Source organism: Diceros bicornis, chromosome 2, assembly GCF_020826845.1.
Source record: "Diceros bicornis minor isolate mBicDic1 chromosome 2, mDicBic1.mat.cur, whole genome shotgun sequence".
Classification (NCBI taxonomy): domain Eukaryota; kingdom Metazoa; phylum Chordata; class Mammalia; order Perissodactyla; family Rhinocerotidae; genus Diceros; species Diceros bicornis.
The window spans coordinates 45992851-46273743 of NC_080741.1; the positions used below are offsets into that span (position 1 = coordinate 45992851).

The following is a 280893-nucleotide window of genomic DNA, read 5'->3' on the forward strand; positions in this document are numbered from 1 at the left end:
TGTAAACTTACAGTCACTAAACACTTTGCCAGCAAAGAATTTATCTGTAAGTCTAAAACAAACCTTACTCAGTTAACTAATTTCTTTCTCAAATCCATTAAGTGAACATGAGCTGCTACTGTATTTTTTTTCCTACAAGGATAGTGATTCAAAGAGCATTAGTGAGTCTGAAGATATTAAAGATGCTAGCTATTAAAGTGTATATCTGTGTTATACATCCATTGCATATGCAAAGGTTATAAGTTGGTCTCAGTATAGGCTAAACTGTCATTGGCAAATAGTGGTTCTAACTCAAGGAAGAAGCAGCCTAATCCAGTGCAAGGGTCAGAAACCGCCCCTCAGGTCACCCTGAAATTCAGCCCACCCTGAACTTCAGCCCATGTACTCTCTTCCTTCCAATTGTTCTTTTGCCCAGAGAGAGCTCTTCAAGCAGCCATACTACAACATATCAAAGCATCTTGCATCCTAATTTCAGCTTTGATATAAGTGGTAGCAAACGCCCAATGTTCACATCTGTACCAGAATTAGTTGGTCTTTTTGACACTCATAACCTTGTTTTCTCAGAGATTAAAATTTAGTTAGGGGAAATAAAATTACCCCATGTCAGACTTTAAAGGACAAAGGCATATTCTGTATTACAGCACAAACATACGATACAAAAGAGTACTACGGGAAACATAGTCAGGCCAGTAGATTTGGCAGTTGCCAGAAAAGGAACAACGACTATGTATTGATATTTTGTTACAAGTAGTCACCTCTCTCCTCTCCTTGTGGGAGATTGCTCCCCCACCCGCTCCAGCCATACTGTTCTGGTCAGCCTGCCAATCACAGGCTAAGCTGCTCAGTGATTCGTCACATGTCCTTGCCCCGACCAAGTTCAGGGCAGTCTGAATCCCTCCCTGGGATTCTTCTTACTGAAGTTGTCAAAGAAAGGCTCTTTTTCCTCTCTGATCACATGGCTGTAAACTATGTAAGTCTGGAGCTGTGTGATGCTTCAGTTCCAGCTTCCTCTATATGGGAGCCTGGGATAACAAGATCAGCATGCAAAGAGAGGTAGGTATAAAAGCTGAGGAGTACCAATGACATCCCAAGTCCCTCAGTCTAGTTATCCCTGAGATCAGCTCCACCTGCACCTCTTCTTGGGCAAAGGCTGGCACTTGCACCTGACCACGTCCTAAAATAGAGTGCTTCACAAATGGAGATGCAAGTTGAGTCTTGAAGGCAGGTTAGGCCTTGGGTTCATGTTAAGGAAAAGGAGCACAGGGGGAAGATAGAGGACAGAGGGAGGTACAATGATCAGACTAAAGGAGAAACTATGCTGTTCAGAAATGGGAGAGACAATTAATCAGAAATGGGGACAGGATTGTATACTTTAGGGTACTGTTGTTGCTGGAATAAATACATTCTAAATTGATTCAAATTTGTAGAGTGAATGTTGAAAAGTTTCCCTCCCGTGCCTGTTTCACAACCATTCAGTTCCCATCCCTAGAAGAAATCAATACTGTCAGTCTTTTTTATATCCATACAGCAATTCTTTGCATATATATGCAACATGAATAGCTATTTTAGAAAGCTTCAAGTGCTAAGATAAGTCATTTGCTCCGTATTTAGTAGGCAATAGGGAGCCACTATAGTTTTTCTTGAGGTATAATTTACATATAATAAAATAAAATGTATACTTTAGATTCTTAAACAAAAGACTTAAACAATGAGAGTCGTGTTTTAGGATGATTTGGCTAACAGGAGGGGTCAGAATTTCACTTGGTGGTCTTAATAGCAGATTTGAGATGACAGAAAAAAAGATGACCTTTGGGGAAAATGTCAAAGGTCTAACATTGGTGTGATTGGAGTCCCAGAAAGAGGAAAGATAGAGACAGGGTACAAAATATTTGACAAAATAATAAAACAAACTTTTAAAACTTAGTGGGAAATGTGAATTTATAGATTGAAGAAGTTTATTGACTCCTAAGCAGGTTAAATACAAACAAACCACACCTAGGCACATCATAGCCAACTGCTGAAAATCAAAAATAAAGAGAAATTTTTGAAAGGAGCCAGATGAAAAGGATGCTTTACACATAGAGGATCAAAATTAGGAATTATGGTTGATTTCTCATGAGAAAACAATGGAGGTAAAAAGCCAGTGTAATGATATCTTTAAAAATGCTGCAAGAAAACTGTCAGCCTAGAGTTCTATATCCAGCCATAGTACCCTTCAATAATTAAGGCAAAATAAAGACATTTTCAGACAAACAAAACCTGAGAAAATTCATCACCAGCAGACTTGTTCCACAAGAAATGTTAAACAATGTTCTTCACACTGAAGGAAAATAATAGCAGATGGAAATTTGGATCTTCAAGATCTGTTAAAAATAGAATACATGGGCAAACATGAAATAGTATATTTTTCTTAATTTTTTAAAAATACATATGACAATATGTATAAAGCAATACCTATTACACTGAATTGTGGGGCTTATGATATATATATCCATTGTATATATAAGGTATATATTATATATTACATCCACATATATTATAAGCCCCACAATTCAGTGTAATAGGTATTCCTACATTATATATGTATATATGAAAGGAAGAACAGAGGAGCAAAACACAATTAAGACAATTAATGAAGAACAGAGGAACAAAGCACAATTAAGACAAACAACACAATCAGAAAAATGGCAGACCTAAATCTAACCATACCAATACTTACAATAAATGTAAATTGATTAAATGTTCCAATTAAAAGGCAGAGATTGTCAGACTGGTTAAGAAAACAAGACACACCCACGTGCTATCTACAAGAGACATACTTTAAATATAAAGATATAGATTAGGTTTACTTTAAACCTATGCAAGAGCATATACCATGCAAACAGGAAGCTAGAAAACTAGAGTGGCCACATTAAGATTGGATAAGATACTCTAAGACAAAGAATTACCATCAATAAAGAGGGACATATCAAATTACAAAAGGGTCAATTCTTCAGGAAGACAAAACAATCATAAATATGTGTAAGCCAAATACCAGAACTTGCAAGTACATGAAGCAAAAATGGACAGAACTAAAGGGGAGAAAGACAAAAATTTCCAACTGCAGTTATGGATTTAACACTCTTCTCTCAGTTATTGATGGAAAAAATAACCAAAAGCCAAAAATCAGTAAAGATAGAGATTTAAAAAATACTATTGACCAGCTTGACCTAAATAACATTTATAGAATACTCCACCAATGACTGCAAAATACATGATACATTTATCAAGATAATTTATGATCCAGCACATGATCTGAGTCTCAATAAACTCAAAAGATCAAAATAATACAATATATTCTCTATACACAATAGAATTAGGAATCAATAACAAGATATCTAGAAAAAAAGAAAAATATCTGAAAATCAAACACACTTCTAACAAGTCAAATAAATTGAAGAAAATTATAAAATATTTTGAACTAATTAATAATTAAAATAAAACATTAAAATGTGTGAGATGCAGCTAAAATAGAGCTCATAGGCTCAGAAGAAAATTATAGCTACAAATGTTTATTTTAGAAAGAAAGAAAGATCTTAGATCAATAATCTAAGGTTCTATGTTAAATAGCTAGAAAAAAAGAGCAAAGTAAACCCAAAGCAAGTAGAATATAAACAGGAGAATAAATCTATGAAATAGAGAAAATTAACAGACAAGAGAGAAAAATACAAACATAGAGAAAGATCAAAAGTTGGTTCTAAGAAAAGATCAACAAAATTGATAAAACTCTAGCTATCCTAGTTAGGAAAATAAAGAGAGAGGACACAAATTACCAATATCAGGAATGAAAGACGTTTAAAGGATAGTGAATATTACGAACAACTTGATGACAACAAATGAAACAATTTAGACAAGATAAACAATTCCATGCAAAATACAACCTTTTTAAGCTGATGCAAGAGGAAATAAGAAATTTGAATGCCTATGTCTATTAAAGAAATTGGCTATTATCAAAGTTCCTCTCACAAAGAAGACTCCAAGTCCAGATGGTTTCATTAGCATATTCTATCAAACATTTGAGGAAAAAATAACACCAGTCTTACACAAACTCTTTCAAAAAATAGAGTAGGAAACACTTCTCAACTTATTTTATGAAGTCAGCATTTCCCTAATACCAATGCTAGATAAAAACAGTATAAGAGAAGAATACTGCAGACTAATACCTCTCATGAATATCTCATACATGAAAATCCTTAGCAAAATATTAATAAATCTATACACTGCGAACAAATGGAGTTTATGCCCAGAATGCAAAGTTGGTTTAAGATTTGAGAACTGGTCAACAAAACCCTCCATATTAACAGAATAAAGGAAAAATTACATGATTGTTTCATAGAAGCAGAAAAAGCATTTGTCAAAATCCAACATTTATTCATTGTAAAAACACTCAGCATACTAGGAATAGAAGGGAATTTCCTCAATCTGATAAAAGGCATCAACAAAACACCTGCAGTTAATATCATACTTGATGTTGAAATACTGGATGCTTTCCCCTACAGTTAGCAACAAGCAAAGATATCCATTCTCACCATGTCTATTTTAACATTGTACTAGAAATTATAGCCGCTGCAACAAGGTAAGAAAAAGAAAAGCCATAACAATTAGAAAGGTAGAAGTCAAACTTTCTCTATTCACAGATGACATGATTGTTTATGTACAAAATTTTAAGGAACCTATAAATCAATTAATAGAACTAACAAGTGAAGTTAGTAAGGTCATAAGATACGAGGTCAACATTGAAAAATTAATTGTGTGTCTATATATGTTTGAAAGACTGAAATTTAAAAAGCAATACCATTTACACTGACTTCAGCCTCCCTGGCATTAACTGTGGCCTGTGACCAAGCTCTGGTCAATGGAATGTGATAGAGGTGATCTGTACCCCTCTAGGCATGGCCCAGAAAATCCTCCCAGCTGCAATCTTCAGTCCTTTCTCCCCCTCCTTATTACTGGAAACCTTGGTTTGAAGATGACAGAGCTACAAGATAGGTGCCTGGGTCCCTGAAGCTCTGCTTTAGAAGAGAGATGCCTGCTTTCAGGAATAACTGTTTTGATACTCCTTGTAATAAATTTATCATGTTTGATCTATTAGCTAATATTAACTGATAGAGTGACCACCACTAGGGGATTGGATAAGGAAAATATGGTGGATGAATACTCTAGAACACCATGTTGCAGTTAAATGCCATGAATAAAATATATCCACATAGCCGTGCATACGTCTTAAGCATTGAGTGGAAAGACTGAGATCCATAATGTGGAACCACTTATGTAAATTGGAATACATTCCTTGTACATTGAAGGAATCATACATATGTAAGGAAATATTATTAAATGCATTAGAAAGGCTAGGGTAGAATGGGAGTGGATTTTAGGGACAAGAGGGAAAAAACACATGGCCATGAAGTGATTCTCAACTCAGCAATTGCAAGAACATGAAGAGACAACATATTGAAAGATGGGGAGTCTAAAAGTAGATGCTCTTAGGAGAATATGTATGAGCAGCCCACAATGTTAAGGATTCTAGACATTTGTTTAGTAGAAGTCCAGTGTCATAGTTTGCTTCCCAAAAATAGCAAATAAAAGTATACTATACTTAGTTGAGGAAAGCACTTTGATATTCATCGTCACATCTTCAAAATGGGATGGTGGATATTTTCTGGTCAATGCAAAAATGTAAGATAACAGTGCTTGTCTGTGTTTCAAAGGAAAGGTTGTTGGAAACCGAGTCATCTGATAACCCAGGTGCTGTTAATGGGAGCCTCAAAACAGGAATGTTGGAATTGAGACTTTCTTCCATTTAACCAAAAACTCTGCTACGGATCTGCAAAGGAATTGCAAAGAGCCCTGAACACACATCACATGCAATGATTCATACTTGGCCTTTAGTTCTTTTCTAGAAACAGACAGCTCAAGACTGTGGGACAGTTTCATCAGGTACGTGTGAGAAGGAAGAGTATCTGACCACTTAATAATCCTATTGTTTTAATTTCCTACGTAAGAGAAGAGGCACAGTTCCAGTTTCACCACTTAGTATGTGAATTATATATGATTTTAGATGAGGCTCTGTAGACTAGAGACTCATTTCAGTGTCTAACAGCTGGAAAGAGAGCAATAAAAATACATTAAGGCCCCAAAGAAATAGCAACAGCCATTAAAGTTGTACTACTACTTAAAGAAAAATTCATAATTGAATGAGATTGCTTTGGTCTCACTGTAGTACTCACATATAGCTTGAAAAGGGCCAGCTCCCAGCGATACAAAATGCATTTTGGTCGTGTACCTACATTTGAGGAGGGGTCTACTGATTACAGCAGGATTTCATTTAAGAGGAACATGATAGAGGATGATAGAGGAACATGTAAAGGATCACAACGTTCTTGTCTCATTACTGATTTCAGCAATAAAATGTTTTTCAACACGTGCTTGTGGGCTCTGCACTACTGTGCATCTCAACACTTCAATGTATTAGAACCTAAGAACTTTGTAAAGATGTCCTCAAGAGGTCAAGATAAAATGCCTTAACCATCACCACAAAACTTTTATAACTTGCAGAGGATACTGTCATCAAACCTGGTGCAGATGCTCTGCAGATGAAAACCCAGAATTATGCCAGGGGACAGAGGCAGGTAGGATACATTATTTAAGAGATGCATTATTTAGCCAAAATGTGAAACATTCCGTTTGAACTGTTCTGGAGCAAAGTGGGTGTGCGGGGAAGAGTTTAGGGGAGGGTCCCAGCTCGCTTCTGAACTCTTCTTTCAAACTATTAGGCAAATTTTTACACCCCAGAGCAAAACTTATATGCATTCCTTGGCAGTTAGCATCCTGGTAGGAAATAGCCTTTGGCACACCGCCATCTAGTGGTGTCCCAGAAGAACTCGAAAAGCTCCATTTATTTTCTTTCAAGTCATTTATGTAGCATAGGAACCTCTTTTCTTTGCATTCTAGTTTATTCTAGAGGGGGACTCCCTCTGGACTTTAATAATGGCAGGAAATCCTGCTGCCGTTCATCATCTCAGGTGAGGATAATAGTATCTATTCCTAAGTTTGTTGTGAAGCTGAAAATGACTCACATATGCAGTGCTCACAACCATGCCTGGTTCAGAGTAAGCACCATCTCAAATATCTTAGATCCAATGACATTCCTTCATTTAAAAACTCAACTCACCACTGCTTACAGTTAAACCCAGCCATCTAGGCTTACCAAGTTGCCCTACCACAACCATCCACAAGTATAGGTGGCCAAAAGCAGTAGACAGAGGCCGCAGCTCTTCCATCAAGCAAGGATAAAAAGTAGATGAAGAAAAAGCTTCCATTCTTTCCCCTATTTTTAGGACCATTATTCTTTTCATGACCTCCAAATAGAATTATAATTTTAACCATTTTTGGTTTCACCAACACCTCTGGGAATCTGGTAAAACATGGAGTCACCAGAAAAATGCACACAAAACCTTACATTTGATTTTGGGTGGGCCACTGACCCCCAGAGCTTATTCCCCTGGACCCCAAGGTTAACACTCCTCATTTAGAGACTGCAGGGTCATTGGAAACAGGTGAGGAGGGGCTTTTCCTCCAGCCCCTTTTTAAGCCCCTTGCTTCCAGCACTGGGGAAGAGTTATTGGTAAATACAGGGCCTGCTCATATATGTGTTCTCATCTCTGCCCTGCCACTCACTCACTCACTGAGAAAAAGCTAACTTTGATTTTTCTTTTTCCCTGTTTAAGGTCGCAGTAGGCATTTAGGAGTTTTCTCAAGGTTTACTCTTTCCTTCCTCCAAACCAGGAAAAGGCATTTGGGGGCTGCCCTAGGGCAATATGACAGCTATAAGCAGAGGACGAAAGGTCTGTGAAATACACTGACATTAAGACTTCAGCCATCTGTTAGGTAATTCAGGATTTTAAATGATAAAATTAAAACACCGGCTACCCATATCTTCTGAAAGCCATACCTTCTAAAGAAGTGCATAAGTAGGGTGACCAGAGTTCTTGCACACTGGAAACCACAGGGCTCTCTCTACTCCTATCATCAATCATTCTTGGACCATGACAGCTGTTTGTTGGATCACACTATACCTTCTCCAAACTCAGAAGTTGTGCATAGTCCACGGTGCGGGGGATGTCATCTAATAGTTTTATCTCGTTCAATAATTTTAGAGAGACATTATCTAGTCTGGATGGGGGATATGCACAAACATTCTGTCCTTCCCAGGTCAAATATATCACATACCCAACTGGGATGTAGGATGAAGCAGAAAGAATAAAGTTGGTTTTAGTGGAGGTCTTTTCATTTTCTTTTTCCCCCAAGAGAAGCTACAATTCCATTTTATAATTTTGGTCTCAATTTTCCTAAAATATATGCAAGCCAAACTATGCCTCTGTGGATAGTCATGCCACACTAAGCCTAGCCTCCTCTCTGATCAGCCATAGTCCTGCCTTTTCCTTTTGTCTCCCAGACATCGGAGCCATCTTTCATATCTTGCTTTTCCTTTCATGCTTTCTTTATACTTTTCTGTTCCTTTCATCTGCTCTTTCATCTTCTTGATTCATTCTTCAACTATATCAACTGTCCATCCTATATATATATGTGCTCTTTATCTGTACTTTTTTCGTATTTCTACTTGGTTCTTTTATTTCTTGCTGTTGCTTCATGTCGTTAACACTATTCCTTATCTCAAGCTTATTGATCATCCCTATTTCAAGTCCTTGACCAATCTGTTCCCATAGTTCTGCTTCAGAGGGTTTGTGTTTTCAGTTTGTGGTCTTTTACGCAATGGCACTCTTCAAGTGTCTAGGTGTGGAGACTGTGGGCTTTTTCCTTGAGGGTATCTGCTACCCTGCCTGGTAATAGGTCCTGGGAAGGGCTGAGAGTCAGGTTCTCCTCTGTTTCATTTCTTATGAACAGGGGAAGAACCCCAGGCACCACAGAACTACCTTTAACCTCTCTGCCAGGTAATTCCCACCTTTGAACTCTTAGAAAGACATGGTCTTGGGGGGATACTCAGAGCCCCCACCCCTGGGGTTAGAGGTGGGAGAGCAGACACAGGACCGCCTGTGGGTGACTGGTCAGCCCTCTTCTTATTTCCTGAACTCACACCAGCAGGGATTTTTGTCTGTTTGTTGTCCTGATATTATGTGGCCTTCACTGGGGGCTGGGTTGCTGCTCCCAGTTCCAACAAGGAAGGAGCAGGCAGTGACCATCACCAGGCAATGTAGAGAAAATGCGCGAACAGAACCAAAAAGGCTTTCTTCTCACAATGACCCCCAGCCACCTCACACTTGCCAGCTGGGGCTGCCTTTCTCCAGGGGTTTCTCAATTGTTTTGTAAGTTCCCAGATTCTACTCTTCCTTCTTACTTCTCTGGGGTTGATTTTTCTTGAGGGGCCAACAGCCCACATTGTTCATCTGGATTTGACAGGAATCACCTACTTATTGTTAAGCAAGCCTCCTTCCCACACTTGCTACCTGCTTAACTCCTGCAGGCTCTGCTCTGGATGACTAAACAAAATCTTGAATAAAAGGCCTCAGCAAGAATTTAGAAAAACAAGCACATTGTTTCCTAAAGGTAGTGAAAATATGATTTTTAATCTAGAAAAATAAGACCTTCGCCATCCCACCACGACCCCAGGGTTGTTCTCCTAGGATTGTAGAATGGAAGAACAGAGAAAGGAGATCAGATCCAAGGGTGCTCATCTAATCTGTGTCTTTTTAAATTAGTCTCCTCATATTGGAGAAATTGAGGGCCTCGGTGGTCAGCAGAGTGCAGAAAATGAATACCGACACACACTCTATTTGCGGAAGAGGTGATTCGTATTTTGATTTAAGAATATTGAGAAGACCCAAAAATCCCAAGTACTCAGGAAAAATCTAATGTTATTGAAATAAAATTTCAGTCATTGACAGATTCCCAAACACCTTTTGGATTCTCCAAAAATTTAGTCTCATTTTCTAAAACATTTGATAAGATTTAAGGAAATTACAGACAAACAGCCAATACGGTGACTGTATTGCTGGCTGGCTGTGACTCTCAACAGCCTGCCCACTGGACAAGAAGAAGGAATGTGACTTCCTACTCTCTGGCAGCAGGTGCCAGACTTTACTGAGGGTTTCCTTCAGGATGCAGTAACTGCCAGTGTGTGAGTACTTCCACACAGCAAATTTCTCTATCCTGGAGGTTTACCGGGGTACCAAAGAAGTGGTGTGAGTACTACCAGCAGAAGAAGAAAAAGAGAGAAGGGAGAAAGAACAAAAGAAGAGAAGAGGTGAATACGCAGTCTACTTCTGGGGTATGCTTGGTTACAAATCCATCTCCCATCAGGGTGTGAGAGTCTTAGGAGCAAGATTGTCTTAATTTTACGGCTCCAGGCTCTGCCACAAAATATACGCTCAACATATGCTTGAATAAAGGATCCAACCAGTGCATAATGAATTGAATCAGTAACTCAACAGTTTGCTACAAATTCTAATGCCTTCCACTCCCTAGATTCTAGTTTTGACCAGTTGACAAGCCTCAAAGTTCACTCGACTTACAGTCTTGAGCTTAATGAGACTTACGGCCCCCGAAACTCCATTTCAGGACCAACATAGCCACAGCCAAGGATTTTAAGTTCAGCTCTGGGTGAACAGATCGCCAGTAAACTCAACTTTAAAACCAGCAACCCTAACAGTGTACCTCTTGAGTAAAGAGAAAGGAGATAAGTGGAAAATTTGGTTTCTATTTTATGTGCTCTGGTAATAATCTAACGTTTTCCCATAATCAGTTTTAGAAATGCAATAACTACATGTAGACAAAAACTACATATATCATATTACACTGTTCCCAGAGGGATGCCATGAAAAGAATTTGACTCTGGATGATTCAAACCTCTATGAGCCATAATTGAGAAGACACGTCAGACAGGGTTGTAAGGATTAAAGAAAATGTGTCTAGTCTAGCACAGTCCTGGCAGAGAGTAGGTACTAAACAAGGAGTTTCCTTCCACAACCTGCCTCAGTCTTCTTACTCATGCTATTCAGAATGGCCTATAGATATCCAGAAAAAAATACCCAAGGATCAATCCAATAGTAAAAGGAAGGGTGAGGACTCTGTCATTAGCAGTTCTATGTTACAGAAAAGGAGATGGAGAAAAATCGTACATCTCACATGTAGTGTTCGCCATCTTCATGGATGCATAATTCATAAGGTTATACTTAAAAGGTGATGGAGGTAGATTGAAGCTCCCCATAGAGGTGCCACTCAAAGCACCTTGGCAATGGTCATAGGAACCAATGCCAAGAATGTGGTCGAATGCTTTCTGCCAAAAGCAATGATAATGTAATCAACATGGAAAGGCAGACCAAGCTGGGCTCCTCCACCAACGCAGCCTATGGGATCACGAAGGAGTCTTTTAGGCTTTTCTGAACATGTGCCAGGTAGAGACAAGAGAGATAGACGGAGCCACTGCTGGAGAGTGGCCAGAAGGAAATGACTACCTCTGAAAGAGAGACGATGTGGGGAAATAACCAGCCAGTTGGGCCCCTACCACCTATATCTGTAGATGAAGCATCTGATTGTTAAATAGCATGAAAGTACACAAGTTAAGAATTGGAAATAAAATCCAAAAAGGACTGTTCCCACAGTCCAGGTTGTTGGCAACCTTCTGAAGGAAGGTATGAAGGAGATAAGCTGAACAGTTCCCTAAACTCATCACAGCTGTCTCTGCCTTAGGAAATGGACGAGATAGAATGGGCAACATGATCAGTATCAGGCCAGACCCCCCAATCTCCCACTACCCTTAACTAGTTATGGAAAAGTCTAACTTCTGGTTTTCAATTGTAGAGTCTGTGAAGGAAAAGAGTATTCTTGTCACTTGTGAAAGAATAAACATTGTAGGTTAGACTAGATTATCACTAAGCCTCTTCCAGCTCAATTTCTCTGGGGTCTCATTCACCTGGCACCTTAAGCATATTTTAGCTTCTTTTCAATCAGGATCATGCACGGTCTACATATTTGCTGTAGCAGTCATCATAGATTAGGGTCCTCTCACAAGCATACCTGGAATTTTTTGAAGACTTTCAAATGCCAGAGAACCTGCATTTCATTTTCAATCAACACTTTGAGTAGCTACTTCACGCTAGGCACTAAGTTCATCAGTATGAGCCATGGGAATGTACGACCCGTTCCCTACTGTCAATGCGTTTGGCCATCTGGAGGAGGAGGAGTCACAGTGAAAGAATTAACTATAGATTAAAAATTAGTAAAAAAAAATAATTCCCTTTATCAAAATCAAACAGCATTAAAGACTTTGGATCCATATCCTAAGTAAACGCGGGAAAAGCCAAGTTCTTTGGCTGCTTCATTCCCACCCGCCTTTTCCTGGATTGGGTACAGCCTCATAAGCCAATCCAATACTGGTATAAAACAACAAGGACATCTCCAGGTTCAAAGTCAACAGGGTTCTCTCACTGTACATTTTCTTCAGAGCAGCAGTGGCCTACCACGGCCAGTGAGGTCTTATATGTAGATGGAGATACAAGGCAGGACTTAGACAAGGCACAGTGTCATCTTGGTTTGGGTGCCTTGGCAGGCTGCACTGATGACCCAGGCTGGGTGGCCAAAGAGAGAGGTGTTCCAGAGCAGGTACCCAAGGAAGAACTAGCTTTTATTTAGTAATGCTTACATTTGACAGCGCTCAATCCTGGCTTGTCTTCAGATACATTATAACCATGAAACAGAATCAAGGCCCAAGACCTGAACTGAGTTGAAAACAAAAACTCAAGAATTTACTATAAATTAAAATAGCATGCATCTGGCCTCTTCATAGCCACAACTAAAATTAAAACAACTGGCTGGTGTTGTCATAGCGATTCAGTTGTTACTATTGCAGACTGGCCTGTCCCTTGGGTAGGGCAACAAGGTCTCTGTCAGCCCTACATGGTCCTGTGCTTCTTTTTTTTGATTATTACAATTCAATTTCTAACTTCTGTTTCTAACCAAAGCCTCAAGGACCCATGAAATATACCAATAGCCCAACCTCCTTTCAAGTGCTATTATCTTGGGTAGCTGCATGGCTTAAATAACCCCAGGCCCTACACCCTTCTAGGGATGATCCTAGTGTTAGACGTGGGGTTTCCATTTCAAGTCCTAAGTAGGACTTGAAAACAAAGCTAAAGTTCAACCTCTCAATAATTTTAGAAAAACCATAAAGCTAAAATAGAAAAGAATAGCTTGCAACCAAAAGTTACTCCACTAAGCAACTGCGAATTACCAATCCCTAAGGTGGTGTTCCTCAGACATCCCACAAAAGCAACTGTTGGCTTAGGACCCTGCTCTTCCCCTTTGCAACTGCATAGAAAACCATGGTTCTTCAAAGCAAAGTTTGGATGGATGGGGCGGTGCCTGGAGGCCGTGGTCTCCAGAGAGCAGATTAAATGCAGAGAGGAATTCATCTCTATGGAGACAGGGAGGCACATAGCTGACCTTGGTTCTCCTCCACTGCTAGAGACTCAGCTTTTTTTTTTTTTTTTTTTGAGGGAGATCAGCCCTGAGCTAACATCCAATGCTGGTCTTCCTCTTTTTTGCCAAGGAAGATTGCCCTTGAGCTAACTCCTGTGCCCATCTTCCTCTACTTTATATGGGACACGACCACAGCATGGTGTGACAAGCAGTGCGTCGGTGCGCGCCAGGATCTGAACCCGCAGACCCCATGCAGCCGCGGTGCACTTAACTGCTTGCGCCACCAGGCCGGTCCCGAGACCCCGCTTTTTTTTTTTTTTTTTTTTTTTTTGTGAAGAGATCAGCCCTGTGCTAACATCCGCCAATCCTCCTCTTTTTTTGCTGAGGAAGACGGCCCTGGGCTAACATCGGTGCCTATCTTCCTCCACTTTATATGGGACGCCGCCACAGCATGGCTTACCAAGCAGTACTTCGGTGCGCGCCTGGGATCCGAACCAGCGAACCCCGGGCCGCCGCAGCGGAGCGCGCGCACTTAACCGCTTGCGCCACCGGGCCGGCCCCTCGAGACCCCGCTTTTTTTACAAGCCCATTTTTTCATCCTGGGCTTACCTTCCAGAGGTCATAAAGCTCTCGTCACAGCTACCTAAGCAGCAGGTTTCAAAAGGACTCTAGGCACAGGCTGGATTCCCAGTGAAGGCAGAGGCTACTGGCCCAGAGAGAGCTTTCAGAGCCTCTGGCTGGATTTCCTGCTCAGGAGAACCTGAGAGAGAGGGGTTCCATAATTCCAATCAGCTGCCTCACACGAGAGAGGCTTCATTCGAGTAACAGTACACTATTTCTAACCAGCAATCAACACTTCTTATAACTACAAAGAATATGCTGGGTGGGTTCTTAAGAAAACTTGGAGTGGCTGTATTTTTCGGGAAGTACGGGGTCATTCCCCAGAGTCTAATGTGCCATTGGGAGAAACTACAGCCCAAACAGCATTTGGAAGCATGGGTTAAGTAGGTGGTTCTCAGACCTCATGGTTCAATGGGACATACCTGGGGATCTTATTAAGGTGCAAGTTCCTGGGTCCCACCTCCAAGAGATTCTGAGTCAGTGGTTTGTGACTCTACATTTGTATCAAGCACCAGCTAATAACAATGTAAGTGTTCCGTGGCCCACACACCTGAAGGAGCAACATGCAAACCCTCAGTCAGGGCCAAGGTCCTGCACAGCCCAGCTGGACCTTACACTTCCAAGAGTACTTTTTATGACTCCAAACACAGGTAGTCTGCTCCCTGATTTGTCTGGGATATCACCCTACACTCTAACTTCAAGCCTATGTCTGCGCTATGAACAGTGGTAGCTCCAGAACCTCACCATAGGGCAGGGACTCTGGATGCTGTTTGCAGGGACTGGGGAACACTGTTTGGGCTCAGATAACGTGCTTCTTTGGGGCAGCTTGGGAAGGGGCTGGTGCTGATTGTTGGGCAAAAAACCCTGACTTTATCGTTGAAATGGCGATAGTCCACAAAGATGGCTGAATTATATAATAGTTGTAAGCATTGATTTGTCCATCTCACACTGGATTCTAAGCTCATTGACGACAAGGACTATGTGTTACTCATCTTCATGCCCCCAGAAGAGCATTCCATGCAGTATGTGCTCAATAACTTATTGTTAAATTTAATTGCTGCACCTGCACATCCCCTAAATCTCACCCTAATGCCTACAGACACGTGCAGTGGCTTGCACCTTAAAAGGCACATCACAAGTATTTGTAGATCTGACTTAATACTAGGCTCTCCTAAGTCAGAGCTGCCACACAGGATTGCATAGGGTGTGCACTGCAGAGAGATACCACACTGAAGAGGCTGTCATCCACACTATAGCCATCAAAGACCTAAGTGTAAGAGCTACAAACTTAAAAGTCAGAGGAAAACATAGGTGTAAATTTTCATGACCAGGGATTAGATATGTCACCAAAGGCACAAGAAACAAAAGAATAAATAGAAACCTTGAACTTCATCAAAATTAAAACTTTTGTGTTTCGAAGGACACCATCAGAAACTGAAAAGACAAATCTCAGAATGGGAGAAAATTTGTGTAAATCATATATCTGATAAGAGACTTGTATCTAGAATATGTAAAAAACTCCTACACTTCAACAGTAAAATGACAAATAACCCAGTTTTTTAAATGGACGAAGTATCCAAATAGACATTTCTCCAAAGAAGGTATGTAAATGGTCAATATGCACATGAAAAGATGTTCAACATGGGGGCCGGCCGGGGTGGCACAAGCGGTTAAGTGCGCGTGCTCAGCTGCAGCAGCCCTGGGTTCGCCCATTCGGATCCCAGGCACGCACCGATGCACTGCTTGGCAAGCCATGCTGTGGCGGCATTCCATATAAAATGGGAGAAGATGGGCACAGATGTTAGCCCAGGGTCAGTCTTCCTCAGCAAAAAAAGAGGAGGATTGGCGGATGTTAGCACAGGGCTGATCTCCTCACACACAAAAAAAAGATGTTCAACATGATTAATCATTAGGGAAATGAAATCAAAATCACAATGAGGTATCACTTCACACCCACTAGGATGACTAGAATCAAAAGGACAGATAACGAGTGTTGGCGAGGATGTGGAGACATTGGAACACTTATACACTGCTGGTGGGAATGCCAAATGGTATGGGTACTTTGTAAAACAGTCTGGCACTTCCTTAAAAAGTTAAATATAGAGTTACCATATAACCTATCAATCCCACTCCTAGGTATATCCCAAGAGAAATGAAACACATGTCCACACAAAAACTTGTGCACAAATGTTCAAAGCAGCATTATTTGTAAGAGCCAAAAAGTGGACACACCCCAAATGTCCATCAACTAATGAATGGATAAACAAAATGTGGTATATCCATGCAATGGAATACTATTTGGCATTAAAAGAAATAAAGTACTAATACATGTTACAACATGGATGAATCTTGAAAACATGCTAAGTGAAAGAAGCCAGACACAAAAGATCATATATTGTATGATTCCATTAATATGAAATGTCCAAAATAGGCAAATCCATAGAAAGAGAAATTGGTAGTTGCCTAGGGCTGGGGTGATTGGGAGGAAATGAGGAGTGACTGCTATGAGAATAGGGTTTCTTTTGGGCGTGATGAAATGTTCTAAAATTGATTGTGGTGATGGTTGCACTACCTGAATATATTAAAAACCATTGAACTGTACACTTTAAATGGGTTAATTGTATGGTATGTGAATTATATCTCAATAAAGCTTTATTTTATTTTTTTAAAAACCCATTGCAATAATACTGACAAGAAAAGTTCCAAGGGAACAAAGTTGTTCTACATTTTGAAAATCTTTCTTGGTAGACTTGTTTACAATCAGATATATTCAATAAGAAATTCTGCCAAGTGATTTCATACAAGTCAGGCCACTGGGTATGGCTGAACAGGTTGTACACTCAGCAACATACTCGGTAGTATGTAGCAGCCCCGCCCAAGGGGAACACCATCTCAGACTGTGTGCTTTCTATCCTGGGAGAGTAGAGCTGACCTGTGCCCTTGACCCTTCCTTGTGTCAACTGTCAAACAGTGGTTATTCTTCATTTCCACTCATCTTCCCCTCTTTGAATGGCCTAGCTCACCTAAATTCCCAAAATAATTCCCTTGAAATGCATGGCACACAAAAGAAAGCCAGAGCCAAGAGCAGAATGGATGTGAAGCTCTGGCCTTCCTCCTGGTTGGGTTTGAAGCATTTCTATTTACTTCCTGAGACAGCACTGACCATCTGGGGACTCCATCTGCCTCCTCCTGGGCCCTGCAACCCTGGATTGTGATTCTTGCTAACAATTGAGGGCTATGTTTCCATTTCAACAAAATGATTTAGAGTTTTACCTTGAGTGCTGAAGAACTCTTAATTATTCCCTAACTATTCCTCAACTGCTAAAGAAAATTGAACACTGACTTACTGACAGTTTGCTACATTATTTTGAGAATAAAATGAGATGATACGTGAAAAAAACTTGAATGTTTATAGAGAACAAATGATTTGTAGCTAGAAAGAATTAGGGAGACAGTAGTAAAACACTTTAAGCTGTGTCCTTAGGCTAATTATTTTACCTCTCTGGGCCTCAGTTTATCCATTTGTAAAGTGGGCATAATGGTAGTACCTTTTTCATAAAGTTGTTGTGGGGATTAAATGAATTAATATATGTTAAGAACTTTAGAAAAGTTCTAGTATCTAGTTCACACTTTGCTATTATTATAGTGTTTGCTATTATTATCATTTTTGTACATTCCAGATTTTACTTTAAATGAATTTTGGAGGGATCTACTCCAATGTGTTGGCCAATAGCTTATGGGTTTCCTCTTATCCTGATGAAAGCTATATTCCAGTTTTTCTAAATAAATAGTAGTTGAACAGCATAATTTAGTGGTTAAGAACCTGATTCTGGAGCTGGTCATCTGGATTTTAAACCTGGTTCTGTCATTTTTCTATGCCTCAGTTTCACCATCTATTAAATGGGGACAATTGTAGCACCAACCTTATAGGGTTTTCGTGAGGATTAAGTGAGTTCTTACATGTAAAGACTTAGAACAGAGTCTGGTACATAGTAAGCACTGCATAAGCATTTTGCTATTATTATTGTTAGATTAAAACATGAAAATGTTATTGCCGGTTTTGTGATCAGAATTCCTTACTTTTTAGGGTTGCTGTTAAAGTAAAAAAAAAAAAAAAAATTTTTTAAAGATCTCCAATGATAATAGGGTACAAACTAGGTCCACCCTCTTATGCCAAGGCAGATCTCACTACAGAGAAGAATCCCAGCGTATCCATTCTGAGTTTAAAGCCCAGAATTTATATCAGGTTAAACATTTAAACAAGTTAAGCACAAAAGAAAACAACTAATAGGAACCATTCAAGGTGATTATTTCTTCATGCAAATTCAGATTTCAGGGAGAACACAAATGACCCATGCATCTGACAGACAGAGAATACAATTTGTGCCCTCTGCAGTAGGCCAGTAAGTTTGCTAGGAATGTGTAGGGAGGGCTGCAGTTGATGACAAAACAACTGAAACAATTTATCACACTTTTTTTTTTGGCAGGGAAAGGTTCACCCTGAGCTAACATCTGTTGCCAATCTTCCTCTTTTTTTTTGGTCTTCCCCAAAGCCCCAGTGCATGGTTGTATATCGTAGTTGTAAGTCCTTCTAGTTCTTCTATGTCAGCCACCACAGCATGGCAACTGACAGACGGGTGGTGTGGTCCTGCGACCGGGAAACGAACCCAGGCCGCTGAAGCCGTGAGAATGCCTAACTTTAACCACTAGGCCATCAGGGCTGGCTCATTAGTCACACTTTTAGAACTGCCCAATGACTGCCATTTTTCCCATTTGTGCTTTCCAAGGACCTGTTCACACTGTGATTAGGGTGAAATCAGTTAGCTGCAAGGCCGTAAAGTCCAGAGCTGTGAGCTCAAGTACTATTGGGCTAGTCCTGACCTGAAGTGCCACTAGGGAGCAAGCTGAAAAAGTACACTTGAAAGCAGATTATTTTTAAAAAATCTTCATGGTGTTGTGCTGACAAGTCCTAGGAATAATGATTTCTTACTATAAAAAACGAATGACAACAGTCCATATTAAAGCCCAAGCCAGTGTAGGACCCCAGTCCTACCGGAGTATGGTCATGAATCCTGCACTTCAGATCCTAAAAATAGGCAATATTCTCTTGTAAATATTGATTAGTTTGGTTAGATTAGAAGTCAAAAGATCAGAGGGAATTTGACAGAATATGCACCTTCAAAGTGTTACCTCTGAAGAATTTCTTACTGATTCACATAGAAATTATTTAACCATCTAAAAAATTCAGTGAATCACAAAATCAAATGATGAATGCTAATGTCAGCTGATGATGAGCAAAATGTATATAAACATAAAAAAAATTAATCTTGACATGCTATTATGTGTCTATAGCACACGTATGAGAATTTGGACCCCCAAATTAAAATATATGGGAAGATTCATCACCATCCTACTTAAGGTCCTCTTTATTAGCCATAAAATAACTATCTCTCAGAAAGGTGGCCTCCTTCCTCAAGATCTCTCTTCTCATAGGACAGGGGTTCTTATTAAAACCAAGTGTGGAAAGGAAAACACTGACAGATTGAACACATAAAAATCCAAATTTTTTGCTGAACAAAACAGAAATAAAAGACAAGTTACCAATGGGAGAAAATACCAGTAATATACATAAACAGGAAGATAGTAATATCCACAATATAGAAAGAGTATCTACAAATGCATAGAAAAAAAAAACCAAAATTGGCGATGAATATGAATACAAATTCACAAAAGAAACAATAACTAAAAATTCATGAAAATATGTTGAACCTCAATAATATTCAAAGAAGTACAAGTTTGAGATAGAATATGACATTTTTGTCAATCATAAGATAAAAAATTAAAATATTAACCATAACACTAAGAATATAATTTTATATTGTAGTTTTCATTTTCGTTAAAATAAAGAGAAGTTGAAAAATCTCTTCATGACTAACTCCATTTATTCAACCAGTATTTATTGAGTGCTACTAAAGCCAATCACAGCGCTAGACCATGTAGTAGTTACTAAAATGAATAAAAGACACCTACACATAAACTGTAGTCTAGGGAGAGAGATCAACATTCAAGCAACCAAATGAATACAAGACAGAATGAAGCAGGTACAAGGGCGATTTGGAAGATCAGAGGATTCCCAGTGGGAGATGTCTTCAAAAAGGGCTGGCGTTTGAGGAAAACTTGTAACACTGAGCTGAAATAATATAGACAGAAGAAGGAGGAAGAACGTTCAGCCAGAGTGGGGAAAATAAAAAGTGAAATCACAGAAGTAAGAAAGGTCATGAGGAAGTCTATAAATATTGAGGCTGCTGTGAACATGGTAGCCAAGTTGCTAGTGGTGAGACTGGCAAGTAGAAGATGGTTCAGTGGTTTCCAACCTAGAGTCTACAAGCCCCCAACAAATCATCCTCATGTTTGTGCAAGTATTTGCTTCCAAACTTTTTTCTAAACAATGATAGAAGAGGGTTATATCATCAGGGTAAGAATGAACTAGCCATCATTTGGATATGCAGCCCACGTTGCTATCACCTGGATTAAATGGACAAATTGCTAGAAAAATATAATTTACCTACTCAAGAATAAGTAGAAAACCTGAATAGTTCTATGACCATTAAAGAAATGGACTCAGTGGTAAAAAAAATTCCCCCCACTATGGAGGATATAATTATAATCTAGCCCTAACTATCCCAGAGTATAGAAAAAAGAAAGTGCCTAAATCATTTTATGAGGCAAACATAACCTTCACACCAAAACATGGCAAGGACTATACAAGAAAGCAAAATTATAAGCCAACCTCATTCATGAACATAGATATAAAAATCTCAAATAAAATACAAGCAACAAAAATTAAGGAACATATGAAAATGATAATACACCATGACCAAGTTAAGTTTATCCCAGGAATGCAAGTCTGTTTTAATATTTGAAAATCAATTAACTCATCACATTAATAGATTAAAGGAGAAAAATGATGTGATCATTGCAATAGATATAGAGAAAGAATTTGATAAATGATTTTGTAAAATATATGAAAATGTAAAAGCCAAGAGGATCCAAAACAGGCTTGAAGCAGAAGCGTGTGATGAGGGGACTTGCTCTACCAGATATCAATTCTTTTTATAAAGCTATAGTAATGAAGAAAGTGATATTGATACAGGACTAGACAAGTGGACCAACGGAAGAGAATAGAGAGCCCAGAAACAGAGTCTCAAATATGAGGACACTATTTATAATAAAGGCACATTGTAGAGTATTGGAGAAAGGGTGATTTTTGCAATAAACGGTGCTAAAACAACTGAGTACCATATGGAAAAAAATGGTGTTGGAACCTATATATCATGAACCTAAATGTGAAAGGCAAACCTAAGCTTTCAGAAGATAATGTAGAATATCGTCCTGACCTTTGGGCAGGGAAATATATCCTAAACAATACAAAGTACAGTGACTTTTAAGGAAAAGCTTAATGAATTCATTACATTAAATTTAACAACTTCTCTTTATCAAAAGACACTGTAAAGAGAGTGAAAAAGCAAACTAGCCCTAAAACTCAAATTCAGAATATACAAAGAACGTCTACAAATCAATAAGATTAAGATGGCTACATGTCATTATAAATTTGTCCAAACCCATAGAACGTACAACACCAAAAGTGAACCCTAATGTAAACTAAGGAATTTGGGTAATGATGTGCGATGTAGGTTCATCAACTGTAACAAATGTACCACTCTAGTGGGGGATGTTGATAATGGAGGAGGCTATGCATGTGTGGGGGACATATGGGAAATCTCCGTACCTTCTGCTCAATTTTGCTGTGAACCTAAAACCACTCTAAAAAACAAAATCTATTTTTAAAAGATTGTTATGAGCCAAGAGAATGTTTTTTAAAAAATGGCCAAAAGATTTAACAAGCACAGCACATAAGAGGATATCCAAATAGCCAATAAATACAAAACAAGTGCCTCAACTCATTAGTAATGAGGGAAATATAAACTAAAACCTCAATAAGATAGCATTGTAGACCCACCAGATTGGCAAAAAAGTGAAATGTCTTACAATTCTAAATGTTGAGCATATGTTATGATGGAAACACTCACATTCTCCAGTTGTGAGTGAAAATTGGCACAATCACTTTGTAAGTTCACAGCTATTGAAAGTCCAGCTTTATCTAATAATGTAGAAGATACATATACCCTATGACCCAGCAATTCCACTCTTGGATCCTGGAGAAATTTGTAGACATACGCACCCAGAAGACACATAAAACAATGTTCGTGGCAACATTATTTATAATAGTCAAAACCTGGTTGCAAACCGAATGTTCATCAACAATAAAAATGGATAAAATTGGGGTACATTAATGCAAAGAAATATTATGCAGCAATCAAAATGACCAAGATGGAGCAACAGAATGGATGAATATTGGCGACATACAAGTGAGGAAAAACAGAAAAATTCATACGGTATGACTCATTTAAGTAAAGTTCAAAAAGAGCCAAAACTTTACTAGGTCATTTAAGAATAGATGCATACAGAAGAAAAGGAAACAAGAAATGGTTATCGCAAGAAGCAAGAAAGGACGGGAGTGGAGGAAGCTTCTCATAATCTGGCTGTGTTCCCTTTGTTGGCCCCCCACAGTGGTCACGCAGGTGCTAGTTTTACAATTGTGGAATAAAATATTCATTTTATCTAGGAATGCTATATTTCACAATTAAAAGCATAATTTTAACAAGTTTTTTAAAAATACAGATTTGGTTCTCCTTTGTTTTCTAAACTATTTGAAAAGATATATCTTTAGGTATTCACATGAAATAGTTTATGACAGGTAGAAATCAGTCCTTCTGCCTTTATGAGAATTTCAATATTAAACTATGGAATGCAATTCAATTTTATGGGTATCAATACTGAGGGAAGGAGAAGGGGGAAGAAAGATGAGCTCAAAATTATGTACAGAGCCTCTTCCCCCTTAATTCTTAATCACTTCAGTCAAAGCTCACAATGCCCAGCTGCTTTCTTGGTTGGGACACTATGGTATTAATAGTCTTTTTTCTTTAATGGACTTTGCTCTTTGTGAGGTATTTTGAGACTTCTCATATTCCTCAAAGTGTGATCAGTAACCAAAAAGATGTCTATCAAAAAGCCTAGAAAGTGGACAAAAATTTGTGACCAAAAACAAATAAATAAAACCCAATTTTGATCTGGGTTCTGGCAATATACTGTACTTAAGAACTTGTCATCTCTATGCCAAGTTGTCTTGAATGTAGAGCTAACACTAGTGTGAGGACCTGCCTTTTAAACATCCCTAATGTTCTATGCACTAAGGGGAATCACTTCTCTAGTCTACCTTCTTCCCGAATCTTCTCCCACTGATGGTATGTTCTTGCTCTATATGCACTGATTCTTCCTTTTGACGATCTCCAGCTTCTCTTATAGGGGCACCTGGACAGTGGTGAGTGTAGATGGATAACAAAAGTGTCCCATTTATATCCTTCTGTGAGTACTGCCTTTTTGTAATATTCTCACTTCAATAGATGAGGGATCATTATAAAAAAATAATACAGGATGGGGTAGGAGAGAGTTATGGAGATTTTAGGGCCTCTTCAGATTTTTGGAAGCAACACTTGCCATGTTTATAAAAATCATAGTATCCAATAATGAAAACTAGATTTCTTTCTAAGAAGTTTTCCTTCATAAAATCTTGCTCAAAGGAACCAGATGCCAGAACTCTTCATTTCCTTTTTCTGAGAGGGAAAAAGTGATTCTTAGGGAGGAGATGTCTGTCTTGGTTTCAGGATTTCCATGGGGAAGGATGTAAAATGCTGCCTGAAATGTCCATCTCCCTGAGCTATGCTGAATTGGAGGTTAACTAAGAAATCTAACAGGTCAGGACCTGTGGGGTGGGGGAGGCAGATTGACAGGTAGGGGCCATGAAATAATTTTCTCCTCCCTTTAGGAGCCAGCTGTTCCCCCATGAACCCTAGCTGAGCCCAGAGGTCTAGGGGGCAAAATCTGGCAAGATGAAAGACACCACTTCTCAGCCTTTCTAAGAAGATAAAGAAGAGAAGATATAAACAAGTAAGCACCTCCAAGTTATTCCAGTTTGAACCCCAACTCCCCATTCCTTTGGAGTTCCTAATGAACAATGAGATGACAAGGAGAAGGCAGATCTTGGAGGAAAGGACCAAGAGCAGGGATAGACTGGAGGGCTGGGATGCAGAAGCTGATGTTTATGTACAGGAGCATGTGCTTAAAGCCTGCCGTGTTCAGGTCACAACTTGCCAGCTGCATGTGTCTCTGCCCCTCCCAAAACTTCTACCATTCTTTCATTGATAAGACAAAGAGTAACTTCAGGATAACTTCCTGAAGTAACTTCAGGATAACCACCTGGGAGTCACAGGAAATAGGAAGAAAAGTACACATCTTATGACAACCTTTGCTTCCCTGCTATACGTGCTTCCCATTTGAAGGGACTGAGAAGAAAAATTGGTCGGGGAGAAGGCACAGCTGGTGAGCTCAGGGACAATACCTGATGTAGCTTGTTGAATGGGATTTGAAGAGCAATAAGGCCAGGTGCCCCTCTGTTGGTTTCCTGTTGCACTGGCCTCTCTGGCAGTAACTGAGTAGGTTCAGTGTTTCCCCCCAAACTTAGAAGTCTCCTTGCCTCACTACTTGAAACCAGAAGCTTGGACATGTCATGCTGGGGCAGATGAGGGCTTTGGGGGAAACTGCAGCAGATGGCAGAGAGTCACTGAGGGATGTGACTGTGGCTGCAGTGGCTGTGGGGGAAACCAGGTCACGCTTCTTAGGAGATGTCTCCTAGCTGCACGGGTAAGCTATGCAAAGGGGAGCAATTGCTAAATGATTTAGGTTTGGTATGTATTTTCCTCTGGTCACGGCTCCAGCTGACTTCAAGGTGAATCATAGGGCGGGTAGGCAGCGGTGTCTGGGGTCCAAGCCAATCTTGGGAAAAAACCACAGACCCACAAAGTGTGGATGTAGCTTATCACAGTGACAGTGCAGTGGATAAAAAACTTTCTCTGGATTCTACTCAGAGAGGTGAACAAATGCTTCTGGAGCATATATACGCCAAGCATCCTACAGAATCTTACCTCGTTTCATCTCCCAAGGAATGCAGGAAGGGATTTGTCACCCAGATCTTAGACCATGGTTCTCAGACTTGAGCCTGCATCAGAATCCCCTGCAGGGTTTGTTAAAACACAGATGGTAGGGCCCCATCCCGGAGTTTCTGACTCAGGAGGTCTCTGGTAGGATCTAAGAATTTGCATTTCTGACAGGTTCCCAGGTGAGGATGATATTGTTGGTCAGGATGTTTCTAGATATTTCTCACTGGCAGAAATACTGGGCATAGGAAAGGCTAGTAGTTTAAGTAGTGGCTTGGGTAGGGCTGCGAGTGAATACAGGTTTCTTGCTAAATTTTAGTGTCTGCAAAGATCATTATATCGCTGAAGCCACTGATTATATAATAGGCAGAGGACTTCAGTTTTAACAAAGCCCTAGCTCTCTGAGGTGAACTGTGTGCCCCCCTCCGTTGTGAATACATCTGATGAAAGTTGTGGTTGTGTCTGCCTGAAGTCAGAAGTTTTCTATTAACTGGAATTGCTGACCGTTTAGGTGAACAGTTGTTTGGAGAAGTCAGAGCAAGTACTCAAGACTCTGTAGCAGGTGTTTAAGAATGAGAACTGCTGAGCTGATCTTTGCTTTGTCTAGTTGATGTAATAATGAAATGAATGAAGGACCCGTGTCAGCACCACATAGCCGAATACATCTTAGGTAAATAAGCGGTTTTTGCATGATTAATTGATCTCACTTCCTGAACCTGATTGCCTGTTTCCCTGCCACTTATACCTGCGTAACCAAGTGCATCGTTGTGGGGAAATTGCTGCTTTGCTTCTCTACAGGTGGAGTTTGCATTTGATGACCGCATTGTACAACTTACAATACTCCAGTAATATCCCGACAGCTTCCACTTGTGGAATGCACCACTATATTTACCAAGACATCTGAGTTGCATTTTCATGGTTCCAAGTATAGCTTGTTTGTTTCTTCTTTACTGAAATGACTTTGAGAATGTTGGAAGTTGTGGTGGAAGTTATGATAAAAAGTAACATAATCAGAACTGAAGTTTTAATTGACAGTATGGAATTCCAACTTGAGGAGTCCTCTGGGTGATGTGAGTTTGAGTAATTTTTTTAAAATATATTTCTATATTGATGGAATGTTTAACAAAAGACATGTATTTTTTTCAAAAAAAGACACCAACTTTGAAAACAAGGTTTTGAAAGTAAATCTTGGTGTACTTCCTCCAAGAATTGCCTTTCATTTTGTAATCCTCCAAACTATGGAAGCTTTCTGTATATCTGTTATTTCTATGCTTCAGAACCTGGAAACAGCCATGACTGTTACCTTACTTTCTCGTTCTTCATGCTAACAGATCATCTAGTGAGATTATTAGAATTAATTGCATAACCCAAAAGTGAGTTAAAGGGAGGAAAAAGTGTACATGTTCACAAAGATGAAAATACATGTATACAACATGTGAGCTTGGTTGAGTGTACTTCTCTTTTCTTTCATTAGAAATCTTTCTCTTTTAAATATGCGAAAATTCACTACAAAGTTCTTGTACACAGGAGAGGCTCAAGTGTCAGTTTTAGCCTAAGCAACCCTGGTAAGCTTTTGCTTATGGAATCAGGACTATGAGGGAGAGAATATAATGTGTAACAGCTATTCACTCTGACAATATAGATACACAAACCATTAAAAGCAGAGAGGGGGCTGGCCCTGTGGCTTAGCAGTTAAGTGTGCACACTCCGCTACTGGCGGCCCGGGTTCGGATCTTGGGCGCGCACTGAGGCACCGCTTCTCCGGCCATGCTGAGGCTGCGTCCCACATACAGCAGCTGGAAGGATGTGCAACTAGGACATACAACCATCTACTGGGGCTTTGGGGGAAGAAAAGGAGGAGGAGGATTGGCAATTGCTGGTCTTCCTCAGCAAAAAGAGGAGGATTAGCATGGATGTTAGCTCAGGGTTGATCTTCCTCACAAAAATAATAATAATAATAATAAAATAAAATAAAAATAAATAAATAAAAATAAAATAAAATAAAATAAAAGCAGAGAGATTGAGGAGAGCCCAGGGAAAAGTTAGCTGTGCCTGTCATTTTGGTGGTGGTGGCAGCATTGGTTTTATAGCTCTGAGTATAGTGTGTGCCATGTGGGAGAGCAAATGGGAAATTCTAATCTATCATCCTGTATTCTTGAGAACCAGGATTCTCTATACGGAAGAAAGGAGATAACAGACGTAAGATGAAAGAAGTTAAGTAAAAATCCTGCAGTCAGGAATTTGAAATAGAAGTATTAGTATGAACTCAAGGTATTTTCATTTAGCTTCCTAATTCTGTCTGCTGAAGAGGCCTAGAAACAATGACCAACCTGTCAGCAGTGAGCACCGCCAGCACCCAGACTATGGTCTTGAAACACCATTTCCTGTTAAAAGAAACCAGGGTTTCTGGGAGAAATGGATGATTCCAGGGGCAGGATGGGAAATTTATGACATGAGCCTGGGATATCTTGTCATGTCAGAAAGTAGGGAAGCTATTAAAGTTATCAAAGATTAACAGGATTGTATTTCTAAGGACTTGATGAGGCTCCCACCAGCCAGGGGTGAGAGAATTTACACACTAATAAAAAAAGATAATGGTATAAACAGAAATACTCAAATATGTAAGTCATCAGTAAATCCACCATGAAATGGAAAATGGAAGAGAAAAGTCACCTCTGGAGTGTATTAGAGAACAAACTCTTTTTAAAAAGTAGTAAAGTAAATTGAGCCAAACAATTTCCCTGATTTTGCTGTATAGATGGAATCGCTAGGTAACCAACTAGTAGATGAAGGGAAGTTTCTCCGTGTAGAAGTAACTGTGCAGCTAATATATGAAAGAATGGTAGATTAAGAATGTCACCATTTTGCATTCCCTAATGAATTAATGCATGTAGTCTTTGAGCATCAGGGGCTAATAACATCACAGAAGGTGAGATGACCAGATATTATGTGCCTCACAATGCAAAAACACATCAGCACCTATGAAATTATCTTGCAAAAAAAAGGAACCTGAATAGGATCAAGTCTCAGAAAATCCAGAGGACAGAAAAAAATGACAAACTGCATTGTAGAGATGTAATCACTAAAATCCAGTCTATGGGAAACTTTAGAGGACAAATGACTCAATTTCTTCAAATTGCCAAAGAAAAAGGGAGGAGGGGGAAACCTATGGATTAAAAGACTCTGAAGACATTTATTTTTAAGAAGCAAACCTAAGCTATTGCATCCAAGAATGCACATTTCCAGGGTTAAAACTATAAAGATAAGTGAGGAAGTGATGACTGTTGAAGTCTGGATGGTCATTACTTTTAAGAAGGAGATAAGGGACTGTGATTGCACAGGGTACAGAGGGGCTGCCAAAGTGGTTAGCAAAAGTCTATTTCTTGACCTAGATAATGACTGCAAGGGTATTTGTTTTATAATAATTTATTAAGCTATATTTTAAGTGGTTTTCTGTTCTTATTTTACAACAAAAAAGTAGTGGGAAGAAGAGTGAAAAGTCATGGAAGATATTTGCAACACACGTAATCAACAAAGGGTTCATATTCTTTGTCAGAGAAAATATCTCCTAGAAAAGAATAAGAAAAAGACAGCCAACCTAACAGAAAAACGAGCAGAAGACGTGAAGGAGCACTTTGCAAAAAGAGAAAATTCAAATAGCAGATAAGCAAGCCAAATACTAAAGGGAAATGCGTTATTAAAATAAATTAAAACCACAGTTAGAAACCACTATATGCCGACCAGAATATAATTTAAGTGTTGGCAAGGATGTACAGGAACTCTGAAATTGCAGGTGGGAATGTAAACTGGTACAACTACTTTGGAAAACAGTTTGGTATTATCTGATAAATTTGAAGACATACATCCATTGAGAGCTGCTAACTTTTTAACAACCAGCTCTCTAGGAGGAAATCCCTGATTTGTAGTGTTTGCTGATCTCCATGGTGTAAAATCTAGGAAGTGATGAGTCTTTTTAAAAAATATAATTAATTACAAGTTTATATAATTTAATTTTTCATAAGACCTGTGTTAATTTACTTATAAAATTCCTGAAGATTTAATGTTTGCCTCTCAGGGGCCAGCATGAGCCAGCTCTAGCACATGTACTCCCGTGGCCACATGCTATAACCCAGAAATTCCGTGACACCCTAGAGAAATATGTTCATATGTGCACATATGGAAACATTCCCAGTCTTCTCTGTAATAGTCCAAAACTGAAAATAACTCTATTACCCAATAATAAATGGATTAAATAACCAGTAAGCTCATACAATGAAATTTATTATACAGCAATGAAAAAAACTAGAGCTACATGTAGCAATTGAATGAACTTTTAAAACAACTTGAGTGAAAAGTAGACACAAAAGAATACGTCAATACAAGTCAGTCAATATAAAGTTTAAAAACAGGCAACGCTATAGTGTTTAGAGACATACACATAAGTAACAAAACTGTAAGGCAAGGCAAGAAAATGCCATAAAATACAGGACGGTGATTACTTTTGGGCAAAGAGACAGGGTTGTGTTCAGGGAACACAGCGTTTCTGGGGTGCTGGAAAGTTGCTTCCTGAACTGATGGCTGTTACCCAGACCTTCTCCTAAGCTAAACATATGTTCTAAATAATTTTCTATATGTGTGTTGCATTTCACAATTATAAAGTTCAAGTCAATAGAAAATTGTCTCAGAGCATAACTTTTAAAGTGCAGCAAAGTTAGTATCTTAAAGATGCCCTAGAGAAATGGAGAAGGCCCAGCAGAGAGCAAGAATCCAAAACCTGGCCATAAAGCCAGGGGCCATGAGCAAGACTTTGATTCTCTACAAATCATTTCCCTTTGTGAAACTGGGTCTATCACAACCCACTGGTCCACTTCATGGCATGACCATAAAGATAAAATGTGCTGATGCCTTAAGCCCCAGGAAGCACTAGAGAAATGCATTCATGGCAGGCACTGTGGTGCAGTGATGAACTTCAGGGGCTGAGGAGCTGGGCAAACGTTATCTAAAATTCAAATTTAACTGGGTGTTGTTCAACATAAGCATAGACACAAACTCTTCCCAAGTTTCCCTTGAATATCCATAGAGCCACCATAAATGTTAACTGACCCTTATTTCTAAGGATTGACCGGTGGCCAGGCATCACACCAGGTGCTGGGAGAAGAGAGAGCAATAAGACACTCTCTTGGCTGTCCAAGAGGGATTTTTCTTCCTCAAGGTCTCTTGAATCTGTCGCTTGCTTTTCCAGTGTTTCACTTTAACACAGGGACTGTAGAGAGGGCCCTCTAGTTGGTTTGCTCCTTCCTGTGTTCCTGCATAGCCCTTCCAAATCAGCCTTCCTGAGCCTCAACTCTGAGAGTCCTACAATTCTACAAGCCCTAAAAAAGAGAATTTCATTCCCTGTGCATCCAATAAATGTGTACTCAGCACTTGCTCTGTGCCAGGCACTATTTTCAGTGTTAGAAATACTGCTGGGCATGGAGAAATGCCATGCTCTAGCTAGGGGTTGGGGAAGACTGATAATGAACAAGTACACTGTATGGCACATGTTGAAAAGTGCCATGAGGAAAATTAAACCAGGGAAGTGCATGGGAGGAATCTTCTGTCTTCAAGTGGTGACATTGTTGAATTTTACCTGAGCCCCTGTGATCCTGGAAAATAGACAAGGTTAAGAAATTCCCTTATCCTTTGTGTTCCAGAAAATAGCTTCCTGCAAAGAACCACCTTTTCCTATATAATGAGATAAGACTCACTGGTACCTCTCTTATTCACCCATGACAAGGCGGGACACAGGCTCTCAAAATTTTCTTTTTTTGCCTCATAAATGATTAGCTGAACTGCTTGCTCCCACTGATCGATGGGCACAAAATGCTTGTTAACCAAACTTTGGTTAAGCTTCTCTCCTTCCTCCAGGTTCCTGAACTTTAGCCTCACCCTGAGTCGGCATACAACCCCCTGCGAAGAGGCTGGCCTCGGGGTCAAACATTCTCTGATCTGCTATCCGATCACACCACCCTGTCATCCTGCTACCCCACACCTGATTCTTCTAGCTTTATTTTCTCCTCTCTATAAAATAAAAACTCTTTTTGCCTAACTCGGTCGGTGCTTATAGATCTTATGGTCACAGCATTCTCCCTATGGCAATAGTCTCTTTCCCCCCTTGCATTAATCCTTTTAAACAGAAGTCTCTCCTCACTAAATCCAGATTTGTTTTTTATTTGACAGTGATCAGGGAGGGTCTCTCTCTGGAGGAACATTTGAGCAGAGACCTGAAGGAGGTCAGGGAGTGGAGCATATGGATTCTGGTGGGAAGAAACGTTCCAGGCAGGAGAACAGCAAATGCAAAAGACTTGAGGAGAGAGCATGCTTCGCATGTTCAAGTGACAGGAGAAACCAGTGGGTTGGAGCACCATAAGGAGGAGGAGAGTGATAGAATATTAGGGCAAAGAGATTCCAGGTACACGATTATTCAGGGCCTGTGGACCATCAGAAGGAATTTGGATTTTATTTTAAATGAGATGGGTAACCATTGAAGGGTTTCTGGGCAGATGCAACCGCAATTTAATGAATCAACTTGACTATGTGTAGAGAATAGTGGGCTAAGTTTAGAAGTAGGGAAATCAGTTAGGAGGATTTTATAATCGTCCAGACAAGAAAGGATGGTGGCCTGTCTAGGGGACAGAAGTGGTAGAGATGATGAGAAATGGTGAGATTTAGGATATGTTTTTAAGGTAGAGCAGACAGAGTTTGCTGATGGGTTGGATGAGGGTGGAAGAGCAGACTGGTGAGAGAGAAGATTCCAGACTGAGTCTAAGGTTTTTGACCTAAGTTACTGGAATTATGGAGTTGCCATTTACCGAGCTGAGGAAGCTATGGGAGAATTGGGGGAATCAAGAGTTATATTTTGGGCGTGTAAATTTAAAATGTCTAATAGATATTGTCTCAGCTTGGACAGAGCTCAAGGCAAAGTCTACATGTAAGTAGTTTATTTAGGAGGTACAGGGGCCAGCAGTAAGAATAGGGAGAGTGAGACCAGGAAGGAGGAAAGGCCAATAAAAAGGTATGTTATCAAGGTTGCTGCCATGTGCAATGAGGGCTTAAATTTTCAGAGATATCTGATAAAATATACAAAATGCCTCCAGGATTGTCTGTCTAAAGGGCAGGAGGCAGGAGCATTTATCCACTAGCTCCCACACCTGCTTGAGGGTTTCTCCAGGCACGCTAATAACACTGCACTTTCTAGTTGTCCATGCCCTGAATGAAGCCAGCTGTTGATTCTGGGGCATTGGGGGAATCCCTGGGGCAGAAAGGGAAAACTCTCAGTGAATGCTCTCTGCTAAATGAGTCAAAGCCTGCAAGGAACTGTTTATCCCAGCCACTTGGATCAGAAGTATGGACAAGTAGCTACAAAGCAGAACATAGGGTTGGAGATATAAATTTGGAAGTCATCAGTGCATATATCTTGAGTAGGAAAGAGACTAAATAGGAGGAAATTTTCCCTGTCAAACTTCAAATCAAATCATTTAGGCAACCATCCACTTATCCCTTGGTAAGCTAGATTTTGATGCAATAGCCACTAGCACAACCCCCTCCTCTCTGAGGTTATCCTGTATTGGATAGTGAAATGGGGATTCCCTCCTCCACAAACAAAATAATAGACTGCAATGATACCCCTAATTCAACTGGAAAATTTGAGAGGCATGAATGTAAGATCCCTTAGAGATGCCAGAGAGTGGGCACACGCACCGTAGGCATTCTCAGATAGGTTTGCTGCTGCACTCAGAAGAAGCAGAATAAATTCGTGCTTGTTTCAATTTCTCTCTCAGGATGGTCACTTGGAAGTGCAGACAATTAAGTAGCAACCAGAGGAAACACAGAAAGTGATTGATTCACAGCACTTTTAAATTCCTTAGCTTCTCATGCCTCTCAGTAAAACAAAGAGGTTAGACTAGATGATTGCTAAGATCCTGTTCTGCTCACATATTCCTTTTGTGTTCCATTTTGGACTTATTACACTGAGTAATTGAGTTCTTCTGACTCAATGACACAATCAAAGGCTCTTAGGATTTAAGAGCATGGAGTTCCTGGAGTCAGAGGAGAGAGTGGTGCCTTTCATCCTTGGCTGCTCTGGATCTGGGGCCCTCTAGTGGATAGAAAGTTAATTGAGAGTCTCAAGTCTGAACTTTAATATCTGAAGTAAAATATTTGGGGCCAGTGGCCGATTTTGATACCTTTTTTTTTTTTCTAGAGGTAAAATAGGATCATTGATTTTTAACACTTAAAGGGCACTAATATGTTATTCTTTGCTTAACATCAAATTAGATGATATTCCTGGGCAGAAGATTTACAGTCTAAAATTGAATGAGAAGCTAACCCTGGAGAAAATATTGGAAATACTTAGGAGAAAGAAAAGTGACCATGTCTTGGGAGAATATCAAATTTATTCTTGCTTTATTTAGGCATTCATTTCAAGATTGTTAAAGAAAATTTCTTTTTTTTTTTTTTGTGAGGAAGATCATCCCTGAGCTAACATCCATGCTAATCCTCCTCTTTTTGCTGAGGAAGACCGGCTCTGAGCTAACATCTATTGCCAATCCTCCTCCTCTTTTCCCCCAAAGCCCCAGTAGATAGTTGTATGTCATAGCTGCACATCCTTCTAGTTGCTGTATGTGGGACGCGGCTTCAGCATGGCCGGAGAAGTGGTGCTTCGGTGTGCGTCCGGATCCGAACCCGGGCAGCCAGTAGCCGAGCACACGCACTTAACCAGTAAGCCATGGGGCCGGCCCCTAAAGAATATTTCTTTTTTTTTTTTTTTATAAGACCACAAGCCTAGTAGCCTCTATTTTTTTTTTAAATTTATTTATTTATTTTTCCCCCAAAGCCCCAGTAGATAGTTGTATGTCATAGTTTCACATCCTTCTAGTTGCTGTATGTGGGACGCGGCCTCAGCATGGCCAGAGAAGCGGTGCGTCGGTGGCCGCCCGGGATCCGAACCCGGGCCGCCAGCAGCGGAGCACGCGCACTTAACCGCTAAGCCACGGGGCGGCCCTGAAGAATATTTCTTGACACTGGTAGAACGGAAGTCTTTCCTTTCTTCCCCTTTTCTTCCTGCCATCCTCACCCTTAGTTACACAGGGGGTCTTCTATCAGGAAAAAATAAATTACTTTAAGCATTTTAAACAGAGGAATGCAATGCAGAGGATGGGGTGGAAGAACTGAGAAAACAAGGTTTGGTGAGGTGCCCAGGGATTAGTAACAGCAGAAACCCACTGCCACCCCTAGGCTGGAAGGACAATGGGACCTCAAGGCACCTGGCTGAAGCTGCACCACAGTGAGCCTGGCCAGCAAAATATGGAGTCCCAGAGGAGATACAACTGCTGTCTGATAGGCATCCTGGAGCAGAGAGAGATCTGGAGAAAGTCTCCCTTCTCCATTCTCCTACCATTGTCGTCCATTGGCCAAATCTTACCCAAAGCCAAATGACCCAAGAGCACAGCAAGTACAGACTGCAGGAGCTGGTCCCCATGATACAGAGCAGGGCAGAGGAAGGGCGTGGAATTTCTCTGCATGCAAACTGGCGAAGGACTGGCACAATAAAGAGTAGAAGTTAAGATATCAGTGCTGATAAATATTAGCAAAAGAGAGGTTTGTTGGTCTTACAGATGTTATAGAAGTAGACCACGGATCTATAGGGCCGGCTTCATGGGCACACAACCTGTGTAGCTGTACAGGGCTTCATACTTGGGTTAATGCTCTGCTATATCTGTCTCGAAATCCTTAATTTTAAAAAGGGCCCTGCATTTTCATTTTGCACCGAGCCCTACATATTATGTAGTTGATCCTGTGCATCAATAATCTACGATTTGTAGTCGTGGAATATAGAGAACATGGTTCTACTGTCATCTTTCCAGGATAGAGCTAGGACCTGCCATGTACAAGGGACATTGGAGAAAGGGTGACCCTGAAGTTGACTTCAAGGGCTGGGCAATAGTGTTAGCCGGGATCCAAGGGCAAAGGAAAGGAGTGGAAAAGAACAAGGGAGGAGACTAGTGGAGAAGGGAACTCCCAGGCACCCACATAGGGCCGACTGTGTGTGGACTGAGGTGCAACCCGATAGGTATGGGTAAATAAATATTCTCCTCCATCTTCTGGACTCCCAAGTGTGTGAGATCTGCCACTGGGAAGATTGAGTCTCTTCTGGTAAACAACTGTGCCTGCCCTTTCCAGACATTGTCAAGCACAATAGTAGAATTATGATAATCATTTCATGGAAGAGAATAGAAGATCCATAAAAACTTGTATAAACATACCTAATCTCTTTAATTTTTCCGTGAAAGCAGTTTGGTATGGGGAATTTAAAATCTGTAATAAAGATTATAATTTTCTTATTCAGAATACTCAATGTGCTTGATTTTGCAATTTCCTGTGCTACTAAGCTCTTCCCATTCCTCTTTTACGCATTGCTCAACAGTTTGGGGCACTAAAGTTTTTAAATTCCTGGGCCTGTAGCCAACTTGAAGACCATCTGTTTTCATTCAGACCAAAGAAGCTGGACTGAATTTTTATCTTTACTTTACTAAGACCTTAGTAGCAATGTTTATTTTGAAGGGAGTAAACGTCAGAATTATGTAGAGTTTATCTTTCAATATACATTGAGGTTTCTATTTAACAAATATACTTAGTACTTACAATCTGCTAGGCATTGTTTTAAGTGCTTTACAAATATTAGCACATTCTCATGAGAACTCTATGAGGAAGTAGGGGAGGCAAAACTTTACCTCTACCCATCTTAAGTTCTCAGCTGGGGCTCTTTAACATAAAGACAGATTAACAAGAGAAAAACAGTTTGTTAATGCATACAGTGCACATCACACAAGAGAAACCTCAAAGAAGAGTAACTCAAAGCGATGGCGTAGAACTCCAGCCTATATAGTATCTTGAACAAAGGACAATAAAATTTGTGTAGAAATGATAGGACAGAAGAAAGCGGTTTTAGGCTTCCAAGGATGGCAAACTGCAAGAAGGAAATATATGGGAGGAAACTAACGGAGTAAGGTTTATTTGGAGATTCCTCTAGTGCCATCTCTAGGCTTATAGGAGTCTAGAGTCTTCTCCTGTAAAGGAGAATTTATCTCCTGACTCTACGCAGAACAGGGCGAGAGGGTAGAGAGAGCTTTTCCTGCATTTTCTGCTTCTTAATTGCCTTCAGCTCAAAATAATTTTTATGTCAAAAAGGCATATTTTGGGGTGACATATTCTAGTTTCCTTCAGGAGATACTGTTATTATTTCATTTTACAAATGAGGAAACTGAGGCATAAAGTGAACTTGGAATGAGCATGTAGCCTGAAATCCCTAAAATAACTTTTTCTAAACTCTGCTATTCTTAAACTTGTTTCCCTTTTACTGGGAGTATTTACAAGCAGAAAGAAACAAGAAACATTTCTAGATTCTTTACACCTCCTTTATTTACTAAGTTCTGTTTTATAGAAGCTCCTAAGGATACTTCACTTAAACTGCTCATCCAAACTGCCGCAATACTCACTCTCCATGCATCATACCTACCATCATTTAATGCATAACACACATTGTGTTCAAATCACCAAGTTCTTCTTTAAACACACAAAACACAAAGATTAACAGGAGATATCTGCCCTAAGGGAGACACACAAGTAAACAACAGAAAGGAATGTGTTAGCAGACAGGCAGGAACACCTGACCAAATGTAAACACAAGGGTAGCAGGGAAGCTTCCTTGTGGGGTCATCCCTGCACTGAATCTTGAAGGGGAATATGCAGTTCACCAAGCAGACAAGCAAAGGAAGAATTTCCAGGACTAGCATGTAGAGAGGCACAGGCATGACAGAGCATATGAAATCTGGAGAACTCTAGTCCAATGTGGTTTAAGTGCAGGGTATGTACAGTATTAAAAGACAGTTTTCCGAAAAAAGATAAAATCATGACTCTTACATAGAGGTAAAAATGAACATGTGTTAAAGATTTTATTTCTCTCATCAGGCAGATTTTATAACCACCAGTTCAAAGGATAAGTCCAAAGAACAGATACATTTATAGATCAGGAATATTGAAATGAATATGCAAATAGAGGCAAAACTGGCTGCTTCCATAATGGGAGTGGGAAGTCAACTGAACTTCTATAGGACAGAATTTGTGTGTCTACAAGCCATTATTTTGCACTGCTACCACTTATTTATGACAGAGTTGTAAAATAGCTCCCACAGAATCAGAACCAGATAATGCAGAAAGGTGACTCCTATACATAGTTTTCCATTGAAGCACAACTTTTCTGCTACAGAGGCCATAAGAGACAAAATTAAATGTTTAGGGGCAACATCAGAAAAGAGCTGCAAATACTACCCTAAAGAGTTTGGACTTTCTATTAGTTTTAATCTTTGAGCTAAGGAGGTTCCTGAAGGGTCAAGCTCGGAAGTGCCAGGATCCCTTTTCACTGGAGGGGCATGGCCTGGCAGCAAGTGGAAGCTTGACTGAAACAGCATAAGGAGGAAGGCATGAATAAAATATAGGAGGCTGATGCAGTAGGTCAGTCAAAGTCTGAGAGCCAGAGCCAACGTTATAGCAAAGAGGAATGTGGCTGACAAATACAAAGTAGAATGAAGCAAATCTTAATGACTGTGGATGTGGGGGATGAAGTGGAAAGAAGTTGTGTCCCTGATGGTTTCTAGGTTTCTGGCTTAAACAATTGGGTGAATGGCGGCGCATCCAGCAACACAAGAAGTGCAAGCCTGTGAAGAGAGAGCAGCTCAGTTTTGCACATCCAGAGTCTGAGGTGAGTATAGGATATCCCGGTGAACATACGGGGAAGGCAGTTGGAAAAGGATCCCAGGAGATTTGGGGTGGAGTTAGAAGCCCATTGTCCGACAGTGGTCTTTGCGAGCAACCAGGAGTGAAGGGCAGCAGGTGGGAAACAGGGCCCTGAAACGTTCTGGGAGGTTCCGACCTACAGGAAGGCGCGACGGAGGCCCGGGGAAAGCCCCACCACAGCCCTGCGCAGTGAATCTCCCGAGGGCGCCAGCGCAGGGGATCGCGGTCCCTCCGCCCATTGGGCTCCGCTGTGCTCTCCCGGGCCCGGCCCGCAGGCCCCACTTCCGCTTCCGGCCCCGGGCTGAGGTGGCGGGCGGCGCCAGGCGGGGCTGAGGGCAGCAGGTTCCTGACGGCGGGAGCAGCCTTCGTGCGGCTGGTGGGCTCCTGCAAGCGGGCGCGGCGGCCCCCGGCAGGCAGGGCGGTGGGCCCCGGGCGGATGCAGCGGTCGCCGCCCTCGGGCCTGGGGCGTGAAGGCGACGCGCGAGGCCCGAGGAAGCGAGGCCAGCGGCCAGGGCCTGGCGAGGCGGGAGGCTGCGGCCCTGAGGCCGGGGGTCGCGAGGAAAGCAGGCAAAAGAGGAGAATGGTGGCCCGGGCGTCTGGGAGAGAAGAAGTGGAAAGTGACCAGTCGGGTGAGGCGTCCGGGGCTGGGAAGGCCAGGGTGAGGCAGTGTGTGTGGAGGGGCCGAGGGGTCAGACGGGTATCCGAGGGGCCGGGCTTGGAAGCCGCGAAGGAGGCGGAGTTCCCTTTACAATCCGGAAGACACAGTGAAAAAGCGCTCAGGGGTCACTCCCTTTTCTAGGCTTTGCACCTCAGCCTGCTCCACCGTTGTTTACCAATAGTTTTTAACTTGAATCTGCTTGTCTGGGCTTTACTGATGTACGTGGTTGATCAGGAGAGGGGAAAAAACAGGAATTCTCGTAACAGGTGTATGCCCCGTTAGGAGCCCTTGCTTAGAATTACTGATAAAAGGAATTCCTACTAGTGATCCATTGTGGCTAGCGTGAAATGAAGATGTTAGAGGTTATTTAGCTGCCTTAGAATTTACAGGTTTGTATGTAGTTCCCTAATAGAAATTAGGTCTTTCATTTAAAAACAAATGTATATTTCCATGCAGCTATTCAGGGAAATAAAAATGGATGGCTTCACAATTTTTTAAATGATAATTGCTTTTTCCTCCTCAATATAAAATCTTTTCCGGTATGTTTTGTTATTTTGACCAGCCAAGGAAAAAAGAAAAGTTACTGAAGCCTCCAGTGAAGATCCACAGCCAGGGATTGACCTGGTAAGAAAGGAATCATTAACCAGTTTGGAATCTTTCCAAACAGTGGAGTGTGGTGAATTTCAAAGTATGGCTTTCTTGCACTCGTTGGGTAAGGAAGGTTTGGTAGAAGGTATTAAAAGAAGAATTCAAATTAAAAGCTTAGAAAGCCCACCTTCCAAAATAACTGAAAATAAGGCTACACAAAATATTAAGGTTGAATTCCAAGATGAACTGTACAAGAATACTTCAAAATATTCTTGTAACAGCTTGTCACCTGGAGTAGAAAATAATTCCATTTTACAATTACATGATTGCAATTGTTTCCCCCATTCCAAGGGTTGTAATGATGAAAATAACCTTGCATATAAACCTGATGGTGGATGTGTGCATGTACCAGAAAACTCTTTGAAGATGAAGAAAGAAAACCTTAGAAGTCTTGCAGATACGAGTGACACAAATAATATTCCTCAGCTTTTACAACCTGAAGAAAACTCAATGGGAGTGAATAAGTTATTGCTTGAAGAAACTGATTTATACCAGAGTAAAAATAATGGCTTGCTTTCCTGCCTTCAAAGTGAAGAAAATAAACGCCCAGTAGAGGAGAGTGATGTTGGGAGAAAACTCAGGAAAAGGATGAAAGTGTCTGAAAAAGGAGATGAAGTGCTTATTGGGATGAACTTCTCTAACGTGTATAGCAAGTCTGAGTTGGTGTTACAAGAAAACCAAACAAGTGCTGAGGGCAAAGCAGCAGAGACTTTAGAGGATAAAAAAAGTCCTTTAAAAGTTTCGAGAAAAGTAAACCATAATACCCTCTCTCCAATGGATCATTTATCAAGTCTTCCAGAAACAGGAAAAAAAACAAGTCCTGAACATCATTTAAATACTATGTTTCAGAAAGCTCCTGAGCCACTTTTGAAAGAAGAAACAAAGAATGCTTCAGAGCCCCTAGGTTGTAAAAGCCTAGAGCGGGAAGAGTATTTTAAGTCGATGAAAAGCTCAATAGTGAAATCACCTAGTGATTGCCATTCTATTGAAAAGAAATCTTCTCAAGAAGACGAAAGAAATGAAGCTGAAGAATCAAAGTTAAGCTGTCGCCGAACAATACCAATGACTGGTAAAAGAACTTGGCCTTGTTATTCATGTGCTAGAATATCTGCTCAGTGTTGGAAAAAGGCTTCATTGCCACAACCAAATTACTTTGTTCCTAAGTCTCAAGAAAGCTTTAGGCCGGGTGATTTTCTTAAACACCAAACGAATCACACTCATTTAACTGACTCCAAATTATTACAAAGTTCTATAACAGAAACAAACAGTGAATCTTCAAGTAAAGAAAAATTGGATTCTAATTTAAATTGTCTGTCTTCAGTCTCTGCAGTAGAACCTACTTTAATGGTTGTAAAGGAACCTATAATCAATGATGATAAAAAGATAAAGTCAGAGGAACTGAGCAGAAGTGGGTCAGAGGTAGTTTCTAATACTACTGAAGATACTCAGTTAACTAATGTGACTCAGAACTTAGGAAGTAAAAAAAAAGATAGAGGGAATTTAACAAAACTTAATGTGATCGTGGCTTCCCGGGATGGCCAAGAAGCAAATAACTCTAGGGGCAAAACTATTCATCGAAAAGCATGCGTTGCTAAGCAAACACTTGTGGTTCCAGACTTGGTTAAAATATTGAACACAGGACGGCTCACTAATTTTAAAATTCCATTGCTTAGGAATAAAACAGAAAAAAGAAAAGAAATAAATGCCAAATCATCAGAGAGAGAAACATATAGTCCCCTAGAGCTTCTGGACAATTTATCTGGAGTGGAGGTAAGACAGAATAGAAGTAAAGAAAATTCCTCCATAGTAACTTCAGGACCTCAGTCTTTGAACATACAAAATAGTGTAACTCCAGTGCAAGCTAGTTCTGACTCATACTGCAGTAAGAATTCCTGTAGTATTTCTCCAGGCTTTTTAAAGGAAGGTAATAATAAACCATTTAACCACATCTCTGAACCAGGCAATATTGTTGCTAATAAGGAAGCTGTTTCTCTCAGAATTGAAAATAGTGCTTTTTCTTGTGTTCCTGGGTGTATAGAGAAAAGTCCTGCCTTCTGCTCTAATGAACAAGAAACATTCAAACGAGTTTCCTCTGAAGTTAATGGTAGAAAAATGACTAAGAACTTTTCAGAAGTTAAAGTGGGGTTTCCAGATATTCTTAAAGCATATGAAGATGATGTCCTCTTAATTGATGTAATTCAAGATGACCCAGACCTCTTTGGAGTCTCCAATGAAGGGGAGCTCTCATTTACTTCAGAGGTCCCCATGATAAGCCAGGAGCTCAATGTTGCTGAAGAGCACCAACCAACAGACTCCAAGCACATGGAACTTCCAGAAAAAAAAGAACCAACTGATGACTTGAGGTATGCATGTTCGAGTATGCCTTTTGGTGCAGATTGTTATTGGGGGTTTCAAAAGCGCTTTTTGCTCTTAAGTATCACTAAAATTATTCAGTAATCATTGAAGCTCCATTATTATTTTAACCCGGTTGTTTATTAAATGTAATATAGCATGTTATTGCTGAGACCTGGAAATGTCATTATGCTAAAACATGAGTTGAAATAGAACAAATATGTTGGAAATGTTAATGGAGCAGGTTAGCTGTTCAGAATTTAACATGGTGGTTTATAAAGTGGCTTTTTAAATTACTGAGATTGCTTCTTTCAAAAGTAGATTAAATTTATTTTTATATATTCTTTAATTATTATAAATATACGTATATACTTTTATTTCAGGCAAGTTACTTATTAAGAATAGTGCTATAGATTTTAACCCATTTTCTGTAACTTCCTTGTTAGACAAAAAATTCATTTTTCAGGGAACAGAAAAGCCTTGGAAAGGTTTAAAGTAATTAGGACTTGAGAGTAGAATCAAAAGTTAAACTAATTTTCAAAGCATAAAATTTCTTTCATGGTTTTACTTTTAAGTTGATGGTTTTAAGTGATAATTTAGCCCCAAAAGAGGGCAGGTTTGCCTGAGGCAACTTTAAATGGAGCCAAGTAGTAATCTTCATGCTCAGGAACTTGATCTATTGTGGTTGGCCCAAATTTTATTTACTATTTTGTCATATTTTACTAAACTTTTATAATTCTTCAAGCTCTAAGTTATACTTGTATGTTACAATACTTGAGTATGAGAATATTTTGTGAACAGACTCAAAAGGAAAAATGAAAACACTTTCGACTAAGATTCAGTGGTACGTGACTTAAGTTTCTTTGATATTTATAAATTTTAGTTAACTTTTGTGATATCATATTCTTCTTGATGTTCTTAGTGATTCTATGTGTCAAACGGAGGACTAAGAGCTTTATTATTTATTTTTAACGATATAATGAGGTAGGGTGGTAACCTGCCCATTTTGAAGATGGAAAAAATGAAGATGACGAGTTGTCACTTGTCCAGGGTCATACGGCTAATAACAGAATCTGAATTTGAGCTCAGGCCTGTCTTACTTTAAAATTAGTGGTTAAGAGCTTGACCTTTATCTGACCCAGGTTTTTGAATCTTCTCCTTGCCACCTAATAACTGTGTGACCTTTGGGCAAATTATTTTACCTTATCTGTAAAAAGGGAAGGTACTTGCCTCAGGATTGTGAGGATTAAATCAAAGAGTGGATGGGAAAGGTCTTAGCATGGCACTGGGAGAGTAGTAAGGGCTCAATAAAAGGTGGTTATTTAAGGTAATTTTAACTCTTGTTATACCATGCTTCCTTTGAGGAATACAAAGGGAAATTAGAGCAAATCCGGCATTCAAGAGCAAACATCTCTATTACTTGACAAGATGTTGATAATGAGCTACAACCAAAGGTAGAAAGAGAGAAATGTGAATTGGCCAGGAAGTTTGTTTTTTATTCTTTTTTTTTCTCTTAGAATAATGACTGATTTTGTAAAAACGATACATATTCATTATATTAAAAGTGTAAAAGGGGGAGAATCCCACCACCCAGAATAACAAATTAATTGCTAACAATTTGTATTCATCATTCCAGACATCTACCTAGGTATTTACATGGATATAATTTTAGAAAAATTGGATCATGCCATTTTTTTAGTAAAAACATTTAATCTTATTTATACTTAATTGGGGGGAGGGGAGATAAAAATGAAACTAAAGGAATTGCTGAATCAATATATGTCTCTACCACAAGAAATTAGTTCCTAGAGGGCTCTGTCAAGTTAATAAGAAAGATTATTTAAAAGTTTGAGTTTTGTTATCATGACTTTTAAAAATTGTGTTCTAACTTCAGACAGCAGCATTTTCTTTCCTGACATGAAAGATGAACATGTCAGTACACATTCCCTTTTTCTCCCAATCTTGCCCCCCACATTTTTGTTAAAATTTTTTTGTTTTATATTGTTAATCCTTGTGCTGTTTATATTCTCTTCAATAATCTGAATTCCCAGAGACTTTTGCTCTTAGTTCTGTATTTAAACTGATTCAGTCCTTACCACCAATCCTTTTTACTTTCCTCTAATCTTGACTATTTTGATTGATTTCTTAGTTGGCTAGATTTCAGAGCAATTTTTTTTTCAAGAAGGGTTCATGATTGCTGTGTTCCCTAAGATCTTGTGTATGTAGAATGACTGTTGTCTAAGGGGAAATTGGGTGTAAAATTCTTAGTTTACATTTTTCCTCCTTAGAACTGTGTAGTCATTCCTCCCTGCTTTCTGGCTTTGAGTGTTGTAAAGTGGAAAAGTCAGGCCAAACTAATTCTCCACCGCCCCTCTCTATACTGCTTTCTTTTTTTTCTTTTTCCTTCCTGCTTTCTGTCTTGGGATTGGGAATTATGTATCAGTTTTTCCTGGACAAGGTGAACCATTTTGGTTTTCAGTATCAAATTTACTTCAGATAATTATTCTATTATTGTCTTTGAACTTCATTTCCCTTCACTTCAAAAGGACCAATTATACTTTTATTGGCTCTTCTTTTTCTTTCCTATCTGCTTCTGAAATTTTGGTTTTTAAATGAACTTGGAATTTTCCTCAGTAGTAATTTTAATATTTTCTTTTTTTTCCTGCACTGGAAATACCAATTTTACAGTCATCCACAGTGCTAGGATAAACCTTAACAGGGAAAAATGGAAGCATGATAACCAGAAGGTCTGCTAATAATTGCACAGAAAGTTGTTAATGGTTCTAGAACTAAATGAAGCTTAAAATATAATTTCAAATTTCACCTCTGTTCCTTTTACCAATCAACTGCTAGTTTATATATTCCTTTTTCTTCAATCTAAGACACTAAGAGGTTGGAGCCTATTAGAATGAGTTTCTATTTTACAGGAATAGAAATTAAAGATGGGAAGATTAGATATTGTCTGAAGCTCTGGACTGCCTCTTACTGCAAAAACAGGTAGACAAACCTGAGTTGATTTAATTGTTAGGGGAAGTATTCTCAGACCTGGTTAGGGAGAATTTGTAAAGTGGTTAAGTTATGTTAGAATGCTTATTCATTGTCGATCTCCACAGTGGGGAAAATCTATATTAAAATCCAAAGCATTAGAAGCATATTAGAACTAATTCACTAAGACTTGAACTGATAAGCTTAGAAATGTATGATGGGTGGAATTGGAAAACTTTTGAATTAGCCTGTAAGTATAGTTGGAGATCCAAGAATGTCTCTAACAGATGGTGCTGGACAGTTCTTCTTTACTAGGACATAGGATTATCTTCAATCACAATTTTATTATATGCTAAAACATCAGTTGAGTAATATTATACAGTGGATCATTGAGATTTTAAGAATCTGCCAAATATTCAAGGGAATTACTATATAACTAGGGGGGAAAAACTAATATGTTGGAAACAAAAATATGTAAACTGAGGTACTAAGAATACCAGTAGTATGTAAAAGAGCGATGAAACGGAATCTTGGAAAAGCCAAAATTTGTACAGATCCTTGAAATTTGGATTGATTTAGATTGACAAAGGGGAAGAAGGAAAAAAGTTTGGTGGGGGAAGAAAAATAATGAAAATGTAAGCAAAAGATAAATATGAATATGGTTGTGTAGGGCATTTTGATTATGAAGCATTTCCCAACTCCTTCAGGGAGTAGTAGGAGCCCTTCTCTGTTCCCATAGCACCTTTTGCTGCCTCACTTATGGCACTGATTTCATGATAATATAATTTACATCTCCCTCACCTGCTAAATTGTTGGATTTCTTGAGGGTAGGAAATGTCCATGTCTCATTTACCTTTGTAAACTCAGTCCCTCATACATTGAGGGAGTGGAGAAAATTAACGTTTCAATTCCTACTATATTGTAGGCTATTTCTCAAGCATCTAGATTAGAATATATGTAAATGGAGACAGTGGATCCTTTCTTTCTAAAGCAAATAAATGTTGAAGAATAGTGGGAAATAAGATTTGATAAGTAGGGTGATGCCAGATTAAGAAGGTTGGAAAGACATCAAAATTTGAACTCAGTACAGAATTGATGCTGGTGATCAGTGAGGAGCAGTTATAGTGCCTTTGCGACTTGGACTTAAATCCATAAAGAGCCATTGTACATTCTAGAGCTGGTAAATAATAAACACAGATTTCTAGGGGGAAAAATTCCTGGCACCAATGCCCAGAAAATAAAAGCCTACCACTTTTGCCCAGGTTTGTGAATCCCATTAGACCCATGTCTAGCATGGATCTGTTCTGGGCAAATTATGTCGTCTCAAGTAATCAACCCCACTTACTTTCTCAGGATCTGATTTAACCTCAGTTTGTTTCCCAAGAGATTGGCCTTCTAGAGTAGAGTCGTGTAATCACCACAAAAAAAACAGATTTCTTCTAAAAGTAAAGGTTATTCTCCTGCTCTCATGTATTTAGATTCCTTGGCCTGTCTTTCAAGAAGCTTACCTTGCTCCATTCTCCCTTTTCGCAGAATATCTGAGGCACTCTAACTATAGTGCAAAATTTTACACTTAATTGTAAGAACTAATATTTGGTGTCTACCCTATGCTAGATAAATTATTTATATTATTGCACTTAGTGGAACAATTCTGAGGTTGAAACTGGCCCTATTTAAAACTGAGCCAAAGTAATTAACTTTCCAGAAGATACACAGCTAGTAAGTATCACAGCTGGGATCTGAACCCAGGGCAATCTGCTCCAAAGTCTGTCTCCTCTCCCCAAAACAGCATGCTGGAAGAGTGGCATTTTGGTTCTTTGTATAGCTTTAATTTGATTACTCTACAGACTGACACAGAACGTTATTTTACTTTTGATCCCTTTCCTCTCTCATCTCTTCCTCCCCTTTAAAGTAGCAGGTGGGGCAGTATGAACAAGTGTCATTCTGTTTTTACTTTTTTCTCTTTTGAGCCACGTAAGCCGTTGTTTCTTGTCTTTGCTGGAATATATGGTATTGTACTTGATGGAGTAATCATTTGTAATATCAGGAGACCTAGCACCTCACAGCATGGCCTCGGGCTAGGGAAACTGGCCCAGTGAATTGGATACTGCAATATTTCTCTACTTTTGGCCACTGCTGTCTGCAGAATAAGTGCCCTAGTAAATTTGTGGCAGTCCGTTTCAGAAACAGAGTATGTGAATGTATAAATAAATGAACATTAACCACAGTCAGCTAGTTAGCATCTGAAAAGGAAATAATAACATTCTGAATTTTTCTTGGGCCATAGTTTTCAACCTTGCTCTGCTAGTAATTATTCTAGAGCAGTTATCTTCAAACCTTTTTGTCAATTACCTGTGGTACAGATACATTTTACATTACAGTCCAGTACATACTTAGAAATATGTGAAACAATAGATTTACAAAAACTATATTTTCCTTACTACAGGTGATGTAGTAACATCGTTTGTATTTTATTCTGTTTTATTAAAAAAAGTCCTGGGGCCAGCCCAGTGGCGCAGGCGGTTAAGTGCGCACGCTCTGCTGTGGCGGCCAGGGGTTCACAGGTTCGGATCCCGGGCATGCACCGATGCACCGCTTGGCAAGCCATGCTGTGGCAGCGTCCCATATAAAGTAGAGGACAATGGGCATGGATGTTAGCCCAGGGCCGGTCTTCCTCAGCAAAAAAAGAGGAGGATTGGCAGATGTTAGCACAGGGCTGATCTTCCTCACCAAAAAAAAAAAAGTCCTGGTTGAAACCCATTAAATTTCATCATCCCCTTGAAAAATGCTCTGGTAGAGGATGAATTTGATGTAATCTGTGTAGTTCCTCGAAAGCCTCTTATTCCCCTCTCCTTTTTGCTCGGATCTCTTTGCTTCTCTGTGCTTCTGTAGCCTCACCCAAATCTGTTTCTGTTTCTCTCCTTTCCTCCTCTACCCTTCATTTTTTTCACTTTTCACTCCATCAAGGCAGAACTAGAATGTTCCACTCCAATACAAAACTAAAATATTTATGTGGATTACAATTTTGCTTACTTTATTATTTTTTGTTTAATTTAGGTGAATTCAACCTCTCTGTTGTCTCAAATTCAAAACAAAACTAAATTACTTCTAACAAGAGTGGCATGTGCAATTTTACCTTCCTTATAAGTTAGTTATTCATGGTAAAAAGTTTCTCACACTTATAAACTGTACCAGCAGTATTAAAAATAGTATCTTAATACTTTGAAATTAAAGCAATGCGCTTGCTATACCCATTTATGTTTTTTATTTTGTTTTGTTTTTTCAGGAATATCCTCCTGTGTGTCTGAAGCTATACCTATTTATGAATGAAACCACAGAAACATCCCTCAATTCTTGATATATTGAGTCACTTAATTCTATTCATGCTATTACCTTAATATCTCTCACGGTTTTTCCTTCCTCTCAATTCTCACTGCTACTATCTTATTCATCTTTCTCCTAGCATATTGTAATGAGCTCCTGGTTAATCTTCTTCAACTCTGTTAGTATATCCTTCTCCATAGTAATATTCTGAAATAGAAAGTGATCTGCTAGTGACTGCTTACAGTGTTTTTGTCGCTTTTAGCCACCTGAAGATAGAGTCTAAATTGTTTGGCATTGGTTTTTAAGGCTCTTTAGTGGCTCTGTATCCATTCTCTCTTTAACAACTATGGTGGTGGGGGGACAGAGAAGGTGGGGTGAAAGGCTAATAAAAGATAAGCACAGCAAGCAACTCACTGTTTCCATAGTATGTCATGTACTTGAATCCTTTTGCATATGTTTCTTTATCTAGAAGTCCCTTTCTTTTCATTCAGTTATCCTTCAAATCACATCTGAGGTGTTATTCTAGGGATTTTCTCCTTTAGTTCTCTTGGCACGTATCTCAGTATATTATGTCTGCTTGTATGTGAGTCTCTCCCTACACTGGGAGTTACTGGACAGGAGAGAAGCATCTTCATTTGGGTCTCCCTAGTGTCTGGCCAGGAGAATGTTAGGTGCTGAGTATATGGAGAGCAACTAGACACACATGGGCCTTGTCCTCACAGAGCTTTTAGTCTATCAAGGGAGGCAAATAATTAAGCAAATACAATAAAATATGATGGGAGATGTGCAAGATGTTAAAGGCTTCCTGGTCAAAGTGACATTCAGGATGAACACTGAAGGATGAATAAGAATTAGCCAATAGGTGAACAAAAGTGACTAGAATTTTGTCATAGACAGGAGGAATAGGCTATATGAAGGCCCACACGGAAGAGCATGTCACAACTGAGAAACAGAAACAACGTCCCATGGCTTAGAGTTCAAATGGCAAGAAATGAAGCTACAGAATGTGCAGAAAGCTCAGTCATGCAGGGCTTTACAAATAGGATGACCTAGCATTTATCTTCTGAATTGCAAAACTTTTGAGAGAGAAATGGGGAGCTATTAATAATTAATCTGCCAGGATAACAGGCATAAACACCATCCTAGATAAACTAGAATTCATGAGTTTGAACTTTATCCTAAGAGCATATAGGGATTCACTGAAGGACTTTTAAGCAGAGAGAGAATTTGATCAGATTTACATTTTAAAAATTATTACATCTCTGGTGTGGAGAATAAGTTGGCAGGGAGCTGTTTTAATGATTAGACCAAAAGGACATGGTGACTTCAAACAGAAATGGGAGTGGATTTGAGAGAGGTTTAGGAAGTGAAGATTGATTAATCAAATGGAGGCGAGGCCAGAGGTGGGAGTTAAGGATGATACCTGGTTTCTCTCTTATTTCAAAGAGAGGCATTACACTCCTCTGACACAGAGGGGCAGGACTGGGGAGAGGTGCTGGTCATGAGGTCAAATTTAGGCATGTTGAGTTGGGGAGACCTTTGAAATACTGAAATGGAGATATTCTAGTAGACAGATATGAGTCTAAAGAGATATGAATTGGGGGAGGTATGAATTTGCATATGTATGTGTCTTCTGTTGTATTATTTTCCCATTTAAACTATATACTTCTGATTGTTTGTAGGGTTTATGTTAGGGGAAAAATACCTCATGTTTTCCAAAGACTTCAAAGAATTGTATATATAAAACGTTTTGTTTAGTGTTCCTCTTTCTTGGCTAGGAAGTAATCCTTAACTAATGAGCACTTATAGAGCGGTAAGATAGGTTTAATAAACACGTTTATTAAATGAATAAATGGTGGGATTATGAGTGTTTATTATATTTTATTGTATGTACTTTCATGTATTTTTGTCTAAGTTTCTAAAAATGGAAGTGTTTGGTCATTTGTTTTTGAGTGGCTCCTATAGATGTAGTTTTCATTTGTTGAGCCTATGCTATAGGTTTTAAGAACATTTTATCTTATTTAATCCTCACAATAACCTCGTCGGTAGGTGGTATTCTCATTTTACAGATATGGTTAGCCTCAAAGAAGTTAAATAATGTTGACAAAGTTGACACAGTAAGTGGCAGAACAATATTTGAACCCAGGTTGGTCTAGCTCTGATCTCCATAGCCTTAACTTTTTTTTTTTTTTTTTTTTTGTGAAGACGATCAGCCCTGAGCTAACATCCGTGCCAATCCTCCTCTTTTTGCTGAGGAAGACCGGCCCTGAGCCAACATCTGTTGCCAATCCTCCTCCTTTTTTTTTTCCCTTTTTCTCCCCAAAGCCCCAGTAGATAGTTGTATGTCGTAGTCGCACATCCTGCTAGTTGCTGTATGTGGGACACGGCCTGAGCATGGCCGCACAAGAGGTGTGTCATTGCGCGCCCAGGATCTGAACCCGGGCCGCCAGTAGCAGAGCGCATGCACTCAACAGCTAAGCCACAGGGCTGGCCCCTCCATAGCCTTAACTTTTAGACCATGTGTTGTCTTCAGAGACTACAAAAAAGATCTCACACTGCCCTCAAACTGTCTTCCTTTTGCATTGGCAGTAAGACATACACATACATGCTTGAGAGTAGAAATTAAACATTATCTTGTATTGGTGTAATACTTCAAAATTTTTTTAAATGCTTGGTGTGGGTCATCAGGCTCTCTCTGAAAAACAAAGTTTGAATGGCAGCACTCCCTGACAGTTGTGGCACATGTGATTAAAGAACCAAATGAGGAATCTACTTGAGTGTGCTGTGTTCTGAGTCCCAGTACAGTACTGCGTCCTTGGAGGACTTGAGCTGATGTTTACCAGCTGCTAAAGCTGGTATTATATAATGTGTAGAGAAGCGATAGTTCTGCATAGACTATGTTATAATGTTTAAGCTCTGTTTGCTTTATAATAGAGAACTTCCTGTACTGGATCCTGGATTCATGAAGTCAGAGATCTGTGCTTCCTTGTCAGCAGGTAAAATTTGACATTTTCAGAATATGCAATATAAAAAGAAGTATCTTTTTATATCTCTATTCAGGCCTAGTCAAAATAAATTCATTAAAATAGGAAGCTTTTCATTTTAGAGTCTGTTAACCATATGTTTTACAGTTTGTCAGTTTTTCTCAGTTTTAATTGCCTGGTTGGCAGATCAGATTTTGAGAAATTTTCCATTTGATTATATAATAAATAACTTTGTTAAGCTTTATCTACAAAAGATAGATAATTGACGGCAATTTTTATAGCCTTATTTTGAAATTGAAATATATATTTAAGCTTTACCACATGTTAAATCTGAGTCCTTTTTAAATTTTTTTTATAATTAATAGCTAATCATAAGTTTAAATATATGGATCTTTATTTCACAGGAAATAACTTAATTTGAAAGTTAATTTTACTTTGGCTTTTGAGTTTTAAAAATATATTGAAAGTAGCTGGATATGGTCAAGAAATTTTCTTAAGTTTATCTTGATATGTCGTAGTTTTGCTTTACTACCAATTCTTTTTATACTATATAATGGAGTTATTTTGATAGAGAGGGAGGAATAATTGTGTGATTTGCTGAAAACTCTATTTCATATTTGTTACATTGGACTTTAAAAGAGTCTCTGTATTCTAACTCATTTTTAGAACTATCTTTGAGTGACTTGGTTATTTTGTTGTTTAAAGTTTCTACAGTTGAATATTATTTCTTTTCAGCAAATGAGATAAAGCATGATTTCAAAGGTGCAAACATTTCTTTAGGAGAAGTGACTAATGAGACCTCTGAAAATGAAAAACTGGGAGACTTCAGTGAACACATAAAAAGTTCAGACTTGGATGAAAAGGTACTAGGGAATCTTTAGCATTTTCTTGTTTCTTGGTTTATAGTGGTAGTACAGAAATTCATCTCAACAGTGCTGTCAGGTGACAAGTGTTAACTCCTTTTTATTGAGTAAAAGAATCACACAGTCCTGGCTCTGGGATATATTGCTTGATGCTTTGCATAAGCATAGTATTAACAGAGTTTCCCTTGTCTAGGAAAACAGGGTGTACTGTTTAATTATATATTTAGCATTTTTTTAGTATCCTGAAAAATTAAAAAACCTCAAACCTGTGTAAGTCTTTCTAAATTGTTACATATTTTCCTGCCTCATTAAACACAAAGTACTGAAATTTTAGAATATCATAGTACCTTAGGGCTATGAATATAAACATCAGTTATTCAACCACAGATGTAGAAGGCATAGGAATTGTCACTAAACCTAACTTGATGGTGGAACATACCACTGGTGTATGATATGGGGAAAATTTGAGGTATCAAGTTTGTTCTGTCTTCTGCCAGATAATGTGTATGATTGTCTTAACCTTTTGCATAATTAGGCAACTATTTAATATTTTCGTCATCCTTATTCCTCCTGATTCATCCTCACAGCTAACAACCTAGTTTCCTACTTCACCAAGAAAATTGAAGTAATTAGAAAGGAACTTCTTAAGTTCCCACCAATACATTAGCTCACCTACCTGCATCTGCTCCCAAAACTCCAGCTTCTCTTCTATTACAGCGGATGAACTAGCCAAGGCTTTTCCCTCCACCTGTGTGCTAGAGTCCATCTCCTCTCTCTCTTAAAATATTGCTCCAGTAATTTAACATATTTAACATATAAACGTGCATTTCTCCCATCTTCAAACAAAAAAACCCTTTCAGGTCCCATGTTCCTTTTCAGCTGTCATCCTATTTCTCAAAAGTCTTGTCTGTATCCACTATCTCCCTTTCTCTTCTCCGGTTCTCTTGAACTCATTGCAAAGATATTCACCTTCACCTCCACCAAAACTACCCTTCTTAAACTCTCCAATGACCTCCTTGTTGCTGAATCTAATGGACATATCTCAGTCTTAATCTGACTTAACCTATCAACCGTATTTGACACAATTGATCACTCTTTCCTTGAAACACTTTTTTCACTTGACTTCCGTAAACATGCTTGCCTGGTTTACTTTCTGCCTTTCTGTCTGCAACTTCCCAGTTGATTTTGCTGGTCTCTCCTGATCTCCCTGACCTCTACATATAGGAGTGACCCAGAGCCTAGACCATGAATCTGTTCTTTTTTCCTCTCTAGATTTGCTCCTTAGATGGTCTCATCTAACCTCATTGCATTAATTACCATCTGGGTGCTAAGACTCTCAAATTAATCTCTCCAGCTCAAGCTTCTTCTCTGGCCTGCAGACCTTTATGTCTAGTTGCCTACCTGATTTTTCCACTTGGATGTCCAATTAGGCGTCTCAAACATAACATGTTCAAAACTGAACTCTTGTTATATGTTGCTACCCCTACCACAGACCAGCTCTTTCTGTCGTCGTCTTCTTCTCTCTTAATGGCAGCTCTATCCTTTATAATTACTCAGGCTCAAAACCTTGAATTTTCTTACATTTTCTCACACTCCATATCCAGACGTAAGGAAATCCTGCTGGCTTTACCTTCAGATGTTGTCTAGAAACTGTCTATTTTTCATCACCCACAACAACACCATACAGGCCCAGGCTAATATCAGCTCTTGCCTGAATTATTGCAGTAGCCTCCTGACAGATCTCCTGCTTCTAACCTTGTCCTCTTGTAGTTTATTCTCAACACAGCGTAAGTTAGACCGTGTCATTCTTCTGCTTCAAACTCTCCAATGGCTTCTAATGTCATTCAGATTTAAAGCCAAAGTCCTTACCGTAACCTCCAAGACCCTGTATCTGTTCCCTACACCCCTTCCCACCTTGTTACCTCTCTGATCTCTTCTGCTACTCTCCTTATCCATTTCACTCTGACTGCACTAGCCTCCTTGCTGTTCTTGGAACATACCAGACTTTCTCCCACTTCACGGCCTTTGCCCTTGCCATTTTATCTACCTGGAATGTTCTTCTTCTGAAAAACAGTACGGCTGGTTCTCTTATTTCCTTCACATCTTTACTCAAACTTTATGTTCTCAGAGAGACCTTCCCCAGCCATCCAACCTAAATTTTCAATGTTCTCCCTTCTCCCAACATTTCATATCTCCCTTTCTTGTACTTATCATGATCTAACATCCTATATATTTACTTATTTATGTTTGTATCCTCCACTAGAATGAAACTCCATGAAGGCAAAGATTTTTTTCCATTTTGCTTGCTACTGAATCTCTAGCACCTAGAGCAGTGGCTGATACAGAGTAATAACAAATAATTGTTGAATGAATATTGAATGTGAACCTCATTTGAAAATATTCTTTGAGTGCTGGAAGTGTCCTGTAACACGAGTAAAAATCTCACAAAGTGCTTACTTAATGGTTTGATGATGATAACAGCCATTGTGTATTGAGCCTTTATTAAATGCCAGCCGGCCACTGCTGAACACCTATCACTGGTTATCACATTTTATCCCTATAATGTAGTGAGTGCTGTTCAGGAGTCCCCAAGACTACCCTCAGGTTCAGTGATTTGCTAGAACAACTCACAGAGGTTAGCAAAGCTGTTATACTGGAGGTTACAGTTTATTACGGTGAAAGAAGACAGATTAAAATCAGCAAATGAAAGAGTCACATAGGGCAGGGTCTAGGAGAAGCCAGGCACAAACTTCCAGTTGTCCTCTCCCAGTAGAGTCGTGTGGACTACTTGCTTCACCCAGCCATGATGTGTGGCAATACACAGAATATTGTCAGCCAGAGGAGCTTACCCAAGCCCTGGTCAGGGTTTTTATTGGGGTTGGTCACATATGCATGGCTGAACACCTGCATGGCTGACTTTAGTCACTCAGTCTCCAGACCGTCCAAAGGTCAAGCTGATACCACATGGCCCAAGGCCCCCACCATAAATCGCATTGTTAGCATAGGTCCTCTGGAGTGGCCAAAGACCCCCTACCATAAATTACACATTGTTAGCCTACACTATCTGGTCCCAGACCCCAGGTAAACAAAGACACACTTATCAGGCAGCATATTCCAAGGGCTTAGAAGTTACCTCCCAGGAGGAAGTCAGACGTTTAATGTATAGTTTGTAGACAACCCGGACTTGCTGAGTTAATCCTTTACTACACATGAGATGTGTACTGTTATTTTCTTTTACAGATAAAGAAACTGAGACTTAGACTCAGTATCTTGTCCCAGGTCACACAGCAGAGTCCCTTGACTCTACAGCAAAGGTCAGCAAGCCTTTTCTTTAAAGGACTAGATCATAAATACCTGTATGGCTTTGTAGGCCGTAGGGTTGCTATTGCAACTGTTCAACTCTGCCATTGTAGCAATAAAGAAACCATACACAATATGTAAACAAATAGCGATTGCTTTGTTCAGATGTCTTTATTTACAAAAACAGGCAGCCTGCAGGCCGTAGCTTGCCAACCCTTACTCTAAAGTATTAAAAAAGAAAAGAAACAGTTTGTACTCTATTCTACTTAAAGCTGAGGAAAAGATTTAATCCATTCACTCCTGCAAGGATAGATTTTAGGAGATGTTTGTCAGAATTCACTGAGTTCTTAATACTATAAATATTTTAAAGATATGGACTATTTTCAATATTAGCTCTTTTAAAAATAATCCAAAAAATTGTTCAGCTTCTTTCTACTATGGTAAGATTTCTTGGATTCGTTTAAGGGGAGAGGGATGATACATTTATACTTATACAATGGTAAGCTTCAAAGTACCAACTCTTTAGAAAATACATGACCTAGTCAATAATATTTGTCTTAAGATATCTGTCCCCCAAATTTGGGAGTTAATAAACTTGATCCATTTCTCTCCTACCTTACATTTTAGGAATAACTTTTCTGCATTTATATATGGTTTTCTGTGAATTTGTAGAAATGCTTCCTTATTGATCTTTTTGATCTTTATAATATAATAAAGATCTTTTTAATCTTTATAATATAATCAAATTGATCTTTTATATATATATTATATATATTCTATCTTTTTCAGAGACCTTATTTTTTCTTTCTTCTGTGTATTAGTTATAGCCAGAATCCATACATAATAATTTTTAGGTTTATCATGGTAGTAATTGCTTAATGATTCTAGTTTTGAGCCCCAGATAGTTTAAATACAAGTGTACTTTTTTTTTTAACTTTTTATTCTGAAATAATTGTAGATTCACAGGAAGTTGCAAAAGTAGTACAGAGAGGACCTGGGTACTTTTCACCTAGTTTTCCCCATGATTGCATCTTTTCTTTGTGTGTGAGGAGGACTAGCCCTGAGCTAACATCTGATGCCAATCCTCTCCTTTTTTCTTGAGGAAGATTGGCCCTGAGCTAACATCTGTGCCCATCTTCCTCTACTTTATATGGGATGCCGCCACAGCATGGCTTAACAAGCGGTGCGTTGGCACGCGCCTGGGATCCGAACCTACGAACCCCGAGCCACCGAAGCAGAGCGCACGCACTTAACCACTTGTGCCACCAGGCCGGCCCCAACCCTATGATTACATCTTAAAGTACAATATCAGAAGCAAGAATTTGATATTAGTACAGTGAGTGTATGTAGCTCTGTGTATTTTATCAAGTGTGTAGGTGTTTATAGCTACCACTGTAATCAAGATAAAGAATTATTCCATCACTATAAAGACCCCCCTCTGCTACCCCGTAGTCACACCTCCCTCCCTTCCCCTAACATCCCTAACCTTAACAATCATTAATCTGTTCTCCATCTCTGTAATTTTGGTATATTGAAATAAATGTAGATTCACGGGAGGGGGCTAGAAGATTATTAAGAGTATTACTATTCCAAAAGAACTGGCTTTGGATTTTATTGATTATTTTTCTCTCTTGCTTTGTTGTTTTCTATGTCACTGATTTCTGCTCTGATCATTATTTTCTCCTTTTTTCTGCTTACTTTGTATTTAATTGGCTTTTAATTGTAGTTTCTTAAGGTTGTAGCTGAGGTCATTGACTTGAAACATTCATTATTTTTCTAAGACTCATTTAGTGCTATAAATTTATCCGTAAATACTGCTTTAGCAGCATCCCACGTTTCTTTTAATTTTGAGATAATTATAGATTCACATGCAGGTGTAAGAAATATAGAGAGAGCTCATGTACCCTTTACCTAGTTTCCCCCAATGGTAACATTGCAAAACTATCATACAATATCACAACCAGAATATTAGCATTAATACAGAATAGATACAGAACATTTCCATCGTCACAAAGATCCCTCATGTTGCCCCTTTGTAGCCATGCCTACTTCCTTTCCTCCTACCCCTTATCCCTCCTTAACCCTTGACAACCACTAGTCTCTTCTCCATTTGTATAATTTTGTCATTTCAAGAATGTTATATAAATGGAAACACACAGTATGTAACCTCTTCAGATTGGTTTTTTTCCCCCAGCATACTCTTCTGGATATTCATCAAGTTTGCTGCACGTATCAATAGTTAGTTCATTTTTATTGCTTAGCAATACTTCATGGTATGGGTTACCACAGTTTATTTAGCTATTCGTTCGTTGAAAAACATCGGCATTGTTTCCAGTTTGAAGCTATTACAAATAAACGTGCTATAAACATTCGTGTACAAGTTTTTGCATGAACCTAATTTTTAATTTCTCTGAGATAAATGCCCTGGTATGCAATTGCTGGGCTATATGGTAATTGCATGCTTAGGTTTTAACTTGGGTGAACTCAGCCTCCACAGTACTCCCCTGCAGTAGCAAGCAGTGGAAATCTTTGTTCAGTTCTTTTAGTCTTAGCTAGGCTGTTTGGAGTCTGCCTTACGTAGGTATAGTTCAGGGGTCAGCTAGAGATTTAGACCAAGTTTATAAGCAGATTTGGGGGTTTCCTTTTTTTTTTTTTGATGAGGAAGATTGACCCTAAGCTAACACCTGTGCCATTCTTCCTCTATTTTGTATGTGGGACACCACCTCAGCATGGCTTGATGAGGGTGTGTAGGTCCACACCCGGGATCCTAACCTGGGAACCCTGGGCTGCCAAAGCAGAGTGCGTGAACTTAACTACTATGCCACTGTTTTCTTGGTGTTACTATGTTTAAATTTTTTTATCAACCTAAATCTGAAATTTATTTTGGGACAAAAAATGTAGAAATAATGTAACCTTTCTTTTTTAGTTTTGACAGATGGCTTTTGTGTTCTTTGTATTCTCTTGGCATATGAAAACATTTAAAATGTTTGTATTCAAACTTGTTGATACTATAATTCATAGTTTCTGCCATACATAGGCTTTCTTCACCCTCCAAATTATATAAATACTCACTTTTATTTTATTTTTGCTACTTTTGATATTTATTTTTTACATTTAAATCTTTAATGAACCTAAAAAGTATTTTGGCATATGGTGAGTTGGTACCAAGCTTATTTTCAATCCAATTGACTAGCCTGTTGTTCTACTACCATTTATTGAATTATTTCCTCACAAATTTCAAATGCCATCTTTAATATTTTCAAATTTTTATGTATGGAGCTATTATTCCTTTACTTCTTTTTTGTTTCATTGATTGCTCAGGTCCTGTACGAATACTACACTGACAATTATTTGAAAAATAAAAATAGTAAGGAAGGCTTGCTTCAAAAATTACTAAGATGTATTGTATTTAAAATATTTTTAGCTATTCTTATATTCTTCTAAGACTGCTTTAAACTCACATTGTAGTCTTTAAAATGTATAAATTAATTTAGTGGGAATTAACATCTTTATCTTTAACATTCTCCTGCAAGAACATGGTATATCTTTTTATTTGTTAACGTTTCATGTTTCTTAGTTGATTTTTGTGGTTTTCTTCCTAAGAGTTCTAATAGTATATACAGTGTGTACCATTATTGTAAAATATGGTTATTTACTTTATAAAAGGCGAGTTGAGGGGCCAGCCTGGTGACGTAGTGGTTAAGTTCATGTGCTTCACTCTGGCGGCCTGGGGTTCATGGGTTGGGATCCTGGGCATGGACCTACACACTGCTCATCAAGCCATGCTGTGGCACCATCCCACATACAAAAAACAGAGGAATATTGGCACCGATGTTAGCTCAGGGCCAATCTTCCTCACACACACACAAAAAAAGACTAGTTGTTAATCCTAAGAGTTCTCATCACGAGGAGAAAATTGTTTTTCTTTTCTTTTCATTGTATCTGTATGAGATGATGGATGTTAGCTGAACCTAGTATGGTAATCATTTCATAATATATGTAAATCAAGCCATCATAGTGTGTACTCTAAACTTATACAGTGATGTGTGTCAATTATTTCTCAATGAAACTGGGAAAAGTTGGTTTTTTTTTTTTGTGAGGAAGATCAGCCCTGAGCTAACATCTGCCAATCCTCCTCTTTTTTTTTTTTTTTTTTTGTTGAGGAAGACTGGCCCTGGGCTAACATCCGTGCGCATCTTCCTCTACTTTATGTGGGATGCTGCCACAGCATGGCTTGCCAAGCGGTGCGTCGGTGTGCGCCTGGGATCTGAACCGGCGAACCCTAGGCTGCCACAGCGGAGCGCACGTACTTAACCACTTGCGCCACCGGGCCAGCCCCCATGGAAAAAGTGTTTTTTTTTTTTGGCCACATCAAAACAGTACTTTATTTTTGTAAATTTCATCCCATTATTATTCCATGTTATGATTTTTTAGCTGTGATGGATAAGGCAGAGAAATTGGAGGTTGTACCTGGAAAAAAATTTCTTTAATCCATGTACTATTTTCAGAAATATTGGGTCCCAAGTCCATGTTTGAACTCTGGCGCTGCTACTATAAGGTGCAGCATACTAAAGCTGCCCTAACAGATTAGCTTTTTAATTCTGAATACATCAGGCCAATTAGTGAGATAACCTGAACATGGCAAAATATTATTTTTTGAAAAGTCAAATATTCTTTTGGCAACTTTCTGTTGTCACTTGATATCAAAAAATTAAATCCCAACAGTATATACAAAAAACAGATATATGTTTATAATTTTTTCCGTATTGATTAATCCAGACAGCCAATTTAAAGATTTGTGTAACTATATTAAAGAAAAATAAATACTATCAGAACTAATAGTCGATCACTCATCCATAGCTTGCATCATTTATTCAGTACTATATTAACCAGTTTGTTGAGAGAGAGTTTAACTAATAGCTCAGAGACTCTAAATAATTTAAATGAAAATTACATAATATTTGAAACCTTCTTTTGGAATAAAAGGAGAATTTGACTTCTAATTTCTGTTCTTCTGCCCCCTCAAATGATTTCTTTTCAGCATTTTAGAGCACTGTGGAATGATTTTGGTCTCATAATCAATTAAAATGAAGAATTAGCCATATAAGACATATGTGGAAAAAGTGTTTTAAATAATAAAATAAAATAAATAAAAAAGACTAGAAATATACAGAGTAAAATGTTAAGTGGTTATCTCTGACTGCTCAAGTGATGTGTCATTTGGGGTTTCTTTTGTTGGTGCCTGTTTTGTCAAAAGTTTAATATTTGAGCATGTATAGCTTTTTCGTAATTGGAAAATCACAACTCCCAAAACACTAATTGTGAAATGTTTTAAGTATAGCAATGTTTTAAATACGTACATATAATATTTCTAATGAGAAATAAATTTATGTTCATAAATACCACCTAAAAATAAGAACCACTCAAAGCTTTTTTTTTGAATGAAAAGAAACGTAACTTTAATTGTCCATAATAATTTGAAACATTGGCTTGTATAATTAAAAGTGATATCAAAAAGTGAGAAAATGTATTGATTAGTTTTTCTCTTAAGCAACAGTAGAAAATTTTAAGTCAATATTCAATATTTTAAATAATGTAGAGTAGAATTGTTTTCCAGGTTAGCCATAAGCTAGTTGTTTAATTAACATCTTATACATTCTAATAAATCTGGTATGCCTCATAGCTTAATATGAAATACAGAGATACTCACTTGTATTTTTTAACCATATTTTCTTCACAGTGTGCATTTTCAGACAAAGTGACTATTACAGAAGAAAAAGAAAATATTTATGAAGTTTGCAAAAGGTCTGTAACAATTTTTAATTATGTAACTTTAAAATAGTCATTCATATAATTGTATGTGTCATTCATATAATTTGTATCTTGAGTATGTTTTTCATTCTCTGCTGTATGTGCCTGGGCTATTATGTGGTAAGCCATACATGAATATTATTTAATTAATGTGTCAGGTATATGCAGATATCAGGGATATTATAAGTTACCTTAAAGCTGTCACTAACTTTTGTTTTTTTTGTGTGTGTGTGAGGAAGATTAGCCCTGAGCTAACACCTGTCACCAATCCTCTTCTTTTTGCTGGAGGAAGACTGGCCCTGGGCTAACATCCATGCCCATCTTCCTCCACTTTATATGGGACACCGCCGCAGCATTGCTTGACAAGTGGTGCGTCGGTGCACACCTGGGATCCAAACCCTGGGCCGCCACGGTGGAGCGTGCGCGCTTAACCACTCCACCACCAGGCCGGCCCCTGTCACTAAGTTTTTTAAGCCATTAAAATATTTTTTGAGGAAGGAATAAGAAACAGTGATAAAAGAAAAAAGAATGTGTACATGACTTTTATGAAGGTAAGAATGGCTGAAATCAGATGAACATTGCAGTTTGCAGGTATCTTAGATGGCTGAAGTGATTACTAGTGAGAATTACAGTACACTCACTAGAACATATACAAATACCAAACTTAGAGTTGCAGGACAGCTTAGTGTCATTGCAGTATACAGAGTTGTATCTTCACCTTGGCTCTATCATAATGACCAGGAGTTTGACATTGGGCAAGTCATTCTATTACCCTGGGCTTCAGTCAACCAATTAAAAATAAAAGAATTTTACTAGATAATCTGTTCCATCTATAATATTCCATAATTGCTATTTGTTTGTTTTATGTTACTGCTTTTGTTTTGTTTTATTTGGAGGGAGGTTATGCTGATTGCACATATCAGTGATGTCCTAAGTTGGAGAGAGAAGTGAATATCCTTATTTTGTGTGTAATTTTTAAACTTCATCAGTGCTACCAAGTTTCAACTGTTATAAATGTGGGACCCTCTTCTTACTATTTTTACTCTTCTCTGACCCAGGGAACCCCAGCTGAAAAACCTTATTAGAATTGTTTTTAAGGTAAAATATTATAGTATCTGAGTGATCTTTCTCCTAAAAAGTAAATTCATTTATATGTATTAGTCAGCTCTGAGTTACTTCCCACCCTCCCCCTTGCTTAAGTTATTTATTTTTCCAGATAAGTGACCTCCAGATTAAATTTTTCTAGAATTGGTTATATAGGATCTCACATATTAGAATGTAATCAAAGCTGTTTAAATCAGCAACCTAGAAGAGTACATTTTATTTATCCTTCTTTCCAAAGGAAGCTCTCAAGTACATGTGTAAATTTATTCTATATACTTGTCCTAAAGAAGAATTTATAATTAATTTATTTCATTGCACTATCAATAGAATAATTAGATGATCTTTTCTGGATTAGAACGCTAGCTCAGTTCCTCCTCAAACCTTTCATCTGGCATGATCAAAAATATTTTGCTCTGGTTGTAACCCCACCACCTCACTCCTACCCCTACCCCAGCCATTTAACATGTATTGGTTTCTATTTAAGAAGGCAGGAACAACCTATTGAAAATACTGAAGAATCATAGTATGATAATAGTATACAGCATAGCATATAGTATATACATACATTAGGTTATGTTTCTACTTATTTGATTCTCATGACTTTAATGTTTTTAGAATAAATTTAAATTCTGATTTTGGTTGTTCTGTTCACACAGCAAAGATTCTAAAAATGCAGAGATTGTGGTTGGTGAATGTCAGTTAGCAGCTCCGGACCCAAAACCTCTGTGCCTATCAGTGCCGCCTTTGAATCTAAGTGCTCAAGAAGACACACTACTAAAGCCCTGGATGAATGGTACTATTCTTACCATTTTTTATTATTCTTAATAAAATTCTGTTGGCCTGTGATAGTATAGACACTATATAGGAGATTTTTCCACCAAAAACAAAAAAGGTAAAAAAAAAAAAAAAATCAAAACAAGCATAGAATATGTTCAAATTAGAAGGTTTGTATACCTTTACTTAGTACTTTTGATGGAACAATTTCTGAAATATCTGTATTTATGTGATAGTGGTAGTAAAGGTAAATTACAGGTTATACCTAAAATATTTATATTTCAGTTGAGTATTTTAGAATGTATTTTAGAATTTGTGTCAGTTTTTTTGATAATTCATAATTCTTTGAACAAAATAAGCTAGATTGAAGAATAAATTTAGAAACAATAAAATCCCTTTGTGTAGCTCACACCTAACTCTGCTGTACCTTCCCATTACTGACTTCATGCCACCTGGTGGTGTGTACTATAGCAGCAAGCCCGTGATGATCACGTGTTTTATCTTTAAAAACCTTGCAGTTTTCATAATGAAAATTACTGCAAAGCTATGCAGCAAAAACTTCAGCTTGTTCTAAATTATATGTGGATGCTGCCAAAGTAAAAAATGAAATTATTTAAAATAAAAATTTTTAGTACTTTATCTTGAGAGAAAACCATTTTTGAATCTCCTAATTCCCATTTTTAAAAACCAGCATTGGGGCCGGCCCCGTGGCCAAGTGGTTCAAGTTCTGCGTGTTCCATTTTGGTAGCCCAGGTTCTTGGGTTCAGATCCCTGGCGCAGACCTACTCCACTCATTGGACATGCTGTGGAGGCATCCCACATGCAAAGTAGAGGAAGATTGCTGTAGATGTTAGCTTAGGCTGATCTTTCTCAAGCAAAAAAAAACAGGAAGATTGGCAATGGATGTTAGCTCAGGGCAAATCTTCCTCACCAAAAAAAAAAAAAAAGAAAACCAACATTAAGGTGTATGGTGCCTGGTATATTAGTCAGCTTGGGATGCCAAAACAAAATACCACAGACAGGGTGGCTTAAACAACATAAATTTATTTCACATGGTTCTAGAGGGTAGAAGTCCAAGATCAGGGTTCAGGGTTCAGTTTCTGGCTCTTTTCCTGTCTTATAGATGGCTGCCTTCTTGCTAAGTCCTCACATGGCCTTTCCTTGGTGCATTTGCATGGAGAGAGAGAGAGAGAGCAAGCTCTATGGTGTCTCTTCTTAAAGGACACTATTTCTATCAGATGAGGGCCTCACCCTCTTTAGCCTTAATTACTTCTGTAAAAGGCCCTTTCTCCAAATAAAGTCACACTAGGGGTTAGGGCTTCAACTGTGAATTTAAGGGAAGACACAGTTCAGTCTGTAGCACCTGGGTTTGTCAGTAGTTTTCTTCCCTCAGAAAGCTTTATTGTGTGTAGTATTTGTCTGTTTAACTTACAGTCATTTGAATGCCGTGCTCGGTGCTGCTATGTAAGGCTTATAAGAAAACATCTTCAGCCTATAATGAATTTAAAAATTTAAATGCCAGTCTAGAAATACTTAATGAGCTCCCGAGATGTAAATCATTCTGTATTTCACAGGAACACACCATGCAGCACAGTCTGTGAATTGAGCATGAATAGTCCAAAGTGAAACTTTAAAGCAGTTAGTAGTGGTCATCTTTCTCATTGTCATGAAGGGAATAAGCTGTAACATATTGGTGTAACGTCATAATTGTCTCTAGATTTCAGATTTCCAGGGAAACATTCTCTCCTAAAGCTGCAGAATCCTGAAACTTGTGAAATATTTAAGAGGGAAAAAAACGTAGGGGTAAGTTCACCATTTAAAAATATATTAATAATCTTATAAAGCACATACTTTGGGGCTTTCTGGTTGTATTTCCCTATCATTTTTTAAGCAGTTCAAGACATTATGCAGATTTTGAATGGGGGTTGGTGGTAAGAGGCAGGAAATGAGTAGTGATTCAGAGGATTTTCACAAATAACAGGTTGAAAGCAGAAGAGGGGGAGGTATCCAAAACAGAAAATACAGGGTGAATAGTTCCCTATGATGAAAGAGAAAGCTAGTGATATAAAGCAGTTTATAGGAAAAGTTTGTTATAAAAAGCTTTGAGTCTGTCATTTGCCTTTTTCTGTTAATCAGAAAAGCTAAGAGAAACTTTGGTTCTAATAAATGCATCTGAATTATGATGCATATTATAATAGAACTAACTTTTTGTAAAAGCAAAAAAGGCAGGTGTGTGAGGAGGAGTAGGGAATGTATAAGCTTTTAAAAACATGTAAAGTAAAACAGTAGTAACTTTGATGGAATATTTTACACTAAAGGAAATTGCAAAAATTCAGACAAATCACTTTAAATTGTTTTAATTATTTTTAAAAATATAAATTGTTTGGAGTTTTGGTTTTTATCAAGTCAGCAAGCAATTTATCTTGATACTGTTGGGGGTATATAATATTTCTGGTTGCTTCAAATACTTTGTCACTTGATTATAGTGTTTTATAATTAACACAGAAAGGGAATTTTTCTAATTTTCTAGGTGTTCCAGAAGCCCCTAGGGTTGATGATACCCCATAAATATTGCAAATTTCATTTTAATACATTACGAGGCTGTGAACGATCACAGTGCAAGTTTGCTCATGTGCCTGAGCAAGGGAATGAAAAGGTAAAATATGTAAAGTCTTTGAAGTAGAGATTGTTTTAATAACCACCTCAGTCATACATTTTAATTTATATTTCCAGTGACTCCTAATAGCATAGATGAGCTTTTCCTGGTTTTATGCTTTACATAAATGAAATCATACAATCTATATTCTTTTGTTTCTGGCTTCTTTTCTCAACATTTTTGAGATTCATCTTTTTTTTTTACTTAATTGTAGACGGTTCTTTCTCATTGCTGTATAATATTGAATATTCCATTGTGTGAGTATATCAAAATTTATTTTGTTGACAAATATTACTTTTGATGGGCATTTTGGTGCTTCTAAATTTGGTAATTATAATAGTGATGTTATCAGTGTTCTGCATGTCTTTTGGTGAACATATGTACACATTCTGGTGGGTTATCCTTAAAACTAGAATTGCTGGGTCATAGGGTCTGCAGATGTTCAACTTTAGTAGGTACTGCCAAACAGATTTCCAAAGTGGTTTACCAAATTACACTCTCACCAGCAATGTCAGAGAGTTCTAGTTGCTTCTTATCCTCACTAGCTCTTGGTATTATCAGCGTTTTAATTTTAGCCATTCTGGTGCGTGAGGAGTGATGCCTTCCCTGATTATTGATGAAACTGAGCATTTTGCAAAATCATTATTGGACATTTAGATATCCCTTTTTTGGAAATATCTAAATATTTTGACTATATTCTATGATATTGTCTTTTTCTTATCCATTTGAAGAATTCTTTATTCTGAATACAAGTTCTTTGTTGGATACGCGTATTGCAAATGCCTTTTACAACTTTACAAGTTACCTTTTCACCCTCTTAAAGCTGTCTTTTGTTAAACAAAATTTCTTAATTTTTATATAGTCCAATTTTGTCGAATTTTGCTTTTGTGGCATTAACTTTTGCATCCTATTGAAGCAATCTTTCCCAAGATCATGAAGATGTTTTCTTATGTTTTTCCTTTAAGAGTTTTGTTGTTTTGTCTTTTGCATTTAGTACTTTAAACCATCTAGAATTGATTTTTGTTTATGATGTGAGAAGGTCAAGATACATATTTTTTCCCATGTAGATCCCCAGGTGACCCAACACCAATTAAAAAGACCATCCTTTCCCCATGGCACTGCAGTGTCACTATGTCATAAATCAGCTGATTGTGTATGAGTGAGTCTGTTTCTAGGCTCTCTGTTCTAATCCATTGGTCAATGTGTTTATCCCTGCACCAATAAATGGTTATTTTTTAAATGACTTAAATAAGTTGTTTTTAATTATAATATTCAAGCATTTCCTCCCTTCCCCAATTGCTTACTGATCTTGACTCTGTTTCCTTATTTCTTTGACATAGCTTGCATTTCACATCTGTGAGTTAACCTAATATCAACTTTAAGTTTTAAGTTGTTAAGTTTTTAAGCATTAAGTTCACTTTAAAAAATTGGAATAAGCAAAAAGATAGGATTGAAATTTGTTTGGTTTTTATGAAATATTAACAGGTAATTTTACATTTTTCTGACTTTTGCAGGTTTGCATGGATGTGCTTAAGAAATATATAAGTATCAGCGAACTGTCTTTGCTACAACGTGCAGGTATGAGACAATGGAATGATTACTATAAATCATTAATGTGAGTGTTTCAAACAATGTGCTATTGTGTCTTATAGTTTGAAAGTAAACTCAGTACTTTAAGTATGAAAACTGAATGCCTTAGAGTGGCTTTGTTGGTCTTAGAAAGGATTAAAAATAAGTGTGGCATTTTGGTTAATAAAAAAACTATAATCCATCTAACACTATATTCCCTTACATACTAACACTTTCATGATGTAGAAATTTTATTTACAGGTTAAGACAGAAAAAGGGATATTGTTAATGGGCTTAAAATCTTTCTGAAGGGACCTTTCAGAAACTGGATCTTCCCTATTTCTTCATGCTTCTCTTTTTACACTTACCCCTTGTAGCTGTACCATCCATACTGAGTTCTGTGCAGTTCCCTAAAGAGTCCAGGCTGTGTTATAATATCAGTGACATTGCTGCCACTGCTCTCTCTCCTGGAGATGCCTTTTTTCCATCCCCCTTCCCCGTTGCAAAGACCTATTCATCTTTCAAGTCTTAGTGATAGGAAATAGGATTACCTCCTCTATTAGACCCTTATCTGACTCCACAGCCTCATCCCATTCTCTGCCCCCATATCCCCCACTACATCATGAATCCCAAGAGGAAGGGACCAAGCTTTATTTATATTTGTCACCCTGACACAGCTACCAAAGCCACATTGTATGTTGGTAATAGAGCACTTTAGCTTCATATTCATCTGCTTGAGATCTCATTTGGCTAAAAATGAAATCTGCAACATGTTTATTATTTGTTTTGCTGATGATATCATCTCCCTAAGGATTAGAGAAAGCATCTGAGGGAACTGCTAGTCTGGACTTAATCTATTAACTATGACAAGGAGGAGGTAGTTAAGGTAGAAGTAATAGGAGCCTATATAGGAAATACACTCGTCACCTGAGGGGTTGTGATAGCCAAGGAGGAGAAGCTGCATATGGGTAGTTGTAGGTGAACATTTATACTCCAGAAATAATTCCATAACATGAGATGTGGAAGAAAAGAGGATGATGTGGAAAAAATGCAAAACTCCCAAAAATGCAGTTCTGATTGTGTAAACATCCAGTGTGGTAACAGGAGAAACATCTGAATTTAGTTTTAAAACAACAAATACCTGGGGCTGGCCCAGTGGCATAGTGGGTTAAGTGCGCACACTCCGCTTTGGCAGCCCGGGGTTTGCAGGTTCGGATCCCAGGCCCTCACTGATGCACCACTTGTCAAGCCGTGTTGTGGCAGCGTCCCATATAAAATAGAGGAAGACGGGCATGGATGTTAGCCCAGGGCCAATCTCCTCATCAAAAAGAGGAAGATTGGCATCGGATGTTAGCTCAGGGCTAACCGTCCTCACAAAATAAATAAATAAATAAATAACAAATACAGAAAACAAAAATAAAGCTCTGTAATGAAGAATGTAGGAAGTTGGGAAGAACCTGTGGAAATTATGTTTGGTGTGAAAATGGAAACTTAGATCAGTGGAACAGAATAAATAGCTCAGAAAAGACTCAATATTATGTATGTATAAAGAGGTTTAGTGTTTAGAAAGACCATCGGGTTTAGGAAAGGAACACTGGTTTAATGAATGATGTTAGGGTAAGTGGATAGCAACTCAGAAAGAAACTGTGAATAACACTGGTGTAAGGTATAGATCTAACTGCTCAGCTCTACAGAGAGGTCTCAGGGACCACCCTGGTGCACAAGGGGAGGTACTGAGTGAGTGGGGCTCTCCATCCCCCAATTTATTCTTAGGTCCTCTTTTATTTGTGTTATATTTGAATTTACACATAAAATTCTCTTTCCAGAAGCTTTTTAAAATTTTTATTTAGAAATAATTTCAAATTTACAAAAAGTTGCAAAAATAAAAATAATACAAAGAATACCCATATATTCTTACTTTATTGTATACACTCATTCTCTCTCCCTATCTCCCTGTCTCCATACATGTGTGTCTGTGCATGTGTGTGGCTTGTCTTTACACACATGCACACACACACATTTTTTTCCCTGAACCATTCAAAGGTAAGCTACATACATCATGGCCTTCAACTCCTAAATATTTCAGTGTATATTTCCTAAAAATACCATATCCTTCTATACCTTCTATATAACCATGGTACATTTATCATCATCAAGAAATTTAACATGAGTACAATACTTTTGTCTAATCTACATTTGTATTCAAATTTTGTCAATTAACCCAATAAGGTCATTTATATCATTTTTCCCTCCAGTTCAGGATCAGGTACTACATTTAGTTGTCATGTCTCCTTACCCTTCTTTAATGTGGAACATTTCCATAGTCTTTGACTTTTGTGTATGTGTGTGTGAGATAAAATATGCCTAAGATAAAATCGACCATTTTAACCATCTTTTAAGTGTACAATTCAGTGGCATTAAGTGCATTCACAGTGTTGTGTAGCCATTCCCATTGTTTCAAGAAGTTTCTCATCATCCCAAACAGAAACTCTGTATCCATTAAATAATAATTTACCCCTTCCCCCAGCTTATCATAAACACTACTCCATTTTCTGTTTCTATGAATTTGCCTATTCTAGGTATATCATGTAAGTGGAATCATACAGTCATTTGGCCTTTTATGTCTTGCTTATTTCACTTAGCATAATGTTTGCAAGGTTCATTCATGTATCAAAATTTCATTCCTTTTTATGCTGAATAATATTCCATTCTATATATTTACCATATTGTTTATTCATTCACCTGTTGATGAACACTTGGGTTGTTTCCACCTTTTGGCAATTGTGAATAATACTGCTATGAATATTGGTGTACAAGTATCTGTTTGAGTCCCTACTTTCAATTATTTTGGGTATATAGCTAGGAGTAGAACCATAGGTCCTCTTTTATTCATTTTATATTTGAATTTTCACATAAAAATTCTCTTTCCAGAAGTTTTGACTAAAAATATTTGGAAACCTACTACTGCTTAGCTTATGTCAAAATGAATTAATATCATATATTAGCAATTTAGTAGAAAGAATTCAGTTTTCTATCAGATTTTTTTGAAACGTGATGATTTCTGGGGTTTAAAATAATCAAAGGAAGCACAAAAGATATAAATATGATCGTATAAATTTAAACGGAAGAAAGCTATTAGCTTCAAATATTTAGGTTTACCCTTGGTGATATACACAACATATTCCAATTTTTAAGAATAACAAAACTTCAATCAGCTATTTACAAAGACATGAATATTATTTCTTCTTGTGAGAATTAGAAACAGATCTGGAAAAGAAAATCCAGCATTACTGGTTCACCAGAATTGTATGCACCTAATCAAATAAAGTAGTAAAAGTACCCAATCTGGTAAGTTATTGAAGTGGCATTATGAATTGACAAAGCCCTTTTAAAAAGCAGTGTAGAGGGGCTGGCCCGGTGGCGTAGCAGTTAAGTTCACATGCTCCACTTTGGCGGCCTGGGGTTTGCAGGTTCAGATCCTGGGCACAGACCTAAGCACTGCTTAGCAAGCCATGCTGTGGCAGCGTCCCGTATAAAGTAGAGAAAGATGGGCACAGATGTTAGGCCAGGGCTGATCTTCCTCGGCAAAAAAGAGGAGGATTGGCAACAGATGTTAGCTCAGGGATAATCTTCCTCAAAAATAAATAAATAAATAAATAAATAAATATAGATAAAAAGCAGTGCAGGAAGATGGCAGAGTAGAAGCACCAGGAATCTGTCTCCCCTCCTAGACAACAATCGCACTGGCAGAATCTGTCTAGTACAACTATTTTGGAACTCTGGAGTCTATTGAAGGCTTGCAACTTCCAGGGGAAGACTTGAAACATAAATTGTGGTTAATTTCAGTCGATTACAGCTCTTAGCACAGTAGCAACTACCCATCCCCCACCAGCCAAGGGGCAAGCAGCTGTGCATGACTTCCTGAGCAGCTTGCACACAACTTGTGGGAGTCAAGGTGAGCAAAAAGGGTCCTGTCCTCCAAATATCAGGGATCTATGCTCTGATTGCTGATTCTGATTGCCGAAGTGCAAAGAGGTGGGCAGCCATTGTTGTTGAACTTCCCCCTATTGTTGCAAGCCCCTCTCCCTCCTGCTGAAGTGACTTCCAGAGGATTTAAAGGACTAGTGCCCTTTTTGCCCTCCCCTTCATTTTTCTTTTTCCCTTTTTGGGTGCCAGACATTAGAGACTAGGACATTCAAAAACAACTGTGTATAAAGAGACAATTAAAAAGTGACCACACATGGCCTGGGAAAGGCTGGGAAAAGACCTGAGAAGACCTTCAGTTTACACTTCAGGCTGATCCTCCCCCCAGAGATAGACTACAACACTCAAAAAAACAAAAGCAGTAAATAAAAACAATAACATAAACCAGCAAACCCTGAGGAAGGGAGAGAATCTGAGCTCCATAGTTACCACATTATTAGATTCAAATGCTCACTTTCAACAAAAAGTCACGAGGTATGCAAAGAAACAAGAAGAATGTGGCCCATTCAAAGGAAAAAATAAATAATAGAAATTATCCCTGTAAAAGACCTCATGGCAGATATATTAGACAATGACTTTAAAACAACAACTGTCTTAAAGATGCTTAAAGAACTAAGGAAGATGTGGAGAAAGTCAAGAAAATAATATAAAGAACAAGATGGAAGTATCAGCAAAGAGATAGAACACCTAAAAAGAAACAAAAAAAATTCTGGAACTGAAAAGTACAGTAATTGAAATGAAAAATTCTCTAGAGAGATTCAAAGGCAGATTTGAGCAGGCAAAAGAATCAGTAAACTTGAAGATAGAAAAATGGCAATTATCACATCTGAAGAACAGAAAGAAGAAACATTAAAGAAAAGTGAACACAGCCTAAGGGACCTATGGAACACCATTAAACAGAGCAATATACACGTTGTGGGACTCCCAGAAGGGGAAGAAAAAGGAGCAGAGAGAATATTTCAACAAATAATGGCTGAAAACTTCCCAAATTTGATGAAAGTCATAAATATAAATATCCAAGAAGCTCATCAAACTTCAAGTGAAATGAACTCAAAGAGACCCACACCAAGACACGTTATAATCAGACTTTCAAAAGACAAAGAGAGAATCTTGAAAGCAGCAAGAGAAAAACAAACAAGCACGTACAAGGGATCCTCAATAAGATTATAAGCAGATTTCTCATCAGAAACTTTGGAGGCCAGAAGGCAGTGGGCTAATATATTCAAAGTGCTAAAAATATCTGTCAACCAAGAAGCCTATATCTACCAAAACTGTCCTTCATAAATGAGGGAGAAATTAAGACATTCCAGTTAAACAAAAGCCAAGAGATCATTTCCACTAGACCTGCCCTGCAAGAAATGATCAGGGAAGGCCTGCATAGTGAAATGAAGTGACACTAGAGAGTAACTCAAGGTCATATGGAGAAATAAGAATCTCAATAAAGGTAAATACATGGGAAGTTATAAAAGTTAGTATTATTGTAACAATGGTTTGTAATTGTACTTTTTGTTTTCTACGATTTAAGAGACTAATACATTTAAAGGAAAAAATTATTAGTGTAAAAACAAGTGTTATTGTAAATTTGGTTGGTAACTCCAAATCCTCTTTTCTACATAATTTAAGAGACTAAATGCATTTCAAAGAACTATTAGTTAATGTTTTGGGGCATACAATACACAAAAATGTAATTTTGTGACATCAACAACTGAAAGAGATGAGGATGGAGTTGTAAAGGAGCAGAGTTTTTGTATATTATTGAAATTAAGCTGGCATAAATTCAAATTAGAGTGTTATGACTTGAGGATGTTAAATGTAATTCCCCATAGTAACCTCAAAGAAAATAGCTATAGAAGATACGCAAAAGGAAATGAAAAAGGAATTTAAACTTTCACTACAAAAAATCAAGTAAATGCAAAAGAAGACATACAGGAAATGAGGGACATAAAAGCTATAAGACATATAGAAAACAAATAGCAAATGACAGAATTAAGTCGTTCCTTATCAGTAATTACTTTTAAAGTAAATGGATTAAATCTCCAATCAAAAAACAGATTGGCAGAATGGATAAAAACACATGATCCAACTATATGCTGTCTATAGATATTCACTTTAGATCCAAAGAAACAAATGATTGAAAATGAAAGAATGGGAAAAGATATTCTATACAAATAGTAACCAAAAGAGAGTAGGGGTGGCTATACCAATATCAGACAAAATAGACTAAATCAAAAACAGTTGCAAGAAACAAAGAAGGGCACTGTACAGTAATAAAAGGTTCAATACAGCAAAAAGATATAATAACTATAAACATTTACACACCTAATGAGAGACTGTCAAAATATATAAAGCAAAAACTGACAGAAGTGAAAAGAGAAATAGATGGTTCTACAATAATAGTTGGAGACTTCAATTTCCCACTCACAATAATGGATAGAACAACCAGATAGAAGATAAGTGAAGAAATAGAGGACTTAATACAGTATATCAACTAGATCTAACAGACGTATGCAGAACACTCTACCCAACAGCTGCATAGACATTCTTCTTAAGAGCACATGGGACATTTTCCCATATTAGGCCACAAATTAAGTCTCAACAGATTTTAAAAGATGGGTATCATACAAAATATTTTCTCTGACCACAACAAGATAAAATTAGAAATCAATATCAGAAGGAAAACTGGAAAATTTGCAAACTGTGGAAATTGAACAACATGCTTTTAAACAACCAGTGGATCAAAGAAGAAATCACAAGGGAAGTTAGAAAATCTTGGAGACAAATGAAAATGAAGCACAACATACCAAAATTTATGGGATGCAGTGAAAGCAGTGCTAAGAGGGAAATTTATAACTAGAAAGGCTCACATTACAAAACAGGAAAGGTCTCAAATCAACAACCTAACTTTACCACTTAAGAAACTAGAGAAAGAAAAACAAACTAAACCCAATGCTAGCAGAAAGAAGGAAATGATAAAGATTAGAGCAGAGAAAAACAAAATAGAGAATAGAAAAACAGTGAGAAAAATCAATGAAACCAAAAGTTGTTTCTCCAAAAAGACCAACAAAATTAACAAACCTTAAGATAGTTGGACTAAGAAAAAAACAGAAGATTCAAATTACTAAAATAAAAAATGAGAGTGGGAACATTAATATGATTCTCCAGAAATAAAAATGATTATAAGAGAGTACTATGAGTAATTGTACACCAAATTGGATATCCTAGATGAAATGGACAAATTCCTAGAAACACAAAACCTACCATGACTAAATAATGAAGAAATAGAAAATTTGAATAGACCTATAACTAGTAAGGAGATTGAATCAGTAATAAAAAATCTTACAAAGAAAAGCACTGCACTCAATGGCTTCACTGGTGAGTTCCACAAACATTTACCAGTCCTTCTCAAACTTTTCCAAAAAGTTGAAGAGGAGGAAATGCTTGCTAACTAATTCTATGAGGTTGAGGCTACCATTACCCTGGTACCAAAGCCAGACAAAGACACTACAAGAAAAGAAAAAACAGATAAATATCCCTTATGAAAATTCTCAACAAAATAATAGCAAACCAAATTCAGCAGCATATTGAAAGGATTATACACCATGACCAAGTGGGATTTATTCTTGGAATGCAAAGATGGTTCAACATACAAAAATCAATCGAAGTAATACACCATGTTAACAGAATGAAGGAGAAAACCCACATGATCATCTCAATGCAGAAAAAGCATTTGACAAAATTCAACACCCTCTGATGATAAAAACACTCAAAAAACTAGGAATAAAAGGAAACTACCTCAACATAATAAAAGCCAAATATGAAAAACCCACAGCAGACATCATACTCAATGGTGAAAGACTGAAAGTTTTTTCTCTAAAATCATGAACAAGGCAAGGATGCCTACTCTCACCACTTCTATTCAATATAGAACTGGAAGTTCTAGTCAGAGCAGTTAAGCAAAGCAAAGAAGTAAAACACACCCATTTTAAAAAGGAAGGGGTAAAATTATCTCTGTTTGCAGATGATATGATCTTATATGTAGAAAACCCTAACAAGAAAACTGTTAGAATAAATGAATTCAGCCAAGTAGCAGGATACAATTCAACATCCAAAAATCAGTTGCATTTCTATACCCTGACAATAAACAATCTGAAAGGGAGATTACAAAAACAATTCCATTTACAATAGCATCAAAAAAATATAAAATACTTAGGAATTAATTTAACCAAGGAGGTGAAAGACTTTTATAGTGAAGTCTACAAAACATTGCTGAAAGAAATTAAAGAAGGCATAAATTAATGGAAACATTCCACATTCATGGATTGGAAGACTTACTATCGTTAAAATATCAGTACTACCCAAAGCTATCTACAGATTCAATGCAATTTCTATCAAAATCCCAATGACATTTTTTGCAGAAATAGAAAAACCCATCTTAAAATTCGTATAGTATTCCAAGGGATCCCAGAACAGTCTTGAAAAAGAAGAAAACTGGAGAACTCATACTTCCTAACTTGAAAACTTACTACAAAGCCACAGTAATCAAAAAGAGTGTGGTACTGGCACAAAGACAGACATATAAGCCAATGTAATAGAATATAAAACCCAGTAATAAACCCTCACATATATGGTCAAATGATTTTTGACAAGGGTACCAAGACCACTCAATGGGGAAAGGATAGTTTCTTCAACAAATGGTGCTGGGAAAACTGGATATCTACATACAAAAGGATAAAATTGGGCCCTTACCTAACACTATATACAAAAATTAATTCAAAATGGATCAAAGACCTTAATGTAAGACCTACAACAATAAAACTCTTAGAAGAAAACATAAGGACAAAAGCTTCACAACATTGGTTTGACAATGATTTCTTGGATTTGACACCAAAGACACAGACAACAAAAGAAAAAAATAGGCAAATTGGACTTGATGAAAATTTTTGAAGTTAGTGCAGCAAAAAACAGTATCATCAGAGTAAAACAGCAACCCACAGAATGGGAGAAAATATTTGCAAATCATATATCTGATAAAGGATTAAAATCCAGAGTACATAGAGAACTCCTAAAATATAACAACAAAAAGACAACCTGATTCAAAAATAGGCAAAGAACTTGAATAGACATTTCTCCAAAGAAGATATACAAATGGCCAATAAGCATATAAAAAGATGCTCAGCATCACTAACCTTTAGGGAAATGCAAATCAAAACTATAATGAGACACCACCTCACACCCATTAGGATGGCTACTATTGAAGAAAAGAAAACAAGTGTTAGTGAGGATGTGGAGAAACTGGAATCCTTGTGCACTGTTGGTGAGAATGTAAAATGGTACAGACACTGTGAAAAACCATATGGCAGTTCCTCAAGAAATTAAAAATAGAATTACCATATGATCCAGCAATACTTCTGGGTATACATTCAAAAGACTTGACAGCAGAGTCTTGAAAGATATTTGTACACCTATGTTCATAGCAGGATTATTCACAATAGCAAAAATGTGAAGCAACCCAAGTGTCTATCAACAGGTGAATGGATAAAGAAAATGTGGTATATACATACAATAGAATATTAGCCTTAAAAAAGGAAGAAAATTCTGACATAGGCTAACACATCGATGAACCTTGAAGACATTATGCTAAGTGAAATAAGCCAATTACAAAAATACAAATACTGTATTATTCCACTTATATGAGGTTGCTTAGAGTAGTCAAAATCATAGAGACAGAAAGTAGAATGGTGGTTGCTGGGGGCTGGGGGAAGGGATAAACAATAACTGTGGGGAGTTATTGTTTAATGGATATAGAGTTTCACTTTTACAAGATGAAGAGAGTTATGGAGATGGATGGACAACATTATGAGTGTATTTAATATCACTGAATTGTACACTTAAAACTAATTAAGATGGTAAATTTTATGTTATGTGTATTCGACCGCAATAAAAAAATTTGAAAAAAATAAACCAGAGCCAGCCCTGATGGCCTAGTGGTTAATGTTCAGTGCTTACTGCTTTGGCGGCCTGGGTTCATTTCCCAGTCGTGGAACCACACCACCCGTCAGTCAGTTGCCATGCTGTGGCAGCGGCTCACATAGGAGAACTAGAAGGACTTACATCTAGGATATACAACCATGCTCTGGGGCTTTGGGGAGGAAAACATTTAAAAAAAGAGGAAGATTGGCAACAGATGTTAGCTCAGGGCGAATCTTTCCCTGCAAAAACACACACACACAATGTATCAGTTCATGTCAAAAGCTATTAAAATATTCAAACCTTTTTCACCCAACAGTTTAACCAGCGGAGATCATTTTAAAAAGAGAAATTATATTAATATTTTAATAATTTAAATTTAAAAAGTACTTAATGACAAAAAGAACGGTTGCATATCAGTTAGTAGACTACTTAAACACTAGCTAATGTAAATTCTTTCCAACTATGCCTTTTTTTAAACATCTGCAGTTCAAGTTTTATTAATAAGTTGTAGTAGCAGATGCTGAATTTCCTATGTTATCAGTTGATCTGCTTCTTATGTAGGCAGCTATGTGGATAATGCAAAGTGAATAGCAGAAGAAATTTATCTGTATGTGCCCAGGACAAACTATTGTAGTATATAAAGAAGCTTTAGATTAAGTTGAATATTATTATGCTGTATTATTAAAGTTGTTAAAAGTTATTATAACTTCAATATTAATTTTTCTATTATGCTATTGAATGTTATCAGTAGCTACTGACTTTCCCAAGCAACACCAAGTAATCCAGATAGTATTAAGTATTTTTTGCAGAAATAATTAACACAAAAATAAAACCCAAAGTAAGTTTTACTAATGTAGTTTCTGCTAACGTATATAGATTTTGACCTGGGAAATTTTGGAATGGAGAAAAAAATCAATGAAGTGATCTCAATTAAAATTATTTTAGTAAAATTAATGGGGAAAAATTGGAAATGGTTTAAGTGCTGTATAGAAAATAGATGAAGAAATTGGAATAGATATTAAGAAATTACTTTATCAAAGGAAATTAATCAGTGTTTTAATTTTTAGTAGAATGTTCATAGTCATAAACTGAAATAAAAAGTATCCCCAGCTTTACCTGTTGGTGGGGTTAAAACAAGAAGAACAGGTATGTGTCAAAGTCTGCATCCATCCCCAAATTATAGTTTCTCTTACATGACCAGGCCACTGCCTGAAGACTTCCTGGGAGTGTAGCTCTCTAGGAGTTCATATTGAGACCGTGATGTATGAGGCAATTTGGACCTATTTTTTGTGGATAGCATATAAGTTGCTCCCAATGCATAACATCCCTGGTTGACTTCAAATGTTATTGCCATTAACTTTTGCTTTAATTTATTTTCATCAAATATTTCTGATATTGAAAATATACCTTTCCAGACAATGAATTTATTACTCGATCTTTAAATATGGAAAAATGGTCTAATTTAGGAAAGATGAATATCTTAAAAGCAGCAAATGACTTTAATGTATATTTTTTCATTTTCAGTAAACATGTTTATGGAGTACTACAGAAAGTTTCCCCCGGGTATACACTTTGATTTACAAGTGCTAAATGACTTTTTAAATTCTTTACTCAAACATTGTTTATTGAAAGAAGTATTTCAGGTAGTGAACCTCAGCGTAATGGTTAAAATGTTGGTAAGTAACCTGAAAATATATATTTTTTAATATTTTAATTTAATTTCTCTGTTATATTTCTCATTTGTATAATTAGCAGTTAAATGTCTGTTTGTTGAATGCTTTCTAGAGAACACTTGTGTTTTTCAGCATAAACGAATTTGAGAAACTTACTATACTAAAAGAAGATATGAAAATGAGTGTAATTTTTTTGTTTTATCCAGCCTGCTCTGAAAACATTGCTAAAGATATTTGAGCATGTGGCAACTATGAAGTTAAGGAATGCCGTACCTGTTTTAATTGATATCTTTTGCAAGGTATGATTTTATCTCTTTTATTCTCTGATAGTGAATAACCAAGAAAAATAATTATTTCCACTTGCACTCTTAAACTGTCCACATTCTTGATGCCAAAAAATTCTGTTTTCAGAAGTGTTCTATTTTCTCCTGAAACAGGGTTTATAAACAGACTCCAGTGACTGACAGCCCTTCCCCTTAAATAAATAATTCCAAGCGCTCCGGGTCTCTTCTTTCTGGTTCGTGAACTATCCTCATCTCTACATCTTAAGGATGATTAAAGAAAATTCTCTTTTTCAAAAAGATTTGAGATCATTTATAACAAAAATAAATATTCAAATCAATATGTAAATAGAAAATCATGACCAAAACAAAGAAAGTACATGGGGAGAAATATGGTGGCTAGAAATTAATTTTATATTTGGCACTAAATAAAAAGAAAAAATAATTTTTATGGCTCTCTAAAAAATATATTAAAATTTTTGCTTTTGTTGAATACTTCCTAGTATTTGGTACTACCCAGACATCCATTTCAGAACAGGCCTAGTAGCAGGAAAACACCCCCATTTTCTTTAGGAAGCAGCACTGGAACCACTCTAGCAGATGAACAAATATTTCAGTGAATACTTCTAGTTCCACATTACAAAACTTAACAGAATTACTTTCCTCGAAGTGTTTTGAATCAGAAATTACTGATCCCCTATAGTAGTTGTAGAAAACCTCAGTTTGATACTTCTCAGGGAATTTACAAACAGGCATAAGGTATAAACACCAGTGCTATACTAAAAGATGTGTATAAGTGGTTGAGATATCTTGGAGAACAAGAAGAATGTTCAAGTTTTGAATTCAAAATTATTATTTTTATTTTAGCTTTAAATTCTTGAAGTAGGATGTCTTATTGTGGTTCTCAAATATTTGAAGAAAATCTGCTTCAGTTTTGTGTGTGTGTCTGTTTTTCAGCATAAACAAATTTGAGAAACTTAGTATACTAAGAGAAGACATGAAAATGAGTGTAATTTATTTGTTTTATCCAGCATGCTCTGAAAACATTGCTAAAAATAGCAATGTTTTTTTTGGTGAGGAAGATTAGCTATGAGCTAACATCTGTTGCCAATCTTCCTCTTTTTTGGTTTTTTTTTTTTTGCTTGAGGTAAATTAGCACTAAACCAAAATCTGTGACAGTCTTCCTCTATTTTGTATGTGGGTCACCGCCACAGCATGGCTTGACGAGTGGTGTAGGTCCATGCCCAAGATCTGAACCCACGAACCCAGGCTACCAAAGCAGAACACGCCGGACCTAACCACTACACCATGGGGCCAGCCCCTCAGATTTTTTAAATGAATTTTAATTCAGCTTGTCTTCATGTTTCACTTCTTCCATCAGTCTCTTAGTTTCACATACATTGGTTTTCAACTGTTTCATGTATTTTTAAGAATGACTCCTTTTTTTTTTCTTCTACAGCTTGTTGAAGCTGGGATGGTGCTTGACCCAGAACACTTGAACTATATTGTTAAGCTCTTAAACCAAGTACAGGCTTCCAAACAAGAAATAACTGTAGTTCTGGAAATGAAATCCAGGTAAGAAAAATCAGTATAATTAAGGCTATATAAATGTTTGGTGGGGACTTATAAAGGATGAGGCAAAGCACTTATCCCTGTTCATGTGTCCAGGCAGGAAGATAGTTGCCCACCATAAGCTCTTCTCCCATCTCTGGCTGTGTCCTAGTCACATTGTCATTAGTTAGTCTCCCTCTAGCCAGCCCTCCTGGCCAGCCTCCCCAAATCTTTCTTGGTGCCTGATTTCATCACAATGCCTGGCGCATCAAATGTAAAAGAAATCTCTCTTATCTTCTGTTTCACAACTTACTTAATTCCATTTAATGCACTCTCTTATACGTATATAAATTACCTAATTGTTTTTTCTCTTTCATTCACTTCTTGTTATGTTAGCTAGATCAAATATTTAATGTCTCTCCTTCATTCGTTCTCTCACTTGCTCACTTTCTCTGTTCAGCTTGTGGGCCTCCAAAGGCCTCTTTTTAAAAACCTGTGATAATTGTAAGAGTGGTACCATAGTATACCTGTGTTGAGAAAAGGGAAAGCCATGAGTTTTACAAAAATTTGATTCAACTGTTACGTACATAGAGAAAAGTACACAAATTATAAGTATTTAAATGAACCATAACTTTTTAATGAAATCAGATTTGATAAAGTGCAAATGGTGTCAACCACCAAAGTCCTTGCGAATGCCCAGAAAGCTCCTTCAGAAAGCTTCCACAGCTGTTATCTCATTTCTCGTTATCCTCTAATACAGAGGTTTCCAAACTTTGCTGGTTCACAGTGTCTGCAGGCCAAAAGAAATACGTTAACAGTCCCATTTATTAACTAGTTAGATCCAAACAAGTTAGTAGTAGTTCGACAGTGTCTATCAGAAGCTGCTTGAAAATTTAAAACAGCCTGTGGGGTCCTGTGAGTTTGCTCTAGTGCCCTGGATGAATGGCGCACAGTTAGGGAATTGCAGTAATTCTACTAAGTAATTCTACTTCCCTCCAAGCACCAGCATTGAAGATGCATTTCAGTTCTTCGAGTTCTGTGATTCTTTTCATTTCTTTAACTATTGATAATTAATAATATTTATGTTGTCTGTGAAAACTATGACACTGTTTAAATTAACATTGTTGGGACTACCTAGGAAATAAATTTCTTTGAGAAAAATGCAATTTGTCTAGCATAGAGTTCTGGGATATAATCCATTTATAAGTAGGGTGAGTTGATATTTTCTTCCAAACATGAAGTCCTTCTTCCCCTGAGCCATATGCTAAAAACTTCACATTTTGGGCAGTGGCAGCTATAGCAGAGAGCTCAAATGGGTAGCAGATGTTAGTCTCCTGCCAGAGCAGCATGCCCTTGTGCCCAGGATAGCTGCACAATTCCACCCTTCATGCAATGACTGGGAAAAGGATCTCTTGGCATAGGAAGACTCTGGAACAAACCAGCCTTCGTTTTCAAATTTTCAAAGTCACATAATCACACAAATATTTTTACAGCTCATTTTACAGCCCCTGATTTTGAAAATTGTATCCTTATACATTCTGCACCTGCCTATGCTCCTGCTTCAAAACAATTATCTAGTATTTTTTAAGAGGTATTAATATTGGTGACCTATGATGAAGGAGAGAATAGGAAAATAACTGGGTAACTAAAGGGTGTGGATTGTGGTTGAGTATGTGGACCTGGCCTCAAGGCAAAAAGAAAAAAAATTCAGTATTTATTATTTTATATTTGAATTTTCCTGATACTCTTTGAAGTAATTACCCTTTTCTGGACTAGGGAAATGAGTTTCAGTGGACACTCATACTTTGATTTTGATTATAGGTTTTAATTAGGTAGTTTTTAGTTCGTTTGAAAGGCTTTTACTTTCAGTAGATAAAGCTGCAACAAAGAATTCTGATATTTATATTCAGGACATCAGTGAGAATTTAGGTATGTCTATAATCTAGGAAATTTGTTAACATACATTTAATGACAAAAAAATTTTTATTTTGAAATTTTTGAAATAATTTAAATTTATAGAAATGTTGCAAAAATTAGTATAGAGATTTCCCATGTACCCTTCATCTAGCTTCCTTTCATATTAAGATCCTACATAATAATAGTGCAGTTATCAAAACCAGGAAATTAGCTTTTGAACGAATCTATTAACTAACTACAGATCTCAGTGCATGGTAGTAGGGGGTACATGGTGTCAGTATATCTTATTACTGGTTAAGTTAATCTTGATCACTTAGTTAAAAATGTTATCTGCCAGGTTTCTACACTGTAAAGTTACTGTTTATCCCTTTGTAATTAACAAATATCTTGGGGAAGAGAGTTTAGCATTATGCATTATCCTGTTTCTCCTCAAACCTTCATTTGTTAATTTTAGTGTTCTTCAGTGGATCTTTCCTGCAAATTACTACTATGGTATTTGCCAAATGGTGATTTTGTATTTTCTCCATTTCTTCTACATTTATTAATTGGAATTCTTCAGTAGAGAAGAGCTGTCCCTTCTCCTCCATTTACTTAATTATTTATATCAGTATGAACTCATGGGTATTTATTTTATTCTATGGCTTATATATAATCTGATACTACCATTATTCATTTTTTTGCTCAAATTGTTCCAGATTTGACCTTTGGGAATTCCTTCAGGTTGGTTTCTATATCCTTTCATCATGTTCTCTTCATTTTTCTACCATTTTCTTATTTTTTGGAGCCACAAAGTTGTTTAAGTCTCATCTTCTGTTTTCTCTGCCACAACATTGGCAACAACCACTTCTCCAAGGAGCTCTGGTTTCTTTTATAGGAGAATGGTATCTAAAAATCAAGATCTGAATGTGTTCATTGCTGCTAGAGTGTCATTACAGCCAGGTCTTCTCAGTGGACAGGGCTAGGAAATATATGTATTATATATGTATATGAAAATATATAAATACAATATATATATAAGAAATATATGTATATATGTATACAAAACACAAATACACAAAAATATATTTATTTCTCTATTTGTATGTATATTAGAAATACATGAGGGGCCGGCCCGGTGGCGCAAGCGGTTAAGTGCGTGCGCTCCGCTGCAGCGGCCCAGGGTTCACCGGTTCAGATCCCGGGCGCACACCGACGCACTGCTTGTTAAGCCATGCTGTGGTGGCATCCCATATAAAGTAGAAGAAGATGGGCGCGGATGTTAGCCCAGGGCCGGTCTTCCTCAACAAAAAAGAGGAGGATTGGCATCGGATGTTAGCTCAGGGCTGGTCTTCCTCACACACAAAAAAATACACGAGTTCATACTGATAGCTTGATTCTAATTGAACACCACAGGTTCATTTTAGCCTTCTCTTTTTCTTAAGTTCTTTCTCTGACAGTGAGAAACCTGACTCTCACTATCTACAATATGTTAACTCATTTATTCAATCCTATTACCCACATAAAGTAGTTTCAGAACTGCTAACCCATACCCCTGTGGAAAAAATTTGTCCAGTATGGTAATAGTATAAAGGTGTTTTTTTCTTTGGCCTTACGGTATTCAGCCAAAATACTGTTTCCTAAGTTACTTAGTTCTTTTCTTTTCCCACTCCCATTCAATATAGTTATTTATTTGTAGACCACTTAGGTTTATTTGTTACTTTTTGTATTATATTTCGAGTTCCCCCACATCCTAGTTGGTTTTAATTATTTATTTAGGGAGATATATGAAACATTATTGTTTGTTCTAAGAGTCAAAGCTATACTAAAAGATTTGCAATGAGAATTGTTACTCCTCCTTATCCCTATTCCTGCATTTCCATTCCCTCCTTCTTTCTGCTCTTTTTCCACCCACACACCAGAGGTAACCAGTCTTTTAGTTTCTGGTTTATCCTTCTTATAAGGAGCAGATGTATATTTTTTCTTATATTTATTTCTTACATAAAATGTAACTTACTATAAGTACTCTTCAACTTTGCTTTATTCATTCAAACAGTATATCCTGGAAGTCAGTCTAAATCCGTTCATAGGGGGCCGGCCTGGTGGCACAAGCGGTTAAGTGCGCGCGCTCCGCTGCAGTGGCCCGGGGTTTGCTGGTTTGGATCCCAGGCGCGCACCGACACACTGCTTGGCAGGTGGCGTCCCATATAAAGTGGAGGAAGATGGGCATGGATGTTAGCCCAGGGCCAGTCTTCCTCAGCAAAAAGAGGAGGATTGGCAGATGTTAGCTCAGGGCCGATCTTCCTCACCAAAAATAAATAAATAAATCAGTTCATAGAGAAATCATCATTCTTTTTTATAACGGCAAAGTACTCCAATGTGTGGATGTACTATAGATTTTTCAACCAAGGTTTGGGTATTTAAGTTGTCCCCAATATTTTGCAATAGAAACAATGCTGCAATGAATAACCTTGGGTATATGTATTTTTGTATTGTTGGAGGTATATTTTCATGGTGCATTTCTAGAATGGAATTGCTAGGTCAAAAGCTTGCACTAGAGCAACCACTAAAACAAACTATACAAAGAGAGATACTCAAGATACTATAGATAATCAAAATGGAATTCTAAAAATGTTCAAGTTACCCTAAGGGAATATAAAGAAGGAGAAACAGAAGAAACAAACAGAAAACAGATAATAAAATGGCAGACTTAATCCCTAACATATCGATAATTACTTTAAATATAAATGTTATAATTACAACAATTAAAGGACTAACTATAGGATCTCTACAAGAAAAAGAGCGTGAGTGGCTATATTACCATCAGATAAAGTGTACTTAGGAGCAAAGAAAATTACCAGGGACAAAGAGAAATATTGCATAATGATAAAATGGTCGGTACACCAAGAAGACTTAGCAATCCTAAATGTGTTTGCACCAAACAGCAGAGCTTCAAAATATGTGAAGCAAAACTGATAGAACTAAAAGGATGAAATAGACGAATCTGTAACTATAGTTGAAGACTCTATAAAATCAAATCACAGAGGAAGATAGCAAGAGGGGAAGAAAGGAACAAAGGAACTACAAAATAGCCAGGAGACAATTAACAAAATGGCAGTAGTAAGTCCTTACCTATCAATTATTACTTTAAATGTAAATAGATTAAATTCTCCAATCAAAAGACATAAAGTGGCTGAATGGATAAAAAAACAAGACCCAACTATATGCTGCCTATAAGAGACTCACTTGTGCTATTAAGGACACACATAGGCTAAAAGTGAAAGGATAGAAAAAGATATTCCATGCAAATGGAAACCAGAAGAGGGCAAGCTATACTTTTATCAGAACAACTAGACAAATAAGAGACAAAGAAGGTCATTATATAATAATAAAGTAGCCAATTCATCAAGAGGATATAACAATTATAAACATATTTGCACCCAACATCAGAACAGGTAGATATATAAAGCAGATATCAACAGATCTGATGGGAGAAATAGACAGCAATATACTAAAAGTAGAGGGCTTTGACATCCCACTTTCAGCAATGGCTATATCATCCAGACAGAAAATCAATAAGTAGTCATTGGACTTGAACTACACTTTTGACTAAGTGGACCTAACAGACATACAAAACAATTCCATCCGACAGCAGCAGAATACACATTCTTCTCAAGTACACTCAAAACATTGTCAGGATAGATCATATGTTAGGTCACAAAACAAGTTAACAAATATAAGAAAATTGAAATCATATCAGATATCTTTTCTGATCGTAATGATATGAAACTAGAAATCAGTAACAGGAGGAAAACTGGAAAATCCACAAATATGAGGAAATTAAACAATGTAGTCCTGAAGAACCAATGGGTCAAAGAAAAAATCAAAAGGGAAATCGAAAAATATCATAAACAAACAAAAATGGAAACACAACATACCAAAACTTATGGGATGTGGCAAAAGCAGTTCTAAAAGGGATATTTATAGTGATAAATACCTATGTTAAGAAAAAATAAATATCTCAAACAACCTAACTGTACATACACGTCAAGGAACTAGAAAAAGAAGAACAAACTAAACTCAGTATTAACAGAAGGAAGGAAATAACAAAGATCAGAACAGAAATAAATTAGAGACTAGAAAAACAGTAGAAAAGATGAACAAAACTTAAGAATTGGTTTTGAAAAGATAAACAAAATCGACATATCTTTAGCTAGACTAAGAAAAAAAGAGAGAAGGCAGAAATAAAATCAGAAATGAAAGAGGAGACGTTACAACTGGTAGCACAGAAATAAAAAGGATCATAAGAGACCACTGTGGACAATTATATGCCAACAGATTGGACAATCTAGAAGAATTGGATAAATTCCTATAAATACATAACTTACCAAGTCTGAATCATGAAGAAATAGAACATTTGAACAGACCAAGTATGAGTAAGGAGATTGAATTAGTAATCAAAAGTCTCCCAATAAAGAAAAGCCCAAGACCAGATGGCTTCGCTGCTGAATTTTACCACCAGTTAAAAAAGAATTAATACCAGTCCTTCTCAAACTCTTTCAAAAAATTGAAGAGGAGGAGACACTTCCAAACTTGTTTTTCAAGTCCGGCTTTACCCTGATACCAAAGTCAGACAAGGGCACTACAAGATATGAAAAATTATAGACCAGTATTCCTGATGAACATAGATGCGAAAATACTCAACAAAATATTAGCAAACTGAATTCAACAGTACATCATACACCCAGATCAAGTGGGATTTATCCCTGGCATGCAAGAATGATTCAACATATACAAATCAATAAATATGGTATACCACCTTAATAGAATGAAGGATAAATATCATATGAGCCTCTCAAGAGATGCTGATAAAGTGTTTGACAAAATTCAGCATCCTTTTGTGATAAAAACTTTCAACAAATTAGGTACAAAAGGAATGTACCTCAACATAATAAAGGTTATATCTGACAAGCCCACAGCTAACATCATACTTAACAGTAAAAAGCTGAAAGCTTTTCCTCTAAGATCAGGAATAAGAAAATTATGCCTACACTCACCACTTCTATTCAACACAGTACTGGAGGTCCTAGCCAGAGAAATTAGGCATGGCAGAGAAATAAAACACATCCAAATCAGAAAGGAAGAAGTAAAATTGTCTCTGTTTGCAGATGACATGATCCTATGTATAGAAAACCCTAAAGACTCTACCAAAAACTGTTAGAGCTATAAATGCATTAAGTAAAGTTGCAGGATACAGTATTAACATACAAAAATCAGTTGTTCTATACACTAACAATGAAGTATTCAAAAAAGAAATAAAGCAACCCATTTACAACAGCATCAAAAAGATAAAATACTTAGGAATAAATTTATCTAAGGAGGTGATAGAGCTGTACACTAAAAACTATAAAACATTGATAAAAAGAAATTGAAGAAAACACAAATAAATGGAAAGATATCCTGTGTTGATGGATTAGAAGAATTAATATTGCTAAAATGTTCATGCTACCGAAAACAATGTATAGATTCAGTTCAATCCCTATCAAAATTCTAGTGACTTTTTTCACAGAAATAGAAAAAATAATCTTAAAATTCATTTGGAACTACAAAATAGCTGAATAGCTAAAGCAATCTTGAGCAAGAAGAATAAAGCTGGATGTGCTTTATATATACAATGGAATATCATTCAGTCTTTAAAAGGAAGGAAATCTTACCATTTGCAACAACATGAATTAACCTGGAGGACATTACACTAAGTGAAATAAGGCAGACACAGAAAGACAGATCTGCGTGATCTCACTCATGTGGAATCTAAAAAAGTCTAATTCAGTAACAGATTCCAATGGTGGTTGCCAGGGGCTGGACAGTGGGGCAAATGGAGAGATGTTGGTCAAAGGGTACAAACTTGCAGCTGTAAGATGAATAAGTTCTGGAGACCTATTTTACAGCATGATGACTATAGTTAATAATAACGTATTGTGCCCTTGAAATTTGCTGAGAGTAAATCTCAGGTGTTCTCACCACAAATGAAAAGGTAACTAGGTAAGGTGATAGACGTGTTAATTAGCTTGATTGTGGTAATTATTTCACAATATATACATATATTAAAACATGTCGTGTATCTCAAGCCAGCCCAGTGGTGTAGTGGTTAAGTTCACATGCTCCACTTCGGCGGCCCAGGGTTCACAGGTTCAGATCTGGGGCGCGGACCTACGCGTCGCTTGTCAAGCCATGCTGTGGCAGGCATCCCACATATAAAGTAGAGGAAGATGGGCACAGCTGTTAGCCCAGGGCCAATCTTCCTCAGCAAAAAAGAGGAGGGTTGGCAACAGGTGTTAGCTCAGGGCTAATCTTCCCCACCAAAAAACAAAACAAAACTGTGTTGTATATCTTAAATATATACAATATTTATTTGTCAGTCATACCCCAATATAGCTGGGAAAAAAGTGTCATCACCAGTGCTGGCAAGGATGTGGGGAGTGGATCATACATTGTTGGTGGGAATGTAAAATGGTACAGCCATTCTGGAAAACAGTTTGGTTGTTTCTTTAAAAACTGAATATTCAAATACCAAATGCGGGTATTGAACTACTGGGCATTTATCCTGGAGAAATGAAAACTTTTGCTTACATAGAAACTCACGCACAAATGTTCATAGCAGCTTTAGTTATAACAGCCGAAAACTGGAAAAAAACCCAGATATTCTTCAACAGGTGAATGAATAGTTAAACTGTGGTACATCCATACCGAAGAATACTACTGAGCAATAAAAATCCACAAACTGTTGAAACATGAAACAGGTTGAATTGATCTCAAGGGAATTGTGCTGAATTTAAAAAGCCAGTCTCAAAGGCCACATGCTGCACAGTTCCATTTATATAGCATTCTCAAAATGACAAAACTATAGATATGGAGAACTGATTAGTGGTTGGCAGGGGACAGGGACGGGTTGGGGGATGGGTATAAGGGATAGTATGAGGAATTTCCTTTGTGGTGATGGAACAGTTGTGTGTCTTTATTGTGGTGATGGTTACATGAATCTGTACATGGGATAAAATTGCATAGAACTACACATACACACACACACACACACACACACACACACACACGAATGAATGCATGTGAAAGGTGATGAAAACTGAGGAATATCTGTAGTCTAGTTAACAGTATTGTACCAATATCAGTTTCCTGATTTTGCTGCTGTACTATAATTATATAAGATGTCATCATTGGAAGAAGCTGGATGAAGGATACACAGGACTGTGTAATATTTTTGCAACTTCCTGTGAGTCACTAATTGTTTCAAAATAAATTTTTTTTAAAAGTAAGTACATATATTAGATATTGCCAAATTTCCCTCCAGAAGGGCTGTACCAATTTGTATTTCCCCCAGAAATATATGAGACTGCCTATTTCAGCACAGCCTTGCCAACATAATGTGTTGTCTTACTTTTTAATCTTTTCTAATTTATTAGGGAATAAATGGTGTTTTAGTGTTGTTTTAATTTGCATTTTTTTCCTTATAAATGAACATTTTCTTTTCGTATATTTGAGAACCGTTTTTACACCTTTTGTTGTGAATTGTCTGTTCATGTCTTTTGCCCGTTTTTCTATTGGGTTTTTAGTTCTTTGTTTCTTAAGTTTTACGAGTTCTTAATATATTATGAGTGTTAGCCCTTTGTCTGTAGTATATATTGCAAATATTTTTTGCCAGTTTGTCAGTTGTCTTTTGAATTTGTGTATGGTGTTTTTTGCCACGCAAAAACTTTTATTTTTATTCAACCTAATGTATCAATCATTTTTTTATTGCCTCAGTTTTGAGTCATAGTTATTTTTTATTACATCTGGATTTTGAGTCATAATTTCCCTACACCAAGGTTTTAGAGGAAGTCACCCATTTTTTCTTCTATTACTTTTTTCATTTTTTCAGTTAGGTTCCTAATCTATTTGGAGTTTATTCTTGTGTATGATGAGAGATATGGATCTAGTCTTATCTTTTTTGCAATGGTTGTCCAATTTTCCCAGCACCATTTATTAAAAAGTCTATTTTTACCTCCAGCAATTCGAGATGTCACCTTTATCGTATACAGAAATACCTTGGAGATATTGCAGGTTCTGTTCCAAACCACCACGATAAAGGGAGTATCACAATAAAGCAAGTCACACAACTTTTTGGTTTCCCAGTGCATATAAAAGTTTATACTGTACTGTAGTCTATTAAGTGTGCAATAGCATTATCTCTAAAAACCAATGTACATACCTTAATTTAAAAATACTTGATAGCTAAAAAATGCTAACCATCATCTGAGCCTTCAGCAAGTCGTAATCTTTTTGCTGGTGGAGCGTCTTGTAAAAAATGCAGTATCTGAAGCACGATAAAGCAAAGCACAATAAAATGAGGTATGCCGCACTAAATTTCATATGTACTTGGGTTTGTTTCGGGACTTTGTATTCTATTCCACTGGACTATTTGTCTATTCCTGCACCAGTACCACACTATTTTAATTATAGAGGCTTTAGTAGTATGTTTTAATATTTAGTAGGGATAATCCCCCACAAAGTTTTTCTTTTCAGTGTTTTCTGGCTATTCTTGCATGTGTGCTTTACTACATGAACTTTAGTATCAACTTCCTAACCCTGTATATAGTAGCTTGTTGGTATTTTTATTGGAGTTTCATTAAATTTATGAATTAACTTTGCAAGAACTGACATCTTTATAATGTTGAGTTGTCCTTTTAAAGAACAGGGAATGTCTTTCTGCTTATTCAGATTTACTTTTGTGTCTTTCAGGGGTGTTTTAGAATTTTCCTTGTATAAGTATTTAATTTTTGTTGCTATTGTAAGTGAAGTTTTCTGTACCGTTATGTACTCTATTTCTTATTTCTTTATTTTTTGTATATATAAAGGATATGGACATCTGTTTATAAATTTTATATTCTATATAAATAAAAAATTCTATGATAGGTATACTATCTATCATCTGCAAATAGAAATAATTTTACTTCTTCTTTACCATTATTGTGCCTCTAAGTGATTTGTCTTTTCTAATTGCATTGGCTCATACCTCTAGTACAGTGTTGAATAATAGTGGATATAGTGGACATCCTTCCATTGTTCATGATCTTAATGGAAATATCTCTAGAATTTTCTCGTTAGATACAATAGTGGCTTTAGGACTGAGGTTTATATATTTAATCAGTTTAAGAAAGTATCCTTCAGTTCCTATATTCTTAAATGAATTAATGTTGAATTTTATCAAGGGCTTTTTCAGTATCTATGGAAATAATCATGATTTTTTTTTTTAAGATCTGTTAATATGGTATATGATGTTGATGGATTTTCTAATTTGAACTTACCTTGCGTTCTTGAAATAAATACCACTTTATCATGATGTATCATTTTTTTAAGGTGGTCTTGGATTCTATTTGTCAATATATTTTTTTAATTTCTTATTGTGGTAAAGTACGCATAATATAAAATTCACCATCTTAATCATTTTTTTTTTTTAGCATTTATTTATTTTATTTATTTTTTTTTTTGTGAGGAAGATCAGCCCTGAACTAACATCCCTGCTAATCCTCCTCTTTTTGCTGAGGAAGACCGGCTCTGAGCTAACATCTATTGCCAATCCTCCTCCTTTTTTTTTTTCCCCCAAAGCCCCAGAAGATAGTTGTATGTCAAAGTTGCACATCCTTCTAGTTGCTGTATGTGGGTCGCGGCCTCGGCATGGCCGGAAAGCGGTGCGTCAGTGCGCATCCGGGATCCGAACCTGGGCCGCCAGTAGCGGAGCGCGTGCACTTAACTGCTAAGCCATGGGGCCAGCCCTTAATCATTTTAAGTTACAATTCAATGGTATTAAATACATTCACATTGTTGTGCAACTGTCACCACCATCCATCCCCGTAAGTCTTTTCATCTTGTAAAAGGTATCTGTTTGTTAATATTTATCTAGTTTTTTGCATCACCATTATGAGTGATAATGTTCTGTGGTTTTCTTTCTTTGTCCTGTCTTTATCTGGTTTAGGTATCAATGTTATACTTAACTTCATGAAAGGAATTAGAAAGTGTCCTTCCCTTTTAATCCTCTGGAATAATTTATAGAGCATTGGGACTAATCACCAAAATTGACTCCAGAGTTTGCTGTTATACAGTATTCCTAGTTTAATGGCACCCTCTTCTTTCCCCTTTCTCTTCTTTTCCTCTTTCCAATTGCCAAAAGGTGCTTCTGCATTCATTTTTGTCTTTTTTCCTGTCCCAGAGGCTATGCATTTCACAGATTGCCTTCTTTAAATCACACAAACTTTTAAGTTCCTTCTGTTTGGTTTGTGTTCTGATCTACCTAGACACTTTTTTTTCTTTTTAGCATTTTCAAACTTAGTGTGGACTCAGTCTTTGTGGTGGTACTTTTTAAATCAATGTTAAGTCCCTCTGGTAGTTTCCCTTTCTGGTTCTCCCTTCACAAGTTTTTTTGCTTTTTTTTTTTTTGTCTATCTTTTCTTGCCTCAAATCCTTGTGGAGCAGTGAGAGTGGAGTGGGAGCAGTAGCGATCAAGTGCTGGAATTTCATGTTTTTTCTCTTTTTATTCACAATTATTTTGAAGCTTTGGCATTCTCTGTCTTCAAATTAGGCTGAAGGTATAGTTTCATGTGGAATTTGCTTTTCCCTTGTTGCCTACAGTTTGGGTTAGAAATAGTGTGAGGTAGCTATCTCTGCAGTTGCCATTTTTGTCAGCTCTAAAGAATATTAGCACATTCCTTTTTCTCCAGTCTCTTAGGTATACACTATAGAACAAATGAGTTAGGAACAATGGTAACTTTTGGGGGGGTGAACACATTAACCCTTTTCTATTGTTAAAGGTTACAGATGAGGCAATTTAAAAAGAACTGGAAGTGTGATGTAGATTCAGCCTTGAATGAAATAGAGGTATGACACTTATTTTTCAAATAAATTGCTGGAATCTCTGAAAAACAGTAACAATAAGGAAACTTTGAATAGTAACCCCATTTTAGGAAAACTTTTAGAAATGTGGCTATTACACAAAGAAAGTGCTCAAGGAAAAGAAGTTTAATTTTTTTTATACTTTGAGATGCAGACGTAATTTCTAGAGTTGTGGACTATTCTAAAAATAATTCTAGAAATAATTGTTTAGTTTCAAAATTAACTTATATTAAGGTATAATAATCTAAAGCTTAGCCTTTAATTCTTGTTGCTGGGAAGACCCACTCAGTGCATAAGAAAGTTGTCTTTCTTTTCATGATCCATGGATGGCTGCAGTGATATGGGAAAGTCAAGATCAGCATGTACTTTCCAAGCATTTACAGTATAAGAAACAGAGGACTTTCAGGATGCTTTTACTTTTTAATTTAATATCATTTTTGTACTCATCTAATAATTGTTGGTCTAGTCTTAATTAGTATTTATAACCTTGAAACAATTTTTTGTTGGTGTGGAAAACTATTTCTTAGTTCATAATAGAAAATAATAGGAAGATAGTAAGTTTATTGAAATGTACTTTGTAGCCCCTTTTGTAGAAGAAATGTAATACTCAAAAGGATATGTGGGCAGGCACCACATCGTAAATGGCCAAATAATAGTAAAATGCAATCTCTAAAAGTAATAAAATAATGTACTGCTGTGGAGACAGCTCAAATCATGCTGCTAATCATCTGTTTTCCATAAAATCTGTCTCCACTGTCTAGTTCAGGTTTGGAGGTGACATCATTAAGTATGTTAGGAACTAGATAATTAAAACAAATGTACATTGCCATCTGGAACTTATAGAGGCTTTGCTATAGTCAGAAAAGCAAATTTTACAATAGCATGTTATTGATGTTGTAACATTTATCGCTAAGTTTATAAGATTTGCAGAGATTATATCTTATTAATTTCTGTATATCTAATGCCTGCATGTGCTTACTTCATGTTTGCAAAATATGTTTTTATAAATGACAGCTTTCTTTCTTTCTTTTTTTTTGTTTTGTTTTTAATAATTCTGAAGCATTGTAAAGAAAAAGGTGACTGGACCAAATTGGGAAATTTATACATTAATGTAAAAATGGGCTGTGAAAAATTTGCAGATTTCCAGAGATTTTGTGCTTGTATTGCTGAAGCACTAACAAAAGACTATAAAGAAGAGAGACTAGCTGTTCCATTTTGTGAATTTGCTGAAACAGGTAAAATACCACTGTTTTGGTCTGAGTATTGTATGTTATGGTGATGCTCTGTTCTTAACAGGAATGTAAAGCTCTTAATATTTTCCATGTTGGGAATAAGTTAATAGTATTGCAGGTTTAAGATACTTTTCTTTCCCTTTATAAATTTTTCCATCTATTATTCTTAAATTACATTATAATGATATAAGGTCAAGAGTTGGTGTTTTAATATCAGATGTTTCATATTCTTACTCTTCTTTTCATTCAGATTGGTAAAACTATTACTAGCAAATTATACTGGAGCACCTGAATTTTTGAATCATTAAAGTTGTTACTGTCTTCACTATTATAAGTCAACAAAATTCATATGTTTTTGAGACTTTTTTTTTTTGACATGAGCTCTTCACTGTTATATTCTTTATCAGGAGTCGGCAAACGTTTTCTGTGAAGGACCAAATAGTAAATATTTTAGGCTTTGTACACATCACATATGATCTGTGTCGCATAGTTTTCTTTTCTTTTCAAACAACGCTGTAAAAACAGAAAAACTAGGGGTCAGCCCAGTGGCATAGTGGTTAAGTTTGCGTGCTCTGCTTCGGCTGCCCGGGGTTCGCAGGTTCGGGTCTTGGGCGCGGACCTACGCACTGCTTATAAGCCATGCTGTGGCAGGCGTCCTACCTATAAAGTAGAGGAAGATGGGCACAGATATTAGCCCAGGGCCAATCTTCCTCAGCAAAAAGAGGAGGATTGACAACAGATGTTGGCTAAGGGCTAATCTTCCTCACCAAATAAATAAATAAATAAATAAATAGAAAAACTATTCTTAGCTTACAGGCTATACAGAAACAGGCCACAGGCCAGATTTGGCCAGTGGGCTGTAGTTTGCCAACACCTGGTCTTTGTGGTAGTATCAATAATTCCATATTAATTTTCCTTTTCCATCATTTTAAGTGACTATTTCATTTTCTTCTATATGCCTACTTTGTGTTTCAGTTAGCAAAGATCCACAAAATAGTGAAGTAGATAAAACTTTGCTGGGAAGAATTGGAATCAGTGCTATGTACTTCTATCACAAGCTGTTGCAGTGGTCCAAGGTACTTGTTTAAATTTTTGTTTTGGCTTCGTATAGAGAGTGTTAGTTTTAAAATTTTGAACAGAGTATAGGTTAACCTTTCAAATTAGGAATTTGCTAATAATCATTACATGTGGCAAAATGAGTCCCAGAGTATTAAGTGAATTATTAGGTGGTGTATTAGGCAAATGTGGAAAGGAGGTGGCATGAGACTGACTACTATGAAGAATCTCAGTATAGGGAACACTTAGGAAGCTGTGCTAAATGTCATATTTACTTGAAGCAACTGTCAATTCAGAATTTATTTTGCCAGCTCCTGAGTATTGGTAGCATTGTAATTTTGGAAGAGTTCAAGATACCTTTTTTAAGATGAACCCAGGATATTCACAATTATCAGAACTCCTTAAAAATCACCTCTTAGAATGCTCTGGAACACTATATACCATATATCTTGATGTCTACCTTTGAGGTTTAGCTCACCATAGAAGTGGTTTAGTGATTCTAGACCATATTGTACTGCCATTCTTTAGATTTCCCTGAGGTGGCGGGTGGAGTTATAGATTCAATAAGGTTAAATAAAGTACAGGATAGGAAAATCCAAAATAGGGAGGAAGTGCTGAGGGATGGAATAATACAGAGATTGGAACAGTTGAGAGTAAGGTCACTATTGAATCAACTATTAAAATGTATCTTTTATGACTTCCTTCTTTTTGTAAAGAGGTTATTTCATAATTGAATGTGTTCAATAACATTTAAGTACATGGTCACTCATAAACATGCAAAATTCATGATTTTTTTTTTTAATTAAAACAACAACAGAATCATTGTACAGAAGGTCTCCAGTCTCCAAGGTCTCCAGGAGGATTAGCACTTACTGTGTGGTAGGCCTGGGATGGGCAAAATGTACCTTGCCCCTGGTCTCACAAGCTAGGTGAATGTTGGTCATAGCATTAATTTCTTGGATATTTAATGCTTGAGAAATTGAGGACTGCCTAACAAGATGACCCCTTTTGAAAACTCAGACTGATTTTGCTGAAATTTTAGAGTCTGTCTTAATTTTATTTGGTTATTATTTCTTAAGAGGTTGGTGAATTTGTGCCTGTATGTTAATTTAAAATTTTCACTACCTTATTTAGGACAAATATTTTATTTATTATCTTACTTAGTATGAATTTTTTTAATGATACCTATTCCCTTTTGAAACACAAAAGTAAAACCACTGAAATTAAACTAAAGCTATCCCTTGAAAAATGCACTCATTTATGCAGTCAAATTGAAAGTATGTTGACATCATAATATGCACCTGACTCAAAATAGTACAGAATATAGTATAAAACAAGGGTCTGCAAACTAAGGGCCAAATCTGGCCCACAGCCTGTTTTTGTACTTCTCAAGAGCTAAGAATGTTTTTTGCATTTTTAAGAGTTAGAAATTAAAATCAACCACCAGGGGCCGGCCCAGTGGCATAGTGGTTAATTTCACGCGCTCTGCTTCAGCAGCCCGAGGTTCGCAGGTTCGGATCCTGGGCGCGGACCTGTGCACTGCTTATCAAGCCATGCTGTGGTGGCGTCCCATATAAAGTAGAGGAAGATGGGCACAGATGTTAGCCCAGGGCCAATCTTCCTCAGCAAAAAAGAGGAGGATTGGCAACAGATGTTAGCTCAGGGTTGATCTTTCTCAGGAAAAAAAAAAAAAAAACAACAAAAAGAATGTGCAACTAACCAAATGTGACCTGCAAAGCCTAAAGCATTACCTATCTGGCTGTTCATAGAAGAAGTTTGCTGACCCCTGATATGAAATAATAATAAATGTCCAATTTCTGATGTCCAGACTAGAGACAATCTCTATGTAGATTATGTGAAATAATTTGTCTATTGAATCAAAGAAACAATTTTCAGCCAACAATTTATTCTCTTTTTTCCCCACTATCATTCTTTATCTAAATTTGATAACAAGTTATCTTCAGTTTCACTTGTCTCTTCCTCCTGGATCTCAGGGTGATCAACAAAAGAAGTGCGAAAATTTATAATCAGTATTTTTCCACATTAAGGCATAAAATCCTTTTGCCAAATGACATCTTTAGGGGAAGCTCAGTGTATCAAAGGAGGACTGCTGAAAGGGGCCCGGTAGTGGGTGGTGGCTAATATGAGGCAAAGCCCTTCTTGCTCCACTTCCCCTGCCATCTTTGTAGCTGAGCAGGAAAGGGCTTAAGGAGAGAGTCTTGGAGCAGTTTGAGAACCATCAGTCTAGAATGATGATTCAAATTGGATAATTGGCTTCTACATAATTATCACTGACTTTGTATCTCTATAATACTCTAAATAATTGATACTCAATTAGTGTTCTTTATTTTTACTCTAGGGAAGGAAGGTCTTAGATAAACTGTATGAATTAAAAATACATTTTACAAGTTTAAAAGGCCTTACGGGGCCTGAGAAGTTAGCACCAAGATGTCAAATTGTGAATACTGCAGCAGAAATTTTTCTAAAAAGTGGAAGCCTAGATGGTGCCATTTGGGTATTAAGGGGTAAGTTCTGGTATATGCAACCATAAAATAATTTGTTGTTATAAATTCTTGTCCATGTAGTTACCTTAAGTTGATATTGAATTGTGGGTGATAATTTGTTCTAAACCCTAGTGATCATGTGGGTAGGAAAGGTGGTTGTTGTATAAAATGAAAGGAGAAAGTTAACCTAGCTTTAAAGAAGAAATTGTATGAACCTTTGTTGAAAAGCTAGTTCTTATTTTGGCCTAGGCACCACACTAATTCCTTTACCTAGATTATCTCAATTAATCTTCATAGAAACACTATGAGTTTAGAATTATTACAATCTTAATTTTATAGATAAAAAATGTTGTCAGAGACATTAAGCAACTTGCCCAAAATGAAATAGCTAGTACTGAGTAGAAGCCAGCTTCAAACCCAGACAGCCCAGCTTCAGAGCCCAGGCTTCAGCTGCTCTCTGAGACAGGGAAATCCTGATTGCATAAACTCAGTCTTTGCATATACAGGCAAATACTACTTCAAACCAAGACAAGTAAAGCTTACTTTCCCTAGTAAGCCAATCCATCTAGCAGAAATTACAATGAAATTAAGCCAGCAGAAGCAGTTGAGGTTAGTTTGATATGAGGTAAATAAAAGTTTAGAGAGCACAGTAGTAGCACAGCATGGTGTCTAGTGGTGGCTCTGGCTACTTGGACCATGAGGCAGATTTTATTTGATAAGATGGGATAAGAATGAAGAAACCTCAAGAGTCTCAGAGTTTAGGTGGAAAGATGGAATATATGCACAAGTAAAGCAAGTAGATAACCTTTACACTAACACACAAACACATACTGATACACATACATATTCATATATATATATAAAATACCTCATATTTGTGCAGTGCAGAGAGTTTATGGAATACAGAAGTTGTGAGTGGAAAAGATTCTTCTTCAACTTAACAAACATAGCCAATGAGGTTTGCTAAGTGGGGAAGAATAACCAAGAACAAAAATAGAAATTAATGAAATGCAAGCCAGAGCTCACAGCTCTGTTAGCAAGAAATGGAAAGGTTAAAATAGTTGATAAAAATGTGCTTGGGTCATCTTGTGACAGGAAACTTCTGGCTAAAAGTTTCTGGCAAAACTAGTCTTTCTTAAACTAGAGATTGGGGGAGAGTTTGTGGGAGAGACGTGGAGTGGTCTATGGAGATTTAAAATTTTTACAATTTTGACATTATCTTTAAAAATTCTGTAAGTTATAAACACAAATTCTCGTTTGCAGTGACAGTTTCAATTGAAATTCATTTTTATAAATTTTATTTCTTCCAAAGAACGGCTCTGGGGCTAGTCCAGTGGCATAGTGGTTAAGTTCATGCGCTCTGCTTTGGCAGCTGAGGTTCGTGGGTTCGGATCCCAGGCACGAACTTATACACCGCTCATCAAGCCATGCTGTGGCAGCGTCCCACATACAAAATAGAGGAAGATTGGCACAGATGTTAGCTCAGGGACAATCTTCCTCACCAGAAAAAAAAAAAAAAAAAGGGGGCTCACAGAAGTATGCTAAGTTCTCCCCAGAATTTTTTTGTTCACTAAAAGGGTTCTGCAGTGAACACGCTATTCTCAAGAAAGGAAATACAAATGGCTCAATCTCACTTGTAATAAGTATAATATGCTTTGCATGAGGGTAGAGAGAAATAGGCATTCATGTACATTATCTGTAGGGGCTTTTTGGCAAAATATCTTTCAAAATTTAATAATGCATTTTCCTTTCATCTTTTAACTCCATTTCTAGGAATTTCTCCTACGAACACATTTATATCTGTATACAAGGGTATGTGCTGTAAGTTATCTGGAATCTTTTTTTTTTTACCATCAACAATGATAACGAAGGATTCCAGAGAACTTAAGTGTCCATTAAGGGAGTACCAGTTAATTAAACTGTGTGATAGCCATATGATGGAGTAGAATGAGGCAGATCTACAGAAACTCATTTGGAATGATCTCCAGGATCTATTGCCAAATGAAAAAAGGAATGTGTAGAACAGTGTATACAGTATGCTACCATTTGTGTAAAAAAAAAAATAAAATGGATATATACATATTTGCTTATATACCCTTAAAATATTTGTAGAAGGATGCACAAGAAACTAGTAATAGTGGTTGCTTCTGGGAAAAGGAATTGAGTGCTTGGAGTATAGGGATGAGAGGCAGATTAACTTTTTACATATGTTTTTTCTATATTTTTTCCCTTTTAGAAAAATGTGCATTTATTACCTACTAAACTTTTTAAAGAAAGGGTTACATACATTATTCATGTCTGAGAAATGCAGAATATTTTACACATTTTTGGTTTAGTGGGTGGCAGACTTTATAGTGAGAAGAAATCTATTGTTTTGGCTTTTCACTTTGACATTTAAAACTCTTTCTCAGCACTAGTAACTTGTATCCTGGCAAATGAGCAACAAATTCCTACCCTGCCTTCTCCCCTTACCAGCATAAAAAAAGCCTTAAACCATGATCATGGTTTGGAGGCTGAAAAATAAGTGTCTTAACACTCTAGAATATAAATTTTGTAAAAAAATATGCCATTTATTGAGAAACTGCCCTTGAACTTAAAATAACTTTTATTGCCTTAATATAAGGAATACATATTCATTATAGAGAAATAGGAAAAGGTGGATAAGCAAAACTGATGATAAGAATTCCTTATTCAGTCACCCAGAAATGACTATTATCCTCCTTAATGTTACTATACAGTGTCTTTTTGTACCTTGCACTTTTTTCAGTGAACAGTCTTTCTGTAGACATCTTTCTATGAAAAGGAATATTCTTATACAGCATTACTTAGTGGGTTGCATAGTTTTCCATCTTATGAATAAATAAATATCTATAAATATAATCTATATTTAAATATAGATACATAGATATATCCACGAATCCACTTTTCTTGAACCAGCTTATTTTCAAATGTCTATAAGAATTTTTGTGAGAAAATCCTAGAGAACTATTACACAGGTATATCTTCTATACAGACATTGTCCTTTTAAGTGTCACAGATGCATATAAACAGTCCAAGTGTTAGTGAACAATATCATGGTTTTTAGTTATCAGACAGACTGGTGCATTCCAGTCTGCATTCAGTTTGCATTCAGTTTATGCAAACCCTAATCTGGCTATTTAATACATTCCACTCCAGGTCTTATCTCTGTAAGTAGAATACAAAAGTACTCTACACCTTTAGAAAGGTTGTACTAATTATAGTCTTCTTACTAGTGTGTGAAGATGCATGTTATGAAACGCCCTCCCAATGTTTAATATTATTATTTTTCTTATCTCTTTGCTAGTTTGATAGGGCAAAAGTGATATTCACTGCATTACTTTGCATTTAATTGCTTATTAGAAAATTTAACTATTTTTATTTTTTTTCCATTTGTACTCATTCTTATGTGAATTACCAGTTCATGTTCTTCGTCTGTTTTCAAATTTTAATATTTCTCTTCATTATTGTTTAATAATAATGTGAGTATTCGCTGTATACCAACCATTGTGCTAAGTGTGTTAGTTGTGTCATCTCATTTAATCAACACCAACCCCATGAGATAGGTGATGATATCCCAAGATGAGGACACTGAGGTTCAGAGAAGATCACACAACAAATAAGTTTGGAACAAGAATTTCATTCCAGGTCTGTCTGATTGCAAATTCCCTATTTTTAAGCCCTACACCAGTACTGTTATTTCCCTAGTCTTTCCCTTAAGTAGACTTGATAAAATTGCAACTAGAGCAGAAGCACAAACCAGACAAACAGATCCAGGTCTAAGCTGGTCAACCATCTGAGCAAAACAGTGATTCTGATCTTGTTTTCGTAAATCTATGACAGTGGTTCTCAAACTTGACCGTCAGGATACTCTGGAAGGCTTGTCTTGGCCCACCCCCAGATTTTCTGATTTATTAAGTCTGGGATGGGTCCTGAGAGTCTGCATTTCTCACAAGTTCTCAGATGTTGCTGATAATGCTGCTGTTCTGGGGACCTCACTTTGAAGACCACTGCCCCATGGCAGTGACTTCTCACACCTCACCTGTGTCCCTAAACCACACTTCCTCAAGTCACTCCCCCAGTTTGTTAACCACTGCTATAAGTATTACCATTTTTATTATGGATTTTCTCCATTTAACTATCTTGACACCTTCCAAGGGAGGAAATGACTGGAGGGTTTTTGGGTTTTTTAAGATTTTTTTTCTAGTTTTAGGATATAATTGGCATATAGCACTGTATAAGTTTAAGGTGTACAGCATAATGACTTGACTAACATATGTTGTAAAATGATTACCACAGTAAGTTTAGTTAACATCCATCATCTTATATAAATACAAAAAAAAAAGGAAAAAAAAAGTGATTTTCCCTTGTGATGAGAACTCTTAGGATCCACTCTCTTAATAACTTTCAAATATACCATACAGCAGTGTTAACTGTAGTCACCATGCTGTACGTTATATCCCCAATACTTATTTATCTTATAACTGGAAGTTTGTACCTTTTGATGACCCCCATCCAATTCCCCCACCCCTCACATCCCACCTCTGGTAACCAAAAATCTGATCTCTTTTTCTATGAGTTTGGTTTTTTTTAGATTCCACATACAAATGAGATCATACAGTATTTGTCTTTCTCTGTCTGACTTATTTCACTTAGCATAATGCTCACAAGGTCCATCCATGTTGTCACAGGCTGGAGTTTTTGAAAGCATGTATGTGTGTCTGTGTTTTGTTTTGTTTCTTTTTTTAGAAAAGTGTTAAATTTTTTATACTAGAAAATTTAACATAAAGGTTAGCTGAAACACCTGGCCCAGTGACTGACACTATAGTACTAATATAAGCATAAGCAATTTTAATATTTAAGAAAAACTGCATTCATTTTCAATCAGTGGATGGCTCTCCTCAGCACAATGTTGTGTTAGGCCAGGTCATCTTCAGCCTCTGTTTCAATACCACAGTTGCACTTATATTTACTTACCTGGGCATAGCCACTATTTAGGTCATTAACACCTCTTTTCCAAATAATTTTCACCAAATATAAGCACTGGTCATTTTCAGTGATGGGATATTAGATTTTTGTTAATTTTTTCTTTGTACTTTTCTATTCTGCTTGCGTTTTTTATAGTGATCGTTTATGTTTTAAAAAAAATAAAACATTATTTTAAAAGGAAATCAACCAACTGGGCTTCATCCTAAGCAATAATATCTATGAAATCACAGGTTTAATGTGATTTTTATATTTAATGTGATCTTTATATTTTTATAATACACAAATTAATTACTAAAATTATAATGTAACATCTAAAATCACTTCAGGTACCATCAATGATGTATGTATCACAATTAGGAAATATCACACTGTAAATTATGCCCCTTTATTTTATAATAGTTTTATATTAAAGATATTAGTTCTTGATCTGTTGGATATTTGCAAATTTTTTCTTAGCTTTTAATTTTCCTTTAACCTTATGATTTTTTTGCATTTTTGTTCATTTTCTTCTTTTGCTCAACTGACATTTTTTTCTATTTAACATAAACTATTTTTTAAATCTTTAATAATTTTTGGGTTTTTCATGCTTTAGGCAGTCCTTAGCTATCTCAAAATTACATATTCACCCATTTGTTCTTCAAATTTTTGGATTCATTGTTAGTTTTAAATTTTGATATGAGGTGGGAACCTGACTTTATTTCCCCCAAATGTTGTCCCAACTCATCCTTTACTCACTTATTTTAAATGCCACTTTTATCATATATCAGAATCTTGTATCTGCTTGGGTCTGTTTCTGTACTTGTCTTCTCTCCCAGGGATCTCTGATTCTGTGCCAGCACCAATACCATTTTAGTTAATGTAGCTTTAGAATATGTGATAATATCTATCTATTTAGGCAAAACCACCCTTTCTCCTCTTCTTTTCCAAACTATTTTTTGCTATTCTCAAGTGTTTATTTTTTTGGATGAATTTCAGAATTATTAAGTCAGGTTTTAATACAGTTCTGTGGGAAATTTGATTGAGATTATATTAAATGTATACATTACAGGGAGAACAGATATCTTGAGATATTCCCCCATCACAGTATTCACTATGGTAAATGATAGTTATTTGCTGGTCTCACTGACTAGCCTGGAAATTCATTCACTGCACACTGTCTTAATAGTCTTTATATTCTCAGTGCCTACATTCAAAATCGTGCATGAGTAATGACTGAATATGCATATGTTGGAAGGTAAGTGGATAAAGAATGGCTGTTACAGAAAATTTGCTTGCCTTTTTACTCTGAGATTTCTAGACAAATGGAAAATATTCCCCAATTGTGAACAGAGAAAAATAGGAGGATTAATGCAAGAAGAACTTTTATTGCCATAAAACTCTAGTATTAGGGACACTAGTAAACTGGTTTTTATTCTTGAGAATTTAATTCTCATAAGAGTTCTTATAAAATTTCCATAAAAGTATTTATGTTGATAGAATTGTGAACTGGTTGGATTAGTTAAAAGCTATTAATTTCCAAATGACTTTCCAATTATTAATTTCAGTTAACTTTGGTACATAAAATAACCAACTTATTCAGATTTTTTAATATATCTACACAATTTGGTAAGATTTCAAAGCGAATCTCCTAAAATAGCATATATTCTTTCAAAAAATGCAACCATTGTTCTACCTTAACAATAAAGAATGAGTACTAAAGAACAATGCAATTTTTATGAGAAAAGCCTACATAGTCTACTTTTTATGTGTGTGGTATATCCACCAGATATATGATTAACAAAAAAATAGAACTTATTTGATCAAAATAAAATTCACTTTATAAGGAATGTGCATTTACTTTTTATGGGAAGTATGTTTAACAGATGATTCATGCAGTCTCTCAAGACCTTAAGTTCATTTAAATTTCTCTATATAGTAAAATTTAAGCAATTTAGGAGTAAATTAATGAGGGTATCTGTCTAAATATTCATAAAGCACTAATATTTGTAAAACATTGCCTACCACCTAATATAAATCAATTCAATCAATCAATCGGGCTCTAGTAATTTAACAACAAGCTCTTGTTTTAAAGTTATGTACTAGATACTTTAAGGCTTTATTTTAGGACTGTGTACTTGAATTATCAAATCTTTTCTTTAAGACTTTTTGTATTCACTGTGCTGGGAAGGCCACAAAAGAAAAAGATTACATGACTTCTGCACTTAATCCACTTGAAAAAGAACATGGAGATGATTTGAGTGTTCTATAGCAGTGTTTCATTGTGTCTCATTATGTGTATGATGATTGAGGGCCTTAGATAAATGATAAAATGTTGACATTTGTAACATTTTATCACCTCAGTGTTCTGTACTACAGTCTCCTGTTGTTTTTCTCAATGTGAAAATCAGGGCAAAAATTAAGGAACTTCAGCATTATAGGTAATATTCTCTTTTTTTTAAGCTGTGTCATGGGTACATAAGAGTTCACTTTATTATGCTTTTATAACCTACATATGTTAGATATTCTTTGGTACATATCAAATATTTTATAATAAAAATTGTTTTTAAAATAGGTAGTAATTGGAGGGAAAAGCTGCTCCCCAAGAATACCAAAACTAATTATGTATTCTTTATTATAAAATTGTTGAACTTGTCCACACAAATATTTTACCTTATAACAAATACTCATGATAATTGAACACTTTTGTCATATAAAGAGAAACATTAACTTCAGAATCAATGACTGATTAATACACACAGAAAAATGAAGAATTAATTTAAAAAATAAGTATAACAAAGTGGTCATTAGTTTGCATCTTCTTAGGATGATGATCATCACTATACAAGTTGTTTCTGATAAATTGAGCCATGGTTATCTTTTCTGAGTACACATATCTAAGTTTTGCCACTTTCCAAAAGATGTTTCAAAACATTAGTTGTGATTATACTGTTAAGTGTAATTTTCGTAGTGTAAATAAAGTATTAGTACTTTTTTTTTTTTTGGAAGAGTCAGAATGGATAATCAATACACCACTGTGGCCTTGTGATAGACTGGATGTACTCAATCGACATAATCTGCTCTGTACAATTGCACATGAAATCTTAGCCAAGAGCCTTTACAGACAGACATTTGAAGTTTTGCAAAATCTACCAGGTTTTCAAAATTCTCAAGGTATGTTTTTTAAAAGTCTAGCTTAATTATCTGTTGCCCATCTGGTGTTTAACTGTTAGTAAGACACAGTTCTCTACCTGTTTTGGTTGAGTTTTGTATTCAGCATATATTTGTAATGAAGTTATTTTCTGTAAAAGGTGTTCTCTGCAAATTGAATATGCTTTCCTGATGGTTTAAAAGAAAATCAGAGATGCTTGTCTTTTAGGTTGTTTGTCAGCAGTTCCTAACAGAAGCATTTTCATCATTCCCCCTTCCCTACCTCTATCAAGTCATCAGCAAACAATACGTTAAGTGCCCCAGCAAGCTTCATATCTTAAAAGAAGTCATTGCATTGGACTAATGAAGAATACTTTTTCTTTTATCAATTAACAAATATAGAACGTAGTTTCCATTATCTTGGAACATAGGTAAACATGGAATAAACGGAGGAAATTAAGCAGATGACAAGTTCAAAGAAGGAGAATACTAATATGGAAAATGGTAGGGAGTGCTCTAAATGATAAAGCTCAAGTCATATATGGACAGGAAGAGGGAGTCTATGTTAGGGAAACATGAACAAAAGCTTTAGGTCAGAAATGAGCTGAGTGGTGAGTTCAGAGGGATGGGTTAACATTTAATGAAAACGTTAATCTTAGGGCCTCCCCTTAGTGCTTTATCAATCCTGGTGTTTTAGGAAAGTTCCTTTGGAGGTAAGTGTTTAAGGAAGAGACTAAAGATAAGGAGATCGATTTCCTGATAAGGCCTGGACCACTAAAAGATCCTAAAGTGATAAAGGCCTAGGGTCTAGGTCCTACATCAAACTGACTGAATATAGGAAATAAAAGACTTGGGAATCTCCAAGGTGACTTCACTTTCTTCTAAGTGAAGAATAGAAATACCCAATAAAGGATTTTTTTTAATTTGAGACTGAATATTTATGAGGGGATGATTTATTTTGGGTCATGGGAAATATAAGTCTGAGGTCCGAACTGTAGCTAGAATGCAAACAGAACCATGCAGTCATTCATGTGAGACACTGAGATGCAGTCACCTGTGGGGATCATAGACAGGTGTGTTAATGCAGCCTCTGAAATCATTGTCAAGCTTCCTTTCATATTCTTCATTACAAAGTAAATCAACTGTTCTGCTTTTGTTGAATGCTTTTTTGTTTGTTCCTTAGAGAATATGTAAGATGATTGCATTTTAGTGACTGTGACTCCTATAGTGGGTAGGAAAGTGCCAAGGGGAGCAGAGGGAAAAGGAAAGTAGTAAGAGAGAGAAGTTTGAGAGACTAAGATAGATAAATTTCATTATATAAATTATTTTTTCTTTTCAGAAACTGTGGCCGTCTCACAGTATAGCCTTCTTTTTAATAAACTTCTAGATGCCTGTATAGAAAGCAACAGTCTTGGTATGTCATCCTCCGTAGCAGAATTTATGATTTCAAAGAGCATCCCTATTGATTTTTCTTTTCTTAGAAGATTAATTACTTCTTTAGGAAGGAGTTGTTTATGGCTCAAAGCCAGAGCCCACTACAAAAGTAAGTTACATTTAAAAATTTTTAATTTAATATATTAGTTTTGACTTTGATTTTCTAACCCTGAATTCTTGTGTAATATTTACAACTAAGCATTTAAATATGTAGAAAGAGCAGTTGATAACACATTCAAAGATAGTGGTCTAAACAGATTTGTGCTCTCTTTTGAAACCTTATTTCTCGTTTCTAATTACTATATCTTTATTTCTTTGCACATAAGCATGTCCACTGGAGGATGCACAAAAGAAATAAAAACAGAATTGGAACCAGTTTGGCATATCTTAAATATACAGGAGTAAAACAATTGGGTAGAATGAAAGTTTAAGGAATATTTACATATTTTATTTATCCCCACTATATCCCTGATCTTTATAACTTAGAATATTTTTAGCAGGCCACATAGGAAGTACAGAGGCTGCCATCACAATGAACATGATACATAACAGTTTTCACATGGCTCCTAGTAATAGAACTTTGTTAATCTATTTACAGCTGTTTCTAACAAGGAAGCCTGGAAAATTAATAATTTTTCTAGTCCCAACCACCTCACAGTTTTTTTAATTAGAAAGTAATTCCGTATAGAATCTACATCTAGAAAACAATTCTTTTCTGCCTTCCTGCAGTAATTTGTCTTAAATTTCCATTTCTACCATTGTCATGTATATAACAAACATTTGAGTGCCTACTATGTGTCACCACTGTGCCAGATGAGTCAAACATTCCAGCCACCCCTACCAACACAAAAACCTCTCTTAACTTGGAAGTGAGAGTTTTCACATTACCAGCTATGATCAGTTTAGCAGGTGGAAACTTTTTTTTCCCAATCAAATGAGAAAGAAAATATTAGCGTGCATTCAGATAGTAATGTTAAGTATGATTTGATAAAATTTTCATTTCAGTTACATATATACATATATGTTTACTGGGTCATTATGTAAAATTATTTCTTATTGTAGGTTACAATCAAAAGAAGTTTTGAAAGCAAAATTTTTAAAAAAAGGATCAGAAATTTAGAGGAAAGGTGGAATTGTTCATAACACCTCATTTTGATTTTGTGGTTGTGTTTCAACTCTTTATACTATTTCCCTGCTATAAATCACACACACAAAGTATATATGTACTATTTGCTATAACGTCTCGATTTTAGTGTTTAGAATTGATTTTAATGGGGTTGTTTTTCAAAGAATTGTGCAATTTGAGGAAAATGCCATCAGAAGGTTTTTGTATGCCACAGGGAGAAACTACAAACTTGGAAACATTTAAATGAGATTTCTATGAATCTTTCTATTTTTAGTTGGAAATAAAATTTTGTATTAAAGCAACTAAACTTAATCATTTATTTTAAAAATTCTTATTAACAGCCTTATTGATATATAATTCAAATACCACACAGTTCACCTATTTAATATGTACAATTCAATGGTTTTAGTATATTTACAGAGTTGTGCAACCATCACCACAATCAATTTAGAACATTTTCATCATACCAAAAAGAAAACCTATACCCGTTAGCAGTCACTCCCCATTCCCCCAAATTCTTCCAGCCCTCATAATAATTTAAAGATTTTTTTTTAACCATGTGTTAAAGTAATTAATGCCGAGGTACAATTCAGTACCTTTATTATTAGCACTTTCCCTCTTATCTAAATACATCTATGCCTGATTTCATACACAGTGAAACTTCTGGGACTTTTGCAAGTTAAATTATAGGGTAAAGAGTATTTTTGTTTTTTTTTAAAATGTACCTGAATTATGAAATGAAATGAGTTATTTATAGTCACTGATCGGTCTTCAGAATATCTCATTTCCTGACAATGTTGACATTTAAAATATCATTGGAACTCCCTTTAGATTTATCTTCACACACAGCTTAATGCTTGCTAGAAAAGCCTTTAAATGCCTTATAATCACATCCCATAGTACTCGATTCTGGGCTTACAGCTAATTTTTCATCAAGGCACTGGTTTAGGCTGTGCTGCCAGTGCCTTTGTTTTGCTTTTTTTAAAAATATTTTTCACAGCTTTATCGAGGTAATTTCACATACCGTAAAATTCACCCATTTAAAGTACAGTGCATTAGTTTTCATTGTATTCACAGAGTTGCACAGTCATCACTACAATCTAAATTTTAGAACATCTTCAGCACCTCCAGAAAAAGAAACCCTAAACATATTAGCATTAATTCCCCATTCCCTGGATGTCTCCTGCTCAGGCAACAACTAATCTACTCTCTGTTTCTATGGATTTGCCAATTCTGGGCATGTCACATAAATGGAATCATTCAATATGTAATTTTTTGTGACTGGCTTCTTAGCCTTAGCATAATGTTTTCAAGCTTCATCCATGTTGTAGCATGTAACAGTACTTCATTCCTTTTTATTGCTGAATAGTATTCCATTATATGGAATTTGTTTATCCATCCATCAGTTGATTTGAGTTGTTTCTACTTTCTGGCTATTATGAAGTACACTGCTGCAAACATTGACATGTAAGTTTTTGTGTGGACGTATATTTTCTTTTCTATGGGGAGCAGAATTGCTGGCTCATACGGTAAATCTATGTTTAGCATTTTGAGGAACTGCCAATCTGTTTTCCAAAGAAGCTGCACCATTTTATATTTATATTCCCACCAGCCATGTGTGGGATATCTAATTCCTTCACATCCTCGCCAACACTTGTTACTGTGTTTTTTATTTTAGCCTTCCTAGTGAATTTAAAGTGATATCTCTTTGTAGTTTTGATTTGCTTGCTCCTAATGATGTTGAGCATCTTTTCATATGTTTATTGGTCATTTGTATATCTTCAGTGGAAAAAATCCTTTACCCACTTTTTTTCTTTGCACATTTTAAATTTTTTTTTATTGTTGAGTTGTAAGAGTGTGTGTGTGTGCATACCTATACACACACATATGTACATATACACATAGTATACATACATATACACTCTGGATACAAGTCCCATGTCAGATATATCCATTTCAATTTTCTTTTTCCATTCTGTGAGTTGTCTTTCACTTTCTTGATGGCTTTGCTTTTGTTCCCAAACTAATCAGAAGGAAATTGTCCAGGGACAGTCAAGTTGCCTTCCTGATGCTCCTAATTTGCTCTCCCTAGTCCTAAAAATACTGCTTTTCTCTCAGAGCTGAAAAGTCACAATGGGAAGATATTATTAGTGTGTCTTTCTATTACTTTCCCCCTGTTAAACCAAATGGGAGTATTTTTCTTTTCATGTTTGATTTTAGGGAGAAAAAGTAATGTTAGTAAATTTCTATTCAATTTGTTATTTTTTGTTTTCCTCTTCTGGTCAGAAAAGTAAAACAGGAATGCACATAAATTGTACCTACCAACAGCTAGGAAAGTGAATGAGTCGATGGTTTGTTAGTCCTGGAAGTGACCTAGGGAGATGGGACTACCTAGTGGTTAGGAATCCGAAATCTGGAGTCAGAAGGCCAGGGTGCTTACCCAAAACCCCTCATCTATAATATGGGAGTCGTTGTACCTAATTTCAAAGGTAGTGAATCGCCAGGTTAAAATTAGATAAAAATCTATATGTTTAGCACAGGTACCTAGCTCATAGTAGGTCCTCAAAGATTAGCCATCATCATCCACATTAGAAAGATTTCTTGAAGAAACATAACAAAACATTTTAAACACATTTTACAAATAGATTTAAATTGGTTTCAGTAAAATAATATGCAATATAATATTGCCTATACACAATTTGGATGGCCTAGGACTTAAGGGGATTTCCCTATTTATCACTGGTAATGAGCACTTAAACAGTTTAAAAGTTAAATCTCTTCTCTTGAAAAGTAAAAATCTTAGAACATGAGTTGGTGAGTACAGCTACACAACACACTGAGCACCTACAAGATGGAAATGTATTTTATTCACTTTTATATCTAGTGCTTAGCTCAATGCCATAGTAGGAACAGTAAATATTTGTTGCACAAACTAGAAATAAGTGCACTCAAATATACAACTATGTGATACAAAGTAAAATCTTCAAATTATAATTACTATTTTCTTTTCCTACATTTTGGATTCATAATTCAAGATAGGCAATAATTATAAATATATTAGTTGCTATTAGACCAGATCCCATTAAAATAAAACCCAAGTAGCCATTCTGTTTTTTAGTTATTCTGAAATTATGTTGTGTTGACTACGGCTAGAAATAAATGGGCAGTTGCCACACTGAGGCTCAAAAGTCATTTCTCAGGGGCCGGCCCGGTGGCGCAAGCGGTTAAGTGCGCGCGCTCCGCTGCGGCGGCCCGGGGTTCGCTGGTTCGGATCCCGGGCGCGCACCAAAGTACTGCTTGGTAAGCCATGCTGTGGCGGCGTCCCATATAAAGTGGAGGAAGATAGGCACCGATGTTAGCCCAGGGCCGTCTTCCTCAGCAAAAAAAGAGGAGGATTGGCGGACGTTAGCTCAGGGCTGATCTCCTCACAAAAAAAAAAAAAAAAAAAAAAAAAAAAGTCATTTCTCAGAGAATTTTTAAAATATATTTCTCACTTCAGGGCCGGCCCCATGTCTTAGCGGTTAAGTGTGCGCACTCCGCTACTGGCAGCCCGGGTTCGGATCCTGGGCGTGCACTGACGCACCACTTCTCCGGCCATGCTGAGGCCGAGTCCCACATACAGCAACTAGAAGGATGTGCAACTATGACATACAACTATCTACTGGGGCTTTGGGGGGAGGATTGGCAATAGATGTTAGCTCAGAGCCAGTCTTTCTCAGCAAAAAGAGGAGGATTAGCATGGATGTTAGCTCAGGGCTGATCTTCCTCACACACACACACCCCCCAAAAATATATAGATATATATATTTCTCACTTCATAGTTAATGTTTTAAAAGCATTTTACAAAGAATAATTTCAAATGTACTAGGATAAGCTCACTACCATTGAATTTGTGTAATTTGTGTAATAAATCTGCTTCTAATATGAGGAATTATTCTGTAATGTAAGTAATTATCACCTATGGATATTTTGGAAGTCTAGGTTTTCACCTATTGTGGTTTTAGTAAAGTTCAATCTATTATTTGATTTTCAGGTGCTCTTTCATTGGGTTGCTACCGACCATTGGAGGGAAATTTATACCGAAAACTTCTACTCATTCCTTCTTATTTCTCTGAGATTGAAATGCTTTTAGCTATTGAAATCTTCCTGGTATCTAATGCTAGTACTATTCAGGGTCCTGGAACTTCTACACAGATGCTACAGATAGTTTTGAAAAGGTAGGTTGATATAACTTCTAATTGCATCCTGAAAGGAGATTATGGTACCCTACACCTGCCCTAGGACATAAATGTTTTATATATTTATATATATATGTTTATATATATGTTCTTATGTATTTATATTTATAAACCCATGTATGTGTGTATTTACAAATTTTGGTAACATTTAAATTGAGAAAGGATTTGACCTATTGGAGACTTAAAACCAAACAAGTTAGTAGCATTCAATAAAAACTTGAACAACTTTGAAGATGCTGTTAGATGTTCAAAGAGATGGGTCCTCTTTAGGTATCCATCGTTTTTGTGTACTGATAGTTTTTAGATAGCTACCTAAAAGTTTTTTTTTCTTTTTGGTCAACACAGAAGATCTAAGAACCAAATCTAAAATGGAAATATGTGATAGTTTATTAGGTTCAGTCAAGAATCCTATTGAAAATAAAGCCATCAGCCTAGTTTCTATATTTTAAAATGTTATAAATGCATAAATATTATAATGTAGCTGTTAGACCAGAGTGGCATCCCTTCAAATAATTTTGTTCAAAGTCCCAGAACGTAGGCTTATACTACTCCACTTTCTTGTCAGCCTTATCCAGGCAACTTGTGACATAAGGTCTCATGGTACTCCTGTTTTAAAGCTTCTTGACAAAAATTTTGGTTCAGTTTACTGGTGTTACAAAGCAGATCCTCAGATTGAATATTCTATCAGCTATCTATTATTGTGTATAAATTATCCCAAAACTTAGTGGCTTAAAACAGCAAATATTATTTTAGTTTCTGTGGGTCAGGAATTTTGGAGTAGCCTAGCAGAATGGTTCTGGCTCAGGTCTCTCACATTGTTGGAGTCAGAATGTGGTGCGGAGCTGGAGTCACCTACCTGATGGCTTGACTGGGGCTGGAGGATCTGTTTTCTAGATGGCTCACTCACATGCCTGTTGGCAGGAAGTCTCAGTTCCTCGCCATATTGGCCTTTCCATAGGTTCCTTGAGTGTCTTCATGACATGACAGCTAACTTCTCTGAGTCAGTCATCCAGGAGAGAAAAAGCAAGGAGGAAGCTATAGTGCCTTTTATGACCTTTATCAAGAACTGTGAAAACTCTTGAGATTTTACCCTATTTGCAGGCTACAGGTCAGCCTGCCACAGTTTCATGGATCATAGCATAAGACACAAGACTCCTGTGTGTGAGACAGAGGGCTTTATTACTTATGGTACAGCAAGCACCATGACTGCATATTTGTATCTCTTCCTCTTGCTCCCAAGTCTCACAGATGGGCCCACATGGACACCTGCACATGCAGTGGGTTCTATTATAAGAGAAGAGTCCTGAACTTAGGGAACCCAAATCTCTTATAATGGGTAATAAGCATGCCTGCCTTTGTGCTGCCTGGAAACACTATCTCCGTCTCGTAAGGCTGTAAGCGAACTCCCTTTGCTCCAGAAGGAGAAACTATCTTTGTCTTTCAAGGTTGTTCACTGTATAAACATCCTTGAAATCCAGAACAAGGGGTAGTCAGTGTCTCAGCTCTCAAAACTTCCAGAAATGCAAGAGACCCATGGAGAATTATGATCTAACAACTTAGTGTTCAAAGTTGCACACTGTCATTTCTGCTCTATTCTATTTGTGATAAATGAGTCATTTAATCCAGCCCACACTTAAGGCAAGGAGAATTAGGAAATAATTTTAGGTCTACCATTTATTTATTTATTTATTCATTCATTCATTCATTCATTCATTCATTTATTTTGGTGAGGAAGACCAGCGCTGAGCTAACATCCAATGCCAATCCTCCTTTTTTTTTTTTTTCTGAGGAAGACTGGCCCTGGGCTAACATCTGTGCCCATCTTCCTCTACTTTATATGGGACGCCACCACAGCATGGCTTAACAAGCAGTGCATTGGTGCGAGCCCGGGATCCAAACCGGCGAACTCGGGGCTGCCGCAGCAGAGCACATGCACTTAACCACTTGCACCACCAGGCTGGCCCCTACCATTTTTTTTTTAATCCACTAAAATTAGCTTTTATAGCTCAGTTCTTTTCTGAGGGCTTCTGTATTTACCACTGTGCACTACAGTGGCATGAGGCATTTGGGCTCCCCATCATCCTGATGACGGTTTGGTTTTCTCATAGCTTTCCATTCTCCACACATATGCAGCCTCTTTATTCACTATTGAATTTGGGGGGTATTTATGACCCAACTGCATTACTAGTGACATGCCTAGATCTTTGATTTTGTCCAAGCCAATATTATTATCATATGGAGCCGTGCCTTGTTACATTAACCTCTATGAGAGAGAATTTTATTCATCTTTAGAGTTTTAAAAACTGCACATAGTTGACATAGGCCCATTCTACCAGATTCCAGGCACCAGTTCCTAAGCCACAATGTACTAGAAGGTGCCTGACCAATCTTTCCTCTCTCTGACCACTGGTTCCTGTTCCAAGTGGAAGTCCTCACTCCCACCACTCTGTGGACCCCACGTTGGTGTTAACGCAGGTAGGCTCATTCTTGGGACTTACTGCTGGGCTGTACAGGTGCCAAGAACAGGATGCAGTGAACACAAACAAAAAGTGATGCTTAATATTATAACAGCCACATTTCTATTTTAAATACTTCCCACTCCCTATCCTATAGGAAAAACAGCCATGAGGTATGAATTTTATGATATTTGGAAACTAGTAGAAAAGTTATTGGAAAAGTAAATTCTAGCACTTAGTGAAGTACCTTAAATCAGGACTGAATAACTGGAAATTCAGTAAAGGCGTATAGCTACAATTCCTACCAGATGTTAGCTACATGTTAAGTGTATGCTTATAATTAAATAGCCAATATCAAAGTAAAACATGTGAATGTTAGTAACTCCAAACTTGATTAAATTCAGTATTCTTTTATGCATTATAATGAATAATTATGCACTTATTAACTTTGAAAATACAAAGATAGAGGTTATTAGCTGTTCTAGATCAGTGTTTTTCAAACTGTGGCTCATAGCCCCTTTGTGTGGTGAAATCAATTTAGGGGGTTGCAACCACATTATTCAAAAATGAAAGACAATAGAAAATAGAGTATATTTCATAAGGGTTAGTCTTGTTTTGTGAAACTTTTATTTCCGTTTTTATGTGAGGGTGTATCCTGGGTCACAATATAAAATGTGTGTCATGCTCAAAAAAGTTTGCAAGCCACTGTTAAAGACTTTGACACTTAGTACCAATAAATGTAAATGGCTGTCTTTTGAAGAAACTATATAGCTGTTTAGAGTTTCTGACTTTGTGAGGTGTTCACTTTGTAGATGTGAAGAAAACAAATCTCGGAGCAAGGATGATTATCAAGCTGCAGTAGAAAGATTAATTATGGCTGCTCGTATATCGGATCCAAAGCTTTTCATTAAGCACATGACCGTCAATGTTAATAAGGAACAGGTTTATAGTTTGGAACAGTGTTCTGCCCTGAAATGGTTGAAAGAGAATATGAAGTGGGCTGGAAAGGTTTGGCTTTTCAGTAACCATTAGTTAGCTAATAAAGGATTTTTTTTTTTTTAAGTTCAAGTAATCATTGTTGAAAATAAAAGGCAATAAAAATAAAGGCAGTTTTCATTATACTCAGCTTTTGCCCCTTTATTGACTTACAGTAAGTAGTTTTCAAACACTATTTCAACAAAATTTCAAACAAAATTTTGATTGTATCCAATTTATACTGGTTTTACCCACACTGAAAAGTCACTTGTCAAATTACTTGACTTCTCTTTAATTTAGGTAAACCTAAGTATAGTAAATCCCTATGTATTCTGAAATCCAAACAATGAAAAATCACAAACTGAATATTGTGCAGCATTTAATAAGAGGGAGACATAAAAGGGAAACTATACAAGCAGGTAACTGGAGTTTTCAGAAAAACCTTTAGGGGTATGAAATAGGTTTAGTGTATACTCAGTCCATTTTCTAAAGTTTATTCTACATCTGTAATCTAGAATAACATAATATTGAAAAATGACTCAAACACTAAAATTCCAGAGTACCTTCTGAGTTATACCAAAAAATTTTAAATTACCCTCTGAATAGTTTTCCTTTAGTGTATTTTAGAATACAATATGTATTTTGAAAATTTGTAATTTATGAATGTTAGATTAGCTATAACTAAAGAAAACAGTATTTTAAACAAATATACCAGAACTTAAATGTCCAAACAAGGATGTCCCTTTCAAACTACCTTAAGAAGTTAAAAGTCCTTTTTTGAGGTCATCTCCAGAATCTGTAGCAGTCATTCTCCAAGCTGGTCATCCTCAATCCTTAAGAAAAAAGTCTGACTAAAATGAGTTAACAAAAGAATAAGTCGTGACCAGGGGGACTGAAAGTATTTCTTAAAGGAATTCCCCAAATATGGTAATGGCAGCATCACTGGAATAAGTCTATAACCTCACAAGTTAGCGCTTAGCAAACTGCCTTAATATGATGAAATGTAGAGTGAATACTATCATGAATGGGAAATGGGAAGTGAGGGAGAAGTCAAGAAAGATGCCCAGTTCTCTAATATGAACAAACTGGGTGACTATAACTGCCATTACTTAAATGTGACGCCTAGGAAATAAATTAGGTTTGGAGATTACTACCATCAGTTTGAGGTGCCTTTGAGGACAAGTGGAGAATGGTGAGTTATGTCTTTTCTGTAAGTGGTAACTGAAACCCAAAGAAAGGAATTAGAGAAATATAAGACTTTAGATGCTGGTGGCAAGGATGCATTTGAAAGGATGAAGATGCGAGAAATGATAAACTTTTAGGAAAAATGGGATTGGATGGAATGAATCACAAGTGACCATACTGTTTCTAATGAGAAGAGCCTTTAGGGCTGGAACAAATAGAGGCTTTTTTTTTTTTTTTGCCTCAGTCAACGGTGCCAAAAGGTAGAAAAGGGAAAAGAGCGGTTATTGTATTTGCCTAATTTCATGTGTGGCAGTTTCTGGGGGTAATCAATGTCACAGAAGGAAAAATAAAGCTAACAGCAAAAAACCCAGGCTGATATTGGAGAATACTCAGGGTTTTGCAAATAGCCAGATACTGAAGGGGCCCAAGTCAAAAGGAAAATGCAAACCGGAGAAATTTCTAAAAATCAGCTCTATTTACGTAAGGAAAACCAAAGGACATACTTCAACAAGACCTTTAAAATCTGTAGTTCTCAACTGAGAGTCGTCCTAAGGCGTAAGCTCTGCGGGCGGATCCGCTGAGCCAGCCTCGCCCCCTCCCAGGGCGCGGGAGTCCGGGGACGGAATATGGGACCGAGGCGGGGGACAGCCCGGCGCATGCGCGCGCCCTCCAGCCGCCCTCTCTCCTCGTCCCCCAGCTCCAGGCTCCAGCGCGTGCTCAGTCGCCCTTCGGTCCCCGCCCTCCCCACTGACCCTCGGGCCAGGCTCCGCCACCTGCCGCCTAATTATGTTCCGACTACCTCCGGCCTAGTCCTTCATATCTCGGAGTGCTCATTCGCGCCTCCGAAAGCTCTCAGCGGAGGGCGAGGAGCCCACTCCAGCCGGCGGTAAGGAGGCGGAGGGACCGGGGCTTCAGAGCTGCGGCAAAAAAGGGGCGGTCACCTCGGCGCTGACGTCAGCGCGGGCGGAGTACTGCCAAGGCTTTTAATCCGCGTCTCTGCTGCGCGCAGGCGCTCCAAGGAGGAAGGCCTGGCACGCTTCAGCCAATGAGCCGGTTCCGGTGCCCGGACTCACCTCTAGCGACCCGCCGCGGGAGGCGGCAGATGGACGAGAGGAGGAGTGCGCGCCCGGCTGAGATTTCAGGGGTGGGGGCTCAGAGAGCACTGCGGGTAGGAGTCTCCCAGAGCCTGTCTGCAAGCGGGGCGAGCGCAGGCGGGAGCGCCGGGCCCTGTGGCGCGCGCGCGCTCCCTGGCCGAGCCGGCGCCCCGCTGCGCATGCGCCCCCGCACCGCTCTGCGGGAGGAGTGGCTGTCCTCCCTCCCGGTCCTAGGTGGGAGGTGGAACAGGTCGGAGAAAGCCCTCGCGGCGGACCCTTGCCAGAACTGTAAGAAGCAGGAGGGGAGGGGCTCCAATTGTGCCTTCAGGCCGCTCGGGGCAGAAGGGGCGGTCGGGACGGGCCGCGCACGGAGTCACCTTAGCTCGACGTGCTAACTTTTGAACTGAGGGGATGCCAGGGGCCGGAGGATCCGCATCGCATCTGTTTTAACTTGAAATGAGAAACCAAAGACGATTTCGGTTTTATTGTTTCTGGCTATAATATTTCCCCGAAGTCTTTGACTTATCATAGGAAATTGTTATAATTTAAGTCTCATAGCAAAAGATTTAGAAAAGGAAGCTAAAGAATCTAGCTACTTTGCTCTAGCTATAATTTATTGATTTATCTAATAGGACTTCCTGCTTTTGCTTTTTCTTTGCCTTTTTCCTTTTCCTAAGAAGTATTTAACTGAAAAGCAATGAAAAATTGCCTGCTTTTATCCCTCCTTGATGGAACAAACTGCTTTTTAAAACCTTACAAGATAGTTACTAAGAGAAGTCACAGTTAAAATGAGAGTAGCCTGAGGATATTAACTTTGTTAGAATAAGTTACTTTCAAATAAAAATTGTGCCAAATGGCCAAAGATCAGTCCTAGGACCTCTGTTTGGCAGACGCTGTTTCTGTATCTATCAAAAGTAGTTTAAGCAAAACAAAACAGTTTTTCTTAACCCATAATTTGGCTTTTCCACCAATTTAGATATCTCTACCAAATTTGGTTTGAAACTGCACAGAAGATTTAATGCCTCGCTTAGCACAGAATTTAGGTTAAAATCAGATATTTTCATTTTATGAAATAGAAGCTAACATCACTGTTACATGGATTACGCAGCCATTTACAGTGGTTTGTAAATGAATTGTGTCCTTCCCTATCTTCCACCCTCCATCCAAAGAGGACACCATCTCCTTGGAAGAGAGCTTCCAGAGCCCCCTATTCTAGATGTAGCAGCTGGGAGTTTCCCATAATACTCTCTGCGTGGCTGTATCATTTCATTTACTGCATTGTTTTATAATTTTCTGCCTGTGTCTGGTTTTCCACTCTCTCCCTCTCTTCTAGACTGTAAGTTTTTGGAGAAGTGGAATTGTCTTAATGTTTTTCTATTCCCAGTACTTTGCATAGAGCTTGACACTCAAGTGGTAAATGCCTGTTGATGTACAGGGTGAATTAAGGACCCAAAGTGCCTCCCAAGTCTGATAAGACAGTATAACCTTTTTAGTTATTTTGTAGCATGCCTGAGGCCTTTTCTCTACGGAAGGATAGGGGGCTACCTGTAAAGTGTACAAGAACCACTCATGTAAGAATTTGTCTGAAGACAGGAACCTGCAGTTGACCTAGGTGCCCCGGGCTTTCGCACTGTTTCTCGTTAGCGAATGAGAGCACTGTACTCTCCTCTGAAGCAGCGTGTCTTCAATCTGGTGGTAGCATTTGATTTTCTGTCGCTTCTCCTATAAGGGAAAGAACTGCAGATCTGAATCTTCTAGTCTTCTTAGCAGTTATATTTCTCATAGTAAATTAAGAAGTTGACGTTGTAGTTATCACTCAGGCCCCTTATGATTTCGTTTTCCCAGTGCCTGTTTATTTCTGCCTGAAGTGATAAAATTGGGTTCTTGGTCTTGCAGTGATGAGGACTGAACTGACCCCAAGATCCGTGCCACATGAAAGGGCAAGCAGCTGGCTGTGCTTTAACCTTGTTTCCACTTAGAATTTTTTTTTTTAATCTCAAGGAGTGGGTAAACCATACAGGAAACAAAGCTAGTTCCAGCAAAACTTAAAATCTTCATGTGATTTTTAGCATACAATTGAGTACCTAAAGATCATTTCCTAAGTTTGTATTAAACAAGTATTTTTAAAGAATTAAAGCTTAAACGTTTCCTAACAGACCCCTCACTCCTGTAAAATGTAAGGAAATCAGGATTCCCTAAAGCAGTGGTTCTCAAGCTCGAGAGTGCATCAGAATGTGGAGGGTGTTTTAAAAGATTGCTGGGCCCCACCCAGTTTCTGATTCTGTAGGACTGGGGTGGGCCTGGTACTTGACATTTCTCACAAGTTCCCAGTGATGCTATTGCTGTTTTGAAAACCACTGCCCCAAAGGTTGTTTTCTGTTTTTTTTTTCTTCTCTTTCTTCCCTTATCCCTTTTATCTTTTACAAAGCTGGATCCTGATCTGATCATGCCTTCCCTGTCACTTAGTTGTCAGATCCTACTCTTAGAGGAGAGCTTAAGGGAAAGACTCAAAAAACTCATAGGACTCCAAGGGGAAACCATCCATTTAAAAATTTGTTCAATTTTCTCCAATGATTTAAGTAGGAAATGATCATCTTAGAACAATAATTTGGTTGATAGAATTATTCACTGAATATCTTTTTTATGTATGTAAGCATTTTCGTATAGAAATAAGAATTGGCCGCCGTTGAGGAAGAGGGAAGGATTGTTGGCAAAAGGAAAAGAAGTCACATTCCCTCTCATATTGTGCCTCCACCTCCCAGTTGAGAAGCACTGCCTTTATTAATTCATAAAAAAGGCAATTCCCACAGCACAGTATAACCGTATTATACCCACTTCAGTTCTTTTTTTTTTGGAAAAGAAATGCTACTGTCATGAAAACTCGTCTTTTTATTACTTAGCAAGTGCTGACTTTGTCTTTCAATAATAAAAATAAACATCATGTTTATTTGTTCTGATAGATTCAATTTTTCCCTAAAGTTTGTGAAATTAAATCGTTCATTTGTACTTTTGACTTGCCCTGTATTTTTTAAGACTTTGAGACATTGATCCCTTATTGCGAAATTCTGAATTTTCCAATCACAAAATTTGTTTTCAGTTGTATTTAATTGCGTGTGCTAGCTACATGTAAGTCCTCAGTAGGAGGGGAAAAAAGAATTCTGCAGTATTCTGTACATCCTGAATTACATAATGATAATAGTTGCCACTTTTATGAATTTTCTATTTGCCAGATGTTGCTAAATCCCTTATGTACATTATTTTACTTGTTTCACAAAATCCTATGAGATAGGTAGCTCCTGCTTTCATACATAATGTATTCCTAAAAACATGTACAGAAGTCTGATGTGGGATTCCATATCCAGAGAGCTAAAAATAATTATAATGTTCTAGACTACATTTCACCTTCTAGAAACAGTCTTTAATGAATATTTCCAGCATTTTATGTGTCTTTCAACATTTTTTCTTAAATACAGAGTGCAGATAACTTCAGTCTAGTGAGCATCAGATAAAGGCCAATGATACATATATTTATTGTTTTGTTTGTATTAACTTTGTCGGTCCTTATTGCTAATATTAGAATTGTAATTTTTCCTTTTCTATAAAATAAAGACAAAATTCAATAAAATGCTCTCTAACTGAATAGACATTTTCTGTAATAAAGATAAAGCTTCTGACTAACTACTCTTGTCTAGCAGATTGTAGCATCATGTTAGCTTAAAGTATTCTCTCAGTTAATGAAAATTTTTAAATTCTGAATTAAAGGATAAAGAGGTGACAATACATATTATACAGGTGTTTCTGCTATAATGACATATATGCATTCCAGGAAATCCTGACATTCTGCAGGATAATACACTAAAATAACAATGTTTATGGGGAAAAAATACACTCCACTCTAAACAAGATGTGGAAATCTCTAGCATTTTCATCTGCACTAGCAGCTGCCCGGGTTGCTTGATGTCATGGAAAACGCAGGGCTGCTTGAAGCCACTGACCATCTGCTTCTTAAACCAAAGGAAGGAAATATTGGGAGATTTTCAGGTTTTTTCCCTAAGGTGTTTACATGTAGCTAAAGCCTTCTTTGCAATTGTAGAAAGCCCACTTCTGGTCACTTCAAATCATTAACATGGTGGGGCAAAAATGCATGTGGTATAACATCTTTCCCCTGTTTACGGAGTGCACATAAGCTAAATCACATTAAAGAAACTTTTTTTTAGCAGAACAGATTGCTCTTGGACCATCTGTGTTACTTACTAGATGAGAAAACAGACTCAGGAGGGTGAAATAACTTGCCCTTGCTCACACAGCTACTCAGTGCTGGAGTCAAGGCTTGAATACAGATCTCAGACACTCCAGCCTCCCTTCCCTCACCATTGTACAGGCTGCCTTCTCCAACAGTGCCGTGTTCCCTTAAAGCGTTTTTGCCTTGCGTTGACTTAAATCAGCGCAGTCCTATGGAAATATAATGTGAGCTGCAGATGTAATTTTTAATTTTCTAGTAGTCAGTTGCAAAAGACCATTAAAACCAGGTTGTCTTTTACTTTTAAAAAAGCAAAAAGACATGAAATTAATTTTAATAAATTATGTCAACTTCTAATCAAGATAAAAAAGTATTAATGAGATACTTTGTATTCTTTCTTTGTACTAAATCTTTCAAATCCCATGGGTACTTTACACTTAAAACACTTCTCAAACGTGGAGTAGCAGCATTTCAAGTGCTCAGTAGCCACATGTGGCTAGTGCTGCCTTACTAGACAGCACAGGCATAGATTCTAATTCTCCTCCTCTACTGCCCTGTGAACCTTTTTAGGAAAGAAGACTACTCAGAAAAAAAGCTGGCAGAAAACACCTAACTCTCCACCTGTAAGAGCCTAATTTTTTTTTTTAAAGTCCTCTCTAAATCTAGAAACCATGATTTTATGCTCAGACTGATATTCGAGAACATTTTATTTCTGCTGGGAGAAATCTGTTGTCACTGTACCAAGTATTAATGTCCTTTATTAGTCATTGCTCAGTAGTGGTTTAGTTATACCCTATGATTACAAAGTGAACAGTGAATGAATAATTTTTGTAAACAACTGAAGATCAGTACTATTAAGTACAGCAACTTTTTGGGGGTGGGACTTTGATTATTGTTGATGGAAACGTTTCTAAAACGTGCCACATAATTCTCTGCTCAAGGTACCTTATGTTCCATGTTTGAAAATCATTAAGGATACATTCTCTAATTTCTGCAGTTTTGCTGTGGGTTATTCTTTGGAGACTAATTCTAGACTAACTCTTAAGACAAATCCTATAAGCTGCTTTCTTGGCTAAATCAGCTTCTTTTCCCATCAATTCTTATTCGTAAATGTTTAGATATGTAAACTCAGTAAAACAGTGTAACTTGGCGGCCTGCCTCTAAAATTCTTTATGAATCACATTTGAAGCAGCTAGTCTTTTCTAAATTGCTTTCAATCGAATTATCTTTTTAGTATGCTTTAACTTTCAAACTTCAAAACATTTATTTCAAATCAGTTATCATAACAGTTTCTTTTCAGTGTTTGGTTTGTGTTGATGTCTTGCTTCTGAAAATGTGGAGCAGAGCGTGTCATTTGGATCACCTACATTGTTCGTCAGTGGATGACGATTTTAGATTTTAGAACTTCTAAGACATTACTGGAAAAGACAATTAAAACATTGCAATCGTAGGCCTAGGTGCTTTGCACTGTTCAGTAATTCTGGCTTTTCAAGGCCCCCTTTAGGATCATTGTATGTTGGATGACGGATGTTGGTTACAGCATGGCTGCATATTATTTCATCTATTTCCCATTCGTATTCTTGGATGGTCATATGCCTCTCAAGTATTATTCCTCATTTCTTATTCACAGTTTTAGCTCCTTTATTAGTATCTTTGCAGTTAAATGGCATACATTTTCTTAATAATATAAAAAATGAAGTTTCATTATGTGTGTGTGTGGAGAGCTGTTTCTTGTTGAGCTGGATTGGGACCACAATCAAAGACTGTCTTTGGACAGGGCTAGGGGCCTGTCTTAAATACTGAGTGAGCAACACTCATTCCTGCTGTATTCATTCTCTTCGTTTAATTTGTATGCTAAAAGCATTGATTTTTTTTTTAATTTTTAAGAACATATGTCAAATGTTTATTGTAAGTAAACTAGGAAATAAGAAAAAAATTAAAGCACTTAATATCCTACCACCTAGAGATAGCCAGTTACAAGTTGCGTATGTATATCCTTCTAGTCCTTTCTTTGCAAGCTTTGAGCCTTGTATCTGCTATCTTAACTAAGTCTAGATTATTCTCCTTACTTCATGAGGAAGTTTGGTGAGAATACAGTCCATCACAGGTAGCAGATACCCTTTAAATAGTCCAGATGTGTCTTTTTTCCTCACTGTATCTCTATTTGATCTCTCTTCAAAATGGTAGGAGTATTTCCTCTATCTGTGTATTTGTCTCAAACAAAATATCAAGGTAAATGGTTAAATAAAATCACCTTTTTAAACATTTAAATGAATACATGTAAACACATTCTGTATCCCAGAGACTCTTGCCACACCATTCAACCAGAAAATAAAGTGAAGTATCCATTGTTGTTTGAAAATGCACTTTTTATAAAGGTAATTCTTTTTATTTTCATTTATTTTTTTACTACAGTAACATTGGTTTATAACATATAAATTTCAGGTGTACATCATTATATTTCCATTTCTGTGTAAATTACATCGTGTTTACCACCCAAACACTAATTACAATCCATCACCATACACATGTGCTTAATTACCCCTTTCACCCTCTTCCCTCCCCCCTTCCCCTCTGGTAACCACCAATCCAATCTCTGTCTCTATGTGTTTGTTGTTGTTTTTATCTTCCGCTTATGAGTGAGATCATATGGTATTTGACCTTCTCCCTTGGACTTATTTTGCTTAGAATAATACCCTCAAGGTCCATCCATGTTGATACAAATGGCCAGATTTCGTCATTTTTTATGGCTGAATAGTATTCCATTGTGTATATATACCACATCTTCTTTATCCATTCGTCCCTTAATGGGCACATAGGTTGCTTCCAAGTCTTGGCTACGGTGAATAATGCTGCGGTGAACATAGGGGTGCATGTGTCTTTACGCTTTCATGTTTTCATGTTCTTTGGATAAATACCCAGCAGTGGAATAGCTGGATCATATGGTAATTCTATTCTTAATTTTCTGAGGAATCTCCATACTGTTTTCCATAGTGGCTGCACCAGTTTGCACTCCCACCAGCAGTGTATGAGAGTTCCCTTTTCTCCACATCCTCTCCAACACTTGCTATTTCCTGTCTTGTTAATTATAGCCATTCTGACGGGAGTGTGGTAATATCTCATTGTAGGTGTGATTTGCATTTCCTTGATAGTTAATGATGTTGAACATCTTTTCATGTGCTTGTTGGCCATCTGTATATCTTCTTTGGAGAAATGTCTGTTCAGATCTTTTGCCCATTTTCTAATTGGGTGGTTAGTTTTTTTGTTGTTGAGTTGCTCGAATTCTGTACGTAGTTTGGATATTAACTCCTTATCAGATATATGGCTTGTAAATATCTTCTCCCAATTGTTAGGTTGTCTTTTCATTTTGTTCATGGTTTCCTTTTCTATGCAGAAGCTTTTTAGTTTGATGTAGTCCCATTTGTTTATTTTTTCTGTTGTTTCCCTTGCCTGGTCAGACACGGTCCTAGAAAATATGCTGCTAAGACCGATCTTGAAGAGCATACTGCCTGTGTTTTCTTCTAGAATTTTTATGGTTTCAGGTCTTACATTCAAGTCTTTAATCCATTTTGAGTTAATTTTTGTGTATGGTGTAAGATAATGGTCTACTTGCATTCTTTTGCATGTGGCTGTCTCGGTTTCCCAGCACCATTTATTGAAGAGACTTTCCTTTCTCCATGGTATGTTCTTGGCTCACTTGTCAAAAATTAGCTGTCCATAGATGTGTGGGTTTACTTCTGGGCTTTTGATTCTGTTCCGTTGATCTGTGTTTTTCTGTTTTTGTGCCAGTACCTTACTGTTTTGATTACTATAGCTTTGTAGTGTATTTTGAAATCAGGGAGTGTGATACCTCCAGCTTTGGTCTTTTTTCTCAGGATTCCTTTAGCTATTCAGGGTCTTCTCCATATAAATTTTAGGATTCTTTGTTCTATTTCTGTGAAAAATGTTGTTGGAACTTTGATAGGGATTGCATTGAATCTGTAGATTTCTTTAGGAAGTATGGGCATCTTAACTATGTTAATTCTTCCAATCCAAGAGCACAGAATATCTTTCCATTTCTTTGTATCTTCTTCAATTTCTTTCACAATGTTTTATAGTTTTCAGTGTACAGATCTTTCACCTCTTTGGTTAAGTTTGTTCCTAGGTATTTTACTCTTTTTGTTGCAATTGCAAATGGGATTGTATTCTTGATTTCTCTTTCTGCTACTTCATTGTTAGTGTATAGAAACAGAACTGATTTTTCTATGTTGATTTTGTATCCTGAAACTTTACCATATTCATTTATTATTTCTAAAAATTTTTTGGTGGATTCTTTAGGGGTTTTCTATATATAAAATCATGTCATCTGCAAATAGTGACAGTTTGACTTCCTCCTTTCCAATTTGTATCCTTTTTATTTCTTTTTCTTGCCTGGTTGCTCTGGCTAGGACTTCCAGTACTATATTAAATAGGAGTAGTGAAAGTGGGCATCCTTGTCTGGTTCCTGTTCTTAAAGGATAGCTTTTGGTTTTTCTCCATTGAGAATGATATTAGCTGTGGGTTTGTCATATATAGACTTTATTATATTGAGGTGCTTTCCTTCTATACCCATTTAATTCAGAGTTTTTATCATAAATGGATACTGTATCTTGTCAAATGCTTTCTCTGCATCTATTGAGATGATCATGTTATTTTTATGCTTCCTTCTGTTAATGTGGTGTATCACCTTGATTGATTTGTAGATGAACCATCGCTGCATCTCTGGAATAAATCCCACTTGATCATAGTGTATGATCTTTTTAATGTATTGTTGTATTCAATTTGCTAGTATTTTGTTGAGGATTTTTGCATTGATGTTCATCGATGTTCATCGATATCGGCCTGCAATTTTCTTTTTTTTGTGTTGTCCTTGTCTGGTTTTGGTATCAGGGTAATATTGGCTTCGTAGAATGAGTTAGGAAGCTTCCCCTCATTGTCAATTTTTGCAAGAGTTTGAGAAGGATAAGTATTAAGTCTTCTTTGAATGTTTGGTAGAATTCACCAGGGAAGCCATCTGGTCCTGGACTTTTATTTTTGGGGAGAGTTTTTATTACTGTTTTGGTCTCCCTACTGGTGATTGCTCTATTCAAATTCTCTATTTCTTCCTGATTCACTTTTGGAAGGTTGTACAATTCTAAGAATTTATCCATTTCTTCTAGATTATCCAGTTAGTTTGTGTATAGCTTTTTGTAGTATTCTCTTAGAATCTTTTGTATTTCTGAGTTGTCTCTTGTAATTTCCCCTCTTTCATTTCTGATTTTATTTGAGTTTTCTCTCTTTTTTTCTTGGTGATTCTTGCTAAAGATTTGTCAATTTTGTTCATCTTTTCAGAGAATCAGCTCTTAGTTGCATTGATTTTTTTCTATTTTTTTGTTTCATTTATTTCTGTTCTGATTTTTATTATTTCCTTCCTTCTACTGATTTTGAGCTTTGTTTGCTCTTTTTCTGTTTCCTTTAGGTGCACTGTTAGATTGTTTATTTGAGATTTTTCTTGTTTGTTGAGGTAGGCCTGTATTGCTATAAAATTCCGTGTTAGAACCGCTTTTGCTATATCCCATAAATTGTGTCATGTCGTATTTTCATTTTCATTTGTCTCCAGGTATTTTTTATTTCTTTATTGACCCAATCGTTGTTCAGTAGCATTTTGTTTAATCTCTACAAATTTGTGGCTTTTCTGATTTTCTTCCTGTAGTTGATTTCTAGTTTTATACCATTGTGGTCAGAAAAGATGCTTGGTATTATTTCAGTCTTCTTAAATTTATTGAGACTTGTTTTGTGGACTAATATGTGATCTATCCTGGAGAATGTTCCATGTGCATTTGAAAAGAATGTGTATTCTGCGGTTTTGGGGTGGAATGTTCTGTATATATCTACTAAGTCCATCTGGTCTAATGTGTCATTTAAGGCCGATGTTTCCCTATCTATCTTGTGTTTGGATGATCTATCCATTGGTGTAAGTAGACTGTTAAAGTCCCCTACTGTTATTGTGTTCCTGTCTATTTTTCCTTTTATGTCTGTTAATAATTGCTTTATATATTTAGGTGCTCCTATGTTGGGTGCATAGATATTTACAATTAAAATATTAAATTATTTTAAATTATTATATTAATTATATATATTAATTATATTTTAATTGAAATATTAAAATATACATTTTATATCCTCTTGTGGGATTGTTCCCTTTTTCATTATGTAGTGCCCTTCTTTGTCTCTTGTTACAGTTTTTGTTTTAAAATCTGTTTTGTCTGATAGAAGTATTGCTGCTCCAACTTTCTCTTCATTGCCATTTGCATGGAGTATCTTTTTCCATCCCTTCACTTTCAGTTTGTGAGTGTCTTTCGGTCTGAAGTGTGTCTCCTGTATGCAGCGTATATAAGGGTCTTGTGTTTTTATCCAATCAGCCACCCTATGCCTTTTGATTGGAGCATTTAGTCCATTGACATTTAAAGTAGCTATTGATAAGTATGTACTTACTGCCATTTTGTTACTTTTTTCTGGGTGTTTAGTAGTTCTTCTCTCTTCCTTTCTTTTTCTCTTGGTCTCTTCTAAAGGTAATTCTTAATTTTTCTTTAAAATACATATTTCTGTCATTCTAGTAATGACATTTATGCTTCTTTACGTTACCTTGGTTCAGATATGTTAACTGCATCATGAAATTTTTTTTTTTACATTTTTAATGCTTAAGATTTGACAGAATAGGACTTTAGCCATGTAGTGGTTTGTTTTGAGAGAATATGCTGCTCAACAGATCTCTGTAAGAATGGAATAATGGAGAGGAGCAAGCTCACAGCTGGCTAAGTAGGGGGAAAAAGAATTTTTTACCTGATCATTATTGTGTGAATAATGTGGCATTTCAAGACTCTAATAAAGGACTGCTCATAGGATTTTTTAACTCATTATATCAGTTGACATGGAGACCATACTGTAGTTGAATATTTTGATAAAACCTAAATTATTGGAAAAGTTCATGTGATTCAAATCTTTTCCCTCTTTTATCTTCTTAACTTCTTAAAAACAATAGACTTTATGTTTTAGAAGAATTTTAGGTTCACAGCAAAACTGAGCAAAGTACAGAGAGTTCTCATATACCCCCTGCCCCACACAGACACAGCCTTCCACACCTGAGTGGTACATTTGTTAACAATCGATGAACCTACATTGACACATCATTATCACCCAAAGTCCATAGTTGGCATTAGGCTTCACTCTTGGTGTTGTACATTCCATGGGTTTGGACAAAGGTATAATGACATGTATCCACATTGTAGCATCATACAGAGTAGTTTCACTGCCCTAAATATCCTCTGTGCTCTGCATATTCATCCCTCCCTCCCCTCTAACCCTTGGCAACCACTGATCCTTTTACTGTCTCCATAGTTTTGCTTTTTTCAGTATGTCATATAATTGGAATCACATAATATGTAGTCTTTCCAGATTGGCTTCTTTCACTTAGTTATATGCATTTAAATTTCCTTCATGTGTTTTTGTGGCTTGATGGCTTTTTAAAAATTTATTTAATTTCTTTAAACTAAAAAAAAAAAAGAAAAAAACAGTTCACTCATTTCTCCCACCTCCCACCTCCTGCCTTTTGCAACCACCAGTCTGTTCTATGTATCTATGAGCTTGGGTGTTTTTTCTTTTGTTTGTTTTATATCCTACACATAAGAGAGATCATATGGTATTTGTCTTATTTCACGTAGCATAATGCCCTCAAGGTTCATTCATGTTCTTGCAAATGGCAAGATTTCATTCCTTTTTTATGGCTGAATAATATCCCATTGCATATATATACCACAATTTCTTTATTCATTCAAAGACCTATGTCAAGGAGCTTATTGCCTATGTTTTCTTATAGGAGTTTTATGGTTCCAGGTCTTATATTCAAGTCTTTAATCCATTTTGAGTTAATTTTTGTGTATGGTGTAAAATAATGGTCCAGTTGCATTCTTTTGCATGTGGCTGTCCAGTTTTACCAACACCATTTATTGAAGAGACTTTCTTTTCCCCATTGTATATTCTTGGCTCCTTTCTTGTAAATTAATTGACCATATATGCATGGATTTATTTCTGGGCTGTTTTGTTCTATTGATATAGGTGTCTGTTTTTATGCCAATACTATACTGTTTTAATTACCATAGCTTTGGAAATTTCCTCCATGTCTTTTTATGGCTTGATGGCTCTCTTTTTAGTGCTTAATAATATTCCACTGTCTGGATGTACCACAGTTTATTTATCCATTCACCCACTGAAGGACATCTTGGTTGCTCCCAAGATTTGGCAATTATGAATAAAGCTGCTATAAACAGCCATGGGTAGGTTTCTGTGTAGACATAAGCTTTCAGTTCATTTGGGTAAATACCAAGGAATTTGATTGCTGGATTGTATGGTAAGAGTATGTTTAGTTTTGTAAGAAATGTCAAACTGTCTTCCAAAGTGGGCATACCATTTTGCATTCCGAATAGCAATGAAGCAGAGTTCCTGTTGCTCCACATCCTCTCCAGCATTTGGTGGTGTCAGTATTTTGGATTTTGGTCATTTTAATAGATGCATCGTGATATCTCATTGTTTTAATTTGCAGTTCCCTAATGATATATCATATTGCACATCTTTTCATATGATTATTTGCCATCTGTATATCTTCTTTTGTGAGGTGTCTGTTCAGGTCTTTGGCCCTTTTGTTTTTTTTGTGTGTGAGGAAGATTGGCCCTGAGCTAACATCTGTGCCAATCTTCCTCTACTTTATATGTGGGATGCCAACACAGAATGGCTTGATGAGCGGTGTTTAGGTCCGCGCCCAGGATCCAAACCCATGAATTCCAGGCCGCCGAATCAGGGCGTGCCAACTTAACCACTACGCCACCATTTGGCCCATTTTTTAATCAGGTTGTTCATTTTCTTATTGTTGAGTTTTAAGAATTCTTTGTTTATTTTGGGTAGCAGTCCTTCATCAGATATGTCCTTTGCAGATATTTTCTCCCAGTCTGTGGCTTATCTTCTCATTCTCTCTGCGTTGTCTTTCACAGAGCACAAGTTTTCAATTTTAATTAAGTTCAGTACGTTAATTCTTTCTTTCATGGATCATGCCTTTGATGTTGTATCTAAAAAGTCATCAGCATACCCAAGGTCATCTAGAGTTTTTCTCCTGTTGTATTCTAGGAGTTTTATAGTTTTATATACATTTAGTTCTGTGATTCATTTTGATTTAATTTTTGTAAAAGGTGTAAGGTCTGTGACTAGACTAATTTTTTTGCGTGTGGAAGCCCAGTTGTTCCAGCACCATTTGTTGAAAAGATGTTCTTTGCTCCATTGTATTGCCTTTGCTCCTTTGTCAAAGATCAGTTGACTGTATTTATGTGGGTCTGTTTCTGGGCTCTCTGTTCTGCTCCACTGATCTATTTGTCTGTTCTTTCACCAGTATCACTCAGTCTTAATTGCTGTAGCTTAAAGTTGGGTAGTGTCCAACTTTGTTCTTCTTCAATATTGAGTTGGCTGTTCTGAGTCTTTTGCCTCTCCAGATAAACTTTAGAATGAGTTTGTCGATATCCATAAAATAACTTCCTGGAATTTTGATTGGGATTGTGTTGAATCTATAGATCAAGTTGGAAAGAACTGAAATTTTGACAGTATTGAGTCTTCTTATACGTGAACATGGAATATCTCTCTATTTATTTAATTCTTTGATTTCTTTCATCAGAGTTTTGTAGTTTTCCTCGTGTAGATCTTGTACATATTTTGTTAGATTTATAGCTAAGTATATCATTTTGGGGGATGTTAATGTAAATGGCAATGTTTTTAATTTCAAATCCCACTTGTTCATTACTGGTATCTGCTTAACTTTTTAAGCTATTAATGGATGCCTGGAGGTTGACGTACATATATATTCAGAAATGTTTTGCCACCTGAGACCTGTGAGGAGGTAAGCTGTGTGGTCCAATCTGTATTTAGTATTGGGGGGGACATCTGTTATGGATTTGGCTAATTTTAATTTATTGTTATTTTTTAAATTCTAAAGTTATTTTATATTATGGTGGAGGGCAGGAACAAAAAAAGAAAAAGGAAATTTGTATGAACATCCAGGTCCTCCAAGAATCCATTCAGAGCAGAAAGTGAAAAGAATATCATCTTTTAAAATAGTTCAGTGTGAGGAGCCGGCCCGGTGGCGCAAGCGGTTAAGTGCGCGCGCTCCGCTGTGGCGGCCCGGGGTTCGCCTGTTCGGATCCCGGGCGCGCACCTACGCACAACTTGGCAAGCCATGCTGTGGCGGTGTCCCATATAAAGTAGAGGAAGATGGGCATGGATGTTAGCCCAGGGCCAGTCTTCCTCAGCAAAAAAAGAGGAGGATGGGCAGATGTTAGCACAGGGCTGATCTTCCTCACAACAAAAAAAAAATAGTTCAGTGTGAAAAGTTTAAGAGGAAAAACGTTAAAGTTACTCCTTAGCACAATTTTTATCATGTTGCCCTCAAGTCTATTGCTGTCATGTGGAAGACCACTTCACATTTAAATTGTATAGTAAGGTCATTTGACTACCATATTTGCTATTTATTGTATGTGTAATCTAAATCCTGTCAACTTGAAGAAAGGATTTAAAGAGTTCAGCAGTATAAATTTAATTGGCATACTATAATAGGCATATATAGGGTAACTGAAATAGAGATCAGAAGCCATATAGAGAAGGAAGTCATTGTGTTAAAAAGCAGAACTTATTAAACAATTACTCAAGCTTCAAATTTAGTCCTGGCTTCTTGGTAGCCAAGTAAAAAAATGGGAAATGAAGTGTTCATTTGGCTCAAAATATATAACTAAAATACAGTTGGACTTGTTACATAAAAATTATGTGTGAAGTTTTAGGTTTCTAAAACATATTTGGCAATAATTAGTGCCTTTAAATAACTATTCTGTACGTGGTAAAGAGTCACTGTTAAAAGGAAGTTCTTCAGGGGAAACAGACTTTCCACCAACTCAGTGTGTGACAAGGATTATCAAACACAGGGAGACTTTCTTTGATTGAATCTATGACACAATTGTTAAAAAAAAAAAAAACAGAGAGAAACAAAGAAACTGTGAAGTACTGGACAATGCCCTAAAAACTTGTTCTTCTGCAGATATGGAGACATTCTTCATGTTGTGGTATCTTTTAATAATGTTCAACCACAGTAAACCAGGCTAAAGTGTTGTGTTCTTGTGCTCTAATACAAGGAGAGACCGCGGGAGCCTGGAGGACTGAGTTTTATAACTTCTAGTAGGCTATTTCCTTCAGCGATGCTTGCCTCCTCACCCCATGCCACTGACAGGCAATGAATAGTCGTCACTGCATGATAGAGCCATGCTTTTCCAGCTCATTTGATCCCAGCCTTCAGAAAACTATATTTTAATCATAACCCATAAAATAAAAGTTTCACAACAGTAGTACCCTTGCCACACACACTGTGCAATGATATTTTCTGTTCTGTGTCTTTTTCAGTGTTGGCCATGGCCTAGTAAGTTGATTTCACAACACTATGGATCATGAAAAACACTGCTCTAGAGTAATTGCAGTGCAAATTCTTTTGTTCTTAATTAGAAATCAAGTCATATGCTGTAAGCAAAAAATAGATACCAGTAGTAACATTCTTACTTCTCTCTGTAAATCCCCTGGAGTGTTGCTAATGGCTGTACCTTTGATTTAATTCAAGGCAATATTGCTCTTATCAGTAGGATAACTTTCTTTTTGGAAAAATCCATATTATTTGACAAATTTCTGACTTTACACAGTCTGTGTTCTACAAAAATTAGAATTAAACTGTACACATGTTTTAAATGTACTTGAAATGTTTATTATTTAAAGAAATCCTCTAGTGCAAGGATCAGCAAACTGATCCTTGGGCCAAATGGGCCCACTGCCTGTTTATGTAAATAAAGTTTTATTTGACCACAGCCAACCGTTCATTTGCTTATTGCCTATGGCTGCTTTCCCACTACAACAGCAATGTTTAGTTGCAACACAGACTGCATGGCCCACAAAGCCTAAAATATTTACTTTATGACCCGTTACAGAAAAATTTGCTGACCCCTGTTCTAGTGATTCCTTTTTCAAAAATCTAATCCTTTGGTAAATCCAGCTTTTCATGTGCTGAATTTGCTCAATTTAAAGCAACACGATGTTGTTTTGGATTTTGTTTTCCTTGGTTTAGTTTTCCTTGATTTGATTCAGTTTCCTTTCATTAAATACTTACTTTCATTTAACATACATTAACAGTAATACCTGTGCCAGACCCTGTGGAGACATTGAACTCTCCTGCCCCTCTGGCTCCACCAGTGGTTTGCCCAGAGGCCACACTTCCTGGGCTGTCAGTGACTGAGCAGAGCAGGAGTACTAAGTGGCTCATTCCAGCTGGACACAGGACTCCTCCAGTGGGTGATGGGCTAGAGGACTCCTGATTGGCATGGCTGAACCCGTCTTGGAACTCTGCTGCAGCCCAAGACTTCCTACCTAATACTCCTTCCTTCCCTCTCTCCTACAGATGTCAGGCCTGAATCGTGGTCTGAAAGTCTCCCTACCTTCTCCTCCCTCTCCCAATAATTCTCTTTCACATCTAACCCTGTCTTGGCCTCTGCTTTTCAGCAGACCCAAACTAACACACTCAACAACAACAAATACACGTTTACTGCTCTAAAAGATGCAGTGATAGTTGAGGAGGATGGGTAGGTAGAAGGAGAGAAGAACAAATGAAAATATATCATTTACACATTATGGTGTTATGTTCCAAATATGTGGGACACACAGTTTATATTTTTAGGGTTTAAAAGAGGGAAAGACTGTTTATAATGAGGATACAAAAGGGAAGGTTCTGAGGGAAATGGGTACATTGCCTCCTGGCACATAGTAGGTATGCAGTATGTATTGTGAGTGAGTACAATTTGGATAGGTGGAAGTGGGGGACAGGGAGGTTATATTAGGGCTTAGAGATCATGTGAAGAAAGGGAGGAAGGAAAGATCACTGGGGGCTGGAACTGAGGGTTGCTATAAGGACTGCTTGGAGATCAAGTTGGAAAGATAGATTGGCAATGATTATAGAGCACTTGAAATACCAGACTAAGGAGGGGATTTTATTCTACAGGAGCTGAAACACCATCCAAGGTATTTTAGTAGAAAATACAGTAATAGTGGGATTTTAGGAAAATTAACCTGTATACAATATGGTTAGGTAAAAGAGAGAGGAGAGCAGACTGATTATGAGGCTGTGCAGTCCAATTTTGAGGATAATTGGTAGCAGAGAAAATGGAAGGAAGGAATGATTTCAAGGGACATTGATTGTAAAGTGAGAAGAAACAACAAGACTTCAAGACTCTGAAAATAGGGTGGGGATGGTGAGCTACTTTGGGCAGTGGTAAATTTGAGGTTTTGTGCTTTTGCAGCATTGAGAAAAGTAGTACCACAGAGACAGAAATAAGGAAGATAATCCTGGATTGAACTAACCACTTCCTTGCCTTCTGTATCCAGGCCGAGTTTAGAAGGAAAATAATGACCTCTGCTCCTTTTTTTAGACGTGTGAAATTTGAGAGCTGCCAGGACAGCTAAGTGTCTGCCAGACATTTGGAAATGAGAACTACAGCTCAGACGGGGAATAAGTGGATTGTCACTAACATTGACTTATGGCTGCCGCGTATTGAGGACTTCAATACCTGGCTTATTGTTTCCTTTATTGTTCAAAGTCCTGTTATAATCCCTAGTGGACCACCTATCTATTGAGTTTATAAAAGGTTCAGATACATGCAAAAAACAAAACAAAAGGGAATCTGAAAATATGTTGATGGTCTCCAGATTGTTAAAAAATCTCGAGAAATGATTCTATAATCTCTACTGTTTTAAAAATATAAAACCTTCCCAAAGACTCGGTACACCTAATGTATGAGACAAAATGTGCACAATGTTTAGACTTCTTTATAGACCATTATAGAATGGAAAAGGTAAATTATAACATTCAAAAACAGATATCATGGAAGTGCTTCCCCAAAATTGCAAATAATTTCACTTGGATTTAAAACTGGACTTTAAAAAACACTCTCAGGGGCCGGCCCGGTGGCATAGCGGTTAAGTTCACACACTCCACTTTGGCGGCCCCAAGTTCACAGGTTCAGGTCCCAGGCACGAACCTACACACTACTCATCAAGCCGTGCTGTGGCGGTGTCCCATATACAAAATAGAGGAGGAAGGGCATGGATGTTAGCTCAGGGCCAATCTTCCTCAGCAAGAAGAAGAAAATTGGCAATGGATGTTAGCTCATGGCCAATCTTCCTCACCAAAAGCAAAAAAAAAAAATCACTCTCAGGTGAGTTATGCCAAAATTTAAGAATGAGAATGTCAAGTTATCCATATAGAATAATTTTAGCATGCTCATAATGAGGAAATAAATTGAGGTGTCTTGCATCTCTTTTTAAGCATTATAATTCTCAAACTATTTTTCACTGTAAAGAAAAGATTACACTATTGGATATTGAGATTATTTTTAATCTGAAGAAGAAAATGATATAGAAAATTGCCATCATTTGCAGTGAAGCCAGTTGGCATTTCAAAGTAGGATTTTTTAGGGGAAATTTTATTATTATTTAATATTATTTTCTTATAATGCATCAGAGGAGTTTATAACCACTGTTTTTAGAAACCATGTGATGCTTTCTGCTTGTTAAAGCTTTTATAGATTTCAGATAACCACCGAGTATTGAGTATTGGTTTGTATGGTATTTTTCATACATAATTTTAATGTTACTGTCACTTTATGCATTGGGGATTTGTGTGTGTGTCAGTGCCTCGTGAATAATAAATCCACATCTTTTTAAAAGGTTATGTCTAGAGAAGATATTCCCACACTGGTTTCTCTACTCAAGAACTTTATCAGGAGCTGAAGCAGTCAATGCCTTGAGGCCATTCTATTTTGCAGTACATCCAGATTTCTTTGGACAGCACCCCAGAGAAAGGGTAAACATTTATTTATTTTTTTAAGCTTCAGTCTACATTTCTATTTAGTTTATTCTTCTTTGATACTATATAAGACAGAGGGTTCTATAAATTTGGATTGTTCTGTCGTGGTGATATAATCAGTGTTTTGAATTAATTTGAAATATAGATACTGAAAATTGAAAATATAACTATTGTTTTTTATGAAATGTGAAAGAATAGAAAAAATATATATATATCTGTCTCTGCCCCTGGTTCCTGGCACAAAGCTCCTAAAATCTTTCTAATTTCCTAAGTGATCAGAACACTAGGAGCATCTGCTCTTCTAATATTTGTCTTTGATCCTGTCTCTGACACAGGGCTCCTAAAACCCTTGTAAATTCCTAAGTGATAAGAGCACTAGGAACATCTTTTGTTCTAATGGGATGACTCTGGATGGGTTCCTGGATGGCTCCTAGATGAGGGCTGGTCACCTAAGCAGTGATTAGGAGCTTGGAATTTCACCTCCATGCTTCATCCTCCAGAGAAGGAAGAAGGGTTGGAAATGGAGTTAATAATTGATCGTGCCTGAGTGAGGAAGCCTCCATAAAATCCCAATAGTACAGGGTTTGAGGAGCTTCCAGGTTGGTGAACCCATACACATCAGGGGGGTGGAACACCCCAACTCCATGGAGACACAAGCTCCTGTGCTCGGGACCCTCTCAGACCTCACCCTGTGTATCATTTCATTTGGCTGTTCATCTGAATTCTTTATCGTATCCCTTAATAAACTGGTAAATGTAAGTGTCTCCCTCAGTTCTGTGAGCCGCTCTAACAAATTAACAGAACCCAAGGAGGAGGTCGTCGGAACCTCTGATCTATAGCCAGTTGGTCAGAAGCTCAGGGAATAAGCTGCGCTTGCCAACTGGCTTCTGAAGTGTGTGTGTTTGGTGGGGTGGGAGCAGTCTTGTGGGACTGAACTCAACCTGTGGGATCTGACGCTATCTCCAGGTAGATAGTGTCAGAATTGGGTTAAATTGTAGGACACCCAGCTGGCGTCACAGAGAATTGCTCGTTGTGGGGAAAAGCCTGCACACGTTTGGTGACCAGAAGTGTCAGAAGTGAAGTGTTCTGTGTGAGTAGTAAAGAAACCACACAGGAGACAGACTGAAGTGGGTTTTTCCTTTATATGAAAGCTGTCATTTTTATGCAGGCAATAAAGCTATCATGTAAACTCTTTAGAGTATTAGTAATCATGTTTTTTGTACCAAGTTTTAGAGTAAAATTGAAGGCTCGAAAGAAAATTTATGGCCTCTGTTACCATGCTAAATCCCTTTTTTAAGGATGATACCAGGAAGGTTTTTCAGTGCCCTGTTGACTCAAATCTATAACCAATCTGTAGATCAAAATTGGGGTGAGTTTATTATGAGCCAACCCCGAGGACCACATGGCCCAGGGGAGTCCTTCCACAAAGGAATGGAGCACTCCAAAGAAGTGGGGTGTGCAGAGTAGTTATATACCGTCAAAGAGCATGCATCACATGTGATTGGAATGTCCCTTTTGCAGTAGTCACGAGATTGCTTTGCCAGCACAGCAATTCAGTGAATACAGTGGGTTGGTATGTCGCAAAGTAGATGGTCACAAGGTGAGCAGGCAGGTCAGCAATCAATCCTTAGTTTAGGGAGAGATGCTTATCCTTAAGGAAATGCTTGTTGGGGGGAGTTACATCCTTATCTTTAAGGTCATTGTTCTTGTCTTTGGGACATAGTATATACTTAAAGCAGATATACAGTGCGTGCTCAACGGCCACGTCAGGCCCTTTTGGAAAAACAAATTCAGGCCGAATTAGTTTTACACCAAATGGCTTCCTCATATACTCCAATATATCCTATTGTTTGTCATTTATTTATCAGCCCTAATGGTTTTGCTTTACGTTGCATGCTGCTGGTCCACTTCCATACAACATCAGTTAATGTGTGCTCAAGGAATGCCAACTGATAGGAAAAGTAACTTAAACTTAGTTAGGAAGGTCAATTATTTTTTAACGTTAGATAATATATTACAAAGCCAAATACTTTGGAATTGTCTCATCGCTTCCTTTTATCTTCCTTAACATTGATACCTGGTTTAACACAAAAAGGAATTTAAAACTCTTGAAAATTAGAACATTATTTTATTACTTTTTTTCCACTTGCAGTGGAAAAAAATCAATTTTGCTTCTTTGCTCTAGGAAAATATTCTGACTATGATATTTGATATGTATTTTGACTATTCGAAGTCACATCCTTTCTAAGTAATTGGTAAACTGAATCAACAGAAAAATATCCACTACCTTGGGGATGTATTAATAACCTAAAGTTTTTAAACCCAACATGTATGGAAAAATTAAATCTCGTAATAGGTGACTGTTTTCCCTCCTCTACCAATGTGTCTTTTTTTATTAAAACTTCTACATGCTGTAAAAGGTGAACTCAGCAGGCTTGGGTTGCTTAAATCCTGCACACTCCAAAGAAATACCTGGCTTTGGTACTGGCCCTTGACTGCCCCCTGGGAGATGAGCTCTGAGCCCTTAAAATATCCTGCCTGATAAGAACGTCTTTGTATGCCTGAGGCCTTGGGCCACAGGAGAGAGTTTCTGCTAAGGATGTGATTTAAGGTGAACACCTGTTTTCTCATGTCTGAGGCCCTCTGGGGCACTGGAGACTGAATAGCAAAGGTCAGTCACATGGGTGCCACATGCCTACATGACTGAGCCCCAGTGAAAACCCTGGACACCAAGGCTTGGGTGGGCTTCCTTGGTCTGCAGCACTTCTCATATGTTGTCACACATCGTTGCTGGGGGAGTTAAGGCCTGTCTGTACAACTCCACTGGGGAGGACAACTGGAGCCTTGCGCCTGGTCCCTCCTGGTCTCTGCCCTATGTGCCTTTTCCCTTTGCTGGTTTTAATCTGCATCCTTTTGCTGTAATAAACCATAACCGTGAGTGTACCAGCTTTTCTGAGTTCTTGTAAATCCTTCTAGCCCATCATTGAACCTGAGAGTGGCCTTGGGGACCCCCAACGCAATATTCCTGGGATGTAATTGTTCTGGTAAATTTGTATTTTCATTTACTCTTTCAGCTTGTGTTTGAGTGTTTACTCTGTGCCAAGCTTTTCCACTAGCTGCTTCCTCTGCTCAGATCATCCTTCCCCCGGAAGCTCATCCAAGCCTTGGCTTCCAGGGTTTTATTGGGGGTCAGTCACGTAGACGTGGCTTGTCCTTTACTTCCTTGTTTCAGTGTCTCTTTTCGGGGAGTCTCTTCCAGAATGCCCTATTTAACATGGGCACCCCCACCTTCCTTCCCAGCACTCCCTGTCCTCCTTCTCCCGCAGTACTTTTCTGTTGTTGTGTTTTTCCCTTTCTGGGGACCATTTTTCCTTGCGTGTTAGATTTATTGTTTGTTTATTTTTCTCCCCTCTCTAAGATGCAAGCTCCATGAAGGCAGTTCACTCCTCTTGTCACCACACACTCAGTTCAGTCTTGTTCCCACTCTTACAGGACACACTTGCTCTTTTCTAAGGGAAACAGACTTGAAGTCCCATCTAGTCATGACATTAGGCCAGATCTCGGAATGAAGCACAGTTGTTTTTTTATCCTCTTCCTTTTAATTCATTTTTAAAATATGCAAAACATTTATAGGTTCAAAAACCAAAACTAAATACAAGGTTTACTCTGAAGTCTCCCTTATTTCCTTTACCCCATGCCTATTAACTTCCTATTATAGCTGTTTTTATTCGTTCTGGGTTGCTTTGCCTGTTTCTTTTTGGCAAAAATAGAAACATGTATCAAAAAATAATTATGAAGATTTAGTCCTACACTAGCAGGAAAGGAACCTCAGCTGCTCACGAGACTGTCATGGCCAAGAACAGCACGCTATAAATTAACAAACAAACAAAAATAAACTGTTCCTAATTTCAGATTACACTAAGTGTCTGAGAAGAGACCTAGAGTGATAAGAAGCAGAGTTATTTATGACATTCGGTGGCTGTTCCTTCTTTTTTCACTTAATCCTGGAAATCACTCCTTGTCGGTTCCTAGATAACTTCTACATCACATTCTTTCTCTTTTTTTTCTTTTTGGTCATATAGTACTGCATTGAATGAATGTACCATAATTCAACCAGTCTCTTCTGGATGGGCATTTTAGGAGCCCTTTATATAGAGAGAAATTAGCCCTTTGCTATGAAATAACTTGCAAATATTTTTCTCTCAGTTGCTTATTTGTCTTTAGACTGCTTATTGTGTGTATGTATATGGTTTTTTATGTGGTTTCTTTTTTTTATTTTTTTCTGAGGAAGATTTGCCCTGAGCTAACATCTATGCCAGTCTTCCTCTATTTTGTATGTGGGTCACCACCACAGCATGGCTGACAAGTGCTGTAGGTCCACATCCAGGAACTGAACCTGTGAACCCTGAAGCAGAATGCACAGAACTTTAACCACTAGGCCATGGGGCCAGCCCCAATTTTTTTTTTATTTTTTATGTTGCTGGATTTATCAATCATTTATTACTTTGAATAGTCATAGGCTTTTTCTACACCAACGTTATAAAGAAATTCAACCATGTTTTCTTCTAGTATTTACATGGTTACATTTTTTTTTTATATCTCAGCCATATGGAGTTCATTCTGTTATATGTTGTGAGATGTGGATTAAATTTTATCCTTTTCCAAACAGTATCAAATCCCAGTATTTTTTAATACTAAATTTTTTAATACCCTCAATAATGTGTTTAAAAGGTCAGGATATAATTTGTTGTTTCCTTGTTCTATTTTGTGTGTAAATGCCCCTTAATATTCTTTTCCAGGAAGTCAATGAAAATTCTCTTAAGAGATTAAGTGTCTACTTAGAAAACCTCCAGAAACCAGGCTTCAAATCTTTGAAACCAACTCAGCTTACCTTTTATGTAAGAGAAACAGACCAGAATTCCTCTGATGGCCAGGAATCCTTTAGTACTGCCGGTACGTTTTCTTATTTCTCGTGTGTCCCTTGCAACAAGCTTCCTGTTTGAGTGTGTTCTTTCCATCTGACATTGCCAGAATACCTTTGGATTGAAGCCTTGGTTATAGAAAAACAATATCATTTAATCGAGTGATTTTCCTAGAATTAGGAATTTTTCCTAGAATTAAATGATTTTCCTAGAATTAGATTCTTTTCCTGACTGCGTGTGTGTGACAAGCCATTTTTTGTATTTAAACTTTTTTGTCGTTAAAACTCAAGTGTTCCTATTTGTCTCTTCCTATTTCAGTGCTGTTTTAAGTGTTAAACATGTATATAACAATTACTTTTTTTTAAATACAGCCTCCATTCTCTTATTTAGTCCTCAAAGTACCCTGTGAGTTAGGTGGTATTTGCCCGGTTGTAGCTTAGTAATGTCTGGTGACTTCCCCAGGCCTGTGAAGATAGAATATGGATCTTGAACCCAGGGCTTTTTAACTCCAGCCTTACGCTGTTTCTGATATCTAAACAATCTTACTAGACAGGCTTCTGGTCTTTTGTCCCTGCTTTAGCCATGATCCAGTAATACTTAAAATTAATGGCAACTATGGTCTGTTACTTCTCTAGGTATACCTTTTTGTGATCCTCGAGGAAATGACTTTACTTTTAGAATGATCTTTAAAACAATTTAAAGATTTACTAAGAGCTTTCTGTGAGTTAAGGCTAAAATAATCAGAAAATACACTAAAATTTCTTCTGAAACAGACTAAGACTCAAAATTTGATAGGTCTTTTGAGACCTAGAATCTGTTTCTAGCTGTGCCAGTGACTAGCTATGTGACCTTAACTTAATTTCTGGTCCTTCATTATTAAAATGAAAGAGGTAAAGTGCTGTGTGTGAGTACTGAGGTGCTCACACTGAAGGTCCCTGACTTATACCTAATGCTCACAAGGCTGGAAGGACCTTGGATGGAGTGAGGAGGAGCCTGATTTAAAAAGTACTAAAAGAGGATCTTTATGTTGAAGACAACTTCCCACCCAGTCTCTCTAGGGACGAGCAGTTGATAGTATATTTTCTCCTCTCTTTTATTCTCCCGTGATTGAATATGGGAGATCAGGAATCACAAATTCCTTTCTTTGGCTGTTTCTCCATCTACCTCTGATTTGGAGTTATATTGAAAATAGACCCTATTCGTCATTATTCAGAGACAAAAAGTCAACTCAGCCCTATTGTGAAGGAACAGTGCTTCTGAAGAATGCTATAAATAATAATAATAGTAGTAATATTAATAATAAATAATTATGTTGATCACTCTAAATGACACAGTTCTCTTTGGATGTATAAGTAATAATTATGAATGTGCTGTTCTTAGCCATGAGAGTCTTGGAAGGAACTGAGATACATTCTTTGCTAGAATAAGAACAAATATTCGTAGATATTTTTTAGTAGATACATGTTCCTATTACCCAGGGTCAGGATTAGGCTAGGAATTGAAAAAACATCATACTTACACATAGTGGTCTACTTAGGTTTCATGATTTCTCTAGGACAGATGGAATTTATAAAGGCAAATTACATCCTTTACAATTTTTAAAATAAAAATATTATCACCAATCTGTTTTTATTTTTATTTGTTTGGGAGAGTCAGGCTCATTTCTACGGCTACAACTACCATTTCCACTAGCACCATCAGCTGGGTTTGTCTTGAATATACTTGGAGTTAAAGAATAAACCAAGTTTGAAAGCTTAGAGGGAAACTTAGAAAGTTTCACATAGTAAATTTAGGGACAGAGCTGGTACTAGAACTAATGTCTCCTTATTCCTAGTCCAATGTTTTGATTTATATACCACATTATCTATTAATTCTTCTTTAAAAATATTGTTAATAATCATTTTTGCATTTGCCTTTATGACAAAGATTGGCACTCAAAGATTTAAAATTTTTTTATGTCTTTATTCTTTTTATCTGATTATAAAATTAAGATCATGTCTTTTTTTTTTTTGTGAGGAAGATCAGCCCTGAGCTAACATCCATGTCAATCCTCCTCTTTTTGCTGAGGAAGACTGGCCCTGGGCTAACATCCATGCCCATCTTCCTCCACTTTATATGGGACACTGCCACAGCATGGCCTGACAAGTGGTGCATCGGTGTGCGCCCGGGATCCGAACCCGGGCCGCCAGCAGCGGAGCGCACACACTTAACCGCTACACCACCCGGCCAGCCCCAAGATCGTGTTTTTTTAAGTTTTTATTTTTAGAACACTAGAAATCATTAATCACCTTTTCATTAATAATTAAGATGGTAGTAAGGTAGAATGTTTACTAGTGATTTTCATTGCTGAAATTAAAGACCTAAATCATTTCTTTAGCCCTACATCTTTTTGATGGTCCAGGAGGAAATAAATTTTATTATTAGAATAAATTTTAAAACAAGTTAAAGATTTACTAGGAGCTTTCTGTGAGTTAATGCTAAAGCAAATAGTTGTAGTCAGCTCTGGCTGAGTAAGGAGAAAAGTCCTCTACTTTCAGTTAATGGTTAACTTTGAGCCATTCATAAGTAAAAATAGATTATAGGAAAAAAATAAATTAGAAATAAGAGAAAACATACAGCATATATGACAAAAAGATAATGTTAATATATAAAGAGTTCTAAGAAAACAAAGTAGCTCTGATATAAAAATAGGTAAAGACAATGACTAGACAATTCAGGAAGTAATGCATACAAATGGCCAGTAAGCATATAAAAATGTTTACCTTCAGTAATCAAACTAAAGTAATTAGGTACTGTTTCCCAGTAAGGGATATACAGGCATTCCACACTGTATAGCAGCCCTTACATTGGATTAAATAATTAATTGAATTGATAAATTAAGATAGAAACTGAGATTTGTTTCTTGACTTATCTCTTCTAAGGATAAACTGTTTCTTCCTAACTTCAAATGCAAGAATTTGGATTTTCCTTTCCTCTTTCACTGACTAGAATAGTTCTCCTGCAGTATTTCTCACTTTACCATCAAATGAGTCAACTAAAAAATCTTTCTTAATTTGCATGTTCTGGATTCCATAAATCTGTGTGCCAAGCATAGTATGTATCTCTGAGAATGATTTAAATTGTCTTATCTGTCATCAGTGGCAAAGACAAGAAAATACATTTCAGCTTGTAAGGAATGGTATAAAATTAAAAACTTTTACATCCATCAGTTTTGGAAATGTTAAATAAATTATGCTACATTCATTATATGGGCTAGTATATGGCTACTAAAAAGAATGAGGTTGATTTGTACATATAGATATGGGAGGGTCACCAAGGTGAAGTAACAAAAGCAAGTTCAAAGTAATAGACCCAGAATAGTACCACTTATTTATTAAAAAGAAACAATCAAAGCTGTAGGTGTGTGTTTGTGTAAACACATAGACACAGCATAGCATATTATATATAATTATACACACACAAGCACATAGAAAAGGTCTAGAGCAGTGCTGTCCAAGAGAACTTTCTGCAGTGATGTAAATGTCCTCTATCTGCACTAACACAGCAGGCACTAGCCCCGTGTGGCTGTTGAGCACTTGAACTGTAGCTAGTGTGACCAGGAACTGAATTCTTAATTTAATTTAATTTAATTTTAAATAGCCACATGTGGCTAGTAGCTACCATATTAGACAGTGCAGTCTAAATGCATATGTACCTAACTGGTAATATTGTTTATCTCTAGTAAAGGTGTGAGGTTGTGTGCCTGTTCACAGGACACTTTTATTTTTACTATATTTCTCTTTCTAATTTTACAATAAGGATATATTTGTATAGTACTTGTATAATTTTCAAAACCAATTTAAAATATTTTTTCAAAAAAAGGAAAAATAAAAGAGTTAGCATGTTGTGGTAGTGAAGAAAATACTTGGCTTGATGTCAATTCAGATTTAAGCCCTCACTCTATTTTTCTTAACCTCCTTGAGCCTATGCTTCTCCACATTTGAGAAGAGAGATAATAATGGCACTGTTGGTGAGAGTGTTGATTGAAAATTACATAAATTCCATGCTAACACCTAATAAAGGGAAAAAAAACAAGCAGTAGATTTTCTATTGATGACTTAAGAAGTGAGATTACCAACCTTATCCCAATGACTACCCAGTATCAAAATCAGATTCTGAAGCACTAACCTTTAAACAGTTAGAGAATTTTAAATCACTTCTGAAAATACTGAGTTATTAGCTTGTTGGGTGGGCAAGTATGAGGACCGTCTCTTTCAGTCACCAAGAAAATTCGAGATGGGTTTCTAGGACCACTAAGACTAGATTGTCTGGCCCCTCTCCTGTCTGAACCACTATCACAGGGCAGCCTTCCCCACTTCCCTCCCTCTTCGTCTTAGTGCTAGAAACGATCTTTGGTGGACACTTGCTCCACCAAAGGAGAGCTTTTCCATCTCTAGACTATAGAGACCAAATTTATGGGCAGCATTGAAAATATTCTGAATCCTCTTCTTGGGCTGGGATGGGTTTGGTCAATGGTGCCAAACTAGAAAAGGGAGCTGACACTAGAGGAATTCATGAAGGTAAAGAGAGCATGGTCTAGTTTTGGAGAAAGGAAGTAGTTTTCCAATTACAGATGATTTGCCAATGGGATGAATTTTAATCAGTAATGGAATGTTGTAAAAGATTTTGATTCTATAAATGTTGTATGAAAAATTTTTTTTAAAGTAAAGCAAGTAATCATCTATATTAATTGTTTGGGGGAATTATATTCTCTAGGATTTCGAGCAGTCAAATTTACTTTGCACACCAGAGATCTGCTAAGCACAGTGTTATATATTCTCAACTCCTGCAGTTTATCTATTGAACATATCCAAAGCTTGAATACTAATGTGCATTCCCAGCCTCTCAAAGAGGCTAAAAGGATGCCTGACAGACCCATCAAATGGGACAAGTCTTATTACTCCTTTACTGGATTCAAGGACCCTGATGAAGACCTCGAACAAGTCTCGAGAATGGAAACAACCCTAACGTATGTAAAAGTTTTTATTTAACTAAATTTATTTGTAGTTCATGTTTAAAATTAAAGTCTAATTTTCCAGGAAAAGTAATGCTATCAATATAGTTAATCCAGTAACCATTATAAAAAAGATATTTCAGGGGCCGGCCCGGTGGCGCAAGCGGTTAAGTGCGCGCGCTCCGCTGCGGCGGCCCGGGGTTCGCTGGTTCGGATCCCGGGCGCGCACCGACGCACTGCTTGGTAAGCCATGCTGTGGCGGCGTCCCATATAAAGTGGAGGAAGATGGGCACCGATGTTAGCCCAGGGCCGTCTTCCTCAGCAAAAAAAAAAAAAAAAAAAAAGAGGAGGATTGGCGGATGTTAGCTCAGGGCTGATCTCCTCACAAAAAAAAAAAAAAAAAAAGATATTTCATGTTTTTTACTTAAAGTTGCCAGACTACTTAAAATTATATTTGATTTTTTGGTCTTTTGATACCAAACACATACAGGAGATTGTTTTGTTTTGTTTAAGTTTTTAAAATTCTACTCCTAAGGTTACCCCTGGTATGTGGAGAAAGGATATACCTAAGACTATAAAAAAATTTTTAAGCTTCTTCATATGTTAAACGTTTCCAATTTCTTCAGAGAGTTCAGTAGTAATGTACTTTAGTGTAATACTCCATACATAATAAAAATACGTGTAGGCAACATTTAAAGATATCATCTGGAACAGATTGAGAAAAAATAATTTTTAGTTATAAAAACCATGTACAAAATATTTCTCTGTCATTCATCTCGTTTGTAAAGTCACCATTAACGTATTTAGAGTAAGTCATTTTTGGACTCCATGAAGACCAACCACATTCTGTTCCTGTGTCTAAAGAGCGCGTGGCTTACCAGAGAATTCTCCCTCATTATATATGGTAAATTATCCTTAATTATCCACTGGCAGAGCATTTGCTTTGTGGATTATCTATACTAACTCAGGAATTCCTCCCCTTGTTATCTAGCTAGATCCCAAATAAAGCTGAAGAGACAGGAAGGTAGCAGAGTCCAGTACCGAAAGGGAGATGTATCTGTCTGAAGGCGTGTGTGTACGTATCTGTGTGTATATATCTGTGGTGATGGTCTCTCTCTGGTATGTCTACATGTGTAACTGATAGATAATAACCTCCTCAAATATGTCAGTTTTAATTGTTTAGATTTTCTTCTGTAAAAAAAAAAAATGAGAGGAAAATATGGCTTTGGGAATGATAATTTAGTAATAGACAAGAAGTAATGAGACAGTAAGTAGTAGGGGTAAAAAAAATAATGAAGAACAGTCACAGTGGGATAGAGTTTGATGAATTTAAAAATTGGCTTAGAAAAACAGAAGAGATAATTGAAGGTAAATTACCCACAGAGGCTGCAGTGGGAGTTAGGAAGATTGCTGTGAGCATGAGCTATAAGAGGGATTCTCAGCCTTGCATCCACTGGGATACAGTCTGTGAAACTTCTGCTTACACCCTCAAAAGGATATTGCTCTAATTATCTCACAGTGTGTCCTTGTGGACAAAAGATTGGGAACGCCTGGCCTAAAGGGTATAGAAAAAAAGTGGTATTGGATAAGTCAAGGCAAAAAAGCAAAAATGAAAGTCATTGGACCTTGACTCAAGAGACTTAAGAATAATGTGTTAAGGAAATTCAGAGAAGCACTTAGTCTATGGTTCTGTTGAGTGTTTCTTAGGGTAGTTTTGGTCTGGAGCTGGATGTGTGCCATTGGGAGAAGATTGTCCCAAGGACCCAGAACTCTGAGTTAGCCAGCTGGCAAACTAAGGAAAACAGATTAAAACTATGAAAAACCAATTCAACAAGATAAGATAGTTTGAAAGCTTTCATATCTCTTATTTCCCTTACTTAACCCCGTTTCCCTGTTCCAGCATGTTCATATAGGCCCAGAGCCCCTTCAAACCCATCTTGACCTTTTCCCAAATGTGGGTATTGCTCAATTTGAAGGAACCTCTGCTGAAGGTTTGTCCAATGTTTTGCTTCATATTAGTTTTTCCCAGTAAGGATTCTAGGAGCTTATATCATGAAAGCCAGAATGGTACCTGTATCAATTTCTTGTTTCAATAATTAATTTTTTTTAATTTGCAATTATTTTGCAAATAAGTATAAAATTGTTGAACCATTTGAAATCTTTCAAATTGTGTGAATGTAGCAACTGCCCCCTAGTGAGGAATTTTAGGGTACCTGTACCTCAGCCAAAAGTTGTTAGCCACTACTGTCCTTTTGGCCATATACAGTTTAAGTTTTTATTTTTATTCTTGTATTGTTTAATTCATCTTTATTATCTATGTAGGTTATAGAAGAGGGATTTAAGGAGCACGTGCTGAATTATATAGTTCAGAAGGAGCATAAAAATGATAATTCTGCAAGTTTACATCAAACTGATCTTCACCTGATTTACAAATGGCATTCACCTGATCGAAATTTATTCTTGAAATCATGTTAAGATATTTCTAATATTTCAGAACATAATATTAAAAAGAGAAAATATAACAGTATTATTTAGTCTAGACTTTTAATTTTTTAAATAATTTTGTTTTTGTTTTTGCCAAGAAGTGTAGGCTGAAATTGTCTCACCCTTTTGAAGTAAAACACAGAAATTGTGAAAACACATCAGTTGGGTTTTTTAAAACACAATGTAGAAGAATTATGAGGTCGTAAAAGCTCCATTTAATCTCTTTTCATATTACGTGTGGTAATTACATTTCAGTCTATGGTTTAGGACATACTATGTAATTTTGAATTTCTCAGCAAATTGTGCTTTATCTTACTTTAAAATCACTTTACTATGTATCATATAAAAAGACTAAAATGGCAATTTTTAATACCTAAGGAGTTTTTTTTAATTATATACTATAAAAAAAGGAATTTTCCAGTCTAAAAAAACTAGGAAATGCTACTCTGTCTTGTAGATTTTAGTATTTCTGTATTTTGGATATAATATTATAACAAAAATATATTATAGAATTTGTGTTTGGAAGGAAACAAGAGGATCCATTTGTATCTAAACAAAATAATCCCATATGTAATGTCTGTCCCACTGAAAAAACATGTCACTGAACTATAGAAAGACCGTTGAATTGCTATTCTGTTAGCTACTAAGGTACTAGTAAATGTCAGACTTCCATTTTTTCTATTTGAAGTTTGCTCAAGTAGTTATGTTTCACTTTCGGGGTCTAAGTTCAGAATCAAGCTTTAGTGTCCACGAAATGGCACATTGGACAACTATAACATTGGAATTACTTCTGTAGGATGTTTGGGAATTTTATAGTCATGATTTAACTCATCTCATGCATTTATTTCCTCTTCCCTGGTTTATAGGCTTGAGTCACTGTGTTTCAGATTGTAAGTCACAGCATGCAATTTAGTGGTTTGGGACTGGCAAAGTTGTTTTGCTTTGCTTTGTTCCTTTTTTACGTTTGTTAAATATATATTGTCAGTAATTTTAAGTATTGTTTCTCAAAATACTTGTTTTAGTTACACATAAATATACGTGTGTTTGTGTGTGTGTCTATGGGTATACTGGATCACCATTTAAAATATTTCTTACCGTGGGTTGCCATCAAAGAAGTTTGAAAAGCTATTGGTGTAAATGCTGTACTTTGTTCCATGCCGTTTGAGGCCTAGGAGTATGAAAGTTATGCCATTTTAACTTTACTGCACTTTGATTCATGGCTCTTCTTTTCGTTCTCTTAAACCTATGAAAATCTGAACTTCTCTTCAGTTACTGAAATATTTTTATCTCAAAAGCATCACGACCCTAGGAACTAGACCAAATGTCTTCAATTTATAGTTCAACTTTAGACCCTGTGCATGATATTCCTGCATTCATTTTTATGTACCACTTGCCTTTAGCTTCATTTTCAGCTTTTTTTCTCTTTACCCAGATCTTATAACAATACATGTATTATATTTATTATTATAAGGGTAATAAAATCATTTTTGAACCAAGGCAAGGTCTAATAAACAAATTAACCACCATGAGATACCACTTCATACCCTGAGATGGTTATAATCAAAAAGAGAATAACAAGTGTTGGCAGGGATGTAGGGAAAAATAAATGTCCACACAAAAACTTGTTCGTAGCGGCATTATTCATAATAGCCGAAAAGTGGAAATAACCCAAATGTCCATCAACTGATGAGTAGATAAACAAAATGTGGTATATTCATACAATAGGGTAGTATTTAAGCCATAAAAACAAAGCACTGCTATATGCAACAGCGTGGATGAACTTTGAAAACATTATGCTAAGTGAGAAAAGTAATCACAATGGGCCCCATATTGCATGATTCTGTTTATGTGACATGTCTAGAACAGGCAAATCCTAGAGACAAAGTGGTTGCCTAGGGCTGGAGGGGAGGATTGTGGTGACTGCTGATGGATATGTGATTTCTTCTTAGGATGATAAGTGTGTCCTAAAATTGATTGTGGTGGTGGTTATATAACCTACTGAAAAGGTTAATGAACACAAAAAATAATTCTGAAAATTTGTATTATGATGACCTTCACCTGACTTGTTAGTTGCATTGGTTTGATCAAAATTCTGAAACACATGCTGGTGTCTCCTGTACGTCAAGCACCAAAATTATAAAATTCTTTTTTGTTTCCAATTTGGTTTTTCATATATTCAAGAATAAAGATATTCTATACAGTTTTTTTCCCTCCACAGAAGTGCTTGAAAATACTAGCCTGAAATTTATACTTTCTTTTTTACCTTTTACTTCTATTTTGACATAATTTCAGACTTATAGAATACTTACAGGAATAATACAAAGAGTTATATACCTTCCATGCAGATCCCCCCAAATGTTAACCTTTTACCACATTTGCTTTATCATTGTCTCTATATATAGACATTTTTTTGGAACCATTTTAGAGTAAATTGCAGCCACAATATCCCTTTACCCCTAAATACTTAGTTTGTATTTTCTGAAATACAAGGACATTCTAACTATAGGCTAACTGTAAAAATCAGGAAATTACCATTTGATAACAGTACTATTAGCTAATCCTTAGAACTTACTCAAATTCACACACTCATTTTCTGAGCACTGCCCTTTAGTAGGAAAAGAAAATCTCAGATCCTGAGTCGCATTCAGTTAGCATGTCTCTTTAGTCTCCTTTAATCTAGAATGGTTCCTCAGTGTTTGTTTTCTTTCGTTACCTTGGTGTTACCTTATAGACAGTCCCTCAGTTTGAGTATATCTGATATTTCTTCATAATTAGAGTCAGGTTATTCATAGTTGGCAGGAATACCCCAGAAGTGATGTTGTATTGTTTTCAGGAATATATAGGAGGCAAATGATGTTGATTTGTCCCGTTACTCGTGATATTAACTTGGATCACTTGATTAAGTTGACATCTCCCAGTTTTTTCCACAGTAAATGTACTATTTTTCCCTTCAATTAGTTTCTTTTGAGGAGATATTTAGGGCTATGTAAATATCCTTTTACTCACCAAATTTTTACCCCCTGGCTCTGATGTTCATTGATGATTCTTGCCTGAATCACATATTACTATGTTGGTTGCCAAATTGTAATTTTCTCATTTCATCATCCCCTCAAGTTGGCTCCTGTGTCCCCATCATTTTTTGAAAACTCTCCTGCTTTCTGGTTCATGAAAATGTTTCAGGATCCTCCGGCCTCTCCTTGCCCCAGTGCTTGACTCAGCCTTTTTGCCAAGCTCTGGTTCTTTCTAGTAGGGAATGGTTTTTAGAAACCAAGATCTGGGTGCTACATGTGCTCAGTAGCTACTGAAACTCTCAGTGGCCAGAGCTAGATATCTTTATATCTATCTATCTATCTATCTGTCTGTCTATCTATTAAAAGCCATGTTTAGAACCTTCATTTTTATCTCCGTGTTTAGAAACAAAACACAAAAATTGTTAAACTAGCCTAGTTCATTTCTATACACTAAATGTAAGAATTCCAAAAATCAAATCATGAATATATAATCATAAGATGATATTCCAATCTATATTTTAAGACATTTGGTCCCCAAACCAAACATGGTATACCATTTAATAATTCATTTGTCAGCGAATCATGCTGTCTCTTATATGGTTTAAAGTAAATTGAATAACATGTATTACTTAATAAATGAGGAAAATATTGAAAAATTGTAATGCAATAGCTAATAATACTAATGTAAAGTAAGATATTTACTTATTTTCTTATTTAGCACACACTATACAGAGATGACAAAATTTTTACCAATGTTCTTAAAGGAGGAGTAGGAAGGGTCATTAATTACTGTGCAAAGTTAATTAATTAAAAAATGTTGAACACCTTTACCTAGAAGATAAGGTCCCAATTCCTTCTGGTGTGCAAAAACCCTTTATGGCCTGTCCTCCTCCACCTTCCCCAACCCTGCCTCTCCAGTCTCAGCTTGTGCCTCCCCTCCCTCTAGGCATCATATGATCTGGGCATATTGGTTCATCTTATCATTCCTTATACACTAGCATGATTGGCATGCCCTTCCTTCTCACTAATCTGCCTGGAAAAATCTGATACATCTCTCAGGTTTCAGGTTATATATCACCTGTTCTACAGAACCTTCCAGGCAGAATTAATTAACTCTTTCTCTGTTCTCATAGAAGTTCATATATTCTATTCTAATAGCTTATCTCTATATCCCATATTAGATGTGTCTTCCTTTGCACAGTGAATTTATCTTCCTTATATCCCAAAACACACAATATCAGGCATTCAGGATAAATATTTGATAAATGCCTAATGATTTGATTGGTTCCAAGATTATCAAACTGATAATTTTTAAAATGTCTATTATGCCAGCACCTGTTAAATCATATTCTAGCTAATGACAACTTCCGTTGTATATAAAAAAGTTAAATTTAATTACACTAAAAAATTAAAGATACTTCAAAACCTTTCACTATGTTTATTACAGCTTTCAGTAGGCTATGCCGGATCTTCACTTACATCAGTCATATACATGTGAGGGTAGAACTACTACCACTATAAGAGCAAATGAGCAAATACTGTTTACTGCAGCTAGTGAAAAAGTCAAACTCAAAGACACATCCATTGGTACCGGTGACATTTAAAAGGCAATGCATCCTGATGAAGGAACTTACAAATGTTACTTTGTGGATTCTAGCTGGGTAGACTGCAATTTCTTCTTTATTTTAATCTTGGTTATTAGTACCCTGAGCTGTCAATGCTTATTCCCACATCTCTCTATCCAGGCCTTTCCATTGGTCAGACCTTACCAATCCAGTCTTTTCACCACAGAGTTTCCAAGAACACCTCCCCCTTGCTGGCTGGTCTGTTGACTACCTTGGTGCTCGTTTACACCTCCCTTCCTCTCCACCCAACCAAATGCCCAGTTTCAGTTTCATCTCAACTACTTCCGTCTACACTTACCTCTCCCCGCCCTAGTTTTGTACTTATAATTTGGTAAAGGTTTGACTGGAAACTCAGTTTAACATCGGGGCTGCTTTAAGGCAATGCATGTCTTTTAATAGTAGGAATGTTTGCATTATAGTTAGTATTAGAAAGTGTGTATCTCTGTTTTTTTTCTTTCTAGATCCTGGTTAGATAACAATGGAAAAAGTGCTGTTAAAAAGCTGAAGAATAGTTTGCCACTTAGGAAAGAACTAGATCGTTTAAAAGATGAACTGTCTCATCAGTTGCAGCTCTCAGATATCAGGTAATACAGAGAGAACCTGATTTAGAGATTGAAATAAATATGTACTATCTATTGGTAAAGCTTTCCATCAGTTAAATATTTGCATCTTTAATCATTTGATAACTAAATATTCTTCAATTGTCTTTCTATGAAAGTAATCAAATGTTCATGTATGTTAGAAAACTATTATCAATTTCTTGTTTAAAATAGTGAAGTAAAGTTTAGATATTGATATTTTTAGCATAATTGAACTTTTTTTACATAATGAGTTTGTAAGAAAAATATCCCTTTCCATATACACATAATGTATAAAAAATAATATTCCAATTCAAGTAAGATTGGTATTTGAGTTTAAAAAGGAAGAGAGAAAATGGATGTTGTATTCTTAGTACTATGTCACATAGCATGACTCTTTGTTTTCATAAACCTGGAAATCGCAGTTAAATAAAGATACATGCTGAAGTTTATTATAAAAGTAGATTTAACAGCTGTTAAAACTATAAGGAAGGGAAAAGGAGGGAGTCATGTGATTCAGTCATGGGACTCCCCATTACAAGAGCCCTGAAAACCTGTCACCCAGTCTCGTGCTTAAACATTTCTGTGACTGTTTGCTGTAGCCTGTTTTGTTGTTTTCAACCCTCACTATCAGGAGTGTTTTCTTATATTGAACCAAATGACTATTTGAGGACCATAGTAGCACCTTGTTCCTGTGCTTACAGAGTACAGATAGTACTTACATGTTCTGTTCTTGTGTATTCAAATCATTGTTTTCTAAGATAATTCAAATATCAAAGGAAAGTGTTTAGACTTGGATTATGTGGGGTGTTTGGACTTGTGCCGATAGCTGCTCTTTTATCATCACATCAATAGTTTTAGGCCAAGCTTTGATTATAGGGGTTCTTCCAGTTCCACAGTCTAGTAACATAGACTTTCCTAACTAAAAACCAAATAATAAGATGCTTTTTTTTTTTTGTGAGGAAGATTAGCTCTGAGCTAACATCCGGTGCCTATCCTCCTCTTTTTCCTGAGGAAGACTGGCCCTGGGCTAACATTCGTGCCCATCTTCCTCCACTCTGTATGTGGGACGCCTGCCACAGCATGGCTTGATGAGCGGTGCATCGGTCCGTGCCCAGGATCCAAACTTGCGAACCCCAGGCCGCCAGAGCGGAGCCTGCAAACTTAACTGCTATGCCACTGGGCCGGCCCCCAATAAGATCCTTTATAAAGTTTATATGATAAACAAATTCATGTACATAAAAATAACTTTTTCTGGTATAAATATTAAAAGATCTGTCCAAGAGACTGGGATTAGGAAAATGAAAGAATTTCTTAAACACAAAAAGAAATAAGCATTATTTTATAATATTGTGGAGAAATTGCTCAGCTTTAATTTTTACTATGGTAAATATCAATAGATATTACCCACATAAACAAAAGCTCTTTGGGGTTCTCAATTTTTGAGTACAAAGGGGTTGTGAAACCAAAGCATTTGAGGACCGTGGACATGGCGACTTCTCCACTTATTGGAAAATTAGTCACGTCTCCAACCAATGCAGATGTTGTGACTGATGACATTGTTTCTAATTCTGGGCAGCCTACATGAAGAACCATTCATTAATAAGACAGCATTTAGTAGCTTTATCACAATGTTAATTCTTTGAAATTATGTCTTAGTTTTTCAATTGTGGGTTAAAGGAAAAATTTTAAAAACTGATTTCATTTGATCAGAAATGATACTCATCAGAATCAGCATTAGGATGAAGAAGGATTCTAAGTTTTTTGAGAGCCTGTTTGAGTGCCTCACTCCTTCACACGTGTTATCCTCTTTGATTTATACCTCCTGTGCTGTAGCAAATGTCCCCACTTTGCATGTATGCAAGAGAAACCTTAGGAAGGCTAGAAGCAACTTGCTCAAGGTCACAGAACTAGTAAGTCACAGAATTAGAATTCAGAGGTGGCTTTTCTGATGCCACTTCAGACTAGTGCTCTTTACATTTACACAGTAGTGCCTCTGTGACATCATATGAATATCAGATTCCATTTTGTCACTAAGATTTAATGTTCATTCGTAAAATCAGCGGATGACATGATGTCATAAAAATCACTTTCTCTAGAATAAGCTAAAAAAGATCTCATAAACCTGACTGGAATTCCTAATTAGAACTTAAATCTAAAACAAAATCATCATCATTGAACAATGTGGGAAAGAAAAAGATTTTTCTTAAAGTTTTCCCATTTCATTCTCTTATTTTATTATTTTTTTTCCTTTTTTTTTGCTGGGAAAGATTCACCCTGAGCTAATATCTGTTGCCAATCTTCCTCTTTTTTTTCTTCCCTCCTCAAAGCCCCAGTACATCATTGTATATTCTAGTTGTAGGTCCTTCTGGTTCTTCTATGTGAGCCACCGCCACAGCATGGCTACTGACAGACGAGTGGTGTGGTTCAGTGCCTGGGAACCGAACCTGGGCCACTGAAGTGGTGAGAGCAGGAAACTTTAACCACTAGGCCATCAGGGCTGGCTCTCATTCTCTTATTTTAAAATGGAAACAGCATAGCGTGTTTGCTTGTTTTAGGTCTTCGGATACCTGAACACGATAGTAACGTTTTTACTCTCTGGTGAACAATTCATTTTCCATTTGGTTGCTTCACGAAAAATGAGCTAGTTTGGAAAGATGTTGTGTGCCTACTTGAGAAAGAAAGTCATCGACTTTCCCGGGAATGGAGCAGCTGGGGTGAATGCACGCTCCCTCCCATAGGGATGCGGTGTTAATGCGCCTGTGTGCTCTGTTGGACTAGGTGGCAGAGGAGCTGGGGCATCGCCCATCGCTGTAGCCAGCTGCATAGTTTAGGCCGCTTAGCACAGCAGAACTTGGAAACACTTAAAAATGCAAAAGGTAAACACTTTTCATTTTCTTTAAAATGTCACTTGGCTGCAATATATACCTGTAAATTGTAGAGGAAAACTAAGTGTTAAAAGTCTTTACAGATGTGACTTTATCACAGCGAATTTTTAAATCTATTCCTGTGAATAAAACAGTGACATAAATTAGCCTCTAAGCTTCTACTGAATTTAATCCTGAATTTATACATTACATTTAAGTAATTATTTGCACAATGCTAAAAGAATGAAGCATCTCTGGACAGTGACCAAAGAGTTTGTGTTTTATCATCAGGCTGTACACTAGTATTTACAGACCGTTCCGGGATGAGTGCAGTGGGCCATGTGATGCTAGGAACAATGGATGTCCATCATCACTGGACGAAAGTAAGGAAAAGCTTAAAAGCAAAAAATCTCTGATTTGTCATCCACATACTTTTGTTTCAAACTATGTTATCATGTCAATGAACTAAAAAAAATTTAATTGTAGTTTCAGCTGTTTTGAGCTCAGATGCTTAATCGCATGTAGTTGAGATACTTAGAGGACTGATTTTTAAGTCAATTTTTATTTGGAAATTTTCTTTTCTGAAGCATAGCCTGAAGGCCTGCATTCTGTTGTTTTGTTTTTAAGTGATTTCCTGTGGTATAGTTCACATATAATAAACTGCATATATTTAGTGTCTATAATTTGATGAGATTTGATATATGTAAATACCCATGAAACTATTACCACAATCAAGATAGTGAACATATCCATCACCCACAAAAGTATGTCATATCTTTTGAAAACCCTCTCTTCCATCCCACCACCCCTTCTCCAAGCAACCATTGGCCTGCTTTCTGTCACTATAGATTAGTTTATATTTCTAGAGTTTTATATAAGTGGAATCACAGAGTATGTACTTTTTTTTTCTTTTTTGGAGAGGGTTCTGATTTCTCTCACTTAGCATAATTATTTTGAGATTCATCCATGCTGTTGCGTGTAGCAAGAATTTATTCCTTTTTATTGCCTTATAGTATTCCATCCTATGGATAGACCACAGTTTCTCTATCCATTCACCTATTGGCGGACATTGGGTTATGTCCATTTTTGGCTATTAGAAATAAAGCTTCTATGAACATTTATCTACAAATGTTTGTATGGAGGTATATTTCCCTTTCGCTTGGGTAAATACCTAAAAGTGGAATGGTTGTATCATATATTAGGGTATTTTACCTCTTGAAGAAACTGCTAACACTTGCTGTGGTCATCTTTTCATTTTAGCTATTCTGATAGGTCCGTGGTACTGTCTCAGTGCGGGTTTAATTTGCATTTCTCTGATGATGAATGATGGTGGGCATCTTTTCATGTGCTTATTTGCCATCTGTGTATCTTCTTTGGTGAAGTATCTGTTCAAATCAAATATTTGGTAGAAAATATTTGCAAACCACATATCTGACAAAGTCTTTGTATCTAAATATGTAAGGAACTCTCAAAATTCAATAGTAAAAAAAACCCAGACAATCCAAAAAGACAAAAGACATGACAGACATGTCACAGAAGAGAGCATACAAATGACAAGCACATAAAAAGATGTTCAACATGATAAGCCATAGGAAAATGCAAATTAGAACCACAATGAGCTATCACTACACACTTATCATAATGGCTAGAATGAAAAATAACGACACCACCAAATGCTGGCAAGGATGCAGAGAAACTGGATCACTCATCCGTTGCTGGTGGGAGTGTATAATAGTACAGGCACTTTGGCGTAGAGTGTGGCAGTACAAAACTAAACATGTGCTTAGCATACAGCCCAGCAATTCTACTCTTGGGCATTTAGACTGGAGAAACGAAAAATTATGTTCACACAAAAACCTGTACACACATGTTTGTAATAGCTAAAAACTAGAAAAAACCCTAATGTCCTTCAGTGTGTGAATGCTTAAACTGTGGGACAATGGAATTCTACCAGCAGAAAGAAGGCATGAACTACTGATACCTGCAACAGCTTGGGTGGGTCTCAAGGGCATTGTGCTGAGTGAAAAAAGCCAATCTCAAAAGATTACATACTGTATGATTTCATTTATATAACATTCTTAAAATAATAAAATTATAAAAAGTACAGATAATGGTTGCTGGGGGTTGGGAAGTGGAGGGGCAGAGGTGTCAGTGGCTATGAGAGGGTATCATGAGAGATCCTGGTGATAGAACCTGTCTGTATCTTGACTGTGGTCACGTCACATGAATCTAACACGTGATAAAATTGCGTACAATTTAATACACACAAACGAGTGTAAGTAAAACTGATGAAATCCAAATAAGGTTAGTGGGTTGTATCCCTGTCAGTTTCCTGGTTGTGATATTGCACTGCAGTTTTGCAAGATGTTAACATTGGGGAAACTGGGTGAAAGATGTGTGACTCTGCAGTTAGCTCAAAATAAAAAGTTTTTAAAATATAGTTGCCATTTATACATGAATAACCCATTGAGAGAAAAATGGAAAAAGTAGGTAGTGAAATTATTTTTCACAAAGTGTTAGAAGTACATGATAAATAATTTGTAGAATTTTTATACTGCTGTTGCTTTTATTACAGCAGAGTTGTTGATGCCTTTCAGCTCCTCTGAAAGCTGTGTAACGGCAGCTCTCTGTGTAAAATCTGAGTCCTTAGTGGAGCACCCAGGGCCCTCCCTGACCTCGCCCACCTGCCTCTGCAGCCTCTTCTCTCCACTCCCCATAGGCATGCATGCTCCGGCCGTACCAGACTCCTTGCTTTTGAACCTGCTGTTCCTGTTCATGCTTCCATGTGTGCACATGCTGTTTTCTTCCCCTAGAACATTCCCAGGTGCATGTAACCTTTTCTGAATCCCATTTATCTTTTTAGATAGGTCACCTTAGACTTCCTTAGAAACCTTCGCTTGAACCTCCCCTCTGTATGCATTCACCCAGCCATGGCACCTAGTACACTGAATTCCGGTTTTTGTTTTGTTTCCTTGCACCCTGACTGTGAGCCTCCAGTAAACAGGGACAAACTCATAATCTGTACACTCGAAGTGCCCAGTTTAGTGCTTAAGGACGTGGTGGGTGCTCAATAACATTTATTGCATTTAATTGAATTTAGTTGCATTAAAGTAAATTCTGAAGAAATAGACTTGGAGTTGAGAGACATATACTTTATTTCTAAAACTTTTTTAGTATACCATTTAATCACTCTAAACTAATTTAAGATTTTTACCTAAATATTTAAATATTAGTACTTAGGACTTTTTTATTTGGAACATATTTCTTTTTTTCTGTGATCTCTTCAATTCCTATCTAAAAATCCCTAAGATTTACAGTGGTTTGTTTTGAATATTCATATTTCCAGCATTATATTAAGTCTTTTTCTTATTGCTTACTTGAACTTTCCTTCTAGGAAAATAATTTTCTTGTTAAAATTTCTCAATATCATTTATTGGAGTCCTAAAATTGAGCTATTAAAGTAACATAAAACTAAATATTTCTTTCCTTTTTTTTTTTTTAAATACTGTAGCTTTTTGAAAGATTACCAAGTTATTTTGACCTTCAGAGGAGGCTGATGCTCTTAGAAGACCAAATAAGCTATCTTCTAGGTGGCATGCAAGTTGTTTATATTGAAGAATTACAGCCCATGTTGACCCTTGAAGAATATTACTCTCTTCTTGATGTGTTCTATAATAGACTGATGAAAAATAGAATACTTTTTCACCCTCGAAGTCTGCGTGGTTTACAAATGATCCTTAACAGGTAAATATCTAAAACAAGAATGACTTTTATTCATTCACTTAGATGGATTGTTTGTGTAAGGGGATTAAATTGTTTTGTATTTCAGTGTGTGATTCTTAGGAATTAAAGAAAAGTATGTCACTACTTCTTAGTAACACTCTTTTACACATTACAAAAACTAGCATGAGAGGATTGAAGAATTGAATCTCTAAAACGTTCTGTAAATATATTGCCACTTACAGGGCAAAGGCAATTATAGGATTAAACTAATGTAAGATCAATAGCCAACGTTGTTTGTGCGTAGACTGTTTTCCAGGCACTGTGCTTGGTGCTTAAGTGCATTATCTCTTTCGTTCTCACAACCTCACCATGAAGTGGCTTACTACCCCATTTTATGGATAAGGAAGTTCTCAGGGCTGGTGTTCATCCTAATAAAGTGTATCTCTTTGGGGACAGCAAAACTTTAAGTCAATTTTGCTATACTTTTAAGGTGAATTTTCTTGATGAATTCCTTTTGTGTTAATCAGGGGAGGCGGAGTAGGGGATGGAGGGATCAATGATTTTTCCTTTTATGTATGTTTCATTACAGTGACAGATATGCTCCAAGCTTGCACGAACTCGGGCATTTTAACATCCCAACCCTCTGTGATCCAGCAAACCTCCAGTGGTTTATTCTCACCAAAGCCCAACAGGCAAGAGAGAACATGAAAAGAAAAGAAGAGTGAGTATTGTTAGCCCTCTGTAACGTCTTATCATTCAGTCTAACTTCTAAAAATTTAGGTATTCAGAACTCATAAATATGGGGCATTAAAACTGTATTAAACTTAGGAAATTGGCTGATTTGTGGATATACTGTAGTTATATACTCCCTACCTTGTTCTGCTAGGGAGTGGATGTGGCTGTTTTCTAGGTATGATAACCTAAATTACATTACCACCATGTACCTCCATTTGAGAAGCAGGGCTTGTTAATATAAAAGTCAACTCAGGAGCAGAATGAAAGATAAGAATACCAGAAAGAAATTCTCCAGATGGAAAAGGGTGGCAACGGAAAAAATAAGTTATACTTGATTAACAGGAATCTTCTTTGTTTAAAATTTTGAAAACTACTGATATAAAGCAAGCTTCATCTGCATTTTTATTAAGTTGCGAAGAAATTGTAAAGTAAAAAATTGTTGTAGTTCGTAAGTGGTGCTGTCTCTGTGCTGTTTGTATCTTTGAGGGAATCATATAATAGCCACCAGTTTCCTATGTTGTAGGTGGTAAGATACTGCTTGATAATGTTTTATGTATCTGCTGTGAAGAAAGGGGAGAATAGTACATTCAAAAGAGGGTTGTTTTCCTAAAGACATTGCCTAAGGAGGTTTGGTTACCAAGGGTTTATTCATTCTTTCATTCATTTAGCCATCATTTGCTATGACTTGTGTGCCTGAAGCCATGAAAGGTGCCATTGATAGATGAAGGCCTGCTCCCTGCCCTCCTGGAATTTGTTTCTAGTAGGAGACGTGAGTGCTATAAACATGTCTGTGGTGGCCGGACCACAGAGTGGAGCTGAGCGGGAAGAGCCAAGGCTGACACTCTGGGAAGAGAACCCGGAGCATTGAAGGGAAGGCGATGGCCGAGGAGAATGCGATGGCACATGTCCAGGGAGGGGGTACAGAGGACAGGGACTGGAGCCTGGTAGGTGGAGGATGGTGGTGATGGTTCTGCAGTGTGCTTCTGAGGCCCCGGGTTACTTGTTTCTCCTGCCTTGCTGCCCATTCACTCCTCCGTCCCCACAAATTGCTCATTTAAAAAGCCAAAGATATGAAATAGAGAGAAAGGGTGGCAACGGAGGAGAGCCATGGAATTCATCCCTTTAATAAGAGATAATGGGATCATTTTATGTATAAAATAAGTGAAGAAGCTACATCTCTTTGTTTTGCTTGTGGAATTGGTGACAACTCTGTTGACCAGATCCTATTGCACGAATATCCTATCTCTTGATTGGTTGGTAAACATTTGTGTTTGTGATGTTACTTTTCTAAATTATCAGTCTGTTGCCAAAAAACCAGGACCTTGTCACCATAGCCGAATCAATGAACACAATGACAAGAGATTGAGGAAAAGAAATTTTTAATTTTGCTAGCAAAATGAGGACGTGAGAGGCCAGTGCCTCAAAACCCACTGTCCTCCTGAAGTGCTAATAGTTGGGTTTTTAAAGGGAAATCCATGGGAAAGAATGTGTTGCACAAGGTTTTAAATGGGGGAGAGGGACCTGTGGCTTCGTAGGTTGGCGCCTTCCCATCAGCCTGCATTTGGCCTTGTGCAGCTGTCTGCAGGGAGGAGGATGGTGAGATAGGGGAAGCCACAGGTGGGTGTCCTTGGTTGTCTTGCTCTGTGGTGAATGGTGGATTTCAGTGCCAGGAAGCCAAAGAGTTGGGGGCTAGGAAGCCTCATCTTCTTGATATTCTCTGGATATCAGTTTCCCTGTAACAAACCTCAAGAACTGGTAATTAGCCAAAACTACAGTGTAAGGCTACCTGGGCTTTTAACAATTTGTAATTTCTATTTGCCTTGCCAAGTTCAGGGATACAACGGTTTAGAAAACTGATATTTACATGTGAATGTAACTTAGAGAAGCAGGGAAAGGAGATGAGTGCTTTTGGTTTTAACCCTGTATATGCTGGGTTTAACGGAAGGGAACTGATATAAGGGCTGGCATCCAAGTCCAGCCAGCCTTTGGTTGTGAGGGCTGATGGTTTTGTTTGCTGCATCATAGCAGCTTTTTCTATCTTCTGTATGGCCATTTTATGCTTTGGAATATTGCTACTAGATTCTGAGGAAGGAAAATAAAAAGAGATAAAATTCCCATAGTTTGGGTTTTGAAAGTTCCATCCTACAGTTGCCCAGGTAAACAGAAACCCTTGAGTCATCTGATTCCTCTTCCGACTTCCTCACTCCCCGCCTCCAGGCCACCAGGACCTCTCAGCTCCACCTTCTTAGGCTGCCCAGAAGCTGACCACTTGCCGTGTCCTTTACTGCTGCGCCCTTGACCATGTTGTGATGACCTGTCTGGTCTCCAGGCTTCCATTCTCGTACCCCCACCCCATCCCAGTCGCTTCTCCTCAGAGCAGCCAGAACCCCAGTTGAGCGTGGCACTCCTCTGCCCGTCATGCCTGCAAGGCCTCGTCGTCTGCCCGCTGCCTCGTGAACTCCTCTCCTCACTCTCCCCTCGCTCATTTTGCTCCAGCCAGGCGGCCTTTTATCTTCTTCAAGCACACTGTGTGCTTTTCCCCTGCCCTCCCTGGAGCACGTCTTCCCCAGACAGCTTCAGGTTTGCCCCTCACCTCCCCCAGGTCTCAGCTTCCGCCTTCTCTGTGAAGTCTTCCCTGAGCACCAACTTTGAGTACAGAGCCACCCCCTACTGCACTTCCTTACTCTCTGCCTTCCTCGGGCTGCCTTTCCCCGTGGCACTCACCCACATCTGACAAACTTTCCCTCGTTTATTTACTGTCTGTCTCCCCCAAGACAGAATGTGAACTTCGTGAGGGCAGAGACTTTTGTCTGTTTTGTTCCCTCCAGTGTCAGGATCAGTGCCTGGCATACAGGAGGCCTTCAGTAAATACTCACTGACTTTCACGTGTTTCCCTGGCCCCTTTCTGGCTCTGGACTCCGGAGCCCTCATCCCTGTGCTTATCCCCCACTTACCTTCCCTCTTAGTTGGCGCCTTTGCCCCCTGCCACCCTCTGACTGGGCCCAGAAGTTTCCTCCACTTTGCCGTCTTTCCTTCCCTTTGGCTTGGCCTCCCTACCCTTTTAAGGTCACCTTCATTATAATCACGAGGGAGTGGTTCAGACGACCTTCTTTCCTTAGATGAAGCATGTTCTGGATAGTAGTTTTCAGACATTTTTTAGCTGCCTATTCCTTTATAAAGTAGATTCTTATGTGGAGATCCAATTTATAAAAAAGATAAAAGCTCGCAGGTGCTAGTTGAAGAGGAAAAGAACTAGAGGCCACCCACACCCATGCGGCCCTCTGAGTGCCTCTGCAGGACCCTTGGCTTGCTGAGCAGTTCTGAACTACTCTCCAGGTCCTGTCTTTCTGGACCCCACATGACCTCCTCAAGACCGTGACTTGTAGCCCCTGTTTCTTAACAAGGCCTGGCTGACAGGTGGAAAGTGTGCCCTCTCTGCAGAGCCCCACTCCTTGGGAGGCTGGTTATAACCTACTCTCAGCTCTTACAGAGGATAGTAATAACCTGGGGTAACCTGGGCCTAGAGGTAAACCAGCTCTCCCCAGCCGGGCTCTCCTCACTCACATCTGCATGTGGAAACTCCCTCAGATGTTCCCTCCACCCCTACACCACATACTACAAATTTCGAAATCACTTAGACAAATTGGAAACAGTAGAAATGTACAATTATAGAGGAATGGTTAAATAATTTCAATACTTGCATATAATGGAAACAACCATATAAAAGAATGTTCATTTGTTCAATTAATCTTTATTAAAGACTTAGGTGCCTGGCAGTCCCTGTGAAAGTCACTAGCGGGATACAGTGCAAACAGACAGATACCCTTGTGGAGCTCACACTCGGCTGTCAAAGGCAGAGTGGTTCAACTTTGTATTAAAAAAAATAGACATAATTTTTGTCAGAGAGAAGGGTCGTTTCTCCCTAGGAAATGTCTGGCCTATTTCTTAGCATTAGAAGAAAAAAAACAGAACTTCCCACTAGCCACACCCACCATGTCATGACGCTTCTCTTGTTTGTACTATGCCTCCCTTTTTCCTCTATTTTTTTTATTTTTTGAGGTATGAATATAATAAAGCAAAGAAACTATGAGGGGGGCCAGCCCGGTGTTGCAACAGTTAAGTTTTCGTGTTCCGTCTTGGCGGCCCGGGGTTCACAGATCCCAGGCGCGGACCGACACACCGCTTGTCAAGCCATGCTGTGGCGGTGTCCCATATAAAAGTAGAGCAAGATGGGCACAGATGTTAGCCCAGGGCCAACCTTCCTCAGCAAAAAGAGGAGGATTGGCATCGGATGTTAGCTCAGGGCTGATCTTCCTCACAAAAAAAAAAAAAAGAAAGAAAAAGAAAAAAAAAGAAATTATAAGGAAAGGCAAAACAAATTTTTTTTTTTTTTTGTGAGGAAGATCAGCCCTGAGCTAACATCCGATGCCAATCCTCCTCTTTTTGCTGAGGAAGGTTGGCCCTGGGCTAACATCTGTGCCCATCTTGCTCTACTTTTATATGGGACACCGCCACAGCATGGCTTGACAAGCGGTGTGTCGGTCCGCGCCTGGGATCTGTGAACCCCGGGCCGCCAAGACGGAACACGAAAACTTAACTGTTGCAACACCGGGCTGGCCCTGGCGAAAAATTTTTTGAAAATATTGTTTAAATTAGTCTGCTGTGGACTACAGAGGCACCCAAGGAGGGAAAAGCTGTTCCACATTGTCTTCCTTTTGGAGGAGACAGCCCTGGATTGAGCCTTAGCAAGGGCTGTCTCCTCAAGACTCGATGCTCCCCCAAGATTGCACCCCAGAAGGACTGATGGGCTCTCCTGATTCGAAAGGTTGTGGCCCAGCGGTGAGACCAGAGGCTTCTCTTGGCAGGAATGGGAATGCATGGCCCTGCCCAGAGATTTGTATAAACATGAGTTGTTGGAGGATGACCCAGCAGCTTGGCCATGCTGCGAGGCTTTTTGTTTCTAAGCCAGATTATTAATATCCTTTTTTTTTAAGCAACTGAAAAAAGCCCTTCACAGAAAAAGTTTGTCAACCCCTGCCATCAATTCCTGTCTAATCATGGAGAGAGTAGATGCAGGTCCAGCTGGAACATGCTGAGAGCCCTGTCAGTCCTAACCGCTGTCCACCGTCTTGAATCTCTAAACAACCCTGTCTAGAAGGAGAGATCGCAAAGAAAAAACTCACAGCACCTGCGAAAGCGTTCTGGGGCTTGTCAAAGAAAGGGATTCGGTGATTAGGGACCACTGCTGCTAACTGCCCACCCGCCACAATGACCGTTTCTGTTTTCAAGTATTTTTCTAGCTTATGGATATTTTATGGTTCTTACTTTACTCCTTTATGCAGAGTATAAGAGTGGGTAAAGAGAGGGTAGTTGGGTATTTTGAACCAGTGCAGTTAACCCTTGGGAACCCTTGACCATGCAGTTTTGCTTTACTCACCTTCTCAGGTGGGCTTCGTGTGAGCTACGTGTTGGTCGGTGCACCTGTGAGGGCCTGACGTGGAGTCTTCTTTCACAAGCCCCGAGATTTGGGGGATGGAGACTATTTACTAAAACTTCGTGTCCATAAACATTTGCCACCTGTGGGAGAAAGGAGTTAAGACACTGAGTTCTACCCTGAGCTGTTTACATTGTAGCCTCAACTCAAGCCCTTGATGGGCTGGAGCCGTTGTAGCCTCAGGCACAGGGAGGGGCTGATGGGCTTAGACAGTGAGAGTGAAGAGGACCTGTTCTCAGGCACCTGGTCTCTAGAGAGCCTGCCGCTTGTTTGGGAATCTCTAAAAGTCATCACTGCCCAAGGGTGAGAGTCTGGGCAGCTCCTAGAGCTAGGGGTTTCCTCCACTTAGCTCTCTGCCTTCTTCAGTCACTAACAGCTGCTACGGGAGGCAGAATAAGACCTTTTTAAATTATGTATTAATTATTTTTACTCCATTACTGCTGAAAAGATTTAACAAATACTTTTAGAAATACATATGGAAATAATAGGTACTGCACAGCAACTGTTGGCGTGTCTTCTTAGCGTGTAATTTGGCCTGTGTGGATACCATTTTCATTGTTGTGAATAGAAAGTTGCAGCCCCAATTTATAAAATTATATTTACGTTTTATGTTCCTCTATTTGGTTACAGCTTGTGGCAATGTTATTTTTATTTTCAATATAACAGGTTAAAGATTATCGAAAATGAATTGATACAGGCTTCAACGAAGAAATTTTCTCTGGAAAAGTTTTATAAGGAGCCCAGCGTTTCTAGTATACAAATGGTGGATTGTTGTAAGAGACTTCTAGAACAGTCACTGCCTTATCTACAAGGGATGCACCTCTGCATTTCACATTTTTACTCTGTTATGCAAGACGGAGACCTTTGTATTCCTTGGAATTGGAAGAATGGAGAAGCCATTAAGTAACAGAAATCTGTATTATTTTTTAAAGGATAAGAAAGAAACTGTTAAACTTATTTAAATCCACAATTTGATATAATAGAATTATTTACATATTACAAGAACAAAGTTTCTAACTATACTTTAAAAGTAGACATTTTTAAAAAATTAATTTCTGCTAGGAAACTTGTTTTAAAAAGGTCTTATCTCCCAATCTTTTGGTGTTTCTTATCTGATTGACAAGACTAGGTAAAAAGATGTTAGAACGAAAGAACATTTTTGCAGTGGTGTGTAAATGAGGGATTCTACAGAGTTAAAGATATATATTTTTATATGAGTGGATGTTGATAAGTGCACACAGGTCTCATTCAGTATAGCTCTGAAGTAGTGGAACTCCTTTCCACGTGTAACACCATACAACGGGCAACTCTGTAGTTGCATCTCATGTATCAATACACACCTGTATTTTGCAGCCAGTATGGACAGTTGATGTCCAAAACAGATGATTGAGGGGTAGCAAAAATTAGATAATCAAATTTTGCCCAAAAGAAAGAATAGAAGGCAAAAAGGCAATTGAATGAATATATGATATTGACGTTGTCATAAGCAATCTGATACCAGTTTGTTAAAACATTCTTCAGTGACATAGAATTTAGTTTTAAACCCATAAGTTTCCCTACCCATTAAAACATTGCACCTGTTGGGTAGCATGAAACCAACAGACAGTAAGTGTTTTTGAATCATTAATGGGGTGACTCATTTGTTTTTGTGGACAAACACTATGCAGGAAAATCCTTCTTGTTTCCCAAAGAGTTCCAGCAAGTAGGGTCAAGTGTAAAATGGTTCAGACCACTCAGGACTTGTCACTGCTCTCAACCCTGGTCTTCCTGTCCTGGCCAATGTTTGGAACGCTGGTTACAGCCCCTCTGAGGCGCCCCTCATCCGTAGCTGTGTGGGCCTCCCTGGAGCCACACCACAACGCAGCCCCAAGGGGCGCAGTGTGCACTCTGTAGACACAGGGCTTCTCTCTCGGCAGACATTTCCTTTAGGATAATATTTTTAACCAGACCCAAAACCTCTTCAGCTTGTTTCCCAAGAGGACACGGTGAATCCTTGTTTGGGATACCATTTTTCTGACTTTTACTGCTCAAGAAATGAGGAAGGGATTTTTCCACAATGCACTGGAAAGGAAAGGAGATGTTAAAAACCATTCTTGAAGCATGTTTTAAATATATCTAAAACACTGGTTATTTACATTGTTTAAATTCAAATGTGTGTTTAAAAGAAGTATTGGTTGTAATTATTATGGTTTGTGCATATCATCCCTTTTAACCTGTGCCTAACAGCCAAACTTAAATTTTTCTTTCTAATGTAATAAATGTTGTTGCCTATAAAGATTTTCCAGCCAGATGATGGGAGTGAAATATTCCTTAAAGCTTATTTAAGAAAATTTATTGGAAAAATAGATTTGGATTATGCTATTTCTAAAATGAACTAATATAGAATCCTCAGTGATATATTTTGAATTGGACTTTGTCTCAGAACTAATTGTTACATAATAAATAATACATTAATCAGATAATTGTTTTTCTTGTTAATCAGTTATTAATAGTTTTACAACTATTGCCACATAATAGGAAATTACAAGAAATGGTGACCTGTATGTCTGTTTGACTTCCTCTCCCAATCTAACATAACAGGGAAAATTCTGTCCCACGACTGAAAACTGGCACAGGATCAGGCCCCTCTAACTACTAAGCCTGGGGTCAGAAAGGGCCTCCACAGGGACCTGAGCCCCAGACCCAGGCCAGAGCTCTCCCGAGGGAGAACCAGGCCCTGAGCTCGCCTGGGAGCTGCGCATCTCTGCCAGGGCTGTCCAGTGCGGGAGGCATATATCCAAAGACACGTCTGTCCACAGGCCAGGTCTCCCCAGGCCCTACTCCCTCCTTTCCCTCTCCCAGGCCTCCACCTCCAGGCAGCCTGAGCTAACGAGAGGGTGGTGAGCCTTGAGGAGTGGACAGGTGGAGCGAGAGAGAACAGGGCTGCCTCAGGGACCAGCTCACCTTGGGAACCTCTAAGGACTGTGTGCACATCCCAGACAGAGGTCTCTGAAGTGAACCCCTCCAGCTCAGGCCACTGTCCCAGCCTCTCGGTGTCCCCACATCTCCTGTACTAACCCAGCCTCTGTCACAGAGGCTGCCACCCCACCTCCAGCTGCCCTGGAGGGATCTGTCCGTGCTTCCCTGGAGCGAGCCAGTCAGACCAAATCAGTCCTGTGGAGATGGGTGGCCCCAAGGCTCTAGGCTCTTCTGCAGGGGTCCATGGTCCTGGCAGCCTTCCACCACAGGCCCTATAGCTGGGAGCCCCAGCTCCCAGGGGGCTAGCACCCAGACCCAGGGTGCAGGAGCCATAGATGCCTCGGGTGAGCCTGGCAGCTGGCTGACCACAAAGTGACTCCCTGTTCCAAGACTGCCTCCGTCCGACCTGTGCTGCCAGGCCACAGACCCCAACCTCGGGCCCTCTGACATGGCAGGGTCACCACATGCCAGTCCCATGGGTAAGAATTGGCACAAGCCCCAGGGAACCTTGATCGGTCTCCCCGTTGCTCTCTGTGCTGGGTGGCCCTCGGCAAGACCTACTCCTCGCTTGGCCTCAGTCTCCCCATCTGTAAAAGGAGGCACCAGGGCATGTTCTAGGAGGTTCTTTCCACCCTGAATGAGCCTGTCCCAGGAAGCCAGAGTCCTCCCATGGGTGGTCCTTAGCCACCAACTCAGGCATCCCTTGCTCTTTAGCAGTTGGATGAGGAAGAGGAGGAGGTGGAGCAGCCAGTAGACAGATCAGAACTGGGTCAGCGCCGTGGGACCCTCTTCTTCCCCCCGACACCCCTGCTACTGCAACGTAGTTCTTCTGGTCACTCAAAACCCTTCCTTTCTGGAGACTTACCTGTTACAGAGCATTTTAGGGATTTTTTTCCCCTAAGCTGACAAATGTTGCACATGGGGAAACTGAGGCCCAAAATAGGGACGAGACTTTCCCAAGGCCCTTTTGCCTGCTGCAGACAGGAGAGGTGGGATTAGACCCCAGGTGTCCCAGGGGCTGTGAGAGGTCTGAGGAGACAAGAGCGCCCTCGGCTCTGGTGAGCCCACCGGCAGGTCAGCGCCAGGGGTAGGCGGGACCACGAGTCCAGATCAGATGGGCCCTTGGAGCAGTACTGCCCCACGGCGGGTGGGGACAGAACAGAGACAGCGACCTTGGATGGTCAGTCCTGGCCACGATGGTGCCAATGGGTCCGACTTTGGCCCTACAGGACTGTTGTGCAGAAGGAGGTGGAGGGTGGCGCACTTCCTACTCCTCCTGAGCGAGGCCTGGCAGTGGCCTCAGCCCTCACCCCTCTCCAGCCAAACTGCTCAGGCCGCCCTCCTTCTCCCTGTTGCAGCCAGGCTGGAACGCTGGGACCCCACCGGTGCCTATGAGTGTCACTCTTGGAGTAACATTTGCACACATCTGCCCCAAAGATGATCACAGCAGCTCATTTCGGGGAAACCGGCTCAGCACAGGGCGTGGCCCACGCTGGAGAAGGCTGTTGGTTTTCACCCTCAGGATCTTTGGCAGCTGGTCAGGTTTCATTTTCATTGTCTCTGTTGCTACCACAGGTGCTGGCATTAGACCTGGCCTGGTGTCCGCGTGCATGAGCCGGAGATGTCAGGTCCGCAGGATGAGCAGAGAGGCCTCAGGAAGAGCAGTGTGATTGGGAGGCAGGACAATACAATCCATGTAGACACCAGCCCCGGCACCTCACTTTTATCCACACCCAAAAAAGCAGGATTTTTAAACTTTGGGGTAAAATGTTCCCTGAAAGATTTCCTAAGAAGACCTTTCCCTTTTTTTTTTTTTTTTTTGTGAGGAAGATCAGCCCTGAGCTAACATCCGTGCTAATCCTCCTCTTTTTGCTGAGGAAGACCGGCTCTGAGCTAACATCTATTGTCAATCTGCCTCCTTTTTTTCTTCCCCAAAGCCCCAGCAGATAGTTGTATGTCATAGTTGCACATCCTTCTAGTTGCTATATGTGGGATGCAGCCTCAGCATGGCCGGAGAAGTGGTGCGTCGGTGAGCACCGGGGATCTGAACCAGGGCCGCCAGTAGCGGAGCACGTGCACTTAACCGCTAAGCCACGGGGCCGGCCCAGACCTTTTCCTTTCTTATTAGTCATTCAACAAACACCCAAGAAGCACCTACTGTGTGCAGGCATTGTCGTAGGCACTGGGGACACAGCAGGGACCGAGCAGAAGAGGTGCTACTTTGGAGGAGCTGACATTGCGGACCCTGTTGTGTAGCGTTCCCTTGGTGTATTAGTTGCCTGTGGCTGACATAAATTACAAACCGGATGGCTTACAACAACAGAAATTTATTCCCTCACAGTTCTGGAGCCTGAAGTCCGAAATCAAGGTGTCATTGGGGCCACACTCCCTCCAGAGGCTCCAGGCAACATTCCTTTCTTTGCCTCTTCGGGTTCTGGTGGCTGCCTGTGTTCCTTGGCTTGTGGCCGCATCACTCCAGTCTCTGCCTCTGCGGTCACATCGCCTCCTCCTCTTCTCTGTGTCCTCTGTGTCGGTCTCAAAACTCTCCGTCTCATAAGGAGGCATGTGACTGCACGTAGCGCTCGGCGGAATCCAGGACAAGCTCCTCTCAAGAGCCATAACTTAACCACGTACCTTGCTTTAGAAGGTGATATTCGCAGGCTCCGGGGATGAGGACACGAATGCGTCCTTTGGGGACACCATTCACCCCTGCACTGGTGATGGGCTCACCGTTACAAACCTGCTCTGTTTTCGTCTGCCCTTGGATGACTTTGCAGAGAGAACCCCCCACTCTGGGGGCATCATGCCTTGTCCACCGGAGACCCTGGCAGGATGCAGGCTCTCTCTTCCTACCTGAGCGTTATTGCACATCCACTCACACTCCCTAAGTTAGGGTTTCCCGTGATTCCAGCCTCCACTTAACCTGCCCTATTCTTTGGGCATTTGGGTTGGTCCAGCCTCTCACTTTTCTAGTTCACCTGCTGTGAGCTTTTCCGGACATGGTGCTTCTCTGTTCTCCTTGGGCTGCTGGGCTCCAGGATAGAGCCTGTTGCAGGCCTTCCATGCCAGTGCCGGTTTATTGCTGCTCAGCTCCCAACCCACCCTACATATACGCACTCTGCAATAATGAACAGAATTCCTTCAAGCTTCTCTCCTTTAGAGCGAGCGCAATGGTAAGCTTTCTCAGTAGAGGGCGCTAGAGGGACACTGCAGGAGGCGGCGGCCCTCCTGCTGGTTCTAGAGGCTGCAGCGTTGGTTGCCCAGAACACATGGCCCTGGCTGGGCCTGGTGGCCCTCTCGACACACTATGAGCTCCACACCTCCTGCCCACACTGGCGCCCCAACTTCCTCTGCTGGTCCACAGGCCTGGCCATCAGCTGACCTGCCTGCACCCCATTCATGCCCAAAGGGTTGCTTTCTCCTTACCCAGTGCCTGGAGAGCCATGGCCCAGCCAGCTTCTCTGCCATTTGGTGGGCACAACCTTGCCTTTTCCTCAAGAAGGGGCCCCCTTCCTATCTTTCCCTTCCTTGAGGGCTCTCCTTCAGGCTTAGGGTAACATGTAGAGTTTTACTACATTTTATAGTTTTTCTTTTATTCAAGCTTACCAATCTTTCTATTCAACTTTCCCTGTTTAAATCACGGTGTGGTTTCTGTCTTCTGATGGACCCACTGATACACTGATTCAGCCGTGCCTCCGGCCTTAGGGATGAGGCCAGGCTTGGCTCCTCCTGGGTGCTCCCCTGCCTGCTAGCAGCCCCTGTGCCCGGCATGGATGCTCCAGCCTTCTGAGTCCTGCTAACATACTGCTCATTTCTTTTTAAAAAACTAAAATTATTGACTACCTCCTTGGTGCTCAGACAGCAGCCTCGCTCGTCATGAGCGGGGCCTGAGCAGCTCACCTCTCCCTCGTAGTAAGAGTGTGGGCTTCATGACTGATGTTTCTCCCCCACGGGGGCACCTGGATGTGTTATGGAGGGAAGAGCTGCCGCCGTCCTGTTGTCTGCATGGTGGGGCCTTGCAGTGTGGACTGGCCTAGGTACAAACTGGCAGGTGAGGAACACTCAGGGCTTGTGCCCACCCCCAGCTACACAGAGGAGGGTACTGTGCAGCCAAGGGAGGCGCTGAGCGGGCATGTGGGCCAGAGCCCGTAGGGGTTAGGATCTGGGAGTGCCCTGGGCTGCCCTGCTCTGGTTGTGTCTCCCACTCCCATCTCGGGCCCACAAGGGGCGATGTGCGGCTCCGCGTGGCTCAAGGTGCAGCCTATTTGGCCAGGTCCCCTAACCCCCACTCTGTGGGACCTGGGAGCAGCGCCCATGTCCCATCCTAGGGCTGTGTCCCACCCAGCCAAGTCCAAGGTGAGTCCAGGAAGGTGTGCTAGCCCTCCTCATGTGGGCCTGGAATGGGAGCTGGCAAGGGCCCAGGGCTCAGGTGGGAGCTGTAGTGGTCTCCCTGGGTGATGCGGTGGGGGGAGAACACAGGGTAGGACCCTGTCGACGGGGGTCAGGGCAAGACCCCCCCCCACTCCACCCAAACAGCTCTCAGCCAGCAGGACAGGCAGGGGATTGGAGGGCTGGCCTCAAAGGAGCCTCCAGGAGGCCTCTTGCCAGCCTGATGCCACTAAGGAGCCTGTAAGCAGGGAGGCAGGCCCTGTGGGCGAGTGGTCTCAGCATAGAGGGCTGTCTGCAGAGAGTCCCCGGCCCCTGGAGTCTGTTTCCCTCCTCCGCCAGGACTGGGGCTCTCGTCCCACGGTCTTTGCTGCAGCCTTCCGAGTGGGGGCAGGGCAGGGCTCAATTTGCCCGGAAGTGGAGAGGCCGGGCCTCAAACCCAGACCCACTGGCTCCAGAGGGCAAGCCCTCTATGCTCTGCCCCCCTATGGTGGGCACACCCGGCCACGGCCTTGGGCAGGGAGGTCACCAGGCTCAGCACTTGTCACCACAGGGTAGAGGGCAGAGCTGGCTCTGGAACGTCCATGACCATATCTTCGTGGAAGCCACACAGAGGACCCTGTGTACCAGACCAGCAACACCGACATCGCAAGTGCGATGGGGGACGGGGCCGAGCCGAGGTTGCTTGTGCTTCCCGCGTCCCTCCAACCCACGGCCATGGGATCATTGTACAGGGGAGTCAGTGAGGCCATCCAGTGCGTCCCAGCTCAGGACCCTCCTAGTCGCCCCATCTGCAGAGCCAGCTGTCCAGGCCTGGGGCTCACCCTCTGTCCCCAGGCCATCACCTGGGGTGGCCGGATCCCTTTTCTCTGACCAGAACCACTTCCTTGGGGAGAGATGAGCTCTGCAATGGGCAGCAGAGAACTTGACCATCCATGGGGCCATTTTCCCCTGAACAGCCAAGGTTAGCATGTTCTTCATCTACAGGCCTATCATCCCAGACAGTTAACCTGCTGCCCTGGGATTGGCTTAAGTCAAAGCAGGGGAGACAGTGGTTAGACAGAAAGAGGAACTTCCTGATTGTCAGAGGCCTCACCAGAGTCGGGATGTGGTAATTCCATCACTTGGAAAGCAAATAGGCCACCACAGAGCATCTCAGAGCCTCAATAACCGCCAGCTGGGGGCGCGAGGAGAGCCCTGACCGTCTATTTCCTGCACATAGTCGGTGCCCAGTAAACACGTGAGATGGGCTCACAGATTCTGTGCCTGGGGGCTGTGCAGGCTCACGAGGGCCGCTTGCCCACATCCATTCAGCTGGTAACCTGGGTTCCCCAACCATGCAGGTCACCCTCGGGGATGTGCAGGCCAGGGGGCTCATGACTTAGTGTCAGGCCATCAGTAAAGGCAACGTCCAGGTCGCCTCCTGGCACGGGCAGGCTCCGGATGCCGAGGGGGGCCCACCTACAAGGGGAAACAGACACTTTACAGGGGTCATGAAATCCTTTGTCGAGTGTTTCCAGTGCCTTCTCCGAGCCAGGCCTTGGGCTCAGCACAGCAGGCCCTGGAAGATTCACTCGGTGAAGGGGTCATGGGGTTCCCAGAGTGGGCTGATGGCTCCTTGAAAGTTCTTGAGCACAACAGAAATAAGATGTCCTGCTCTGTCAGGCACATTCCCCTGGGAGCGAGAGGCAGTTCCGAGCTGAGGCTCTCTGGGAGTCCTGAGGGGCTCCTGGCCTGCCGTCCTCATCCCCTTACCGCCACCAGCAGGCGCCTGAGCACCAGCTTCCCCAGCTAAGCCCCCACCCACACCCACAGGCCACTCCGAGGCCTGTAGTCTCTGGTCCACCACAAGACAGGACAGGTCCGTGGTCCTTGCTCCCTCACCGTGGGCACAGGTGCCCAGGGACAGGGACCAGGCCAGTTCCCGCCACCCCAATATTTTCCTTGAGCAGAGTCCCAGGCTGGAAGGCCGTTAGAGAAAAGCGTGGTGACAGAGGCGGAGGTGACTGTGCCCCATCCAGCTCCCTGCCCCTAGCTCCAGGCCTCCATGTCCAGCTCTCCCTCCCTCCCTCCCTCCACCTGCTCAGACCACCTGTCCCTGCGGATATCCGCACCATCTCAGCCTTAGACTGGCCCGTCTCCCAGGCCTCACCTGAGCCAGAGCATTGCCACGCCCTCCATGCCCTCCACGCCCTGCTCAAAGATGCTCTGTGGCTCCCCAGGACCTAAGGGGCTGTCGAGGCTCCTCAATGGGTCCTCAAAGCCTTTCCAGTCCCAGCCTCACCTCGTCCCCCATAGACTGCAGCTGGGCCAGGCGGGCCAGCTCTCTGATCTGCTCAAGAACCCATTTCAGCTTCCCACCTCCACAGCTTTGCTCAGGCTGTTCCTTCCAGCCAGGATGCCCTTCCTCTCTCCCTCTGTGAGTGTGCGAGCCCTCCCCATGCCTCAGGGCTCCAGCTTTCCAGCTCAGCCCTCACTCGCTCCTGGGCACGCAAAGTCGAGACAGCCTGCATGGAACTCTGACCTGAGGGACTTGTCCTAGGCTCTGAACCTGGAGGGGAGAGCGGGAGGCAGCACTGTAGGTGGGAGACGGCGTGAGGTGGGAAAGAGCTGGCCTGGAGTGGCCCTTGAGCTGAAAGGCACTAGAGCCCAGTGGGAACGACGAGGTGGGGCAGGGGGTGGAGGGTGGGTAGAGGGCCGGGGTCTAGCACTGAATGCCCGGCCCTTTGGCCATACATGAGGATATGCATCCAGCAGCTGGGGGAGGGGTGCAGCACTGGCATGTCAGGGGCATCCTGCTCCTGGATGGGAGGGCTCTTGGCCCAGGCTGCCCCCCAGTCCCAGTGGCACTGTGAGGTAGGCGGGACCCTGTGGGCACCTGAGGGGTAGGTAGGACGCTGTGGGCACCTGCAGGCTGGGAGGCTTCAGGTTCACCACTTCCAGCCTCCCTGGCAGGGCTTGCCCATACTCTGCTTGCACACCTCCAGTGATGGAGAGCTCATTACCCTCCCAGGTAGCCCCTCGAGTTAGGGTGCAGCTTGAACAAGCAGAAGCTCTCCCCAAATGGAGCCAAAATCTGCTCCATTTTCTCCACTGAGCCCCACACTGGCTTCATGGTCCCTGTGGGACAGCCTGATAGACCCATGTCCCCTCCTCCAGACCTGGCAGCCCCAAGACCCTCAGCTCTTCCCCAAGAATCACGTCCTTAGGGCATGACCCTCAGACAACCGGGAGCCCCTCACCTACTGCCCCATCTCTACCCTGACAGGCCATCCCCACCCTGATGTGCATTCTGCTCGGGAGACAGGAATATCGGCGATTTGGGCTTAGCCCAAACATCAGCCTGTCAGAGCCACAGTCCAGCAAGTTAGGCCCACCTGAGTGGATCGTGGAACAGACCCCAAAAGTGAGGCGGCTGAATGGGCACCCTCGCTGCCCGGGGCCAACAGGTTTTGTCTCTATGGTCTGTAATCCCCAGGGACGTTCAGCTCCCAGGATCCCCCCACCTCCCTCTCCTCCAGCTGTCAAAGAAGAAGGCGAATTCCATCAGCAAGTCAGCAAACAGCAAATTCCTGCCAAGCTTTTTTCACCTTACACTGTCAGAGTGGCCCTACCAGGTCACGAGGCAGAGGACCAAGCAGTGCTGTCCCAAAAGGGCTCTGGGTGGTTTGTCCAGGGGATTTATAACAGTCACTGTTACCCTGTTACTCTGCTGGTATAGACTGAACCCTTGTCCCTGCCCCAGGCTGAACCCAGATCCCTGCCCCAGTCTGAGCTTGTGTCTCTCTGAGCATCTCTGAGACACTTTTTGGGTCTGGATGAGAGTGAGGCTAAAAGCTCATGGAAGGCCAAGATGGGGGCCCTGGCCCCACCACTCTGCCCGAGAGGCCAGCACCTCTCCTGGCAGCCTTTCCCGCCAAGGACCCAGGGATCCAGACTGCCTCCGAGGCCAGACCCTTCCTCTGCCTTTCAGCCTGATCTGCTCATCATCGTTTGCTGGCTGAGTGGCCATGAAGGAGGGTGGGTGTCTGGAACAAAGACACCAAACAATGACACAATAATGGCCTGGCTGCCTACCAGCAACGACAACAAGGACTTTGTCAGTGCCATCCTGCAGGGAGCCCAGAGAGAGTGCGCGCTGGTCTTCCCACCCGCCCTGTGGAGCTAATGGGCCCTGCCCTCTGCCCCTCTCCAAAGCAGCCATGCCTTTGGGATCATCTGACCCCACCCCAGGCCTAACCTCCAGGCCACCTCATGTCCCCAGGGCCTCACTCTCCCCTGGTTCCTGGGAACACAGTCACAGACTGTGAAGTTGAGCAGGCTGTCTGCCAGGCCTGTTCACCCCTATGTTGTGCAGGGAGGGAAACTGAGGCCAAGAGAGGTGGGGTTCTGGCTGGGTCACAGGGCACACTGGCCACAGAATCAAGGCTGGACACCAAGCCTTTGCTCCCCAGCCCAAAGAACTGGGGTCCTCAGGCTGAGACAGAGTGTTTCAGAGCCCCCACTTACTGCCTCCTGCCCCGGCATGGCTGGATCAGTAGGGACAAGTCACTCCCTTCCTGGAAGGCCAAGAGGCTGCCCACTGCACCAGGAAAGGACAGAACTGGAGGGAAGCTCTCTGCCCAAGGCTCCCTCAGCCTCAGGCCTCCTCAGAGAGAGCTCCAGGGAGGCTCCAGCCCCTTCTGGTCGGGGCCCAGGGCGGCCCTGAGCGCTGCTCCCAAGCCCAGGTGGCCCCAGGCTGTGCCCAGGGTCACTCGGCCTTCAGGTCCCACCCATCCTGGCTTGCTCCTATCCCAACCAAGGAGGCCTCCTTCTGCCTCTGGCTGGGAACTAAACATATTGCTCTGACACCAACATCAGAACCAAATTATTGAACCCCAAAGAGTTAAAATACCAAGATGGCTTGGGAGGTAAAGGAAGTTCTAGAAAACGTTATGTGTCAAAATCTAAGTTACATTTATATTGGTTTTGAAAGCATTCGGCACGTTCCTGTAAGAACTCTGCAGAGTCCTTTGTGCTTCGGAGGAGGCAGGCGGGTCCTCGCAGAGCATGAAGGTGTGTATGTGGCAGGCCGCTCTGGCCACGGATGACTCAGAAAGGTGCAGGCAAATACTCTCAGGTTTAAAAGGAAGAACCATTATTCATTCCCCGTGAGGACATTTTTCAGCTCGCAGGTGAAGGTCCAGGGCGCAGACGGGCTGGGAGGAAAGGTAGAGGCTGGTAGGGGAGGGGCTGGTCCAAGGGGGCGGAATGCTGGCAGAGCGCCTCCTGGTGGTGAGATGGTGACGGGAATTGCTAAGAAGGGCAGAGGGCTCCTTGCTCTAGCGTTAGCCAGGCCTTGGTTCCATGTAGATGGCAGGGAGTTTCTTGAGCCGGGGTCTTTCGGTGAAGCCTTAGGAGGGGGCGGAGGGGCAGCCCTCTGTGCAGGTATGCTGGACGGGCCCTGCGCACTGGGAGGAGCCCCCGGCACGCTCCCACGCTGAGATCTGGGCTTCTCTTGGGGCTTCTCAAGAAAAGCTGGAGTAGCCACAGGAACATCTGCCTTTGGTGAGGGGTAAGTGATTTCTCCAGTTATCTCGTTTACCCAGAAAAACGTATCGAGAGGTTTCTTCCCCTGTCCAAACTGACCCTTAGACATAGCTACAAGGGAGAAAATTGAGACAACACAGGTACAGCTTCAATCGTCCACAGTCCACCTACACAACCAGGGTCAGAGGGAGCCACCAGGCCCTGCCGACAGCCTGTGCTAGCCCTCTGTCAAGGAGACGCCTTCCAGACGCTCCAGAAATCTTCCCGGGACCAGGAGCAGGCCTGACTAGAGGCTCCAGATGAATTCTAGGGTCTTTTTTTCTTTTCAAATTCTTTAATCTTAACCAAGCATACTAAGAAGTCTACTTTACATCTCGACCTAGTTCAGATAGATTTGTGCTGTGTGTGGTGCATGTGCGTGCCTCTATGAACAGATGCTAACAAGTTCATAGAATGGAAATGGTTGTGGGCAACAGTCTCTGACATTTTCCATTCTACTATATTCCCCAAGAAAATGCTGGTTGCCACTCCTTAAACTCATTCTATAAAGAAAGCAACAGTGATTAATGAACCATAGCTTGAAAAACACTGTCTTAGATTAAGAGGAGAATGGAGAATGCTGGATCTTCTACAAAAGAAAACAAAAAATCATTCTTGCAAATTTTACCAAAACATGACCGTGTGTGGTCAGCAGAATGGTCGCCCAAAGGTAGCCATGCCCTAATCCTTAAAACTTGTGACTATGTTTCATTACATGGCAAAAGGGACTTAGCAGATGTAATTAAAATTATAGACCTTAAACTAGGGATATCATCCTGTATTATCTGGGTGCCTCAATGTAATCACTTGAGCTTTCTCTGGCTGGGGCTAGAGATGCAGCATCAGGAGAGTGAGAGAGCTCGTAAGCATGAGGAGGACTCGCCTGCCGTTGCTGGCTTGGTGATGGCAGGGGCCGAGTGGAAACCTCGAGAAGGAAATAAACTCTGTGATGAGCATGGAAGTGGATTTTCCCCAGAGCCTTTGGGTAAGAGCTCAGGGTGGACAAAACCTTGATGCTGGTCTTGTGAGACCCTAAGCGGAGTACCAAGCCACACTTGCCAGACTCAGGACTTACAGCTCTGAGAGATCCTAAATGGCTGTTGTTCCAAGCAGCTAAATTTGTGGTCATTTGTTAGAGCAGCAACAGGAAACTCATATACCATGTGAACACTTTTTCAGAACTGGTGCAAGAGAAAGGCTGCGAGGCTGAAGCTCCCTGAGCTCAGGGTAAGCCCACCTTTGGTGCGGGCCAGTTAGCCAGTCTGGGGGACTCTTCCTATCTTCTTTCTGTCAAGCTCCATAATTGCTGCACCCTCTTTAGAATGGACACTGACTGTCACCCTGAGAAATGTCAACGTGCACCACCCAGAAGGTCAAGCAGGTCAACGAGTGTTCGAGGTCCTGACACCTGCATCCTACGTGAAGCTCCGACGTTCCCTCAGGCAGAAGGGGTTTCCCCACTCTCCCCTGGTGCCCACGGGCCATGGGGAAGTCAGCACATCCTGCAGGAATTCCCAGAATCGGGGTGCCCCATGGCGAGGGCACGGTGGGTTGAACAGGTAGGCTGGCCAGGAGCTGGGGGACTGGAAAGGTATAAAAGGTGTGAAGCTCACCTGTCAGAAGGTGCTGGGGTGGAGGGAGCTTCTGAGAGGAGAAGAGCATTAGAAGACTGGGGGCTCCTAGCAACCTGGTCTTTATTGTGTAAAGCGTTCCCCACCCTATCCCAGCCCGGGTTCCGCCTGGTGCTCTCAGGCTCTCCAGCGCAGCCACACACACCCCTCACCCCTCCTCCAGTCTCTTCTGTCATAGTGCCCGATACCCCCAACCTGGAGGTGTCCCTGGCATCTGCCCTTCCCCTTCCTGTAGCTCCTGACTTCTGCCAGTCCCATCACATAGCTCCACAAGCAGCATCTGTTTTTTCTGGAACACAAACTTATAGACAAGGGGGATGTCCCCCTCTGGCAGGGGTAGTTCATTTTCAGCGTAGTGGACACCAGGGGCTCTTGGGTTAGGAATTTCTCACAGATCCGCTCCCTACTTGGCTGGGTTTGGCTCACCCTGGGCCTCACACCCTCTTCAGGGCCTCATCTCCCTGAGAATTAGACTGGTTCCCTGTGTTACCATCTGCTGAGATTCTGCTCCAGCCCAGGCCCACCTTGAATCCTCACCAAGCTGCCTCTGACCTGGGATCGCTGCTGACCTGGGGTTCCCCTACTCTGGGTCATAGGGCACTGGCCCATCATGCTGACAGGAGATGGAGAGGCCTCCTCTTAGACTGGCCCCAGGTCACCCAACAAGGCTTTTTTCCTCTGTTCCTCTGCCCCCTGATGTGGGCAATCCATAAGCACTGCTGAATCTAAGTGATAAATTAATCTCCTCTGCGCCCCCAGGTGTTCTCCACCCGGCAGCCTGCCACTGGCAACTCTCCTGCCTCGGCGTTCGTGGCCTTGAATCTTCCCAGGGATTGCCGTCAGCCTGTCCCTAGCACAAGGCCATTGCTAAGATGAGGGAAAAGCCCTCTGTCCCTCCCTCCCTGCTCTGCCGTCCCCTCCTGCTACTTTTCTAGGCCTAACTGAGCCTCCCATCTTCCTTCCCCAGCACCTCCATCTCCGTCCACACAAGGGCAGGTTCCCTGGGAATGAACTCATTCCATCGCCTCCTCCCACCTGAGCTTGGAAACTCAGCTTGCTGTAAATATTACCAGGCTTAAGATTTCACTTGTTCCCACCAGTGTCCAGCTCTTGAAAAATGTGCTCTGAGGGCTTTGTCTTCCGTGCATTTGCAAACTCTGGTGATGACCGGCCTTTGACGAGCTCCAAGACGAAAAGTTACTCGAGTGCCGACCTATGGACACATCCAGTTCTCTGAGGTCTTATCCGTTGAAACTCTGCCTCTTTCACACCAAATACCTGTTCCCTGTCTGTTTTCTCACTATAATGCTGGTGCCTGTGCGTAGCTTTCTAACTGGCTCAATTTCCCCAAAAATAATTTGGAATCATAGTGGCTTTTTTTTTTAATAATTTTATTTATTTATTTTTCCCCCAAAGCCCCAGTGGATAGTTGTATGTCATAGCTGCACATCCTTCTAGTTGCTGTACGTGGTACGTGGCCTCAGCATGGCCAGAGAAGCGGTGCGTCGGTGCGCGCCCAGGATCCGAACCCGGGCCGCCAGCAGCAGAGCATGCGCACTTAACCGCTAAGCCATGGGGCCGGCCCCATAGTGGCTTATTTTGAGGAATTTTGATACGGACAAAATTATTCATCTGAGAGGTGTCTTCAAACAACAAACAAAGGAAAATTCTTACTGTCCAATTGTTTGCTTTCTTTAATTGCTATGAGAAACATTCTAAACAAAATTTGAACTCAAAAATTCCTCCCTAAAAATATTCTCTAGCTCCTGAAAAAGAAGAACAAGGCTGGAGGCGTCACAATCCCTGACTTCAAAACATACTACAAAGTGATAGTAATTAAAACAGCGTGGTACTGGTACAAAAACAGACACACAGATCAATGGAACAAAATTGAAAGTCCAGAAATAAAACCTCATATCTATGGGCAGCTAATCTTTGACAAAGGAGCTAAGGACATACAGTGGAGAAAGGAAAGTCTCTTCAATAAATGGTGCTGGGAAAACTGGACAGCCACTTGCAAAAGAATGAAAGTAGACCACCTTCTTTCGCCATACACAAAAATGAACTCAAAATGGATCAAAGACCTGAAGGTGAGACCTGAAACTATAAAACTCCTGGAGGAAAATATAGGTAGTACACTACTCGCCATCAGCCATAAAGGGATCTTTTCGAATTCCATGTCTACTCAGACAAGGGAAACAAAAGGAAAAATAAACAAGTGGGACTTCATCAGATTAAAGAGCTTCTACAAGGCAAATGAAACCAGGATCAAAATGGATAGGGAACCCACCAACTGGGAAAAAATATTTGCAAACCATATATCCGACGAGGGATTAATCTCCATAACATATAAAGAACACACACAACTGAACAACAAAAAAACAACCTGATCAAAAAATGGGCAGAGGAAATGAACAGATACTTCTCCGAAGAAGATATACTGATGGTGAATAGGCACATGAAAAAATGCTCAATGTCACTAATCATCAGGGAAATGTAAATCAAAACCATACTAAGATACCATCTTACACCCATTAGAATGGCTATAATCACCAAGACAAAAAACAACAAATGCTGGAGAGGCTGTGGAGAAATGCACTGCTGGTGGGAATGCAAACTGGTGCAGCCTCTATGGAAAGCAGTATGGAGATTCCTCAAGAAATTGAAAATAGAAGTACCTTATGATCCAGCTATCCCACTACTGGGCATCTACCCAACGAACCTGAAATCAACAATCCAAAGAGGTTTATCCACCACTATGTTCATCGCAACATTATTCACTCTAGCCAAGACATGGAAGCAACTCAAGTGTCTCTCAACTGATGAATGGATAAAGAAGATGTGGTATATATATACCATGGAATACTACTCAGCCATAAAAAAAGACAAAACCATCCCGTTTGCACAACATGGATGGACCTGGAGGGTATTATCTTAAGTGAAATAAGCCAGAAAGAGAAAGACAAACAGGGCATGATTTCACTCATATGTGGAAGATAAACCAACACACAGACAGATAGAACTGTTTGGTGGTTACCAGGGGTTAGGGGGGTGGGGAGTGGGCACAAGGGGTGGAGGGAGGCACTTATGTGGTGACTGATAAACAATAATGTACAACAAAAATTTCACAATAAAAAAATTTTTAAAAAAAGAAACCAGACACAAAACAGTACATACTAAAAAAAAAAAAAAAAAAAAATTCCAGCTAAAACTAATGTAAAATATGAGAATCTTGTCCCTCATCAGCACCTTTTAAACGATATTTAGCATTAGCTTCTGATGTTGACATTCCCAAAGCTCTTTCCACAGTTTGTTAATGGCTTAAAGTCAGAAATCGCAGATAAGTTGGATAAACAAAAAATGTTGGCTGGCAAATCACTCCACTGCATAAACATCACATTTGGCCATATATTTTAAGACTTTAGATACCAAAAAACAAAAGAAATCTAATGAGGAAATTATTATTTGTCTTGTTTGCCTAAACAACAGATCATTTTTCTCATGCAGGAGACATCACTTCCTTCTTTTCCACACATCAGGAATTAATAAATGCTGGCTTTAAAAATCTTATGGCTTGGGGGCTGGCCCAGTGGCGGAGTGGTTAAGTGTGCCACTGCGGTGGCCCGGGGTTTGGATCCCGGGCATGCACTAATGCACCACTTGTCAAGCCATGCTGTGGCGGCGTCCCATATAAAGTGGAGGAAGATGGGCACGGATGTTAGCCCAGGGCCAGTCTTCCTCAGCAAAAAGAGGAGGATTGGCGACAGATGTTAGTTCAGGGCTAATCTTCCTCACACACACACAAAAAATCTTATGGCTTGATAGCATTGTCCAGGACCCAAATTACGTCAAAATCACATATAAGACGTTCTCTTTTGCGTGTGTGCATTTAAATTTTCTCCTCTTTCCTTACAGAGAAAAATCATTAGCTATTTGTCTAAAGCCAGTTTCCTCTTATTTTTTTCTATCCCTCTTTCCTTTTTTCTCTCTTGAAAACTTGAAAGATTTGCTCATCAAAAAATGCATTCAGTTGTTATCCATATACTCTAGGAATATTTAGTTCAGATGAAGCCAAAATTGTCTAAATAATGAAAAAGAAACGTTATTAAACTATGGACTTTAGAAAGTATGTTGAAGAGCTTCCGGGCTGGTGAGCACATGGAGGTGTGAGGAGAGTGGTGGGCGTGGACTGGGGGTGGAAGCTCCCGCCCCTTCCCCTTCCCGTGCTCTGTGCATCACTTCCATCTGGCCGTTCCTGAGTTATAGGCTTTTATAATAAACTAGTAATCTAGTAAAAAAAAAAAAAAAAAAGGAAAGTATATTTACCTACTATCCTTTGTAACTAGCTATGAGATAATAAGGCATCAAATTCAAAGTAAAAAACTTGAGCATGATTCAGTCTTTATTAATTTAACATTTTAAGAAAAAGTTAGTACATATTTTGGTTTGTCTAAGACCAAGATTAAATTTCTCATGATTCAAACTTCCTAAATTTCCTACATTGGTTTTATGAGTTAAATACATTTCCAGGGGCCGGTCGGGTGGCATAGCAGTTAAGTTCGCGTGTTCCACTTCGTGGGCCCAGGGTTTGCCGGTTCGGATCCTGGGCGAGGACGTACTCACTGCTCATCAAGCCATGCCAAGGCAGCATCCCACATAGAAAAGCTACAACTCTACAACTATGATATATAACTATGTACTGGGGCTTTGAGGAGGGAAAAAAGAAAAAGAGGAAGTTTGGCCACAGGTGTTAGCGCTGGGCCAATCTTCCTCAAAAAAATAAAAAATTAAATAAATAAATATGTTTCCACTATTTCCATAACTAATTTAAAATTAAAAATCATATGCATAAAGTTGTATTTAACTAACTAAAATAGTTAAAATAATGGATGTCTTTTTAATGGGTTTAATTTTCTAAATTCCTTACAATGCTACATTTTATAAAGATTTGATTGTTAGCTAAATTGTAATTTCCAGATTTTTAACTATTTTTTAAGAACTTAGAACTAAATCAATTAATAAGTAATCTTTAAAGATCTATATAGTTCTTAAAAAGAAAAATATACAAAAACATTGGTTATTGAACATAATTTGCCCTTATTTCTTAAAATGTCAGTAAATTAACAAAATATTCAAATACCTTTGGATGTTAATGCATATATGTTTGGTTTTACCTTCCCTAATTTTTAAAATAATATGAGATAAATGCTCAGAAATATATAGCTGCACAATATTTAATTTTGTCCCTTGAGTTTCTCTTATAAAAAATTATTGGTTACTCTAATTAAAGATAGTAATTCATATAGATGGCTAATTGTACAGGATACAGTAATTGCAAAGGGATACAGGTATGTAGATGTGATTTTCTGTTATTTCAAATGGTTGTTACAGTTCAAATGATAAGTTTAATATGATATATATGTTTCATTAACGTACAGGTAAGCTAATTCTATTTTAAGCTACAGTTAAAAACTTTAACGTATTACCTATGTATATATTTATATATCTGTATATGCCTAAATGCATACAAACAAAGGTAGGTTAATTGTTTCTTACTACAATTTGTTACACAATGTGCCAAAAGAGTAAAATTAAAAGTTGAGTCCCTGTGATGGTTAATTTTACATGTCAGCTTGACTGGGCCACAGGGTGCCCAGATATTTGGCTAAACATTATTTCTGGATGTGTCCCTGAAAGTGTTTCTGGATGAGATTAACATTTGAATCTCTAGACTGAGTGAAGCAGATTGCCCTCCCCATGTGGGTGGGCCTCATCCAGTCCACTGAAGGCCTGAACATTATGAAAGCTCTGCCTGCCTGTCTGTAAGCTGGGACATTGGTCTCCTGCTCTGACCTCTGACTTGGATCATCGGCTCTCCTGGGTCTGGACTTCTCAGCCTTCATAATCACGGGACCTATTCCTTATAATAAATCTCTCTGTATTTATGTATATACATACACACATATTCTATACACATCCTGTTGGTTCTGTTTCCCTGGAGAACCCTAATATAGTCTCTCATGAAAAATGACTGTTTTTTTTATGGCCAAATTAGTAGAAGTTCCTTTTTGTCACCAAATTATTCTGTTAACTCTCAGTGATTTTCACATACTCTTAAATAATCTTGTTAGCGATTCCCTTGGATAGCTCTCACCTAATTTTTTGTTTATATTTTTAAAGGAGATCACAGAAGTAAATTCACCCTTAAAATATAGACCACTCCCAGAAATTAAATTTCCCCTAAATTAAAGTTTATATGACTAAAATAATTGCCCTCACCCGGGCATGGCAACTGGCAAAAGCAAAGTACATATTTATACTGGTAGTAGAGGAGCTCTCGTCCACAGATCGCCTGGGAGGGCCCATTGTGACAGAAGAGTGAGCACTGTGATTGGCCAGGGACCTCGATGTCATAAAGGCCTGGTGCTGGTGTCAGAGAATAAAAGGAGAGGGCTGTGGCGTTGAGAGGGGACTGCCAGTCGTCTGCCTCTTCTCCTCGTGGTCTTTCCCTTTGCAGCCTTCCTTCCCCCAAACCCACTGGACATGGCCTTGGAACCCACATAGCTTCCAGTTCTAGGCCGCAAGACTCCCCACTGCTCACACCCACCTTCTCCACCCAGCACCAAACAGCTGAAAAGCTGCTCAGACCTCGAAACCTACTCTAACATAGAAGGTAAGGGTGTTCAGATTACACTGGGCAAGATCACCACTTCATACCTTATCAAGAAACAGGACCCATAAATTCATAGGAAATGCCCTTGGCAAACGTGTGTCAGTTACTTAGAGCAGGAGTGGATGACAGAGATGTCCAGTGTGTTTCTTACTGAAGGTCTGATCAAACCTAAAAATTAACTGAGGACAGCTTATGAGACCTCTCATGTTCCTGGAAAAGCTTCTGAGTGTCTGAGAAAAGCTGCATTCCCATGGGGCATGGAGTAGGTTATTGAAGCCCGTAGACCGTGGGTTTCTTGGAACCCATGCTGTGTGAGTGGTGGATCCCTCCATTGCCCACTGAAGGAGAACTTACCTAGCTTTTCTCTCCTCTCCTTTAGATGTCTAGAAGCCAGTTGGGGTCAAGAAACAGGCCTCTACCTACATTTATGTGGGTAAATGAAGTCACAGCACAAATCACCTACCCCACATGGAAGGCAGATCCTCCTGCGCCACCTGCTTCTCTGCTGAGCCTGAGATGTGGACCCCTATCTGGATGTGGGGCTAGGGATGTGGCTCCTCCCTGTCTCACAGGCCCACCTCTTGTCCCCGCACAGACATTGAGTCCCGCGGCGCCCCCTGCTGCTGCCTCCCCGAGAAATAGTGCTCCAAGGAGTCCTGGCGCTGGCCAGGTGCCTGCTGCTCTCAAGAGCCCTCCGTCTCTGCCAGACACGGGCACCCCACTCTCTCCATTTCCAGGCCTTCCCCCACCATGTAGGCGGTTGGCACCACTCCCTCAGCCACTAAGCTCTCCATTTCCCTCCCCCCAAGGCACACTCCCGGCCCGAGGGCTTTCCTACTTTTATGATTTGTCCAGGAAGGTGACATCCTTCAGCCCCCAGAAAGTCGTCTTCCAGGCTGTTTACAGGACCCTACATAGGGTCTTCAGAGGCTTTCAGCCTAACACAAATCATGACCTGGTTTGACCTTTAAAATGTCTCAAAATCTAATATTGGAGGCTTTCTTGGATGTTTATTTTATCATTTTCCATATACATATAATTTTTCTAAACACTTTCTAAAACAGTCATTCTTTGTGCTAACATGTGCTTTTTCCATTTTAAAATTGAAAGAATATGATCATTAGCAATAAGAACTGAATGGACAGATTAAGACAGGACACAGACAGCAGAAGGGCTAAGTGAACTTGAACAAGATCTGCAATGCCATTTTCCTTAAGGAGTACAGAGATGAGGAGATAATAAATTTGAAGAAGCGACAACGTACAGAGCACAGAGAGAGAAAGCTCTGGGAAGACAGAACAGGGAGGAGGGAGGCCACATCCAAGACAGAAGGCTGAGAATTCTCCAAAGTTGATGACAGACAGGGATTCTGAGTTAGGGATCCCACTGAATCCTAAGTAGGATAATTTAAAACATCCATACTTAGTTACATTGTAGCAAAACCCTGGAACACCAAAGACAATCTTGAAAGCAGCTAAAGAAGATAAATGATAACTGACATCGACAATGATGGAATTTAGTGGAATGATATCTTTAGCATACTGAGAAAAACCAGTCACCTCAGATTCGTGTGCTCAGCTAATTAGTCAAGAATTAGGGAAATATAGACTTTTAAGGTAAAAAGTTTACCACAATCAGACCTAGACTAAAGGAATGTCTCAAGCAGGGTTTCTTAACCTCAGGATTCTTGACCTTTTGGGCCAGATAATTCCTTCTTGGGGTGAGGGGGGGCGGGGGGACAGGGGGAGTGGGAGTGTGTGCAGTGGTGTGCATTGTAGCATATTTTGCAGTACCCTTGTCCTCTACCCACCAAATGTCACCCTCTCCCCAGTTATGACAACCAAAATTGTACCCAGACATTGCCAAATGTCCCCTAGTTGAGAACCACTGGTCTAAAGGGTGTTATTCAGGAAAAAAGAAAATGATGCCAGAGGAAGCCGTAACGGAAACAATGTTAGGGTTCACCGATGTCCATTCTCCACTTTTCCCTAATAATAGAAACCCCGTTTTTAGCTGGACAGAGACTGGGAGGCTGGTGCTTCAGGTAAAATGTTTGGCCAGGTTGCAGTCTTCTTTGATTTGGAGGATAGACCACAGTTTGACCAACTTTGTGGCATTAGGAAAATGGTAAAGAGAATCCAGAATGGTGGTTTTGTTGGCTGCTTTTTGGCTGCTTTTAGCAAAGTCCTGTAAGAAAGGCGGTCTCTGGCTGGAGTTGGCCAGTATGCAAGGAGAGTTAGAAGAATCCAGAGCGTTGCTAATGTAGGTAAGTCCCCTCTGTGGCCTGCCATACACTGACAGTTCAATAATTCGGTTCCTTGCAAGTTTGAAAAAACTAATCACTTCTGTACACTCAACCAAGGCAGTTATGAGCTGTGGCTATGAAGAGGCACCCTTTACAGGAGATAACACTGGTGCTGCTAGAAAGATGAGGTTGTGTGGCTTTTCATAACAAATCTGTCATATTAGCAAATGTGAAGAAATCTGGCAAAATCAAGCATTAACAAGAAGAACTGCTACAATTTGGCGTTATTTCATAGCGTTGGACGCAGGCATTGCCAGGACAACAACTGGAAAGAGCCTACTGTCCGTCATACTCGTGGACTGGGTATCAACTGTGGTGGTATCATACAGAATACCATAGAACAATGAGAACAAAGCACAGTGACTTGCATAAAACTGACAAACATAACTTTGTGCAAAAGATACAAAACAATTTATGATTCCATTTGTACAAAGTTAAAAAACAGGCAAAAGTAAACTATATTTAAAGATGTCTACGTCAGTAGTAAACATTGTATAAAACAATAATAAAAAATGTCTAGTTTATGGGATAAAAACCAAATAAAATTAAAATTTTAGACAATGAGATGGAGAGTGTCTATATATTCCTAGAAGGAAGTCCATGATGTATTATTAAATGAAAAAAGGGAGAGAGATTCAAGGAGATCTAGTTGAGCTTCTGATTATTAATTTTTGCTTTATAAAATTTTATTAAGCAATAGTTGCTCATTTTAATTTAATTGGATAAAAATAATTAAAAAATAAAAAGATGAAGAATGATTAGAGATAATGTTTCAAAGTAATTGAGGTAGAGATATTAACTTTATAAGTTAATAGAAGTATGTGTATACAGTATAAAAAGCATAATCTTTTCAAATAATAGAAAGAGCATACAACTTCTAATGGTATAGAAGTTATCTATACCTAATATGGTATAGAGGAAAAATTGAATTTAAAGGCTTCAATAAATCTAAAACAAAAGTAGAAAAAGAACATCTTAGATAGAACAGGACAAATTAAAACACACATACAATAAGATCGTAGAAATGATTCCAGGTAAAAGCAGGTGTGCATAGGAAAAATGCAATTAAAAGCTGTTTTCAACATATACACTGAAAACATGAGGACACGGGCTGAAAGCAAAAGGATGGAGAAAGATCTACAATGCAAATACTAACCAAAAAATGCTGGTGGAGCTCCCATACAAAAAAAAAAAAAGACTTTTCTTTCTTTTTGAAAAAAGTGAGAGTATAGATGTATTCCAATGAAACTTCATTTAGGGACACTGAAATTTGAATTTCATATAATCTTCACATGTCATGAAATATTCTTCCTTTGATTTTTTTTTTCCAACCATTTAAAAATGTAAAAATCATTCTAACTCACAGGCCATACAAAAACAGGTGGCAGGTGGATTTGCCGTCAGACCATAGTTTGTCAACCCCTGCTTTAAGGCAAAAAGCATTATGAGGGATCAGAGGTTTCCCACATAATGATAAAAGATATAATTCTCCAGAAATGTTTAACAATCCTAAACGTGTATTCAGCTATTAACATTGTCCTAAATATACATGACAAAACAGAGTGATATACTTACATGAAGAGGATGGTGATCCTACCATCACATTGAGGGGTTTGAAAAATATGTATTGGGCCAGCCCCGATGGCCTAGTGGTTAAAGTTCGGCGCACTCTGCTTCGGCGCCCAGGTTCGGTTCCCGGGCACGAAACCACACCACTCGTCTGTTGGTGGCCATACTGTGGCAGCAGCTCACATTAAAAAAAAACAAAAACGAGGAAGATTGGCAATAGATGTTAGCTCAGGGTGAATCTTCCTCAGCAAAAGAGAAAAAAAAAATATTTCTCAGTAACTGATATATTAGACAGAAAATAATTGTAAGGCTGTTAATCATGTGAATAACACAATTGCTAATTCTGATCCAATTTAGAGAACTCTGATCTTGAAAGCCAGAAATCTACTTTCATTTTCCTGGGCCAAGGAGAATACAAATGGAAATAAGAAAATCGGAATTAAATTACAATGAAAATTCTCCAAATCAAAATTTGTAGAATACAGCTCAAATGATACTTACAGGAAAGTTATAGCCTTAAATGCTTTCTATTGATAGGAAAAGGATGAAAGTTAACAGGCTAAGTATCTGACAAGATTTTGTTTTTTAAAAAAGATTAACAATAAACTCAAAGAAAGGGGAAAGAATAATAAGAAATAATAAAGTAAAAACAAATATATTATCAAAGGAATCAACAAAAGCAAATTTGGTTCTCTGAGCAGAAAAATGAAAGTTAGAAAACTGGCAAGATTGCTCAATAGAAAAGAAAAATAAAAAAGCACAATCATGGGGCCAGCGGTGTAGTGGTTAAGTTCATATGCTCCACTCCAGAGGCCCGGGGTTCAAGGGTTTGGATCTCTGTCGGACCTACATGCTGCTCAATGCTGTGGCAGCATCCCTTATACAAAGTGGAGGAAGATGGGCACAGATGTTAGCTCAGGGACCATCTTCCCTAAGCAAAAACAGGAAGATTGGCAATAGATAGCTCAGGGCCAATCTTCCTCACCAAAAAACAAAAACAAAAAAAGCACAATCATGGAAATTAAAAAAGGACATAATCTAGATAGAACAGAAATTAAAATAATGATCACCACCACAAACAACTTTTTGATAGTACAGCTAAAACTTAGATGACATTGTCAGTTTCCTAACAGAATTTCATTTTCCAAAATCTATAGAAAGAAAAATATAAAACCTAGATAGTTCTACAGTCATTGAAGTTAAAAATTATATACACATATATATACACACGAAGCAAGGTCCAAAGAACTTTATATGAAAAATCCAGCAAACACACGGCACAAAAAGTTTCAATCACATTAAGATTAGGTTTGCCTATGAGTAACAGTAAGCTAACAAAGATAGAAGTTTATTTCATGCTCACATAAAAGTCCAGAAGTGTGCGATTGAGGTCTAGTGTGCCGTGTGAAATCCTTGGGCATTCATGGTCTTCTCAGCTCACCCTCTGCCATCCCTAAGGCCTGAACTTAGTCCTTCTGGTATAAGAAGGTGATGTTTGCATTCCAGGCCACAAGGTAGAAGAAGAGATTAAGTAGGAGCTGCAGTTTTACGTCTGCTAATTCTTAAGGAAGATTCCAGAAAACACCCACAACACTTATGTTTATATCTCACGGCCATGCCTAGCTTCAAAAAAGGCTGGGACCTGAAGTCTTTAATTTCAGTGGTCCCATAAACAGCTAAGCATTCTATTATTGAAAAAGAAGGGAGACCAAAACATGGGGGACATCTAGTGATGTCTGTCACATCAATTATACATGAAATCATCCAGAGAGTTGGAAACGGAAGATATTTCAAATTATTTTATATGGTGAAACCAAATCCAGGTAAGGAAAATAGAAAATTACAGGCCAATCTCATTAATGAACATAAATGCAAAATTATAAATATTAGCAAATCCAACAATAGATGCTTTAAAAAATACATCTTTGAAATTCACAAATGGTGTCACGTTAGGAAATCCATTTAAGTCACCACATTTCAACAGAAGCAAAATAAGCTTGTGATTAAATAAGACATTAATTCATAATTTTTAAAAATAGTGGCAAACTAAAACTATAGGGGAGCTTCCGTAACCCAGTAAAGGTGGTATTTTAATCATACAACAAACATCATATTAACAGTGAAAACTTAGAACAATCTCCTTTAAAATCAGGAATCAGATGAGTATTCAATATTGTAAAACTAGCCAGTTCATTAACGTGTAAAAGAAATAAAACTATAAAGATTGGGAAGGAAGAAACAAAATTACCATTAGTCATAGTTGATAAAAGTATCTACATAGAAAAACCAAGGGAATCTACAGACAATGGGAATTGCTACCATTGAACTAGGATTCCTAAATGCAATGTGGATGATGGAATCCTGAGGAGGCAGGGACCATGTGGTAACACTCAGTCTCCAAAGACAAGGTGGGTGTGGATACCGTAAGGAACAGTGGTGTCCAAGCAGTAATCTGAATAGTCTGCCCCACGGAGATCTTTGATGTTAGCTCGTTGATCACAGTGTCCCTAGAACTGAAATGGATGGGCAGCCTACTAAATTTTTACTTGATCTGAGTAAGCGGAGAATCTCCGTGTCTAGTGAATAGAAGTTTTACTTGAATCACCAAAACAATTACAATCCATTGCTCAATTCCCAGACTTCAGCTAGTTCACAGACCTAGATCTGCTTGAATAAAGGGTAGGCAGCTCCCTTTGAAGCAGGATCCTGCTAGAACTGAGAACAATTCATACCTTTAATCTTCCTCATCTTCCCCGAGGCACCCGGGGACATTTACCAGAGTGACTGTACATTGGGAAGGGCAAATAATCAGACTTTTCCGGGATTGCCAGAGACTGGTTCTAAACTGACACTAATTGCAGGATTCTCAAAATGCCACTATGGTTCCCCAGTCAGAGTATAAGCATATAGAGGACAGGTGATCAATGGAGTTTTGGCTCAGATCCATCTCACAGTTTAGGCCCATTGGGTTCCTGACCCCACCCTGTGATTATTTCCCCAGTCTGGAATATATAGTTGGAATAGACATACTCAGCAATGGGCAGAATCCCCGAGTTGTTTCCCTGAACTATGAAAGCTATTATGGTAAGAGAGGCCAAGTGGAAGCCACTAGAACTGCTTCTACCTACAAAAATGGTAAATCAAAGCAATACTGCAAATTCCTGGAGAGATTACCGAGATTAGTGCCACCATCAAAGACTTGAAACCATGTCCCCATTCAACTTGCCTATGTGCCTGTGCAAAACACAGATGGATCTTGGAGAATGACAGTGGATTGTTATAAACTTAATCAAGTAGTGACTTCAAGTGCTGCTGCTGTTTCCACATGTGGTTTTGGTGCTGACCAAATCAACACATCTGGCACCTGATTTGCAATTAGTAATCTGGTGAATGTTTTCTCTAAACCTGTTGGTCAAGACCATCAGAAGCAGTTTGCTTTCAGCTGCGTACACCTTCCTATCCTACCTCAGGGCTACATCTGCTCTACAACCCTAGTCACTGTCTAGTTCACAGTTGCTTTGATCACCCTTCCACCCACAGGACACCACACCGGGCCAATATATTGGTGATATCATGGTAATTAGATCTGCTGTGTAGGAAGTAACAACTACTCTAAATGTTGGTTACACACATAACATGCCAGAGTGTGGGAAATAAACAGCTCAACTTGGCTAGGGTGAACAATGTTTTCCAAAATTCCATTCTTTGCCATGTTTCCAATATTTATGTTCTATATGTTTTAAGGGGCTACAAGAGACCATTTTACATGGGATTTGCTGGGTCATGTGATAACTGTATGTTTAACATTTTGGGGAACTGCCAAAACGTTTTCCAAAGGGGCTGCCCTTGAGTCTCAGATCATTCTCCGCTCATAATAGTCACGCACCCCCTCAGTGGGGCTTCAGTGCTGGCCTTCCAATTACTGCTTTGGAGCTGCCTTGAGATCTCATCAGGACCAGCTACATAATGTGCCAGGTCAAGTGCAACATGTTCAAAATTATTCTGAATTTCAAGACAGTGACAGCAGAGCATTAAAGCAAGTGTGAGGCTCTTCTCAGCATGGGCCTGTGCAAGCGCACAAGTTGCACACCCACGAAGCCAGCACTGGACTCGTGGCAGATCCATTTGCTACGGTGAGGAGGGAAATGAGCTGATGGTTCTTGACTTTCCAACCCTCTCTCCCCAGGTCTGGCCCCTCTAAGATCAGGATCCAGAACTTGTTCCCTGAACTCCTGAACCTTCCCCACTCTCCCTCCCTAGGCATTTCCCTTGTATCCCCAGCAGACCCCACAGATATGGGCCTGACATGGGTTCTAGGAGTAGTTCCTAAGACTCCACTGAGTTGTCTGTCCTATTTCCTTCTTCAACAAAATTTCCACATCCAAATCCTCTCCTTCTATCTCAGCTGGAAAGATAAAAACAACTATGAGGTTTAGCTTCCTAGAAAGCTTAGGGTGCTGAGTGATGGGGAATATCAACTTCCCTTCTTGTGGCACTTTATTTTCTAGTCTTCTTGTCAGAATTTTGAAAAGCTAACCTGCTGAGATCTGTTATCACTTGTGCTACCTACACTTCCATGAGAAATGAACCAACCAGAGTACACAGTAGGGATGAACCCCACAAGCAGAAGTCGAGATGAAAAGGAAACAGACACAAAGGAATACAAACTGTATGATTCCATCTATTTAAAGTAAAAAACACTCAAAACAAAGAACAGGAAATATTGTGTTTAAGGGGAGTGTGCTTAGGTGGTAAAAAGGTAAAGAAAGAAATGCAAGGCAATGATTATCATACATCAGAATACGGCTTACTTTGTAGGAAGGGAAGGGAAAGTGACTGAGGAGGGAAAGAGGAGACTTCTGAGTTTCCCGTAAAGTCCTAGTTCTGAGTCTGGCTGGTGACTCCAGGGGAGCTCACTTTATGAAACTTCACTGAGTTTTACATTTTGGTTTCATATACTTTGTTACATTTCACAATAAAGATATTTTAAAGATATTGTTACTTATACCATACTTCGAGTTATTACCCAGAGCTGTCTTCTAAGCCTTACAATTTTCCTTCTCCGGGGCCCTCCAAAACTAGTAGTTCTCTAGGTCAAATCATTTACAATCTTAAGGCCTCCTCTCATTGAGAAAAATAATTATCTGTTCAAAACTATTTGGATTTAACTCTGCTTTGCTGTTAATTCTGATCAAACTCAAAATAGGAAACTCAGTCAAATAATTCAAACTAAATTATGATTCATTGATACTTTTCATGTTCTTCCCAACTGTTAAAAAACAAAGTAGATAGGAAAGTAATCTGTTCTCAACTAAACTCAGACCATCAGCACCACCCAAGAAAACAGTTTCAATTATTAAATGTGTTCAGTGCCTAAGAACACGGATCAAGCTGTCTCTTGTCTGTGCTCAGCCAATCTGAGACCAGACCACATGGGTTACTTTTATATTTAAACTCATGTTTCAAAGATTGCCAGGTCCAGGGGGCCAGCCCCATGGCGTAACAGTTAAAGTGCCTGGGCTCCACTACTGGTGGCCCGGGTTCGGATCCCGGGCATGCACCAATGCACCCCTTGTCAAGCCATGCTGTGGTGACGTCCCATATAAAGTAGACAAAGATGGGCACAGATGTTAGCCCAGAGCCAGTCTTCCTCAGCAAAAAAAAGAGGAGGATTGGCATGGATGTTAGCTCAGGGCTGATCTTCCTCACACACACACACACACACACACACACACACACACACACAAAGATTGCCAGGTCCAACTAACGTGACAGGTCCAACGACAGGTGAAAAGTCATCCTAGGGTTGAAGCCTCGTAGTGTGTGAATGACGCATTTGAGGACAAGAAAACACCAACTGTCATTGGACATTGGATTACTCCAGTACTGGTGACCAAGGCTTATCAACTAGACCATTCTTCTACAATCCACCTCATACAATTGGAATCACTGTAGTAAGACTTTCTACTTACCTCACATAACTGCTTCCATTGACAACGCAGCCACCATGCTTGCTCTGGGGGCTCCAGCCAGACTTCCTTAACTGTAAATACCACTCATTTCTCTTTTTTAACATATAAAAATTCCTGCTTATGTTCACATTAGAATGCACCTTGGCAGAATGCGCTTCTCAGCTGAGGATCTGATGATAGAAACTTATATGTCTAGAGAGTAATTGTTTTAATTGTAAATGCACCAAAAGGAAAGAAAACTTGTAGATTTTCCCAAAAACTTTATATTTTATTTCTATACAAATAAGATTCATGTGTACGAGTACGTGGAAACGTTTGCATGAATATAAAAGTACATTTCCCTTGGGTTGCTGACTTCAATATTTAGTATTGGTTTATGTACGTAATGACTCTTCAGACTCTTCTCACCAAGGGAGAATCTTCCATGGCCATTTTAAATACTCCTCAGTGACGTTTCAGAGGGCAGTCTGTTTTCTGCTCTCATTCAAACCTAAAGTCACAAAGGGAAAATATCCATATTTAAACCAATTTTCTCTCTTTCCAATATATTTATCAGATTCTTTGATTCACACCAATAGTAATCATCTGTTGAAGCCACTTTAACATCCTATGAACCTTAATCAGTAGACCCAGGTACATACATTCTCCTTGCCTTACCTAGTTTTAAACAGATTTCATAGCAAAAGGCACGAACTAATGTGCTCCCAGATCAGTTGGGCAACAAAGACAGATGGCTCAACCATGGGACATAAATGGAGGTAATCTTGCCTTTTTAATTGGTTTTCTTTTAGAATTCACAGCTACAGGAGTCTGCTGTCTCCTCTCCTCTATGCTCTGCTGTGGGCTGATCATCTAAGTCACAGCTCCATTTGAGGTAAATCAGGATTCTGTGCTGTATTTAATTTGCTAAAGTCACAAATTTACTTTATTAAATTTATTTAAAATTTATGAATTTAATTTTGTTGTAAAATAAATGTTTATAAAGAGAAATACCTTTAGCCATGTTCTTAATTTTGAGACATTCTTCTTGGGGCTTTTATTAAGTTTGAGTTCATTACAACAAGATGAGTAAAGTCATAGCCAACAGCTAATTATTACAAGGTCCATGGGTGAAGTCAACTGCTAATGACATAATTTACACCTTTAAATCACCAGTTGTCCACAACTTAACACACATAATTTCCTTAACAAACATCCTAGGAATTTTTAAGATAAAATAATTCCAGAAAGCTGTACCAGTTATTAACTCGTCTCTCTGCTTCAAATCCACTCTTCTATAGATGTCTTGAGATGATGGGATTGGAACACTTCAATCCACCTCACTTTTTTGCCAGCTGGTTCTCTGTTAGGTTCTGCCATCAAGGATTGTATTTTGTTTTATTTTGTTTTGTGAGGAAGATCAGCCCTGTGCTAACATCCGTTGCCAATCCTCCTCTTTTTGCTGAGGAAGATTGGCCCTGGGCTAACAGCTGTGCCCATCTTCCTCTACTTTATATGGGATGCCGCCACAGCATGGCTTGACAAGCGGTGCATCAGTGTATGCCAGAGATCTGAACCTGCGAACCCCAGGCCGCTGAAGCAGAGCACACGAACTTAACCGCTGCGCCACTGGGCTTGCCCCTACCATCAAGGAATATTAAGAGAGAAGCTACAATGTTGGAGGATTGTGATGATTAATTTTGTGTGTCAACTTGGCTGGGCCATGGGGTGCCCAGATATTTGGTCAAGCATTATTCTGGGCGATTCTGTGAGGGTGTTTTTGGATGAGACTAACATTTAAATTGGTGAACTTTGAGTAAGCAGATGACGCTCCATAATGTGGGTGGGCCTTATCCAATCAGTTGAACAAAAAGACTAGTCTCCCCCAGGCAAGAAAGAATTCTCCAGCAGACTGCCTTTGGACTTCATCTGCAACATCCGCTCTTCCTGGTTCTACAGCAGCTTTTGGACTGGAACTAGAACAATGGCTCTCTTGGGTCTCCAGCCTGCCAGCCCACTCTACAGATATTTGGTTGCCAAACCTCCATAATCACAAGCCAATTCCATATAATAAATCTCTTCCTATATGTATACATACACACATCCTATTGGTTGTTTCTCTAGGGAATCCTAATACAAGGAGGGAAAAGGCACTTGTTCCTTCCTGTCTTGTTTTTTGTGAGCATTGCTTCCTGTTCCTGATGCTTCTTTACCCCAGCAGTGGCAATTCCTTCTGATAGCAGCAATTGAATCCAGTTTGCACTTTTGCCAACACCAGCCCTTCTTCTGAGTTCAGACACCAGTGTTAGCCCAGCAGCGCTCCTCATAGGTCTGAGTTCAGTTCCACCAGGGCTCTCATTCTAACCACTTCTCTTTGTTCCTGGCTTTGTCCCTCGCCCTGTGGAGGTGGGATCAATACCATACTACCACCTCAAACTGGTTCAGGTGTTGACACCGATGACATAACACACATCAAGAGTTTACAAGAAAGTTTATTATTCACATAATGAGGCTCCCTGTGGAGAGCAGGACAGGCACCCAGGCCAGTCGGTTTGCCTTGATTGAAAGGAGGAGCGAGTGGCTCTGGCTTTTAGTGTGGTTACGGGTGAGGGTTCCAGGGCAACAAAAAAAGCCAGGGTTTGCACAAACTTCCCCTCAGGCGCTGAGAGGAAGTGCCTGGGCTTTCTTATCAGCTTGCCCAGATGTGAGGCAAAAAGGGGAGGGAGAGGGCTTGAAAACCGTCAGTGGTCAAACATCAAAAATGTTTTGATGTTTGTGTACAGTTTTCCCAGTCCTGGGGTGGTAGCTGCTTCTCGAAGTTACTGCCTCCATGATACCCTAGCATTTTCTTTTTGCCTTGTTAGTTACTTAGATATATGGTGAACACATTTTTATAAGTTCTTCTTGTCAAAATAATTGATATGGTTTTGGCCCCAGACTAGAACCTGACTGACACAAAACCCCTTGGCGGTTCTTAACAGGGCTAGCATTAACTTAAAAGGTGTGGTAGTTGGTATGTAAACATTTACTCACCTTTCCTCACCCACCTAATAAACTGGAATGCTGACTAAGCATCTCTGTCCACAGGATCCCATTTCTTAAACTTATGAGTCTATAGCTTCTGGATTCACTTGTTATTTTTAGGCCAGGAGGAATTAAAAGAAATAGAGCTTATAATTTCCTATAAACTGCATGTCTTGGAGATCACGTCAATACATGGAGAACATTCTCTTTCTTTTTAACGGTTGCATGATATTCTATTGGAGATACACCAGACCTGTTTAACCATCCCTTTACTATTTGGGTTGCTCCGATTTTTGCAGGTGAGGAAACTGAAGCCTAGCGAGATTAAGTGGCTCACTCTAAGTAACGTCACATAAATGGCAGAGGCAGGATTTCTATAAAATCATAAAATGTCAGAACCCAAGCTTAAAAATATTTTTATTTTTAAATATTTTAAGCAAACAGTTAAAAAAAGAAGCTATCACTCTTGTTGAATCAACATGCTGACCCATCTACATCAATTTTTAAAACGAAATCAAACACACCTGAAGCCCCCATGTACCCTCCCTGATTCCATCAGCAACTTCTGCCCTAGGAAGGTAGAGCATGACTTTCACACATCATTCCAATACATGATTTTATATAATCTTAGTAGTTCATATAATTTGAATCCACAGGAAATACATTATTGTCAAAACAACACCGTTTACTATAATGCCAACAATGCTTACATGCCAGCCACTATTCTAAGCCCTTTACATGCATTATTAACTGTCCCCCCGGCCCCACTCATCCTGTGAAGTTGGGACTATTCCGTTTTATAGAAAAAGTGAAACACAAATAAGTTTCCATAATGTGCCCACAGATACACAGTACATTTAACTTTACATAAACGGTGTATTGGATGTACCTTCTGCAACTTGCTCAGCATCATTTTCCATTTATCTGTGTGGAAAGATGTAACTCGAGCTCTTTCATATTCACTTCCAAAGTACCAAAAACAACACATTTATTAATCTGTTTTTCTGTTGATGGAAATTTAGGCTTTTCCCAATCTTGCTACTTACACAGTACTGCAACAGACAGTCTTATACACATTTCCTTCTTCACATGGAGTTCTTCTAGGGTTTATCAGGAGTAGGTAGAATTGTTGGGTGGTAGAGTACACACAACTTTACAAGATTTTGCAAATCGCTTGGCACAGTTGTTGTCATTTCCACTTCCACAGCAGTGAGTTCTCACTGCTCCAAACACTTACCCACACTAGAGCTTTTAAAAATTTGCCAACTTGATGAGTGTGAGACGGTCCATATAAATTTACATTGCCTGTGCTTTCTTCTCTGCACATGACTCTGTCTGGGCTGACAGTCTCTGTTAGCAAACGTGGGGCCAACCACATCGAACAGCTGGCTGACAGACCTTCTGATACCCACCCCTCTCTGTAGAGTCCCAGCTCATCTGGTTCTCTCCAGCCCCAACGTCAGTTACCCCTGGGGAGCGAGAGAAGGCAGGGCAGAGCTGGAAGAAGGCTGCACATTCTCCAGGCCAGGATAGGGGTATGAGATGAGAACTGGTGGCTGGGGCGGTCAGAAACTGTCACCGGAGCCATGTGGCTCAGAACCACCCACAGCTGGGCTCCTAACTCGCAGGAGTTACGCTTGTGGGTGGCCTCCAGTCTACATTTCACCCAAGGCCCCTTCAAAAAACTCCAATCCTGCCTTAGCTGAACTGAATTCAGTTCTATATTCCTTAACACAGGAGCAAAATCTTTGCACAGATAAATGAGCACCCTACCCTGGCCTCAGGTTGGCTGCAGTGTGGGCATAACTTTCAGAAACCCAGACATCACGTAACCAAGCAAGATCCTGGCACAGGGTACAGGAGTGGTGGGGCCAGGGGAGAGAGCTTAGAGGCATGAGGGTTAGGGAAGGCCAGGCCTGGAAGAGGACCTGGGCCAGCACAGACAGAGGTGTGGCACCCCAGGTGAAGGGAGATGGTACAAGGCGGCCTGTCCAGGGACGTTCAGGGAAGGGCAATGAAGTCAAATCCAATACTGATTACACCAAAACGTTTAGTAGTTAGCTCCAAGTAGTCAGCTTTTCCTTTTTCCTTTTAGGTAATCTGTACTTACGAATATTCCTATCATAATCACATATTATTCATAAAATTAAAATTATTTAAAAACTCAGGTTATCGAACAGACTGCATCAGTACAATCCCAAAATATTAACGGTTTGCCTCAGTATGGAGGGATTTCTGTTTTTATTTCATTCTTCGTACATATTAAAATTTGATTTGAATGTTTAAAAATAAGTGTATCTCATTTTATAAAAATGGCAGTAAAAACTCCCCTATTGGGGCTGGAACTCTTTGAGGTGCCAGGTGGCCTAGGGAGGAGAGGGATGAAAATATGGACAGAAAAGGGGTATTTCTGTGGTTGCAGCATCAACTGACGGGGCAGCTGCAGCTCTGCGAGGGCTCTGGTCCTAGAGACCAGCCACCTAAACAGTAGGAAACCAAGCCCTCTTCCGCCAACCTCAGGAGTCAGGTAGCATAGGCAGTCACTCTCATTTTACACAAGAGGAAATAGGTGCAGATGTTCAGTGACTTGCCCAAGATCATCCTGCCAAGAAAACACACACCGAGCCTGGAACCCAGATCTGATGACCCCAAGGTCTTTCCCATGACCCTGGGCCCTCAACACATGGGACTCTTGTCCCTGTCCAGCTACTTCTAGTGCCAGTTTTTGGCACTGTTCCAGTGACGGGACACCCAAATCCAGGCCATGGGCAGCTGCTGCTGTAGGAATCAAGAGAGAGGCAGAGCCAAGATGACCAAACCTTCCCAAGTACAAAGCTGAATGGGCATCAGAACACCAACAGGAGATGCTGCCATGGTATCTCTCTCCCCCACGCCCTGCCCATCCCTTGTGACGGCACCACAGTGTCAGAGCCGTCATTTTCACCTGCCCGTGACAATCCAGAGAGAATTAGACTACCTGTACTCTACTGAAGAGGACATTGTCCAGGTTGGTTTCTTCTCATTACAAGAAACAGCCTGCTCCATGAGTTTGCCCCTGCTCACAGCAGTGAAATGTGGTCTGACGTGGTGCTCTACTACTGAGCAAGGCATTTTGCTCTTATGTTTCTAATCTGAGCTCTTCAATAAACAGAGGCAATGACTACTGACATAAACTTTAGACATATCACTGTTTTACCCTTACATCACTGAGCTGACTCTTGCTTTTCACTTCAACACAAGTGAGTGGGCAAGCGAGAGCGGGTGCCTCCCCAACCAGGCCACGTTTTCTCGTGAGGGCCTCAGACACGTGAACTGGTACCTTTGGGTTGAACTCAAGGCCAACACCGTAGCCAACGCATGGAGAAGGCTACGTGGAGGCGACAGGGTGCCGCAGTGTGCCGACATTAGAGGCGCAAGTGCAATAATCAAGTGCTTACATCTGCTGAGAGCTGGAGGTCTTGTACACAATTCAGATACTGACGGGGGCTGATGGGGAGCGTTCCACTCATGGAAACTGGCAGCAGGGATAACCACATAAAAATCTTTCAGCTGCATAATTTTACTGAGTCCTTGGTTAACCCTTGTAAAATGTAATACAGATTCAGACCACAACAGTCCTCAACTCAAAATTGTCCAAAAGCACCCTACCTCCCTTTGAGGCAGCCCAAGCCCCAGCGAGGATGCATGACCTTCACACGGCTTGGCCCACCACCTCTCTTCCAGCTGGCTCATTCCACTCTAGCCTAGGCCTCCTTGCCACTCCCTGAGGACACCAGACAAAACCCCACCTCTTGTGCCTGGACCTAGAGATCGACAGGGCTTGCTCCCTGACCTCCTTCAGGTCTTTGCTCAAATTTCACCTTCTCAGTTGAGGCCCTCCCCAACCAGCCTACTTAAAATTGCAACCCCCCTTCCAATCCAGCACTCCCTCTCAATCTTCTCTGATTGATTTTGTCCACAACACACATCACCATCCAAAATACTATACATATCTCATTTGTTTATTGTCTGTGAAGATCCAAGACGGCAGATTTTTTTGTCTGTTCCAGTCACTGCTGGGTCTCTGGCACAGACAACAGTGCCTGGCATATGGGAGGTGCTCAGCACACTTCTGTTTAACAGATGGACCACTGCTGCCCGTGCACACCTGTGGGACGGAGATGGCGATGGGTAGAACTGGTAGAGCTCCATTCTCCAGGTGATCAAGCCCAGCACCCTACTCTCCTCCACTTGCTGCTGAGACAACTCTATGCCCACAGCAGATATCCAAAGCCAGTTGTGAAGGCTGAAGCCACAGCCAGAACTTCCCTGGAGGCATCTAGGGAGACCTGGAGGAGTTCTTGCCGCCGCTGCTGCTATTTGTAAGGTCAAACAGAATAGGCACCATCACAGGCCAAACTCAAAGGGAAACTTAGGATCCAACTGGCCCCTTCCCAGCAGCCACAGCCCACCATGCCACAGACGTTTTGTCGAACCACTCAGCGCAATGGTCTCTTCTCTTAGAGCTATGGAAGGAGACCTGGCTGGGGAGGCTCCAGGCCGTTGTGCAAAGGCCACTCCTGGGGGCCCAAGCCTCCAGAAGGACCCCAAAAAACAAGCTGCTGCTCTTCCCCAGCACTCACTTTCCAGCAGGTAGAATGCAAGATGGCTTGAGTTTTTGAATCCTCAAGATTCTCTGCCACTAGCTTTCAGAACAGAAAGGCCTTTGTGAAGGTTTTCCCAGCACTGCCTACAAGTAAGGGTTCTCTAGCAGGGCAGCTAGGACCCCCACTGCCTCCACTGTCAGGTCCCAAGTTAATCTCCCATATGTTTTTTCATATGCCGAGCCAGATTTGATGACCACCTGAAGGTCTTCCCACACTCTCTGCATTTGAATGGCCTCTCTCGAGTATGGAATCTCTCGTGGTTAATGAGTTGTGAGCTCTTATTAAAAATTTTCCCACACGTGTTACATTTGTGGCACTTTTTCCCAAGGGGTGCATTCTGGAGTCCAGTGGGCCTGGAGCTCTGGTCACAAGCTTCTTCACAATCTTCAAGGGGCTTCTCCCCACTTGATTTTAATTCCTGTACACTCGCCCCTGTGTCCTGGCAGGAGGATAACCCAGCCAGGCTGGATTCAGACTGTGCCGCTCTGGTGTGTCTTCTCTGATGAATGCAGAGGGTTTGTCTTCCAATGAAATCTTTCCCACACCACTGACACTTAAAAGGTCTCTCTTTAGTGTGGATTCTCTGATGATTAACAAGGCGGTAATTTCTATCATAAGACTTCCCACACAGATTACATTTATAGCGCTTCTCTCCACTGTGTATTCCCTTATGATCTAAAAGAGATCGTTTACGTGTAAAGGTTTTCCCACATTCTTGGCACCAAAAACGTTTCTCATCAGTGAGGATTTGTGGCTGCTGATCTACAGTGTTTCCACTTTCATGGTACTCGTACTGTTTTTCCAAAGCGTGAATCCTCTGATGTCGGGAGAAGTTAGAACTCCATCTGAAAGCTTTCCCACACTCCTTGCACTTATAAGGCCTCTCTCTGGTGTGAATTCTCTGATGGATGATGAGAAATGAGTGATTACGGAAGTTTTTGCCACACTGGCTACATTTGTAGGGCTCCTCTGTGGTGTTCTGAGGAACTTGGAATGCTCTGTCCTGACTAAAAGATGGCCCATCCTTAGGTTTTCTTTTAATGGCGTGCTGCTTCTTATGAACAATAAAGGTTGACCGATGAGTAAACTCTTTTGCACATTCGCTACATCGGTATGGTTTATTATCTGTGTGAGTTATCTGATGATCAATAAGAGACTTCCTTCGAGTAAAAGTTTTCCCACACTGTTGACACCGAAAAGCTTTCTCCACAGTGGGGGCACTCTGGGGCTCAGTGCAGTTGGATGTCTGCATGAAGTCTTCTCTACATTTGTCTTGACTGTAGAACTTTTCTTCCTGGTGCTGTCTCATATGACGCGTAAAGTTTGACCTCCACCTAAAGGTTTTCCTACACTTGGTACATTTATAGGGTTTCTCCTGGGTGTGAATCCTTTGATGTTCAAGAACGTATGATTTACAGTGGAAGGATTTCCTACACTGGCTGCAGTCAAAGGGTTTCTCCCCACTTTGATCTCTAAAATGATGATCAAATCCTGAGCCATGGGTGAGAGCTTCCTCACACTGATTAGATTCAAGAAATTTCTGCTTAGCATGGGTTTCCTGGTGCCGACGGTAGGCAGACATGCGTCGGAAAGCTTTGTCACATATACTACATTTATAAGGTTTCACTCCAGTGTGAATTTTCTCATGTCGCACACAGTTTGAGCTCCACCTGAAGGCTTTCCCACACACCCTACATTTAAATGGTCTCTCTTGTGTGTGAAGTCTCTGATGATATGCAAGATGGGAGCTATGACGGAAGGTCCTCCCACAGTCACTGCACTTATGCAATGTCCTTGCTGTGTGAAGACTCTGCCCATGTTGGTGATGAGAGCTAAGGATGAAGTCTTTCTCACACGCATCCTTTGCATTCCCTTTTAGTCCAGCACGAATTCTCTGATGTAGGCTGAACCTGCCAATCGTGAGTCTGAGCCCTTTACCATAATCCTTGTAGTCACAGTGGTATGAACTCCCTCTCAAGTGTCTGCCACGGCCGTGTTTAAGAGATCGCTTCCTTCTGGGAACTCTCAAATATGTAATATGTTTTAGATTAAGACTATTACTTCTTCCTGATCCTTCAGATTCTCTTCTTGCCCTGTGACTGAAATTGGTCTCTTCTTTCTTAACTCTCACTTGTATGGGGTTTCCACACTGCTCCTTTAAGTTGCTCTTCTGTTCAAAAGATTCTCTGAGCCCTGTTCCCTCAGAAACACTTGCCACATGACATCCTGATGGCACAGCAAAGATTTCTGCTTCTTCCAAAGGCTGATGTTTTAAGATGAACTTGTTTGTTTTAATCTGGAGCTCACCTCCTGACACAAAACAAACAAAAGCGAATGTATTCTTTTCCTATACTTGGAACTGGAGAAAGCACCAAAGGACAGAAAAACGCCATCAACTTGGGTGGTGAGGCTTTTGTCTGACTGCCAATACCTTTCCAAAATAGTTAGGGATAAAGCAAAACATGGAAGAGTATCCCAGATGACAGGGAAGGAGGAGGAGGAGAAGCACGATGGGCACAGCAGCTAGACATATACAGAATCACATCCACTTGAAAAATTAAAAGGGTTGAGAGGGGAGGGTTAAACAGCAAGAGTAGGGAGAGGAATCACGGCACAAGAGCCTGACTGGAAGGTCTCCAAGAACCGAGGGGTGGGGCTCCATGGAGGGCTGGCTGAAAGGACTGGAGATCAAGCCTGTCATGGGGAGGGACCAGGCAAAGAAGAGGAGCAGGAATAGGATGACGGCCCCTAAGAGCAGAAAGGGGAGGGCACAGAGGATTCAGCAAGAGTGCGGCACAGGGCTGAGGAGGAGCATCAATGAATGGAAAAGACAGACAGGGTGAAGCCCTCCAGTGGGCAAGAACTGGTACTGAGAGAGCCGCTGGGGAAGGGGCAGGGCCAGAAATGAATGTCTAATAGGCCAGCCTGGAGGGGACAGCACTCCTTAGCAAGACCATTAAGGATCTTCCTTGTAGCAAACAATGGAGTAAGTTCTCCATGATTTACTTAGTGTAAAAGACCTTAGAAAGAGAAGAGTAGATGCAGGAGGAGCAGGATCTGGTAGGTTCTCTGGAACTCACCTGCAGAAGTAGCACCTGGATTCCCCTTAGGCTGAGCTCCTCGGACATTCAGGCCCCACGGCTCCCTTGTCTCCAACCAGGAGATGAGAGCAGGCTTGGTGAATGGCCCCACTGCAGAAGAGAAGGGGATGGGATGGGAAAGTAGATGAATCATACAGAACTACTTTTGAGGACCCTCTCAGGCCTGAGGTCCTGGTAGGGAAGAAGGAAAGGCTAGGGAGGCAGGTGGAGGAAGCCAGTGCAGGAGGCCCAGACAGCCACTTCTAAAGCCCTGAGCAGAGACAAGTTGCAGCCAAAAGGATCACTAGGACTCTCTGGAGGTGGGAACCACAGGACAGCTCAATCGGTTAAATCAGCAAACATTTTCTGGATCTTAAATGGACTACGAACTTGACACATATTATTTTTAATTTTTATAATAACCCAGAATGACAGGTATTATTATCTCTGTTTTTCCAGAGAGGAGACTGAGGTGATAGATTAAGTGATTTGGTTACTAGTTACAGAGCCAGGATCTAAACCCAGGTCAGGCCCCTTTCTATGTGCCATCAAGAAAACTAAGAAAGTCCCGGCCCTGTGGCTTAGCGGTTAAGTGTGCGCTACTGGCGGCCCGGGTTCAGATCCCAGGCACGCACCGATGCACCGCTTCTCCAGCCATGCTGAGGCCGCGTCCCACATACAGCAACTAGAAGGATGTGCAACTATGACATACAACTATCTACTGGGGCTTTGGGGGAAAAAAAAGGAGGAGGAGGATGTTAGCTCAGAGCCGGTCTTCCTCAGCAAAAAGAGGAGGATTAGCACGGATGTTAGCTCAGGGCTGATCTTCCTTACAAAAAAAAAAAAAAAAAGAAAAGAAAACTAAGAAGGCAGAAGTAAAGGTGGCAGAAGCATGGGGATAGTGATGCCTTACCCAAAGAAGCCACGTTCCCATAATTCTCCAGCATCACATCCCGGTACAGGTTCCTCTGTGCTGAGTCCAGCCATCCCCACTCATCCTGAGAGAAGGTCACCTCCACGTCCTTGAAAGTCATAGCCTCCTGAAAAAACACAGTCCTACGCCCTAGAGCTGGTAAACAGCTCCTGGCTTTTAGGAGAAGACAGGGAAATGAGGGTGGCTCTGAGTGAATACAGGATAGATCTGGTAAGGGTGAGAGAGAAGACCATTACCCACAAGAAGAGCTCTGGGCTCAAGGGGGACAATCTGGTCTCTGGTACATGGATCTTGAATGTGAGGTCACTGGACAGAGAGACCCAGGACAAGGGGGAGCTGCAGCTACTCCATTAGGCAGCAACGCTGAGACGTCAGAAAGGACCAAAGGTCTGGTGGCTCACCTGAGGCTGAGCTGTCACTCGGTCTCCTGGGCACCCATCTCTCTGGGAAAGGGCAGGCACCTGGGCAGCAGGAGGATCTGAAGGAGAGGAAAGAACCATGAGGGACGGCAGCCCAGCTCTTGGCATCCCACTGAGAAGCCCACTCTTCCCCCCACACAGAGGATTCCTGGCCCACGAGCAGGTACGGACTGTTGTTAAACACCCATTTCACATTTCCGCAGTGCCTGCTGAGGGCTGGGGAGTGGGGAGTGGAAGGTGCAAGGGGAGGAGGAGCTAGGCAGACAAGGGTCACAGAAGGGACAGAAAGGACACAGAGCTAAGGGCCAGGATAGTAAAAGATTCTCGGGAGAGGACAGATGGTAAAAAGACATTATAGAAAATTCGGGAAATATGGCATAAGGCTGGGGTCTTAGAGCCAGGCAGCGAGTACCGGATTGCCCAGCCAGGAAGTCACGCACTCCTATTTCACAGGGAGGCTCCAGGCGGTCCCCCAGAGCAGAGCTGCTCCTGAGAGGTGAAGCAGGGGGCCATATCTGTGCGGCTCGCAGGGCTCCTGTACCCATCCAACGCACATCTGGGCTCTGGGCAGGGGCTGGGTCCTGGCAAGAAGAAAATGTGGTGAGAGGATCCCCACGGAAATCAGAAAGCAAACTCAGAGAAGAGGCCACATAGCCAATCCCTAAAGGGCAGAGGCCCAGGGAAGAGAGAGTCAGGCCCTTTACTACCTACAGGCAGAGGGGAAAGGAAGAGGAGAAAGCCCAGGGAGGACCCCCTCACCCCCCAGCCTCCCTGGGCTCTAGTGCAAGGCCATGGAGGAAACAAGTGGAGCCAGATTCCAGCTTGACATAAAAAAGCAGCTGGCAATTCAGTAACAGCACTGTTACAGTGACACCTCCCCAACAGCCCTCAGCCCCTACCCCCAGCCTGGAACTTAGAAATGAAAGAGAAGAAATTTATCCCTGATAGTTAAACTGATAATGGTTCACAGCAGAGACGCAGTTGAATAATGTCTACCAAGTATCAGGCACTGCTCTAGGCACCAATATGCAAGGTGACCTCAGAGGCAGGGTGGCTCCCAGACTAAATCTCACCAAAACAGTGACACGGCTAGAGAGGCAATGCTAATTGTGAGGGTCAGCAAGGGAACTACAGAAGAAAAAGTCTCAGGTACAAAAAATGGCACTCCCCATTCAAGCAGACACCTGGAAAGAGGTGGCGCCTTTGCCTAGGGACTTCAAGTAGTTCTGGTCTCTGAGGCAAGGCTATCCCCGATATAGAAATGAGTAGAGGAAGCTACTGTCCATGAACTTCAAGTTTTTCTGGTCCAGTGGCCAAGACATTCTCTATGCTGATATGGATGGATCTTAGCCTAAGGCCATTAAACATCTGATACAGACTAAAACTACAGACTAAAGATGATAAGCTCATCACAGTATTTTATCTCCTGTTCCTCCCAAACTCTACCAAAGGGAGAATAAAGAAACAACAAGAATACAGAAGCACAGCCAAAGGAATTTACGGACAAACTTTCCCAGGCCCTGGTTTCTCACATTTTGATAATTTTGATGAACCACAGTGTGATTCTGTAACTTTATACGCATCTTCAATATTTCTGTTCATTTTTCAGAATTTGGGAGGCTTTCTCCCAGCCCATTTTTTGTTTTCTAATTTCTTACTGGATTTCAACCAGGTAGTTGCTGGATGCCTTTCTGCTCACTTGGCAATATTTTCATGGACTTTTTAACCTTACATCTAGCTCTAAATGAGGTGAATAAAACCAAGTCACGATTTTGTGCCTACTGTGTACCTTATTTGTTTTAATAAATAATTTTTAGATCCTTTTGAACATCTCACTGTTTTGGTAAAAATGATACATGCTCTTTTAGAATTTAAAAAACAGTACCCAATGTTGAGCAAAGAGGTTTTGTTTTTTAATAGTCATACCTTGTGTTGGTTTATTACCATTTACTGCTGGTAATGATACATGATACATTACTGCTGGTAATGGTAATGAACATGGTAGACCATGTTCAGATGTGTTAATTGATTTAATTTTGTATTAAATTTGGGGGAGAAGCACATCAAATGTGTTTCAGAAACCTTAAAAGTAACTTTGATTTATGCAGGAATCATATATGTAGAATAACACATACTCTTATAGAAATAACAATTTTAAAGAAGCCTACAAAAATGATAAACGCTCTTTTAAAAACAACTTCCACAGATATAGGAAGCACTGAGAAGCTCACCTGTGTCGGGCAGAAGGGGCAGGAAAAGTGCACTTTAACTGACCTGCGCTCTGCTGCCGGCACTGGGACTGCCGGTGCTGCTTCCCAGCACCAAGGCCAGGGCTGGACACATGGCAGGCAGTCAAACAGATACTGAACAAATTCGCATTGTTAGATCAGTTTTGCATTTTCTTTTCTATAAACTGAGGCTCAGAAAGAAACAACAATGTGAGCAAGAACACTGAGGTTGCAAAATGAAGTCTAAAATCAAGGTCTTCCAATTTCCTAGCCCTTGGCTGCCCCTCAGCACTCTTCTTCCCCCCACCCTCAGACAGAACAAATCCTCAAAAGCTTATCGAGAAAGAAGCAATAAAGTACATGTAGACTGCTCTTCTAGGTCTTAACATGTATTCAGAAGCCAAGAGTCCTGACTCGAACTCTCTCCCTTATAAGCAAGAGACATCACTCCTACTTTACAGGTCAGTATCAAGTTCAAACCAGATAATAGGTAGAGATGGACTTTCTATACTGTAAGTCACTGTGTCCAAAAACTCGTTACTGTTAGTTATGGATATTTGCTGATTCTCTTCCTGGAGCTAACAGTCCTCTGGGAAGGTGGGACAGACTGCCTACTAAAAGGTCCTTGGCTTAGGGTCCAGTTCTCAGATGCTCAGGTGCCATGGGAATGAGAAGGGAAGACTTCCCCTAGAGTTCTCAACTCTGAGGGTTCAGAGACCCACCCCACCCTGAGCCAAGCTGGCTCACTGGCAGGCGGAGTTCACTGGGCACTGCACACTTGCTCATACTCACCCTCCACAGTGTTCCATCGAGATCCCTCTGCAGCTCCTCCAGCAGGGCCACAGCCTCCCTACCACTCTCAGGGTGATGCAGCTGCACCCAGGTCCGGAGCTCCCCAGGCAGGATGCTCAGGAATTGCTCCAGCACCAGCAGCTCCAGGATCTGGGCCTTGGAGAGAACATCAGGCCTCAGCCACCAGCGGCAGAGCTCCCGGAGCCGGCTCAGAGTCTCTAGGGGCCCAGAAGATTCATGGTAACGAAGCTGCCTGAAGAGCTGGCGGAACAGCTCCTGGCCAGGACGGTTGAGTGTCTGTGGCCTGGCGGCCTGCACTGAAGTGTAGCCTTCATCCTCTTCTTCCTTCTTCACCATGTGAAGGCGCTTTCGCTCCCTTGAAGCCTGAGCCTGAGCTGGATGGACAGCATACCACCTGCCTGGAGGCATCACTCCCGTTCAGTTTACCCAGCAGAGTGCAAACCAAGTCTGCATTAGCCGTGTTGCTGCTGGGACCTCGGGAGTTATCTTTTCAGCACCATAGTGGACAACGCCATTTGCTGGGACATCAGACATCACTGGCAAGAGACTGAAATAACCAATATTACTGTTCAGGAGGGATGTGAGAATAATGGTGCAGTTAGTTTGGATCATCTTTGGATCTATGAGAAGAGGGAGCTTGAGCATTTGTACAGTAGTGCCCGTCAGTATCCAGTAGACCAGGGTTACACTGCCACATATTGAGGTAAACTAAGAAAATATCCCAGAATACGTAAAATACGTGTACAGGGCTTGTATGCTAAAAACTACAAACGGCTGATGAAAGAAGATCTAAATAAATTGATAGACATACCATATTCACGTATTGAAAGACTTGACATAGTAGAGATGCCAATTTTCCCCAAACAGATCTACAGGTTTCATGCTATTCCTATCAAAATCTCAGCAAGATTTTTTGTAGACACAGACAAGATTATTCTTAAATTTATGTGGAAAAGCAATGGAACTAGAATAGCTAAAACAATTTTGAAAAATAATAAAGTGTGAGGAGTCAGTCTATTTGATTTCAAGACTTATAGCCACAGTAATCAAGACTGTGGTATTGGTGGAGGAAGAAACACATAAATCAGTGGAATAGGAAAACCTGAAATAGACCCACACAAATATGCCCAAACGATTTTTAATATCAAATGTCATTTTACTAATATAATATTTAAAAATATCTCAAATAAGCAGTTCAAAAATAATAAAAAAAAAATACTGATTGGGAATCCCCTAAATAATTTTGTGACCCACCAATGGGTTAAGAACTATAATTTGGAAACTACTAATCTAGCTTCCCACTCAACTCCTTATTTCCTTTTATAATTCATCATAATGGAGTGTGTCCAAGCATTCAAGCCTCTTTCCGGAGACAGCAGAGCTGAGCAGAGAGAGTAGAGAACATAAACTAAGACAAACCTGGATTCAAATCCAGCTCCCCACTTATTAACCACATGACTGTGGATGCATCATTTTATCTCTTGACATCTCTGTGGCCCCACTGTATAAAGTCGGGGTTGTTGTGAGGTTTAAATAAAAAACTATCTGGGGCACATTTGCGGCTCTCAATGAAGGTCTGTTTCTTCACCTCCAGGGAAAGGAGCTGGCGCTGCAGGCCACATCACTGTGTAGGAGTCTACCCTGCAGATGTGCGCAACCAATTTTTGATAAAGGTGCAAAAAGCAATTCAAAGGAGGAAGGACAGTCTTCTCAACAAATGCAGCTGGAGCAACTGGACATCTATACACAAGATAATGAAAATCGACTTAAACCGCACGTCTTGTAGAAAAATCAATTCAAAATGAATCATGGACTCAAATGTAAAACATAAACCTATACAACTTTTAGAAAAAAGCATAAGAGGAAATCTTCAGGATCTAGGGCTAAGCAAAGAGTTCTCAGAATTGATACCAAAAGCATGATCCATAAAAGAAAAAAGTGATAAACTGAACCTTGGCAAAATTAAAAACTTCTGCTCTGGAAAGACTTTTGTTGAGAGAATAAGAAGACAAGCTACAGACTGGGAGAAAATATTTACAAACCACATATCTAACAAAGGACTAGTATGTGACTATATAAAGAACTCTCAAAACTCAACTGTAAAACAAGTGAATAATCCTATAAGAAAATGGGCAAAAGACATGAAGATACACTTCACCAAAAAGAACATACAGATAACAAATAAGTACATGTAAAGATGTTCAATATGATTAGCCATGAGGGAAATGCAAATTAAAACCACAATGAGATATCATTATACATCTATCAGAATGGCTAAAATAGAAAAATGACAACACCAAATGCTGTTGAGGATGCAGAGAAAACGGATCACTCATATATTATTAGAAGGAAAGTAAAACGTTAGACACTCTGGAAAACAGGCTGGCAGTTTCTTAAAAACTAAATATGCAACTACCACACAACCTAGCAATTGCATTCCTAGACACATATCCCAGAAAAATGAAAACTGATGTCCACACAAAAACCTGTACATGATTGTTCACTGCAGCTTTATTCATAATAGCAAAAACTGGAAACTACGCAGATGTCCTGCAATATGTGAATGGTTAAACTGAGGTACAACCATACTGTGGAATAATACCCAGCAGTAAAAAAGAATGAAGAAGGGCCGGCCCACTGGTGTACTGGTTAAGTTCATGTGCTCTGCTTCGGTGGCCCGGGGTTTGCAAGTTCAGATCCCGGGCGCAGACCTATGCACTGCTCATCAAGCCATGCTGTGGCAGCATCCCACACACAAAAAATAGAGGAAGACTGGTACAGATGTTAGCTCAGGGCCAATCTTCCTCACCAAAAAAAAAGAGAGAAAAACAAGAATGAATACATGCAACAATATGAACTCATCTCCAAAGAGTTATGATGAATGAAAAAAGCCAATGTGAAAAGGTTACATAGTGTATGATTTCATTTATATAACATTCTTGAAATAACAAAAGTATAGCAATGGAGAACAGATTAGTGTTTGCCAGGGTGGCTAAGGATGGGGGGGGGGCAGGCAAGAAGTAAGTGTGGCTATATGTAATAAAGAGTCTGACTTCATTTTTGATGTTTGACTACTGACAGCTTTCAAGCCCCACCACTCCACCTTTCCTTCTTGCCAACATCTGGGCAAACAAATAAAAAAGCCCAGATACTCCCTCCTTCAGTACTGGCGGGAAGTTCAAAGCACACAAGCCCTGGCCTGTGTACAAAAACCCTCACCTCAGCCCCGTTCTCTAACCATAATAAAAGCCAAAGCCAGTCACCTCTCCTTGCTCTCTTAAGCCATTTTTAGACCAGCTCTGGAGCCAACCTTGCTCTTCCCTGAAGCTTCATTCAGTGGGTAATAAATCACTTCATATCCTTGTATGCACATACACACGCATCATCAGTCTCAACATCCAAACCAACTGTTTTTTTGGGGGTGGGGTTGTCTATCCCACCAATAAGGAGTGACAACACTATAAAAGGGGAACACGAGGGATCTCTGTGGTGATAGAAATGTTCGGTGTCTTGATTGTATCAACATCAGTATCTTGGTTGTGATACTGCACTATAGTTTTGCAAGATGTTATCATTGGGACCATGGAGGGGAAACCAAGTAAAGAATACGTGGGATTTTTCTGTATTATTTTTTATGACAATATGTGAATCTATAATTATTTCAAAATAAGAAGTTCAGTTATTTTATTTTTGTGAGGAAGATCGGCCCTGAGCTAACATCTGCCAATCCTCCTCTTTTTGCTGAGGAAGACTGGCCCTGGGCTAACATCCATGCACATCTTCCTCTACTTTACATGGGACGCCTCCACAGCATGGCTTGCCAAGTGGTGCGTCGGTGCACGCCCGGGATCCAAACCGGCGAACCCTGGGCCACCGCAGCGGAGCGCGCGCACTTAACTGCTTGCGCCACCGGGCTGGCCCCCTTGAAGTTCAGATTTTTTAAAAATTGGAAATGCTCCATTTGGAAATATACACTCCTAAATATCTAATGGGTCAAAGAAAAAATCACAAGAAAAATTAGAAAATACTTTCAGGTGAATGAAAATGAAAACACAACATGCCAAAACTAATAGGATGAAACTAAGGGAGTGATTAGAGGGAAATTTATTGCTGCAAATGCCTGTATTTAAAAAAAAAAAAGTTAAAAAAAAAAACAAAGAAAGAAAAATCAATAACCTAACCTTCTACCTTAAAACATTGGAAAAGGGGGACCAGCCTGGTGGCACAGTAGTTAAGCTTGCACACTGTGCTTCGGCAGCCTAGGGTTCACGGGTTCGAATCCTGGGTGCGGACCTACACACCACTAATCCAGCCATGCTGCCACGGCGTCCCACATATAAAGTAGAGGAAGACTGGCACAGATGTTAGCTCAGCGACAATCTTACTCAAGCAAAAAGAGGATTGGCAACACATGTTAGCTCAGGACCAATCTTGCCTCACCAAAAAAAGAAAACAAACAAAAAAAAAAACCACCAGAAAACAAAGAGCAAACTAAACCTAAAGCAAGCAAAAGGAAATAAAGATTAGAGTGGAAATTAATGAAACAGAGAATATAAACACACCAGAGAAAACCAATGAAATCCAAAGTTGGTTCATTGAAAAGATTAACAAAATTGATAAACCTTTAGCTAGATTAATAAAAGAAAAAAAAAGAAAGACTCAAATTACATAAATCAGAAATGAAAGAGGGAATATACTACTCACTTTACAAAACAAAAAGAATTATTTAAAAATATAATTTTTGCCAATAAATTACATATTTTAGATGAAATAGACAAACTCCTATAAAACACAAACTATAGAAACCAATTCAAGAAGAAATACAAAATCTGAATAGACTTATCATGAGAGATTGAATTAGTAGTAAAAAAACTACCCAAAAAGAAAAGCCAAGGCCCAGATGGCTTCATTGCTGAATTCTACCAAATACTCAAAGAAAAATTAATACCAATTCTTCACAAATCCTTCCAAAAAATAGAAAAGGAGGGAACACTTCCTAATTCATTCTATGAGGCCAGTACTACCATGATACCAAACCTGACAGACCAATACCTCTTATGAATATAAATGCAAAAATTCTCAAGAATACTCACACACTGAATCCAGCAACATATAAAAAGAACTATACACCATGACCAAGTGAGATTTATCCCAGGAATGCAAGGTTGGTTTAACATAGCAAGAGAATAAAAAACAAAGATCACATGATGATGTCAACAGGCGCAGAAAACTCATCTGATAAAATCCAAACTTTTCATGATAAAAGTACTCACTAAGAATAGAAAAGAACTTCTCAATATGGTAGAAAGCATCTACAAAAAGCCCACAGCTAACATCATATTTAATGGTTAAAGACCAAATGCTTTCCCCCAAAGAGTGGGAACAAGACAAGGATGTCCACTCTCACTTCTTCTATTTAACACTGTACAGGAGGTTCTAGCCAGGGCAATTGGGCAAGAAAATGAAAGGGGAAAAAAAAGCCATCCAGACTGGAAAGGAAAAAAGTGAAACAATCTTTATTCATAAATGACATGATCTGATATAGAAAATCCTACGGACTCTACTAAAAGCTATTAGAACTACTAAGAGTTCAACAAGATTGGAGGATATAAGATCAATATGCAAAAATCAATGATATTTCGGGGCCGGCCCAGTGGCGCAAGCAGTTAAGTGCGCGCGTTCCGCTGCGGGGGCCCGGGGTTTGCTGGTTTGGATCCCGGGCGGGCACCGACGCACTGCTTGGCAAGCCATGCTGTGGCGGCGTCCCATATAAAGTGGAGGAAGATGGGCACGGATGTTAGCCCAGGGCCAGTTTTTCTCAGCAAAAAAAGAGGAGGATTGGCAGATGTTGGCACAGGGCTGATCTCCTCACACACACACACACACACACACACACAAAATCAATGGTATTTCTATATAGTAGAAATGAACAAACCAAAAATAAAATTAAGAAAACAATTTAATTTACAATCACATGAAAAAGAATAAAATACTTAGGAATGAATTTAACAGAAGAGTAAAAGTTATACCCTGAAACTACAAAACATTGTTAGAAGAAATTAAAGATTTAAATTGATGGAAAGACAGTCTGTGTTCACAGATCAGAAGACAAAATATTGTTAAGATGACAATACTCCCCAAATTTATCTATGGATTCAACTCAATCCCTATCAGAACCCCAGCTGGCTTCTTTGTAGAAATTAAAAAGCTGATCCTAACATATGGAAACTCAAGAGAGCCACAGAATAGCCAATATAATCTTGAAAAAGAATAAGTTGGAAGACACACACAATTTCAAAACTTACTTTATAAGCAGCAGTCATCAAGACAATGTGGTGCTGGCATAAGGACAGACATACAGATAAATGAAACAGAATTAAGAGACCAAACATATACCCATACATCTATGGTCAATTTATTTTTGACAAGGGCACCAAGATCACCAAAGGGGGACGAATAGTCTTTTCAGCAAATGGTGTTGGCACAACTGTGTGTCCATATTAAGAAGAATGAAATTGGACCCCTACATAATATAATATACAAAAATTAACTCAAAATGGATCAAAGACCTAAATATAAGAGCTAAAATTATAAAACTCTTGTCAGAAAATGTAGGTGTAAAACTTTGCGACATTGCATTAAGCAAGGCACACCAAAGCATATGAAAAAAAGGAAAAAACAGACAAACTGGACTTCGTCAAAATTTAAAACTCTCATGCTTCAAAGGACATATGAAGAAAGTGAAAAGAGAACCCAGAGACTAGGAAAAAATATTTGCAAATCACATATCTCAGAAGGGTCTTGTATTTAGAATACATATAAAGAACTTTTACAGTTCAATAATAAAAAAACAAGCCAAAGCAATCTTGAGAAAGAAGAACAAAGCTGGAGGTGTCACACTCCCTGATTTCAAACTATACTACAAAGCTACAGTAATCAAAACTGTATGGGGGCTGGCCCGGTGGCATAGCAGTTAAGTTCGCATGCTCTGCTTCGGCAGCCCAGGGTTCACGGGTTCAGATCCCAGACGCGGACCGACGTAACATTTGTCAAGCCATCCTGTGGCATTGTCCCATATAAGGTAGAGGAAGATAGGCACGGATGTTAGCCCAGGGCCAATCTTCCTCAGCAAAAAGAGGAGGATTGGCAACAGATGTTAGCTCAGGGCTAATCGTCCTCACACATACACAAAAAAATTGTATGGTACTGGCACAAAAACAGACACATAGATCAATGGAGCAGAACAGAGAGCCCAGAAATGAACCTATAAGCTTATATGGTTAATTAACCTACAACAAAGGAAGCAAGATTATACAATGGGGAAAAGACAGTCTCTTGAATAAATGGTTTTGGGAAAACAGGACAGCTACATGCAAAAGAATGAAACTGGACCACTGTCTTACACTACATATAAAAATAAACTCAAAATAAATTAAAAACCTAAATGTAAGACCTGAAACCATAAAACTCCTAGAAGAAAATATAGGTAGTAAGCTCTTTGACAATGGTCTTGGCAATATTTCTTTGGATCTGTTTCCTTAGGCAAGGACAACAAAAGCAAAAATGAACAAATGGGACTACATCAAACTAAAAAGCTTTTGCACAGGGGAAAAAACCATCAACAAAATGAAAAGGCAACCTACTGAATAGGAGAAGATATGTGCAAATGATATATCTGATAAGGGGTTAATATTCAAAATATGTAAAGAACTCATACAACTCAATATCAAAAAAACAAACAATCCAATTAAAAAATAGGCCGAGGACCTGAATAGACATTTTCCCAAAGAAGACATACAGATGGATCAACAGACACATGAAAAGATGCTCAACATCACTAATCATCAGGGAAATGGAAATCAAAACCACAATGAGATATCACCTCACACCTGACAGAATAGCTAATATTCAAAAGGCAACAAATAACAAGTGTTGGTGAGGATGTGGAGAAAAGGGAACCATCGTACACTATTAGAGGGAGTATAAATTGGCGCAGCCATTATGGAAAACAGCAGAGAGATTCCTCAAAAAATTAAACATAGAATTAACATATGATCCAGCAATTCCACTTCTGGGTATTTATCTGAAGAAAACGAAAACACTAATTTGAAAAGATTTATGCACCCCTATGTTCACTGTAGCATCATTTACAACAGCCAAGATATGGAAGCAACCTAAGTGTACACCAATAGATGAATGGATAAAGAAGATATGGTATACATATACACAATGGAATATTACTCAGCCATAAAAAAGAGTGAAATCTTGCCATTTGTGACAAGATGGATGGACCTAGAGGGCATTATGCTAAATGAAATAACTCAGAGAAATATAAATACCACTTGACTTCACTCATATGTGGAATCTAAAAAACAAAACAAACTCATAGATACAGAGAACAAATGGATGGTCACCAGAGGGGAGAGGGGTAGGCGGAGAGTCGAAATAGGTGAAGGGGATTAAGAAGTACAAACTTCCAGTTATAAAATAAATAAGTCATGGGGATGTAATGCACAGCATAGGGAATATAGTCAATAATGTTGTAATAACTCTGTATGGTAACAGATGGTTACTGGACTTACTGTGGTGACCATTTCATAATGTAGATAAATGTCAAATCGCTATGTTGTACCTCTGACACTAATAAAATATTGTATGTCAACTATACTTCAATTAAAAGAATTCTGAGAATAACTTGCCTCACAATAAAAAATAATAATAATAATAAAAGACAACACAATTAAAATTGGACAAAGCATCTGAATAGACATTTCTCTAAAGAAAACGTAAAAATGGCTGAAAGATACACAGGACATTCAGCAACTAGTGTCATCAGGGAAAAGCAGATCAACACCACAATGAGATACCACTTCACACCCACTAGGATGTCTATAATCAGTCAGAAAATAACATGTGTTGGCAAGGATGTGGTTGGAATGTAAATTGTGAAGCCAATTTGGAAAACAGTCTGGCAGTTCTTCAATAAGTTAAACATACAGTTACTACTTGCAATTCCATTCCTAGATAGGTAGGTAGATACACCCAAGAGAAATGAAAATAGATGTCCACGAAAAACTTGCACACAAATGTTCATAGCAGCATTATTCATAATAGTCAAAAGGAGGAAAGAACCCAAGTGTTCATCAAGGATTTCAAATTTATTAGCATAAATCTCTTCGCATACTGGTATTCTCTTAAAGTTAAAAAAAAAGTCTACTGTTGCTATAGCTTTATCTTCTTTTTGGCACACAATCTTAGCAATCCAGGGATAGAGGGAAACTCTGCCATCTGAGATGGGGAAAAACCAAGAGAAATTTACAGCAAATGTAACACTAAACGGAGAAGATATTAATGGCCTTGCAATTAAAATCAGGAACAATCACACAATGAAATGCTAGCCAATACAGTTAGATAAGAAAAAGGAAATATGCAAAAACCTGTTAGAAAAGAAAGAAGGGTTAAAGCTACTATTACTCATGAATGATATGAACATCCATCTAAAAAATCTAAGAGAATCAATTGAAAAACTGTTAGAACTAACATGAGAGGTCATTAAAGAGGCTGAATATATAATCACCGTATAATCAATAACTTTCCAATAACCAGCAACAACCAATTAAGAAGAGAATAAACATAAGAGCAACAATAACCAAAAAAACATAAAATATTCAGAACTAAAGCTAATAAAAAGTATATAAGACCTTAACGGGGAAACAGAAAAGTGCCAAAAGACAAAATAGATCTGAATAAATCTTAAGTATAAGAAGACTAATATTTTCAAGCCTACTACTTAATACTTCCTAAATTAACATGAAAAGTCTATATAATCCCAACAAAACCCCAATACAACTTTTCTTCAGACTTGATAAGCTCATCCTGCAATTCGCACAAATGAGTACAAGGCCAACAACAGCCAAGACAATTTTTTAAAGGTGGAAAGACTTGTTCTACAAGACAACGTGGCTTATTATAAAAATACAGTCACTAAAACAGTGAGTATTATCGAAGGAATACACAAATAGCAGATAAAAGGAACAGTACAGAATCCTGACACAGACTTATACACATATATAGATCTGGCATATGACAGAGGCAGCATTACAAGACAGTGGGAAAGAACAGCCAATTCAATGACACGTAAAGGGATAATTGGCTAAGCAAATCAAAATAAAAGCAAAATCATAAGCAAAATGAATTCTAGTCAAAGACTTAACGTCAAAAACAAAAAAAGGGGGTAAGAACCCTAGGGTAAGCAAGAATTTTTTTAAGAAAACAAAAGGAAAACAGTGATATATGACCACATCAGTATTTAAAACCTCTTGTCCAAAAGAAAAAAAGAACAAAAACCCTAACCACTGATAGAAGTATAAATTTTTACCCACCAGGAAGGGACAGCCTAGTAGTCTAATAATTGAGTTTTAGTAAAACTAAAAAGTCACATTACTTATGCCCTAGGAATTTCACTTCTAGGAATCTCCCCAGGAACTTTTCTTCTAGGAAAAACACTTGCACAAGTATACATTTACACAGACTTCACACAAGTGATCACCAGAGTACTCTCTGTAATAACACAATATTGGAAATAATCTACTTGTTCATCAACACGGTTAAATAAAAGTCTTGCACTTTACAGGATAAAATACCATACAATAGTTAAAAAGACTGTACTAGACCCTTAAGCATCAACATAATTGTTTCACTGTTCACTGGATGGTCAGGCTATGTGGCCAAGGTTAAAAAGCACGTAAAGTACAATCCATAGAAGAGACCAGAGCACGATTCTAAGTTGCTGAGAACAGACCACACACACACCAGGCTCAAGTGGTACAGCATTTACTTACAGCAAGAGAGGTGAGAAAGCGCACAAGATTCAACCCCTTGCCATCCATTGGTCCCCCATGATCAACCGATCCACTTCATAGCTGATGCGGTACAGGTGGTGTGGATACAAGTACCACACTTCATCCTGCAGTAGAAGGACATCGACCCCTCACCCGTGGGGTCTGAAATAGAGAGAGCAGAGGTGGGCCTGAGAGTCAACGACACATGCACTTAAGCAGAACAAAGGGGTATATACATTGAGCACTGAACAAGGAAAGATAGTCCCTCACATGGCAGTAAGCCCAGCAAAGGCTCTGAGGGCTCTCAACTTTTTTGCAAGATGTTCCCAGGTTAAGGCCACTCACGCCGCTACCAAGAGAGGAGAAGCTGGGCTTGACTGCCCTTCCCAGCAATAACAAAAACATATGCTAAGTTAAAAAGAACATCCTACATATAATTGTAAAAAACCCCTAAAATCATATATATGTATATATGTGTGTATGTGTGATGTACACATAATAAGTATGCAAAGGAATTAAATATGGCCTGGAAGGATTCACAAAAACTCTTAATGATTGTAGGGATGGGGAGGCTGGGAACAGTAGTTAAGAAAGACTTCAGTTTCTTTGTAGTGACTTGATTTTTTTAATGTGACATTTATGTACTAGGTCTCTCTCTTTTCCTTTTTTAAGAGTGAACATAAAAACTGATGAATGCAAATATGCCAAAATGTTAGAAGTGGTTATTCTTGTGTTGGAAATATGCCTGTCTGTTATTTTCCTCTTTATATTTTTTTGTCTTTTCCCAATTTCCCAAATTAAAAAGTAAACTAAAAGGCAAGTTAGAAATTATAGTTATGAACTCATTTATGTCTTAAACAAAATAAAAATAAAGCACAGTTTGCATATGCACAAAAAAGTTCTGAAGCCTTGCCACCAAAGTGTTTTCAGCCCTCATCTCCTCTGGTAGGTGGGTTAGACGGCTTCCACACTTACCTGTGTTCCCTGAATTGTTACACATTACTTTTACAATCAGCACAGTGATCAATAATTCTGCTAAATAAACAAAGCAACTGAGTATCAGCTCCCAGGACTGAAGAGGTCAGCACCAACCTGAAGGGGCTGCACATCCTTGAAGGGGACTGGGATGCAAACAGTGGCAGCAGTTCAAGCAACTGCAAACGGAAAGAGAAATACAGGTGACCTTAGTTCTGATGTAGCCACTGAGTCAGCAACCAAATCAGAGAAGCCTAGATAAACAAAGAGAACTACCAAGGTACGACAGAAACCGACAACGCAGGCAGAGAATGAAAAGAGCAAAACGCTGCCAAAAAACAGAACATGCAAGCGAAAAAGACAGACAGTCAGAGGATGTTAAAACAAAACACGTCCCTACAAAGAAGTGTGAGATGGACAAGCAGGTCCTGGAACCTGTTGCAAAGCAGCCCATTACTCCACACACCAAGTCACAGATGATGGTCGCCTTCCCCTGGAACCGTCTCCCACCGTTAACCAAATTTGAATCACCTTCACCCAGAAGCCATCATCTCCTACGTTTGCTACAAACATCTGGACTCAGCAAGTGCTGGTGGGACTGACAAAAAAGAGATGACTGTAAACTGAGATGGCAAGAAGAAAGCACCAGCTTCCATCATCCAGCTATAAGAAACTGCAGTCCTGCCCCAAGGGCATGAAGAGTCAAGTGAAGAACTACACTAGGGACCATGAGTCTGAGGAGGCTGCCCTAGTCTGGGCAGACAGAAGAAGCCTTGCTGTGAGAACAGGGGAACAGGGGAAGAAGAAGTATTCAGAGAAAGCAAAAGCAAAGGAGAATCAGAGAAGTGATCAAGTAAATCACTGAAGGCCTAAAAAAGAGACTTGAAGACACAACCACAAAAGAAGGCTGAAGAGGAAAGCATGCTTTAGGAGCCAGAGGGGCAGGCTCCAGCCTTGCTGAGCTCCAGCAGCACAAACAGGGAGAAGAAAACTGCTCAGGAGGCAGCAGAACGTCAGAGAGGGAGAGAGACTTCCACACACAAACTGGCACAACAGACTGGAGAAGAGAAAGAAAACTGAAGTGTGAAAAGAACTAGAATGCTGCTAAGGGTGAAGAGAAATCTGGCAGTGAGCTTCAAGAGAATGAACTGGAGGCCACAGAGAAATATTCTGAAGAAATGCACACAGTCAGAAATATAAATGGCATCCACCTATCTCAGGAAATTGAGACCCACAGTGAAAGTAGCACCAAAAATGAGCCTCCAAGCTGGCCTGTTCTGAAGCAGCTGTGGCAGAAATGTCCAAAGAGGTCACTGAAGTATTTGTAAAGAGGTGGTGACAAGATTGACACAGAAAAATGAGGGTGACTGCCTGTGAATATGCCACAAGATTCCAGGCCTTCGATCAAAGAAAGGGTGAGCCCGGCCTCTGCAACCATGAACATGGATAAGGCTGAAGACCTCCTGGGCCTTTCAAGCTCTGAATGAAAGACCCAGAGCAAAGGAAAGAGATGGGGGCCCGTCAGCTGAAACTGCCCAATTAAATTCAGGTCTCCTAATGCCTCAGGTTCCTCCAGAGTCCCAGCTAGCTTTTGAGGACTGAAAAAAAGGTTCATTCATCAACTTGTTAAGATGATACCACAGATGTGAGCCCCCAGGCCTGGGGAGCAACCTGAGCTGGATCAGGCCTCTTCTCCAGACCCTCCTTCATGCCTCAACCCAGTTCATTCCCACAATGAAAATGGCTTTGAAAAGAACAGGGAAAATCCCAAGCGATCATCTGGGCATTTTTCAGGGACATTTTCTTCTTTCTGTCATTTTGCTCCTTCATTTCACATGCAATGTAATTTTATTTGTTTTCCTTTTTAAATCCTCATTAAGTAGTCTCTTATTCTCATGTTCTCCCTACCAGTGTCAGGGGACATAAGTTTTACTCCATACACCGATAATAAGCAAACAAGTTTCCAACACAATTGCTACTGAAGGAAGATTGCTTCCAGTACGTTTTAAAAACGTTAACATAATACTTATACCAATAGTTCAACTAAGAAATAAGCTCAAATCTAGTACCCAAAACTTGCTTTCTAAATACCATTCTCAATTAAAAGGCTCCTTGGAGAAGTGGTTGATTCCAGGCCTGAAGGAGGGAAAATACAAGACGACTATTTCGTGGTGCCTAAAACTCAGGGAAAGACACAAAAAAGGACGGGGGCATGTCAAGGGGAAACAGGAGCCAAGCTGAAAGAGCTCCCGATGGCCAAAGCTACAATAATTGAAGCAACAAAATAAATAACAATAGCACTGCATTATAGCCCAAAGAATAAACACCCAACATCACAGTCTGATATCACTAATTGAATAAATAAACAAAAGGGGGAGAAGGCCTCCCTGTCTGCCTCACAACTCTGCCTCACAAAGAATTCCAGTTCATAAATGTAGAAAGAATGACAGAAATGAAAGGCACCATTAGAACCTCAAAGTAATAATTGCTGCAGGCAAGATCCACCAAGGAATGCCAATTAGTGGGTGAAAGTTAAGGAGAAACAGGATATTTCTATGCAAAGTCTCCAAGTACCTTGCCCTAAATAACTACTAATTACAAAGGGAAAGACAGTAACTTGACAGTGGTGACACCTGGCAGACACCACTGGATCAAGATTACCATCACCAGTAATAAGACATATCTCTATCATCCTCAATCCAAGCAGACAAAACCAAACTGAGGTCACTCTAAAAATACAAACACAAAATACTTCAAAAGTGTCAAGGTCACGTAAAACAAGGAACGACTGAAGAACTGTCACCGACTGAAGAAGAATAAGGAGACATGACAACTAAATGGAATGAGGGATCTAGATTGGATCCTGGAACAGAAAAAGAACATTAGCAAGATACTGATGAAGTCTGGATAAAGTGAGCAGTTTAACTAATAGTATTGTACCACCGTACATTTCTTAACTTTGACGCCTATACTATGGTTATGCAAGATGTTAACTTCAGGCAAACTGGGTACAGAGTATAAGGGAACTCTGTACAGATCTGCAACCCTCTGTAAGTCTAGAATAATTTAAAATAAAAAGTTTTGGGGCTGGCCCCGTGGCATAGCGGTTAAGTGCGTGTGCTCCACTGCTGGCAGCCCGGGTTCGGATCCCAGGTGCGCACCGACACACCGCTTGTTAGACCATGCTGTGGCGGCGTCCCATATAAAATGGAGGAAGATCAGCACGGATGTTAGCTCAGGGCCAGTCTTCCTCAGCAAAAAGAGGAGGATTGGCATGGACGTTAGCTCAGGGCTGATCTTCCTCACAAAAAAAAAAAAAAAGTTTTTTAAATCGAAAAAGTTTGAGTTGTTACCATTTTTTTTCTGATTTATTTCTATCTAGATATTAAGGATTAACTTGGCCATCAGGGATATTAAATACCGTCAACTCTCATCTCCAATCTGGATTCATTCTTTCACTGATTTAACAAATATTTATTGAGCACCTACTATGTCCTAGGCACTAAGGTCTCAGAGGTGAATAAAGCAGACAAAAAGCATTGCCTTGAGGAGCTTATGGGAAGGCAGACAATGAAATAAATAAAACATATGGTATGTCAGACAGCAACAGGTGCCATGTAGTATAATAAAACAAGGAGGAGGGTGAGGGGTCTAAGATCATGGAATGAAAAATATAAACTCAAAAAAGCAATCTTATAGAGCACATAAGGGTTCACCTGAGGGAGCTCTTTCAGATTGTTTCTGATATAAAAATACTGAAGATTGCAAAATAATGTTATGTTTTATTATATTTTATGTATTTTTTCCTAAAGCAACTCTCTGACATCATAGAATGCTTATGCACTAATACTTCTTGGATACCAGGAGCCACAGAAAACTAAATGGTGGCATAGTTACTCTTTTTCATGCTTTGTGAGTTTCCCTTATAAGTACATATTGAGGTTTATCTTCAAAACATTCCCATCATTTCAGCTACAGTAAGAACTACTTTTTCAACCAACATTTGTCTGCCTTTCTTCAGCGTTAACAGGTAAGAGCAGCCTCATTCGTCTGTCCTTGAATATGCACACAGATATACACATGTACATAACCGATGGAAGTCCCTGAAATCTTGAATCAAAATATGGCTAAAAACACTCGTTGACATTTTCTTGCAAAGTAACTGACCTAGTATTAGTGAGTTTTTAGTTCTGAACTGCAGTTTGAAACAGGAGGGTGTTCTTTCCTGGCCACTACTTTTAACTTAGGAAGGAGAACATTCTCTGATTTCTTAGGCCAATGTAAGTAAGAGGACAGTACAGTGGTTTTAGGTTAGAGCTGTACCTTCTATTTAAGCACTGCATTTTACGTACTACTCTCTCATCTTGAAAATACCCTAACAAACAGGATTTTGCTTTTTTGGTACAAACATCACTTGTTGAGCATTTACACCTTCATGTAACATGTACTATGGGAAATAAATTGCAAACAAAATGTTTTAATTATACTTGCAAAAATATGTCTTGGTGGTGTCATAAGGCTGGCACCAATTTTCACCAATATATGAACAAACGCATTTCTCGAAAGCTGAAGATATAACTTTCAAAAAGCAATAGTATGAATGTACTTAATGTCACTAAACATTTTAAAATGGTTAAAATGATAAATTTTTATGTATCATATGGTAAATGTTATGTGTATTTTATCACAATACTAAAAAGTTTTTTAAAAGCGATAGTATACAAATACAGAATTATGTTGTACACCTGAAACTAATATCTTATGTCAATTATACCTCAATTTAAAAAGCTAAAAAATATATAGATCACATATTTAAAAAGGCAATAATACGATCCCATTTCATAATTATATATATGTGTGTGTATATATATATATACATGTATACGAGTTTGCATACTTATACACAAATTTTAAATAGTCAGGGAGCCTCCAGAAGAAAACATTCGCGGATTGCGGTTACTTTTACTTTTCTTACTCTCACCCACCTCATCTAACTGTCTGTAATGACTACGCTTTGTTTGCATAATTGGGAGCAGTGATAAAGCACAGGAATCCCTCCCTCCGCCCCCCTCAGGCGCCCCGGGCGCCGAAGCATTTCCAGCTAAGCCCTCACCACGGCGGGGACGGGATTCCCGGCCCGACCACCCGCCCCGGGGGCGGCCCCCAGGCCCGGCCTCACCGCCCTCCGGGCACAGCCAAGCGCCCTGCCGCCCCCCGGGAACCCCGCGGGAGCACAGCAGCCGCCGCCGCACACCGCGCCCCGCCAGGACGCTCACCGACTCCGGCGACCGCCCGAGACTATACCGCCTGCCGCCCCGCCAGCCCCGCGCCCGACTCCCCCCGCTGGCCCCTCGCGCACGCGCGGCACCGCCCCGGGCCTCGGCGGCCTCTCTAGGAAACTGGGAGGGCCAACGTCTCGGCTTCTCCCCGGCCCAGGGCCGCGCTAGCTGAGGGGCTCATCTCCAACCCCGCCGCCTCCCCCACTGGACGTCTGCCCTCCTCTCTTAAATGCCTTTTCGAGCCCCGGAGCTCTATCAGTCTTGGCCTGTTTTCCCACATCCCTCCCGGTGTGTGCAGGGCTGCCCTCCAGGCCGCCCTGCCTCCAGGGAAGAATAGGATCCAAAGCTAGGGGTCAGAATAGGGACCAGCAAGATCTAGCTGACAGGTTCTTGTTGGGCAGAGCTATTAGGGGGCTACTCATTATTCCCTGGGGCCTCCTCCTAAGAGAGGCTAGTTTCCAGGACAACCTCTTCCCCCATCACCACGGACTTACTCATTCCCAGCCGTAGGCACACGAAACTACCTTCCCACAGCCTCCAGCTGTTTTTTCGTGTTAAAGAACAAAATTCAATAGAGTAAATTTTAAAGATCTTATTGGCTTTTATTCAGCAATTCATGAATTGGGCAGCATCCAATCTAGCAGATACAAAGGAGCTCTGGAGACCTATAGAAGGCAAGAGATTTCATAGGCAGAAGGGAGTGTAACCAGGGAACCAGGCAAAGAAAGGGTTACTAAGGTCTGTCAAATGTTTTTCAGACAAGAAACTATGTGTTCTGTTCTGCAGAAATTGATGTCCCCCTTTTGCAGATGTTGCTGTTTTGCAGACAAACAGGTTTGCAGCAAGACCCCTGCAAAATGTTCCAGCACCAGGTGTCCTAAAGTTACCTTAAACTCATTAGCATCTTAAATGCTGCTCCTCTGGGAGGGTCCAAGCAGGCATTTTCAGATCATGAGATGTACGTAATAGCATGTTTACCTGCAACGTGTGCGCCCTAAATGAACACTATTGTTACAAATAAACCTGTTATCCTCTGCTCTCTTGCATATAAAGTCTCCATCAGCTCTGATCACGGGGAGACAGCGCATTGGGAACTCCCCCCGGTGTTCTCCATTGCTTGTGCAAGCAATAAACATTTTCTTCACCTACTTCTGCCTTGCTTGTGTTTTTTGGCTCCGAACTCACCAAGAGATGAACCCAGTGAGTTCAGTTACAGCAGCAGGAAGGAGTCAGTTATACTAGGCAAAAAGGTGGATTGGTTATGGCAAGGTTATTTTTCTTATAAAGGATGGCAGGGGTTTATCAGGGTGTTTACCTAACTAATGCTGATCAGGAAATTCTTGATTGACTTGTTCAAGACAAAACAACAGGCCCAAAATGGACTCACTCAGGCTAAGCCCCACATAACCAAACCAAAACCTAACTTAGTTATAGTTTTGGCTCTCCTAGAAATAGAATCTTAAACCAGTCAATCAGGAATCACCTGATCAGTATTAGTTAGTAATTTGCCTGGTAAACCCTGCCATCCCCAATAAGGAAAGTAACCTTGTGAGATGGGTAGCTAGGTAGACATGAGCCGGGGATCATGGCTGGAGGCCTTGCTGCATCAGCGAAGTGTCTTGCTGGTATCCTACAAGGTGCTGCCTGGCATCTGAGACCCGCCTGGTGCCACCACCAGAGTCTGAGGCTGTCAACCAAGATGATAAAAATAACGAGTGCACAAACAGCACATACAAAGCCTTGGGCTATACACCTCTAGAGGACATTGACCTTTCTTTAATTTACATACAAATTCCATATGCATTAGCCCCCCTTCCATGGGGGATGACTGCCATGACAGTTCCAGAACAGTCAAGCACTCCCCCTCCCAAAGTGTGGAGGAAAAACCATTATTGGCGGATAACCAGATAATGCTAATTCCCTCTAAACAGCCCAAATGAAAATAAAACTATCCCAAGACACAGGGCAGATGCATTCTCTGGCACTGCCCGCTCCTCACTTGGAGTATACTGGACCTTTCCTCTAATAAATCTTTGCTTGCTTGCTGTTGCCATTGTGGCGGCATCTGAATTCCTCTCTTACACTGACCATGAACCTGGGCAATTGGACTCTCCAGTCCGGTTACACTTGCAATAACCAATCCACCTTTTTGCCTAGTATAGCTTCCTTGTTTCTCCTCCCTTCTGCCTATAAAATCTCTTGCCTTGTATAGCTCTTCAGAGCTCCTTTCTATCTGCTCGATTGGGTGCCGCCTGATTTATGAATCGCTAAATAAAGCCAGTAAGATCTTTAAAATTTTAATTTTGTTTTTTAAGAGACTAGTTTCAGATTCTATTTCTAGAAAAGCTGAAACTGTAACCAAGTTAAGCTTGGTTTGGTGACTTGGGGCTTGGTATAAGCAACTCCATTTGAGCCTATTGTCTTATCTTTAACAATCCTCCCCTTTTATAGGCATTAGCCCTACTCCCAGCTACCACTAGCGAGTTCTCACAGTTTTTGCTGAATCTCTGTGTGGTAATCACAGGTCACAATGTTGAGTTCACATTCCTTAAGTTGGTCATTCTCTTCATTACCTTTCTGACATTCTAATCTTAGGGAGATCATTTGCTTGGTGATTAGCAGCTGCAAACATGCATTTAAAGCTTTTGAAAGAATACAGCACAGCAGGGAGACTACTATGATTATCATAAGCAGGCTAATTCCCAATGTCTGGAGTGCACTTCGGAGCCATGGTCCCCAAGACCCAAACCAATCAGAATCAAATAAGTCAAAGAAAGATCCCATTGAAGAAGTCACTTTCCCAGGCCAACTGGCTTGTTCAGGGATCTTATGTAGCTGAATCTCATCTTTCCCTGAAGTGTAGGTATAACAAGTGGTATTGGCCACAGCACAGACACCTCCTTGCTCAGCTAAAAGATATCAAGTGCTATTGTATTATCGAGAATAACTTTGGCCAGAGAGTTTAAGAATTTTTGTTGGGAAGTTACTGCTTCAGCAGTAGATTCTGGGATATCTCCAAGGGTTAAGGAAAGGTTCCTAATCATAGCCTCATTTGCATTTACTCCTAGGCAGAGGAGTAGGGATCTGCCAAAAGAAGTGAATGTTGAATCATGAATGCCTCCTGGTAATTTCATTTGGTTCGATAATGCAAATTGAGGCGAGTTGACCAGTGAGATGTCTCAGTTTGATTGTGGGCAGTTAGGGGTACAGTTATATAACCCAAAAGGCACTATCAGGTGAAGCGCCAGCCATCTAGGTATTCATTGGCCCAAGAAGTATGTTTTCCCTTAAAACCACCACAGACAAAAATAAACCCTGCTGGGGCACACTACTCCCACTAACGCATTGTTATTAATGGATTCATTCACTGAGATTTTTTCTTTTACCCAATTAAGCCATGGATCAGTTAGGTTTTCATCACACTCAGGAAGGTAATTTCCTATCCTAAAATAAAAGGTAGTTCTAAACTCTTGGCAGAGGTGAGTGCTTGTGGAAAAATTTGCAGCTCCACGTCAGGGGCAGTCTATGTTTAGATAATCATAAAAAACATGGTGGTGAGAATGTACTGATGTTTTTAAAGGTATTCCTGTGTGTCTGAGTTCATACAGTTATTGTAACTGGGAGCCAGGCAAAGAAAGGGGTACTGAGGATCTGATAAAAACTAACATTATCTATTGAGTGTTTTGTAGACAGAAAGTTTCAGGAAGAGCCTAACCATGGAAGGTAGCCACAAGCAAGCTAACTGAAGCTGGTTCTAGCCACCTCAAACTGCTCCAGAATGAACTAAAGTAAACTGTCCTCGTTATAATCTCATTGTAATATTAAACTCTCCATCCAGGGCTAGATTTATCTGCCATTTTCTATACATGCGATATATGAAGAAACATGATCAATGATTGTGCTTGCGCCGAAATCCCCTCCCCCTACATGTGATGACGAGGGCTTCCACAATGATTATGCATGAACACTCCCCATAAAAAGAAGCCCTAAGCTGTGCTCTGGGAGACACTACTTTGGGAGCTGTCCCCAGTGTTCTCCATTGCTTGTGCAAGTAATAAGCCTTTCTTCACCTACCTCTGTCTTGGTTGTGCTTTTTGGCTCCGCAGTTACCAAAAGATGAACTCACTGTGTTTAGTTACATTATGACAGGAGAAATGTTAAAGCAAGCATTGAATGTTCTGGCTGTAAAAGTTGGACTCTGTAAGTGACTTCTAAGGGGGGTTGATTATAGTTTACAGTGACACTGGGAGTGGAAAAAAAATTGGTCACAGGGAGGACACAGGGGGTCTCTGGCATCATGGACAGATCAGAGTTTTTGATGATAAATCCAGCAGTTGGAAAGGCTATCCCTCTTAGCAATGGGAGACACATATGATGGCATTATTTTTCCAGGCCAACGCCAAAGTGAAAGAAAGAAAGAGAAAAAGAAAATATTTCATGTTTGAGATTAGTTAAAGCATGAAGTCTTGATCTGGCATCTTGAGTGGAAGCTGTCTACCACATGAAGTCATCAGCTTCCTGGTCAACATGATTTTAAGGTCACCAGTGCAAAAGGACCAAGTGTCAGGAGAATCGCTTTGGAGCTGGGAGATGTGCACCCAAGGTTCAATGCCTTCTAGTTTTGCAGCAGTGTCAGTGGTCAGGAGCACTTGGTAAGGTCCCTTCCAACAGGGATCAAGGCCCATCTTCCTCTGGTGGCATTTCCAAAATACCCAGTTGCCAGGCTCCAAACCAAGACCATAGGATCCTTTGAATCGGGATCTGGAAGAGTTTATTTAACCAGCTGATGATAGACTCTAGCATAAGACACTAAAAACTTAAAGTAGTTTGTCATATTAGCATGAAATAACAAGGGATCAGCAGAAGGTTGTATACCAAGAGATATTGGCCTACCAGTGACTATCTCATGCAGAGTGAGTTTGTTTCCCAAGAGGGTACTGCAAACAGTCAGCAAGGCCAGAAGCAATATCTTAAGCTAAGGGAGTCTAGTAATTTCAGTGAGTTTAGAGATTTTGAGTTTGAGGATTCTATTAGTTCTTTCAATCTTGCCTGATGATTGAGGGTGCTAGGGACAGTGATAATTCCAAGACGTTTGCAAGGTTTTCATTAAAGCTCATATGATTTTCCCAGTGAAGTGGGTGTCTTAGTAACTAGATATTGTGGAGGGTATACCCCAAGTGGGAAAACACATTTTCCAATAGTTTCTTTGCCACTGTGATGGCATCAGCCTTGAAGCAATGAAAGGCTTCAACCTATCCAGAAAACATATATATAATAACAAGAACATATTGGTAACCCATACTAGGTGGCAGTTGAATGAAGTCCAGTTACGGGTGCTCAAATGGTCCAGAGGGAGGAGGTTTGAGGCCTCTGGAAACGAAAATAGTTCTTCCAGGATTGTGGACCTGACAAGTCAGACATTGTTGGTAAACAGTTTTTGCTATTTTAGAGAAGTCTCCTTACCAATATTTATTTAGAGTTTGACCCGTCTTAGCTGTACCATGGTGGGTGAGTGAATGCAAGAACCAGAAGATGGGGTTTGCCAGGGAGCTAGGAAGAACCAAGGAGCTGTCTTGGGTGTCCCATAGACACAACTGTTCATTGAATTTACAACCATATTTGCCCATTATGATCTCTCTGATTCAGGAGCAGACTGTTGCCATGTTGCAAGGACCTCAGGATGACAAAAGGCAAAATATGGCAATAAGGGGTCATTTTTTGCAGAAGAAGGATGGACTTCATCCGCATGCCACAAAGTTTATAGTTTCTGTTGCTGCTGCCATTGCATGAAAATCAGTCAGGGAATTTTCCTGATATTCAGTCTCAGTCCTCTTGGTGTGAGCCTCAGTTTTGATGACAGCAATTTTGGAAAGTAAGGGAATAGCAGCAAGAAGGTCATTTACTTACTGTCCATTTTTTATTTGAGTCCCAGTGGATTTGAGAAAACCCCTTCGTTTCCATAACATCTGAAAATTATGGATGACCCCGAAGGCAGACTGGCTGTCAGTATAAATTTTAACAATTTGTCCTTCTGATAATTGGCCTTCTCTTGTAAGGGTGCAGAGCTCTGCTTGTTGGGGTGATTTAGCTGGTGGAAGTTTTGCCCTCTCAGGTAGTTCATATTGGATAGTAACAGCACAGCCAGCTTGGAAACTCTCTTTTTCATTTTTACAGTGAATAGAATTAGATCAGGATTAGTCAAAGGAGCATTTCATAAATCCAGATGTGGTGTCACAGAATGGGATGTTATTACCTCTCAGTCATGGGGTTCACCTTCATCAGGCAGAGGTAGCAAGATAGCAGAATTAAGAAGGTTGCAAAGTTTAAGATGCAGGTTAGGTGGTGAAAGCAGAAGGACCTCATAGGAGGTTAGTCCACTTGCAGAGAAATGCTGAGTCAATTCAGAATTAAGACAACTTTGGACAGCATGTGGAGTTTGCAAATAAATATCATTTCCTAGGCTTAAATCAGCTGAGGCTTCTACTAACTTTGCAGCTGCACCTATAGCCTCAAGGCGATTGGGATAGGCATAAGCAACTGAATCAAGTTGTATGCTGTAATAGTAAATAGGCCTGTGCTTATTACCATGTTCTTGTGTGAGCATTCCCAGGGCTTGATTATCTCTCTCATGCACAAATAAGGTGAAAGGCTTCGTTAGTTAGGTAGCCCCAGGTTAGGCAGTTCTTGTAGTGCTTGTTTTAATCTTATAGTGGCCTGCTCATGTTTATCTTCCCAAGGAAGGAGTTGAGGGACTGAATTTTTAGTAAGTTCATAGAGTGGAGAAGTCGATAGAGAAAAATCAGGATAGTCTACAATATCACAACCAGGCCTAGGAATCCATGAAGCTGTCACTTAGTAGTGGGTCTAGGGAATTCTTGAATAAGCTTAAAATTCTTTTTGGAGACAACAGGAGTCCTACAGCACTTAGATTATGACCTAGGTAGTAAATAGTGTCTAAAGATAATTGTAATTTCTCCTTAGAGATTTTATGTCCTTCCTTAGCTAACTGCAACAGTTAAACAGAATCCTTTTTGGATGCTTTTTTGGTAACAGCATAACAAGAGGTGGTCTACATACTATAGAAGGGTTGATTTCCTAGGGAACTGGAGGGTACTTAAATCTTGGGGAGCACTTCAGAGAAATAAGAAGGGGCCTCAGTGAACTCGAAGCACGACTGTCCAGGTATATTGTTGATTATTCCAAGTAAAAGGAAACAGGTATTGACTGTTGGGGTCTATGGGGATGCTGAAGAAGGCTGAACACAGGTCTACAACTGTCAACCATTATGAGTCTGATAGGACTTGTGACAAAAAGGTATTCCGGTTTGGAACAACTGGGAAATGGGGAATAACTATCTTGTTATTAGCTCTCAAGTCTTGGACAAATTGCCATCCGCAACCATTAGGTTCCAGACGGGCAAGATTGGCGTGTTACAAGGGCTGGTACAGGGAATAATTAGCCCCTGGGCAATTAGGTCTTCTACTATTGGTATGAAGCCTTGTATAGCCTCAGGTTTTAACGGATATTGAGGTAATTTGGGAAGAGGTTTAGTTACGTCTATCTGAATTTTTATAGGTTCTACACTTTTGATTCTCCCAGTGTCAGTATTAGAGGTTGTTGTTATATGCTGTCAAGTCAGCTCCAACTCCTGGCGATCCTATGAACAAGTAGTGTCCACAAAGTCCTGTCCTCAACAGCCCTATTCAGCTCCTGTAGACTCATGCCTATGGCTTCCTTTATGGAGTCAATCCATCTTGTATTTGGTCTTCCTCTTTTCCCTCTGCCTTCTACTTTTCCCAGCATTATTGTCTTTTCCAAAGAATCCTGCCTTCTCATGATGTGCCCAAAGTAGGACAGCCTCAGTTTTATCATTTTGCCTTCATTGATAGTTCAAGCTTAATTTGCTCTAGGACCCACTTGTTCGTCTTCCTGGAAGTCTGGGCTAACTGTAGAGCTCTCCTCCAACACCATATTTCAAATGAATCAATTTTTTTCCTATCAGCCTTCCCCACAGATTTTCAGACACTTTGACTAAATTAAGGATCTTTTGCTGGAATTCTTCCTCTTCTATATCAAGGACAGATTGTAAGGAACATAAAAAGATCAGGTTCAGGTTGGTCAGGAAATTCTCAGGTGAGGTCTCCATTAAGGGCAAAATGTATTAGCCCTTTTGATTTAGAAAGGAGATCTCTACCTAATAGATTGATTGGAGCTATATCACATAGCAAAAAGGAATGTTTTCCACTGAAAGGTCCCAGAGTCATTTGAACTAGCTGAGATAGAAACTCTCTCTGAATTTTATTAGATACCCCCACTATAGAGATTTCTCTTTTACTCTGAGGGATTTGTCATTCTACGAGAGTAGGGTTTAAAGTAGAGAGTGTAGAGTGACATCAGCATCATGGTGGAGTGAGCTTCCCCCATTGAACTCTCCCCCTCTACGACACAACAAAAAGAACATTCATATTCCAACAGAAGCTATTCACACAGCACAGGGGATGTCTGAGGCACCAAGGCAGCCGTACACTTGAGAACTGAGGTGCTGGAATCTCCAGAGTAAGTGGAAGGAGGTAAGAGGAGCTCCCTTCCTTCTCCAAGGACCATGACGGAGAGAGAGAGACCATGCGGCTCTCAGTGGAGGGGGAGGGGCGGCTTGCCAAAACGGCACTCTCCAAGACCCCTCACAGACCCAGGGGATCCCCCTACAGAGGGAGCGGGACTGTTGCAAACTACCATTGCAAGGTAGTTTCAACAAGCTAGCCCCTCGGGAGAGCAGAGACCAACAGTGAGGCAAGAAGCCTCTAAGATTGGGGAGGGGACAGTAAGCGCCCCTCCCCCACCTGGCCTGCCCGACTGGTGCTTCAGCACAGCAGCGCTTCAGCTCAGCCCCAGCCCCAGAGGCAGTGACCCCCAGGCGCCCGGCCTGACCAGCAGGGGGGTGAGCCTGCACCCCCGCACCAGAGGCAGCGGCAGCTTAGCCCCCACCATGCCACAGCCCCAGCTGCTCCAGCTGGACCAAGCCACAGCCCTAGCTTCCCTGGCTCCACCTGCCACGGCCCCAGCTCTTTCAGCTGGAATGTGCCCCGCCCCCAGCTCCTTGGGCTTGACTGTCGCCCCTCCCCCTGGCTCCAGCTGCTTGGGCTTGGCCTGTGTGCAGGCTCCAACTGACTTGGCACCAGCACCTTTGGCCCACCACACTCCAGTTCCAGCTTCTCTGGCCCAGTGCACTCCAGTTCCGGCTTCTTTGCTCCAGCAGCGCTCCAGCTCCTCCTTCTTTGGCCCAGCACACCCCAGTTCCAGCTTCTTTGGCCCAGTGGTGCTGCAGCTCTCCCTTCTTTGGCCCAGTGCACTCCAGCTCCTCCTTCTTCGGCCCAGTGCAATCCAGTTCCAGCTTCTTTGTCCCAGTGGTGCTCTAGCTGCAGCTACCTCAACCCACCCACACCCGAGCCCCAGCTGCTTCCGCCTAGCTGCGCTCCAGCTCCAGCTGTTTCCATGCTTCCCCTCAAACAGCCTCCACTCAGCCACACCACAGATCAGCCAGGGGCCAACAAGAGTGCCCATGGATTGAGGTGGGCCAGAATACACAGCCCTTGACCCTCACCCAGTGGCAGCAAGAGGAAACTGCGACCATATATTTTCACTATGAGGAAAGGTAAGCCAACACCAACAGGCACCATGCAAAAATATATTAAATCTCCAGACCAAAAGGAAAATGACAAGCACCCAGAAGTCAACCCAGAAAGCACAGAAATGTATAACCTTAAGGACAGATAATTCAAAATAGCCATCATAAAAAAGCTTAATGAAATACAAGAAAACACACACAGACAATTCAGTGAAATCAGGAGTTTCTTCACAAAAGAGATTGAAACTATAAAAAAAAAAAACATCAGAAATCTTAGAGGTGAAAAACACAATAGAGCAGATAAAGACAAATCTGGAAGCCTTAAGCACCAGAGCTAACAATATGGAGGAAAGAATTGGCAATATTGAGGACATCAATGTAGAAGTGCTCCAGATGGAGGAGGAAAGAGAACTAAGACTAAAAAGAAATGAAGAAACTCTCCAAGAAATATCCGACTCAATTAGGAAATCCAACATAAGGATTATAGGTATTCCAGAGGGAGAAGAGAGGGAAAAAGGAGCAGAGAACTTGTTTAAAGAAATAACATCTGAGAACTTCCCAAACCTGGGGAAGGAGCTGGAAATACCAGTGAATGAAATCAATAGATCTCCTAAATATATCAACACAAAAAGACCCTCTCTGAGGCATATAGTAGTAAAGCTGGCAAAAGTCAATGACAAAGAAAAAATATTAAAGGCAGCTAGACAAAAAAAATAATAATAATAAGATACGAAGGATTTCCTATCAGGCTCTCAGCCGATTTCTCTACAGAAACTTTACAGGCTAGGAGAGAGTGAAACGATATATTCAAAATTCTGAAGGACAAAAACTTTCAGGCAAGAATACTCTATCCAGCAAAAATATCCTTCAGATATGATGGAGAAATAATAACTATCCCAGATAAGCAAAAACTAAGGGAGTTCATTGCCACAAGACCCCCACTTTCACTTCTTCTTTGTCCCTATTAACAAACCTAAAAGGAGATATTAACAACAACACAATAATAGTAGGGGATCTTAACACCCCACTCTCATCAATGGACAGATCATCCAGACAGAAAATAAATAAGGAAATAATGGACCTAAATGAAAAACTAGATGAGATGAACTTAATAGACATATACAGAGCACTCTATCCAAACACAGCAGATTACACATTCTTCTCAAGCGTGCATGGAACATTCTCAAGAGTAGACCATATATTGGGAAACAAGGCATGCTTCTATAAATTTAAGAAGATTGAAATCATAACAAGCATCTTTTCAGACCATAATGACATGAAGTTAGAAATCAACTACAAGGAAAAGACCAGGAAAGTGACAAAGCTGTGGAGACTCAACAACATGCTACTAAACCACCAATGGATCATTGATGAAATTAAAGGAGAAATCAAAGCATATCTGGAGACAAATGAAAATGAAAATACACCATACCAACTCACGTGGGATGCAGCAAAAGCGGTGCTGAGAGGGAAACTCATAGCAATACAGGCCCACCTTAACAAACAAGAAAAAGCCCGAATAAGCAACCTCAAACTATGCCTAACAGAATTAGAAAAAGAGGAACCAAAAAAGCCTAAAGTCGGCAGAAGGAGGGAAACAATAAAATTCAAAGCAGAAATAAATGAAATTGAAATTAAAAAAACAATAGAAAAGATCAATGAAACAAAGAGCTGGTTCTTTGAGAAGATAAACAAAATTGACAAACCCTTAGCCAGACTCACCAAGAAAAAAAGAGAGAAGGCTCAAATAAATAAAATTAGAAATGAAAAAAGAGAAATTACAACAGATACCACAGAAATACAAAAGTTTATAAGAGAATACTATGAAAAACTGTATGCCATCAAATTGGACAATCTAGAAGAAATGGATAAATTCCTAGACTCATACAACCTTCCAAAACTGAATCAAGAAGAAATAGAGAACCTGAATAGACCAATCACAAGTAAAGAGATTGAAACAGTAATCAAAAACATCCCCAAAAATAAAAGTCCAGGACCAGATGGCTTCTTTGGAGAATTTTACCAAACATTCAAAGAAGACTTAATACCTATCTTTCTCAAACTACTCCAAAAATTAGAGAAAGATGGAATACTTCCCAACACATTCTACGAGGCCAACATCACCATTATACCAAAGCCAGACAAGGACAATACTAAGAAGGAAAACTACAGACCAATATCCTTGATGAAAATGGATGCAAAGATCCTCAACAAAATATTGGCAAACAAAATACAGCAATACATTAAAAAGATCATACACCATGATCAAGTGGGATTTATACCAGGGACACAGGGATGGTTCAATATCCACAAATCAATCAATGTGATACACCACATTAACAAAACGAGGAATAAAAACCACATGATCATCTCAATAGATGCAGAGAAGGTTTTTGACAAGATCTAACATCCATTTATGATAAAACCTCTCAACAAAATGGGTATAGAAGGAAAGTACCTTAACATAATAAAGGCCATATATGACAAACCCACAGCCAACATCATATTCAATGGGGAAAAACTGAAAGCCATCCCTCTGAAAACAGGGACAAGACAAGGGTTCCCACTCTCACCACTCTGATTCAACACAGTACTGGAGGTTCTGGCCAGAGCAATTAGGCAAGAAAAAGGAATAAAAGGAATCCAAATAGGCAACGAAGAAGTGAAATTCTCGCTGTTTGCAGATGACATGATCTTATATATATAAAACCCTAAAGAATCCATTGGAAAACTATTAGAAATAATCAACAACTACAGCCAAGTGGCAGAGTACAAAATCAACTTACAGAAATCAGTTGCATTTCTATATACCAACAACGAACTAACAGAAAGAGAACTCAAGAAGGCAACCCCATTTACAATTGAAACAAAAAGAATAAAATATCTAGGAATAAATTTAACCAAGGAAGCGAAAGACCTATACAATGAAAACTATAAGACATTATTGAGCAAATCAATAATGACATAAAGAAATGGAAATATATTCCTTGCACTTGGATTGGAAGAATAAACATAGTTAAAATGTCCATACTACCTAAAGCAATCTACAGATTCAATGCAATCCCAATCAGAATCCCAAGGACATTCTTCACAGAAATAGAACAAAGAATACTAACATTCATATGGGGCAACAAAAGACACCATATAGCTAAAGCAATCCTGAAAAAGAAGAACAAGGCTGGAGGCATCACAATCCCTGACTTCAAAATATACTACAAAGCAATAGTAATTAAAACAGCATGGTACTGGTACAAAAACAGACACACAGATCGATGGAACAGAATTGAAAGTCCAGAAATAAAACCTCATATTTATGGGCAGCTAATCTTTGACAGAGGAGCTAAGGACATACAGTGGAGAAAGGAAAGTCTCTTCAATAAATGGTGCTGGGAAAACTGGACAGCCACTTGCAAAAGAATGAAAGTAGACCACCTTCTTTCGCCATACACAAAAATGAACTCAAAATGGATCAAAGACCTGAAGGTGAGACCTGAAACTATAAAACTCCTGGAGGAAAATATAGGTAGTACACTACTCGCCATCATCCATAAAGGGATCTTCTTGAATTTCTTGTCTACTCAGACAAGGGAAACAAAAGAAAAAATAAACAAGTGAGACTTCATCAGATTAAAGAGCTTCTACAAGGCAAATGAAACCAGGATCAAAATGAATAGGGAATCCACCAGCCGGGAAAAAATATTTGCAAATCCTATATCTGACAAGGGGTTAATCTCCACAATATATAAAGAATTCACACAACTGAATAACAAAAAAACAAAGAACCCAATCCAAAAATGAGCAGAGGAAATGAACAGACACTTCTCCAAAGAAGATTTACAGATGGCCAATAGGCACATGAAAAGATGCTCAACATCACTAGTCATCAGGGAGATGCAAATCAAGACCACACTAAGATATCACCTTATACCCATTAGAATGGCTCTAATCACTAATACAAAAAGCAACAAATGCTGGAGAGGCTGTGGAGAAATGGGAACCCTAATCCACTGCTGGTGGGAATGCAAACTTGTGCAGCCTCTATGGAAAACAGTATGGACATTCCTCAAAAAATTAAAACTAGAAATACCTTATGATCCAGCTATCTCACTGCTGGGTATCTATCCAAAGAACTTGAAATCAACAATCCAAAGAGGCTTATGCACCCCTATGTTCATCGTAGCATTATTCACTATAGCCAAGACATGGAAGCAACCCAAGTGTCCCTCAAATGATGAACGGATAAAGAAGATGTGGTATATATATATATACCATGGAATACTACTCAGCCATAAATAAATACAAAATTGTCCCGTTTGCAACAACATGGATGGACCCTGAGGGTATTATCTTAAGTGAAATAAGCCAGAAAGAGAAAGACAAACAGGGCATGATTTCATTCATATGTGGAAGATAAACCAACACACGCACAGATAGAACTGTTTGGTGGTTACCAGGGGCTAGGGGGGTGGGGATGGGCATAAGGGGTGGAGGGTTACATTTATATGGTGACTGATAATAATTTTCAACAAAAATTTCACAATAAAAAAAATCTGAAAAAAATAAAAATTAAAGTAGAGAGTACAGCTCAGTATCTACCACAATTTGGCAAGATTTTCCTTTAATTTTAATTTAGCTTTCTCTTGGCTGTTCAAGGGAATAACTGGTAGCAGTTTACCAGAGAATCCCTCAGAGTCCTGTCACCCCCTGGGAGGGGCCCATGTGGGGGCCCTCCTTCAAGGTTAGATGTGGGGGCATTTGAGTTGGTGTCGAAGGATTTGCACAAAACCTTTGAGGACAATGTTTTTTCCCAGTGTCCCAGTTGATTGCAAGTGAGACACCAATTTCCGAGCCAATGTTTTGATGATGGATCCCGAGGAGGGTGAATCAGAGGAGGCACAGGTGTTGTTTTAGGTTTCTGGCCTTGGAGCTGTTGCAGCTGTAAGGTTATTAACTTGGATGACCTTTGTTTATGGTCTTGTTCTAAAGTGCTTTCAAAGTGCTCATCTATGGTCAAGAATTCCATCATACCCATGGCTTCACATTCTATTTTCTGCCTTTTAACAATCCACTAATCTCAGCAGAAAATACATTTACAAATAAGGCAGCTAGAGCAGGTCGCGTAGCATCATCTATCGTATGGAAACCAGAATGCCGTAGGAAGAGAGCTTCCAGCCTGCCACAGAGTCATCTTTCTTTTGTTTTGCAGGTTTGAATAATAGACCAATCAGTATGGGCAGGGAAGACTCTAGGTACAGCTTTTAAAAGATCCGTTGCTATTTTGTGAGCTTTTTCTGGTCCTTAAGGGGACCCCGTTGGAGATAAAGGATCTCAAATATCATTCTCAGGGATATGCCATTCTGCTTCCTCCATCCATTTTTTGGCTTCACCAAGGTCCTACCAGTATGCATAAGCAGGTAAAGATCTGGCAGCCCAGGGTCATAGGCCCTGATGAGGACTCTAAATTCTTCAGAAAACTTTTGAGAATCCTCCCTGAGTTTAGGAAATTCTTTAACTATGGCCGTTAGTTCAATCTTTGACCCAGGAGTGCAAGTTACCCAAAGGGGATCATCAGCAGTCTTGGGTGGTCTTATATTAAAAGGTAACTGGTTAATAGTCTCTTCAGAGTGGAAAAGCACTTCAGAGGGAGGATTAGTAGACAGTGAGTACTCAGGTAAAGGAGGATAATGGGGAGCAGTAGGAGTCACGCCAGTCTTACAGCCTTTGCTTTTGGGTGCCTCTTGTGTCTTTAATTTCTCGTTAGCTTTTTGCAATGAATCTTTCAATGAAGCTATTTTGGAATCTTGAAGCCTTTTGGAGCCTTCTGTTTACCAATTAAAATAGATATCCCATTCTGTTTGTTTGATTTGGAAACCCTTGCTTTCAAGTGCACTTAAATGAATGACCTTGTCTAACTGGAACATTCCCCATAATGGTCATTGTAAATCTAAATCTATGTTGTCTTTAGTAAGATTTTGCCATTTTGGCAGATATCTACAGCTTCCAGGACCACAGTTCTTAAATATAAAACAAGCAGGTGTACCAGCAGGTGGAGCACTCAATTCTTTGGAACTTGAGGATCCTATTTCTTTAGTTAAGCCTTGGGTCTCTTGGAACCAAATTAATACCTAAGAGGGATGTGCCACTGGGTTAGGGATTTTGTGGTGTTTTCTAGGGTACCTCAGTGCACAGAAATTTTCTTGAGGTTGGTGGGTGACCTAGTATTGATCTAACCTGTTTTGTGACCAATTTATCCTAGCACAGGATACATTTACATTTAGATGGCAAGCACTCAAATAGCTATTCAGTGTTTGACATATGCCCACCAATTTTGTGGCTTTGGCTTCCAAGATTCCCACTAATAATAGATCTTTTATTCCTTTATCTTACGTGCACATTAGCAGAAACCAACAGTAACTGAGGAAATGGAACTGTGGATGCCAGCAGTAACCAAAGAAATGCTACGGTGGACTAACCAAGGGCTAAAGACTAGCAGTCTGTCAGAGCCTCCTGTCAGTCTGGAGTGACCCACTAACCCTGCACTGGGAAGCCAATAAGAGTGGAGAGCTCAGATGCGGTGGAAGCAGAGCTCAGATCCAAGAGAAACTTACCCATGACCTTTTGAAAAAGCAAGAAAGACAGAGAACTAAAAGGGTCCAGTGGGCGCCAAGGACTGTGCTTCCCATTGTCCATGAGGCTGTAAGTAGTCTCCTTTGGAACCCATCCTCATTGGCAAAACTTAAAAAACAAAATTCAACAGAATAAATTTTAAGGACCTTATTGGCTTTTATTCAGCAATTCATGAATTGGGCAGCATCCAATCTAGCAGATAGAAAGGGACTCCAAAGATCTACACAAGGAAAGAGATTTTATAGGCAGAAAGAAGCATTAACAAGGAAGTTATAAAGCAGATTGCTTGTTGCCAGGTTATTTTCCTTATAAAAGATGGCAGGGGTTTATCAGACAGATTACCTAATTAATGCTGATCAGGAAATTACTGATTGGTTTAAGATTCCACTTCTGGTAGAGCCAAAACTGTAACTAAATTAAGACTCGGTTTGGTGACATAGGACTTAGCATAAGCAACTCTGTTTTGGGCCTGTTGTCTTGTCTTTAACACTCCTATCAATGAGTTCTAGCAAGGCTCACCTAGTGGGTGAACAATGGGGCCATTTGCCAATGCATGGAATCCTGGAGGAGTAGGTTTGGGGGTAGAGAGGTTGCTTGAAGCAACATCAGGAGACTGCGCAGCCCCTGTAAGAGCAAATGTCTTCTATCAACAGTGCCAGAGAATCTGGGGGTGGGGGGTGTGGAGCCAATGCCACGTAGACCATCTGCTGCCACTGGAGGGCATGCTGCAACCTGCTGTGCCAAGGGGCCAGGCAGCTGTCTTGGTTGCCCTCTGGTATAGGCTTCCTAGCTGCAGGCCTCAGCATGTTGCCAACTGATCTTTCAGTAGGGGGGATGCCCACTGTGCCCTGAGGCTCTGCTCTACTCATCTGAACCACCCTAGGTTCCTGTTCAACCCCTCAGTCACCAAGGATGGAAACCGAGAACGGATCCTAGCACCAGAGAGATGGTGATGAGGTGGAAGAGAAACCGATGGCACATTCAAACAGGATAACTGAGGAGAGTTCAAGGGGTGATTTGTAAAAAGTGTAAGGGTTAAGAAGACATGACATGGGGTGGTACAGAACCGCAGGGCTAGGAATATTTGAAAGCTATTACCACCCCTAGGAACGGGCTACCTGACAGAAGCTATCTGTGGCCTTCAGTGGAGGGACACAGCCAACCCATGGTCTAGTACAGAGGGAGATAGGGATTAAGTACTGTACCCGACTCTCCTTCTGATCTCCTGCCAGGGCCTGCCAATGGCCCGACCCAACTGAAAGCTGGAGGGCAGTCCGAGGTCAGCCTCCCAAGTCTCAGAGCAGGTGCTCAGAGAAGGACCAAGAGTGAATATGGAGGGGCAACTCGTAAATATCCAACATACCCAAAAAGGAAAGTGCGAACTGGTTGTCAATGCTTAATTTCTCCATTACTTTCCTTTTGAAATAATGTACAGAGATGGGGCCAGCCCCATGGTGTAGCAGTTAAGTTTGCTTGCTCCACTGCTGGCGGCCCGGGTTTGGATCCCGGGCATGCACCGATGCACAATTTGTCAGGCCACGCTGTGGCGGCATCCCATATAAAGTGGAGGAAGGTGGGCATGGATGTTAGCCTAGGACTAGTCTTCCTTAGCAAAAAAAAGAGAGGAAGATTGGCATGGATGTTAGCTCAGGGCTGACCTTCCTCACCAAAAAAATAATAATAATGTTCACAGGTAACTTAACTACTGTGTGTGTGGGTGAGGAGGATTTGAACATTCATAACCACGCATAGGAAAGAGTTTTCAGTTTTGTCTGTTTTTTTTTTTTTTCCCGAGGAAGACTCTCCCTGAGCTAACATCTGTGCCAATCTTCCTCTATTTCGTATGTGGGTCACCGCCACAGCATGGCTGACGAGTGGTGTAGGTCTGCACCCAGGATCTGAACTGGCCAACCCGGGCTTCCAAAGCAGAGTGCACCGAACTTTAATCACTATGCCACAGGGCTGGCCCCTGACTTGTTTCTGTTTGAGAACAAAATTTTCCCCATCATAGAGGAACTTGAGCAGGTTCTCTGTGTTTAGGGTGTGATCACTGGTTGTTTTCCAACACAACAAGCAGCTAACATGGATAGCACCCAGATTGGTGTGGTGGAACACATCCATCAGATCGGTGCCCCCAGCATTTGCAAAGCTGCAGGAGTAGCCACTAGGAGAGCAGCTCTGTTTTGAAGTCCTGCACAGCTTCTTGAAGCTCAGCCCACCTCTGCCAATACCACCTGATTTCTCCGAGAGCCACAGCACAGAGCCTGTCACAAGGAGGTTTCTTCCCTCCTCTGGTGGGAGGCCTATTCTTGTGAGCTCTGTTTCCTGAGTGTTCACCTCCTTGCAGGTTGGGCCAGTTTGCTTGGTTTGAGCCCTAGGCAGAGCTTCTCCAGCTTTAATGGGCATATGAATACAAATCACTTGGATTAAACTGGTTTAACGGGTTAAACTGCAAATTATAATTCAGTAGGTGTGGGGAGGGGCCAAAGGATAGTTCTGACAAACTCCCAGGTGTGCTCATGTCTTGTTCCTGTACCAGCCTTTGAGTAGCAAAGAACTGTGGATATAAATCACTGGCTCTTAACTTTGCTGTACATTATAATCCCCTGGAGAGCTTTTAAAGAGTCCACACCCCTGGTAACCTAAAAATAAAGAGCCAAAATGAGAGGCAGAGAGAGGTTTATTTTGGGATCAAAGAATTGCAATTCAGGGAGCACAGATTCAGGTAGAAACCCAAATAGCGTCCCACTAGGGAGTAAAAGTCAGGCATTTTAAAGGCAAAGAAGGGAGGTTTGCCTTACGAAGAATGTTAATTGAGGTTGGTGGCAGAAAACCAATCTTGGCTAAAAATAATTGATTGCTAAGTCTAGCTAGAGAGAAGCAAAGTCTATCACTGTGATGAGCTGCAGATTTCTTGCAGTGTTACTCAGTTCAAAAGTTCGTATTCTGCTGGATGAGGCCAGTGCATAAGGCCCATTTCCTTAATGGCTTCCCAGCTCCATTTTAAAGCCCTTAGACATAAGTGACTCTGTTTTGTCTCACATTTCACATTTTCCCTATTTTGATTGGGATCTTTCTGGGAACCATCACTGATCAACCACAGACTTGTTTAGTCCAATGTTGCTGGGATGGACCTGTCCAGAAAGTCACATCCCACAATGGAGTGGAGGGGACTTTTTTTTCTGATGGTTATCCCAAGTAGCCAGTGTCGTAAGGGTTAGGCCACATTTGACCAACAAGGAGGAGGTCAGGAAATGACTCTTAGGCAATTTCCTTGCCCAGGACTTTCATCTGGTTACCTGAAATTTCAGTGAATAAGCCTTATCTGTCATTTCAACATGTTGAGTGGCCATAATTTTGGTGTTTGTAGAAGTTCTGGAGCAGAATTGAATGAGTAGTAGCATAAGAAGTTTAAATAAAAGTTCACATAGCAGAATTCCAATAATAATCATAAACAATATTTGAAGTCCTTATCTCATCCAAGCATCTACACCTGAAGGAATCCAGCTGAAAACATTGATAGCGAACCTGAGGGTGTCATTAAAAGACATTGGACCGGAGAGATCCTGTGCTATTTTTAAAATTTTTCCTAGTTCTAACTCAACTTCACCAGAAGAGTTGATCCAGGTACAGCAGGAAGTGTTGGCTATGCGCAGATGCCACCCTGTTCTGCAAGGAGATAATAAAGGGCCGTACAATTATCTAATACAACCTTCTCTAGGTAATCCAGGGATCATTGTTATTGAGCCAAGGCTCTGTTACCGCACAAAATTGGGGTTCTCCTACCCGATACAATAAGAAAGTCAATTAATTATGGCATCAGCTTTTGGGAAAAGAAAATAGCTTTATTGCTAGATCAGTCTGCAAGGATATGGGGGGGGGGGTTGTGCCCTCAGATCTGGCTCCCTGATTCGGGATTTGGGGTGAAATTTAAGAAGTTAAGGAGAACAGACCAGCACACAGAAATGCTGACAGGACAGTTTGTGATTGGTGGGCTTCAAGCATTTATGGTAAGGTTCTAAACATTTATGGTAAGGTAGGGAAGGAATTTTTAACACTGGACCTTCCTGGATAACAAACCCCTTGCTTCTGATGAGAGTCCAGCTTTCAAGTTCCAGTCATATCCTGGTCCTTTGGTTCTGTGGGGAGGAGAATCTTTGGTTCCACAGTCATTTCAGGTCAAGATTTCTTCTTCTGTGCATGCTCTGGCCATGTGACTTTGTAAATTTTCTAAAAAACAATTCTTAATCACTCTGTTGATAAGAGATGGATTCTGTTTGAACTGGCTCTAGTGAGCTTGTGGTTACAGCTCAAGTGGTAGGATTTGCCAGTTTAGCTATGGTTAGGGGTAAACTTTTTTGTCAACAGGTCATATGAACTACATCAATCTAAAGGACAAATCCTTTGGCAATGGTAATCAACGGAGAGTAGATGGGGTGTAAATAGGGGGTCACCAAGTCTCAGCTAAACCCATGAGATTGAGTTTGGGCTTCTTCTCTATCAAGAACTTGAAATGGAATACTATGGTATCCTAAAAGGTATTGTCCTGCCATATGCCAGCTGTCTAGACATTCATAAACCCATGGTTCCCCGTTGTAATAACACACAAAGGTGTACCCAGAAGGGGCACATAGTATCCAATGCCTTCCAGTTATGTAGCAGTGTCAGTGGTCAGAAGCACTTGGTAAGGTCCTTTCCAATGGATCTCAAGGGCTGTTTTCCTCTGATGACACTTCCAGAATACCCAGTCACCAGGCCCTAGACTATGACAAACAGGATCCTTTAAATTGGAATCTGGGAAAGCCTCTTTAACCTGTTGATGATAGGCTTGAGCATAAAACATTAGAGACTTATAGTAGCTGGTCACACTAGCATAAGACAACAAGGGATCAGCAGAAGGTTGTACAGCAATAGATAATGATCTGCTGGTGACTGTCTCATGTAGAGTTAGGTTATATTTTCCAAAGAGGGCACCGCAAACAGTCAATGAGACCAAAGGCAATACCTTAAGCTAGGGGAGTCCAGTCTATAGGTATATAACAAAGCTCAAAGACGATTAATAGGACTAGAATCTAATACCTACAAAGGTGCAAACATAATTTTTCTCTCTACAATTACCCTCATTTTTTTTTAACCAAAGATAATCAGAATAAAATTGTTTATATTAAAAACTTGGCCCGGGGCCAGCCCCGTGGCCTAGTAGTTAAGTTCAGTGCACTCCACTTTGGCAGCCCGGGTTCAGTTCCCAGACATGGACCTACACCACTCATAGGCAGCCATGCTGTGGCGGCAACCCACATACAAAATAGAGGAAGATTGGCACAGATGTTAGCTCAGGGACAATCTTCCTCAGAAAAAAAAAAAAAAAAAACCGCTTTGCCCAGGGGGCCAGCCCTGTGGCGTAGTGTAAGTTTGGTGCGCTCTGCTTCAGCAGCACAGGTTCATGGGTTTGGATCCTGGGCACAGACCGACACTGCTCATCAGCAGCCATGCTGTGGCGGTGACCCACAAACAAAATAGAGGGGGACTGGCACAGATGTTAGTTCAGGGTGAATCTTCCTCAGCCAAAAAAAAACCAAAAAAACAAAAAACAAAAAAAAACAAACTTAGCCTGATTATTTATATAAGTGAAAATGAGAATATTCACCAACAGTTTCTGAATTCTGGAGGGATCGGGTAAGGAGAGAAAGTAAATGTTTCACCTTTGTTCACAAAGGTATTTCTTACCAACTTGTTGATAGCTGAAAAGAAAAGATTTCTTTAAATCAGGAAAAACAGAACATGAGAACATACTCCTCAGTTCATGAAGTCATATATAATTAATATTTGTTCTGAGTCCAGTTTTTCCATTAGTTTTATTGACTTTACCTGATGATTGAGGGTGAGAGAACAGTGATAAGTCCAAGAAGTTTGCAAAGTTTTCATTAAGGCTGGTATAATTTGCCCAGTGAAGTGGGCTGGAGATTGCGGAAGGTACACCCCAAGTGGGAAACACATTCTCTAACGGTTTTCTTTGCCCTTGTGTGGGCATCTGCTTTGTGGTAAAGAAGGGCTTCAACCCTTCTAGAAAACGTACATACAATAACAAGAACATATTGATAACTCATACTATGTGGCAGTTGAATGAAGTCCAGCTGCAGGTGCTGAAACAACCCAGAGGGAGGAGTTCTGAGGCCTCTGGGGACAGAAATAGCCTTTTCCTATAGTGGGTGAAGAAATGTAAAAACTGAAAAATGGGGTTTGTCAGGGAGCTGGGAAGAGCCAAGTGGCCGTCTTGGATTTCCCATAGCCCTGACTGTTTGTTTAATTTATAGCCATTGTTTACCCATCTCAATTTCTCTGATTCAGGAGCAGACTGTCACCACGTTATAAGGACATCAGGATGGCAAAAGTCTGGCAACGAGGGGCTATTCTTTGCAGAGGCAGAATGGACTTCATCCACATATGCCAATCTTCATAGATTCTGTTTTTGCCTTTAAGTGAAAATCAGCTAAGGCACTTTCCTGACATTTAGTGTGAGCCTCAATTTTGATGACAGACGACATTTTATACCAGGACATATTGACTTCCAAGAATTTTACATAATTTCTGGGACTCTTATAATATATACTTATAAAGACATAACATAAAAAAGACTTAAGGTTATTTCTTATTTGTCAATTCTTCCCATGTAATTTAACATATCAGATAAGCCTAATTAGTTTAATACCCCTCTTTTTATAAGGGGAGAAAACAAATCTTTTGAGATGTTTCAGGGATCCCTGAAAAATCCCAAAGTTAGCTACAGGTCAAAAAAAGACTTCATTTAGAATCTGATTTGGGGAAGTTTATCAAAAATATCAAAGGTCTAAAAATACTTGTCTAAATAGGATCACAGATCATTATATCATTATGAAACTTAATATTTAATTATCTATTTAACCAAAGTGACAAAAAATTTCAAAGACAAATATAGAAGGTTACATAGCTGCAAAACCTTAGCTCTTTTTAATAGAAAAGACTCAGCTTTTAACATAAAGCACAGGAAATTATTTTCATAAAACACAAAATCTCTGCCTTTTAGGCAGATTACTCAAAGATAAAGAAAAGCTTTTCATAATCTCTTTATCAAGAGTAGAGTAAAAGCCCAAGAAACCTTGTCCTTATAACAGAGAGAAAACCAAATTCTAATTTTGCACCAGCTTATTTTTGATATTAAAACTTATTTACTTAATTAAATTCATTCCAATCTTAGCCAGCGCAACCATGCACAAAACTCTTTTCTCAGGGTTCCTCTTCCACAAACTTTCTTTCTTTTGTTTTTGTTTTGTTTTGTTTTGTTTTTGGTGTGAGGAAGATCAGCCCTGAGCTAACATCCAATGCCAATCCTCCTCTTTTTGCTGAGGAAGATCGGCCCTGGGCTAACATCCATGCCTATCTTCCTCTATTTTATATGGGATGCCACCACAACATGGCTTGATAAGCGGTACATCAGTGCACACCCAAGATCCGAACCTGTGAACCCTGGGCTCCTGAAGCAGAGCATGCACACGTAACCACTGTACCACTGGGCTGGCCCCTACAAGCTTTCTTTTTTACATTCAGAATTTGTTCTTTCTTTTTTCCCATAACAAAGTTTCACTTTAGGACACATTTACTTTCTTTACAAAAACATCTTCATTCTTACACCTTCTTTTATGAAAACATACATTTTCTCATAGCTTAAATTTTTTAATATGGCACAAGACATGTTAGCAAATAGACCCAAACATCTTTTAGTTTTTCTGGAATAAGAAGCCAAAAGTAGAAAAACCCCTGTTCAGTAATTAATGTTTTATTATTTTATGTTATCTGGAGATGATCTAGATATTCAATGAATTTTCCATCATTTAATTTCATTTAGCACAACTCTAATGTTTCAAGTTACCAAAAGATTTAAGGAAGATATTTTAAAGTACACATACCATATAACATAATTTTTGCACCTAAAAATCCTTATTTCATTAACATCTATATAATTCATTTGTTCTTAAGAATCATACTTAGATTATTCATGAAAATTTCATGAGACATTAAAGCTGTTATCTTAAGTTAATCTTTTTCTCAAGTTAATCTTAAGTTAATTTTTTTCTTGTGACAAATTTTATAACAGTTTAACATGAGCTTATTTGATTAATAACCCAGGTAGAATAAAAGTTGCATGTTTGCATTATATCCAATGTGATAACACTGAAGACATGCCTATTTTAACTAACCCAGCAAACTTGAGCAAGCTTTTATTTACCAAAGATTACTTTATATCATGTTAACTTGAAAAATATTTGGGTTTGTATCTGTTATATTTAGAAATAATTTATATAAGCACTTACCCTAAGTTTATTAAATAAAACTCTTTTTAGAAATTAATTTTGTTAATACCATCTGGAGGTAGAAAAATATCACACACATATAACATACGAACATATACATAGACAGACACAGACAGAGATCTTATAGCTTTTATTTAAAACATTTCAGCCATAAATCAGGTACAATACAAAGCTCACTAGTTTATAAATGTGTCACTAGAAGATGAGACAAGTTAAGGTTACCTGCTTAAAAGTTTTGGTTGTTTGTGGTGTTAATATTTGTGGAGAAGACTTTTAAGATTTATATTTCCTATAGACAAGGAGGCAGTGAATTAGATTTTGGTGGAGAGAGCTTCTCTAGAAGGCTGCATTTAAAACAAAACATTTTCCCCCTTTTTTTCCCTTTAACCTCAGGCTTTACTATTTGAGCCAGCCAAGTTCAGTCTCAGGTGATTGTGGGCTGTTATCTTCCGGGGTGTTTACATTCTAAAGACATCGTAAAATTTACAACTTCAAAGGACAGAGAGAAAAAAATGCAAGTTTTTTCCTAAGAGTTTCTGGGTAATTGCCATCTAAAATTTTCCTTCAGTCTTAGGAATTGGGGATGGTCTCAATAAGAGTTCCCATAGAGGTTACAAGCCTTTTGAGACAAATAAGGGAGGTTTTATGATTGGTGAAAGAGAATGGGTGCAATTGACCTGCCTTTAAAGTTACATTTTCAGTTTTGCAAAGATTTGTAAGACAAGGACAGTTGCTCTCAATTCCTTAGAAATTGGGTTGTAACCTAAACGACATCATAGGTTGATTTATCGGTCCAATTACATTATCCCTAATTTGCTTCTTTCCCTCTGGGTACATAGTTTTATTTTAACTGAGGAAAGAAGGCCTAGAAAAAAAAATTCCTATCAGGCTCTGAATATCAGCTTTTAATATGGCCAATTTTGGTCATAGAGCTACTGAAAAAAAAATCCTTCTAAATATCTTGTTAGTTTTCAGCCAGGACAAACAGTAAATGTTTCTGTCAATATTAAATAACCCCATTAATTCTAGTTTTAGTTTCCCCTAGGCTGCTTAAGGGAATAACTTAGCAGTTTACAGGAAAACCCTCGGAGTCACGTCAAGTCTAGGAGGAGCCCACGTGGGGATACTCCTATGAGAATAGATATGAGGGTATCTGTAAGGCCATTAACTTGGTGGACTTTCATTTCCAATTGTGTAGTCTTTTCTTTTAGGTACTTCTTATATCTTTAATTTTTCATTAGCTTTTTTGCAACAAAATTTTCAATGAAGCTATTTTAGAATTTTGAAGCCTTTGCTTTTAAGAGCACCTTTTAAATGATCTTATCTAATTAGAATCTTCCTTCTACAGGCCATGGTAATTTTAAATCATCCTGAGTAATTTTGTTAGTGCTCAAAGATGGGGCTCTCCACCCAACGCCCATAAAAAGCCAGTTATTATGCCACCGGCTTTTGAGAAAAGAAAAGGCTTTATTGCAACATCGACCAGGAAGGAGACAGGAGGCAAAGCTGTCAAGTCTGTCCCCCTGATTCAGGGTTTGGGGTGAAATTTAAGAGATTAGGGAGAGCATGCTGGTACTGGGAAATGCTGGTGGGGCAGTTTTCAGTTGGAATGCTTTAAACATTTATGGTAAGGTTTTAAACATTTATGGTAAGGTTTTAAACATTTGTGGTAAGGTGTGGAAGGGGTTTTAACACCAGATCTTTGTAGACAACGGACCCCTTGCTTCTGATGAAAGTCGGAATTTCGAGTTCTGGTTGTGTCCCAGTCCTTTGGGTCCATGGGGGTGGGTGGGGAATCTTTGGTTTCAGGTGTTATTTCAGGTCAAGATTTTCTCCTCTGCACATGCTCTAGCTACATGATTTGCAGTTTTGGCTTTAACCTTCTGTTGATAAGATGGGGTCAGTTTGAAGTGGTCCTAGAGGGCCCCTGGTAACAATTTTGGTCCATCGAGATAGAAATTTACAAGAGAAGAGGTCATAGTTCTTAAACATAAAACCAGTTGGAGTTCCCTGGGGAGAAACTCAGCAAACAAGAATAATAGGGAAATCCCCAAATTTAGTTACTCATGACCTGGGAAAAACTCCTGCTGAGGGACTCCCCTCCTGTAGCAATGGCCACCAAGCCAGCACTGAGACAATCATCTCCTGGGGAGTCACCCCCGATCCTCAAGAAAAGGCACTGACCTTGACCAAATGGAGGGACGTCAGAACCTGAGAGGACCCATAATCGGAAGAGTTGGCAATCCGTGGAAACAGTGAACCCAAAGTAGCTCATGTGGGTACTGTACCGGGTTCCAGGGGAGGCCAGTCCACGAAGGTAATATCACTTCAGGTCCCACTTTCTGACACCATGTATGTTAATCTAAAAATAAAGAGTCAAAATGAGAGGCAGAGACGCATTTATTTTGGGATCAAATCATTGCAAATCTGGTAGCACAGATTTAGGTAGAAACCCAAATAGTATTCCTCGTTCTTTAACTCCCCAGGTGGTTCCAACATGTTTCCACACTGAGATCCGGGGAATACAGGATTCTTCCTCTACCCTGATTCCCTGCTGCATGCCAAAGTCACATGCTGCAGGTTTTTGTTCATTTGCTTGCTTTTGAATTTAAAATACATCAGCTTGGGCCGGCCTTGGCTTAGCGGTTAAGTGTGCATGCTCCGCTACTGGTGGTCCAGGTTCGGATCCCGGGCGCGCACACACGCACCACTTCTCAGGCCATGCTGAGGCTGCGTCCCACATACAGCAACTAGAAGGATGTGCAACTATGACATACAACTATCTACTGGGTCTTTGGGGGGAAAAAAAGGGAAGGATTGGCAATAGATGTTAGCTCAGAGCCGGTCTTCCTCAGCAAAAAGAGGAGGATTAGCATGGATGTTAGCTCAGGGCTGATCTTCCTCACAAAAAATAAATAAATAAATAAATAAATAAATAAATAAATAAATAAATAAATAAATAAATAAATAAATAAAATAAAATGCATCAGCTTTCTCCCTCTGATAAAGAAGGGAGAAACTTCCCCTTAATTTTTTTCCTCCTATTTTGAAATGCACAAGGGGCTGGCCCGTGGCTTAGTGGTTAAGTGCTCGAGCTCCGCTGCTGTGGGTACGAGTTTGGATCCCGGGCACGCACCGATGCACTGCTTCTCTGGCCATGCTGAGGCCACGTTCCACATACAGCAACTAAAAGGATGTGCAGCTATGACATACAACTATCTACTGGGGCTTTGGGGGGAAAAAAAAAAGGAGGAGGATTGGCAATAGATGTCAGCTCAGAGCCAGTCTTCCTCAGCAAAAAGAAAGAGGAGGATTAGCATGGATGTTAGCTCAGGGCTGATCTTCCTCACAAAAAAAAAAAAGAAGAAATGCACAAGAAATAAGTTTGGGTATGAGGTGTGGGGATGGGGGTCTGGAATATGACCAGAGAAAAAAGATAAGAATGTAAAACTGAGGGGCCAGCCCCGTGGCGTAGTGGTTAAGTGCTCTGCTCTGCTTCGGCAGCCTGGGGTTCGCAGGTTTGGATCCCGGGCTCGCACCCACGCACCACTTGTCAAGCCATGCTGTGGCGGCATCCCATATAAAGTAGAAGAAGATGAGCACAGATGTTAGCCCAAGGCCAATCTTCCTCAGCAAAAAGAGGAGGATTGGCATCGTATGTTAGCTCAGGGCTAATCTCTCTCACAAAAAAAAAAAAAGAGAGAGCATGTAAAACTGAGAATCATCTGTTGCCAGGTGACAGAAAGCCAACTGTCCTGCTGGGATCTTTCACTCCTTCTGACCACAAACTCTGAGCCTCTTCATTGTGAGGGAAAACAGGAAATCAAAAATGTGTTTCCTCTTTTAGAAGGAGTTCCCCATCCCCGCCCCACAGTTGTACCTTACTTTATACCATAGACTTCAAATTCTTCAACTACAATGGATTTGTACTTAATTTCAAGTAAAATCTGCAGCTGTACATTACATTATATTGTCATATATTATACTTGTCTTTAAAATGGAGTTTTTTTGTTTTGTTTTTATTGTGGTAACATTGGTTTATAACACTATATAAATTTTGAGGGTACACCATTATATTTCAATTTCTGTGTAGATTACATCATGTTCACGATCAAAGACTAATTACAATCCATCACCATACACATGTGCCTAATTACCCCTTTCACCCTCCTCCCTCCCCCCTTCCCCTCTGATAACCACCAATCCAATCTCTGTCTCTGTGCATTTGTTGTTTTTATCTACTCTTTATGACTGAGATCATGCAGTATTTGACTTTGTCCCTCTTAGTTATTTCGCTTAGCATAATACTCTCAAGGTCCATCCATGTTATCACAAATGGCCAGATTTCATCCTTTTTTATGGCTGAGTGGTATTCTATTGTGTATACAGACCACATCTTCTTTATCCATTCGTCCTTTGACGGGAACCTAGGTTGCTTCCAAGTCTCAGCTATTGTGAATAATGCTGCAAGGACCATAGGGGTATATATAATCTTTATGCATTCTTGTTTTCATGTTCTTTGGATAAATACACAGCAGTGGAATACCAGGATCGTATGGTAGTTCTGTTCTTAATTTTTTGAGGAATTTCCATACTGTTTTCCATAGTGGCTGCACCAGTTTGCGCTCCCACCAGCAGTGTATGAGAGTTTCCTTTTCTCCAAATCCTCTCCAACACTTGTTATTTCCTGTCTTGTTAATTATAGCCATTCTGATGGGTGTGAGGTGATATCTGATTGTAGTTTTGTGTTGCATTTCCCTGATAATTAGTGATATTGAACATCTTCTCACGTGCCTGTTGGCCATCTGTATATCTCCTTTGGAAAAATACCTGTTCAGATCTTTTGCCCATTTTTTAATTAGGTTGTTAGTTTTTTTGTTGTTGAGATGCATGAGTTCTTTGTATATTTTGGATATTAACCCCTTATCAGATACATGGTTTGCAAATATCTTCTCCCAATTGTTATGTTGTCTTTTCATTTTGTTCATGGTTTCCTTTGCTGTGCAGCTTTTTAGCTTGATGTACTCCCATTTGTTTATTTTTCCTATTGTTTCCCTTGCCTGGTCGGACATGGTACTTGAAAATATGGTGCTAAGACTGATGTCGAAGAGTGTACTGCCTATGTTTTATTCTAGAAGTTTCATGGTTTCACATCTTACATTCAAGTCTTTAATCCATTTTGAGTTAATTTTTGTGTATGGTGTAAGATAATGGTATACTTTCATTCTTTTGCATGTGGTTGTCCAGTTTTCCCTACACCATTTATTGAAGAGATTTTCCTTTCTCCATTGTGTGTTCTTGGCTCCCTTGTCAAAAATTAGCTGTCCATAGATGTGTCGGTTTATTTCTGGGCTCTCGATTCTGTTCCATTGATCTCTGTGTCTGTTTTTGTGCCAGTACCTTGCTGTTTTGATTACTGTAGCTTTGTATTTAATTTTGAAATCAGGGACTATGATATCTCAACCTTTGTCCTTTTTTCTCAGGAAACCTTTGGCTATTTGGGGTCTTTTGTTGTTCCATATAAATTTTAGGATTCTTTGTTCTATTTTTGTGAAAAATGTTTCTGGCACTTTGATAGGGATTGCATTGAATCTGTAGATTGCCTTAGGATGTATGGACATTTTTAACTATGTTAATTCTTCCAATCCAACAGCACAGAATATCTTTCCATTCCTTTGTGTCTTCTTCAATTTCTTTCAACCATGTTTTGTAGTTTTTGGTGTATAGGTCTTTCACCTCGTTGGTTAAGTTTATTCCTAGGTATTTTATTCTTTTTGTTGCAATTGTAAACGGGATTGTATTCTTAATTTCTCCTTTGCTATTTCATTGTTAGTGTATAGAAACACAACTGATTTTTGTATGTTGATTTTGTATCCTGAAACTTTACCATATTCATTTATTATTTCTAAAAGTTTTTTGGTGGATTCTTTAGGGTTTTCTATATATAAAATGATATCATCTGTAAATAGTGACAGTTTCACTTCTTCCTTTCCTATTAGAATTCCTTTTATTTATTTTTCTTGCCTGATTGCTCTGGCTAAGACTTCCAATACTATGTTAAATAAGATCGGTGAAAGTGGGCATCTTTGTCTGGTTCCTGTTGTTAGAGGGATAGCTTTCAGTTTTTCTTCATTGAGTATGATATTAGCTGTGGGTTTGTCATATATGGCCTTTATTACATTGAGGTATTTTCCTTCTATACCCATTTTATTCAGGGTTTTTATCATAAATGGATACTGTATCTTGTCAAATGCTTTCACTGCATTGATTGAGATGATCGTGTGGTTTTTATTCTTCATTTTGTTAATGTGGTGTATCACGTTGATTGATTTGTGGGTGTTGAACCATCCCTAGATCCCTGGAATAAATCCCAGTTAATCATGGCGTGTGATCTTTTTAATGTATTGTTGTATTCAATTTGCTAGTATTGTGTTGAGGATTTTTGCATCAATGTTCATTAGTGATATTGGCTTGTAATTTTCTTTTCTGTGTTGTCCTTTTCTTGTTTTGGTATCAGGGTAATGTTGGCATCATAGAATGAGTTAGGAAGCTTCCCCTCCTCTTCAATTTTTTGGAAGAGTTTGAGAAGGGTAGGTATTAAGTTTTCTTTGAATGTTTGGTAGAATTCACCAGGGGAGCCACCTGGTCCTGGACTTCTATTTTTTGGGAGGTTTTAGATTACTGTTTCAATCTCCTTACTGGTGATTGGTGTATTCAAATAGTCTATTTCTTCTTGATTCATTTTTGGAAGGTTGTATAATTCTAAGAATTTATCGATTTCTTCTAGATTATCCAATTTGTTGGCATATAGTGTTTTGTAGCATTCTCTTATAATCTTTTGTATCTGAAGTGTCCATTTTAATTTCTCCTTTTTCGTTTCTTTTTTTATTTGAGCCTTCTCTCTTTTTTTTCTTGGTGAGTCTAGCTAAAGGCTCGTCAATTTTGTTTATCTTTTCAAAGAACCACCTCTCGGTTTCATTGATTTTTTCTTTTTCTTTTTTTTTTTGTCTCTATTTCATTTATTTCTGCTCTGATTTTTATTATTTCCTTCCTTCAACTGATTTGGAGTTTTGTTTGTTCTTCTTTTTCCAGTTCCTTTAAGTGCAGTGTTAGATTGTTTATTTGAGATTTTTCTTGTTTGTTGAGGTATGCCTGAATTGCTATAAAATTCCCACTTAGAATGGCTTTTGCTGTATCCCATAAATTTTGGCATGTTGAATTTTCATTTTCATTTGTCTCCAGGTATTTTTTGATTTCTCCTTTGATTTCTTCATTGACCCAATTGTTGTTAAGTAGAATTCTCTTTAATCTCCACATATTTGTGGCTTTTCTGATTTTCTTCCTGTAGTTGATTTCTAGTTTCATACCATTGTGGTCAGAAAAGATGCTTGGTATTATTTCAACCTTCTTAAATTTATTGAGACTTGTTTTGTGGCCTAATATGTGATCTATCCTGGAGAATGTTCCATGTGAATTTGAATAGAATGTGTATTCTGCAGTTTTTGGATGGAATGTTCTATATATAGCTACTAAGTCCATCTGGTCTAGTGTGTCATTTAAGGTCAATATTTCCTTATTGATCTTCTGTTTGGATGATCCATCAATTGATGTAAGTAGAGTGTTAAAGTCTCCTACTGTTATTGTGTTGCTGTCTATTTCTCCTTTTATGTCTGTTATTAATTGCTTTATATATTTAGGTGCTCATACGTTGGGTGCATAGATATTTACAAGTGTTATATTCTCTTGGTGGATTGTTCCCTTTATCACTATGCAGTGTCCTTTTTGTCTCTTGTTTTAAAGTCTATTTTGTCTGAGATAAGTATTGCTACCCCAGCTTTTTTTTCATTGCTGTTTGCATGGAGTATCTTTTTCCATCCCTCGAAGGAGTTGTTTTTAAATGAATTTTTTAATTACTTTGTAATTTATCTCAAAGAAATACTGATACTTTAAGCCGTACAAAAAGGATTTAAAATGGAGTTCAGCCTCCCCTCCCTTGAGACTACACACCTCCTTCCCCCATTCCCCACCCCTCTAAGTCCTCCCCAATCTTCTTCCAAAGACAGTATTCTTTGCCTCTGGATGCAGGGGTAGAGAGAGAGGATCAGGAAGCCAGGAAATGTCTCATGGGGAGTCTAAACTCTATTCTCATGGAGAGTCTAAATGGGTGTGAGATTTGTTTATTTTTGGGTCACGCCATAGGCATGGGGAAGAGAGATTATGGAATCTGGTTTTTTTTATTGCTATATTTCAAGTACATAGAATAGTGCTTGGTACATAGCAGGTGCTCAATAAATATTTGTTGGCTAAATAAATGAATATTCTCTAAGTCTAAGCCAAGTCATTAGGCCTTTTCTCTTGAGACACTTCTTACATTCAGCCTGCACCATAGTTATTTATTTATTTTTTAAATTTTTTCCTGAGGAAGATTCGCCCTGAGCTAACATCTGTTGCCAATCTTCTTCTATTTTGTATGTGAGCCACCATCACAGCATGGCCACTGATAGACGAGTTGTGTAGGTCCATGCCTGGGAACCGAACCAGGGCCTCTGAAGCAAAGTGCACCAAAATTAACCACTAGGCCACCGGGGCTGGCCCTTATTTATGTTTTTATAGATCTTATGCCCCTTGTTAGCTTGAGAGCTCCTGGACAAAAAGGACCAATTCTAATTTTTATGAGTGTTCATGCCATTCTCCAAGTAATGCCAGACTTCTCACCAAAATACTCAGTGTATTTCCACTAGTAGTGTGTAGGGAAGGAAGAATATCCCTCTACCCTCTAGGTTCTTCTAGTTGGTCTAAGAATTAAATTGACATGAGACAGAATAACAAACAAAATCAAACAAAGTTTAATAATATGCATACATGAAAGAAACCCAGGAAAACTGAGTAACTTGCCAAAATGGCTGAAGCCACTACCTTAAATACCATCTTTAGTTAAAGACAAAGGAGGATGTTGGGGGTAGTGGTTTGGGACTTCAAAGTGGAGGAAGGCAATTCACATGCAGATGAAAAAGCAAATGTTTGGTAAACAAATGTTTGCTGTGCCACCTGTAGACAATGGGACCTGAGAGAGAAATTTGATAAAATGGGCCTTGCTGGGTTCCTCTCTGTCTACCATACCTAGAGTTATCTACGGTGATAGTTCCTTCCTGGAACAGGCCTTCTATCTTAAGTTCTTTTAGGCAGTTAGGAGGAAGGTCAAAGTTTCTTTCTGAGTCTTTTGTTTTTAAAAATACTCAGGCCAAAGAGGTACATTTTGGGGTGGCAAATTCTGATCCCCCACAAGTACATGATGGTTTCCATGTTCCTTTAATATCACCAACACTTAGTACTGCTAAAGATAAATGAGACATATTTAAAAAAAAATTTTATTGATGTCATAATAGTTGATAACATTGTGAAATTTTAGTTCTACATTATTGTTTGTCAGTCACCATATAAATGCATCCCTTCACCCTTTGTGCCCACCCCACAACCCTCTTCCCTCTGGTAACCACAAAACTGTTCTCTCTGTCTGTGTGTTAGTTTATCTTCCACATATGTGTGAAATCATGTAGTATTTGTCTTTCTCTGTAGGGCTTATTTCGCTTAACATAATACCCTCCAGGCCCATCTATGTTGCTGCAAATGGGACGATTTTGTCTTTTTTTATGGCTGAGTAGTATTCAATTGTGTGTGTGTGTGTGTGTGTGTGTGTGTGTGTGTGTATCTCACATCTTCTTTATCCAATCATCAGTCGAGGGACACTTGGGTTGCTTGCACTTCTTGGCTATAGTGAATAATGCTGCTATGAATATAGGGGTGCATAAGCCTCTTTGGATTGTTGATTTCAGGTTCTTTGGATAAATATCCAATAGTGGGATAGCTGGATCATAAGGTATTTCTATTTTTAATTTTTTGAGGAATTTCCATAGAGGCTGCACCAGTTTACATTCCCACCAGCAGTGAATGAGGGTTCTCTTTTTTCCACAACCTCTTCAGCATTTGTTATTTTTTGTCTTGGTGATTATAGCCATTCTAACAGGTATAAGGTAATATCTCATGTAGTTTTGATTTGCATATCAATCTGATGATTAGTGATGTTGAACATCTTTTCATGTGCCTATTGGCCATCTGTATATCTTCCTTGGAAAAATGTCTGTTCATATCCTCTGCCCATTTTTTGATCGGGTTATGTTTTTTTTTGTTCAGTTATGTGAGTTCTTTTTATATCATGGAGATTAACCCCTTGTTGGATACATGATTTGCAAATATTTTCTCCCAGCTGGTAGGTTGTCTTTTCATTTTGACCCTGGTTTCCTTTGCCTTGCAGAAGCTCCTTAGCCTGATGAAGTCCCATTTATTTGTTTTTTCTTTTGTTTCCCTTGCCCTAGTAGACATGGTATTCAAAAAGATCCTTCTAAGACCGATGTCAAAGAGTGTACTGCCTATATTTTCTTATAGGAGTTTTATGGTTTCACGTCTTACCTTCAAATCTTTAACCCATTTTGAATTAATTTTTGTGTATGGTGAAAGATACTGGTCTACTTTCATTCTTCTGCATGTGGCTGTCCAGTTTTCCCAACACCATTTATTGAAGAGGCTTTCCTTTCTCCATTGTATGTTCTTAGTTCTTTTGTCAAAGATTAGCTGTTGTAGATGTGTAGTTTTATTTCTAGGTTTTCAATTCTGTTCCATTGATCTGTGTGTCTGTGTTTGTACCAGTACCATGCTGTTTTGATTACTATAGCTTTGTAGTATATTGTGAAGGCAGGGATGATGATGCCTCCAGCTTTGTTCTTTTTTCTCAGGATTGCTTTAGCTATTGGGGGTCTTTTGTTGCCCCATAGGAATTTTAGGATTCTTTGTTCTATTTCCGTGAAGAATGTCATTGGGATTCTGATTGGGATTGCATTGAATCTGTAGATTGCTTTAGGTAGTATGGACATTTTAACTATGTTTATTCTTCCAATCCATGTGCATGGAATATCTTTCCAATTCTTTATGTCATCATCGATTTCTTTCAATAATATCTTATAGTTTTCATTTGATAGGTCTTTAACCTCCTTGGTTAAAATTTATTCCATGATATTTTATTATTTTGTTTCAATTGTAAATGGGGTTGCCTTCTTGAGTTCTCTTTCTGTTAGTTCATTATCAGCATATAGAAATGCAACCGATTTTTGTAAGTTTATTTTGTACCCTGCAACTTTGCTGTAGTTGTTATTTCCAATAGTTTTCCAGTGGATTATTTAGGGTTTTCTATATATAAAATCATGTCATCTGCAAACAAAGAGAGTTATACTTCTTTGTTGCCTATTTGGATTCCTTTTATTCCTTTTTCTTGCCTAATTGCTCTGGCCAAAACCTCCAGTACTATGTTGAATAAGAGTGTGAGAGTGGGCACCCTTGTCTTGCTCCTGTCCTCAAAGGAATGGCTTTCAGTTTTTCCCCATTGAGTATGATGTTGAATGTGGGTTTGTCATATATGGTCTTTATTATGTTGAGGTACTTTCCTTCTATACCCTTTTTGTTGAGAGTTTTTATCATAAATGGATGTTGGATCTTGTCAAATGCTTTTTCTGCATCTATTGAGATGATCATGTGGTTTTTATTCCTCATTTTGTTAATGTGGTGTATCAATTGATTGATTTGCAGATATTGAACCATCCCTGTGTCCCTGGTATAAATCTCACTTGATCATGGTGTATGATCTTTTTAATGTATTGCTGTATTCAGTTTACCAATATTTTGTTGAGGACATTTGCATCTATGTTCATCAGTGGTATTGGCCTGTAATTTTCCTTCTTAGTATTGTCCTTGTCTGGCTTTGGTATAATGGTGATGTTGGCCTCGTAGAATGTGTTAGGAAGTGTTCTATCTTCCTCTATTTTTTGGAATAGTTTGAGAAGGATAAGTATTAATTCTTCTTTGAATGTTTAGTAAAATTCTCCAGAGAAGCCATCTGGTCCTGGGCTTTTATTTTTTAGGTTTTTCATTACTGTTTCAATCTCTTTACTTGTGATTGGTCCACTCAGATTCTCTATTTCTTCTTGATTCAGTTTTGGGAGATTGTATGAGTCTAAGAATTTATCCATTTCTTCTACATTGTCTAATTTGTTGGCATAGTTTTTCATAGTGTTCTCTTATAATCCTTTGTATTTCTGTGGTATCCATTGTAATTTCTCCTCTTTCATTTCTAATTTGGTTTATTTGAGCTTTCTCTCTTTTTTTCTTAGTGAGTCTGGCTAAGGGTTTGTCAATTATGTTTATCTTCTCAAAGAACCAGCTCTTAGTTTCATTGATCCTTTCTACTGGATTTTTTTTTTGGTTTCAATTTCATTTATTTCTGCTCTAATTTTTATTATTTCCCTCCTTCTGCTGACTTTGGGCTTTGTTTGTTCTCCTTTTGCTAATTCTGTTAGGTGGAGTTTAAGGCTGCTTATTTGAGAGTTTTCTTGTTTGTTAAAGTGGGCTTATATTGCTATGAGTTTCCCTCTAGGACCGCTTTTGCTGCATCCTATATGAGTTGGTATTGTGTATTTTCATTTTCATTTGTCTCCAGATATTTTTTGATTTCTGCTTTAATTTCTTCAATGATCCATTGGTTGTTCAACACCATGTTGTTTAGTCTCCACATCTTTGTCACTCTCCCAGTTTTTTTCTTTGTAGTCGATTTCTAGTTTCACAGCATTATGGTCAGAAAAGATGCTTGCTATGATTTCAATCTTCTTAAATTTACAGAGGCTTGCCCTGTTTCCCACCATATGGTCTATCCTTGAGAATGTCCCATACATGCTTGAGAAGAATGTGTAATCTGCTGTGTTTGAATGGAGTGCTCTCTCTATATCTATTAAGTCCATCTTGTCTAATTTTTTATTTAAGTCCACTATTTCCTTATTGACTTTCTGTCTGGATGATCTATCCATTGATATAAGTGGGGTGTTAAGATCCCCTACTATTATTGTGTTGTTGTCAATATCTCCTTTTAGGTTTGTTAATAGTTCCTTTATGTACTTTGGTGATCCTGTGTTGGGTGCATATATATTTATAAGTGATATGTCTTCTTGGTGGAGTGTCCCTTTTATCATTATATATTGCCCCTCTTTGTCTCTCAGTACCTGTTTAATCTGTTTTTTTTAAATAAATCCTTTTATTCTGTTCTGTAATCTGGTAATTTTATGTGTGTGTGTGTGTGTGAGGAAGATCAGCCCTGAGCTAACATCCATGCCAATCCTCCTCTTTTTTTTCTGAGGAAGACTGGCCCTGGGCTAATATCTGTGCCCATCTTCCTCCACTTTATATGGGATGCCGCCACAGCATGGCCTGACAAGCGGTGCATCGGTGCATGCCTGGGATCCAAACCTGGGCCGCCAGCAGTGAAGTACACCCACTTAACTGCTACACCACAGGGCTGGCCCCACCTGTTTTATCTGGAAGTTTACTTTGTCTGATATAAGTATGGCAACACCTGCTTTCTTTTGTTTGCTATTATCTTGGAGTATTGTCCCATGCTTTCATTCTGAGCCTGTGTTTGTCTTTAGAGCTGAGACCTGTTTCCTGGAGGCAGCATATTGTTGGATCTTGTTATTTAATCCATCCCACAGCTCTGTGTCTGTTAATTAGAGAGTTCAATCCATTTACATTTAGAATGATTATTGATATATGATGGCTTAATGTTGCTATTTTATCCCTCATATTCCAGGTTCATTTGCATTTCCTTTGTTTCACGTCCTGTGTGTTTCTGACTACCAATTCAGTTTGGCCGTTCTGTATGATGGTTTTCTTAGTTTTCTCTTTATTTATTGTATGTGTTTCAGTTCTGATTATTTGTTTAGTGGTTACCATGAAGTTTTAATAAAAAATCTCGTACATGAGATAGTCCATTTTCTGATGGCCTCTTATTTCCTTAGTCTAAGCAAGTTCCATCTCTTTCCTCTTCTCCTTCTAAGTTATTACTGTCACAACTTATACCATCTTGTGTTGTGAGTTTGTGGTTAAAGTGATGAGGTTATATTTATTTTTGGTGCTTTCCTTCCTTTAATCTTTGATGTTATAATTATTGCTAACCTATTCTGATAGAGAGCTGCAATTTTTCTGATTTTGTCTACCTATGTTTCTCCTTGCTCAAAGCTTTGTATCCCCTTTCTCTCTCTTTTTTTTTAAGGTATGAGGGCCTTCTTGAGCATTTCTTGTAGTGGGGGTCTTGTGGCAATGAACTCCCTTAGCTTTTGTTTATCTGGGATAGTTATTATTTCTCCATCATATCTGAAGGATATTTTTGCTGGATAGAGTATTCTTGGCTGAAGGTTTTTGTCTTTCAGAATTTTGAATATATCATTCCACTGTCTCCTAGGCTGTAAAGTTTCTGCCAAGAAGTCGGCTGAAAGCCTGATAGGAATTCCTTCGTATGTTATTTTTTTGTCTTGCTGTCCTTAATATTTTTTCTTTATCATTGACTTTTGCCAGCTTTACTATTATATGCCTTGCAGAGGGCCTTTTTGTGTTGATAGATTTAGGAGATCTATTGACTTCATTCACTTGTATTTCCAGCTCCTTCCCCAGTTTTGGGAAGTTCTCAGCTATTATTTCTTTGAAAAAGCTCTCTGCTCCTTTTTCCCTCTCTCCTTCTTCTGGAATACCTATAATCCTTATGTTGCATTTCCTAATTGAGTCAGATATTTCTTGGAGAATTTCTTCATTTCTTTTTAGTCTTAGTTCTCTCTCCTCCTCCATTTGGAGCATTTTTGCATTGGTATCCTCAATATCGCTAATTCTTTCCTCCATATTGTCAGCTCTGTTGTTTAAAGATGCCAGATTTTTTTTTCTCTCCTCCATTGTATTTTTCGTCTTCAACATTTCTGATTGGTTTTTCTTTATAGTTTCCATCTCTTTTGTGAAGAAATTCCTGATTTCATTGAATTGTCTATCTGCATTTTCTTGTAATTTGTTGAGCTTTTTTATGATAGCTATTTTGAATTATCTGTCATTTAGGTTATAAATTTCTGTGCCTTCAGGATTGATTTCTGAGTGCTTGTCTGTTTCCTTCTGGTCTGGAGATTTAATACATTTTTGCATACTGCTTGAGGGCATGGGCTTGTCTTTCCTCACGCTGAAGATATCTGGCCACAGCATGACCAGATGGGGTCAAGAGCTGTGTATTCTGAGCCCGCCATGATCTGTGGGCACTCTGGCCGACTGGCTGTGCTGGATTGCTTGGCAGGGAGAGGGGCTCTTTCTTTCGCCTGCCCAATCCTGGGGACTTCTTGTTCTTCCCTTGCTATCTGCTCTCCTAGCTTGATGAAGACACTCCTGCAACAGTTCAGTCCCATGAGCTGTGAAAGAACTTGGAGAGCAATGGTTTTCCCATGGAAGGCCACCCTTTTCCCCTCTCTTTCTGAGACCCACACGGACCTGGAGTCACTGCCTTTGGGGATGGAGAGGAGATCCCCTTACCTCCTTCCACTTCCTCTGGGGGTACCAGCACCTCCACCTTCACATGTAAGGCTGCATGGGTCTCTCAGACGTCTTTTGTGTTGTGTGAATGTCCTCTGTTGGTATATGAATGTCCTTTTTGTTGTATCTTGTGGGGGGGAGAGTCTAAGGGAGAAAGCTCACTCAGCCATGATGCTGACATCGTCCTCATGAGACATATTAAAATTTTTAAGAGTTTATTTGAGCAAACATGAATTTGAATTGGGCAGCACCAAGCTGGAAGTGCTTAGGAACACTCCACCGACAGGAGCTAGTGACTAGGTTTTCATAGAGAAGATGTGGAACCAAAGCAAGGAAATTATTTGATTAGCTATAGCTTAAGCCATTGCATCATTTGGGAAAGCCTGGTTGGATGTTTGTGATTAGTTGTTTTTCTTAACCTTGAGGCATTTACAGAAATTGACTCTGCCTTACGTTTAGGTTTGCTTATGTAGGCTACCAAGGCATTAGAACCATTTCAGTCTAATGGCCTCTCTGTTTGATTACTTTTACAGTTCTCCCCTTTTGGTCATCCTCTCATACATAAAAGAGTGACCAAACATTTGGTCTTAGCGCCACTCTCAATCACCATCAGGTTTAAGCTGTTCTTGTCTCATGAAACTCATTGTGAAACTTGTGGGTTTTGATACCAAGTTTGTGGAAGTAATTTTTGCTTTCTATTCCATCGTTCATTTAGTTTCTCTCTTCAAGTGCAGTGAGACCATTTGATGTATTGCTGATGTTTGCAAACATGTATTTAGGACCCTTGAGAGAACACAGCAATCAAGGAAACTACAATGATACTATGAGGAGGATAAAAATATCAAGAGACTTAAGTATGCTCCTTAGCCAGGGCTCCCATGAACCAAACCAGTTGGTATCAAATAAATTAAAGAATGTACCTGAAGAGGCATCAACGTGTTTTAGCCAAGTGACTTGTTTGCTAGTTTCTTCTATTTGCTGTAATATTAGAGGTATTGATCCAGGTACAGCAGGAGGTATTTGCTCTGGCACAGACTCCTCCTCATTTACCCAATAAGTAATCTAAAGCAATTCTATTATCTAAAATCACCTTAGCAAGAAAGTCTAAGGACTTTTGTTGGGCAGCTATGGCCTCGGCAAGTAAATTCAGTGATAGCTGCCAGAGTTAAGAACATTGTTTCCTCACACACTAACAGAGAGAAAAAGCAAGTAGCAAAAAGGCAAAAGGAACAAAAGTTTCATATTGGAGGTGAAGCTCCTGATCCATGATCTTGGGTGAGCTGTCCATCTCAAGATGTCATCTACTTCTGGGGAGGAAACTCTCTAGTCGATTTTAATTTTAGATCTCCAGCTGGTATGCAGTTCTAAGAGGCTACAGGAACCCTTTTTAATTGTGAGATGTGGACCTAAGGTTCAAGGCCCTGAAATTTGGCTATTATCTGGGTAGTGAGGAGAACCTGCGCTATGCTCTCTTTCAATGAAGTTCAAGGGCAGTCTTTCTTCTTAGTGATTCCAAGTCAGAAGAGTGGGAGAAAGTTGGAAACATTAGGTTGGAGAGTTGTAGCTAGGTGTTTTTGGAAACTAGAAAAATTCAGGATCTAGTCCAGTTTACAGGTATATAACAAAATCTCAAAGACAATGAACAGGAGTAGAATTTGATACTCACAAGATTGTGTTATAGTTTTTTTACTGAAACATAATTTTTGTCTTTATAATCACCCCTATTTTTAGCAAAGATAATCACAGTAAGACTAATTTATTTGCAAAATAAGTCTAGTCTTATTAAACTCAGCCTGATTATTTATATAAGTGCAATAAGGATAGTGATTGACCACATAAGCTTTTTAAAAGTCTGGCTTGCTGCCTCTTGAGCTAAGGACTTGCCAGATATTACCTCAAATACCTACATATTTGGGTGAATTCTTCTTTTCTTGAGGTCCCCCAAATATCCTGATGTTCCTGGGGCTACCAGGAAGTGACTGTTCTTACTCAACTGGTAAGGCTGGGAACCTTGTAAGCAACATAACAGAAGGTTGTTCCAAGGGGCTTTATTAGGTCCATTGACTAACCTTAGTTTCTGAAAACTCTCTGGTTATATCTGACTTTATGCACATCATTTTTAAATATGACATTTCAGTTAAAGCCTTGGTAATATAACCAATGTTTCCAATTGTGTTCTGTTACAAGGAGAATAGATTTTACTGTATCTATGCAAATAACTATATTGCCATGAAAATATTTAATAAGAATTTCATAATTCTGGAGGTAGGAGGTAGGGAGAAAAAGATAAATGTTTTAATTATGTTTACAAAGGTATAATTTACCAAACTGCTGTGAGTTATAGATAACTTAAGAGAAAAAGATTTCCTTAAATCTGGAAAAAACATTAAAGAACCAGTAGTTTTAAAAAAAAAGTCATAAAAAATTATAGTCATCCTTATCAGTTCATTTAATCCCATGCTATTAATTCTTGTTCTCCTTGAATCCATTTTTTTCATTAGAGTTCTGGAAATTCTTACCTAGTTTAGTGGTATGATCTTAAAGTAATCAGAAACCTGTATTCTAGAGTACTTGTCAGAGTCCTCTTTATAAATCCCTCTGAAGTTGAAGCACTTACAAAAACATCAGAGTAAAACAATAACTGTTGTAAATGACAAAAAGACTTAAAAATGGCCATAGTTAAAGATCTGATGAGTTCACTTGATAAGGAAATTTACTTATTTCTGTGTCATACAACAATTTAAGATAATAATTGAGGGGCCAGCCCCGTGGCATAGTGGTTAAGTGCGCACGCTGCACTATTGGAGGCCCGGGTTCGGATCCTGGGTGTGCACCGATGCACCGCTTGTCAGGCCATGCTGTGGTGGCGTCCCATACAAAGTGGAGGGAGACGGGCACAGGGCCAGTCTTCCTCAGCAAAAAAGAGGAGGATTGGCATGGATGTTAGCTCAGGGCTGATCTTCCTCACAAAAAAAAAAAAAGATAATAATTGAACAATGAAGGTATCGACAAGTTTTTATGAACTTCAAACAATTTTTGGAATACCTATATTAGTAACATATATCCATACATATATACCCTAAGAAGGTTTATTATCACTTTTTATTTGACAATGCTTGCCATGTAATTTTATATGCCAAAAAACCTAACTAGTTTAACGTCTCTCTTTTACAAGGTGAGAGATAAATCTTTTGAGATTTTCCAGGGGCTCTTTGGGAAATCTCAAAGTTAGTTTGAGGTCAGAAAGACTCCATTGGGAATTTGATTTGGGGAAGTTGTCAAAAATGTCAAAAGTTTTGAACATTAAATTAAACTATGTATACATATATTTTAATATAAATATGTAATAAATAAAATTGTGTATATGTATACATGTTTAATAAAAACAAAGTTCCGTAATTTGATCCAACTGGAAATCCAATATTTATATACTCAAAAAAAAAGCATATAACAAAAAATAAAAAGGGTACTGATTAGCTTTTGTGGTGTACAATACAGGTTCTAAATTGGCTAAAATGCACCAATTGGCAAAACTTTATGGACTTAATTCTGAGGTTCAAATTAGTTATACTGGGGATCCCACTAAATTTAAACATTATGCCCCCAATAATCTTAAAAAGATAACTATATATAAAATGGAGGAAAAATGGTTACGCCTCACTTTAACTGTAGCCTTGCCTAAATTTCCCTTAGTCATGCTAAGCATTGCCCTAAAATATTCCACATTGAACACAGATGCTCTGACACAATAAATAATGAATTAAAATTAAAGTAAGTCCTTGATACTTACAAACTGGCTTGAAAATGGGACCCATGAACTCCCAGTGAAAATAGTTAATATAGCCCAATATAAGTTAAAACAGGGACTTCAAGGATTAAATTTATATATAAAACATAATGAATAAAGAAGTGATTAACTCCATTACTTCTCCACTTGACAGTCCAATTTTGCCTGTTCTTAAATATGGAAAAATTAAAGGGCGCATCTTGGTGGATTACTATGACCCTAGTGCTTTGGTCCCATCCAACAAGGCCCCCATATCCAATACCCAATATTATTAAAATTACTGATTTTTTTCAATTAACAACCAGTAAGTATTTTACTCTTACAGATTTGGCTGACATGTTCTGTTCAGTGCCTATTTCAATGGCGTCTCAATTGCAGTCTGCCCACCCACCTTTGAAGGGACACAATACACCTTTTCCAGGCTACCCAGGGGGTACCTCAACAACTGCCATCACACACAGTCTTTACAGACAAGACTTTCACTACACTCACCTTTCTCCATGAGCACAGGTATGACATAACATTGGTAACATCCTTCTCCAAAGAGATTCACTTGACATACTTATTAAAGAAACGTTAAGTCCAAGATCTTTTAGTCCTTTTTGGGTCCTGGTGGCAACATATTCCTCATTTACAAATTTCACATCCAAATTAAAATCAGCAGGCACTCTTGTTAGTGCCGTCTAGAAATTCCTCCACTATAGAAGCTTTGGCAACCTCTTCTCATGCCTCCTGGAGTCTCTGAACCACTTATGATGGCTATTAGTTGCCCCAGGACTTCTGATACAAGAAATTGTGCCTCTCATCCTTGTAGTATACATCCATAAAACAACAAATGACTGGCTACCTACTGGGCTCTCCTGGAAACAGAGGCTCTCACAGACCCTGAGCCTGTGACCCTCCATAGCCAGCTTCCCATAGTGCTTTGATCATGGAAACAGCACCCAATAAGCTTGGCACAGCTATGGAGACCTCCTCAAGACAGGATAGAGCCAAACCTGGGCCCTTGGGTATATTCCACCTGCAGGAGGGGGTGGCTTCCCCTGTCCTTAGGCCCCTTGATTACCTGAGAAACCCCTTGGGATTAACTAAGTGAACAGCAATGGGAGTTTGGGGACTATGCGAATGGCACTGCTACCAGTCATATGTGAGGGAGCTCCATGGAATGTTGCTCTTTTCCATCCCTTAGCCAGGAGATCCCTAATAAAGAATGGGATCCAAGAAACAACACACTTGACCAAACTTCAGGCAGTCATTTTAGCACTGGATGCCCTGGCCAAGAAATGGTCCCATCTTCACATTTATTATAAAATGTTGGCCATTACTTGAAAACTGTCCCCTTCAAGGTAAAAAAAAAAAACCCTGGGAAACTCTTGCCTCACAAATACCCAAAATATAAATCAAAATCACCCGTCTCTACATATACTAAGGCCACAATACAAGGCCTTACCTTATGTTTCTGAGCTCACTGTCTGCTTAGCCCATGATCCTGGTATATCCTATGTACACCTCTACATTCTCATGCCTAAAGGGAAATCTGGTAGAGATTACTACTATCTGCGTCTAAAAATTAATACAGATTATTGCCTTCCCTAGGAGACACCTGCCTCATATCAGTCAACCTTTGACCCTAGTGCCTTCTACTACTCTCCCCCAGCTTTCCACCACAACCTTCTGCTTGCATCCCTGAGCAGGATGACCACAGTTACTCCTTCCCCTTGGTTACATACAATACCACTCATCTTTACACATACTTTACTAACTGATCATTTCATACCCTTCAACAACATACCTGCCAGACCTGCCCCCTTGACCTGAGCATATTTATAACACACTTTTCAACTCCACTAAGATACTGCTAGAGACTCCTAAAATTTCAGATCCATTTTTCTTGGCTAATGCCATGTAAATGGGAAACTTGGTTATGGGTTAGTCTGCAGAGACTCCATGTACTTCTACTTGTGTTACCCTGTTTTACTCTTATAATAAAGTCTTTTCTATCCTGTTTAGGGCAACTTATGCCCTACTATCTAAAATCTCCACTATCATTACCCCAAATTTTCCTTAATATGATGCCAAAACACCAGAGGACCTATTGTATTATAAATATTTTTTAATTTTCTCTATATTATGAGGTTCTGACATCCTAAAAAAAACCATTCTGGCTGGGAGAGACTGCTTTTCCTAGGGCTAGCCAATTCTTAGAGACAGCAAAAGGCCCAGCCAGGAGCATGTCTTGGATATGCAAAGTAACCAATTCAGAGCCGTACCTCCTCTCTCTGGCCCATACACCCCAGGAGACAATACTTCTCTGACTTAACCACCCCAGGGCCAGGTGCTAGGCAACTGGAGACCACCCCTATGGTCCCAAACCTGTCAAAATTATTCAAACTAGCCAATCCTAAACTGTTCACCCTGCCCTGCCTTGCTTTTCCCTTGAAAACCCCTATAAAGGCAGTGGCCTAAATCTTCCCCTCACTCCTGTCTTCTCCCTCCTGACCACCCTGGTGGCTTTCCCATGTGGCCCTGCATGGAGTGCCATGCTTCTTGTCTCTAGGATCAGTGAGTATAATAAACTTTGGGGGTTTTTTTTCCTGTGCCTTTCCTATCTTCTGTTGTGGCCACATCTGACTGACCACCTCATAAAAAAATGCAAAGCACAACCCATACCATCAGCTGGAACATCTTTGAATTGTGGTCTGCACTTAGTTAAGGGAGTGGCAGGAGCATCCACTACAGTCTGTTCATCCTCCTCTGGCAAGGCAGCTACTTCACGGAGTCAGTTGATCCCCTTGAATTCCACTCAGGATTGATTTTGGATATTAACATTTCCATTTAATGATAGCTCTTTGCTGAGCCTGTCCTATTTTATTAGTAGGATCAGTGAGTACCCACGTGAGGATGGGTAGCTCAGGTCATAAGGTCACATGCAGCTCTTTGGTGATCAGGAGCTGTTTCCATTAGGGCCCAATAGCAGACTAGGAGTTGCCATTTGAAACGGGGGATATCTGGCAGCTGTCTTGGGTAATTCACATGCCCAAAACCCAAGGGTCTATGCACCCCAGTCACGTGTTGTCACAGGCTCCAATCCTCATGGGTAAGTTGCTAAGACGTGTAGCTCCATATGGCTGGCAAGCTCCATTGGTCCCAATGACAAGGCCCACGCCAATGCATGTTGCATGGCATCTAGAGTCTGCTCTTATTGGGGGCCCCACCCAAAGATGGCCACCTTGCAGGTCACCTTGACTAAAGGGACCAAAAGAATACCCAGATTTGGTACATGTTATCTCCAATAGCCCAACAGGCCTACCAGCTGTGGAGCTTCTTTCTTGTTGGTGGGGCTGCCAAGGACAGCAATTTTTGTTTGACTTTATCAGAAATACTCCTCTGATTACCAGCCCAGGTGGCTCCCAGGAACTGCACTTCTTTTGGTGTGTATGCATGTGTGAGGAAGATTAGCCCTGAGCTAACATCCATTGCCAATCCTCCTCTTTTTGCTGAGGAAGACTGGCCCTGGGCTAACATCTGTGCCCATCTTCCTCTACTTTTATATGGTGTCTTGACATGAGTACAGCCATGTCTGGCCGCTCCATTGACCTACAGCCACCAGCACAAAAAGAAATACAAAGCTGCTTTCTGTGTGGTGGGAACTGGCCTTTTCCCGGGAACTGGCCTTTCTCCCACGGAGAGAGTTGCAAGTTGTAACATTTCAAGACTCTTGGAGCGTCGTAGCGCGGGATGGACTGGCCATCTGTGCCGGGCTAAGACGATAACCAAAGAGAACAATGCACGTACACAACTACTGGGCTGGGACGTTAGCCAAGGGGCTCAGTGCACGTATGCCACTGATAACCATTTTGTGCATGGGAACACTAGATGCTTGCTCTGTAAACTCTGTAACTGCTTATATAAACTGCTGGAAACTGAGACCTGGTGAGAGTTCCTCCTGTGGAAAGGACACCTTGCCCAGGATGTGTGATCCTTGCCCAGCCGCGTCGATTGACAGGGCTCTCCCGGCAGTGGGGCGTGGATGTTGTGAGTAACTGATTTGATGTGAAGTAATTGATTTGATATGAAGTAATTGATTTGATGTGTTCTCTTTTCGGTCAACCTGGTGTTTCTCTTTCTGGTTGATTTGTGTCATTTCTCTTCAGCTGATGTGGATGTTTTCCCTTTCCAGTCAGGCTGATGTTTTTTTCCTCTTAATATTTGACCTATTCGGATCTGTTTGCAGACTATCGCCTTTACTACCCTCTAGATAATAAAATATACCTTCAGTCCATTTGTTTGGAGTGGAAAGTGTCCTTTACATCTCCAATCGAATCCCCAAACCTCTCATAACATATGGGATGCCGCCACAGCATGGCTTGACAAGTGTTGCGTCAGTGCACGCCCAGCATCCGAACTGGGATCCGAACCTGCGAACCCTGGGCCACCACAGCGGAGTGAGCGCACTTAACCACTACACCACCGGGCTGGCCCCAAGGAACTGCACTTTTGAGCAGGTCCCTGGATCTCATCAGGGTTGATGGCTCATCCTGTTTGTCATAATATTTACAACCTTATGTAGGGACTGGTCAACTTGTGTTTTAGTCAGGCTAGCAATGAGGATGTCATCAATACAGTGGATGACAAGTACTTTTGGGGGTAATTGGGCTTGTGGCAGATCTAGTCCTACCACTGGTGCCATATTACAAGGGAATTGAGGTATTGCTATGGACTAAATTGTGTCCCCCCCTAAATTAGTATGTTGAAGTTCTAACCTCCAATATGACTGCATCTGGAATCCTAAAACGAGAAAGGAAGACAGGCTGCAAAAGTCTGCTATTCTCCAAGACAAGGGAAGAATAACCCCAAAGATGATTCAGAGATCATCAGGGTCATTGTCTTGGTTTCAGACAGACAAGACAGTATCCAACAAAAGCCACAGGGGCAGAGCCACCTAGAGCCTTGGGGTCAAGACTTTCATGCAGCAGAGCTGTGGGGGCAGGACTAAGGCCCCAGTGGGTCCAGAAGGTGGGACTATCACCCCAGTGGTCCTGGAGGGCAGAGCACTGAACCAAAAAGAATTATTCTTGTGCCTTAAAATCTCATGGAATTTGCCTTGCTAAGTTTTGGACTTGCTCAGGGCCTACCATCCTTTCTTCCTTCCAATCTCCCCTTTTTGGAATTGGAATGTGTGAGATAATAGAACATATCTAGTTGTCCCTCAGTATCCACAGGGGATAGGTTCCAGTGTGCCCACAGATACCAAAATCCACAGATGCTCAAGTCCCTTAGCCAGCCCTCCGTATCTGTGGGTTCTGCACCCCTGAATTCAACCAACTGCATAGACATGCTCCGTGA

The 280893-nt window shown here is 39.5% G+C and overlaps 3 protein-coding genes across 13 annotated transcripts; 2 read left to right on the top strand and 1 right to left on the bottom strand.

The window, feature by feature from the left end:
* Positions 1 to 38390: 38390 nt before the first annotated feature.
* TOPAZ1 (testis and ovary specific TOPAZ 1) lies at positions 38391 to 116692 on the top strand. Of its 6 annotated transcripts, XM_058556121.1 has the most exons (21): positions 38562 to 38671; positions 39263 to 39324; positions 39640 to 41711; positions 50944 to 51005; positions 51729 to 51856; positions 60897 to 60961; positions 62728 to 62864; positions 64563 to 64648; positions 65376 to 65501; positions 67016 to 67079; positions 78549 to 78700; positions 78904 to 78996; positions 80438 to 80553; positions 93279 to 93345; positions 94421 to 94595; positions 95568 to 95668; positions 98008 to 98173; positions 106145 to 106309; positions 107625 to 107828; positions 112879 to 113062; positions 116352 to 116692. In XM_058556121.1, the coding sequence occupies exons 1-21, from the start codon at positions 38623 to 38625 to the stop codon at positions 116569 to 116571; spliced, it is 4494 nt and encodes a 1497-aa protein (XP_058412104.1). In that variant the 5' UTR covers positions 38562 to 38622; the 3' UTR covers positions 116572 to 116692. The 6 variants fall into 6 exon arrangements, with proteins under 6 accessions (XP_058412113.1, XP_058412104.1, XP_058412077.1 ...); XM_058556130.1 differs by having other exon boundaries at positions 38391 to 38671; positions 39263 to 41711; XM_058556094.1 differs by having other exon boundaries at positions 39263 to 41711; positions 107625 to 107699.
* A 1726-nt stretch (positions 116693 to 118418) lies between these two features.
* Positions 118419 to 170901, top strand: TCAIM (T cell activation inhibitor, mitochondrial). 4 transcript variants are annotated; one of them, XM_058556167.1, is made up of 12 exons: positions 118626 to 118867; positions 123604 to 123656; positions 132895 to 132967; positions 137875 to 138010; positions 142813 to 142966; positions 147691 to 147943; positions 155510 to 155632; positions 158408 to 158505; positions 158785 to 158876; positions 162005 to 162237; positions 162806 to 162937; positions 169112 to 170901. In XM_058556167.1, exons 3-12 carry the CDS (start codon positions 132939 to 132941, stop codon positions 169350 to 169352), a joined length of 1491 nt encoding a protein of 496 aa, XP_058412150.1. In that variant the 5' UTR covers positions 118626 to 118867; positions 123604 to 123656; positions 132895 to 132938; the 3' UTR covers positions 169353 to 170901. The 4 variants fall into 4 exon arrangements, with proteins under 4 accessions (XP_058412158.1, XP_058412150.1, XP_058412143.1 ...); XM_058556175.1 differs by lacking the exons at positions 118626 to 118867; positions 123604 to 123656 and adding an exon at positions 118419 to 118585; XM_058556160.1 differs by lacking the exon at positions 123604 to 123656.
* Positions 170902 to 202909: 32008 nt separating this feature from the next.
* ZNF445 (zinc finger protein 445) lies at positions 202910 to 231789 on the bottom strand. 3 transcript variants are annotated; one of them, XM_058556187.1, is made up of 9 exons: positions 231723 to 231789; positions 226564 to 226625; positions 225472 to 225633; positions 214610 to 215177; positions 212002 to 212170; positions 211572 to 211648; positions 211150 to 211276; positions 210237 to 210347; positions 202910 to 209466 (listed from the first exon to the last, which is right to left on the bottom strand). In XM_058556187.1, exons 4-9 carry the CDS (start codon positions 215036 to 215038, stop codon positions 207305 to 207307), a joined length of 3075 nt encoding a protein of 1024 aa, XP_058412170.1. In that variant the 5' UTR covers positions 215039 to 215177; positions 225472 to 225633; positions 226564 to 226625; positions 231723 to 231789; the 3' UTR covers positions 202910 to 207304. The 3 variants fall into 3 exon arrangements, with proteins under 3 accessions (XP_058412170.1, XP_058412179.1, XP_058412188.1); XM_058556196.1 differs by lacking the exons at positions 225472 to 225633; positions 226564 to 226625; positions 231723 to 231789 and adding an exon at positions 215442 to 215793; XM_058556205.1 differs by lacking the exons at positions 212002 to 212170; positions 225472 to 225633; positions 226564 to 226625; positions 231723 to 231789 and having other exon boundaries at positions 211150 to 211323; positions 214610 to 214683.
* Between the last annotated feature and the right edge of the window lie 49104 nt (positions 231790 to 280893).

What these genes read in the sequence shown, in the direction of transcription:
- TOPAZ1 (XM_058556130.1), top strand. Translation starts at nt 38,479, where the DNA reads ATGCAGCGGTCGCCGCCCTCGGGCCTGGGGCGTGAAGGCGACGCGCGA. An exon ending in CAGCCTTGAATGAAATAGAG is followed by an intron (nt 93,346 to 94,420) that starts GTATGACACTTA and finishes ATAATTCTGAAG; the next exon opens with CATTGTAAAGAAAAAGGTGA. An exon ending in TTGTGAATTTGCTGAAACAG is followed by an intron (nt 94,596 to 95,567) that starts GTAAAATACCAC and finishes TTTGTGTTTCAG; the next exon opens with TTAGCAAAGATCCACAAAAT.
- TCAIM (XM_058556152.1), top strand. Translation starts at nt 118,973, where the DNA reads ATGCGCCCCCGCACCGCTCTGCGGGAGGAGTGGCTGTCCTCCCTCCCG. An exon ending in CACCTGAGACCTGTGAGGAG is followed by an intron (nt 132,968 to 137,874) that starts GTAAGCTGTGTG and finishes TCTTTTTAAAAG; the next exon opens with GTTATGTCTAGAGAAGATAT. An exon ending in TCCATCATCACTGGACGAAA is followed by an intron (nt 158,877 to 162,004) that starts GTAAGGAAAAGC and finishes TAAATACTGTAG; the next exon opens with CTTTTTGAAAGATTACCAAG.
- ZNF445 (XM_058556187.1), bottom strand. Translation starts at nt 215,038, where the DNA reads ATGCCTCCAGGCAGGTGGTATGCTGTCCATCCAGCTCAGGCTCAGGCT. An exon ending in TCGATGGAACACTGTGGAGG is followed by an intron (nt 212,171 to 214,609) that starts GTGAGTATGAGC and finishes TCTTCTTGCCAG; the next exon opens with GACCCAGCCCCTGCCCAGAG. An exon ending in TCCAGGTGCTACTTCTGCAG is followed by an intron (nt 209,467 to 210,236) that starts GTGAGTTCCAGA and finishes GTTTTGTGTCAG; the next exon opens with GAGGTGAGCTCCAGATTAAA.